Source organism: Ochotona curzoniae, unplaced genomic scaffold (genome assembly GCF_017591425.1).
Source record: "Ochotona curzoniae isolate NIBS_2020 unplaced genomic scaffold, NIBS_Ocur_1.0 contig_523, whole genome shotgun sequence".
Lineage (NCBI taxonomy): Eukaryota > Metazoa > Chordata > Mammalia > Lagomorpha > Ochotonidae > Ochotona > Ochotona curzoniae.
Window position 1 is genome coordinate 9165678 of NW_024466459.1, and position 235379 is coordinate 9401056.

The 235379-nt window shown below is 56.2% G+C and overlaps 10 protein-coding genes across 15 annotated transcripts in view; 2 read left to right on the plus strand and 8 right to left on the minus strand.

The window, feature by feature from the left end:
• Nucleotides 1-17697, minus strand: part of ITGB4 (integrin subunit beta 4) — a 21984-nt gene extending 4287 nt beyond the window's left edge. For all 3 annotated transcript variants that reach the window (XM_040989666.1, XM_040989665.1, XM_040989663.1), the window contains exons 1-30: nt 17619-17697; nt 16727-16809; nt 16420-16521; nt 16082-16286; nt 15556-15652; nt 15241-15412; nt 13184-13447; nt 12813-12902; nt 12263-12385; nt 11837-12001; nt 11592-11668; nt 10456-10658; nt 9066-9169; nt 8810-8908; nt 8527-8656; nt 7983-8105; nt 7778-7878; nt 7463-7496; nt 7179-7370; nt 6919-7022; nt 6571-6629; nt 6348-6371; nt 5712-5860; nt 5446-5625; nt 4936-5084; nt 2227-2431; nt 1589-1746; nt 1185-1365; nt 951-1088; nt 1-87 (exon numbers count right to left, since the gene is read on the minus strand). The exon at nt 1-87 is cut by the window's left edge and continues 96 nt beyond it. In XM_040989666.1, the coding sequence (XP_040845600.1) occupies nt 1-87; nt 951-1088; nt 1185-1365; nt 1589-1746; nt 2227-2431; nt 4936-5084; nt 5446-5625; nt 5712-5860; nt 6348-6371; nt 6571-6629; nt 6919-7022; nt 7179-7370; nt 7463-7496; nt 7778-7878; nt 7983-8105; nt 8527-8656; nt 8810-8908; nt 9066-9169; nt 10456-10658; nt 11592-11668; nt 11837-12001; nt 12263-12385; nt 12813-12902; nt 13184-13447; nt 15241-15412; nt 15556-15652; nt 16082-16286; nt 16420-16521; nt 16727-16809; nt 17619-17697 (3877 nt within the window). The remainder of the gene's footprint in view (nt 88-950; nt 1089-1184; nt 1366-1588; nt 1747-2226; nt 2432-4935; nt 5085-5445; nt 5626-5711; nt 5861-6347; nt 6372-6570; nt 6630-6918; nt 7023-7178; nt 7371-7462; nt 7497-7777; nt 7879-7982; nt 8106-8526; nt 8657-8809; nt 8909-9065; nt 9170-10455; nt 10659-11591; nt 11669-11836; nt 12002-12262; nt 12386-12812; nt 12903-13183; nt 13448-15240; nt 15413-15555; nt 15653-16081; nt 16287-16419; nt 16522-16726; nt 16810-17618) is intronic.
• A 10060-nt stretch (nt 17698-27757) lies between these two features.
• LOC121162566 (SAP30 binding protein) lies at nt 27758-60893 on the minus strand. Of its 2 annotated transcripts, XM_040989668.1 has the most exons (11): nt 60740-60893; nt 59737-59846; nt 57270-57317; nt 38577-38619; nt 33882-33970; nt 31665-31756; nt 30797-30857; nt 30338-30389; nt 29570-29628; nt 28341-28425; nt 27758-28130 (listed from the first exon to the last, which is right to left on the minus strand). In XM_040989668.1, the coding sequence occupies exons 1-11, from the start codon at nt 60843-60845 to the stop codon at nt 27949-27951; spliced, it is 927 nt and encodes a 308-aa protein (XP_040845602.1). In that variant the 5' UTR covers nt 60846-60893; the 3' UTR covers nt 27758-27948. The 2 variants fall into 2 exon arrangements, with proteins under 2 accessions (XP_040845602.1, XP_040845603.1); XM_040989669.1 differs by lacking the exon at nt 57270-57317 and having other exon boundaries at nt 60740-60859.
• Nucleotides 60894-61069: 176 nt separating this feature from the next.
• On the plus strand, nt 61070-94001 carry RECQL5 (RecQ like helicase 5). The gene is made up of 19 exons (XM_040989670.1): nt 61070-61495; nt 63424-63545; nt 65248-65766; nt 66241-66346; nt 66548-66659; nt 69154-69316; nt 73028-73107; nt 89950-90168; nt 90380-90479; nt 90598-90634; nt 90753-90811; nt 90882-90955; nt 91146-91239; nt 91519-91653; nt 91978-92444; nt 92560-92644; nt 92830-93039; nt 93184-93253; nt 93346-94001. The coding sequence occupies exons 1-19, from the start codon at nt 61366-61368 to the stop codon at nt 93444-93446; spliced, it is 2883 nt and encodes a 960-aa protein (XP_040845604.1). The 5' UTR covers nt 61070-61365; the 3' UTR covers nt 93447-94001.
• Nucleotides 75572-76087, minus strand: SMIM6 (small integral membrane protein 6). The gene has a single exon (XM_040989672.1). The coding sequence runs from the start codon at nt 76069-76071 to the stop codon at nt 75910-75912; it is 162 nt and encodes a 53-aa protein (XP_040845606.1). The 5' UTR covers nt 76072-76087; the 3' UTR covers nt 75572-75909.
• SMIM5 (small integral membrane protein 5) lies at nt 81591-88286 on the minus strand. The gene is made up of 3 exons (XM_040989671.1): nt 88077-88286; nt 83096-83257; nt 81591-82718 (listed from the first exon to the last, which is right to left on the minus strand). The coding sequence occupies exons 2-3, from the start codon at nt 83220-83222 to the stop codon at nt 82612-82614; spliced, it is 234 nt and encodes a 77-aa protein (XP_040845605.1). The 5' UTR covers nt 83223-83257; nt 88077-88286; the 3' UTR covers nt 81591-82611.
• A 31-nt stretch (nt 94002-94032) lies between the features above and the next one.
• On the minus strand, nt 94033-119271 carry MYO15B (myosin XVB). Its single transcript, XM_040989360.1, is given in 64 exon segments — nt 94033-94356; nt 94492-94632; nt 94727-94860; nt 95000-95133; nt 95378-95493; nt 95631-95776; nt 95852-95948; nt 96042-96119; nt 96225-96319; nt 96433-96548; nt 96649-96722; nt 97486-97562; nt 97742-97814; nt 97890-97944; nt 98057-98163; nt 98464-98651; nt 98768-98879; nt 98995-99136; nt 99238-99356; nt 99523-99641; nt 99721-99796; nt 100396-100455; nt 100599-100711; nt 101125-101365; nt 101493-101580; nt 101670-101937; nt 102016-102108; nt 102276-102360; nt 102510-102701; nt 102802-102911; nt 102999-103097; nt 103241-103322; nt 103420-103496; nt 103600-103700; nt 103880-104041; nt 104235-104307; nt 104471-104649; nt 104751-104986; nt 105077-105172; nt 106400-106530; nt 106696-106753; nt 107285-107341; nt 107927-108023; nt 110856-111019; nt 111228-111345; nt 112008-112132; nt 112219-112264; nt 112370-112482; nt 112689-112766; nt 113088-113213; nt 114147-114278; nt 114494-114589; nt 114959-115091; nt 115167-115225; nt 115341-115454; nt 115589-115750; nt 115829-116013; nt 116016-116089; nt 116200-116303; nt 116571-116667; nt 116922-116996; nt 117095-117204; nt 117331-117394; nt 117584-119271. Coding segments are annotated over 64 exon segments (8838 nt in total). The 3' UTR covers nt 94033-94278.
• A 4706-nt stretch (nt 119272-123977) lies between these two features.
• On the minus strand, nt 123978-153988 carry LLGL2 (LLGL scribble cell polarity complex component 2). Its single transcript, XM_040989674.1, has 26 exons — nt 153926-153988; nt 145074-145167; nt 137988-138085; nt 135434-135515; nt 135104-135219; nt 134577-134735; nt 132649-132811; nt 132377-132509; nt 132168-132222; nt 131519-131673; nt 128729-128946; nt 128581-128648; nt 128300-128453; nt 128118-128222; nt 127730-128022; nt 127481-127631; nt 126985-127135; nt 126427-126543; nt 125967-126133; nt 125455-125719; nt 125208-125361; nt 125008-125036; nt 124778-124825; nt 124605-124647; nt 124461-124522; nt 123978-124261 (listed from the first exon to the last, which is right to left on the minus strand). Exons 2-26 carry the CDS (start codon nt 145146-145148, stop codon nt 124257-124259), a joined length of 3066 nt encoding a protein of 1021 aa, XP_040845608.1. The 5' UTR covers nt 145149-145167; nt 153926-153988; the 3' UTR covers nt 123978-124256.
• An 898-nt stretch (nt 153989-154886) lies between these two features.
• On the minus strand, nt 154887-159954 carry TSEN54 (tRNA splicing endonuclease subunit 54). The gene is made up of 11 exons (XM_040989675.1): nt 159896-159954; nt 159619-159783; nt 159469-159532; nt 159292-159375; nt 159072-159170; nt 158361-158413; nt 157112-157213; nt 156383-156978; nt 155846-155906; nt 155622-155738; nt 154887-155298 (listed from the first exon to the last, which is right to left on the minus strand). Exons 1-11 carry the CDS (start codon nt 159952-159954, stop codon nt 155148-155150), a joined length of 1551 nt encoding a protein of 516 aa, XP_040845609.1. The 3' UTR covers nt 154887-155147.
• Nucleotides 159955-161758: 1804 nt separating this feature from the next.
• On the plus strand, nt 161759-172353 carry CASKIN2 (CASK interacting protein 2). The gene is made up of 19 exons (XM_040989679.1): nt 161759-162250; nt 165723-165774; nt 166179-166276; nt 166486-166631; nt 166727-166822; nt 166932-167062; nt 167206-167314; nt 167646-167754; nt 167842-167936; nt 168196-168457; nt 168593-168714; nt 168804-168864; nt 168976-169067; nt 169197-169307; nt 169392-169493; nt 169575-169713; nt 169833-171311; nt 171397-171619; nt 171927-172353. The coding sequence occupies exons 1-19, from the start codon at nt 162157-162159 to the stop codon at nt 172015-172017; spliced, it is 3612 nt and encodes a 1203-aa protein (XP_040845613.1). The 5' UTR covers nt 161759-162156; the 3' UTR covers nt 172018-172353.
• Nucleotides 172354-172604: 251 nt separating this feature from the next.
• Nucleotides 172605-214929, minus strand: TMEM94 (transmembrane protein 94). Of its 3 annotated transcripts, XM_040989678.1 has the most exons (32): nt 214840-214929; nt 197880-198004; nt 185895-186014; nt 185486-185613; nt 185071-185207; nt 182824-183026; nt 182400-182551; nt 182102-182204; nt 181838-181924; nt 181516-181632; nt 181145-181201; nt 180776-180880; nt 180467-180631; nt 180091-180300; nt 179220-179535; nt 178892-179065; nt 178462-178564; nt 178137-178357; nt 177261-177442; nt 177032-177170; nt 176712-176827; nt 176478-176577; nt 176099-176207; nt 175730-175919; nt 175398-175475; nt 175054-175139; nt 174800-174881; nt 174321-174469; nt 174150-174244; nt 173951-174044; nt 173651-173821; nt 172605-173547 (listed from the first exon to the last, which is right to left on the minus strand). In XM_040989678.1, exons 2-32 carry the CDS (start codon nt 197901-197903, stop codon nt 173475-173477), a joined length of 4086 nt encoding a protein of 1361 aa, XP_040845612.1. In that variant the 5' UTR covers nt 197904-198004; nt 214840-214929; the 3' UTR covers nt 172605-173474. The 3 variants fall into 3 exon arrangements, with proteins under 3 accessions (XP_040845612.1, XP_040845611.1, XP_040845610.1); XM_040989677.1 differs by lacking the exons at nt 197880-198004; nt 214840-214929 and adding an exon at nt 192814-192867 and having other exon boundaries at nt 177261-177439; nt 180479-180631; XM_040989676.1 differs by lacking the exons at nt 197880-198004; nt 214840-214929 and adding an exon at nt 192814-192867 and having other exon boundaries at nt 180479-180631.
• Between the last annotated feature and the right edge of the window lie 20450 nt (nt 214930-235379).

Consider the following 235379-nt stretch of genomic DNA (forward strand, 5'->3'; position numbering starts at 1 on the left):
AGGGCTGGGACTCGCGCAGGTTCTCGATGAGCAGCATGCGGCTCTTGGGGCTGTCCACCAGCACCTTCTTCATGGGCCCAATGGGTCCTGGGAGTGGACAGAGCATATCAGAGGGGTCACCGGGCCCCCCTCCTGACACCAGGAGGACAGGACCAGCAAGCTGCAGCCGGAGGTCTGGAGTCTGTGGCTGCTACGTAACAGGGCCTGGCACAGGCTGAGCAAGATGGCTCTGCTTGGGCGGGAGAATCCTGGGAAGACCAGTTGAGGTGGGAAAGAGGCCATCCTGGGCCTGCAATTCCGGGGTATCCAGAGGAGATGCCTGGAAATAGCATCTGATGGCTACACGCAGCCGATAGCTGCTCCAAAAGACCCGGGCGGGGGAAGGCTCCCGCAGCCACACTGAGGCCCTCTCTGACGCACCGTTTCATGCAGAGAGGGCATACATCCGAGCCCAGATGGCCAGGACTCTGGTCACTCCTGGGTTGAAAGCCCAGTCAGAGGAGCTCTCCTGCTTGGGATCCACAAATGGACTAATACTAAGGGCCTGTCTGCAGGGGACGGTGCTGCCCGGCTGAATGGAACCCTGCACGTAGCCCTGAGAGCCTCACGCTACCCCCTTTCCATCCACAGCAGGTGTGGGGGTAGTGAGAGCTCCAGCTCTGGGAGCAAGCAAGCCCGCAGAGGGGAGGGTGTGGCATGGATCCCTTCCGGGACTGGCTGGTCCGAGGCTGCTGCTGATTCTGCTGTGACCGGGAGAGCCCGTGCAGGCACTGCCTGCATAGTATGGTGTCCGGGGCCTGTCCTGCCTACTGGGCTCGCCTGCCTGGCCTTGGAGCCTGGCCCAGTGCGCAATCTAGAGACTGAACATGCCAGGGTCCAATCTGCCGACCCAGAGAACAGGTGTCATGGGACCCCCAGCTGCCCCGGCCCTCCCCTGTGGCAGTCCTCACGATTGTCCTCGTTGACCAAGCCGTAGCAGACCTCGTAGGCAGTGATCTCGCCGTTGGTCTCCGCAGGTTCAGCCCAGCTCAGCTGGGTCACCGTGGAGGAGACGACATTGAAGGCAAGGCGCCCTGGCTCACTGGGTACTGCGGAGGAGGGGTGGCAGGGCGCGGTCAGAGGATGGAGAGGGTAAGGATGGGCATGCTGGGCAGGGGGAAAGGCGGTCGCCGTGAGCGCTGTACCTTCTTGGTGGGTGCGGCAGGATACCAGGGTGCTGTAGGGGCCCTCGCCCTGTGCCCCATAGGCACACACCTTCATCTCATAGTCGCAATACGGGTACAGGTTGGTGAGTTCCACCGAGGGCACCTTACTGTCAAGCAGGTGAGCTTCAGCCTCGGAGTCACCCTGGATCCAGTACTTTACCTGCTCAGGTTGGGCAGGGGGATATGGGTGGACACTGATCACGCCAGGAGTCCCGTGATGGGAAGAGGGGCAGCCATCTGTGAGACTCAGGTGGGAGTCCTCCCTTGTCCCCGAGCCCAGGTTCACAGGCACACCTGGACATCCCTCCGTCCACCCATGCTTGAGCCCCTGTCCCTCAGGCCTCTTCCCAGGCACTTGTAGTTACCCGTGGCCCCCACCATACCCTGTAGCCTGCAGGCTTGCCGGGAGGGGGCAGCCAATTGAAATGGATCTTCCGAGACCCAGCGGCCTTGGCATTGGGATTCTGAGGGGCTCCCAGGTCGCCGTGAGGGAGCAGGAATGATGACTGGGTCTGACTCACAAAGCCCTGGTCCACTTCGTCTGGTAGTGGAATCAAGGGTGGGGGTGGGAGCCGGCTCAGACAGCAGTCACCACAAGGGGGCGCCACAAACCCGGTTAAACACCTGAGCCCCCATCCAGAGGGCCTGAGGCTGCTGCACCTGCTCTCCAGCCCTTCCCTGACCTCTGCCTCCTCCCTCCTCTTCCTCCGGGTGGTAGACTGGTCCCTTCCAGAAATGCCTCTGTGAGGCTGGTTCAATGGCTGAGACATGGCATGACCTAACGGCTGATCCCGGCCCTCTGCCAGATAAAGAATAGAAGGCCAGGGATATTTGGTTTTCTGTTCTCGGATGGGGTCTAGTGCAGGCGTTGCATGGGACACATGTGCTCCACATGCATGTCACGGGGAACGCTGAGCTTCCCAGGCTTCCTCTGTCCAGTCTGGAGCGCCCCCGCCCCCCCCCCACACACTCCCCAAGGCTCTTCCTCTCCTACTGTCAGCCAGCCCCGGGCTCTGCACACCTTGGTCTCCGATGATGATGGTGGCCGACTGGGGCTGGCCTAGGCGGGCCCCGAACTTGGGGTTGCTGAGTTGGATGTTGAAGCGGCGGTTCTGACGGCCCCGCAGAAGGGAGTCCACTTCCTGAGGTTCCAGAAGTGTCACCTTCAGCTCCTTCCAGGTCTCCCCGGGGTGGAAGAGCAGCTCACCCTCGATGGGGACATAGTCCTGCAGCAGGAGGGGGGTCAAGATCAGAGAAGGAGCGTGGAAGTGGGGGTGACACACAGCATCACGCTGCCCTCAGGATAATGCAGGGACTGCTCCGTCCCTTGGGTACAGCAGTGGCCCCTGTGGACACTGTTACACTGGACAGGCACATGAACTACGGAGCAGCAAGAGGCATCCCGTTGTACAGATGAGAAAACCAAGTCATGCAGAGCTTAGGAGACAAGCCCAGGTTCACACAGGCAGCTGGCTGAACCAGCATTTGAACCAAAGCACCAAAGAGAACGCAAAGAGCTGGCCTCCCACACAGGCAGCCCAGGGAGCTGTCCTCCCCTGGCAGGAGAGAGCACCATGGCGTGGGAATGTGGGATCCAGTCCAAACCCAGGCCCTGCTCCTAGAGAGGGGGACACTACACCTCCAGCTCTCTCCTTTCATTTAGAAAAATTTGGGGCTGGTGAGACACCAGGATCCCATATGGGCATCGGTTTGAGTCCTGGTGGCTCCACTTCTGATCCAGCTTCTTGCTGGTGGCCTGAGAGAGCTGTGGAAGATGGCTCAAAGCTTTGGGACCCTGCACCCACATGGGAGACCTGGACACTCTGGCTCCTGGGTCTAAATTAGCTTAGCTCTAGCTGTTGTAGCAGTGTACGGATTGAACCAGTGGATATATCTTTCTCTGCTCCTCTCTAACTCTACCTCTTAAATGAACATAAATCTTCAAAAACATTATTTTTCTTTATTTGAAATAAAATATCCCCTGCACTAGTTCACCCCAATGCCCACAACATTGAGCCCGGGCAGAGCCAAGAGCCCTGAGACCCAGGTGGGTCCCTCACATGGGTGCAAGGACTTAAGCTTCCTCGCAGGGTGCATATGAGCAGCAAGGACTCTGTACAAAATATGAGCATTCCACGTGGCATGTTGGCCATGGAGCCTGCCCCCATAGGCTTGCCTTAATCTTCCCAGGGTGCCAGGTATGGCTCAACAGCCACTGGGAGAAAAGGTCTTCTCACAGAAGGCCACCAGGTGGCGCTGCGCCCTAAGATTTCCACTCCCAAAGCCCAGGGCGGGGGAACTGGGCACAGAACCGTGTACAGGATGTGGCTGCTTCCAAAATGTCCCACAAAGCAGATCCGACTACACACAGACACAATGCTATGCCAGGCACTCCAGGATTCCTGGATTGAGAAAAAAGCTAGAATGGCCATCATCGGGACACCTGAGCTGAGCAAGAGATGTCAGCTGGCCTGTCAGGGCTGGTGACCACCTTTCTTCCTGGGTTGTGGGGGAGGACCCGGCTCTGCCGAGGGGTTTTCCATGGGGTTGAGGTCCACATGGAGTTGGAATAGCTCAGCAGGCAAAGCAGTGTTTGTGTGTGTACAGATGTCGCGTGATGTCGCGTGCAGCCAGGCCCAGCAAGGAGTGTGTGGCACGGTAGGTTGCGAGGCCTGGTATTGGGTGTCCGGCGTGATGACTCCCTGAGTTACCCGCAGCCCACAGTCAGGTGCCTTGCTCAAGTCCTGGGTTTCTCTCAGACCCCAGCTTCCTGCCGCTGTACACCCGGGAGGCAGTGGGGGACAAGTGGCTCAAGCACTCAGGGCCCTGTCCCCAACATGGCACACTCAGGGTGTTTTGGGCTCCTGACTCCGGCCTGGCCATGGCCGTTGTGGGGATTTGGGCAGTGTCTGCCTTTCAAATGAAAATATATTTTTTAAAAAGGTAGGTTATCTTCGCATAGAAACCTTTAAAAGCCATGCGCATGCGTATAAGCCATCTGGCTAGAGGAGCGCCACAGCAGGTGCCCCGGGCAGAGTGTGGGATAGGCGCCCACGCCCTGACCTTGCACGTGTCTGCATTTAAAGGTGAGACCTAATAAAGAGAATTCTAGAAAATGGCTAAATGCCCTGGCACCGTCCTATGGACATGGCCGAGTAGCTGGGAGCTCCAGGAGAGTGCGGTGGGCACGTTCTCTGGGATTGGATTGACAACACTGGAGCCATGCCAAGGCCACTGTCACCCATGAGAGTCAGTGAAGAAAGTGGGGTGCTGGTTGGGCTGCGGGGTGCACCTGCCTATGGGGTCTATGGGCTGGCGGCGCTGGACTCTCCCTTCCATCGGAGAGGATTTCCCACGGGAATGTTCTGAGCTTACAACGTGTGTGTAATAAGGTCAGATTCCATGTCCCAAGCCAGGCACTCAAAGCAAGTGCGCAGCACGGAAATCGGCCACAAGGCGGCAGCCACAGGCCGCGAGCAGGTCCTGGGGCACCGGCCAGAGAGCACTGGGGCAGTCAGGAGGGGGGTTTGACTTCCCCAGGGGGATGCTGGGTGGTCAGGACCAAGCACGGCTGCAGCAGGAGCAAGAAGCAGGCACGCCCCCCGCCGGGTCCTCAGCAGCAGAGGGTTGATGCGCTTCGGGGAGGGGACGCCCTGTCAGGGGCAGAAGCAGCCAGGGCCACCACCTGCTTCTGCTCTGTCCTGAACCCCTCCTGCGTCTAGCCCCTTACCCGGTTGCCCTTGGCCGTGTTGTCCTGCGTGCGGTATGAGACCTGGGACTTGCCATTGTCCACGATGCGCCGGGTGACAGGAATGCGGACCACCTGCTCCCCGCGGCCCACCGAGTACTCGGGCTGCTCGAAGGACACCACCCCACTAGCTGCAAGGCAAGGGGCTGTCACTCCGCAGAAAGCTGCTCGCCACCCTCACCCCTACAGCTCTCTGGGGAGGTCATGATGGAAAACCCTTCTGGAAAAAGCACTCGGCCAACATCCTGGGAAGGGCAGGGCTGGACAGGCCATGAGGTGCTGGAACAGGTGGGAAAGGTCAGGGGCTGGATAGGGCGCCCTGTCCCCCAGAAGCTGGGGGCACTGCTCTGGACAGAGAGCAATGATGGTAGCGGGGCATGGTGTGTCCCCTCACGGCGCCTGGGACCAGGGCTGTGGAGAGTTGTAGACCCCCTCACCCAGAAGACCCCGGCCATGCCCCCTGACCCATCACAGACCGAGGCCCCGGCCGACCTTGCTCCCTGATGATGGTGATGTTGACCAGGCGGCGGCCCAGAGTGGCTGTGCCCACAGGGACGTCGATGGCTTCCACCAAGAGCTGCTTCTCATCGTCATCGTCTGGCCGCATGAAGAGAGGCACACGTACGTCCACCAGCTCCACGCCCTCCTGGAACTCCACCATGCCCCGGGCATCTGGGCGAGGGGACAGGGGAGCAGGGCCGTCAGCCGGGGTGGGGGCTGGCCTCTGCTGGCGGCGGGGCGAGGTGCTGCCCACCTACCCTGCTCTGCGGTGAGGGTATAGTAGCCGCGGGCCACCTTCAGGTCATGGAAGGCCCCCTGCTCCACGTGCTTTTCTGTCAGCTTCAGCAGTGCCAGCTTGGCTGCGCGTGGTGCCATCAGCACCGTGTCCACAATGGTGTGGTCTTGCCTAGAGGGGTGTGGGGAACGGCCCGATGGGGGAGGGGGCACAGCAGGCACTTGTCCCTGCCCCTCAGCTATGGGGCCTTCGTCCCGTCCCTGGGTGGATGGAAGGTTCTGGTAGAGACCCAGGCACCTGCCCACTGGGCACGCTGGTCTCTTAGTCCTGCTGCCTCAGCGTGGGTGGGGGCGGGGCTCATGCTTTAGGGCAGGGTTAGGATTGAGGGTAGAAACTGGGAGTGCAGCTTTGCCACCTGCTAGTCTTTCTCAGGACCCTGCCTGGTGCCCACAGGTATCCCACCAGGGTCAGGGTTTGCCCGTCCTCAGGTTCTGTGGGCAGACGTTGGAAGGGGGCAGAGAGGGGTTTGTTGACAGTCATGATGCAGGGAGGGACTAACCCTTGACAGGTGCACAGGACCCTCCATTTCTACAGGGTGGGGCTAGGGGAGGAGGGGCCATGCGGCAGGTGGCAGAAAGTGGGACGATCTTCAACTCACTTTTTCCCGGCGTTGGGCTGCTGCCTGTGGGAGACAGAGGGGCCATGAGCCAGTCGTCCCTGGGGACGGAGGGCGGGCACCACCTCCTACACTGGCTCTATGAGTTGCTCTTCAAACTCCTCCGGTCTCCGCCCAGGCCCTGGATGCCTGGCTTGGGGCTGGCAGGACCCAGCACAGCCAAGCGGCCTCCCCCGACCCCCCGTGGCGGCACCCCGGATCTCACCGGAATTTGGTCTGCTGGAGCTTGTGTGCACCTGTGATCTGCCGGTAAACCTCATTCAGCTGCCAGGTAAAGTGAGGCCAGGTAAAGTGAGCTGGGCCCAGGAAGCGCCCAGACTTTCAAGCCAGAGCCTCCCCCTACCCCCGCCAACCTCCCCTCACGCAGGGCTGGCTGCAGGCAGGCCTATGGGAGTCTGAAGACCCAGGCTGTGTTGCCTCCTGCTAGTCTGACAGTCCCAGGGGATAGATGCCCAAGTGGCCTGTGCCAGACGCACATGCAAAGCGCTCGCAGCAGGTACTCCCCATGCCCCAGTCCCACGCCAGGCCCCACGCCCACCACTCTGGTCCTCACATTTTCCTCCACCTCCTGGCGCAGCTGGCTGCACTCCCGTGTATCCGGTTTTAGCAGGTTCTCGGTGCAGAGGCGGGCAAGGCGCAGGGACAGTCCATAGGGCACTGGAGTGGGGAGTGCACAGGTGGGGTCAGGGCACCCCCTCCTGCAGCTGTGCCCTGCACCTGCCCACCTGTCCAGAGCTCTACACCTCCCTGGACAGGACAGGCGTCAAGCCTAGGTCCAGGGTGCGAGTTCCCATGGCACGATTCCCCCCTCACCCAGCTCGCTGGGGTTGGTGCTGGCCGTGTGGGCGGCATGGCCTGGCCGCTGCACGTTGTTGGTGATCTTCCAACGGACCGTGTCACGCCCCTTGAGGTTCCCGCTGCGCAGCATGGGCGTGTCCAGGTGGTCGGAGGCCATGAGGTTCTCCCGCAGCATGTAGTGGTCTTCTTTAAAGCCCACCATGTGACCTACGGGGCAGGGGTCCTCAGGGGTGGCGCCCTTAGAGGTGGACCCGTCCCCTTCCTCCTCAGTTCTGGAGACAGCAGTCAGGGTCCCCTACCTTGGCTGCAACAGGGGAGAAGAGCCAGGCAGGCCTAGAAGACAAGGGGCGGGACTGAGGGCTGCGGCAGCTCCCCCAGTCAGCGCCCCCACCCCCATGGGGGCAAGAGAGCCTTCCAGGCCTGACAGGGACCAGGGGCTTGGGGGACACACCTGGTGGGGATGGAGAGGGGAGGGGATGGATAAAGGGTTCCCAAAGTGTGTACTGCGGAACCCCAGCTCTGCCGGTCACTCTGGGGGAGAAGGGTTCCATGGCTGCCAAACCCATTCGGGAAGCCTCAGATTGTCTGTGTCGGGGCCCGGGGCTGGTGCCCACCTTGCAGCAGGCACAGTACTTGCAGCACAGCAGTAACAGCAGCGCCAGGAGCGGCAGCAGGATCAGGGGGAGGAGCCACCAGAAGTTGCCAGGTGGGCAGTCTATGGGGGAGGCAGAGGAGGGAAACGGTGCCCACCCACACATGCACCCTGAAGCCCCTCACCCCCTCTGAGGCCCCCCGCTGTCGGCCCACCCCCCCACTCACCCTTCTTCCGCTGTACCAACACTGTGCTGTTGGGCCCAGGGCTGCCGTCGCCCTCCACAGTGTAGCTGTAGGTGCAGTCATCGTCCTCGTCCCGGAAGGAGCAGTAGCCGATCACTTCCTCCGCTGTGCGGGACAAGGTGAGAAAGGGCAGGGCAGGGGTGGGGAAAGGGGGCACGGCCCACCCCACCCTGGAACCCTGGGTCTGCCCTGGCGAGGTGCCGGCTCCATTAGAGCCTGTCAATCTCACTGCTCCCCCATCTGGATTGGGGTGGGGTCTGGACACTGACCCTCCCCTACAGGCGGAGGCTGTGACCCCACCCCCCCAGGCCACCTGCCTGTCCCTCTCAGCCTGTCTGCCCCAGCCCTGGTTAGCCCGTGAGCCACAGGCGCTGCACTTCCTCTCCTAGACTTCCTCGTCCCAGGGTCCCCCCTCTGGGCTCTGCAACCCCTCTCTCAGCTTTGGACCTTGTCACCTTTAGTCCCCTCTGCCCAGGTGATCCTGCACCTGCCCTCCTCCCACCCTCCAGCTGCCCCCACTCCCTACCTTTCTTAAGTTCGTCCACCATCTTGACCTTGAAGCTGCACTCCTCACAGGTGCGCCCCTTCTTGGCTCCGGTGCCCCAGGCCTGGCATTGCACACAGGAGCGCAGGTCCTCGCAGAGGCCTAGAGGTATCTGTGTGGGCAGAGGAGGAGGAGCAGGCGGGTACCGTGCTGGGTGAGCCTCCACCAGGCCCTGCCACTCAACCGCATGCCCCACCTCCCAGTGCAGGAGCAGCCCTTCCTGCCCACCCCGCCTATGCCCATAGCCCAGCTTCCCTGGCCTCACCACTGAGTAGTTGATCTCACAGATGGCATCCGTGTACAGTGAGTGCTGGTGGCAGTGGCAGCGACCACACTCGCAGTAACCTCGCCCATTGCAGATACCCTGCAGGTGGATGGATGGAGGAGCCCTGTGAGCCAGCTTGTCCATTGCTGGCTGCTGCCCTCCCCAGTGCCAAACATGACTCCTCTGGACAGATGGCATGGCCCTGGTGGGGGCTCCCCTCGCTGGCCATCCCATCTGCCCTATGCCCCAGGCCTACCCCATTGCTGTCGATACACGTGTCATTGCTGAGGGGACAGTCACAGCTCGGGCCTGTCCAACCGGGCTCGCACACACACTGGCCCATGGTGCAACGTCCCCGATCTGCAGCGGGTGGGACGGGAGAAGACAGCTGACTTCATGCAGTCCAGGCTGCCCGTCTGCTAGCGGGGACGGATGGGGGGCTGGGTTGCCTCCTCACTCTCCTGGACTTTTTTCCTCCTCCCCTCCATCTTGCCTTCCAGCCACTATCCTCTCTGCAGCCAGGGCGACCCTCCCCAAAGCAAACCCAGTGCCATGGCTCCCTGTTAGAACCCCTACTGGGTATTGGCCAATGCAATAAACTAAGAACAAAAATTGAAAATTGAAATCTACATTAATTCAGAGGCAGGAAATCAGACAGTTTGTTCTCTTGTTATCACTACAGGTAAATGGTCAAGTTTCATAAAGGAGCAGGACAAGGTGGTGGACAAGAGAAAAATACAGATAGAGAAGGAAATGGGAGGGCCCAGATCCGAGGGCCCTGGCTCTCTGGCCCTGCTTTCCTCCCCGCTCCCCGCAATGTCTGCCTTTGTCCAATGCCACTGCACCTCCCTCCTGTTCCTCTCCCACCAGCACAGAAGCCAGAAAGAGGACATGGCAGGCAAGAGGAAGGGCTGGGCTTAGCCTCCAGGCTGGGTCCACAGTGGCAGCCATGACTAGGTGGCACCTGACCCATCTGCCTTCAATTACCAGCCTCCCGCGTGCCCCTTCTCAGGGCTCTAATACTTCAGGCCAGACCACATACTCCCAGTCTAGGCCCAGTTCTGTGTGCTGCCCTGGGGGCAAATCGACAGCCCCAGTGTCTGCAGAGCAAGAGTTGCCAGCTGCTGGGGGCCAAGCTCGACAGTCCCTGCCCCAAGGAGACAGGACAGTGGGGAAGGGGGGGGCCAGTCGACACAGACCCAAGCTGGGATTTGGGGTCTTTGAGGGAGGGAAGGGTGAGCACTGGCTTTGCAGTTGTCAGTGCCAGGGTGCTGTGCCAAGCCCCAGGCCAGAGTTAGCAGGTGATGGCTGACGTCACCGGGCCCCTTCCACCCGTGTGGGAGACTTGGCCCCTGGTTTTGACCTTGTGTACTCCCTAGCCACTGCTGAGGGCATTTAGCGGGGTAGTTCTGTGGATGGCATCTCTCTATCTCTCACTCTCTCTCTGCTGCTCACATTTTAAAAACACAAAACAAACCAAGGGGTTTGTCCAAGTGGCAGTGGCCTTGGCCTCAGTGCTGCGGATGAGTGAAGTGAAAGCTTTGTAGAATGGGGTGGGGGCGTCCTGGGTGAGCCTGGACTGAGCTTGGGGATGCTGACCCCTGGCCTGGATAGCCCTTCCTGGGCAGCCTGGTGGCCACACTCACCATTGCACAGCACACCGGAGGTGCGTGGGCACTGCACATTGTCATACTCGCAGAATTGGCCCTCGTAGCGGCTCTCGCCGTAGCACACGCAGCGGCCGCACTGGCACTCGCCCCGGCCCGAGCATGGCTTGTCGTCGCCGTCCCGCATGCAAGGTGTCACGTCACTCAGCGCGCCCGTGGAGCAGTTGCAGGTGCTGCCGCTCCTGAGGAAGGAGCCGGTCATCTCCCTGAGCTGGCAGGAAGCTGGCAGCATTCACTGACCCACTGCACAGATGGGGAATCCTGGACCCTCGTCACCCCCTTGGGGCCCCGTCCTTGTTGCTTGCTTGTCTTTACCACGACGGGCCCAGGGTCGTGGAGCCCAGGAAGCCCTCACCACATTCCCTTTTGAGCTCACTTCTGACCAGGGAATGCACGCACGTGGTCCCTAACGCTAAAGGAACCAAAGGCCCAGAATGCTGAGTCACTTTACTTGTACCCCCCTGCCTGCCCCCAGACGCACCCCAACAGCCACCAGTCCTGCCTGTTTTTCCAGTGATGGTCCACTCGCCACCACACAGGCACCAAGTTTAAGTCCAGGTGAAGCTGAGAATATTGTAAATGGAAAACACACCCTACCCGTTCAGGGTCACACCCCAACTACTCATACCACACCCCAACCGGGTGAAGTGAAGTTTGATTGCTTATTACTCTGGGACCACCCTAAAGAGAAACCTCTTGGGACTTGCATAGTGGCTCAATAAGCTCATCGTCAGCCCTGTGGCACAGGCCTCCATATGGGCACCGGTTCGAGTCCTGGCTGTTCCACTTCCCATCTAGCACCCTGCTAATAGGCCTGGGAAAGCATGAGAAGATGGCTTGAGCCCTTGGGACCTTGCAGAGCTCTGAATTATCCCAGCTCTGGTCATTGTGGCCATTTGGGGGGTGAACCAGCAGATGGAAGACCTTCCCTCTCCTCTGAAAATCTAGTGGAGTGTTTGTTAGTGTGGGAACACTGTGTTCAGATGATTTCAACTGCAGTCACCCAATGACTTAGTGTGACCCCCCTCCCCAGCCAGGCGTGCAGGTGTGCCTGGGGCCAGGTCCCTGCTGGACATCTGGGTGCCAGGCCCCCCCGCCCCCACAGCCACACTCACCAGCCCTCGTCGCACACACAGTGGCCACACATAAAGTCCCCATGGAAGTCACAGCGTGCTGACTGCACCTCCTTCTCCTGCAAGGAGGCATTGAGTTGGGGTGGAGGGGTTGTTCTGGACACTGAGTTATGGAGGGATCTTGGGGGGTGGTTAAGGGGGACCAGGCCACCTGACACTTAGGCCGTCTCAGGGAGGACCAGGCTGAGCTGGCCTCCCTCATTGCACGCAGCAGACCCATTCCATACCAGCTCACAGGCACATTTGTCACACATGATGCCCACGTCCAGGCGGAGGCCGTCAGAGAAGGAAGGCTTCAGGTGTATGTTGCCCTTCTGGTCCTCTTCCGGCAGCTGGCACACAGGCTTCCCATCCACAGCTTCCAGTGCCCGCAACTGTACCTGGTAGGTGCCCTGCAGGGAGGGGTCCCGCAGTGAGCCAATGCAGGCACGGCTCAGCAGCCAGCGGTGCCTCTGGGCTCATCCTTTCTTCCAGGCACAGCCATAATGGCTGCAGCAGCCATGAGCCTCATTAGCCAGCTCACCCATCTCGGCATCTCCCGCCCCAGACAGGTGGCGGTATGGTCAGGAGGGATAAGGGAGCCCAGGCTGACCCTGGTCTGGACCGCAGTTCCAGATCCCTGTCCCGAGTCCCCTGCCCCCACACAGGCATACCACTTCACCCCGCCGGATGTGGAAGGACCCCGTGGCAGTCTTCTGGTACATTTTGGAGGTGACCTCCGTTCGCAGGCCTCGGGGACTGTCCAGGGCTCGGATGTCCAGGTTGGAGCGGATACGCTAAGGGGAGGCGGTACTCAGTGATCCGGGTGGACCAGTGGGGAGCCATGCTCCAATCCCTGCTGCCTCTGGGGGGCCGGCTATGGGCGCCACAGTGGCAGCACCTGCAGGAGACTGTCCCACCCAGGTGGGCTTCTTAGACCCCCAGGGATGGCTAGTGACCCTTTCTCAACCCACCCTGGGGTCTTCAGTAAGGTTACAAAAAGTGCATATTGCAGGGGGGGGGGGGGGAAAGCAAACTTATGCAGGGACTTCCAAATCAGGGCACTAAATCAAGCTTTCTGTTTGTCCATCGGCTTCTGCAACTTTGCCTGCGATTTCTCAGCTGGACACAGCCTGCAAACTCTGCACTGCCTCATCTCCTCCAACCAGCCCTCCAGCCCTGCCCCAAAAGTTTCAGCCCCGTGCCCCCAGGGACCCGGCTCACATTGAAGGCCTCCTCCAACAGCTCCACGATGTTGGATGAGTCCTCCTGCAGCACCCCCAAGGAGGACACGGGGAAGTACGTGTGAAGTTTCTGCGTGAGAAAAGCCAGGCCGCACGCTCAGCATCAACGAGTCCCAGGTGGCAGGCAGTTCTGGGACAAGCCCCTCCTTCGCAGGTGGGCGGCCCTTAGGCCTGGAAGCCTCACAGGAGGATTCCAGAACCTGTCTGATCCACCCCTGGCCACTTGAGGTCCCAGCTGACTAGCGGATGCATGGACACGGGATCTTCACTCCCCGCCAGGAACTGCCGGGGCCCCCCACAAGCTTGAGGATGGAGGGGAGCAGTAGGAGGAAGGCTGTCCAGACTGCGAACCTCGTAGTAGCTGTAGGAGTAGTTGGTGACAGCAAAGATGGGGATGATGTTGTGCTTGGCGAGCAGGCGCACCAGAGTGGGTACCGACGGGTAGTCCTGCATGTTGTACTGGGTGTAGGTGCCCGTGGCATCCAGGTGGCACCTCTCATCATTGCGGCTCATGATGCCGGCCAGCACGTTGGCACCATCGGCTTCGTAGTGGAAGGCTGATTCAGTGGAAAACACCAGCAGGTGGGTGCTGTCTGGGCGCCAGCCGATGGCTCTCTGGGGAGGGCAAGGAGGCGCCATGGAGCAGGTTGCCTGCCCAGGGCTGCATCACAGAGCATGCGCACACTGGCCGACTGTGAGGGTGGGTCCCTCCACGGGGCTCCATGGGCACCACAAGAGTAACAACATGTTCCAGCAGACAGCGTGCAATATGTGGTGATGTGAGAACCAGAAAGCAGTGCTGAGGTAGCAGGCAACGCATGCAGTGCCTGAGTACAGGGCACATGCTGGGCATGCTCTGAACCACCCTCCAGGGATACTTTAACTGCTTGGAAAAAGGTACACAGCAGGAAGTGACCAAAGGCCGGCTAAGCAGGTATAGCCGGGGCTGACACTGTGGTGCGGTGACTTAAGCCTCCACCTGCAATGCCAGCATCCTATGTCAGAGCACAGATCTGAGTCCCGGCTGCTCTAATCCAGCTCCATGCTAACGCACTTGGGAGACCCAGATGGAGCTCCCTCCGGCTCTTGGCTGCTGCCTGGCCCAGCCTTAGCTCTGGCAGGCAATTGAAGAGTGAATCAGAAGCTGTCACGCTGCCTTTCAATAAATCGATCTTAAAAAACAAATAGGTATAGTTATTCACTGCATATTTTTGGAAAAATGCACGGGGTGATTTGGAGAACTGTTACCAGAAAGAGTGCTTATGATTGTTATCAAATGCAACATAAACAGAGCAAGTCTCCAAAGGGAAAGTTTAGGGGCCGGTGCAATGGTTCAACAGGCTAATCCTGCACCTGCAAGAGCCGGCATCCCATATGTGTGCTAATTTGTGTCCCACTGCTTCATTTCCTATCCAGCTCTCTGCTTGTGGCCTGGGAGAGCAGTGGAGGGTGACCCAACCCTTTGGGACCTTACACATATGTGGGAGACCTGGAAAAAGCTCCTGGCTCCTGGCTTCAGACTGGCTCAGCTCTGTCCATTGTGGTCAATTAGGGAATGAACCAGTGATAGAACATCTTTCTGTCTCTCCTTTTGTCTGGAAATCTGCCTTTCCAATAAAAATTAATAAATATTAAAAAATAGAAACTATGTGAATTCCACTGTGTAAATGGAAGAGAAGGGAACAAGACGGGCAGGCAAGGTTTTGGGGTCTGACTGCTTGGTGGGAAGAACACTGTGGGCGATTTCTGCTTTGTTTTCTACGTGGTCTGCAATGTGGCCACTGCATCCAGTACGGGAAAACTGATGTGCACAGCGACCCAGCTTGGGTGGGTCCCAGGAGATTGGTGAGCAGGCTCATCTCAGGGCACTGAAGAAGGTTCCAGAACTCCATGGTTCATGTCTGTTTCATTGGTCCATACAAAAGTAAGCTGTGGGGCATGGCACAGTAGCCTAGTGGCTAAAATTCTCGCCTTGCAACCGCCAGAATCCCATATAAGTGCCAGTTCTAATCCTGGCTGCTTCACTTCCCATCCAACTTCCTGCTTGTGGCCTGGGGAGGGTGGTCAAGGATGGCCCAAAGCCTTGGGGCTCTGACTTTGTGTAGGAGTCTCAGAGGAGGCTCCTGGCTCCTGGATTCAGATTGGCTCAGCTCTGGCCATTTCATCAGCCTCCCACTCTCTCAATAAATCTGTCTTTACATTAAAAATAAATAAATCTTATTTAAAAAAAGAAAAAGCAGGCTGTGGTCCTGTGCCCTGGAGCTTCTGAAGTGACCTGGAATGATGGCTCCACAGAGGGTCTGAGCTCATCTGGGGCCTGCGAGCCTGGTGGGGAATGCAGGGGCGGAGGAGGGGCGGGTAGCTCCCACCCGTGCCAAGCAGCCACTGTCACTGGGGCCCCAGCTCACCGTGCACACAGCCGTCTGCAGGATGGCATCGAAGCCGCCCTCCGGGGCGTCCAGGTTGCCTGAGATCCGCTCTCCCTGCAGCTTGTCCCGGAACTCATTGGCATCCTTGGTCAGGCTGATGACATTCTTGAAGGAGAATGGTGGGTCGCTGTTGGGCCAAGGTTCCTTCAGCCTGTGCAGAGGCGGGAGGGAGGGAGTGGACATGAGAATGCTGAGCATGTACAGGGTGGGGGTGGGGCCACCCCTGCGGGCAAGAGAGGCAGGGCAGGGGGCACGCACAATAGCACCTGCCCCTGGGCCCATGCCCCCACTCACTTCTCAGGCCTCATGTCCGTCTGGGGGACGCTGACCTTGTCCACAAACTTGCCGAACCCAATGGTGTAGTCGCTGGTGAGCTTGCTCAGGACCTGGGCTGGGAATCAACAGGACAGAGAGAGGACGGTTGCACCCAGCACTCCCACACAAAGACCCAGGGGCCCCTGGAGGGTCAGGAGGAGGCTGGAGGAGGAGGGAGAAGGCCACCTCTGGTTAACATATAGTTTGCTGGCACTGGTGAGTCAAAGGGACTCAGTGGGAGGCGGCCCCAGGTTACTCATCCAGCACTTAAGGGAGCAGTTCCGAGAGTTGCCTCCAGCTCTGTGAGTAGGTTGGAGCCATGAGACGCTCTTTTTGTCATGGCTTCAGTGCCTGCCAGGGCCTGGAACCTCCCCCTGGGAATGGTGTTCTGGGGCACCCCACATGTTTGTCTTGCCCTTTGGGATGGGTAAAGCTGTCCGGGGCTCTGGCCACCCAGCAGGTGTTCAGCCCCAGCCCTGCATCATCCGCGCAGGCCCAGCCGTACCCAGGTTCGAGCCCATCTGCTTGAGGTTGTCCAAGTCATCGGACATGGAGTTGGAGAAGTCCATGAGGATGTACAGGTCTACGGGACTCTCCAGGGGCTCGAACACCTGGAGGTCGAAGTGCCTCTCCTCGCCTGGCCGCAGCCGGACGTACATTCCCTGGGGGGACACCTGACTGCGGTGTAGCTTCTGGTCGATCTGGCTCTCCTGCACCCAGGGAAGGAGACACTGGCTGGAGGGCTACTCCAAGAGCCTGGTGGCGGGCTCTGCCCTGCTACTGGTCCCCCAGGGCCGGCCATCTGGAGAGCTCCCCGTAGCCCCCAGCCCTGCCCCCACATACCTCTGTGATCTCAAAGCTGCTCTCCATGACCACCAGACTCTCCCGCCGGCAGCCAGCAGCCAGCAGCTCCTCTGGCGTGTTGCAGCGCCGCTCTGTGAACAGCTAGCCAGAAGCAGCTGTGGTTGGCAGGGGCAGCACCTGTCCACCAACCTGCCCTCCTCCTTGATCTACCTCCCCATAGTAGCCCTGACCCTTGCCTCTTTTCCCACACCCGCCGGGGCCAGGGCAGGGCCAAGGGTGTGGCCAGAGCCAAGGAGAGGGTGTGGCAAGGCAGGGCAGGGGTGGCCTTGGCTGCCCAGCAGTTCACCTCATCTATGCAGTAGGCACAGTCCTTATCCACGCGGATGCACTCCGTGCAGCTCTTCACTTGGGCCTTCTTGCAGCGATTGGCTGGTGGGCAAGGGGCACAGACATATGGGTGGGGTCCCTTGCCACCTGCCATCCTCACCGGAGAGGGCTGGGGTTCCCTCCCCTTTCAGAGAACAAAAGAGGGACCATGGGTTTTGAAAACTAGCAAAACCCGGGTCTCAGCCTTGGAGACCTCCATCTGGGTCCACAGGGAGGAACCTGGCATACTGGGCTGCCGGTCATTCTGTGGTCAGAACACCCCGGCCACATCCTTTGCCGCTTCCCGCCTGAGGCTGTCCCCTGCCCCGGTTGGTGTCCTTTCCAACACAGCTCGTGCCTTCCAGTGAGGATCCTCCCGGGAAGCTCGCTAGCTCCTCTGTCTGTATCCCTGGTCTCTAACACAAGGCTCAGCACACTGTTGGTCTTCAGGAAATGAATCTATGGTTTTGCAAAGGTGACTTGGATTCCCTCTTGTTTGTTCAATGTAAAAACCACAATAAGGATCCTACTATGTGCATCCACTGTGGCATCTCCTCAAGCGACAGGCAAGCTTTATTGGGCAGCCACTCCAGCCACTTCTCCTTGGGGACACTCTGAAGGCAGGTCAGTGGCCTCACACTCCTCCTGTCCCCATAAGCTTTCCTCCCTCTTTGAGGCCTTTGCATCTCTTGACAGCTGTCCCAGTTCTCTGGGAGCTCCACAGCCCCACTGCCCCCTTCCCAGTGGTTGGTCATGACGTCCCCATGTGCAGGGCACAGGATCCCAAGTTCTCCATTCCTGGGTGGTGGAGAGGGAGAGAGGCCAGTGCCATGGAAGGTGTGCCCTGGCCAGCACGGCCTTCAAAGACTCACCTGTGATCCCAGGAAGGCTGGCACTCAGCAGGGCTACCAGCAGCAGCCTGGCCCACAGGCTGGAACGTGGTCCTGCCATTCTCTTCCTCCTGTAGAATGGCAGCAACTGTCAGCTCCCAGAACCCCCCACGCCACGCCACACCACACCACGCCATGCCTCGTGTCACCAGACGCTCTGCAGGTCTGCATCCTGCCCGAAACAAGCCCCTTCTTGTCTCTGGGGACTCCGTGCTCTGAGCCTGGCCCCAGGCCAGGTCTTTTGGAGCTGGCCACCTACACGGCAGGCAGGGACAGACTCCCCCAACCAGGTTACACCCTTATCCCTTCAGCCCTGGCCCACCTGCCTGGGGCCCAAGCAGGAAGCTGGCCTCCCTATTCTGGACTCCTGCACCCCTGCCTTCCACCCCACCTCCACGTGCCCTGTCAGGACAAGTTTCTGGAGCTCCTAAGCAGCTCAGCACGCCTCCTTCCTTCTGCTCACTTCCCAGGGGCCCCTGTGGGTTTTTGCTTCACTTTTTTAATTGAAAAGTCAGATACACAGAGAGAAGGAGAGACAGAGAGGAAGCTCTTCCATCCAATGATCACTCCCCATGTGGCCACAACGGCTGGAGCTGAGCCGATCCGAAGCCAGGAGCCTCCTCCAGGTCTCCCATGCGGGTGCAGGGTCCCAAGGCTTTGGGCCATCCTCAACTGCTTTCCCAGGCCACAAGCAGGGAGCTGGATGGGATTAGAACCGGTACCCATATGGGATCCCAGCGTGTGCAGGGCAAGGGCCTTAGCCGCTAGGCTACCACACCGTGCTAGGCCCGCTTTGCTTCACTTGAAACCACCCCAGCTCATCAGTGACTGCCAGGACAGGCACAAGCAGCCCTGAAGCCCCCAGAGGGAGAGAAGCCAGCAGCCTGTGGGGAGCCCAGGGCCTACAGAGCAGCCGGTCAAGGGCAGGAGCCAGATCTCCCAGGCTGCTGGTCTTCCCCTCTGGAAATCTTCCTCAGCCCCTGGCTGTGGGGCAGTGGGGGATGGGGTGTGGATGGGGCCAGAGGTCCCTACAGGGCAAAGGGCAGGAAGGCTCTCCTTCCCACACATGGGATCCTCTTACTGTTGCCAGCGGCCTGGGGAGCAAGCCCTGAGCTGGTCAGGAAGGCTCCAGGGAAGTGTTTCTTGCTGTCTTGGGGTGTGGGCACCACACCCACATGCTACACAATCTTGGGCCTCCCCAGTGGCACCATTAGCCAGGCAGGTGTGGGCACCGGAGGGACAAGCCCAGCTCTTACTCATCGCCCCGAGCGCCGGGCTGCACACAGTGCTGCATACATGCGGTCCTGCAGCAGCACGCACCCCACACTGTGCAGGACTGCGACACCCGCACTGGAGCTCGTGGTCAGCAGGGAGAGGGGCTGCTTCCCAGACCAGGGGGAGGGGACAGTAAAAGCTGTGGGGACATCCCAATCCAACGGCCAGCATGAGGAAGTCCTTGACAGGTTCCAGGCAGTATAGATGTCACATTTAGCCTCCACATTATTCTAGGAGCCTGTAAGATGGCAGACAGGAGCTTGGAACATTTTCTTAGATTCAGCTAAAAGCTGAATGGAAGGCGTGGCCATGGTGGGCTGGGCCAAGCTGGCAGGATCCCCCCTTCCCACCAAGCAACCAGAACTAGGTCCCTGAAGGATATGACTGCCACTCTGGCCTCCACTCAGGGACACACACATGAACTCCACATCTCAGGGCTGCCCTGTTCCCTCCTCCTCCACGGGACTCCCCACACATAGTACACCAGCACCTGCCCTCCTCACCCCCAGCTCTCTCCTGCTTACCCACCTCCTGGCCCAGGGTCTTAGGGGACCACACCCCTCCCTTGCTGCCTCCCAGATGCAAACTCTGTCCAGGGGCAGCAACGGTTGGGGCACTTGCACCCAGCCCTGGTGCTTGAGGTGGGGCACCCCTTAGGGATAGGAGGAATCCTGCCCTGCCTGGGAGTAGAGAAGGGTACCCTCCCCCTCCCCCCCGCCCCAGCACACACCAGTCACACCTGGGGCTGAGCAGGTGGGACAGGAGGCTGACATTGGGGGGTTACAGAACAGGGCACCTACGCAAGGCTGAGCCAAGTCAGGAGAGCTTCCTGGAAGAAGGGTGTCTGGGGCCGAGGAGAGCAGGCGTGGGTTTGGCCCCGAAGGCCTGCGGCACCACACCCCGCACTGTTTGCCTGGCAGGGTGCTGTTCCCAGAGGGGCCCAGCCCAGTAGGGCAGCCCCTGCTGCGGCCCACTTCTCCCCCACACGCCGACCCCAGCTACCTCCGCCCAGAGTCTTAAGGACTTTCCTTCTCCTGTACCACACTCTCCCCTTCCCGGGGGTGGGGTAGGTGGAGGAGTGCCTCTGCTCCCAACTGCCCCTGGGCACAGCCGTGCAGGCTGGGCACCTGCCCTGGGCAGTCCCGCCATAGGGAAGCAGGGCCTGCCAGTCTTCAACAAGAGGAAGGGGAAACAAAAGCGCCGACTAGTTTGCCTACGCGGCTGCCCAGGTTCGGGTGGGCAGCTAGTGTGTCCTCGCCGCTCCGGGAGCCCATGTGGGCACCGGGGACTAGCGGGGGGCGGCTTTGCGCCCCTTGCTGTTCCCCCTACCCGCGCTGCCCCAGGTGCCCCAGGCCGGCGGCTGGACGTACCTCGGCGCGGACTCGCGCGCTCGGGAGCCGGGAGCTGCAGGCGCTGGAGCGAGCCCGGGGGTCCGGAGCGCGGGCGGCGGAGGGCAACGGCGGCGCGGCGGCGGCGGCGGCGGCGGGCGGGGAGCGGGCAGCACTTTATGGGGCGGGCAGCAGGTAAGAAGGAGGCGCTGGTGAGTCAGGAGCGCCGCATTCCTGCGTACAGCGCGCACCTGTCGGGGCAGGAGCCCGGCCGCCGCCGCCACCGCCGCAGCCGGATCCGCCCCCCGGAAAGGGCTGCGGCTCCCCCGGCGCCGGCTCTGAGCCGAGACCCGCTGCGGCGGGGGCCCAGGGAGGAGCCGCCCCCTCTCGCTCCAGAGCAACCCCGGGCGCGGAGCCTGGGCTCCAGGCTTCAGTGCCCGGACAGGGTCGGGACTGGTGCCTTAGTCCCCTGCAGCTCCCAGCTCTTGGACTGCGAGCCACCACGGAGCTGTGCCACTGCTGCCCGACGGGCGCCAGGCCACTGCGGGTGCGTACCGCCCCGTCCTTCTCGTGGCAAGGATGGGGTCCGGTAGGTGCCGCAGGTCTCAGCTCGACTCTGCTCCTCGGCGGGTCGTCTCAGCCTGCCGCTCCCGCCCCTCCACTGGGTCAGGCGAGAGGTTTGAACCAGCGGCTTAACCTGCTTCAGAAGTGAATAGCACTCGCGGAGACGCCAACATGCCAGCAGGAACGGGCGCTTGGCGACAAGCTGGTGCACAGATGTGAGCCTTGGCCAGGCTGCCTCCAGGCTGCTGTTGTGCAGCACGAGGGGGCAGGTGGCCCTGTGCCTTGTTTTCTCAGTCTCACCTCCTAGCCAGGCCCAGAGAATGCTCCACCCCTCGCAGCTCCAGGCTGGTCCTCTGTTTGGCAGGCCCTTGGCCTCCTAACCCTTGCCTCTCTGAAGACCATGTTCGCTGTGCCCAGAGGGCCTTCCTTTCCTTGGGGCTTAACCATTCCTTTGCGGATGGTTGCTACCTGGGCTGGAGAATGGTCACCACATTGGATTGTGGCACCTGAGGACAGACATTTATGCACAGCCCCTGGTGCGCAATAGGTGACCAGTAGAAGTGTGGCTGAACCGGGCTGGGCGGTGCCTTCCCTGGACCCCAGCAGTTTCAGCTACAAGCAGATCCAGGTTCTGCCCATGCCAGGACGTATTGGCTGCACACATGGTCGGAGTCTAGGGCAGGAGCTCTGCCTGGGGTCTGCTCTAGGGGAGCTGGGCTGCTCCAGCAGGTGCCCTGTCCTGCCACATCCAGCCTGCACTAGAGGGGTCTGGCTCTGTCACTGGCACCCCTAGGTAGGCTGGGGTGGACCGTCTACATCTGCTAGCTGGAGGGGGGTTGGCACTCCTTCCTGGAGAAGACCTGGGCTCCCAGGGAGGGGTTTGGTGGCTTAGTCCCCTCTGGGCTCAGTGGCCCCTCCCTTCCCTTCTGAAATTGGTGTGAGGTGGGGGAAGTTGGGGACTGGGGCCCTGCCGCTGCAGAGAGCTCCCTGAGGAGGCTTTGCTGAGTCAAACCAGGGGTCCCTGTGGATTCCTGGGGTCCAGTAGGCTGTTAGGAGCCTGGGGAGAAGGTGCATGACCTTCCGTGAAAACCCCAGGCCCATATGACAGAGGGACTATATGTGGGTTTGTTGGGAAAGCCGTATCTAGCTTCCCTGGTCCTCCCAAGCAAGCTGCTGACCCCCGAAGGGTTAAAGAGCACGCTGCGGCATGTTCATTGTTGGAAGCAAAATAAGAGCCTGCTCTCTCATTCTGCAGCTTCAGGGCCAGGCTGGCTCCAGGGGGCTCCCTCATCTAAGCCCTCCCAGAGAGAGCTGAGGCCCCAGGAACCTCAGACCCTCCTCCCATCTGCCTGCACCCCTCCCCAGGCCAAGCTTGTTTGTGTGTCACATTGCTGGAGCATCTGAGACAGAGGGTGCAGCAATAAGTGGGTTGAAATGCCTGCGGGCTTCACGCAGTGCCATGTTTCAACTCAAGGGGCCTGCAGGATGTGCCTGCCTGTTCTAGAGGGTGTAGCTGAGCCACAGATTCCTGGGCTTGAAGATGTACCTCCCATAAACAAGGAGAATCCTGGCCAGGCCAGGCTAGGTGTGAGCCACGAAGTCCAGCGGCCAGTGTCCACCACACGCCCTGACTGAGGGCAGTGGCTTCTCAGGTGAGACTCGCTGGGCTTGTTATCTCCCCATATATTTATATTTACAGAGTTGCAGATACTGTGGCACTTCAACACTCCAGCATCGCCTTCCCAGAAGTAGTAAGCACCTCATTAAATAAGCTTGCAATTCAGTTCATATTCAGAATTTCTTGCTGTTCCCAAAATACCCAATTTAAAAAAAAAAATAAAATTGAAGAAAAACTTTGAGCCTGGGACTGGTACTGTGGCATAGCAAGCTAAGCTTCTGCCTGTAATGCCAGCATCCCATGTGGGCACCAGCTGGAGTCCTGGTGGTTCCACTTCTCATCCAGCTACCTGTGCGTGACCTGGGAAGGCAGCAGAGGGCTCAAGTGGTGGGGCCCCTTCATGCACATGGGAGACCCAGAGGAAGCTCCTGGCTGATTGCATTCAGTGATGTGTTGCGGGCAGGGCTGGTCATGGCACTGAGTACTTTGGCAGGTGACGACTCACTAGTGGGGCTGCTCAAGTCAGTTATGTGGCTAAGGAAGTTAACCATCATGCAGCACATTATTTTGCATTGACTAGACGTACTCCAGGGGGGCAGGCGTTGGGTGGTTAAGATGCTGTTTTGGGACCTGAGCCTCACATCGCAGTGTGTGTTTCAAGTCCGAGCTGCACTCTAATTCCAGCTTCTTGCTCCTGTGCAGCCTGGGAAGCGGCAGCTGAGGCACCTGGGGCCTCAGCCGGGAGGCCTGGATCTGTGTCCCTGGCTCCTGGCCCAGTCCTGGCTACAGTCAGCATGTAGGGAAGGAACCAGCAGATCCCTCTCCCTGCCTTTCAAATAGAAGAAAAACAAAGCAAAACACCACCTCAGGTGAATTATATCCCTCCAAAAACACAGAAATAAGTTTCTTTAAAGTTTTCCTATTATATAAATAACTTTTTTTCATTTTTTATTATATTTTTGACAATCTTTATATATAGTTAATTAGGGTAAAAAAGTTCAAGTGCTATAGGAAAGTGGGTAAGACTATTATTTCCATATTGTTTCCTTCATAAACAACTATCTTTTATGTTAAGTTTACAGCTCAGTGGTTTGGAGTGTGAAGTACATTCACAGTACAAAGTTCATTTAAAAAAAAATTTAATTCAAAGTTAAGGAAGGGGAAAAGAGGTGGCTGTAATAGCCAGGGATCTGTGCTGGGCTGAAGCCAGGAGCCAGGAGCCCAAGGGCTTTGGTCATCTTCCTTGCTTACTCAGGTGCACGAGCAGGGAGCTGGATCAGAAGTTGAGCAGCCAGCACCCAGAGGATATGCCCGCCTGACAGGCAGTGACTTAACCCACTACTGTCACAGTGCTGGCCCCACGAACCTCATCTTGAAAAACCATGATTTTGTATCCAGTTCAGTAGTAGGTCTCCATCTCACCATGTTACCAGCCCCTGGCACCCACCTATTTTCTGTGAACTTTGCTACTCTCAACCACTCATACGATCACACAGGCTTTGTGATCGTGAGCTGGCTTATCACTCTGGTGTCGGCTCCTCTAGATCCACACACGTGGAAGAGCATGTGATATGACCTGCCCTTTGTGACAGCTGACCCCACTGCTTGTGGAGAGCACGTTGACCCATCCTTCCATGCAGGGGCGTCTGCTGAGTTCCCACTACCTAGCGAGTAAGGTCACCAGCAACACAAGTGGGCAGATGCTCCTAAGACCCTGCATTCCTTAGGATAAAGACCCAGGAGTGGGACTGCTGGGTCAGGTAGCTACTTCTAATTCTAGTACACAATCCCAACAACAGTACACAAGGGATCATAATTACACACACACACATTTCCACTTAATTTTTTTTCCTGGAGAATGCTGCTTCTTCAGCCACTATAGACTAGTTACTCCTTGGGCTCAGGAGGCACAGGCATCGAAGATGGACACTCACTTTTGGGATGACTCCACAGCTGCGGCCTCCACCATGTTCTCAGTGACCAACTTTATGGCTCTGTCCTTGGCCAGGCACTGGCAGTTAGTGATTGGGTTGCCCGTGGCCATGGCCTTTTGTGCTGTGCCATTGTTCTTTCTTTTCTTCGTTGTCTTATTCAGCACCATTGATGGGAAGATCCATTTTTTTTTCACTGCAAATGTTACCAAGGGGAATGAATTCCATATACTGGTCTCTAATTCATTGCAGCCTTTCTCCCCCTATTTTCAGGTACCCCAATGTGGTAAGCAGGATCCCTTCAAATCAGTTCTTTGGCCTTGCATGTCAGTTTAAGTCCTGGTTTTCCATTTCTAGTCCAACTGTTACTGTGCCTGAGAAGGCAGCGGAGGATGGCCCAAGTGTTTGGGTCCCTGAACCCACATGGGAGATGTGGTTTTGGTCTGACCCGCTCCAGCCATTGCGGTCATTTAGGGACTAAACCAGTGGATGGAAGCGCTTTCAATCTGCATCAATCTTTTCAGTACATGAGAAGCATTCATTTATTTGAAAGGCAGGTCGACAGGAAGGAGAGCCCTCTACCTAGTGTTGGCATCTCAGAGGGCACAGGATCACAACGTGGATCCACTTCCAACCTAGCTAGCTGGTAATGGTCTGGGAAAGCAAGAGAGGACAGCTTAAAGCCTTGGGCCCCTGGACCCACATGGGAGAGCGAGGCTCCTGGCTGCAGATCAGCCCAGCTCCGGCTGATAGAGCCACTGGAGGAGTGAATCAATAGATAGAAGCTTTGTCTCCGCTCTGTAACTGCCTTTTAATAAAAATGAGAGCGCGCTTCCAATTGCTGGCTTATTCTCCAAATGCCCACAGCTGCCAGAGATGGGCCAGGAACCTGGAACTCCATCTAATCTCGTCTCCCACATGGATGGCAGGGACTCAAGCCCCTGCGCTGTCCTCTGCTGTCCCCCAGGATATACAACAGCAGAAAGATGGAGAAAATGTGGAAAAGGAGTGGCCAAGATCATGGCCAGCACTCTGAAACGGAATGCAGGCATCCCAAGTAGTGGCTGACCTTGCTGAGACAAAATGCTCACACCAACACCCACACTGTTCATGTACGCACTGCTCTACACTTGGGCTCATTCCCTCTTTCCTTCATGGTCCAACAACCCTTTTTTAAGAAAAAGACCTTTTGGCCCCAGCGGCGTGGCCTAGCACTAAAGTCCTCGCCTTGAACGCACCGGGATCCCATATGGGCACCGGTTCTAATCCTGGCAGCTCCACTTCCCATCCAGCTTCCTGCTTGTGGCCTGGGAAAGCAGTCGAGGACAGCCCAAAGCCTTGGGACCCTGCATCTGCATGGGAGACCCGAAAGAGGTTCCTGGTTCCCGGCTTCGGATCGGCACAGTACCAGCTGTTGTGCTCACTTGGGGAGTGAATCATCAGATGGAAAATCTTCCTCTCTGTGTCTCCTCCTCTCTGTATATCTGACTTTCCAAAAATAAAAATAAATCTTAAAAAAAAAAAAGAAAAGACCTTTTATTTTAGATTTCAACCATGTTACAAAGCTTAACCATAGAGATCTCCCTCCACTCACCCAGTACCCATTGTTAGGCTCAAGGATGGCCAATGCATGGCTTCTACAACCTCCCTGCAGGCCAGAGATGTGAGGCTCAGGTGATGCAGTCTGCAGGGGATAAGAGTGCTGGGACTCAGGGCAGTGACAGCAGTGGGGGCTGGGGTGGTGACCACACCTTAGGACCTCGAGCAACCCAACTTCCCAACCATTTGGGTACCCACATTACACCAGGTACCTGTCAACAACCACCTGCTCTCATCTAGGACACCAGTAGTCACAGTCTTTGCCACACAGGCCAAGATGACAATATAGGAAGTGTTACTCCCGAGGCAAGAGGGAGAAGCAATGGCCCAACACTGGGGGGTGGGGGCAGGGATTAATGTGGGCCGAGAAGGGCAAGGAGGCTGACAGGGCAGCTGAAATGCGGTATGTACGCATGGGGTTGGGTGGGGATCAAGCTGGCAGCTGCTTGTGCACAGAAAAGTGGAGGCTCTACTGTGGACAGAGGGGCAGTGTCCCAGTGAGGGTCACTGTGAAACAGGGGCTGGGGCAGTGTGCTATGTAAGGTGGGGGGTTACCTAGGTAGCAGCCATAGCTGTAGGAAGGTCTGAGGCGACTCATCACATGGCAAGAGTGCAGGATTTCCAGTGTGCACCTGCTGGGCCTGCAAGGACTGTGAAGCCAGCATTCAAGTCAGAATCACAGGGAGGAAGCAATGTGGGACCAGAGGACACGAGGAAAGATAGCCTGGGCAGAAACAGCTGGAGGGCCTCCCCTCTGGAACACCCGGTGTTGTCCACCCTTACAATGGGCCCAGGGTGCGCAGGCACCATCTCCTGCAGCTAGGCAGAGGGAAGGCGTGGGGAGGGGAGCGGAGGCAACTCGAAAGGCTTCCTGTGGGAAGTGAGCAGTCCTCCAGGCTTGGAATTCCCCGTTCCCCAGTTGAGGGGAGGGGTTACCCTGGCTCTGACGCATCTCTGGTTTGTTCCTCCTCTGGGTCTACAACAAAGACTGGCCAATGGTGTCTAAAGCACACTGGCTCCTGCCAGTGTGGCTACTGGAGGCCACACAGCTGCTGGCTTCCCCCGTAAAGAGGATTGGGTGGCAGTTGGTCACCACCAATGCAGGGAAGGGGCACAAGTGACTCGACAGTTCCTGTGGGGACCTCACGTTCCTGAGGCCACCTGCTGGCCCCAGGCACAGGCTGCCCCTGCCAGCAGCCTGGCCTCCTCTGAGACTCATCCTTCCTGCTGGAAGAGGAGAGTTGCCGAGAGCAAGAAAGGAAACCACTCTTCCCCAGACTCTGCCCCCTGAGGAGCCTGGGGCCCACGGGTGCTGCCTGGGGCTGCTGCGGGGTACAGATAACAGCAGAGGAAGGGTGGGGTGGCGGGATCCTCCTGGGAGTGGCTCTCCTGTAAACAATATGCAGCGGCCACCGGGCAGGAGGTGATTCATCTCTGCTGCGTGCAGATCCTGCTGGCCCAGCTTCCCGAGTACTGGGCCGCAGCAGCCCTGCTCAGCCAGGCGCCGGCCCTCTGTCCTCTGTGGGGGATCTTGCTGCAGCCAAATTCTGATGCCACGGGCAGTCTGGGGGTTCTGGGCTGCACCTCACCTGAGAATGTGTGTGCTCGGGGCAGAGCAGTGTCCCCTCCCTGAGCTCTCACCTGCCAGACCAGAGAATAATCAGGTGACTTCTTAGCAGTGCCACAGGCGCCTGTTGCCTGACTGTCACTCTTGAGGCAGTCACCCCCAAGGAGGAGAGGAATGGGCACTTGAGCTCCTGCACAGGCCAGGCTGCAGGAGAGGCAGGGCCATCCGGGATGGCAGGATGTGAATACAGTATTTTAATAGGGCTATGTGGACACACACTGGCCACAGGGCCCCTCCTGGGTTGCTATGTTCTCCGATGGCTGAGGCCTTGCGCCAGCTCCTTGAGCAGCTTCAGTCCTGAAATATACATGCTGTGCCTTCCAGGGGCAGGGGTGTGATCCTCTCCAGTCCCAGGCCTGGGCAGCCCTGGTCACTGCTTCGCCTTCTTCACAATGGTGCCCACAGCAGAGATGACAGTGGTCTTGGAGCCGCTGGCACTGGTGGTAACTGTGACAACAGCTGGCAGGGTGGCTGTGGTGGTGAGGATCGTGGGCTGAGCTATCGTGGTCACCGGGATAGCGGAGTCCCATTTGCTCTTTCTCTTCTGGGCATCTGCAGAGAAGGCAAGGGGGGTCAAGGTCAAGTGGGCCACTCTCTTTCTCTGCAGGTTGGCAGCAGGGTGGGGGAAAAGTAATGGGAGTGAGGTAACCCTGGCCGGAAGACCTGAGGGGCACTGCAAATGCAGCTGCCCAGGTCTGTTATGCCTGCCTCCCCAACAAGCCAGCAAGCCTTGGTCTGGTTGTAGGACAAACTGCCTTCTACCTGCAACAGCTGTGCTGGTGGTGGTGGTGGTGGTGGCTGTGGCGTTGGTCGTGGTGCCTTTTTTGGTACCCGTCACAAACTCAATCTGGCAGGGAGACAGAAGAGAGTAAGAGCTGTGCAGAGCTGTGAATCCACTTCCTCGTGCCACCCGTGCGCTCCCCGGGACAGGAGCTTGGCACTAAACAAAGGAGGCATTGAAAACCAACTCGGCTCGGACGTCGAGGGGAGAGGCGCTTCAGAGGAGCCCCAAGGGGCTTTTTACCACTCTACACGAGCTTTGCAGGCTTGCACCCCTCCCGGCATCACCAGATTCTGGCACACACATGCCCGGCCCCCCACCCCTGCCGCCCCTCACATGCCCAGAACCGTCTGGCCAGGCCCCTCCCCTCACACCGAGGAGGCGGTGCCCGCCTGCACAGGGAAAGAGCAGCTCTGGTCCCCAGGTGCTGCAGACACGTCCCTGCAATAAGCCTGGGGTTTGGAAGGGAGAGGGAAAGAGAGAGAAGGAGACTCAATACAGGGTTATGAAGGAGACGTCCCACGTATCCCCTGGCACCAGCTCCCACACTCCTGGCCCCTAACTGTCGGGGTTGGGGAGAGGTAGCCAGCTAGCCCAGGCCCTACCACCTGTCTGCCTGGGGCTCAGGGGTATTCTGGGGTTGCAATGCCATGAAGCCACACTACAGGCAGGAGGGGTCAGTGTCTTGAGGCCCAGTGTTTCTCTCTGACTGCGGCAATAGGCACAGTGTTCAGAGGATACTTTTCCTTCATGGCCCAACTGATGTTGCCAAGAGAACCCAAAAAACACTGGGAAGAAGTGGGGCTCAGGACCCTAAATGAGGGGTCACTGGCCATCAGACAGGGTCCTACAGGAAGGCAGCCAGGCTGGAGCAAGGCAGGGCCCTGCACTCTCACAGGGCAGCCAGTCAGGCCAGGGCAGGAAGTCACTTTGAAAGAGACCACCTCACTGGCCAACCAGGACTCTGATCTATGAGGGAGGAGGTGGAAGGAGGTGAGAGAGGGAAGACACAACCATGAGCAGGGCCAAAACAGAAGAGATTCCACACAGGCAGGGATGCTGGCACCTGCTCAGGACAGTGGGCACCATGGAGGCTGTGCTGGGCGGTGAAGAGGGGACCGGGGCAGGGAGGCTACACATCGGGGGGCTTGGCCAGCAGGCTCTCTACAACCCCCACCCGGCATGCCCAGGCACGCCTGTCGCCACCTACTTTGGTTCTCTCCTTCTTGGCCTTTTCCAATTTGTCCATCTCGATCTTCTGGGCCTTGGCTATAGAGACAGGAAGGTGGTGACTGAGGCAGCCCTGCAGCTCCAGGGCCCCATCCTCTCTGCCACTCCCTGTGCCATGTTCAGTGATCTCAAGGCTCTCCAATAACCTGGATGAAGTGCGACTCTAAGCCAGTGTGGCACAGGGGCTCAGGAGGGCCTGCAGGGCCCACCTGGGAGGGTCAGCTACACTGAATACTGGCCAACCAGTGCCCCGTGGGAATGCAGGCCCTTGGGGGACCACCATTGGCCTGGAAACTGGAACTACTGATTTTTAGTTAGAGTACTGGTAATAACTTCAAATTAAAATAAGTGAATCAGGTCTCAGCCAGGATCTGGTCCATGGACAGCTGGCTTCACGACCTCTGATTAAGGTCTGGAGCCTTGGCAGGTTTGCTGGGTCTACCTGACAGATCCTCAAGCCACTGCTGGCCTGGCCCTTCTGCCTACACATCTTCAAGCCTCAGAGAGGCCCTCCCACCCCACTGGCTAGGTCAGGTAATCCCTCCTGCCTTGCACCACCACAAGCCCATCAGTGTGGGGATCACCAGCTCAAGCATCTGTCCTCTTTGCTGCATTCCAGTCCATGAGATGGGGAGGGGTTGTCTCCCTTGAGACTATAAGGGTGCTGCTAGCCACTGGACTCTGCCGGACATGAGGAGCCCCAGAGCCGCGTGCTTCCTGGGTAACTGACAGGTGGCAGGGAGGTTACCTAATGCTTCATAGTAGGAGTCCTCAGACCAGCCATGGGGGTCGAACATATCCTGAAAAAGCAGAGGTCAAAGCTCTGATTAGCAGGGAATGTCAGGTGACGAGTAACTTCCAACACAAGTCCCTTCCCCTTGAATCTTTCCTGGCCTGGAACCCCTTGCCCATGGTGGGTCAGGGTCTCAGCTGCCCTCCATGGCCTCCAGCCCCTAGGCAGATGCCCAACTTGGCAACCCCAGCAACAGACCTGAAGGAGCAGCAATCCCAGACCTTGTGTAACTATTCAGGTCTGTCACTGGCAACTCTAATCAGTTTATTTTAGAAAGGGCATGAGTGAGAGATGGGACTGGCTGTCTTCAGCCACAGTCGCTGTGCCATTGACTGGTTCTGTGGCAACTCTGGTGGAGCTGGCCCTGGGTCCAGTTATACCCTCCACTTCCAAGTCTCTGCTCAATGGACACACCTTCGGGTAGTTGGTGCCGAGTTCATCGATGGCGCAGAACTGAATTAGCTTCTCGTAGATGCTGCAAGGAAAACACAGGTACTGAGCAGACACTAAGCTCACATCCCTGGCCGGCGGGGCTGCAGCCCCCAGGGTTGAAAGTTACTCTGAGACCACTGGGCCCGGCTCAGCTGATTAGAGCAAGTTTTCCAATGAGAGGTCTGAACCTGCCTCTTTCAGCCTCCACCTTTCCATGAAATGGAAACCTTGGCTGGGGGTTGGGATGAGAACAGGTCCGGCTCAAATGGCCACATGTCCCGTCTTAGCTGGATACCTCTGACCTTCAGTCTGCTGGCCGGCTCAAGCCCGCCACACTCAGGCTCATGCAAGGTCCTGCTGTCCCCCACACATGCATCCCTAGTGTCTGTTGTTCATGTACTGCACAGCCTAGCATGCACACTCTGCTCTGTCCCTCAACACCCTCATCTGTGTGCAACACCAACTTTTCAGAGCTGCAACAAGAACCCAGAGACAGAGGTCACCTAGTCCAACGTCCTCATCCTAAATTTGGACACTGGGGCCCTGCAGGGTCATGTTTAAGGAGGCTGAAAATCCAGACAGTCTCCCTGGTTCCAGTCTAACACTGTGGGTTCTTGGTGCACACACAGGTCTCCTTGCTGAATTTGGCCCTGACATGGTAACCCTGGTGGGACTAAGGCAACGTACCATGTCCAACAGGTGGGGCTAAGGCAGCCCGCTGTGCCCAACAGGCACTCAGAGTGGTGAGGAGTCTGGATGAGGCCTGAGCGTGACTCAGCCGAGTCCGTTGTCCCCTACCGCCTCTGACAGTAACGACTCAGACATCTCCAGCAGCACACAGCACACTGACCTGGGATTCCGGAATTCTTTCTTCCTCTGGATAATGTAGTTCATATCCATTCCCTCCTTTATCTTTCGCTCATAAAGCTTCTGGATCTTGTCCTGTGGAAAAGAACAAAAGCACAGGTTCTAGAAGCCTGGCCCCTCCCAACCCTGGTCTGGAGTTGTGGGGGCTGGGAGAGTATGAGCAGGTTGACACTCAAGACCCCCTCCTCCCCAAAGCCTGACTCCAGCCACATTCTTTCTCCACAGGGCCTCTGTCCAGAGCTGTGCCCAAGTCATACACCCAGACCAGCCTGCTTGAGCTGGCCTTTCTTTAGATGACTAAGGAACATGGCAGGGGGGCCATGGAGGAGATAACGCACAAATTGCTGACTGGTTCATCAGCCCTGAATCACAGTCTGTGGTGTTGAGGCTGGCGTGTAGGTACACAATTCTGGCTTTCCGTACAAGGAGAGGCCTCGCACCATGAGTCACAGGGACCTGGGAGGGCTGTGTCCTATAGGTGGGGCCAGAAGAGAGTTTTTGGGACCTGGCTCACAAACAGCCAGTTCTGGCCAGTTTATCTAGGGTTACGTGCTCACCTCCATCAAAACAACTCCTCCAGAAACTGGTCCTGACTTTGATGTTAAGCAGCAGAGCCACATCTGTCAGGGATCCAGGCCTGCCTTCGGCCAGTGACAGGTGTCTTCAGGAAGAAGCCTGCCCACTCAGACACCACACCTCCCAGGAGGTGGCTCAGTGCTGCTTAGGACAGGTGAAGAGGCCCAACTCTGAGGATGCAGCCTCACCCAGGAAGGCAGGCACTGGCTAAGATGAATATCTGCCTGTAAACTAAAATAAAGATTCTCAAAAAAGAAAACATTGTGAGAAAAGGCAGGTGTGGGGCCTGCACAGTGGTTATAACAGGCTAACTCCCAATGTGCCAGCACTGGCAGCTGAATGGGAGCTGGTTTATAAGCTGGCTGCTCCACTTCCCAGCTTATAGCCTGGGAAGGCAGTGGAGGATGGCTCAAATCCTTGGACCCCTATACCCATGTGGGAGACCTGGAAGAAGCTCCTGAATCCCAGCTACTGGCACTGTAGCCATTTGAGGGTTGAACCAGTGTATGGAAGATCTCTCTCTCTCTGCAGTTCTGACTTTCCAAGTAACATTAAATCTTAAAGAAAGAAAAAAAAAGGGGCGGATGAGTGGGTGAGTCTGAGGTGGCACGAGACACCTTTACAGAAAAGTGCAGTGGAGGCCACCTCTACCCAGGCCTCTGAAAGCCTGAGGTGCAAGGAGAGGTCTGCATGCATGCAGCTAATGACAGGCCAGAGAAGCTGAGAGCGCCAGCCTGCTCTTCTTGGAGGGTGACAGCACCTGCCCTGTGTCCTGCACATGACGAGGCTCTGGCTCCTGGGTCATCAGGGCAGCCTGCCATCTCAGGGGAACCATAGGTTTGCCCAAATCTCATGGCTTCTACTACAACAAGGGCCTGAAAAGGTGCAGCCTGCACCTGGGCTGAGCAGCAGGCTGCCTCTGCTGTTCTTACAGGCTGCAGCACGCTGTCTAGCTCAGAGGGTGCCATGTTCCGGGGGGCAGTGGAGGACAGACAACTCAGTGAAAGGAGAGCCTCTGGAAAAGGTGGAGCATCTGAGTGGGCCTGCAACTCTGACCCATCTTCCCCTGGGTGGCCGCAGCCCTCAGCTGCAGGCCCCACTTGGCATCCATCGGACAGGGTGGTGCCAGAGGCCTCCAGGGAGGGCCTGCTCTCCAGGAAGTGACTGCACCAACAAATCTAAACCCTCAGGGGTGGTTGTCTGCGCTGTTGTCAGGCAAGGGATGATGACTCAGCAGTGGAGGACCAGGAGGGCAGGTGCTGCACACACACAAATGCTTGTGGTTCTACCCTTTTACAGCTAGACGATTCCTCGGGGTCTTGGCAAGCTTCTCCTGGGAAGTTCCCACTGACCGGTGGGACAGCAGAGGAAATGCCTGTTATCCCGTGCCTGAGCTTGGGCCTCGGAGGGCCAGCGGGGCATAGGGCCACGAGGCGACAGGCAGGAGCAGTAGTGGGTACATGGTCCCCAAAACGAGAAGGTACCAGATGGCTGTGTCCTCCTCACTTGGTTGTTTCCTACAGAAGCCTGCTTCTCTGCCCTGCCTTGGGCTCTTAAAATTCAAAGAGCGGACACCCAGCCCAGGCCACCGTGTCTCAGGGACGACTGCAGGCCTTGGGCTTACCTGTAAGTGGTTTGAGCATCGGCCAGGGGGTTCGGGCGGGATCTTGATCTCATCAGGTGACATGTTCCGTACCCTTTCAGAAAAGGAAGCTGGGAAAAGAACAGAGGGGACAATCCTGAAAGTGGGGAGTGAGGACAGGGACAGACATAAAAAAAAAAACAGAAAACATTCACGGGGGCCTGGCATGGTAGCCTAGCAGTTAAAGTCCTCGCCCTGCACATACCAGGATCCCATATGGGTGTCAGTTCTAATCCTGGCGGTTCTGCTTCCCATCCAGCTCCCTGCTTGTGGCCTGGGAAAGCAATGGAGGATGAACCAAACACTTGGGACCCTACATCCATGTGGGAGACCCTGAAGAGGTTCCTGGCTTCGGATTGGCACAGCTCTGGCGATTGCGGCCGCTTGGGGAGTGAATAAATGGATGGAAGATCTTCCTCTCTGTCTCTCTTACTCTCTGTATATCTGACTTTCCAATAAAAATAAAGTAAATCTTAAAACAAACAAACAAGCAAAAAATACATGTAAGATACTTTCTGGGAAGAATAAAAGCTGCACAAGCAGTACAATGGGTTCAGGTGTGGCCTCTCCTCTAGGGTCACCTAGAGCCAGGGTCAAATGGCCAAGCAAGCCACGGGCGACTTGGGGATCAGGCATTTGGGTGCAGGGTGAGTACCACAAGCTATCCAGTCCCAGGGGCTAGCCTTCAGGGAAGGAACACTGTCCACCCTCCCGTAGGTGCCCACAATGCACTGGGGTGGGGCTGCAAGAGCTGCCTCATGCCCCCTTTGTGTTCTTTTTAGGCTGGCCTGTCTACTCAGAGCTCAGAGAACCCTAGTCTGAGTCCCAAAGCATCTAAAATGGCCTTGTTCATAAATGAGAAGTTAATCATTCACCCATTGGTTACTACTTCAGGGTCTTAAAATAAAACAAAACAACAACAACAACAAAAAAACCTGATCAAGCCCTGCCTTGGCCCACCTCATTCTTGGGAACAATAGCCTGATTCTGATGTGAAGAATCCAAACTCCCAGGAAGAACTTCTGCAGGGACTTGCCACTGCCCAGCGGGCCTCACACTCCCCACTCTCTTATCCACAGCCCCCGGCCACCCTGGCGACTGCACAACCCTGCTGCAGATCACTCAGACAATGCACCACTTGTTGCAAGACTCTGTGCTCTTGAAAACATTCTCTCATGAAAGGGACCTTACAATGAGCCACCAGCAGGCAGGGCTGGGTGGGAAAGAATGAGCAACCACCACTGATGACAACAAGGACCTCCTGGGAGCCTACTGTGTGCAGATGCACACTGACCCAGCAGCCCTGGGACTGCCAGGGCTGGCCTAGCACAGCCTTCCCCACCTCCTGCTCCCGTCCTTAGCCTGGGTTAATGTTTTCTTAGCAGATAAGGGACATTGATCTCTCCTGTAGAGAACACAGTGCTGAAGAGTGCTGGGGCAAGATCTGCCAGATCAGCTGCTGTGGTCCCAGCCGGCACACACAGGAAACACACTGAGGCCAGGGGTCAAGTGCAGCGCAGTCACAGCCCTGTATGTAGGATGCACTGCTGTCACTGGATTCTCCCTGGATGTGTCCCAACTACAGAGCACTGACCCACCATTTCAGGGAGGCGGGCGGCAAGAAGGCAGAGACCAGGTGACAGGTCCTGTGGCGGAGGCCACATGCCAGTGCAGCCAAGGCTAGTTCCACCAGGGGACTGAGGGCTGCTGTGCCTGGCACTGTACTTCCGTCTCTCGACTCCTCCAGCACCTGGCCCCCATCCTCTTCCCAGTCAGTCTTGGGACCCCCTGGGACAGGGGAAGCTTTAGGCCTGAGCTCCAGTAGGCTGCAGAGGCCGGCTGAGCAGTGTCAGCAAGAGAGTCGGTCCTTTCACTTCATGAGCACGAGCAACCAGCCCAGAGCTCTTCTTGTTTTAACTACTGGGCACTGGGCACATGAGAATGGGATGTGAGAATGGACATGTGCATGAAACATGAGTGCCCTTTGACATCTGCCAGGAAGGTTTTTAGGAAAAACAGGGTGGGACAGTGTTGTCACAGCAACCAGCCACATTCCTGGGGTTCTGATAGTAAACAGGAGGGTGGGGAGGAAGAAACCTCTCTTGAACTGGCTAGGAACAGAATTCCTAAGCAGCGACTGGCCAACAAAGGGACACATGCAGGAAAGCTAAGTGAGTGCTCACACAGGAGCAGGCCTTCAGCGCTCTCTCCCCCAGATCCCAGTCATCAGCCCACGGATCCAGCCCCAGGCGCTCAGATCCTAAAGCCACTTCCACAGGAGGACATACGCGGAGGCAAAAATACTGAGTCCAGCTGCTGCCTGTTTTGGGGGCGGTCCTAGAGGAGAAGTCTGCTGCCAGCAGGAGTCTACCTGCGCATATCCAAATCAGATACACCCAGTGTCCAGAGGCAGCGGAGCAGGAGCAGCCATTAGGGATTTATGGGTGGCACACAGCGAGCAGAGGGAGCAGGCGGGGTTTCAGGAAGCCTCGAGGATGCTGTGAGATTGTCTTCAGCTCAGAGGGTGACATGAAAGCCACTGCCCGGCCCCACCCAAGCCACTGTCTCAGTGCCCTGGGGGCAGGGACAGGGCAGAGTACGTGCTCAGCTCCGTGGGCACTGAGCACTGGGTGCAGACACCTAAGAGCTGACTCGCCCTGGGAAAACCAGGGCGTCCACACATACGCAACACTTTCCACACCAGGTAAATGCTGCTTGTGGTCTAGGAAAACAGCATAAGATACCTCAAGTGCTTGGGACCCTGCATCATGTGCAATACCGGAAAGAAGTTCCTGGCTTCCGCTTTCAGAGTGGCTTAATTTCGGCCATTGTGGCCATTTAGGGAGCGAAACAGCAGATGGAAGATCTTTCTGTCTCTCCTCTCTGGAAATCTGCCTTTCCAATAAAAATAAATCTAAAACAAATAAACAAAAAAACCCACATCTATACCCTTCCTGAGTGAAAACGAACTATTATTCAGGACCAAAAAGCACAATAGGTATGTTTAACAATAAGAACACATCTCAAAAGCATTATGGCATTATGCTAAGTGAAAGAGGTCCCTAAGAAACTCCCGGCATTTGTACGGCGGTTTCCTAGGCCCTGGGAAGACATCAGGCAGTGTCTGGACGGTCTGGCTGTCACAGCTAGGAAGGAAGAGCGGCCTTCCAGCACTACTGAGTGCAAGAAGATGGGGACGGGCTCCCTAGCCTGCAGTGCCCAGACAGTCCCCCTGCCACCTGGCAGATACCCCAACAGTGCCAAGGTTCAAAGGTCTTGATTGACATGGAATTCCTTCAGCAGGCAAAGCCATGTGAAGACGGCCTGAGGCAGAGAGGACACTATAGGACGTGGTGCAAGGGAACATTCTGGAGGAATCCAGGTGTTACGTATCATGACTGTAGGGGGTGGCACAGTGTGTGTGCTCCACAACCATTCAAACTATTAAAATCTGTCACAATGATGGTGCACTGTGAAAAATGGTGTATCTGGCCTTACTGGAGCAGAATGACTGTTCAGAGCAGTGTGGAGAAGGTGGTTGCCAAGCTGGCTGTGGCAGAAGCCGGGAGCCGAGCCGGCCACTACCTGTACACATGCCAGCACTCTGCCAACACCACGTGGTAGAGCTGTTCTCCAACTCCCAGCCCTGCTGTTTCTCAGCATGACTCCACTTGAGAGTGTGGATGCTTGTGCTCAAGGCTGGAGGGACATCCTGGCTCTTCCAGCCTTGAAGGAGCCAAACGCCAGCCCCTGGGAACCCTCAGTAACCCAGCCGAACCCTGCTCAGGGGCTGGACCGCTTAGAGACTCACATTTCAGCCCATGCCTTCCTCAGAACACAGCAACGAAGCAATTTCTAGCTCTTTCTGTTAGGGAAGGACAGATGGGCTCCTGTCTCCCACCCCTGGCAGGAGGACCCCTGGAGGGCACATCTGCAGGTCCAGGCCCTGGCCTCTGAACTCAGGATGGTAGAGTGGCTGGGTTGCAAACACCCAAGACTGGGTTCTGAGGCCAGAGATACGGCACAGGAGCCTGCTCTGGGGAGAAGAGGGGAACGGGCAGAACACACTGGGGATGGTTGAGAGAAAGGGATTTGACCAACCCTGCTGTAAGGTATGGACCCAGACAAAGGCCCCCGCAGACTGCAGGAGGTGAGGGGCTTTCTAGAAGGGTTAAGAGGATGGAGTTGGCACAGGACTTGGATGACGGGTGCTGTTTTCTAGAAACAGCTTGCTTCTTGCTAGGCACAAAGGGCCCCAGAAGCCAAGGCTATGAGGCATGAGCCTGCCTAGGCAGAGCACAGTGCCAGCACAGCCCACATGACGACTCCCTGACTACCAGAATATGCCAAGGGTTGGGGGGCGACTCCAACACAGGCTAGGACACAAGGGGAAGCAGAGGTCAAGAGGAGGTCCCAACTAAGCGGAGCCCTGATTTCCCTCTTGACGAGGCTGGCAACTGAATGAAACACAACACAACACAACACAACACAACACAACACAACACAACACAACACAACACAACACAACACACTATGAATGCGATTTTCAAAGAAGAATTGTTCCCTGGCAGTCTCACCCAGCGACTAAGAAAGGCCAAAGGGCCTGAGAGGGCATATGAAGGGACATGAAGTCCCATGGAGCGGTATGCCTGGCCTCGGGCCCCTCTGGGTACTTACCAACTAGTTCCTGGGGGTCTCGCTTTTCTACTTCCGCGTTATCCTACAAAAGAGAAGTGGAAACACCTGGCGGTCAGAGCTGGGTTCTGGAGCCATGGCTGCTCTCTTTGCTGAGACACTCAGGAGCACTGAGGAAGGAGAAAGGGTAAAGGATGGCCAGCAACATGTGGGGCCTCTGGCAGCTCCCCCAGTCCCACAGCAGCAGGAGTGCTCATGCCTGCAGCAGGGACCAGCACCCAGCAACGTGAGAACACACACCAGCGAGCCAAGCCTGCTCTCTGCACATGCTCACCTGGGTCTGAGGAAGCTTTTTGAAACACAGTGCAGTGCCCAGGCACCACCGCCTCAACTGCACACACAGGGGAAGCAAGGCAGATCCATGTCTAATACACAACTAAGAAACACAAAATATTAGCTGCTCCTCCAAGTTTTCTTGGTATTAACTTAAGCAAAAAAGGAAAACTTGAGCATAAGGAGAAAGGGGCAGCTTGTAGAATCCCAGAGCCAGCATGTGGCACACCTCAGACCAAGCGAGGCCTGGGGAAGGTCCGGGTTGGCTGCTCCCTAGCTCCCAGCTCTTTCCACTGCCTTACACTCTCCGTAAAGAGAAACTTTCTCTGACCCTTCATGCACACACTGTCCTACAACAATCGCTTCCACACACCCTCCAGAAATCTGAAGCTAAGACTTCGCAACACACAGCTTCTGTATTTCACTGCTCCAAAGCAAACACTTCATCGAACCCAAATCAGTGTGGAGGGTCACAATCTAGACCTGCATCCCAGGCTCTGGCACTGCAGGGAGGGAGGCCTGCCTTTGCCACCATGTCCTAGGAATTACCCGGCAAGCAGAGCTGCTCTTGTCATTGCTCCACTGCCCACATCCAGTTAGACCGTGCGCACCAGGCACACTGAGGACTACAGGTCAAACAATGGGTGTCCCAGCCAGCTGCCAGTTCTCATTCTTTCCCTGTGGTTAGAGAAGGACAAGAGAAGAGACGGCCAATTCTACAGCAAGCCCAGCCCTGGAATGCAGCCTCCACTTGGAAGCAAAGCTGTGAGGAAGGCCCACTGTAGACCAGTGGCTCTCAGGCCCCAAAAGACCTTCCTGATTCCAAAGCAGCCCAAACCCTCGTCTCCTGAATGCTGCAGCTATTCCTTTAACCTGGAGGGAACAATGTCCACACCAGGCTGCCAAGCAATTCATCTCTTCTAGCCACTGCTCCCTGTCAAGCAGATGGACAGAGAGGAGGCAGGGAAAAGAAGGGAGGAGGCCTGGATGACTGCCAATGAAAGTCAAGGCTGGAGTCATCAATCAATTGCTCTAAAGAGAGCACCAGTCTCTTGGAGGGCCCACAACAACCTCTTTGTAGCAGTGACTGTGAAGAAATAAGCATCAAAGAATGCGTCGGTCACACAATATGGGGCTGTAAATTTCCCGAAATCTTTCTGGGCGCCAACTGTGGGAAAGCACCCCGGCAGCTGGCTGCTCAGGGCTGGGGTTGGGGGCTGGTAGGCACTCCTCTTCTCCAAGGTCCTGTACTGCACCAGCATCTTTCATGGGCAGCAAGGCAGGGTTCAGAAGACTCAGGCACACTGAACTCCCAATGTGCCATGCAACATTTTTCACAGTATCGGTGCTCGTTATTTCCATGGCTGCTTGGGTACAAGGGCCCAGGAGTCTCCCTGTGGCTTCTGGGCTGTTGCTGGCCCGGGGAGAGCAGGCACAGGGTGTGGGCTGTGAGTGTTCCCCTGAGTTTCACAAGAGCCTGGCTAGCCTGGCTCAGGTTGTTTGGTCATGTCTCTAGAAGAGAGGATGGGGGCAAAATCAGGAAGGACTCTGTCTTCTTTTAGTCCTTCCCTTCTTCCTTTACATTAATTTTTCAAAAAATTATTTATCTGAAAGTCAGAGAGAGAAAGGTCCTTCATCTGCTGGTTCACTCCCTAGATTGCCACAACAGCTACAGCTGATCTTGTCTGAAGCAAGGGGCCAGGAGCTTCTTCCAGGTCTCCCACATGGGTGCAGGGGCCCAAGCGTTTGAGTCATCTTCTGCTGTTTATCAGGCCATTAACATGGAGCTGGATTGCAAGTTGAGCAGCCAGGAATTGAACCATCACTTCATAGGATCCCAGCATTGCACATGACAATTTTACCTGCTATGCCACAAAGTCCCACAAATTAATTTTTATACACTAAAGCAAACAAGCAGGGCAGTGTTTGGCAGAGCAGTTAAGACTAGTCGGAATGGGGCCTGGTGGCATGGCCTAGCGGCTAAAGTCCTCGCCTTGAATGCGCCGGTTCTAATCCTGGCAGCTCCACTTCCCATCCAGCTCCCTGCTTGTGCCCTGGGAAAGCAGTCAAGGACGGCCAAAAGCTTTGAGACCCTGCACTCGTGTGGGAGACCTGGAAGAAGTTCCTGGATCCTGGCTTTGGATCGGCATAGCATTGGCCATTGCGCTCAATTGGGGAGTGAATCATCGGACGGAAGATCTTCGTCTCTGTCTCTCCTCCTCTCTGTATATCTGACTTTCCAAAAAATAAATAAATCTTACAAAAAAAAAAAGACTAGTCAGAAAGCCCATATCACATGTTAGAATGCCTGGTTTCTGTGCCAGCTCCCTTCCTGGTTCTAGTTGCTTGCTAATGTGCCCCTTGGGAGGCAGCAGGTGAGAGCTCAAGTAGCTGGCCCTTGCCACCCAGACGGGAGGTCTAGACTGGGTTCAGGTTCCTGGTTTAGGCTTGACCTAGCTCAGGATGCCACATGTATTTGAGGGGCAAACTGGGGGATGGAAGATCTCTTTTAGTCAGGCTCTCTTTTCAAATAAGTAAAAATAAATTGAAGTAAAAATTTAAAAAAGAAACAAACTGGCAAGTTTTCAATTTATCAACAAGTCTAGTCTTTGCTTTTCTATCTTCTCAGTGCAAAAATAGGAAGAAAGGGCCCGGCGCGGTGGCGCAGTGGTTAAGGTCCTTGCCTTGCACGCCCGGGATCCCATATGGGCGCAGGTTCTATCCCGGCAGCCCCGCTTCCCTTCCAGCTCCCTGCCTGTGGCCCAGGAAAGCAGTCGAGGATGGCCCAAAGCTTTGGGACCCTGCACCCGCGTGGGAGACCTGGAAGAGGCTGCTGGCTTCGGACCGTCATAGCATCAGCCGTTGCGCTCACTTGGGGAGTGAATCATCGGACGGAAGATCTTCCTCTCTGTCTCTCCTCTCTGTATATCTGCCTTTTCAATAAAAAAATAATAAAAATAAATCTTAAAAAAAATTAGGAAGAAAAAGAATGGTGGGTGAGTCCAGAGACCTGAACCTTGGAACCTGGCCCCCAGAATCCCAACTCCACAGGGGAAGTGTTTATCAGTGGGTTATGGCCCTACCTGTAGAGAATCCCTAAGCCAAAAACATCACAGAAAAGACCAGCTGTGAGCCTCCGTGAGGAGCCAGCACCCCTCCATGAAGGTCCCCATGGTGTCACAGGCACCAGTGGGCCTGGAAGACTGTGGGGGCTCTGTGCCTCCTGCTGGCCACGTCTTATGTCCAAGAATGGGATTCACTTACCCCGGGACCAATATGCGGAACTGTGAGCTTGCAGTGCCCTGGGCATCGTGTCACAGCCCTGAGCTGCTCCTACAGCTCACGTGGAACCTAAGGTGCCTGCTCGACCAAAGCAGCTGAATGGCACCCCATGCACTGAGCCCAGCAGCTGAGGGCCAGGGCCATAGCACTGCCTGCTCCTGAAATGCAGATGGGTCCCAGGCATCACCAAGCTGAGGAAAGCTCAGAGGGGAGACAATGGAGGATGGTGACCGACACCCCCAAAGATGTTTTTTATTAGAATCATTTCACCTCAAATCTCCTGTGAAACAAGCTTTCATCCAAAATCACTCTCTATTCCAACAGCAATGACAACATCACTCCAAATGTCTTCTGCCAGCAACAGGAGAGCAGGATGGGGAAGGGCCAAGGGACCCAGGGGGTCCTCCTGCCAGTCAGGCCACAGACACCAGGAATTCAGCTGGAAAATGAATCCAGCACCTGTTGTCATTATCATGGAAGCCAGCAAAGCCTCCAAAGTGACTGTGACAGAAGCAGACCTGGGGCCTGCCTAGCACGGTGCCTGCACTGAGGCAGTGAGGGGCGGGGCAGGTCTGAGGACATGAACTGAAAGCAACAGGAAGTGCTCTTTGCTGTCCTGAAGCTGAGCTTTGACATGCCCAGGGAAACCACTCTCGACTTTTTCAAATCCATTCTCTGGCTTCCAGATGAAGACTCGCACACCTGGTGTAGAGATCAAGTCTGCAGAGAAGTCTGCCCCAAGTACAGCCTGCAGACTGAACACCGCCTCCCTCCCTCCACGCCCACCTGCCACCCAGGGCTCACCTAGCTCACCTGGGAGATAGAAGTAAAAAACTGACAAGTTTTGCAAGTCAAGACCAGGAAATCTTAGATTTCATGCAAAGTCCAATTAAGACCCAAGAGAAAAGGAGCGGGGATAAAATCCATAGTTTTCCTAAACAAGCCAAGTGGGAAGACAGAGCAGCAAGCACTGACAGGCTGAGCTGGCCAAGGACGCCCCTCCTGCCCGTTTATCCCCCTGTCTGGCCCTCACTTGAGACTAAAGTCCCAACAGCCAGGGCACCAGGGTGGCATGCAGTGGCATGGCAGGTCAGCAGGAAGAACAAATGTTGGCACATGGCTCCCCTACCACAGTGCCGCTGCCAATGAGACTGATGCAAGCAAAAGAAGGGAGGGAAAACAATCTGGTGCCACGAAACTGGTGCCACGGGAGTCAGGAGGACTTGACTCAGCAAGGAACAGAGGAACAGGTCCCATCAGACAGACAGGAGGTGATTCAACAACAGCGCTGTCTCGATCCCTTCAGGAAACAGTCCCACCTAGCCAGCACAAAGTGCCAGTGAGGCAGCACTGGCATCTGGATTTGGCCAGATCTCCCTGTTCGAGCCTCTGCCCAGCTCTGGGAGCGTGGGGATTTACAGAGCAGGCCAGAGCAAGCAGGCTGCAGGTGGGGCGTTTTTTGGGTGGACAGTGTAAGCCTGCGTCCAGTCTGGGCAGGTGGGAAGCCAAATGAGACAAGCCTCTTCCTCTCAGACTGGCCCGTGGAGCACGTCCCTTGCCGGGGCCTCCCTGCCGACCCTGCAGCCTTGCCCCATTCTCTGAGATGGCCTCATCCTCATGCTGGCCTAGGACGCCTTATACAGCTCACAGCTCAGCTCACCCACCTGGCCGAGGAGGGCAAGGTGCCTGCCCCAGGCCCTCAGCAGTGGCACTGCTCCCACCCAGGACAGCCGGGTCTGGCACATGGTAGGCACTCACACACCATCTCACTCATGCTCACCCCAACCTGCATTCTCCTCATTGTCCAGTGTCAACTTTCTTTCAGAGTGCTTCTGGGTGGCTTAATCTCCAAGTCTGCTCGGCACTGCAGTCAATGCGTGAACTCACCGGAGCGGCAGAAACAGCAGGGGCGTACAGAGGAGCTGGCTCGATTCAAGGCTGACCCGCTGATGGGAGAAGGAGGTCACTAACTCCGAATTTAAAAGGCTCATTTAAAAAAGTATTATTTGCCTTTTTGCTCATTATGGTCTGAATGCTTCTAAATCTCAAGACAAAAACAATTACTGTAGAGTTAACTTACTTACTTATCCCACAAATAATTATGGAGCATTTATTATATAATCATTATATAAAATGAGCCAAGCACTGGGAACAAAACATGAAAACTCCACCTACAGGACTAATGGTGGGCACTAATGAATTTTCACAATAGCCCCATGAAATTGCTACCTGTGTTTCCCCAGGGAGCCCCCGTGGAAGGGGGAAGAGAAGGGTGTCAAAAGGACAGCTGGAACAAGGTTTTCTGGGACAGACGCTGGTACTCCAGGTGCAAGCAAGCAGTGATTTGAAATTACTTTGGGTATAACTGACGAAGCTGGTTTGCCAGAGCTGCCAGCGACCATGGCCTCACAGCTGCGTGGGAACAACACTGCATACCCTACACCTCCCCCAGGAAAGCGCCCTCACCAGCACACTTCCTTCAGTCGCATCCTGTTGCCACAAACGGAGCCCTGCCATGGGCATACTGCCTGTCCGGGGATGGAAACACTCCACTTATCAGAAAAATAGGAGGAAGCTGGTGGGGCTGCTTGGGACGCACGAGAACGGCCTGCGCTGCCAGACAGCCGGGGCTGGGAAGGCCGGCTGCCCCGCTCAGAGGTTCCTGCGGGAAGGGTTAAAGGGGAGCCTGCCAAGACAAACCAAGTCCAGCGAGCACTGGCCCTGCGACTGAAGGAAAGGCAGGGAGGGGTAAGGAAACGTTCCTTTCTCCATTTCAAAAATGTAGTCAGAACCAGGGCCCAGCAGCTTGGCACTGTTCCGGGGCTGCCACAGGGACACCTATTGCCCTCCAGACCTCAGCAAACACCCCCGTGGGCTGGGCGGACACCTGCAAAGGGCAGATTTTGTTGTTTGACCATGCTGAATGTCATCTATGTTGGACTCACTCCCTCGAGAGGCCACTCCACTGTCTCGCCCCAGCCAGGGCGGACAGTGTCTGCCCCGACAGGCCGCCTCATAGCAGGACTGTGGCAGAGGGGCCAGGGCAGATTCTGCTCTCAGGGATTCTTCCAAGAACTGGATCTCCTTGCTGCGAGTGGACAGACTCGGAGGGTGGAGGGGGCCAGGACACAGAAAAGGACAAACCGGCAGACAGCCCTGGGAGGCTGACCCACACAGGGAAGGCTGAGACACTCCTCGCCACACGGTCATCCAGTTACGAAAGCCTTGTTCGGCCTGCAAGGGCTCACACTAGCAAGCGCATCTGAGATGTGTTAAAGCCAGGAGGAGGCAGGGTAGTGCAGGCCTGGCTGTCACTTTCGTCCTGCCAAAGGGGAGCTGGTCTTCCTGAGGGATCGAGGAAAGCCAGTACGTCCATGGCGTGACCAGGAAGGCATTCACCTCACTCCAACGTTAGGACTAGAGATGAGCAACATCCTACGGAACTCAAAAACCACAGAGCAGCATTTCAAGGCGAACAGAACCATGGGGTGAGTGCTAGACTCCCCAGCCCAGGCATTTTCTGCATCATATAATTTCAAAAAGCTGCGTCCCGGTTGGGCAGGAGGGGCTCAGCCACGCCCTGGTGAGCAATCCCTGGCATTTGGCGGGGAAGGCAGGAGGTGTGTTGGGGCTTGCAGGGAAGACAGGGGTATGGACGTATGGGGCATGCAGCTGCAGGACCACCAGGAGGGGTGGGGCTCCTGCGAGCCTCAGCCTCAGTTCTCCATGAAGCAACTGCAGTCAGGAAGGCCCCTTCGGCAATGCAGCAGAGCCAAGAGGAGGGGTCAGAGGAGAATAATGGTTGGCTTTTCCTCCCTGCATGAGATCACAAGCTCCAACAGTCAGGGTTTCCACCAGTAAGCCTTCTTTGAAAGGCGGTAGAACCAAGAACATGGGTTGGAAGTGTGACTTTGCAGACTATACCATTTGTCTACCTGTGGCTTAGATCAGGTCTCCTGGGTACTCAGGCAGGTCCCTAAGGCCCTAGCTGGGGTGGCAGTCCTCAGGAGGTCCACTTCAGGAAATTCTACACCAGCACCCTAGGGATCAAGAGGATCTACTTGAGGCCTTCACCACGTGAGAGCAGGAAGTGCCAAACGTCAGGTAGGCTTGGCCATTTCCCAACAGTTTAAAGGCCACATCAGGTGGCTCACAAATCAGCAATGGCCAAGGGCCATTTCCTTTTCTGGTCTTGGGTGAATCATGCTGTATTCTCCCCTCTTGAATCAGCCTGATTACAATTAGGATCTGGGGACACGAGGGGACATGAGGGGCAGGTGGAATCATAAAACTGAGATGGAGGGACCAAGTGCGTTCTCTCCCTGTCAGCCCATCTTCCTTCCACATCCTAAATACAGAACTCACAAAAGCAGGTATGTATTATTCAGGTCTAACAAAACCTCTACAAGGCAGACATTTTCATTTTGTAGAAGGGAAAATTGAGGTAAATATAGTGAAGTGACTTGTGCTCAGCACATGGCAATGTTGGAACTTCATCCTGACTCTGCACCTCAAACCCAGGGAAACAGTAACAGCTTCTATGACGCCATTGGTTAAACCACCACGTAACTCAGCCAAGGGCAGGAGGAAATACCTCTCTCCAGGAATGACTTCCAACAGGTCACAGGGTACAGTGGGTGTGCAATCTGTGAAGGGGACTGTCTGGCATTCTTTGTAGTTCAGCATGCTTAGGGCTAGAAAGTGGGCCGTGGCAAGCAGGTGTGAGGCCTCTTGTCTTCTCAGAGCTGGACACTCTTTTCTCACAGGGCTACCACAGCAACCTTATCGGCTGCATGGGAACTCCCAAACTCTGAGCTGGCCAACTGCCTGGTAAAGGTGCTGATGAACATCTGCAAGACCTGCGTTTTGGCCAGGGTGCCCAGGGAGCCTTCGTGGTTGACTAAGGATGAGGGGAAGGTTGACCACCTGCACCCCAAGTGCCTGGCACCGTAAGGATAAAAACTAAGACCCTGCTAATTATATTATACTGTTTCTGTGAGCTCCCCCGCCCCCTTTTTCTTTTAACAAGTCTCTCAGATCTTTGAAATGACATTTTGGAAGACATCTAATAAAACTGGTGTCTGGAGCAACTCACTCGCCTCAGAGTGAGTCGAGTCCCCTGGTCCCCACTATCAATCTTAAATCTTGTATCTCTCTCTCAGTTCCTGTCCTTCCTTGCTTCTTGTAGCATTGCTGTATGCTGGCAGAGGACATGCCATATTTGCCAGCTGCTGGCTACGATGATTTTAGAGACCACACTGTCCAGTGAGTGATGTCTAAGTTGACCTCAATGGAAGAAGACCCAGTCCTGAGGTCTCAGTCACACCTTCTGTGTCCACCAGCACCACCCCTGTCCTTAGCCTGTACTTCCTGGAGACTCGGGGAACAGATGCCACCAAATCTTCTCACCTAGGTGAACAACCATGTGTACTTCCAATGAGAGCCGAGCCATAAAGGGTGGGATACTTCTGACCTGGGTGAAGAACAGTCATCTCCTGCCCAATAGAGAAGCTTGTTGGATGGAAACTGTACACTAGTGTTTCATTATAACTTGAAACGCCCACTCGGATTTTTGCTGCAAAGCTGTACTAGCTCTGGCTTTCATCTGCACAGCTGAAGAAAACAAAGAGCAAGCAAGGGTGTGAGAAGCATTGCTGGTACAACACAGGCTGAGAATCTCAATGTTTTTTTTTTTTTCTTTTAAGTCCCCATTTGGAATATGGAGGAGGCTAACTGTTCTCATACAGCAGCTTTATGGAGATGTAACTCACAGACCATATAATCTTTCAAGCATTTAGTCTGAAATTCTGCATTTCTTTCATACTGTTAAAATCACAGACCAGCATACACTGAAGATTGAAACAAACTTGGTTGGCATTTTAACACTGCAAAGACCAAAAATGATGCTGAGCAGTGGGAGGGGGTTGGAGTGAAGGGAGTACCCAGCCAGTCTCGCTCAACACAGACCCCTCACCTAGACTCCCAGCCACTGAGCACACATGGGGTTGGTGTAGCAGTTACAAGGTCCTCTGGGAGCCAGTGTTGTCGCACAGCGAGTTGGGCTACTGCCTATAGTTCTGGCATCCCATATGGACCCTGGTTCAAGTCCTGGCTGCACCACTTCTGATTCAGCTCCTTGCTAGCATACCTGGGAAGGCAGAAAAAGATGACCCAAGTGTTTGGACCCCCATGTCCACAAGGGAGACCTGGGGGAGGCTCCTGGCTTTGAACCCACCCAGCTCCAGCTATTCTGGCCATTTGAGGAGTGAACAGTAGATGGAGGATCTCTCTTGCCTTCCCTGTGATCCTTCCAAATAATAAAAATAAAGAAATCTTTTTTTTTTTTTTAAGTCAGATATACAGAGAGGAGGAAGACAGACAGGAAGATCTTCCGTCCAATGGTTCACTCCCTAAGTGACTGCATCGGCTGGTGCTGAGCCAATCTGAAGCCAGGAGCCAGGAACTTCTTCCAGGTCTCCTGATCAGGTACAGGGTCCCAAAGCTTTGGGCCGTCCTCCACTGCTTTCCCAGGCCACAAGCAGGGAGCTGGATGGGAAGTAGAGCTGCCAGGATTAGAACTGGCGCCCATATGGGATCCCAGCACATTCAAGGCAAGGATTTTAGCCACTAGGCCACACTATTGGGCCCAAAAATAAAGAAATTTTTAAAGGAAAAAAAATGTCCTTTGGGAGGCCCACATTTCTTCCTGGATGCCTGGGTCTTGAGCAGATGGCTCAAGAACCTGAGCTTCAAACACCTACATGGGAGACCCTGGATGAGTTCTCGACTCCTCCCTTCTGTCTGCTCCAGTCCCAACTCCTGTAAGCGGTTCAGAGCAGAGGTCTCTGTCTCTCTCTCAAAAACATGACACACGATAACTGGGAAACTGGGCATCTTCAGCAGGAAGGACAGCCACTGGAGGCAGTCCCATCCAGCTGAGCTGGGCCCCAGAGCCAGAGAAGTGAGGATTAAATTAACCCCTATGACTCAAAAACAATCTACCAAGGCAGTTCCTAAACTGGGCATCAAGGCAAATTCTCAAAAGTGACACAGGATATCCAAAGGCTTCATGGGCAATGTGGCATTTTAAAAAAATATTTTTAAATGATTATTTATTTATTTGAAAGGCAGTTACAGAGAAAGGGAGAGAAAAAACATATTTCAACTGCTGGGTTTTTTTTTTTTTCCCCACTCCCTAAATGGCCCCAACATGTCCCATCCAGGATTCCTACGTGGGTGGCCAGTGCTCAAACTTGGGTATCTGCTGCTGCTCTCCAGATGCATCAACAAGGAGCTGGGTCAGAAGTGGAGCAGTCAGGATTCAAAACCAAAACTCAAATGGGATTCCAGCATTGCAAGCAATGGTTTAGCTCACTGTACCTAACATCAGCCCTGATGTGGCAATACTTGTCAGATATCACACACAAACTTCTATTATTTTTTTAAGGGGCTGCTGCACTGTGAGGACATAATAGTATTTTGAGCCCTTGTTTATCAGCTGAAAAGATGTAGCCTCCTGTGCCTGAGGGAAAGGGCATCTCAGCAGATTGTGTTACCCCATCAGCTTGAGCACTCTGCAACAACTGTATTCTATCCTGTGAAAAGCACTTTCCAAACATCACCTCGTGTTGCAAAGTGGTGTGGCTTACGTGCCAGTGAACCCACACCTGCAGGGATGCTGGGCCATGTGGTAACCCAGGTCTTCTCACTACGAGGCTGAGACCCAGTGGTGAGCTCCACACTCAGCACTAGCACTAGTTTTGGACTCTAAATATTAAAAAATGAAATGTTTTCTTTTACTTCAGTGGGGCTAACACACCTTTCTAAAAAATGCTCTAGGACTTCCCTGTGGAGACTCGGCTTTGTTTGTACAGATGGTTGCTTCCCGCCCAGAGGGATTATCCTCCTAGAACTGCGCCTGGACCACACCACTTCAGGGAGCTGACAATCCCAGCCCCTCCCAGTGAGAGCTGGCTCTGGGCCGCTCCATCTTTCTCACTCCAGGTCAGCAGGCCCCATGTTTGTTTTTAAAGGAAGGGTGTGCCAGGGACAACTACTGAGTGGAAATACCTTCATCCACAGGAACTGAGGAGTGGAGAAAAAAATAAGCAGGATAATACAACTGAGGGTAACTGGGGTAAAACAAAGACAAAGCAAGTGGTGAAAAAGGTTCATGCGCCAAGGGTAAACAGATGGAAGAGACACCAAGGCTGCCAGGCGCGCTGAAGCACTGCCATCGCTCACGTGACCTCTAGGACAGCAGTGCCACCTTCTGTTGAGCAATCAGAACACACGAAGGTCAGCTGCCTGAAGAGAAAGACATTAGGGAACCAGCATGCCAAAGGGTTCAGGTTCAGGCAGAGAGCTCACCCCGCTCCCAAGCAGCAGGTACGCTGCAAAGCCCCATTCCTGGACCACTGGCCAGGACCGAGGATGCCGCCACAGGCAGGTCTGGGGCCTAACCTTATACTCAGACCCCCAAAGTAGGAACTGTGCACCCACAGGTAACTCCAAACAGCATGTAATAAAACTTTGGGCAATTTCAGTCTGTCTTGTGCTTCTCTAAGTCAGCAAGCAAACTTCGAGAATACTCAATTTTGCTCACCTATCAGGGAACTCCTTAGAGGGTTTAGTCCAACCTCAACCCCCTAATTCTTAGGGAATGCTTCTCTATTTACATGCTTTTGTATTTGTTTATTTGAGATGGATAGACAGATATTTGGTTCACACCACAAATGCTGGGATCCAGGAACTCAATCCAGGTCTCCCACACAGATGGCAGGGACCCAAATCCTTGACCCATCACCTGCTGCCTCCCAGAGAACACAACTGGAATTCAAACCCAGACACTCCCAAATGGGAGCCAGGCATTCCAACCAGCATGACCGGCTAGGCCAATCACATGCCCCTCTCAAGTTTCCTTAAGGACATCCCCGCACATGGTTTCTGACAACCTTCCTCTACAAACAGGAGCTACCCACTACTTCCTGAGGCAGCTCCATCCGCTTTCTGCTCTCCTCTGCGAAGGCCAGCTCGCAGCTAACAGCAATGCCTGCACTGGCCGCCGCCTTCCTTTCCAGACTTCCTAACACAGAATTTAATGATCTGCTCTTCCCAATCCCTCAACATCTTCAGCTTCTTTTAGGGGAAAAAAAAAAAAAAGACAAATAACTAATTTCATTTAACTTGAAAGGCAGAGCCTGCTACATCTGGCCAGAGGTTATTCACCTGCTGGGCCACCCTTTGAATGTCCCTGATAGCCATGGATGAGTTGGGCTGAAGCCAGGAGCCTGGACTGGCAAGACCTCAGGTCCCTGTGCCTTCGTCTGCTGCCTCCCCGGGTACACAGCAGCAGCAGTCTGAAAACAGAAGCAGAGACTTGAACCCTGGCACTCAAATATAAGGTACAGACACCCCCAAGAAACATCTTTTAAATTTTATTTGAAAGGCAGAGTTACAAAGAAAAAACAGATCTTCCATCCACTGGTTCATTCCCCCCATGTGGCCAAAATGGCCAGAATTGAGCTGATCCCAAACTAGAAGCCTTCCCCTAGGTCTTTTGTGTGGGTAGGGGCCCAAGGCCATAAGCAAGAAGCTGAATTCTAAGTGGAGCAGTTAGGACACGAACTAGCATCTATATGGGTTGCCAGCAACACAGGAGGAGGCCTAGCATATAACATCACTGCCCGGCCACCCAAACAACACTGTAACGGCTACAGCAAACGCCAGGCTCTCTTTACCTGTTTACCTATTTATCACAAGATGTGGTGTGGGTCCACTCTCACCTTTAGGTCTGCTGCTCTCTAAGCAATTCTAGATTGAAAGTTAGAATTCACTGTTCCCAAGCACACATGGCATGACCTCTGGTAGCTAAGCCAATGAAGTACTGGTAGTGCTAGTTGCTACTAGCACTGCTGGACATATCAGATGCTATTTTTTTGGGCAAGGTTTATTTATTTTTATTGCAAGTCAGATATAGACAGGAGGAGAGACAGAGAGAAATATCCTCTGTCCAACCATTCACTCCCCAAGTGACTGCAATGGCCAGTGCTGGAGCTGAGCCAAAGTCAGGAGCCAGGAGACTCTTCCGGGTCTCCCACTCGGGTGCAGGTTCCCAATGCTTTGGGCCATCCTCGACTGCTTTCCCAGGCCACAAGCAGGGATCTATGTGGGAAGCAGGGGTGCTGGGATTAGAACTGGCGCCCATATGGGATCCTGGTGCGTTCAAGACAAGGACTTTAGCTGCTAGGCTACCGTGCTGGGTCCTCAGATGCTATTATCCCAACAACTTTCTATTTTTTCTTTTTTAAGCCAACCAACTTTCACTTAGCAAACTGTATTATGATGCCTGCTTTCTGAATGAGAGAAACTCAAGGCTAAGGAACTGCCCCCAAGCAGCCCTGAAGTTCAAACCCAGATCTGACTCCAGACCTTTGGTTTCTCTACTCTTTGCTGGATCAAACTGTCTTATTCTGCATATTTATTTTACTGTGCCAACACAGTTCAAGACTCAGTGAGGGTAACAACTCCACGGATGCTTGCAGAGAAATAAAAAGTAATCAAGCTACTGATATTATCAGCACACAATTACAGTTGAAGAACATTAGTTCTCAAAGTTGGCCTGTGGACTTCTAGGGCTTCATAAGATCAAAGCTGTTCTTATCGGGGCAGCATTGTGGCACAGTTAGTTCAAGTCTTGGCTGCTCTGCTTCCCATCCAATTTCCGGCTAATGAACTGGAGGTAGCAGATGATAGCCACTCCTGTTGGAGAGCCAGATAAAGTTCCTGGATCCCGGCTTCAGTCAGGCCTAGCTTTGGCCTTTGGGGAGTGGACTCGTGTCTCCTTTCCTTCTCTGTCATTCTGCCTCTCAAATAAATAAATTCTTTAAAAAAAAAGAGGGGGCTGACATGGTAGCATGATAAGCGAATTCTCCTCTTGCAGCACCAGTATTCCACAAGGGGCCGTTCTAGTCCAGTTTCCTGCTTATGCCCTGGGAAAGCAGTGGAGGATGATCCAAGACCTCAGAACTCTGCACACATGCGGGAATCCTGGAAAGAAGCTCTTGGCTTTGGCTCAGCTCCGCTCCAGCCACTGAGGGTATGAACCAGCAGATGGAAGATTTCTCTCTCTGTAAAACCTGCCTTCTGTAAGCAATGATGTGTCAGCTGCAGACCTTGTGAACAAACTGAAGCAGGCAACACTGTAGCAGGAGTCACCGTATACTCACCACCATCATCATCATCATTCTTTCTGAAGAGCCGATTTTACTCTGCATCACAGTACAAATGGCTGACCCTTGCAGGAGGCACCAGTGAGGGGAATTAACCTGCTGCTTCTGGAACAGAGTGTCTCGTTCAAGGCTCGGCTCCACTCTCTACTCCACTTCCTGTGAGTATGTACACCCTGGGGTGCACTATTTGGGCCCCCATCAGATGGGAGATCTGGGTTCAATTCCAGGCTCCTGGCTTTGGCCTGTCCAGTACTGAATTTGGTGGACATGTGGGAAGTAAATGCAAAGAAGATCTCTCTGTCTCTCTGCTTTTCAAATTAAGCAAATAAATAAAAACTCTGGGCCAACCTGCTGGCACTGAGGTTTAAGCTACCACGTGCAACACTGGAACCCCACATAACTGTTCTTTCAAGTCCCAGCTGATTCACCTCCAATCCAGCTCCTGCTGTTGCACCCGGGAAAGCAGCGGAAGATGGCCTTGAGTCCTGGTCACTCACATGAAACCTGCTGTGCTACAAAATGCTCGTCCTACGTCAGTCTTAACTTTTCACATAGTAAATATAAACAGGCAAAATCAAAATGAATAAAAGTTCCTTGAGATTTCATTTTTAAACTGCATGAAGAAACCAAAGCATTGCAGGCCGACACAGTAGCTTATCAAGCTAATCCTCTGCCCTGTGGTGCGATCCCATATGGACACCGACCGGTTCATGTTCCGGCTACTTCACTTCTTTTTCTTTTTTTTTTTTTTTTAAAGATTTATTTATTTTATTGGAAAGTCAGATGCACAGAGAGGAGGAGAGACAGAGAGGAAGATCTTCCGTCCAATGATTCATTTCCAAGTGAGCGCAACGGCCAGTGCTGCGCCGATCTGAAGCCAGGAGCCGAGAGCTTTTTCCAGGTCTCCCACGCGGGTGCAGGGTCCCAAGGCTTTGGGCCGTCCTCGACTGCTTTCCCAGGGCACAAGCAGAGAGCTGGATGGGATGTGGAGCTGCCAGGATTAGAACCGGCACCCATATGGGATCCTGGCGTGTTCAAGGAGAGGACCTTAACCATTACGCTATTGTGCTGGTCCCTACTTTATTTCTGATTCAGCCCTCTGCTTATGGCCTGCGAAGGTAGCAGAGAATGGTTGAAGTCTTTGGGCTCTACACCTATTTGGAAGCCTGGAGAGAAGCTGCTTGTTCCCAGCTTTGTATGAGCTCAGCTCTGACTGTTACAGCCACTTGGGAATGAACCAGTGGATGGAAGACCTTGTCTATATTTCACTGTAAACTCTACCTTTCAAGTAAGTAAATCTTAAATTAAATAAATAAAGCAATCAAGCAAAGCATTTGGAAAATAACAAATATCAAAGTAAAGAGACTGCCATCTACTGGAAACGACAGTTATGACAGCACCCACTTGGTAACATGACACAGGAAGGGTCTTGTGGAGCTCCGCTTCCTGCTAACTGGCAGGTAACATGTGACTGCTCAGCTGGGCTCCCTGCCTCCCACAGGTGAGACCTAGCTCCCTTTTCAATCTGGTGCAACCCCAGCTTGGAGGACATCTGGAGGGTGAATTAGCAGACAGGAGATCTCTCAATCTTTAGAAACCTGGAGAGCAGTATTGTGGGTGTGTGGCGTGGGTATCCCCCAGGAAGGCTGCTTCATATTCCAGGTGCTCCTCCTCCCTGCTGCGATGCCTGAGAAAGCAGAGGGGGGTGGCCCAAGTGCTTGGGTCCCTGCATCCATGTGGGAGACCCAGAAGAAGCTCCTGACTTTTGGCTTTGGCAAGGCCTAGCTGTAGCCATGGCAGCTATTTCAGAGGTGAACCAGCCAATGTGAAAGCCACTTTGTTTCTCTGTAACTCTTTCAATTCAACAAGTAATTCCTCAAAACAAAAGCCAAAGACCTTCAGAAATTTAATGTAGAAATATTTTAAATAAAAGTTTAGAATGCAAACCAAAAAGGTCTAGTAAATATCAATTAAAACAAGACTTGAATATATCAGAAAGTTCTGGGTGTGAGTACAGGTTGCTGCCTGCAGGCATTCTGCCATAGTTGCAGGCGGATGTCAGGGCCAGGGCCAAGACAGAGGTATCCAGATGCCCCTCCTGGGGTCATCTCATTACTGAAGAGGGCATGAGATCCGGGTGGGGGGCCACTGGCAGCCCTGGGCACAGCAGGACAGCCACGTTGGGAAAAGCCCTCCCCATCCACACTCTAAGAGAACTAAGTCAAGTAACACTGAGGGCTCCCTAGTAAGAGGAGAAAAAATCTTATTCTGCTCCAAGACTCAACCCTCAAATGACCGAATGAGGCACAGAAGGCCATCCGTCAAGCAACAAGTCTAAAATGACAGGTAGCCCGACCTTAATATGGGATAGGGAAGGGGAGGCACGGGCATGCTCACCACCTCCCCACTGTGCCACGCATGCACACCTGCTGTTCTTGACTAACTGCTCCCCAAAGCAGTCAAGCCTGTGTCTTATCCACATGGTCTCCCCATCCCCAGGAGGCATGGCATTGCTGCGGACCTGCTGGCTGAACCACAGTACTTGAGAAGTGACGGGTAAAGGTTTATACCCTGCTCTCCTGCCAACTTCCCCAGGAGGCCTTTGAGCTTTCGGCAAAAGCCACTATGGCACAAACAGCTCCAGCAGAGCCTCCTCCCACCCTCATCGGACCACCCCGGCTTGCTTTTATGCGCAGGCTCTGAGGCCTGTCCGCCCAAAGTCCTGTAACAGAAGACTGTCCCTGCTGGTCCCTGAGACCACTGCCACCTGAAACTTGAGCAGAGCTCTGCTGCCAGCACTGGCCCAGCACTTGGGACTGCCCACGTCCTCTAGTAGTGAGGCTCGCACCAGTCCACCCTCTGCGTGCCTCCCTCAGCAGAGCGGCCTGCGCTCAACTTCTGCGGTTCATGTTTTTCTGTCCTGCATGCTGATCCAAAACTTTCCTTGTTTGTATCACCCACAGCCCCTCAGGGATTTATCGCAATGGCTGCACACAAGTCCATCTCACTACAGAACCAGTTCATACAGAATAACTCACTCTGTTTTCTGGGTATACTACTGCTTTAGGAAATCAGACAGTATTTCCTTAAATCCTACCAGGTCACCTTGGAGGCGTGAACTTACTTCAAGGCAGTTCTTAATTACGAAACTTGTTCCCTAGTTTCCAAGTCCAGGGTAATGAAATTAGCCTTTCTCTTTGAGGGAAAAAAAAATGTGCCATAAAGAACAATTCTTCAAAAGGTCCATTTTTAGTGACAGGGGCACAGGGCAACAGCTCAACCAACACAAGGCCCTCACTATCACCACAAAGGGTCATCGTGGAAAGCACGAGGCTGTGTTAGAGGAAACCATGGCTAATGTTGGCCACGCTGTTTCAGAAAAGACCAATACACAGCTTGCACCAGCGTGGGAGGGCACACCCCTGGGACGGCAAGGGTTAGGCTGAGTCATCCCACAGCTGGTAAGTGGCCCCACTTTAGTCAGGCCCTTTATGGCCCTCCTACAGGTCTCCCAGACCCTCCGAGAAGTCTATAGAGACCCCCCACATACACAAGGTGGACCTTGTGTCTTCCTGATTCCAGAAACATCTCCATGTCTGACCCAGTGACCCCACCAAGCCACCACCCGGGGGGTAGAAAGCAAGTTGCTTACTAGACTAAGAACTCTTGGTCCAACTTACAAGGTCACAAGGTTGGAAGTGAGACTAATTCAGGATTTCATCTATTCTGGTGGGCCCAGGTTCTTTGTCAAGCTGGTTTTATGCCAGAAAAGGTCCACTTGGCCACACAATGTTAGTGGAAAAGATCTTGACCAGATATGGGAACAGAGCTCTCAAGTTTAAGCTCCTTTTTTGCCTCCAGCCACCCCACCACAGGCGACACCAAATACCTTCGGGTCATCAGCCTCAGGTTTCTCAGTCTCTGACTCGTCATCTTCCTACAAGACAAAGAATTTAAAGGGTTAAGCTTGAAGAGGTGGGCCTGAGAAACCTCACATGCACCGCTAAGGGCGGAAGCAAACAGCCCCTTCACCCAGTGAGGGTCACCCCACCAAAAGTCCCTCCCCTACCACATGACCCAGAACTGGAGAGAAGAGAGGGGGAAAAGGAGGTGTTCAGGGGAGCAAAACCAAACAAGAGCAGCAGCTCAGAGTCAACAGTTGGTCTAGCGGTGTCACGGTCCACATTAACGAAAACGCCGGAGTTAAGTCACATACATAAACATGGAGCAAGATTACAACACACTTCAGAAGAGCAAGGCCAGGTCACAGGATCGAATAAGCAGTGTCTCCATGGAAATACCCATCACTGAAGACCAGGCATATGCTCTTGCCACTCCTCCTGCCTTTCACATTCACAGATGCATCAGACCTGGACCTGCCACAACATCATCCCACAGCAAAGAACTGTGACTCACACACTACTATGTCCTGGCACCTTAACTCAGCAGCATGTGCAATAACAGCCACTAGTTCAAGCAAGGCAGGTGGGACTGCTGGATAATACTCAGCCTGTCCTGAGACCCAGGTGAGCAGGTTCTGTCTGGCGTCCACAGGACTGCCACTGACCCTCCTTAGCTGGATGAAGCCCTCCTAACACAAAGCACCACGCAGGAAAGGCAGCACTGTGAGCCCATCCCTCACCAACCGTGTGAAGTCAAACAGCAGATGCTGGGCCAGCTCCCCGTCAGCTAGAGCCCCGTCACCTCCACTTCCCAACACTGCCAACATACAGCAGCCTTTGACCAAATGCTTAGGAAAACTGGTTTCTTTCAAAACTTACTTTCAACAAAGCAACACTTTAACCCAATCATCATATAGGAACCCTGATGTTACTACAAGCACCACCTGAGCGATCTGAGCACCTTTGCTATGTAAGTGTCCTGGAAGTGCCACAGTCAAAGATTTTAAGTGCAATCTTCATCACCTCCTTAAAATGAAATCAACTGCAACTGTGCCAAATAAGAAGGTGGAGCTCAGCTAAACTCAATCACATTTCAGAACATCTACACTAGGATTTGCTGAAAGGATTTTAGTAAAATATAAAAACTTTAAATATAATGAAAATCCTAAGCAAAGCAATTACTGAAAAATTTCAAAAACATAGATTACACAAATACATCAAAGCAGGGAGTTATGGATATGAAGCCAATGTGTACATACTTGAGAAAAAGTCACAAACGAAAACCCGCAAAGCTTTTCTGAACGACTTTAGTCAACTCTGAATTATTTGCAATAATGAGAGGGGCTGGAGGCATGCTCCCAAAAGAGCATAAAATACGAAACACTCTTCTTGTTTAAACTAGAAAGCATTTTAACACTAAGATTTATACATAAACATGTAACAACATTTTCTGACAAAAAGCATATAGTAAATGTATCAATGAAAACTGTCACTAAATAGCCAAACGCAATATCCAACTTCAATCTGGTACATCTCTGGACTAAGCACCAGCCTAAATTTACTTGTTTTTCCTCCACACATCTAGGTTTCGGCACCTGCTGCGCAGGTAAATGCGTATCTACTGTTTTTTCTGTTAGTGAAGACACTAGCTTCCCTATCCAGCATTTATTAAACTTCTGGCAACATCTGTAACCAAGAATCAAGGACAAGGGCTGGTATGGTGGTACAGCAAGTTAAGCTGCCATCTGTAGCAGCAGCGTTCGAGTCCCAGCTGCTCCACTTTCCATCCAGTTCCCTGCTAATGTGTCTGGGAAAGCAGTGGAAGATGGCCCAGGTGCTTGGGCACCCAGACCCACATGAAGACCTGAATGAGGCTCCTGGCTTCGGCCTGGCCCACTCCTAGCCACTGTGGCCATTTTGAGGAGTGAACCAGCAGATGGAAGAGTTCCCTAACTCTGATTTTCAAATAAATAATTAAATAACTCTTTAAAAACAAACAAACCAGAGGGCACCCTGGCAAAAACTGCCAAGCAAAATGTTAAGAAAGAAGTAGATGAAAACAGTCACTTTTCTTCCTTACCTTAATGCAAATTGAAAGACGAATGAGCCCCAACCAGGATTAAAAATAATACAGAGTTGATTTCAGTTAAAAGTGATGCACCAATTAGGGTGGAGGCAGACTACATTGTGTAGACAGAAAAAGCCAACGTAAAACACCCATTGATAGCTGGGTGAAATAGCCCACAGCTTTTCCTGTACATTTCAATTAAAGTTAATGCAAAAACGATTCAGATGAAGCAAATTTAACTTTCAAACAGAACTACTGATGGCCAGCCCAGTTTCTTCAACTGACATCAAACAAGAGGGGAGTGGGACAAGCGAGCCCTCAAAGCGGGACACTGTGGGTGCTTCAGAAAAGTTCCGAGCAGCCTGCGGGCTGGGAGCCAGACCTACCGACGGCTTGCTGTTCTCATCCTCCTCTTCTTCGTAGCCATCTTCATCTCCTCCTAGGCGAGAAAAGTCGTCCTCCCCGTAGGCGTCCGACACCAATCCACCTTTCTCCTCTGGGGGTTGGGGGGGCGGGGGGACACAGGTGAGAAAACATGAGGCAGCCTTCCAGGAACTTCCAGCATCGTCCTGGAATCTCACCTGCGTGGCCCTAGGACCAGAGTCTGCCAGCTCAGTGGATGAAATCATGTTACAGAGAATAACACTGAGTTTCAGATGGTTTCTAAGGCTTTCATTCTGCATGAAGCTCAGGGAAGCTCCCCTTCCCTACGGATCACTTGGTGGAGCTCTTTCACACTTTCCCACTCCCACAGCGGCACTTGCCAGCCTGTTTTCCCCCACACCACAGGGCCTGTTTTGGTCCCTTCATCTGTTCTCAGCACAGCACCTCTGGCATGGACACGCCAAGGGAGTGCTGATCACACCCGCTCGAGCAACAAAATCCTTTCCTACTTAGGAAAGACGAATTAAAACCAGATTTAAAAAAAGAAGAAGAAGGTACGTCTCACCGGAAATCCACCAGAGAAATTGAGTGTTACTCTCAAACTCTCCAAGCCGCTTTTCAACACGACTTGTAATTCATAATTAACGGTTACTCATTTTGACAGGACACAAGCTTTCTAACCCTCCGCGTCCGTGCTACTCATCGCTCTCCCCCTACAAATATTAAGCCCGGAGGAAACAGGTGGGGATTCGGCCGCCCTGGACAGCGCGCCCCTTTGTCCATCTCCTGCCCGGCAGCACCAAGCTCGATACAGAGGCTTCCCGTCTCAGAATATAAAGCACAATAACGGCGTCTCCTTATTACCAAGCCTCCGATGCTCTGACTCACCCGGGATTCCCGCCACGCTTCGGGGGTCTCCGGGGTCCCCGACTTGGGGTCCTCCCGCCCCGCTGAGCCGGGCAGCAGCATCCCGGACCAACACCCAGCTTCCCGCTCGGGACTCACCGGCCGCGCTGCCCACCGCTTCGACTCCCGCTTCGCCATCAGACTCGGGTTCAGAGTCTTCCGCGTAAACTGCCAGAGACGAGAGAACATTCTTCTTCCCCGCCATCTTCTTCCCACGCCGCCCCCAACCCCGTGTGGCTCACTCCTATGACTCAAAGCTGCCGACTTCCGTAAGAAAAGGCCATTTCTTCCGGATAAGAGAAGGACGCGCCAAGCTGAAAACCAATCAGAACGAAGTACTCCTGGCCCGCCCACGCAAGCTTGAAACGTCATCATGGTGCGACGGTGGGATTTTTTTTTTTTCCACCTGAGTAGGATGTGTGGCGACTCCGACTGTCAGAAGTTGAGGGTTCTCGGCGTAGAACCCGACTCGGAAAAGCCCGCCACGCCTGGGCCGCCCCCCGCCGGCCGTGTCCCACTCCGGACATCTGGGAGACCCCTGTGATCTGAATGACGGCGTCAGAGCGGGGATGCCCAGGCATGGCTTGAGGCCCTGCACCGGCAGCGTTAAACCTGAAAATCCTACTTGAGTGCCGCAGAGCAGGTTTCTCCTGAGAGGAGGGAGGGTGCTTGCGGCAGCCGGTCACCGTCTGGGCCTTCGTTTGTGGCCGCCGCTTCTCGCCACGATGAGCGCCCGTCTGCCTTCCGTCCCTTCGGACCCTGAGCGGCGAGTCCGGAGCACGTTGAAGAAGGTCTTTGGGTTTGACTCTTTTAAGACACCTTTACAGGAGAGCGCGACCATGGCTGTGGTGAAAGGTAACGCTCTCCAAATCGCTGCCTTGTCGGTGTTCCGCCAACTGGCGCCCGTAACGGATGACGGCGCCTCGAGTGGACTATTAGCTCGCAACGCCACCGCGCCCGCCCCACTCCTGGCCGCGTCGGCGCCCGACCCTTCATACTCCCCCACCCTTGACCCCACACCTGCTTCCAGAAACTTCTGGACTTGTCACCCGAAGCTTGACAACTACAGCATAGAATCACCCCGCTAGCGTTCCTTAAATGTCATACCAGAGCCACCTACAATTTTGTCTTAGAAAACAGTTTCTAGAATTTTTTTTAAATTAGTTTGTGAGGCTGAGACATCTCCCATTTGTGAGTTCACCTTCCCCCAGTGTGTGGGCCAGGCTGAAGCCAGGGGTCGGGACCTGATCACTGGGGTCCAGGGAACCAAATACTTGAGTTGCCTCCCACAGTGCCTGTTGGCAGAAAACTTTAATTGGAAGCAAAGTTAGTGCCTGAAGCCCAGCACTGTGACAGGGAAAGCAAACGTCCTGACACCTTAACCACCAAGCCAGGTGGGATGGGCTGGGGGCAGTAGTACCCTCATCCGTCATTCAACTTGTGAAGGTCAGGTGGCCTGTGTCACAGATGGGGAAGGAAGGAGCTGAAATATACTTATTTTTATTGGAAAAGCAGACTGAAAGACAGCCAGTCTGAAGCAGGAGCTTTTTCTGGATCTCCCATGCAGGTGCAGGATCCTAAGACTCTGAGCTGTCCTCCACTGCTCTTTTAGGCTACAAGTAGAGAGCTGGATGGGAATAGAAGAGTCAGAATATGAACTGGTGCCCCTGTGGGGTGCCAGTGGTTATGGGTAGAGAATCAGCCAATTAAGCTATCACGCCCAACTCAAGAGCCAAAGTTACATTTGAAATGTGACAAATGGGGTTTGTCAAGAGGGAAATAGCACTGTAATACTTACACATTTATAAAGAAAGGCCTCGAAGTGAGGTCCTTCCTTATCGACACGTGTGTCTAGCAGGGTTCTATTTCATGGCTGTTTAATTTGAGCATCCATACCCCAGCAGATTTAAACATTTTTTAAAAGATTTTTAATTTTTACTGGAAAGTCAGATATATAGAGAGGAGGAAAGTCAGAGAGGAAGATCTTCCATCCATTGATTCATTCCCCAAGAGACAGCAATGGCCAGAGCTGCGCCGATCCGAAGCCAGGAGCCAGGAAACTCTTCTGGGTCTTCCACACGAGTGCAGTGTCCCAAGTGTTTGGGCCGTGCTTGACTGCTTTCCCAGGTCACATGCAGGGAGTTGGATGGGAAGCAGGGCTGCTGGGATTAGAACTGGATCCCATATGGGATCCTGGCGTGTGCAAGGCGAGAACTTTAAGCTAAGCTACTGGACCGGGTCCAGATTTAGACTTTTTTTTTTTAAGATTTATTTATTATTGGAAAGAGAGAATTACAGAGAAGGAGACAGAAAGATCTTTGTCTACTGATTCATTCCCCAAGTGGCTGCAACAACTAAAGACGAGCCAGTTTGAAGCCAGGAGCTTCTTCCAGGTCTCCCACCTGACTTTGGGACTCCTTTACTGCTTTCCCAGGCCACAAGCTGGGAGCTGGGGGGAAGTGGGGCAGCCGGGACACAAACCGGCACCTGCACCCATGTGGGATCCTGGTGAATGCAAGGTGAGGATTTAGCCACTGGGCCATGGTACCAGTCCCAGACTCGGACTCCTTAAAGCCTTGTTCCTGTGGCCTTTAGCAGAAGTGGTATGTGCACATCTCCCTGTCTCCCTGGATCCATGTCTTTGTTCCATAGATAGGATGGGACAGGATTGAGCGTAACTAAGCCAGTTCATTCATATGCTAGAATGTCTGCTAAGTGCTTTTGCTGTATTTCCATTAAAGATTTTTCCAGGAGCATTGAGATATCTTCTGGTGTTTTTGCAGGTGACAAGGATGTATTTGTGTGCATGCCCACAGGGGCAGGAAAATCCCTCTGCTATCAGCTGCCTGCCCTGTTGGCCAAAGGCATCACTGTTGTAGTCTCTCCTCTCATTGCTTTGATTCAGGTGAGGCTTGGAGCAACGCAGACACCAGCCCAGGAGGGTTCACGAAGGTTCCAGATGGCTGGAAATTTCACTTCTGCTTTTTTTAGTCTTCTGCCGCTTACTTTCTCTGATTTGCCTATCTTGTTTTCTATATTGGGTTTCTGAATCACCCAGATGTGGAGGGATTCACAGATGGCGGTTGATGCAGCTTCAGTGTGGTGATGGCTGGGGTCCCCACCATCCTATGTCGCTTTTTTGGTACTGTGTCTGTACACACACATGCTCACGTGGACACACACCTGCACCCCGGGTTGAGTTAGGAGACAGATAGCTATGTTGACTTGAAGTCCAGGTGCCTTGCTTTATTTTGATGAGGACACAGATACATGAAAAAAAAAAATGAACTAACAGTTGGGATTATACTTAAGACCTCAGATGGGCTGACAGAATTGGAATTGGAGGAGGGGAGCCATGTGGATGAGAGCCACCTGCCAGCAACAAAGTCAAGGAATGGGGTGTGGCAGTAATACTTGGTGGATGTTGGTGCTTAGTATTTGTGTTAATTGCTTTAAATACATATTTTTTATCTTTGAGATCTGAAGTTTCATTTCATTCCTCTTGGAATCCTTCTGGGTAGTTAGCCATTCTATAGCAGAAAGTGGAGGGAGTCTCAGAGTTTAAGGAATAGCCAAAGGAAGCTGGCACTGTGGCACAGCACTGTGGCGCAGCCCGGCCCCGTGGATTAAGTCATTGCTTGGCACACTGGTGTCCCATGTTGGAGCACCGGCTTGAGTCCCAGCTGCGCTGCTTCGACTTGGCTCCCTGCTCATGTGCCGGGGAAAGCAATGGATGACAGCTCAAGTCCAGGGGACCCTGCCACCCATGAGCAAGGCCAGGATGGAGTTCCCAGCTCTCGGCTTTTTCCTGGCCCAGCTCTGGTCATTGGAACAGTCAGGGGAGTGAGCCAGTGGATGGAAGATCTCTCTTCCTGTCTCTGTTCTGCCTTCTGCCTTTTAAATAAACATAAAATCTTTCTTGTCGTTGTTATTAAAGATTTTTTATTGGAAAGGCACATATACAGAGAGGAGGAAAGACAGAGGAAGATCTTCTATTTGTTATATATTTTTTTCTCATTAGCTTTTTTCTTTTTTTGTTTTTTTTTTGTTGTTGTTTTATTATTTATTTGGTTTTGTTAGATCTTCTATCTGCTAATTCACTCCCCAAGTGACTGCAATGGCTGGTGCTGAGCCATTCCAAAGCCAGGAGCTAGGAGCTTCTTTCGGGTCTCCCACGCGGGTGCAGGGTCCCAAGGCCTTGGGCCGTCCTCCACTGTCTTCCCAGGCCATAAGCAGGGAGCTGGATGAGAAGCGGAGCTGCCAGAAATAGAATAGGCACTGATATGGGATCCTGGTGCATGCAAGGCGAGGACCTTAGCTGCTAGGCTACCGTGCCAAGCCCTAAACATAAAATCTTAAAAAGAAATGAGGAAGGCAGCATCCGGAGAGCAGGTGGCCGTGATCGGAGCCAGGGTTAAATCCAGATCTGTCTGACTGCAGAGGCTGCCCTGTCAGACAGGTCACCTCCTTGCTGTGCAAAGAGAAGACATGAAAGACAGGGAAGGCAGCAGTGTTCCTGCCTGGGCGGTCCCCCAGGGAGTCGCTGTGACATTTGCCACCAAGTCCTGAGAGCCAATTTGGCTTTCCTCTTTTCTGTCTGCCCTCAGGACCAAGTGGACCACCTGCTGGCCCTAAAGATACGAGTGAGTTCTCTGAACTCGAAGCTCTCTGCACAGGAGAGGAAGGAGCTGCTCTCTGACCTAGCGCGGGAGAAGCCGCAGACCAAGCTTCTGTACATCACCCCGGAGATGGCAGCTTCTGCCTCCTTCCAGCCCACCTTGAACTCCCTCGTGTCACGCAACCTGCTCTCTTACTTGGTGGTGGACGAAGCTCATTGTGTTTCCCAGTGGGGACACGACTTTCGTCCTGACTACCTGCGGCTGGGGGCCCTACGCACTCGCCTAGAACACACCCCATGTGTGGCCCTGACCGCAACAGCCACGCCACAGGTCCAAGATGATGTGTTTACAGCCCTGCACCTGAAGCAGCCGGTTGCCACCTTCAGGACTCCCTGCTTCCGGGCTAACCTCTTCTATGATGTGCAGTTTAAGGAACTGATTTCTGATCCCTATGGAAACCTGAGGGATTTCTGCCTCAAGGCTCTTGGACAGAAGACTGTTAAAGGGGTGAGGAACTCCAGTGGGGCCAGGGCACTGTCTGCCACACCGTACAGGGGTGAAGCACTGAGGTGGGGCTAGGGCACTGTTTGTGGCACCATACAGGGGTGAGGAACTGAAGTGGGGCCAGGGCACTGTCTACAGTACCTTATAGGGGTGAGGAACTAACGGCGCTGTTTGTGGCACTGAATTGGAAGTTAATTTTCTAAGGCCTTAGCTTTTTTCCCCCTAGTTCACTTAGCTAGGCTTTTTAAAGCTTGTGCACAGAGAGAGTTGTCTTGTTGGGTTCTTGGCATGGTTCTCCTTGCTAGGGTTTCTTGCTTCGGGATCCTTCTGTGGATGGCAGGCCGCTGACTGTTACTTGCAAACCCACCCAAGGGTCGCTGGGAGGAGTCAGAGGAGTTAAGTACATTGGGCTCTGAGCTGGTTTGAATGTCTTTGGGCTGAGTGTGCTACCCTTTCCACGCTGTGCTCCCCATTCAGACGTTGTCCGGCTGCGGCATTGTCTACTGTCGGACCAGGGAGGCCTGTGAACAGCTGGCCATGGAGCTCAGTTGCCGGGGTGTGAACGCCAAGGCTTACCATGCAGGTAAAGGCCCATGGGCCCCCTCATCTCTCCCGGGGGCTTCTTGTGGGGCAGAGGGGGCTATATTGTTCCTTACAGAGCCGGACGATCGGGTCGTCCATTATCTGCTTCAGGTACCCAGGCAGAGCTAAAGGGATTCACTGGCATCTGTTAAAAAGCATCCTAGTCACGAATGAGGTTGAATATGGCTAATTCCTTCTCCAGGGCTGAAGGCATCTGATCGAACGTTGGTACAGAATGAGTGGATGGAGGAGAAGGTGCCTGTCATTGTTGCAACCATCAGTTTCGGGATGGGAGTGGACAAAGCCAATGTCAGGTAAGCTCTGCCTTACCTTCCTAGCTGGGCCTGGCTTGGAGTGGGCTGCCAGTCTGTCCCAAAGGATCAAGTCCAAGTGCTCCTTTCAGGCTGGAGGAAGGAGGCACCCAGAGACAGTCCCTCCCTGACACACAGTCTGAAGGCTAACAGTGCTGTGTGGCCTGCTCCCAGGGGTCCGTGTAGCACCATTCTGCTGTCCTCAAGGAAAGGGGCAGAGCCCTGCTCACTGCCCTGCTGGCAGGTGCAGCACTGGAGGGGGTAGAGTAACGGGACTGTTTCCTGTGGGAAGGCAGAGACCTTCACTCACTTCCCTTGCTTGCTCATTAGGACCTGATGAGACTCTGGAGGAGTTGGGGTGCATCCCGGCCTCCTAACGCTACCCTAACACTCCCGGGAAGTTTTTTCCTCTGGCCGTGGTCCTGCCTTGTGCTACACACTGTGGCCTTCTGCTCTAGTGAACACCAACAACACTGCCTTGTGAATTTTTTTTTTTAAGATTTATCTATTTTTGGGCCTGGTGGCGTAGACTAGCAACTAAAGTCCTCACCTTGAACATGCTGGGATCCCATATGGGTGCCAGTTCTAATCCCGGCAGCTCCACTTCCCATCCAGCTCCCTGCTTATGGCCTGGGAAAGCAGTCTAGAACGGCCCAAACACTTGGGACCCTGCACCCGTGTGGGATACCCGGAAGAAGTTCCTGGATCCTGGCTTTGGATCGGCATAGCATCGGCCGTTGCGGCCACTTGGGGAGTGAATCATCGGATGGAAGATCTTCCTCTCTGTCTCTCCTCCTCTCTGTATATCTGACTTCCCAATAAATAAATAAATCTTTTAAAAAATGTATCTATTTCTATTGCAAATTCAGCTCTTCAGGGAGAAGGAGAGAAAGAAAGAGATAAAGATCTTCCATCCACTGGTTCACTGTCCTAGTGGCCATAATGTCTGCAGCTGACCTGATCCAAACCAGGAGCCAGGATCTTTTTTCAGGTCCCCCATGCGAGAGCAAGGTCCCAAGGGCTTTGGGCCATCCTCTACTGCTTTTCCAGACCACAAGCAAGGAACTGGAAGGGAAGTGGAGCAGCCGGGATATGAAGCAGCGCCTATATGGGATCCTGGTGCGTGCACAGTGAGGACTTCAGCCACTAGGCTTACCGCACTGGGCGCACTTCGGCATGCATGGTCTTGTCGAGGCTCACCGTGACCCTGAGCTAGTCAGGATGTGAAGTGTTCATCTTTCCACATCTCAAAGGACACAGACTTCTCTACCAACTTTTGCACTGGGTCTAACTGCAGTGTCTTGGGAGGAAGCAGCTTGGAAGTTAGGCTCCTACCATGATGGTGTTCCTAGCTCTACCATCCTTCGCTGTGTAACCTTGAGCAAATTTTCTTAACTAAATCTCAAGTGCATTTTTAAATGGGCCACCTCACATAATGGTGATTGTAGGCAGTAAATAAGAGTAGTGTCTATGTTGTGTAGTTCCTCGGTGACGGGACCCAGTGTTCTTTCTTGAAGTCGGCATTGCTTGGACTCCTCCTGCAGCCTCTAGGCTGAGCTGTGCCTTGGCAGAGTAACTGCTGCTGGGCTCCAGGGCCGCAGCCTTCTTACCTGAGCTCTGTGTGTCTGTCGTCCTTTGTGTGCTGCTGTAACAAAATACCGTGGATTGAGTATTTTATGAAGGAAAGAGGTCTGCTTGGCTTACAAGCCTGAGGATTGCAAAGTCCACCTAATGTGGTGCTGGTGGCATATGCCTAGGGCCCCCACTGGCTGTGTCAGAACCACGTGGTGAAGAAGAAAGGAGGTGACCGCATGCAGATGGAGCTAAGCACGATGATCAAAACTGGCTCTATTGGGCCTGGCGCAGTGACCTGGTCGCTAAAGCCCTCGCCTTGCTGGCATAGGGATTCCATATGGGTGCCAGTTCTAATCCTGGCAGCTCCACTTCACATTCAGCTCCCTGCTTGTGGCCTGGGAAAGCAATTCAGGACGGCCCAAACACTTGGGACCCTGCACCCACATGGGAGACCCGGAAGAGGCTCTGGGATTCTGGCTTCGGATCGGCACAGCTCCAGCTGTTGCAGCCACTTGGGGAGTAGATCAATGGATGGAAGATCTTCTTGTCTGACTTTCCACCTGTCTATATATCTGACTTTTCAGTAAAAATGAAAGATAAATCTTAAAAATTTAAAAAAAAAAGCCAAAAACTGGCTCTGTCAAGAACTAACCTGACCCTGTGAGAGCTGCATTGTTCCAGAGGGCGGTAACCGTGACCTAAACGCCCTCTCTGCTTACCTCCTTAAATCTACTAGCTGACAAAGTTGTGACCGTAAGGACCAAGCTTCCAGCAAATGCCCCTGTGGAGATACATACAAACCATTTCAAGCTGTAACAGCTTCTGTTTTCAGGCTTCCTGTTCCTGGTGGCTGTGGAACAAGCCCTGCCCCATGACCATGTTCCACCGCATCTCACGCTGCTTGGCCTTTTGGGTCCTACAGGTTTGTCGCCCACTGGAATATTGCCAAGTCCATGGCTGGTTACTACCAGGAGTCGGGCCGTGCCGGCAGGGATGGGAAGCCTTCTTGGTGCCGTCTCTATTACTCTAGGAGTGACAGGGACCAAGTCAGCTTCCTGATCAGAAACGAAATAGCAAAGCTCCAGGTAAGTCCTGAAGTCTTCTCTTCTGAACTCGCTACTCCTCAGTTCGTACAGCTTGTTCCAGTCCAGAGCAGGCTTCCGGAAGCTGGCAGGTGTGCCGGGCCTGGAGGGTTAGCAAGAGGGAATTGGTGTGTGGGGAGATAGCGGGCAGCCAAATAGATTAGACTTTTCTCTTTATAAGCATTTGGTTAAGTGGCCTATCCAGTCAAAATAAATATTAACAAAAAAGATTTTACAAGCAGAAATTATAATGAAATATACTTGACTAAATCTAAATTAAAAATTTCTTTATAGTGAGAGATACTGTACATAAAGTGAAAATAAAAATGAGCCCATAAGGGAGAAGGTTTTGGAAGTGTATGTGATTGACTGACTATATGGAAAACTATAGGTGCAGAAGAAGGCAGCAAAGTATCGCTTAGTGACAGGTGTGATGAGGCCTTCCACACAGGACGAAACCAGAGTACCCACCATGAGTGGGAAGAGATGCTGCATCTCACTTAGGAGTCAGGGATTCATGCAGACGGGAAGTTAATGCCCATTAGATCGGTGGAATGCTAATTGTCTTTGTAGTTGCTACTCCTGAAGAATGTGGGGATGGGCCGTGTGAGCGCTAAATCCTCAGCTCGCAAGCGCATCTCTAGATGGACGAGTCATCATTTGTACAAAATGCACATGTCTGAGGATGGACAGCTATTTGCTGTCACATTCAACACTGAAATCTGGCTCTTCCGTAGGTTAACAGACAAGGAAGTTGTTCTAGTTGAAAGTGGAGTGATCCAGAGATAATCCGTTCCCCCTCCTGGAGCGAGCATAATGTTGTGGGCAAAAAAAAAAAAGTTATAAAAAATATAAATTCCCAAAGACAAGGAGGATGAGAGAGAAGGTAACAATAGGTCGAACTATCAATGAGTGTCAGCCTAGAGCACCCCAAGGCCCCGTTAGAAATGTGCTGGAGCTCATGAGAAAACCTGATGGTGTGGCCAAATAAAAGATTTTATTAAATCCAAAATTTGGAGCTGGCATTATTGCATAGTGGATTAAGCCATCCCCGGCAATGCCAGCATCCTGTATTACAGTACCAGCTCAAGTCCTAGCTGATTTTAATATGCAGCTAAAGAATCACTGATTTACATCGGACGGAAGATCTTCCTCTGTCTCTCCTCCTTTGTGCATCTGCCTTTCCAGTAAAAATAAATAAATCTTAAAAAAAAAACCAAACAAACACTGATTTAGTTAAAGAAACTAACATGTCATTGAAAGAAAGCTGCCCTCACAACTAAAATGAATGTCTAATAAAGTTCAAACTGGATCCCAAAAGGACTTTTTTTTTAAAGATGTAAAAGATATATCTGTTTATTTGAAAGGCAACGTTAGAGAGAGAGCTTTCGCCCCTGGATTCACTTTCCAAATGGCCCCAGTGGCCAGGGCTAAGTCAGACCAGAGCCAGGAGCTTCTTCTGGGTCTCCATGCGGGTGGCAGGGGCCCCGGCACTGAGGATAGCAGGTTAAACAGCTGTGCAGCACCCATAGGGCATCAGTTCAAGTTCTAGCTGCGCAACTTCAAGCCAGGTCCCTGCTAATGGGTCTGAGAAGGGAGCAGAGGGACTAAAAAAGTTAGTCATAGAATTTATTTTTTTAAATATTTTATTTTTATTTTATATTTTATAATGAAGTCAGACATACAGAGAGGAGGAGAGACAGAAAGGAAGATTCTCCCAGCCGATGATTCACTCCCCAAGTGACTGCAATGGCTTATCCAAAGCCAGGAACCCGGAGTCTCCTCCATGTCTTCCAAGCAGGTGCAGGGTCCCAAGGCCTTGGCCCGTCGTCCACTGCTTTCCCAGGCCACAGGCAGGGAGCGGGACTGCCAGGACCAGAACCGGCACCCATATGGGGGGTGCAAGGCGAGGCCTTTAGCTACCAGGCCACCTTGCCAGGCCCTATCATATATTATGGGCCCGGTGCAGTAGCTCCTGGCTTTGACATGGCCTACCATTGGCTGTTTTGGCCATTTTTTAGTGAAATAGGGAGAGATCGGTCCGTCTTTTTCTCTCTTTCCAATAAATAAATAAACAAACATTTTTAAAGGATAAAAGTAGAACCTGACATCTTTAGCTTCTATGGAAATGGATGGTTTAGTTTATGACACCTTCAAGTTTAAATAATTGCAAAAAACCAAAGGCACTGTTTCAAAGGAAACAAAGTTGCCCAAGATAGGAAGTGTAATTCTGACAAGTTAAAACGTCATTTTGTGGTTTAGCTATAAACATTGTTAACATTGTCATATAAGGAAAATGTTGATTTCATAAGAAATTACACTATGAGTAAATTAAGAGATTAAAATTGGAGGTGGTGTGTCTTGGGTGGGAGAGATAAGGCCCCTTCCAAAAGCAGAAAACTCTATGGATGTCTCAAATATCACTGTCTATTTTCTTTACCTCTATATTTTTTAAATTTACATTTTTCAAAGGAAAATTTGGCAAATACACATGCACATAAAGCTAGCAATATGTAATTTTGCTGCTCGGGCAGAATGGCTGTGCCTGCTGCAGTGCAGATGCATAGATGTGGGCACAAGTGCCCTCCTCCTGCACGTGTCTGCTGCTGAGCTTGATCATTGTGCCCTCTGCAGCCCTCTCCAGCCGGCCTCAAGCCCTTGCAGGGACATCAGAAGCTGCAGGTCCCTCAGTGGTCCCGGGCTCTGATGTGGGGTCAAGATTGGATACACTGTTTCTTGTTTTTTAAGGTTTATTCAAGATTTATTTTTGTTTGAGAGGCAAAGTTAGAGGGAGACAGATCCACTGGCTCACTCCCCAGATGGCTGCAATGGCTGCAGCTGAGCTGATCCAAAGTCAGGAGCCAGGAGCCTTCTCTGGGACTTGCATGTGGGTTCAGAGTTCCAAAGTGTTGGGTCATTCTTACCTGCTTTCCCAGGCCATAGCAAGGAACAATGGGGAAGCTCTTCCATGAACTGGTGTCCATATGGGATGCAGACCACAGCCAGAGATTTAACCTACCATGTTAAGGCACTAGCCCCAAGATGTACTTATTTATTTATTTACTTGAATGCAGAGAGAGATCTCCCATGCTTGGATTCACTCCCCAAACGGCTTCATTGGGCAAGGCTGGGCTAGGCTGCAACCAAGAGTCTGGAGCTTCTCTTGGTCTCCCACATGAGTGGCAGGGCCCCCAAGTGCTCGGTTTATCTTTTGCTGTTTTCCCAGGCACATTTGCTGGAATGGAAGCGGAGCAGCTGAAACATGACTGGGGTTTATAGTGTTTTATAAGTGACTTTTTAAAAATTTATTTGTATTAAAGAGGCAGACTTACAAAAATAAGCAGAGGCAGAAATAGCAATCTTCCATCTTCTGGTTCACTCCTCCAATGGCCACAGTGGCCAGAGCTGAGCCAATCCAAAACCAGGAGCCAGCTTTATCTGGTCTCCCATGCGGGTGCAGAGTCCCAAGGCTTTGGGCCGTCCTCTACTGCTTTCCCAGGCCACAAGCAGGGAGCTGGATGGGAAGTGGAGCACCCAAGACATGAACTAGTGCCCATATGAGATTCTGGCTTATTAAGGCAAGGTATAGCCACTTAACCATCACACCAGCCCCTCTAAATGACTTTCTGTAGTTTCACACCTCCTCCTTCATTACTTTTGCTGCTACAGATTAGTCCATTTCTGGTCTTGCTAAGTGGATGTGTTTTTCTCCAGGAGAAGAGAGGGCACAAAGCATCTGACAAAGCCACACTCTTGGCCTTTGACGCCCTGGTGACCTTCTGTGAAGAACTGGGGTGAGTTTTGTACAGGGAATCCATTTCCACCCTCAGCATCAGTTGGCCAGTCCATCTAAGGCAGCGTTGGGATACTCCAGGGAATCTTAGCTGTGAAGGTCATGGAGGCCTAGACCTCCTTCTTCCCTTTTGGAGACCCTAGAAACTCTGGCAGTGGAAGGATTTGTTCAGCATCCGTCCCTCCACTCCCCTCCCTTCTGGGATGGGTGGTCCCATGGGGGACCCAGTTCTGAGCCACTGGCAGTGTGATCATCATGTGTCAGTGAGCTGGGACTTCTGGCTTCTCGAGTATTGTCCCCGCTTTGCCAGAGAGCAAGCATCAGGAGACCCAACTTAACTGTGTGTGTGTGTGCATGTGTGTGGTGTGCTTTGAGAGAAATCAGCCTCCTGACGGAACACCAGCCTGTGCACAGGGAACCCATGTAGCTGCTCTGTCTGTGCCAGTGGCCAGGGCCATGGAGAGAGCCAGTGACTGTTAAGTGAGGCAGGCCTAGCTGGGTATGCGTGCTGGGAGAGCCCATGGATGGCTGCTCAGGTGGATTCTGTATGCTTTGGTCTGAGGAGCTGTTTGACTCATCACCCTATCACAAAAGGGTCCTGTGAGGGATTTTGCAGGTGTGATTGCGTCAGACTGAGGAACCAACTACGCCCTGAAGAGACCACCGCCACAAAGCTCTTGGCATGTGAAACCACTAAATCCAGGCCCTTGGTTTTGAGTGGAGTACTTGTTCCAAATGCTCATTCCCTCTTGGTTCTTGCAAAACTAGGGTTTTGCAGCTTGATGCTGTTAAGTCATAGTGCTCGTGTCTGGCGTAGGTTTCAGGTGGTCTTCCAGAAACCAGAGGGACCCTTTTTGACACCTTGTCTGACTCTTTCATCTTTGCTAATGATGTGCTGGCTTCTAGACTTAAGCTGTTTCTAGCTGCAGACAGACATCTCTCATTTGGCCTCTGTAGTGAGACCATGCCCAGTAAAGCAGTGGGCCAAGAGCCTGAGCCACCCTCGCCCACAGCCCCAGCCCCAGGGCCCCTCTTGGCACTAAAAGCTGCTACTGCTAAATGAAGCAGCTTGGGTTCCTTATGCTGGGCCCTAATTTCTGGTGAGGACTGAAAGAATCTAGCATTCTTGCTCATTGGTGGAGTCCCCTCTGCTGGCAGAAGCCCCACTGGTTCATGTCTCTGGGGCCGTGTCTGAGCCCTGGACATACTCTGGGGGTTAATTCTGCCATAATAACCTCAAGCTGTCAAACAAGGGGACAGGGCCTCCCAGGGGCCTCTGCCTTTATTCCTGCTGATTTCAGGGAGCTAAGACTTCATTTCCTTGGTGAGATGTTGGGGTGTGTGCGGTGATCCAGCATCAGAGCCCCAGGATGCCCAGGTGCGCCTGTATTCACTTCTTCTTGGAAGGGTGGTGGACCCCAGGACTCAAAACTGGAATACAGTCTGCTGGCGCATCTGTATGGCCACTGCACTTTGCATGGATGTGTTTGTAACTGCGTAAACAGTGGGTAGCAGAGAAAAGGCTCCTCTCTTTTCAGATGTTTGCGCTTTTTCTAAGAATAGTTCTGGTTTGAGGCTGAGGTTGGAGCCACTGTTTGTGCCCATGAAGCCCACGGGTGGCCACCTGGCTATGAGGGACCAATCTTGGCAGAGGTGGGTCCATTTCTACAAAGGAAGCTGTTGAGTCTAGGGTATGTGGGGATGAGGCCGGGACCCACAGAGGAGCTAACCTGGGGGTCAGTACAGAACGAGGTGAGGGCGCGGCTGCCAGTGGTTTTTCCCTCTTTTCTCTGCACGTAGCTACTTTTACTGTGTAGTGGCAATGAAAAGGGTATTTATTCATGACCCAGCTTTCTATCTTTGAGTGTTGCAGGGAGCAGTTATTAGGTGGATAGTAAGTAACCTAGGGCCTAGGGCCTGGGCACTTGGAAAAACAGCTTTGTCTCTGGGCCTGAGTTGAATTGGTTCCTGGGAATCTCTGGGCCAGGGTAGCCCAGCCAGACATCCGAGGTGCTGGGGTTAGCACGGGGGCTGGGCATGTCTCAGACTATCTCTTCTAAGGCACGGACTTCCCACTGAACATGTTTTGAGGAAAGGGTGCCTGCTGTTTGAAGAGTAAAAGTAACAGGTGCTCCTGTCCTGGTCTGGAGGGTTAGGGAAGATCACCTGAGAGGGTAAACAATGAGATTTAAAGAACAGGAAGCAACTAAGTGGGCCAAGGGGGTAGTTGATATGAGGGAAGACAGTGGCCTGTGCTGAGGCCCTGTGGTCAGAGAACTCAGAAAATGCAGGAACTGAAAGCCATGCTGATGTTAAGAACGCAGGGGCCTGGGTGGAACAGCTGGCAAGACAGTGGGGCCAGACCACACAGGGACATGCAGACCAAGGGAGACCTTGCTAGAGATGCATGCTCTCAGGGCTACATCCAGGTAGAAAAAGAAAAACTGTCACCAATTAGCAGATTTGGAAGAGAATTTTTACTTCATCTGGTTGCTTTTGTGTCCTTCCGGTCAAGGATTTGCCCATTGTTGGCTGAGCCCTCAGCCTCCTGGAGGAGCTGCTGGTCATTGCTTCTATCCCCTGAGGCCACAGAGAAACCCTCCACCGATTCTCACAGGGACCTGGGGGCAGCAGGAGGGGGACCCAAGTGGGTCTCAGAACAGCCTCTCCATCCTGCTAGTTGGACCAACCCCTATGCCTGATGCGGTGTCTGGGCCCTTTCCTGATTGGAGAAGAAGATCCAGGGCCTTGGTCCCGGGCCTGAGGAGACGGCAGAGGCCCCCTGCCCATGTGGGCGAGCAGCTCAGTCTTCTTCATACTGGGTCTTCTCCATTGGAGGAAGTAAGCCGAACACAACCGCAAACAAGATGAGAAACAGCACTGTGGTGATGAACAAACCAATCACCACCAGCCCCCCTTGCTCCCAGGGGTTCTGCCAGAACTCGTCGTTCCACAGTTCCTTCATGTGATCCAGTGCAGCCTGGAGAGGATGATGGAGACCCTGAGCCCGGGAAGGCCCCCAGGCCCCGGCCCCGGCACTGCTGTCTGGGCGTTGCTGTCCATTACTCCCTCAGTTCAGCCTTGGCCTGGAGCACAGTGAAGGGTGCGGGCCCAGGGCAGGGTGGTGGGGATCCTGAGTTCGGGGAGCCCCATCAGGCCCCAGCCTGGGTACCGCCATCCACTCCCCCAGCTCAGCTTTGACTATGAACACAGTGAGGGGTGCAGACCCCAGGGTGGGCAAATCTTTGGACTCAGTGCCTTTAGCAGGAAACATGGGAGTTCCCTGCTCTATGGAAGCAGAGTGAGGGGGCCCAGTGGGGACCCTGGATCCTTCCCAGAGGCTGCCTCTGGGGGTTCCCCCTCTTTTGACCTGAATAGCTCCAGGGTGAGCTTGAACTTTCCCTCTTAGCCTGGAGCCCTACTCAGCTAGAACCAAATGCCCCTCTGGAGGTCCTGCCTCTGCTGTTGCTGTCCCTGTCTGAGAGCCCTTCTGAGGAGTCAGTGTAGGAACCGAGCGGCCCCAGCAGAGACCTCCATCAGCACCCATGGGGGCAGCTGAGAACAGCAGCGCCTCAGCTCCTGGATAGGAGCAGAGAAACGGGGACAAGTCCAGATGGAGAAGATGGGGCTCCTTACCTGATGGTGTGTGGTCAGCTGTCCTGGTTGTACAAGGATGATCCTCCAGGCCCTATGCTTCTTCAGGGACTGTGCATGGGAGCAGCCTCTGGGTAGCCGGGCCTGCCTCTGGGCTCCAAGAAGCAACTGTTGGGGGGAAGAAGCCAGGCAGCACTGACCAGGCACATAAACGTGGGCTAGGGCCAGTTGCCTAGCAACCACAGCTCCCTTTGCACCTTCCAAGTCTGCCCCTCAGCTGTGTTCTAGAGCCCTTTTGTGATGTCATTTGGGGGCACTCAGAACCAGATGTGTTAAGGAGCCTTCCCCAAGAGAAGTCAGATTTGTAGGGGAGTGGGGAGAATTGACTGGCCTAGGGCCTGCGCCCCAGGCCACCCATCACCTTACCTGCACGCAGCTGGGTCTTGGCCTGCCTTTCTAGAATAGAAGACCTGTCCTGGACAGAGCTGCCCCAAGCTCTGGAGCCCTGGGCCTTCTGTTCTGTGTGTCGGGTGAATGATTAACTGCAGTCCCGGCTGGCACCTCTTGGAACTGGCTCTTGGGTGCCTGTGCTTATCTCAGGGAGCCTGGCTTCCCCGGCTGCCCTTGCTGGTTGCTGCATAGTGGCCTCTGTTTGCTGTGGGGCTGCTTCCTGCCCGCAGGGCCATAGGGGAACTGGATGGAGCGAAGAAAACCTGTGCTCTGTGCTTGAAACCGGTGGCCACCGTTGGCTCCCCTGAAAGCTGGGCTTCCAGGGCCTGCCATGTCAGGGACGATGCCAGGCACTGCACATCCAGCTGTGAGATGGGAGGGGTGGCCTGCCCTTGGAAGCTGCTGCTGCTGCTTCTTCTTTTTTTTTTTTTTTAAGATTTATTTATTTTTGTTGGAAAGATTTACAGAGAGGAGGAGAGACTTAGAAAGATCTTCCTTCTACTGGTTCACTCCCAAAGTGACCACAACAGCCAGAGCTGAGCTGATCTGAAGCCAGGAGCCAGGAGCTTCTTCCCGGTCTCCCACATGGGTTCAGGGTCTCAAGGAGCTCCTTCCTGTTTTCCCAAATGGGTGCAGGGTCCCAGGGCTTTGGGCGGTCTGCTACTGCTCTTCCAGGCCACCAGGAAGGAGCTAGAAGGGAAGTGGAACAGCAGGATTAGAACTGGAACCCATTTGGGATCCACGCACATGTAAGGCTAGGACTTCAGCCACTAGGCTATTATGCTGGGCCTACCCTGGAAACTTCTAAAAGTGCCTAGGCCCAACCTTGTGCCGCTTCCATCAGGCTCTGGGGATGCAGGGCTCCAGGTTATTTTATTCTACTTTTTATTTAATATTTTAGTTATCTGAAAGGCAGAGTTATGGGGAGACATTTTCATCTGCTGAGTTCACTCCCCAAGTGGCTGCAACAACCAGGGCTAGGCCAGGCCAAAGCCAGGTGCTGGAGCCAACAGCCCATCCTGGTCTCTTATGAGGGTGGCAGGCCTAAGCACTTGGACCATCTTCTGTTGCCTTCCCATGTGCATTAATAGGAAGCCAGATTGGAAGTGGCACAGCTGGGACTTGAACCAGCACCCTTATGAAATTATAGGATGCCAGCATCACAGCAGAGGTTTAACACACTGTGCCGCATCACTGGGATCCTTGTGCTAGGTTATTTAAAATTCCTCAGGAGTAGTTGGGGTTGGTCATGGATGTGAAGCAAGAATAGTAAAGCTATTCTTAATCATTGTGGGATTAGATGGCCCCTGACTTACCTGACTTTCCACTTCTCTGTGTAAACCCTGCCAACTCATGCCCTTGGCACATTGGTGTGCCCAGCTGGCAGCTAGTCGCTAGCACGCCCTTGCTGGTCTGCTCCCTCAGTTGAGTCGGGTGCTTAGCTATGGGTCTCCAAACCTGTTTATGGTGGTTGTATTTGTTGTTGCAATTATAGACCAGGGTTTACCATCACATCAGCAAGTGAGGCAGCAATTAGGACTGCAACTCTAATGCAGGGAAGGGAATGAGGCCTCAGGCTGGAGTGCCAGCCCAGGTGTGCATAGTCCAGGCTCCACTCAAGGGCTGCCCTGTGGCTCAGAGGGAGTGACAAAGGTGGTGGTTCTGGAAACGCCCGTCTAACTACTCGGAATGACTGTAGAACCTCTCAGATGATACTCCTGTCACACAAAAGATGTGACCGTGCTGGCTAAACAGTGGGAGAGGGTGCGGACTGCACAGAGATTTTTCACACATGGATCCCTGGGGTTTCTGTCCTACTTCAAAGAAATCCAAAATCCAAAACAGATAATTCAGGAACTCACCCACACTTGGCCCTGCACTGGCCAAGAAGGGGGGCCTGGGCACTTGCCTGGTTTGCACCTTGAGATGAGCTATGGCCGAGAACAGATGGGTCTCAGTCATGGAAGTTGCCCTAACCAGTATGTTCAAGTGAGCGCCTGCCCTGTGTGTTGGCTAAGTCAGCCACACTGCCTGCTCTGGAGAGAATAGGACAGCCATGGAGCCCGGGGACGCCAGGGTTAGGGTGGCTCTGTGGGCACTCCTTGGAGAGAGAAAGTGGTAACAGGGGGCAAACAGCTTATGGGGGAATCAGGGAGCAGTGTCCCTTGGCAGAGAGAATGAACAACTTGTCCTCAAGATTTTATGATCTGGAGTTTGTATTGCCCATAAGTAAATGTCTATATGAAGCTTTTATTATAAATTGCTCAAAAATGTGAATGTTTGAAAAAACATCTGGGAGAAACTGGTGTGCTCTCTGCCAGGTTTTGCTGGAGAAAGTTTTCCCCCTGAGCCTGCATTGCCAGTGCTTTTGTTTGTTTCTTTGCCTATTTTAAAATGTATTTATTTTGAAAGAGCTACAGAGAGAGAGAAAGAAAGAGAGATCTAACTGCTAGTTTGCTGAGTCAGGAGCTCTGTCCGGGTGACAGGACCCAGACACTTGTACCAGCTTGCACTGCTTTTCCCAGTCCATTAGCAGTCCGCCAGTCAGACATGAGCTGGTACCCATGTGGGATGGGTGTCGCAGGCATCAGCTTTACTCGCTGTGCCACAGTGTCAGCCCCCTTGATTGTCGACATTAATAAGGAGTAAAATGCAGGGAAGAAAACATGCCCGCAGCATGCAGCCCGCAGCATGCAGCCCGCAGCAGCTTTGAGGAACCGAGGGCAGATGTGAGGCATTAAGATGAGGTCATCGTGCAGACCTCCTGGTTCTGCTGTGGTGGCGCAGGCAAGCCTTGGTGGCAGCCTGGGGTAAGGACAGAGAGCGGGTGGGCAGAGTCAGGCATTTCTCTCGAGTCTTCCCCTCACTGCCATCTTCAGGCATCTCAGGTCCATGCTGTTTCTTCTTTCCCTCCAAGGGAGACCCCCAGCATCCTGCCTTTGGCAGAGCTGTCCTCTCTGGGAGTGCGCCAGGCCACCACTGCGCTGGAGTGCATCTGCTTTGTCCATCTCAGTGGGACCTGGCTGTTGGGTAGCAGCCTCAGCAGGGCCCGTGTGTGCCACTCTGTTGTGGAGCAGGGTGCTGGGCATGCTCTGAGCAGGAGGGCACACTGTGGGACTCAGCCACTGTGTCCTGCCTGGCATGGAACAGGAGTGGGGGTGGTGGCGCCAGTGATCCAACTGGTCAGCCTGACTGTGCCTGGGGCTGTTCCTGTCTGCTTTCTGGGCCAGCTGGGACCCAGTGTCTTTTCGGGATGCTGCTCCATTGGAGCCTGGCCTGGGCCCTGTGCTTCCAGCTCCTCCCACCTCCCTGCCTTTGTTTCTGGGAGGGACACCTGCTTGGCACCGCTCAGAGAGCATTTTGAGATGGTTTGGGGTGTGGGCCAACCGGGAAAGGATAAGAGAATCTAAGCCTTATCTGCCCTGCTGCTTGCAGCCCTGGGTGTGGTGAGGAAGGCCCTGGAGCCAGGCCGGCTAGACACAGAGGCTGTCAGCTGGTTGAACTTATTAGGACTCAGTTTCCTCTAAAATGGGCATAATAATGGTATCTGCATCACGGAGGTGTTTGATGATGAAATGGATTCCTCTGTGTCAAAGCGCAGCAGAGCCAGAGCAGGTGCAAGCCATCAGTGAATGTCAGCTGATCAACACTGTAGTTGTTACCATGTATTAGTTTCATTATCATTATGAGGCTCATTCCTTGGTGGAGGCGCAGCATCCGTAGATTCTTGAGCTGCTTTTGTGCGGCCCCACTTCCTCTCCAGGTGTTGAGCCTAAACCTGTCAGGCAAGTCCCATGGAGAGCAGGAAGTGAAACAGGCAGTGGAGCTGCCCTCAGCCCTGCCTGCTGCCAGGGTGCCGAGTGGAGATGGCAGGGACAGTGTCCCCGAGCTCTGCCTGTGTCCTCAGGAGACAGGATTGCGGTGCCAGGCAGCTGGACCATGGGCTGCATGGGCCTGTGCAGTAAGAACACGTGCCAGCTACACTCTCCATGACTCTGGGACTTGCGGAATGGGGTGGGGTGCGGATGGACAGACAGGGTGCTGTGAGCTGGCCTGGTTGGCATTTACGAGCCTCCCTGACACACATTCCTGATGTGTAGCTGTACCTGGAACATTCTCCAGAGAACACGGGAGGGAGGAAGGGAAGGAGGGAGGGAGGGAAGTCATTTTAGCAGAATTTTTTTTTTTTTAAGATTTATTTGAAGGAGTTACAGAGATAGGGAGAAACGGAGATCTTTCTCCTACTGATTCACTCCCTAAATGGTCACAATGGCTAGAGCTGGACCAGTCCAAAGCTAAGAGCCAGGAGCTTCTTCTGGATCTCCCACATGGGTCCAGGGTCCCAAATTCTTGGGTCATTTTCTGCTGCTTTCCCAGGCCATAAGCAGGGAGCTGGATTGGAAGCGGAGCAGATAGGACTTGAAGCAGCACTCATATGGAATACCAGTGCTGCGGGTGGTAGCTTGACCCACTACCTCACAGTGCTGGCCTGACGAGAATTACTCTTCAAAATGGGTCTGTGATGCCATGTGCCCTGCTCTGTTCAGAGAACAGAATCACGGCAGTTGCTGTCTGTAGAGCTCTTCGGATGTGTCCAGAGCCATGCTGTGTGCCACACATAGGTCATCTTAGCAAACCCTCTTGACATACCCCAGAAGCAGGTGCTAGGACTTGCCTTGTCTCATGGGGGAGGTGGAGTCACACGACTGGTATGGGCAGGAGCAGGTGTGAGCCCAGTCAATGAACCCCGGGGAAATGGCCCAGAACTGGGGTGCAGATTAGAGACAATCCCAGAGCTCCAACAGCTCTTATCTGACTAGAAGTTTGGGAAGAGCCAGTGGCTCCAGTGGAGGAAACTGCCATGGCATTCCTGAGCCGGGCACCTGCCCGGGGGCAGGCAGCCTCTGTCGCTCTGTAGAGCAGGCATTTGGCAGCTGGTGCGTGACAGGAATTACAGGTGCCCTCCACTGGCTTGGTGGCATGAGCACCTGCATCGCCCTGTGCCTCACGTGCTTTTCCAGCTTTCATGGGCATGGACACCGCCCTCCTGTTGCACAGCCCAGATCTCAGGGAGTCTGATGCCACAGAAACCCTCAGCCAGCCAGCTTTCACATGGAGACAGGCAAATAACAGGCTAGGACGCTGCCTGACATGCCCCCTTCCAGCGCCCAGTGCCTCCTCTGTATGGATCAGCTGAGCCCCGAGGGTCGCTCCCCAAGGTATGGGGACCACTGCAGCTTTGCTTTGTTAAAAAGCACAGGGAGGCACAAGACCCCATGTGGTTTGTTCAGTCTAGTTTCAGGCCTGCATCTGCCTGTGTTTTCCTTGTGAAGACTCCGTTTGTCAGTGTCTAGGCACCAGGGCAGAGCCAAGCTGGGACTGGGGGGTCCTTGTCTAGAAGGGTGACGTCCACAGAGCCAGGCTGACGTTGGTCATGGCTCTAGCCGGTCCTGCAGTTTCCTCAGCGTGTCACAGGCTGCACCTGCACCCTCCTGCCTCTCCGCTCGGGGCAGCAGCAGCGCACACAGCAGTAGCTGCAGGCTAGCAGCAACAGCAGCAGGATGGTGCCTGGTGGCGAGAGAGCACAGGGGCTCAGTCAGGGGGCGGGAAAGTGAAGGACAGCTGCCCTGCTCACCGAGAAGCCCCTCACAGCCGTGCTCAGGTCTCTCCTCTCCCTGGCAGTCTGGCTTCGTGATCAGAGAGAGGCACTGACCATCCTGCAGCAGTCCCAGGGCCCTGCCCTCCTGCCCACCATGTTTCCTCTGCTGCCCCAAGCTGGGCTCTGTGGGCTGTGGGTCCCATCAGACCAGCTCCCAGCCCTGCCTGTCACTCAAGCAACAGAGTACTCAGGTAATTCCCCCCACTTTTCCTCCTCGGTCTGCTGCCACCCCTGCCAGGCCTCTGGCGGCTGCCACAGGTGGGTCTCTCCTGGATGCCCCACTTACCTGTGAAAATGACAATGATTGAGAAGGCCACGAGCTCCACAGTGTCGGCCTCAGGCAGCCTCTGCAGCTTGGCCAGCAGCCGCTCCCCCACAGAGTGCATCTCCTGTATGAAGCTGTTAGCTGCCATGTCTCACTGGGCTCCGACCAGGGCTGCCTGCTGGGCTGTGGAGGAAGGGTGAACACCTGCAGCCTCCACGGGGTTGCTCCAACACTGCCACCACCGCCGCCGTGCCAGCAATCCTCCGCCTCCCACCCACAGAACTAGTTAGTCGGGTCTCACCCTTTGCACCCCTGGTGGCTCTCCAGGGAGGCAGGGACAAGGCTGTCCTAAGCACCTGTCAGGTGACAGAGCCAGGGCAAGGGCCTGCTTGGTGGAGCTGAACCCAGTGGGGGCTGCCAGCCAACACTGAGGTCACTACGGCGTTCTGTCCGGGAGGAGGAATGTTCTCTGTCTCAAGTCAGCGCTCCTGGCTTTGGCCAGGGTGCTTCGTGTCGGCGCAGCTGCCTTGGCAACTTGTGGGTCAGTCAGAACTTGGGTGCCTCCCCCAGATCTCGGAGTGGGGCAACTGGCCTCGAGAGTCAAGCTTCATGCGCTTGTTTTCCTGTGTGGGGCAGCAGAATCTTCCTAAGAACAGATCCACACCCAGCCCACGTGAGCTGGGAGAGCAGCTGATGGGGCAGCCACCCCGAGTCCCCGGGACTCCTCACCTCTTCCCCCAGCCCAATTCCTCACGCCATGGGAGCCCTTCCAGTTTTGCCAGCTGGCCCTCCCTCTGTGGATGGCATCTGGAGTCCCAAGCTGGCTTAGCCTGACTCAGCCTGACTGGAAGAGTCCCCGCCATGCCCGCCCTGCCCTGGAGAGCCGGCAGGCCAAGTGCAAGTCGGCGTCTGGCTCACCAAGCTGTGTCTGCCTCTCCCGTGGACACAAGGGAACTGGTGCCTCCTCAGCAAGGGGTTGCAGAGAGCCAGGACTGACCCAGCCTGAACCGGTTCACCAAGGCTGGGACTCTGACGGGCCAGGGGCTCGTGCCTAACCTTTGGCTGTTGTCCCTGATCCGGCTGAGCAGTGGCTCCTTCCCTCCCCCACCCTCCCCCCCGGGACAGCTGTGGCGGGAGGCCGCTTGTTCCTGGTGCTGTGTTGTTGCATGGCTGGTTTCAGACCACCTTGAAGGTCACCTCTCCAAGCCTCTCCCCTGCACTTGGCATGCTGCCCTCCCACGCAGTGTAGCCATTGCTCGTGCACCTCCAGTGGCAAGCAGGTGCTGCCCACCAACATCCTTGCTCTTGCACAAAGCCAGGCCCCAGCTGACTTCTCATTAGTCCCACCATGGGCACTGGTCACTCAGCACCTGCAGGTTGTTCTCAACCTGACACGTTCTCCTGCTTCTCCCACGGGCTCTTTGCCAGGTGCCCCTCCTGCAGCACTGAGCGCCGGAGTGCCCCCCTTCCTCCTCTGAGGCACTGAGAAAGGCCTTCATCTCTGCTGGGCAGCCATGCTGCCTGTCTTACAGACCCTCAGGACGCCTGGGCCCCTAGTGGTGTGTGGTGAAAATGGCTGACACCTGGGCCAGTGTCGAGGTTTGGGCAGGCTTGGGCCCTGCTGGCCTCTGGGACCGTGGGCACATTTGACCCTCCCCAAACCTGAGCCTTTGGGAGTTTGTCTTCACTCCCTGGCAGTGCATAGTGTGTGTAGAGAGGATGCGTGGCAGAGGTGGGGCTAGCAGGCAGGTGGTGACCCGCGGAAAGCAGGTGACTTTCTGTCAGAAGTGGGAGGTGCCCAGGTCCCGTCCTGAGACAGCTTCTCTCACACGAGCCGGGAGGCACGGAGCCCTGGAGTGCGTTTCACTTGCTTCTGCTTTTCCACGTGGGGGAACAGGCCTAAGAGTATACGTGTCTGCCCCGCACTGACATGGCAGCCCTGTACACAAACAGCACTCCTGTTGCCCATGCTGTCTTGACGTAGAGCCCCGTCTCAGGCTTGGCCAGCATGCAGCCATCCCCATCACTTCTGGTGAATCTGGAACCCCATTTCTATAGCACACCCCTCTAATCAAGGACCGCCTTTGGTACTTGTCACTAAAGGGCCAGGATCTTGGATGTCTTGCTGACTAGGGCACAGTGCTGCCCCCCTCTGGTCAGATTCACACTTACAAGAGCAAGCCTGCGAATGGGTGGTGGGCCCCTGTGTTGTCAGAGCATCTTTGTAGCCTAGCTGTGCATCTGCGCACCCCTACTCCCCAGCCTTGCAGGGTCCGCTCACAGAGGAACAGGGGCCTTGGAGAGCAGTGTAACTCCGAAGCTGGTCGGCCTCCTCCCCGCTCCTCTGCACTTGGTCTGACTTTTACAGCCTGCTTGGCACTGTGCCCATATTACCTAATGTAGGCAAATGGAGACACTCCTTGAAAGAGGAAGTGATGGGAGACCCGTGAGCAGGGAGAAATTTTTCACTTGTATGCCACGCCCAGAGAGTGAACGAGGCGCCTGCTTGTGAGCAGGAAGTAAGACCCTGGACAGCAGGGTCAGAGCAGGGAGGGGCTAGGGCTACACTTGGGGTACAGGAAAGGTGGGGTTTAAGCTTTAACCTCTGAGCCTACTGCCCCGTGGAGGCCATGCAGTGAGAAGGTGCCTGTGGGCCCAGCTCCACTCTGGGAAATGCTAGTCTGCCCCAGCAATAGCCCTCTGACACGTGGATGGCGTCACAGCTTTGCACCCAGAGCGTCCCTCGGGAACCCCACTTGGTGGTTGGCAGCTCAGTTGACTATCTGGGCTTGGCCAGCTTTGTCTCGCCCTGGGAAGTGCCCTGGGCTGCTCACTAAGCCCTGTTCCCAAAGAACTAAAGAAGACCCTCCCTGCTTCTCACCTGAAAGTGTCACTTTAAGCCCAATCCTGTGCCAGAGCAGAAGGGTCCTGGTGGGAGGAGGAGCAAGGGACCTTGCTCTCCAAATAGTTCAGAGGCACATTCCAGCAGGCCCCCAGGCAGCCTTGGCAGTGGGCTATTTAAAGTGGGGCCAAGGGCATGCCTGGCGCCTGCTGCCTGATAAAACGTGCGGCTGTCAAGTGACCGTGTGGCATGCGCCCCAACCATTGCTCTGTATGGAGCCCTCACATTCCTGGCTGCAGGCTGCAGCTGGGAGAGGCGTTCTGGGGCCTGGCCCCTTCAGACCTTCCCCGTGCCAGAACTGGGTGAAGGAGGCAGGGAAGGCCACTGGATCTGCTGAGAATTCTGTACTCTTCTAACCTTTATCTCGGGTTCACCAACTCCTTCCAAAACTGTACATCCAGCCTGTAAGCCAGGGAAACCAAAGTCCTCCCAACCCAGGCTTCATAGGGACCTTCTGAAAGACCGCAATGGTGCCTAAGTGACAGCCAGTGCAAATGCAGCCCTCCTCAGAGCCTTTACAGGGCGCTCCCTGGCCGCAGAGGTGGAGGCTGGCAGAGCTGTGGGGACTAAACTGCCTGCCTTTGTGTGGCATCTCCTGGCACAGAGCACCCTAGGATGGAGCAGGCAGACATCCTGCAGGTCAGCAGCTGCCACTTGGTGCCAATGCTTCTCTGTTTCCTCCTTGCCCAACTGATAGTCTGGCTCTGGGCTCCCCCTGTGGAAGAGGGCAGGTAGTGTGTGCATGACAGATAAGGCCAGTGTGCTGAGGGTTGGGCCCCCAGAGCCTCTCGCCTGCCCCTTTGTGGGGGTGGGTACCAACCCACCCCAGGAGGAGCAAACAGAACAATGAGGGGGACACAGGGTATCCAGGGGCCCATCCGGATTGTGGAGATGCCCACTGCTCAGTGCCCCTCCCTGCCTGGCTCTACCTTGAAAGTTGGTGTCTGAACCTTCTTGGGGCTTGTTCGCCCAGCTTTGCACTTCCTCCCGCCGGGGACTGTCGTGGTGGTTCCTTTCTGCAGCCCCCACAGCTGGGCATCCTCCTTTGGTCCTGGCTCAGGGCTGTAGGGCCCAATCTGTGTCCTGTGCAGGCAGCGACAGGGGATCCCCTGGAAGGGGGGGAGGGTCCTCACTGTGCCCCTCCCCTGCCTGACCTGACTGCCTGCTGCCTTGGGCACAGCCACGCCTTGGTCCTCCCCTTCCCTGTTCCTCACACTTGCGACACCTCAGTGGTCAGCCTGCCCAGCCACCAGCCCGGGCTGCAGCCATGGCCTCTGCCCAGCAGGAACACTTGGCCTGGCCCCTGGCTTCCAGTCCCCTGAACCTTTGCTTTTCTTTCTTATTACATACCAGCTTGTCTGTCCTGGGGAGGACATCTCATGCCGATGGGATTTTAACCCTGGCATGAGGAAAAGCCTTGGCTCCTGGGGGTCATACCCAGCAGGCTCTCTCTCAAGGCTGCCCACGTAGCAGCCGCCACTAGCAGCCCTGGGTTCAGGGTCAGGAATGCATGCTCCTAGTTCAGCATTCAGGGCTCACTGCCGGGAAGATCCGGAGCTCACAGGGATCTAAGCGGGAGGGAATCCTGGGCCAAGGCTGAGAACACATGGCTGGGAGCTGAGCAGCCCCCGCAGAGAGGGCAACTGTTGGTCCTAATGCACCTGCCCTGGGCCCCCCTGCTGGGGGGAGAGCAGGGACAGGGAGGGCCTGGCTTTAATCCCGGGGCAAGCAGGCTCGGCTGAACGGTGGCTGTCCCTTCCCGAGGCTGGACAGACAAATCCCTCTCTTTAGCCTCTGAATAGACAGCTGAAAGTGACGCGCACAGTAAGCAAGCCCTGGGACCCTCTGCCCGCACAGCTGGGGAGGGGTGGCGTGCAGAGTGCAGTCCCCACACATATACGCACACAGCGCCTCTTCCCTCGCCTGGGATGCCAGGGAGTCACAGGAAAGTGACCAAGCATAACCCCTAAGTCCATCCAATCCAAAAAAAAAAAGACTGATCAGCAGTCACACAAGATTGCTCATCACCCGTGGGGCAGGAGAACATGGTGTCCCCTTCCCTTTGAGCCCCTTTCCCCTTCCGTGGCTGGTAGCACTTACCTGGGAGCTCAGGTACTAGGAAGCTTAGCAGGAGTATCCTCTCCCTGGCCAGGCTCCCCACCTTGCACTTCCTCCGTGGGCACTTGCTCCGCTGCTGCCCGGACTCGCTCTTCCTGCTGACAGCCAGCTGCCGCCCCAGCCTTGCTTTTCTGTTGCTGTTCCCCTGGAGATCCAAGTGTCAAGTTACCGTCGCCAGAGGGAGCCCTTGCTGGGCTAGGCCTCCGGCACCCAGCCTCTCTCTGCCCTGGAAAGTCAGCCTGTGGACAAGCTCCCTCTCCTCCCCTCCTCTTCCTCTGCCCTCCCGCTCGCCCTGTGGGCTAGGGCTGGGCTGAGCTGATCAAACAGGAGGTGGGCTTCAGTTCCCAAGCAGAGGTATCCTCCCCTCCCCAGACTCTCCCTGAGCTTAGAGAGGGTGGGGCAAAGTGGTTTAGGGCGGCTGCAGCCACACTCCCACCATGGGAGGGCCTCTTGACACATCCTGCCCTTCTGGCTACTCCCTGGCTGCTCCTTCCCTTTAGCTTCTCCCAGGAAGGAAAGTAAATTGTGGGGGAACTGCCAGGCCACCCAGGCTGTACAGCAGCAAGGCCCCTGGGGAGGCCCATTAGCACCCGGAGGTGTTTTGAGGGAGACCTTGAGACTTTCCTAGAGGCCTTGGGAGTGGTCTGCTTGCCGGGCCAGGGCCGTCCTGTCCCTCCTATCTCCTGCTGCTGGAACTGTTAGCACTCCTGGCCTGGCTGGCAGGGAGTGGGGCCAGAGGCCAGTGGCTGGGCCCTTGACATTTGGTTGGTTGTGCCACCCGGCAGACCGGGTTGCAGGGAGGGAAACCCACCCCAGGCCCGCTGTCAATGGAGCCCTTTGAGTGTGAGCACAAAACCCCAGTGAGCCAGGTTTTGGCAGTGGGGGTGAGGGGGGAGAGAAGGGGCCAACCATGTGGCCTCAGCACTGGGTGCCAAGCCTCCCAGTGGTTGGGCAAGCGGCTGTCGTAAAGGCAGACTGTACAGAGGGGACATTTGTCACATTTGTTCACTGTGGACAAAAGCAGGAGCCCTCCTGTGGCTGCCTTGGCTGTCTCAGGCCATTTTCTACACCTGTTCTGTGAGTCTACTGTGATCCCCAACCCAGGGGTCAGGGATGTCTGAGAGCCTTCTCCGGGTCCTGGCGGCTGCCCGCAGCCCTCTGCACGGCTTGGGCAGAGGCTGGTCACTGTAGGAAGGCTGCAGCAGAGACAGGGCTACACCTCCCTAGCTGTGTACTCACTACTGCCTGCATGTGGGGAGCTGCTGCCAGCCTGGTACCAGTCACCGCCAAGAGGGAAGAACCCACTAGAGGCAGGTGTAGGGCAGAGTTCCAAGGCTGGGGCAGGACCCCGTGCTGTTTTCTCCCACCCCAGGCCATGATATCAATACGTTTGAGTGTGCTCAGAGTGCAGCCTCATCTGGCATCACACGGCCGGGGACGCAGACTCCTCCAGGGCCATGGCCCAGGTGAGAGTCGTAGGCTTCTGCAGTGGATTATTGTGCCCCAGGACGTGGCCTCAGTGGGAGAGCTGGCCTCTACACAGAGCCTGGAATCTTGCCAGGGAACCCAGGTATCTGTCAGAAGGCGGGGGAGAAGCTGGAGGCCTGGGCCCAGTGGAGTAACTGGACAGAATGGAGCTCTCACCCCAGGATGCCCCTGTGTGTTACCCAACCTTCATTCACCTTGTTGTCTTCATGTATTCAGTGGGCTGAGCCAGGCAGTGTTTTTTGAGGCTGACAGGAGGAAGCACGTGAGACACGCAGCCAAGTTCAGCCAGTGTCTGGGGCTTGGGTGCATGACTGCTGCCCTGACCAGGGCCCCCAACCCCTCACCTCTGCCACACTGCCTGCTATAGGTGCCGCCACGCTGCCATTGCCAAGTACTTCGGGGATGCACCGCCTGCCTGCAGCAAAGGCTGTGACCACTGCCAGAACCCCAAAGCCGTGAAGAGGCAGCTGGATGCCCTGGAACACAGCAGCAGCTCCAGCAAGACCTGCATCGGACCCTCCAAGGGGGATGGCTTTGACCCGGAACTCTACGAGGGAGGCCGTAGGGGCTACGGGGGCTTTAGCAGGTGACGGACCCTGACTCACTGTTGACAGTCTGGCACTCCCCTGGTGCTAAAGCCAGGTGCTTTAGTGCACTCCCTGCCCTGCTGGGGCCTGGGACCCCTGAGCCACCAGGGTGTCAAGGAGGTCACTGCCCACCAGCAGTGTGAGTAGGGATGGGGAGTGGGAGGGCAGGCCAGGCCTGAGACTGCTGACCCCCCCCACTCTGCCCTCCAGGTATGACGAGGGCTCTGGCGGCAGCGGGGATGAGGGCAGAGATGAGGCCCACAAGCGGGAGTGGCATCTCTTCTATCAGAAGCAAATGCGCCTGCGCAAGGTGATGGGGGCAGGACCCGCATCCTCTCAGCACCTCCCCAGCGCTAGGGTGCCCGCCTCAGGACAGGGGGCTTCTGCCTCAGGGCAGGGGGCTTCATGGCTTTCATGTCATCTTGCAGGGCAAGGATCCCAAGCCGGAAGAATTTGTGCCCCCAGGTCAGTACAGAAATTGCTACTAGGCATGATAGAGGTGATTTGGGGCCTGGGAGACCCCAGAGAACAGGAGGTCTAGTGGAAGGACACTCTTCTTCCCCCTCCTTGTCCCACCCGGCAGATGAGGACTGTCCCCTGAAAGAGGCTGCTAGCAGGAAGATCCCCAGGCTCACTGTCAAGGTAAGGAAGGGCTGCGGCTCACCTGGCAGCCCTCTGCCCCCACAGCTGGGTAACCCACTCTCGTGAACAGGCCCGGGAGCACTGCCTAGGGCTGCTGGAGGAAGCTCTGAGCAGTAACCGCCACGCCACTGAGAGCACTGAGGGGTGAGTGGCTGGGGATGCCCGGGGCCCAGGGACACTTGCCAAGCTTCCTGGGCAGCCTCTCCCTAGAGACTTGAGACTGCTGCAGGAGGGTAAACCCTAGGGTGTCAGAGTTCCCCACCCTGAAGCCATCCCTGGGAGACTCCTGGTGGAGCACAGGCCCACCCATTGCCTTGCACTCCCTGTTCTGCAGAGCCGACCTTCTGGCCAAGGCCGTGGAGCTGGAACATGCAATGTTCCGAAACGCCAAGATGGCCAACCTGTACAAGGCCAGTGTGCTGAAGAAGGTAGGCCCCTGTGCAGGGGAGGGGCAGACAGGGCACATGTGGGCTCAGGGTAGGAACAGGCAGTCCCTTCCTACCCCAAGGGCACTGCCCCAGGAGCTGCTTACAGAGGGAGAGCCCCTTCTTCACTGGGGCAGCTGGAGGCATTTTGTGGCCAACTCCATGAGGGCTAGAATTCATCCAGTGTCGCCTCTTTCTTGCACATAGAAGAAAAAGCCAACCTGGGTCGAGCTCTCAGGAGGAGCTCGTGAGGGCCTGACTGTCCTGCCCGTTCCCATCCAGGTAGCTGAGATCCACAAGGCTTCCAAGGATGGGCAGCTCTATGACACAGGAGGCGGAGCCAAGACCTGCAGTGGCCAGGCCAAGCCCTCAGAACCCAGCGAGTATGACCTCCCAACGGCCTCCCAGGTGTACTCGGTGAGCCACAGCCTGGTGCCAAGTGAACCTGGGTCTGAAAAAGGCTCCCTGTGCCCTTTGCCCTCAGGTGGGGCCCAGCCCTGACCCTGGGGTCTCCCGGGAAGAGCCTGGAGCATCTCTGAGCCATCTGCCCTTGTGGGTGAGGCCTGAGGCCTCTCAGCCTGTCCCCCTGCCTGTTGTCCTGCTCCCCAACACCTCGCATGTGGTGCCGGGTCTCCAGCCTCCCCGTTCCTACAAGCCCCAGACCAAGGCAGCCAGAGCAGGAGCAGCCAGCCAGAGTACCCAAGGGGCGCTTGGAGTCTCAGCCTTCTCTCTTCCTCACAGTTCAAGGCCAAACGCGTGGGAGCTGGTTTCCCCAAGGGTTCCTGCCTGTTCCAGACAGCCACCGAGCTGATGGGAGAAACTTCGAAGCAAGCCCCCGGGCCTGGGCAGGGTGAAGCAGAGGAGCCCCTCCCCAGGCCCAGCCCCCGAGCATCTGGAGGCAGTGGCCTCTGTGAGGGGCCTTCCTCCAGGAAGAAGGTCAAGGGCACCTCTGGTTACTCAGCCCCTGCCAAGACCTGGGCCAACAAGAAGCAGCAGCTCCTGGCCACTGCAGCCCAAAAGGACTCTCAAGACATTGCTCGCTTCTTCCATCAGCGGGCAGGGAGCCAGGCCCCGCTCGCTTCAGCTGCGGGGGCAGCAGATGCTAGCCCCTCTTCTGAGGGGGTGCAGGACAGGGCCCTGGAGCCGTGTGCAGACGAAGACAGAACCCTGGCGTGTTTGACTGAGGAGAGACCCGGGGTGGAGCCCAGGTAGGGGCGCGAGGAGCCATGGCAGCCCTGCCATGGAATCCGCTCGCAGCGTTCCTGGCCTCCTGGGACTGGGGAGCAGTGGGCAGCTCTGAGACCTGCTCTTCCCTCTGGCCAGCACCTGCCCACTCAGAGACCAGCAGCCTGGAGCAGCCCCTCCTCCCGAGGAGACACAGATGGGCAAGAGGCCTCGACCCTGCCAGGTACCAGAGACCAAGGGGGGTGGGAGGAGGCCAGTGGCACTGCTCTGGTCAGCGGTTCTTTCCACACCCCAGTAGCAGCTGCCCTGGGCAGGAGGGAGCCTGCTGCTGAGGCCTAGCTGTCCAGTAGGAAGGGTGAGGTCAGTGAACAAGTGCACAAAGGTAACTCTGCTCCTGGCCCCACCTAGGACGAGCCAGAGAGCCAGGCACCCAAGAGGCCGTGTCCCTCTGCCAAGCACAGTGTACCAGCTGAGGCCAAAGGCAGCATCCTGGCCAGCGACCCTGCTGCCCGAGACCCCAGCCAGCCCTCAGCTCCTGGTATCTCCCTGAAGGCAGCTGCGGATGTGGTAGTCAGGTGTTTGACCCCTTTCTACAAGGAGGGCAAGTTTGCATCCAAGGTACGAGGATGGGTGGGCTCTGCCCAGCTGGGCCTGGGGGCTGGGGGAACCACGGATGCAGGAGCAGATGGGGGGCCCTGCCGAGGGTCTCTGGGCTCAGGGCCTGGAGGCTGCCCCGGCCTCTCTTCTCCCTCTGCCCTCCAGGAACTGTTCAAAGGCTTCGCCCGCCACCTCTCACACTTGCTGGCTCAGAGGCCCTGTTCCGGAAGGAGTGGTGCGTGTCTGTCGCCAGAGCTGGGGGTGCTTGGGGAGTGGGTGGTGTCTGCAGGGAGGAGCCTCACCGCCTCACGTTCCCACCCCGTCTAGTGAAACAAGAGGCCCAGGACCTCATCGAGCTGTTCTTCCACAACCGGAGTCGGTGCGAGAGTGCAGTGGACTGGCACGGCCTGTTTGCGCCACAGAGCTGACCCCGCTGCCGGCTGTGCAGAGCCTGCACCCACCCAGACTCTGCCATGTGCCAGCCTGGGCCTTCCCAATGAGCTGGGGGGGACTAGGCAGGTTCACTGGTGCCAAGGGCTCATACTTCTCAGGGTCTTTCCCCTGTCCCACCACAGCTGGCTTTGGGATGGCCCCAGATGCTTCCCAAGTCAAGTCAGAAGACAGAGGTCAGCTGGCCTTCCTGCCTGCAAAGCCCAACCCCAGCCTCTCCCAGGCCCCAGGGCACGGGTCTCTGCCCAGACACCCAGGCTCAAAGGCGTTGGCCAGTGTGGCTGCTCTAGCTCTTGTTGGAGACGAGAACCAGCGCAAGGCCCACCTGCCCAAGCTGTTGGAGCCTACTCGGGGAGCCCTTGCCAGCACCACTTCCCTGAGATGCCAGCCTTGCCCCGGGCTCAGAGCTGGCAGGAAGACGGACAGCAGCCAGGCCTGGCTCCTGGGCACAGAGGCCAGGCCCCCTGAGATGTTTGCAAGAATAAAATCCTGTGTGTCCAGATAAACAGATGCACACAGAAATACACATACAACCCTTTGCTCTCAGGAGTTTTATTTCCTCAGCAGCTGCGTCCCCCAAACCTGGGTTCATGCTAGCAGGGAGCTTGGGCAGGCCCCGGCGCCGGGAGCTCACCCTTGAGTGAGTCCAGCTTCTGCCTGCCTTCCAGTTGCCATCACTGCAGTAGCCCCTACCCCCATGGTTTCCACTCGGGCTGCTGGATTCCAGAACAGAGGCAAGGGATAAAGTCCGAAGCAGATGACCTGACGGCACCATGGCCGACTCCGGCCATAAAAGGCCTCTTCCTCCCCTCATTGGAGGCCGGGCCACTGGGCCATGGACGTGCAGCCGTCCAGCAGGAAGACAATGGTGTACATCAGCTCCTGGGCCTGCAGGAGGGAACACATTACGGGGGCAATGCTGCCAGCCCTCCCACCCCTCCCTACCCCATCAGTCCTGAGCACGGCCCATGGGCCGGAGCTCCTGCCTGCACCAGGGTCCATGGGCCCAGGGTGGCCACTCACCTGCGGCAGCTCAAACCAGATGGTCTGGGGGCTGTCCACTGAGCCATAATTGATTTCCAGACCAGGGGGGGCCCCCTTCTCCATCGGACTCAGCAGGTGGAGCTGCTGCAGGTCCTTCAGGGCGATGGAGATGTATGTTTTCTGGGGGCGGCAGAGAAAAGGCTGTGGCTCCTCTGGAAGGCGGGCCCTCAGGGTGACAGGGAGGGCCTGAGCTCCAAGGGCCTTGCCTGCCTACCTGGGAGCTGGGGTCCATCAGGAGGAGGTGCTGGCGGCTGAGCCCCAGCAGTGCGGGTCTAGTCAGGGACTGCGTGCTCGTTCGCATCACCACATAGACAGTGTAGCCGAAGAGGGGCAGCTGGCTTGTGGCCTCTGGTGGGGGAGTGGGGACCAGGCAGGAGTCCTGACCTCTGGGAGCCACCCTCCTGAGCACCACCCGGGGGGGAGTCATGCCTGACACAGAAGCCATCTCAGCCCCGCCCTGCACCCAGCAGCCCCGCCTCAGACGCACTGATGAAGCTGATCTGAGCGTCCTGAGCGCTGTGTCCCTGCAGCTCCTTCAGCTCCTGTCCCAGCAGGCTCCTTATGGTGGTCATGTCCACCTGCCAGTGCAACATCTTCGGGATGTAGGTCAGCAGCTGTTGCCTAAGATATATAGCCTGGCTTAGTTCCACCCATGGGCACTGACCTCCTGGTGCAGAGCTGGGCAGGCAGCTGGTGCCAGATAACCAAGTGGGGACCCATGCACATGAGGGAGCCTGGGGTAGGATGGAAGGGACAGGTGGCTTTGACCTTGTTGGGGGCCATGGGCTGCAGGACAGGCTCTAGGGTGAGTGCTGAGGAGGGATAAGGAATGATGGGAAATGCAGGGAGCTGAGCTCTCACATACTCTGAAGGAGGGTTCTTGTCGCCCTTGCCCACGAGCTGGAGGGCAGCCAGCCTAGCCAGGTGGGCATCTGCCTGGGCACTGAGTACCAGTTTCCCCTGGAGATAGTCGCGCAGCACCTGAGAGGGGAAGACTGAGTTGGCGGCCTCAGATACCCCTTACCCACTTCTCCCCTTACCCCCACCTGCCTATGTCCAGCTACCACCTTCCCATATCCTGTGTGGCATAGGCGTCACCCCGTCGGATGCGGGCTAACCTGGCTGAAGTGGGTGCTGATGTAGATGGAGTTGTCGAAGTGCAGTGGGGTCTCCCAGCAGAGCCGCCGGCTGTGCAGGCTCACCTTCTCATGCACCAGCACGCTGTTGAGGTACTCGTGGGACCACAGGGGCCGCACCAGTTCATCTGCACGGGATCCCTGCTCAGGCTGTGCCCGTCCTGCCCCCCCGCCCCGCCGGCCGCCCCCCTCGCAGGGCTCACCATTCCCTTTGATGAGGAAGAGAGCAAATTCCTGTACTTCCTGGGAATCAGTGATGCCCATCTTCCCACACAGCTCCTCCAGCACTTCTCCTACCACCTGGGGGTTGGGAAGGCATAAGGTCACTGCCAAGACAATGTGGATGTGCCCAGGAGCAGCCTCTTCCCCATGGCCTCCCTCTGCCCCACTCACTGTGAACATCTGAATGTTTGTCTTATATTCCGTGCTCCCAGGCATGTGAATAAGAAGCAGGCGGGCCCCTTGCCCCTTCTGCCAAGGCACAGGTTGCAGGGTCAGTCCAGCAGCAGGCAGCAGTCCCAACTGCGTGCACACTGCCCCCCTGCCCCAGGGACACCCCACCCATCCACCCAGTACCAGAAAAGCCTTCATTTCGCTCTGAGGGGGCAGGCGCCGGCGGCCCCCATATTTGATGGTGCGCTGGAGGTTGTCTTGGCAGGTGCGGGCCAGCGCTGCCGGGGAGCAAGGGCAGAGTCAAGAGCCCGTCCCAGCTCCTCCCTAACCCCTCCCTAGCCAGCTGAGTTCTCCTGCTCTCTGCAACTTCCCCCAACCACACCCCGGGCACCTTGGCTGGGGCTCGAATCCTGGAAGAACTTGGTCGCGTAGGGCATCAGCGTGGTGGACGGGGCGAAGAAGCCCGTGAGGAGCCTGAGGAAGTTCCAGCCTCGAGTACAGCGTTCCCTGTCCCAGAACAGAGGACAGAAAGTTCTGCCTTCAGGCAGGCCCTTTAACGGGGTCGGGCTGCTCCCAGAAGCCCCCAGCCGCTCCACGGTCCACTCACTGCCGGGGGTGTCCGGTGACCTGCTTGATGGCCTGACAGTAAATCTCATCTCTGAGGTTCTCCTCGTGGCTCAGCTGTGGGCGGAGGAAAGGCAGGTGTGCAGGGCGGGGCCGGGCCCACAGCCCCCCAGTGCGGTGGATCTGGCCAGCACCCAGAGGTCAGCGGCACAGCTGTCACGTGTCATGCCTCTGGCCACACTCCCCTGCTGCTCTCAGCTGCTCCAATGCCCTGGTGCCGGCCTTGAGCCCCAGGACCCCTCTTCTTGGAAGTCAGTCACCTGGGACCACTGTCCTGAGCTCCTCCCACCTTGAACTCCAAGCAACAGTCAGAATGAACCCACAAAATGTAAAACGAATCTCTCCCTCACCCCCCCAGCAGCTTCCCATCAGAGACCCTGTCAGATGGTGACAAGGCAAGGACCCTAGGGGGCCTGCTGCACCTTGGACCCACTGTTGCTTCACTTCCTGGGCCCCAGCTCATATCAGGACTGACATTGCCCCGGCTCCCACCCAGGCCTGGACACCTGTGCCCGTGTGCACACAGCTTATTCCTTTGTCCTTGCCAGTGGCTTGTCCCAGACCTTCCCCGCAGCACCCTCTTTGCTGCTGATCTCCCCAGCACTCCTGCTCCCTGACAGATGAGTCATTGCTCACTGCCTGCTCCCACGGGGCTGCTGCCCGGCCGGGACTTCACCCCTGAGGGGCACAGCCATGCCTCCTGCCGGTAGGGGGCGCTCAGAGAACACTTCTGAGTGGTGGGAGGGAAGGGTGTCCCAGGGCAGAGGGGACCCTTTCAGCCAGGGCCTCCGGTCAGCCGGCACCAGCCCTCGCACGTTACCTTCAGCAGGTCATAGAGCAGATTCACCGAGTCCTTGCCTCGGGACTTGGACTGGTCCCCCATGAACTGCATCAAAGCTGCAGGTGGGACAGGAAGCAGTTCAACAGGGCCCTGAATGGCCAGGTGATGAAACAGCATTTGGCATTGCCTGCTCTCAGCCACTTTCCTTAATGACACATTCTCGTGTCTGTGTAGCCAGCTGTGCCTGCTTGCCAGGCCTCCCACCCAAGATCCTGTGCTCTTGGTAGCCCCTCACCCTGGAAGCTGGCCACGGCTTGTTTGCTCCTGTTCTCGTCGTCAAAGTCGATGAGTGACTCCTGGATGGGTACCTGTGGCCAGAGAAGTCGAGCCATAGGGCTGCAGCTCACTGGGGCCAGCGGGCAGACTTTTCCCCAAGCCCTTACCTTGGTGTACCGCACCAGGCTGGCTGCGATCTTCCCCTCCTCTTGCTGGTCCAGCCTGGGAATGCAGACAGAAGGACTGGCTTGAGCCTCCCCGCTTGGTTCAGCTAGAGGACAGGGCCGTGGACAGCATGGTTCAGGCCACTCTGAGGCTGGCTGTGGGTACTCACGGGCTCTGAGGCTTCCGGAAGTACCGCTGGGCAAATTCCTGCATGGTGTAGCTGTGGGTGTCAGCGGGCAGGGACGCATAGGCCGTGGAGGAGTGCTGGCTGCCTTCCTCCGAGTTGTCACCGAATGCCTGGCTGCGACGCTGGGCAGAGCGCTGGGAGCACAGGTGGTTGTGATCCCACTTGGCCATGCCAGGAACCCTGCCCCAGCCCTGTCCTCACCCCCCACAACAGCAGAGCCAGGAAAATCAGGGACTGTTTATTGCACCTCATCCAAGCAGCACGAGGACCACACAGGGGCCAGGGCCAAAGCCTTCCCCCAGGGCTGGAAGACCAGGGCAGGAGCCGGCAGGGGACACAGGGACAGAACCAGGCCCAGGGGTAGCAACCACACCCCTCTCCTTCCTCACCTCTGCCCCTCTGCTTTTCCTCACCTCCGAGACTCTGCTCCACTGGGCCAGGCCTGGCTCCCCCAGCTGACTCTTGCGCCGCCGGTTGCCCGGCTGCTCCGAGAAGGAGAAATCGGGGGCCGCAGCAGGCTGCACCAGGTTGCCAGGAAAAAGCCCTGAACGGCCCTCGGTTGAGCCGAACATCCAGCCTGGCGGAGAATCCGAGACAGGAGGCTTGCACACCCTAGCCCCTGTGATCCTCAGAGGGGAGGGTCAGCAAGGCCATGGCCCCCACTAGCCCTGCTGGGGGTCCCCCAGAGGGTACCTGGCTCCAGGCTGGCCACCGGCACTAGCTTGATGAGGTCTCCACGGTGAAAGCTCAGCAGGCTGCGGTCATCCGTGATGTGGCTGCGCAGGGCGACCACGTAGCCCGAGTCCTGCCAGCAGCCAGGGGGTGGGCAGGCCTGTGACTCCTTCTCCTGCCACTCGGCGTGGCTGGCCTCCCCCACCCCACCCAGGACACCAGCGCCCCCCACACTACACCATGCTTGCCTTCTTGAGCTCATTCAGGAACAGTTCCACCAAGGCCTTGATGGCCTGGGCCCGGGCTGAGTGCAGCACCAGCTGCTCCCTAGTCAGCGACAACTCCAGGGTGGAGACACCCGGGCACTCCACGCCCAGCACCTCAGCAAAGCTGCATGGGAGTGAGGAGTGGATGTGGGCAATGGGCAGGGTGGGGAGCCTGTGCCCTGCCCCAGCCCAGCCCAGCCCAGTCCTGGCTCTGCCGCAGCGCACCTATAGGAACACAGTGTCTTCAGCGGGTTCAGGTGCACGTTGGGGCCTGGGGTCACCTTAAGCAGCCTCAGCCCCCGGTGTGAAACACCCAACAGCTGCACGTCACTGCCGTGGCCGTCCTGCGGGGGGTGGGAGACGCACACAGCTGAGTCACGATCAGGGCTCCCTGCAGCGCCCCCCCCCCCCGGGTGCCACGACCACCCAAGACACCCTGGAGCAACTGCACACAGGGTGCACACAGCAGTCCGGCCCACAGCCCCACTGCTTGCCCCCAACCTCACTGACCGAGACCGGGAAGATGCGTGAGAAGTAATTGGCCCAGTTGTCCCGAGCGGCCACCACGATGCGCTTCTTCACGCTGTCCTCAGCAGTGGCGAGGGAGTCCAGGCCCACCTCCAGGTCTCCTGGGGGCAGGAGAGGCCCAGGTTGCACTCAGGGTCCCCCTCCACCCCCGCTCCCACAGTCCCAGCCCCCAGCCCATACCCAGCAGCTCTTTCATTCGGCTCCGCTCTTCTGGGGAGATCCGGATGCAGGACTCGGCGAAGGTGTCCCGCAGGATCTGGGAGCAGAGCCATGGTGTCATGACCAAGTGCTGCAGCCAGGGCTAGCCCAGAGCAGCAACGGACCCGCACAGGGCAGGGGCTTGTCGGTCTCAGTGGGGCTCACTGGAAGGCGCAGGTGCAACAGACCAAGAGCCCCCTACCCCGGGGCCGGGACCACCCAAAGAGCTCCTCTGCAGCCCTCTGCACTTCACCTCTCCCTCCACTGCCTCCCTGCCCAGGCACAAACTCCGGCTGCCTGGAGAACAGGGTGGTGAGGGAGGGTAACGGCCGTGGGGCAAGGAGGGTGCAGTCTGGCAGGTTTAGGGAACAGAGGAGCAGCCCTGGGAACATTCAGAAACAGTAAAGGGACAGCCACTGTTTCAGCAGCAGCTGCTGTGTGCCACAGCCGATGTCTTGCCCTGGACACACTTGGCATGTAATCCTCTGGATACAACGAGATTACTCGATAAAGCAAGAACTGAATGAAGGTGGGCATGGGACATAGGAAGAGCTCCAAGGTACCAGGGCTGACTGTTCCTGTGCTCCCCACATTGGTGTAGGGTTTCACAAGGGCTCCAGGGGCAGCTGGCCTGCCAGCATCCCTGGCGGGACTCACCTGCTCACAGAGGAGCCTGAGGCTGTAGGGGTGACTGAAGTTCTCCCGGGGGTAAAACACCTGGTGGGGTGCAGGGAGCCAAGGGAGGGCTGAGGTCAGGGGGTGGGTCCTGGTCCCAAGGGGTAGGGTCCCAGGGTCACAGTGGGCAGGGCCAGGACCCCACCCGCTGTCCTCGGCCCTCCCAGCTGCCTTCTTGGGCCCACCTCCTTGCGCAGGAACAGCCTCCAGGGGGCGCTGGTGTATGAAAAGCACACGCTGCCCGAAGATGCCAGCAACTGGGTGGAGAACCCTTGATCCCTCATGGGCTCCAGCAAGCCTGGGGGTGGGCAGAGGGGACGATGAAGCTGGGGCAGCACACTCCACCAGCCCACTGAGGGCCCTGTGCTCCGCCTCCAGCCACCTCATTCACTGCTTCCGTGTCCTGCCCTCCGTGTCCTGCCCTCTGTGTCCCCTGGTATCCCTGACCACGTCAGCCAGGGTCACTCAATTCCCCGTGGAGCTGTCATGTCTGCACCAAGGACAACACTCTGCATGCAAGAGGCAGGCAGGTCCCAGGGGTGCTGGCCCCCGCCCAGGGCAGGAATCAGGAAGCTGGGGTTCCCCACCCACAGTTCAAAGTCCAGGAGCCACAGCTACTAGCCTCCGCCAGGTGGAGCTGACCTGAGTTGTGGGTGCTGAGCGCTGTCCCAGCAAAGCCCACCCACTGTGCAGGGCATAAAGGTTTCTTACCATGAGGCTTTGTCGAAAGGGTCCTGGAGTCTTCAGGTGGAGGCAAGGGGGGTGCCGGCAATGGGCAGGGGGGTGCTGGTGCAGGTGGGGGTGCGTTTGTGATGAGCCGGTTCTGGCTAAACAGGTCTCGAAGCGGTTCCTGCTTTGCCCTGATGGAGCTGGAGGGCCCAGGCCTTGGGGTGTCCTTGGGCCGAGGAGCTACAGCCGGCGGCGGTTCCTTCCCTAGGCCAGGGGACAGCGTCTGAAGGGTGCAGGGAAGACAGATGAGCTGTCTGGAGACAAAGCCAACTTACCCCAGAGTCCCCTGCTCCTGGGCAGAGCAGCTCCCTGCCACCACAGCAGGGGCCTGACAGATGGGGGGTGCTCACCGTAGGGGGTGAGTGGGCGCCTTGGATCCCCAATTTGGCCAGAGCCTCGTCCTTAGGGTCGTTTTTCTTCCCAAAGGTTTTGGGGGGCCTTGCAGGAGAACAACAAGATCAGTAGGAGCTTGGGGTAATACCTGGGGGGCAACAACACCGTCCTGCCGCCTCCACCAGGAAGCCCACCTAGATGGCTCTACAGGCACAGGCACAGGCCCGGGGCGGCTCTGGTACATCCGGATGATGTTACGGATTTCCCTGCTGGGTTCTGGCCGCTTGGCTGTGGGGCTCACGCTGTGCACTGTTGGCTCAGCCTTCTTGGTGACTGGAGGGGGAGGAGGGGCAGGGGTGGGCACTGGCTTTGCTGGCTCTGCCTCAGCCTCTTTTGTAGCTTTGTGCTTACTTTGCTTCAAGGGCTTCTTGGTGACCGGAGGGGGAGGAGGTGGGGCAGGCACTGCCAGGAAGCGGAAAGATTGTTAAACACAGCTGTGCAGAACTCGGGGGGCCTAGGGGCTCACCCTCCTCTACATACCTGCTGCGTCCTCCTCCTCTTCCTCCTCCTCCCCCTGGGGGATCTGGATCTTGGCTGGAGGCCTCACCTTCTTCAATATCACCTGCTCTTGCCCTGTAAGGGCCCCCAGACGGACACCATCACCCAAGAGCTGCTCCACCCAACTAACCCCTCCCGCCCCTGCGCCACCAGTCTGGGCTCCTGGGCAGACCACAGGGACTCAGGGGAGCAGGGTGCACCCCCACCCCAGCCAGTGAAGCCGCCTCCCTGCGCGTCCTCACCCATCTTCTGGAAATAGTCCCGTTTCTGCTGGAAGCTCTTGGGGCGCCAGAACCCATCAGGGACATCCTCCTCTGGGGGTTCCTCCTGGCCGAGGCGGAAGATGAGAGCAGTCCCCACCACCAGCCCGGTCACCACACAGATTTCTCCCTCTGCCCCCGTGCAGCCCCGGCACCTACTGTCCCCGCCGCACTCCTACCCCAGGCCCTGCCATCTGCCCGTCCTTGGCCTCTTACCCTCAAGCTGACAACCACGGGTTCCGGATCTTGCTTTGGCTCTACCCGGGGAGTAGGCGACTTCTTGGGCTTTGGGGTGACGGCTGGAGGTGGGTCACGGGCGACCTCCAGGGATGCCTGCGCCTGCTGCTGGCGGTGCTGTGTCTGCTGCTCCAGGGACAGGCTTATGGCCTGTGTGGTCATCTGCTGGGCCTGAGGACACAGGGCTGGGTAAGAGCTCTGGCGGGCCCAGCCCCGAGGCGCTGCTGCCCTCAGGTGGTCCCCTGGGCCCCATCTGTCCATCTGTCCTCACCAAGATCATGGCCTGTTGGTTGATGAAATTCTGCTGTTGGGCCGCCAGCTGCCTCGTGTCCAGGCTGGGGAGCAGGGGCTGCGGCTGTGGCTGCGGTGGCACCATCATGGCTATAGGAGCACGAGGAGGGTAGTGCCAGGTGCGCGCCAGGTCCTGGGCCTACCCACTGAACCCTCCCTCTGGTGGCCCAGCCGTACCTGGCATGGAGGGGACTGTGCCCATCGCTGGCATCATGGGCATAGGTGCGGGGATCATGGCTGGCTGGTAGCTGGGCACCTGCATCATCCCTGGGTACACTGAGGGAACAGGGCCCTCTGGGGTCAGTCCTGCTCGGACCCACATACCACCCCCCTCCAGGCACAGGCGGGGAGAAGTGCTCCCCCCTGCCCCGTGCTGGCTGGAACCCCTCCAACAGGCATGACCGTCGCTTGGCACTCACCAAGGGGGTAGCCTGCCTGCGGTGTCCCGATGCCACCTCCGCCCTTCATGCGGCCACTCAGTGCCCAGCCTTCCTCCAGGTCCTGAGGGGGCCAAGGTCACGGGATCAGAGCAGAGCCCTGCCCAAGGGCAAGAAGCAGGAGGTCCCAGGGCACAGGGGAAGGTGTGGGGGCCACTTACCCTGAGGCCTGGGGAGAAGACCGGCTCAAAGAGGTTGTCCAGAAAACCCTCCAGGCTCCCTGGTGGACGGGCCTCCCCTGAGGGGCAGGACAGGGGCTGTGCCATGCGCCTGCATGTGGGGTTTCCTGTGCCCCCCACCCCCACAATCTGTCAACCTCCATGTGGCCAAGCCGGCCTCACCTGTGAGTCCCCCACCAGGCAGTGTTGGAGCTGGACCTGGAGGGAGGCCTGGGGGTAGTGTGGGGGCCTGGACGCCAGGGGCAGGGGGGATGTCCTCAGCCCTGTGGAGAACGGTGGGTCCAGCTAAGGGGGGCTGTGAGGCTGGGAGGTGGTGTGCAAGCCAAGACCAAAGGTAGAAGCAGCCATGGGGGCAGGAGGGGGCTGGGCTGGGAAAGCTGAGGGGCATGACAGGATGGCTGCATGGGGTCACCGGTGGGGGCTGGAGGGATAAGACTCTCACGGGCCAGTGGGAGCGATGGGATAGCCTCGGGGTTGAGCTGGGTCCCCCAGGTCTTCCGTCTGGCCGATGAGATCCAGCACAAAGTCGCAGCCGGCCAAGTCCTGCCAGGCATCCCCGGAGTGCAGTGACACGGACCAGCCACGAGGGGACGTTTCTAGGCCTCTGTGTGAAATGGGGTGTCAGCCTGGGTGGTGAGCAAGGTGGACAGCCATCCCCAGGGACCAAGGGCAGCCCCTGGAGCCCTCCGATTGCAGGCAGCCTCAGGTGGAGCAGGCTTTGGGCCCAGGCATGCAGGAGAGTGAGTTGGGGGCAGGGATGATGGGGTCTGTAGCACGACCCCCTCGGGACCCCATACCTGCTCTGCAGGATCCACCCTGCCAGCTGCTCCCCCGTGGTCCAGGACTCCACCTCAGCCGAGTAGCGCTCCTCTGTGGGGGTTAGGGGGTTGGGGGGTTGGAATGTGAGGGGCAGCTAGGCCCTCCAGGTCAGACCAGCGCTTGTCCCCAGGGGCACTCCCCAAGCAGTGCACAGGGGCCATCTGGGGCCTGGAGAGGCAGCAGGAAGGGGTGCCCTGCAGGAGGCAACCATCACCGTTGAAGGTGAGCACGTCCAGCGCCATGCGGCCCCGTCGCCATCCGGCCGTCCACTCCAGCTGGGTCGGGGGGTGGGCCCGGGCTGCCCCAGGGGCCAGCGGCGTCTGTTCCAGGGCCCCCAACAGTTTATGCTGACACAGCGCTGCCATGCCGTGGGGAGCATGGTCAGATACGAACCTGCAGGGATGGCATGGATCTGGCTGTGAGGAGGTGTGGGCCCTTGACCATACCTACCACCACCAGCTGCCCCCAACACCCGTCCCCAGCTGTCCCCTCACTTGAGCAGCGGCTTCTGCAGGGCCGGCGTTGGGGGGAAGGCGCTGAGCAGGACGGCCATGAGGGCCCAGCCGCGCTGGCTCTGCTGTTCGTCCGGGTTGTGCCAGAGCTGGGCGACCAGCTGGCTGAAGATCTCGTCCCGGAGCCCCAGGTGGCGCTGGCCTTGCCGCACCAGGTACAAGCCCAGGGCCTGCTCCTGCCACGGAGACAGGGTCCCATCGCCCAGGAGCCGCAGCATCTGCATGTCACACGAAGCCAGGCCAGTTTGAGGTGTAGGGCATGAGAGCAGGGGTCCACCCCATCCGCTCTGCCCTGGTACCCCACTCACCACCCTGTTGATGTCCAGGGCAGGCCGAGCATTCTCCCTGTCCAGCCGTGTCAGGGGCTTGGCCAGTGGCTGCCCTGGGCTGGGGAGGGATGGCTCCTGCAAGGGAAAGTGGATGACATAGTAACATCACACCTAGGCAGGACCTGGCATGCAGACAGACCCCCAAGGTGCTGGGCAGGAGCACAGAACCTGGGAGGGGGACAGGGGCTGGCCCCCAATACCTCCTCAGATACACCCCTGAATAAAAACCCTATTTCTATTTGGAAGGCAGATTTCCACAGAGAAGGAGACAGAAAGATCTCTTTCTATTAGTTCACTCTTCAAGGGCCACAATAGTCAGAGCTTATCTGATCTGAAGCCAGAAGCCAGGAGCTTCTTTCAGCATCCCAGGCTGTGAGCAGGGAGCTGGAGGGGAAGTGGAGTAGCCAGGACATAAACTGGTGTCCATATTGGATGCAAGCAGAGGTTTGGCATGTTATGCCTCTGTGCTAGCTCCTGAATTTGCTCTCTGATTAGAATATCAAGGGTCTGGCACAATGGCTCAGTGGCTAAATCCTTGCCTTGCATGTGCCAGGATCTCATGTGGGCACCGGTTTGTATCCTGGCTGCTCTACTTCCCATCTAGCTCTCTGCTCACAGCCTGGGAAAGCAGTTGAGGACGGCCCAAAGCCTTGGGACCCTGCACCCGTATGGGAGACCTGGAAGAGGCTCCTGGCTCCTGGCTTAGGATTGGATCAGCTCTGGCTGTTGTAGCCCCTTGTGGAGTGAACCAGCAGATGGCAGATCTTTCTCTCTGTCTCTCCTTGTCTCTGTAAAATTCAACTTTCCAAAAAAAAAAAAAAATCTTAAAGAATGAAAGAAAATCAATCCCCACAGCTGCAGACAGCTCAGAGTGGAGAAAAGGACGGATGCGAGCATCCCACCATTCATGCTGACCCATCTGCAAGGAGCCCGGCTGGCATCTCAGCTCCTATTTCTTGTGCACACATTCTAGAGCATTCCACACACACCCCTCTCAAATCTGTTGTTCCTAAGCAAGATCAAGAATCTGCCTGGTGTGCCAGTTGGCAGTCTGTGTTTGCAGAAAGGCTCCTGGTCGTTAAACTCCCTTTAAGGAACTCAATGTCAGGACAACCCATGGGCAGGATAGACTGCCGTGCCAATCCGCAGTGAGGCTTTTCTGCTTCAAACACGTTTTGTGATCTATTCAGCTGTATCCACCACCCAGTGACCACACAGGGAGGAGGCAGGCGGAAGAAGGGGAGAGGCCTCTGTGTACCAGCAGGTACCACCCCAACTCCGGGAAGGGAGGGCGGGGCCCACCTGAAAGTGGGTAGAGACGAAGGTGGAGAAAGGGTGCTGGTTGATATCTGGCGGGAGGCTGAGGCGGGGCCGGGCGGGGACCTCAGGGGGCATGCATTCGGTGATGCTCCGGGACAGGCTGTCCAGGTGGCCTGGGGAGGAAGGGCGGGAGGTAGCCCTGAGCTGCATGTCGTGGCCACCAGAAGCCAGCTGGGGCACTCAGGAGCATCAGAGCAGGGAAGCTCTGACGGGGCCCCACCCCCTCCCCATCACCGAGAAGGGACAGGGCCGAGGTGGAGCAGGACACTCAGAATAACCTCGTGCTGTCTTCAGGGTGGCGGCCAGCTCGGCCGGGATCTCCAGGCGCCCCAGCTCCTGGCAGAGAAGATGAAACAAATTATTCAAGGACTAAGGGGATGGGCTTAGGGTCCCCCTCAAGTACCATCACCCCCCTTGGGATAATAACACCCCTGCAATGACCAAGTGCTTTGAGGCCACAGGAATAAGCCTCCTGCTCCAGCTCCCTGCCAAGGCGCCTGGGAAAGCAGTGGAAGATGGGAGACCCGGATGGAGTTCCAGGCTCCTGGCTTTGGCCTGGCCCAGCCCTGGTTATTGAGGCCATTTGGGAAGGGAACTGGCGAACGGAAGACCTCTCCCCCACCCCACCGTCACCCGCCTTTCAAACAAATTAATAAACCTTTTGAAAATAAAAAAGATCAAGGACTCTGGTCCAGTGCCTCCCCGGCTGGGCCCCCCGTGAGATCCCAGGAGGCACCGGAGCAGTGAAGGCCCAGGCTTCCCAGCAGCACCGTGATGGTCAGGACCCACCCTCCCCAGGCGGGCCAGCCACAGTGCGTTCATCACTGTTGCTACTCGCCACCCAGCCACCTTCTCCCAGCCACCTACCATGCTTGGCATTTTCTTAGAGGCCGCTTCGTTGTGCCAGCCGCACCAGTGCCCGAGCTGTGGGGAGATACAGAAGGAGCTGATGGCTTGAGTGGGGTGGCAGTGTCTCCCAGTGGCACCTGCCCAGCTCTCTGGACCACTCTCACTCCTGGCTGTCCTAATGCCAGCACAGGCCCGTCCCTGCCTTCGCTACGCTCCGAGGCCCTCACCGGCCGCTGTGGGTGTCACTGCCAGTCTGCCAGGGCTCAGAAAAGAGGGCAGGAGAAGGAAAGGAATGGTCCCAGGGCGCAAAGTCCAGCCAGGGAGGGGCTGGAAAGGGGAGCAGCCTGTGGGCACTGCCCTTTGAGCAGTTTTATGGCCCTCCAGTTGGAGTCACCAGACAAGAGACAGGTACAGAGGTGGCCCCAATAGGGTGTGGGGGCCCTGGAGGGGTTGGAAGCCCCAGCCTAGGGGACATAGAGCAGGACAGAAGCAGCAGCAGCCTCACAGGGTCTCCTGCCTCCCCAGGCCTCTGTCCCTGTGAGGCTGAGCTGAGATGGCATCCACTGTTGGCTCCCGGCCAGCGTAGTCAGTCCAGGCTGCCCGGCTCCTTCCCTGGATGCCCTGGTTCTACTGCCCATCTGACCCCCGCTCCCCATGCACCTGCCACTGTCTCCGGAGTCTCCAGAGCAGGGGCCGGGCCACCAGCAGGATGGTGCTGAGCTGTCCCAGGGCAGCTCGCCTTCGCAGGTAGCGTTTCCTGGAAGCCAGGGTGGGGGTGGGGAGTGAGGCGGAGCTGCGTCAGGCCAAATCCAGGAGCCTGGGACTCCATCCAGGTCTCCCACGTGGGTGCAGGGGCCCAAGGACTCAGGGCATCCTTTGGTGCTTTCCCAGTGGGCATTCGCAGACAGGCGGACCAGAAGTGGAGCAGCCGGGACCTAAACTTCCGCTCCCATACGGGATGTCCGTGTCCTAGGCAGGCACCACGATGCTGGAACGGTATTTAAGCAAAATCTATAAAATCAGGAAGTGCTGTCCCCATGCGTGGTGGGAATGGGACTGAATGATGAGCGTTTATTTTTTATTTTTTTTGGTTTTGCTCACATTTCTGCTCTCTAACTCCTTTCCCAAGGGAGACATGGAAATGCTAGCCTTCCTGCTTTTTGGGGGAACTACCCCCCAACATTTGAGAGTAGACACAGCCACTGCACAGCGTTTCGCCCTGCTCCCCCATAGGGCTACAGGGTGTGCGTGGCTGGTTGTTGCTGCCACACCTGCGCAGTGCAGCCTCCATAAAGCCCACATTACGGGTCCAGAAGCAGGGGTCGGTGAGGAGATGGACAGAGCCGGGAGGTTCCAGCAGGCAGACACTTGTAGGAGGGGGAGGCAGAAGTCCCACCCCCTCCCCTTTCCAGTGCCCAAGACTTCCTGTGCATGGTCCTTCCACCTACGCCAACCTCGTGTTTCCCTGCCAGGAAACCACTTGAGCCTGAGGACGGGGCTGTGGGCTGCAGGGTCGCAGCTAAAGACAGCTGGACTGCCATTGGGGGTATCCCTACCCCTTTTGGGGGTCACAAAAGTGATCTGCGTGGAGACAAACCACGGTTTTCCTGACACAGAGGGGAGCCGAGTCAGGTTGGCCAGGAGGTGCCAAGATTAGGGTCAGATGGGAGGGGCAGGTCCTGCAGAAGTCCAGATGCAGTGGGGGAGGGGGAGGCTGTGGTCAACTGACTGAAGGCATTGCAAGAGGGGGCTCCGAATGCTCCCCTGCAGAGGCACGCAGCACTGTGAGATCACGGGCTGAGGGCCCTATACTCAAATGGAACACAAATATGTGCATTTACTATGTATCCTTTTCTTAAAAAAAAAAAGATAACATTGTCAAACCTAACAGGAGACTCCTGAATGGGAAATGCACAAAATATCCCAGAGGATTTCTCAGCTGCAAGACCAGACTTCTCTAGGAAGAAGTTCCAAGGAGACCCCAGATGGATCTGTAACCTCGTGGCACGAAGGACACACACAGAGGACAGAATGGTGACGGTGCACGGCAAATAGGAAGCCTATTTGAAAGTCACCCGTTGGGTACGGGTTCAGTATGCAGAATATAGAGAGAATGCCCACAGCGCAACAACCAGACAAGCAAGCCAACAAAAAGCCAGGTAGAGGAGCAGAGCAGACGTGTCTGCCAGGCAGATAAGAGCCACCAGCGGCAAAGATGCCCATGAACAGAACCTTGCTTCGGCCTTGTCCACCTTTAGAGAAATGCAGCTCAAAGCCACGAGATGGAGAAGGGAGGGGGCTGTGGCGCAAAGGGACAAGCTGCCGCCTGCAGCACTCCGCATTCTACGAGTCTCAGTTTGAGTCCCAACTGCTCCATTTCTGAACCAGCTCTCTGCCAGTGTGCCCAGGAAATCAATGGAAGATGACCCAAGTGCTGGAGCCTCCTGCCATCCAGGAGGGGGACCAGACGCAATTCCAGGTTCTTGGCTTCATTTTGGCCGAGCCCCAGGTTTTCCAGGCATCTGGCAAAAGAACCAGCGCAGAGACCTCTTTCTTTCAAACATGTCTTCAAAATAAAACATGCACTACTACTTCACACCCACAAGGCTGGCTGCTGTTTGAAAGACAGCAAAGGGGGTCGGCCAGGACGTGGAGTGGCCGGAAGCCTTGTGCTGTGCAGCATTGTGGGCGACTGTGCAGCCAGCCCTCAGAATCCCCAACAGACCATTGCACAGCCTGGCCACTCCACTCCTGAAACCCCCAAGGCCTGAACAGAGAGACCAGGAGGGAGCCTCCCCCCACGTCCCCCCGCCACCACTTCCCCTGGTAGCCTGACTTCTAAGGGAATGCCCAGCCACAGCGAGTGCATCCACAAGCGTGGCTGGGCCACACGTGGAACACCACTGAGCCCGGAGGTCAAAGGGAATTCTGACCCACATCATGCGGGCAGGGGCTGAGAACCTGACATGAGTGAATGTGGCCAGACTTGTGTATTCGGGACAAGGGCGGGCCTCTGGCACAGTGGCTGAGACCCTGCTGGGGACACCCGTGTCCCGTGGTCACGATGCCAGGGTTCAAGTCCCAGTTCCACTTGCTGCTGATGCGCACCCTGGGGGGTTAGCAAGGACGGCTCATGTGGCTGAATCCCTGACACCCAGGTGGGAGACAGGCTCAAGTGCCCAGCTCCTGACTTCAAGTTGCAGGTGTCTGGAGCGGGAAGCAGTGGCTCTGAGACCTCCATCTGTCCATCTCTGCCTTTCAAAGGCGAGTCAGTCAATACATCCAGACCAGGCAGTTACTAAGAGTGCGAGCGCAGAGCGGCGGTTACTGGGGGGACAGGGCAGCGTATTAGAAACCGTGGCCACTGCTGCTCCTCTGGCACTGACTTGACTCTGCTGGCCCCACAGGGTGACCCGAGAGGTGAACGGCTGCTTCCCCCTGTGTCACTAGCGTGTGGCCCAGGGTGGAGGAGCAGGCGGCCAGCAGGTGCTGATGAGTTGGCCTGGGGGCAGGTGGCCTTGCCTTGGGACCACACATCTCCCGCACCGAGTCCCCACCCCCCAGCCCCAGGCACGCGTGTCCCGCAGACCTGGCCTGTAGCCCGCGCACGCGCGCCTGCAGCCGGGGCAGGAGACGGAGGCGCCGGTTGCGCACGCAGGCTCTGAGGCCGCGGCGCAGGGTGAGCAGGGCCCGGGAACACTGTTGGTCCCTGAGCTGCTCCAGCCGCTGCCAGCCCTGCTCCTGCAGCAGCACCTGCAGGAACAGAAGCAGGCAGGGGTGGGGGGTGGGTGGCTGGCCTCAGTACCTCCCGGCCAGCCAAGCCACTGTGGGGGTACCCCCGGACAGCTACCACCCATCTCCCCAGCCCTGGGAAGAGCAGAATCCTGAGCTAGTCCCAGAAAGTCCCTTCTTCCCATGCAGGTGTGAGCATCCCTGCACGTGCACACACACACAAACACACCTGGGTGACTCCAAGATGACACAGCGGGGACTCCACCCCCAACACTTGGCTCACAATGGCGCCACACCTCTCACGGTCAGGGGTTCCTCCCTGCCCCTCTGGCCCCAGGGCCCGGAACCTGCCCCAGGGACAGCAAGGTCCTTTGCACAGTGCCTGGGAAGCCCCACTGTGCAGCTTGCAGGGAGGGTGGGGGTGTGTGTGTGTGTGTGTGTGGGTGTGTGTGTGTGTGTGTGTGTGTGTGTGTGTGTGTGTGTGTGTGTGTGTGTGTGTGTGTGTGTGTGTGTGTGTGTGTGTGTGTGTGTGTCGGGTGCAGAGGGGCATAAAGCAGGCACAAAGGCTCAGAACTTCTCGGCACCCCTAGCCCAGAAGCCAGTGCCAGGTGCCTGGCCTGGAGGGAGCCGGAGGCTGTCCAGGTGAGGCTCGTCCACTGAGCTGGCCAGTGCAGGAAGTGGCTGGCAGGTGCGGGGTGTGCGTCAGCACCTGCTGCTCCCTGGTGCCCCGCCTGGACTGCAGAAGGTGGCCATAGCAGAAGACAATTTCCGGAAGGCTAGGACGGAACCTACCCTGCCAGGGTGCTTCTCACAGTCTGGTTCAAGGTCAGGCATGATCGCTGGCCCCACCCTCGGTCAGCCTTGGCCATCACAGACGAAGTGGGGGGAGGGGTTCTAGAGGAGCCCTGGTTCTAGGCGGCTCTGCTAGACCAGAGGCCACGCCCAAGAAGGCAGCTCGGAGCTCCCCACCCAGAAAGGGCCCCTTCCCCACCCACCAGCCCCTCCCCACCTGGCCAGGAAGACCTGAAAAGGCAGGCGCACGGGGAAGTGGGCACAGCGGGCAGCCACGGCCTCCAGGGCACCAGCCTGGCGCAGCTGCTCTGCCACATGGTTCACATCGAAGAGGCCAGGGAACTGGGATATAAGATGGAGCTGATGAGAGCCAGGAAGGGGAGGCAGGATGGCGGGGAAGGGAGTTTGGTCAGGCGGACGAGGCTCACCTTCCCTGGGTTGGGGTTGAGGCACTGGATGACATGGACGTGGCTCCTGTGAGCAGAAGGCAGGTCACACTGGGGCCAGCCCAGCCCTGTGCTCAGCCCTGGTGCCTGCACGGAGGTGGCGCAGGGTGTCGGAGGGGGTCCGTGCTCTCACCTGCCCAGCTCTGTGAGGAGGGCACCAAGAGACTGCTGAAAGCGGGAGGCCAGTGTGCCTCGGCCTGGTCTGTCCTCCACCTGCTCTGCTGCCTGGAAGAGGCTGCCCACCAGCTGCGGGCAAGAGAGGACTCTGGGGCCTGCCCATCAGCCCCACTGCCCTGAGGAGCCAGAGTGACCAGCCCTTGGCACCAAGAGACCCTGGAAAGCTCAGCCCCGGCCCCCCGTCCATCCCAGGTGCCTGGGACTTGGGGGCCAGCTTGCAGGGGTAGCAGGGTATTCGGGGAGGGGAGCAGGGATGGGGGACACTGCTTAGGCACCTCCAGCCGGCTCTGAGCCAGCACCTCCTCCGCGGCCCGGTCCAGTTGATCCCGGTTCCTGTTTAGAAACTTGTGAACCTGTGAGAGCCCAGGGGAATCTGGCAGTGACTGAAGGACCCGCCGGCCTTGGGTCCAGCCCCTGGTCCTTCTGCTTCAGCGAGAGCCTGCTGGGTACCAGGCATGTACCCCCACCAACACCCCGCACAGGCCCAGTCCACAGAAGGGTGGCTGGAGGCTCGGCTGGGGAGTGGTCACATGCCCGTGCTCTCCACGGCACAACTTGACCCTGTGATTCTCATCCTGTGTCAGGCACGGGTGGGGCCGGGGGGGCCTCCCTCACCTGCCTGTTCACCGTCGCATGACTCAGTTGCCCCGATGATTCACCCTGGTGTCAATTACCTGGTAGGTGACACTCCCGGCATCGTGCCTCACGGTGAAGATGGGCAGGGGCAGCTGGGGCTTGGTGTAGCTGGGGTGGTTGCCATGGTGATAGTGGCACTTCTGGAGGAAGGTGTGGTCCGTGGCCTGGGGAGGGGCCAAGCAGCTGTTCCCTGCCTGCCCTGAGCCCCCTCCCATGTGATCCCCAAACACCGCAAATCCTGTGGTTTTGCTCCCCAAAACCTCCACAGAGGGGGTGTAACCACCGATGTTTGATTTACTTGAAAAGGTGCATGCTCTTGGGGGACATGGTCTCCCAGCCCCACTGCTTCGTCTCAGAGTCCCACATGTGTGGCTGTATATTTAGTTCTCTTTAAGCTAGCACTTTGTTCCTGCTAGTCTGTGGGTTTTAAAAGGAGATGGAGCAGGCCTATTTTTGCTCATTTTTATCCTCAGTAGTGCTGTAACACAAGCTCATTCATTCACTAATTCCTTAATGAACTCTTCTCCAAGGAGCCAGCCTGCATGGAGCTCGGTCAGCACGAAGAGTGAAGGAACATGGGCCCAGCGCAGTGGCCTAGCAGCTAAAGTCCTCGCCTTACACGTGCCGGAATCCCATATTGGCACTGGTTCTAATCCCGGCAACTCCACTTCCCATCCAGCTCCCTGCTGTGGCCTGGGAAAGCAGTCGAGGACAGCCCAAAGCTTTGGGACCCTGCACCCGCAAGGGAGACCTGGAAGAAGCTCCTGGCTCCTGGCTTTGGATCGGCATAGCTCTGGCCGTTGTGGCCATTTGAGGAATAAGTCAGCAGGTGGAAGATCTTCCTCTCTGTCTCTTCTCCTCTCTTTGTATCTAACTTTTCAATGAAAATAAATACATATTAAAAAAAAAAGAAGTGGAGGAACACACCCCACTAAAGCACGGGGACAGGCGTGCGCTATTTAGAAAGAGACCACTAGAGGGCGCGGCTGTGCAGGGAGCTATTCCGGAAGTGACCACTAGAGGGAAGATCTGAGCCCTGTTCTGTTCTACCCTCCGGGAGGCCTTGCTGTTGACGTTTGTCCAGCTCCCGCCCTCACCTGGGCCAACCAGGTCTGGGCGTCCAGGAGAGTCAGGAGGCTGTGGGGCTGGCCCACTAGGAGGTCCAGGCAGGACTCCCGCGGAGGCTGCGCGATGGGCACCCAGGGCAGTAGCTCCTGCTGACACACCTCCTGTGGGGTTGGCATTTGGCCCCACTTGTGGGCGCTGCAGGAGTGGCTCCCCATTTGACACATATGAATCCACTGAGGCATTCCCATGGGGAGAGGGCTCCAGGGTAGAGCTATCAGCTCGTTTCTCTGTTCACCAAGAATGCTCTGGTGAATGCCAGGCCGGGTCGTGTTAAGGGTCCTCTGCCCTGTCCATGCCTATGTTTAACTCCTCTTACCTCCTCCTGGGCCAGCAGCTTCTGGCTACAGAAGAGCTGCAGGCGCTCGCTGGCGAGGTTGTTGCACAGTTGCTCCAGGCCATTCACCCGCAGCGCCTGGGCACACGTAGACAGTGAGGTGGGCACCTGTGCGAGTCCAGCAAGGCCAGGCAGGTCCGAGCTTCCAGAGAAGGCAGCAGGGGCCCACATGTAGCTGAAAGGAGGCTCAATGAGCACCCCAAGTTCTCAGCCAGCTTGACTCCTCAGCTGGACTTGAATGCCCTGAGAGGGGGCCTGTTCGCTTTCCTTTCTATCTCTGCTACCTGCTAACCCTCTCCACCCCACACCAGCAGTCACCTAAGCCAGAGAAAGCTCACTGCTAGGTGGCATAAGGCTTGTGGGCACCCCCAACAGGGAGCTGCTGGCACCTCCAGAAACATTTCTGATGTAGACACCCACCACCCAGGGCCCACCCCAAGGGGTGACCTCAAAGCCATAGGCGTCCACCACAGTGATGGTGCTTGGGCTGTGCCCGTCCCCCGGGGCTGCCAGCTGTGCATTCATCTTTTGCAGGAGCCAGCTGAAGAGCCGGGAGTACAAGGCCTTGGCCAGGGCGTCCCTGTGGGCGGTGTCAGTAAGCCATACGGAGCAGCTAGCCAGGCCAGGTGCCCATGTCTCTGGTCCCCGGGCACACCTGGCATCGATGGCACTTTCCACGGGCAGTGATTTTGAGACATGGCCATAGGGCGTTTCCTAGAGGCCGGGGAAGGCATGGTAGTGGGAAGACCCTTGCCCATGCCCCACAGGCAGGCGCCCAGCCTGCAGGTGGCCCCGGGTCAGCCCTACCTCCCAAGGACCCAGAACTCACCATGACCCTCCTGGTGACAGCTGCCTCCAGGCCTTCTGGTGCCACCTGCAGCAGCCGAGCTGCCGTGCGGATCTCGGCCCAGCTGGCCACAACGGCCACCTCCTGGGACTCCCTCTAGATGGAGCAGGAAGGGCCAGGGTGGGCTTGATGAGCCAGGCTCAGAGGAGAGAGTGTGCCTACACTCTAGGCTGTGGTATGCTTGTCCTTGCCCTGACGGTGCCAGGAAGCCCCCAGGACCCAGGACCCACCTCGGAGGAGCAGAAGCAGATGTTGCCCAGGTGCAGGATAGCAGCCAGCATGGCCCAGACCCCGGCCAGCTCCTCAGGGTGCAGGCCCAGCAGCTGCAGGGCCCTGGCCAATCCCGTGAAGTCCTGGCCATCCTCCTTGCCCTGGAGCCAGCAGGCGCGGCCCTGTGGGGGCACAGCAGGGCTAGGGGCACGAGGACAGCCTCCCTCAGGTTCCTCTTCTTCCTCAAATGCCCCTCTCACCTGGTTGAGGAAGTGGTAGGTTTCTGGGCCCTGCAGGGACAGCTGCTCCCGTTCGGCAGGGTCCAGTCCTGCCAGCAGCTCATAGAAGACATGGAAGCTCCGCTCAGCCTGCGCCTTGGGGGGAAGGACTGGCTGGAAGGGTGTGCACACAACTCCCTGCAGCAGCTCCTGCCCTGGGTCAGGACGGGGCTGTTTACCTGAAACACCACCCTCGAGGTCTCAAGCAGATAGTGGGACATGGAGGCGCCCACGACGACCCCACTATAGTCGCAGGAGACAGAATTGGGGGTGACTGGAGCAGGAAAAACCAGGGAAGCCCCCACAGGAGTGGGGAGGAACCCCAGGTTCCTACCCAGACCACCACTGCTCACTCTTGCAGGAAGAGGCGGAAGACCTGGCCGAAGCGGCTGGCGTTGGCATTGAGGATGGTCTTGGCATGTCCAAAGCTGCTAAGCATGGGCAGTACCTCGGCCAGCTGTAGGTCGGTGGGCATATCTATCTCTGGGAAGGCCACAGCCCGCACGACTGGGTACCCCAGCAGGGACCCCCCTACACCCATGTGAAAGGCCCCAGCCCAGCTGTCCCTGCAGTCGGCTATCCTGGGGCCTGACGATCACCCCCCCCCCACTCCAACCTCCACCAGTCCCGAGGAGAAGGGTGGTCCCTGTTGGAACCCTGGAAGTGGCCCTGGAGACAGGCAGCCAGCTCAGTGCCCCCCACCCTGCATGCTGCCATCCCACACCTGGTGCACTCTGTCTCTTGCCTGCTCCGGCCCCAGGCTGCTCAGGAACTGCACCAGCTTCCGAGCGGCTTCCGTCTTCCCTGTGCCGCTGTGCCCGCTGCCAGAGGGATGCATGCAATGTGGGGTGGGGTCTTAGCAGGGTCCCCAGGAAGGACCCTCCTGAACCACAGGAAGTAAGAACCCCAGAAACGCAAAAAGCTGGAGCCGGACAAGGCCCCCGGATGCCACCCTGCCGACTTCACCCGGGAACAGGGGAGCCAACGATCCCCGGAGCTGCTGCCTGGCGGTGGCTCAGACCGGTCATTTCCAACGGTGCCAATACGCCCACCCGGGAGGGTCAGCCATACTCACCTCAGGAGGACGCAGGGGGCCTGGCCGGGGGTCTGAGACAGGTTGTAGGCAGCTGCAGCCACAGCAAAGACGTGCCTGGGCGAAGGGAGTGAGCGGACGCTATGGAGGAGGCTTCTGGGGCCTCCCGGAGCAGGCAGCAGGGGCTCCTGGGGGACCGGGGGGCAGTGACGTACGGCGTGCTGCTGGGGGTCTTCCTGGGGTGGTAGCTGGCCAGGACCGCGGGTGAGAAGAGAGGCAGGGGGCGGTGGGGGTTCAGAGCCAGCAGAAGGGAACCCCCAAAAGTCTAAGGAAGAAAGCGAAAGGTCTGGTGCAAATGTGGAAGGAGATAAGGGGGGCCCTGATGCCTCCTCTCCAGTGGGGGATACCCAAACCCCGTCTGCCTTCGCCCCTTCCCCAGGCTCCCCCATACGTAGATGCGGCCCAGCTGGAACCTCTTCTTGAGGCAAAGCAGTACGGAGCTCTCACACAACAGCCTGCGGGTGAAGAGGGGCCGGGTCAGCGCGGATGGAAGGGGTGAGGCGCCTGACCCCCACCACACCTGCCTCTTCCAGCCCAAGGGGGGCGAAATCGCTTCCAAGGCTCCGTAAATCGGTATAGGATGGGAGGGGGACTCGGGGAAGGTGAGCCCGGGCTGGGCGCGCAGGCTGGGATCGCGTGCTCACCGCAGCCGGGCCAGATCTTCCACGTCCTCCAGCCCCTCTGCCGGGCTCCAGCCCTCCACCGTCAGGCTGGCCGGCGCCTCCTCGCCCTGTCCGAGGCTCAGCTCCAGGGCCCTCTCCAGCCCTGCCTCGACCTCATCCTCGGGCTCCCACCGTCCCCTCAGGGACCCGCAGGGCCCCAGGCTCCCCGCGCTGCGCAGACGGGTCTCCAAGGCGAGTCGGGGCAGCAGCGTGTCAGGGCCGGGGCCGGGGTCCTGCCGGGGGACGGAGTCCTGCGCCCAGTGCACAGGCGTTTCGGCTTCTGCTTGCCTGCGGGAGCCGTCCTCGTCCAGGGGAGACTCGTCGGGAGAAGTTGGGTCGAGGAGGGAGTCGCGCTGGGGCCCAGCCCCCGCTTCCCCACTCGCCCCGTGCTCCTCTCCGTCCTGCGTGGCGGCGGGGTCCACGGGGGCATCCTGGAAGCTCCCGTTGCTCGGCTTCTCCGCGGCCCTGTGGATCCTGGGGAACACCACAGCGAACTTGGGATCCGGTGTGAGGCCCCCGCCGGCCGGCGCTGGGCTATCCCGGGCCTGTGGGGATCCAGTGCCGTCGCCAAGGGCACTCGGCGGAGGCGCCCCGAGCCGCGCGAGCCCCGCCAGGCGCAGCGCTAGCCGGCGCCGTAGTCCCGGCCCGCCGCGGCGTCCCTCGCTCGGGGGTCTCTGGCACCCCGGCTCCGGCTCCTCGCCCGCGGCCTGCCGAGCGCGCCGCTGCAGCCACCGCACGAGGCCCAGCGCCCGCACCACGCGCAGGACCCGCTCCCTGAGGCTGGCACCACGGGCACCCGCGGCTTTGGGTGCGCTGCCCGGCGAGGACCGGGCGCGCAGCCTGCGGAGGACCACCAAGGCGGCCAGCGGCGCGGCGCTGCCCGGGCGCGCTTCCGCCAGCACCTGCCCTGCGCCCTGGCCGTGCGCACGCGGCCCGGCTCCTGCGGCCCCGTGCGTCCGCCTCTCCCCCAGCTGCTCTGCGTCGAGAGCCGCGTCGGCGCCGCTGCCGGAATCCCCGCCGGCTCCCCGAGGGCCTTGCCCGCTCCCCCGCTCGACCAGGTGCTCATCGCTGCCTGGTTCCGGCAGCTCGGGCCCTGACCGCTGCCCCGTGTTGATTCCCTCGGAGCTCGAGTCTGCCGGCTCCGACTCAGGCCGCCGCGACTCCGGGGTCCTGCCGCGCTGGCTGCCGCTCTCCCGCGCCTCGCGGGCTTCGCTGTCCTGGCAGGAGCTGCCCGCATCCCCGCCCGACGTGTTTCCACCAAGGCTAGGGGGCTTTGAGGGGCTCCGACGAGCCGAAGGTCCCCGGCCAGCTCCCCTCCTCCGGCGGCGAGTCCGCGCCTCTCCTTGGACCAGGCCCTCTTCCTTCTCCTCTGGGCACCCCCCAGGGCTCTCCCCTGGCCCCCGACCCCGCCGACCGTTGCCTCGCCTGTCCTTGGCCTCTAGGGACAGCCCCTCTGCAGGTGGTGTCTCATGGCCTCCAGTGGCCTCTTGGTCGTCGGGGTCCTGCCCTGCCGGGGCCCTCGCCCTGCGGGCCTTGCTGCGGCGGCCTGCGCGGTGGCTCCGTACGGGGCCAACCCCCTCTGTGCTGGCCGACTCCGTCTCCTGCTCCTCCGAGGCTGGACGCCTGAGTCTCGCTGGGCGCTGGCGGCCCTTGTCCTTGTGCCCACTCATGGATGGCTGCGCGGCACCAGCCTGGCTGTTGCTGTCACCCCAGGTCTGCTCCCGGCTCAGTGTCCCCCCCTACACACCCACAGGGCCCCCTCCCCCCTCTGGCATCTATAATGCAGAAGGCCGCGGGTCCTGACCCCCCTGGGCCAACAATGGAGCTGGCCCGCCTTGGAAAGAGGAGACGCTGAGGTGAGGCCCAGCGGACAAAGGCCGTGGACGGGGCAGTTGGACGGGGCCGGGGCCATTGCGAACCGGGCCAGCCAGGGAACCAGGCTTTGCCGCCGCGTGGCACTGCTAGGTGGCACGGCAGCTGTGTGAGTGCGTGGCCTTTTTTGTCCAGGGGCTCCAGGACACTGCCAGGTCGGTGCTGGCACACGGTAGGTCTCAGGGGTTTTGTTAGCCGTTCCTTCTCCCTGCCTCCCTTTCTTCAAAAGGCAGTGAGAGAGGTTGGTTTCCCCAGTGCCAGAGCTGGGGCAGGCAGAGCTGCCAGCTCCACTTAGGTCTTCAACCTGTCCTGTGCTGATTTATATCCCTTCTCACCTTCTGCTTACATGATGCAACACTGGAAGGAAATTTCCCCGTGCCCAGGTCCAATCAGTTCCTAAAGATTGACTTGCTGGGAAGGTCTGTTTGCGTTTTAACATTCCCCAAGTCTCCCCCATGGAAGTTAGGCTGTTTCATGTCTGTCCTCACAGAGCCTTAACGTGAGGTGGCACCCAGCGTTTCTGACGTCAACTGTGCTGACGTCAAATGTGTACCCCATTCTGGTCCCTCCTCCCCAGCAGCTCGGGAGACATTCCAGTTTCCACTGTCCCTGGAACGCTCTCCAGGTGCCCCCCCCACCTGCCCCCTGCCCTGTGTACCTCTCGTTTCCTGGAACCAGCCTGCATGCCCACCCACTTGGTGGAGCTTGGTGAGCTACTGCAAACCAGCATTCCTGTGTGGGCAGGGGCTGCTCACGACCTGGGGGAGCAGCCTCTGTGGACTGCACTGTCCAGGAGGCAAGGCATGGGCTCCAGAGGCCACAGGCTGGCGCTGGACAGCAGCCTACAGACCTCTGCCCACTATCAACACCGGCCTGGCAGTGGCATTCAGCAGGCTCAGGTCCCACGGAAACCAGAGCCTGGCACGAGGTCCTCCCACTGTTGGCTATCCATCACGCAGTGCTGAGAATCTGGTGTCCTCAATTCTGAGCGCCAATCCAATCTGGTCAATATCATGGTGAAGGAAGGCAGCCAGAGGAATGGCCAGGGGGCTTAAAAGTGCAGAGCCGGCAGAACCATATGAAGGGAAGCCCCTTTCCCTGCAGTTTCTGTCCACAGTTGTAGCCTGAAAGCTTGAGATGTCCCCCAAAGGCCGGCTGCAGAGAGGGGTCCAGGTGCGTAGCTCTAGAACAGGACTCAGTGGGGGCTGGGGGTGAGGGCCTGTGAGGGAGCTGCATGGTGCCCCAGTCGGCTAATCCTCTGCTTTCAAACTCCAGCATTCCATATGCGTGCCAGCTTGTGCCCTGGAATAGCAGCAGAGGACCCAAAACCTTGGGACCCTGCACCCATGTGGGAGACCTGGAAGAAGCTCCTGGTTCCTGGCTTTGGATGGGCTCAGCTGCAGCTATTTTGGGAGTGAACCAGTAGATAGAGGATCTCTTTTTCCTTTTCTCTGTAAATCCTGCCTTTCCAATAATAAAATGAACCCAGTAGGCTGTGTTTGCCTATTGGCTTCCATAGTCTCACACCTGTGCCCAGATACCTCAAGGCACAGGGTGCAGGGACTTCCTGACCTGGAGGAATGGGCTACTGGGTAAGGGTGTCTAAGGGAACAACTCCTGCCCTTCCTGGCCTAGCAGGATAACGGGCCCCAGGAGCAGGTGGCACTTATGGTGTGGGAGAGATGGGACATGGTCCTCAGGCAGGTGATGTCACAACTGACCTGAATGGGGGGGGGTCAGGTGGTATCCCCTGTAATAGGATTGCTTGCCTGCCCTCGTGCCCCTGGGTGGTGCCAAAGCCTTGCATGTGGGTTGCTGTGGTGTGAGAGCAGGCGGTTTGCTCCTCGGAGTCCGGGTTTTATTAAGACACAGAATAAACTCCCTGGGTCCCTGTGAACAAGCATCGGGCACTTGGCATGGTAAACTGTGACCTCTCCCAGCTCCTGGAGGTTCACTAAGGAGTACCACTTTATGGATGACAGCAGGAAGCAGAGCTGGCGTCCACCCTGGCGTGAGCCGTCAGAGCCCGCTCCCGGTCCCTCCCTAGTGCCTGCCTTCTGGAGGGCCTCACTGGTCCCCCTTACCTAAGCTGGGACTGGCAGCTGCCCCAGCAGGCGAGGGGCAGGGGCCTCTGGGACACCTCCCCTGGTGCCCCCTCACCCTGGGAAGGGGGCGATTCCATTCTGCAGGAGGCTTACACTTGAGGACACCCCCTCCCTCCTGCTGTGTGATCCTCAACAGCCTGCCGGCAGCGTCCCGCACATCCTGCACCCCAGGTGCTTCTTCTTGCTCACAGGTGTTGGCCTTCCTGGGGGCTCAGTTGAGCCCTCTTCCCCCACTGTCTGGGCCTCTGGGCCTCACCCACCACCCACGCTGCCCACTCCCCTTGGCTGTGACTGTAGGCTCTGACTTAATTCTGACTTAGAGGGAACTCCTGTTATCCCTTTTACAGACATGGTAAACTGAGGCATAGGACCAAGGTCAGAGTTCAAGACTGGGGACCTGTGTGCGACTTTGTCTATGTGAATGCTTCCACTTACTATCATGCAAGATCCTAACCTCCAGGTCGCGAGCCCAGGTGCCCACAGTGCACGTCCATGGCCCTGGGAGGCGGGGGCAGCGGTCCTGCTCCACTCCCGCCAGGCCAGCCCTTTCCTCACCTGTTTTAAAGATGCCGTGTCCCGAACAGGGATCATGACAGGCGTCAGCCCTCTTTCCCCTGTGGAACACCAGCCATGTGCTCAAGGCCTGGATGAACAAGGGAACCCTACGAATAAAGATGCTGCATGGTCTTCACAGACCTGCGTGCCATCTTTGACTTCCTGTCCTGCTCCAGCCATGAAGCCATGTGCCGTTTCCCCAATTCGGGGTTTGGGCAATGTCCCTGTTAGCGGACATCCGATCTCTCAGCAGCAAACTTCCTAGCACTGGTCCCCTGTGCAGCCACAAAGGAGGTGGGCAGCAGGACATACAGGGGCTTAGTCACAGCTTGGGACACCTGCCCATCCCACAGTGGTGGCCTCGGCTTCCTGCTAGGGCACCTGAGCAGCGGATGGTGCTGGCCCAAGCACTTGGCTTCCTGCTGCCCACGAGAGAGACTGGGATGGAGTTCTGGGTCCCTGTCTTTGGTGAGCATGTGGGGGAATGCTCTCTGCCTTATACATCTTTCAAAGACTCATTTGGAAGAGAGATCGCTCTTCCATCCACTGGTTCCCTTCCCAAATGACAACAGTTGGAGCTGGGCCAGTGTGAAGCCAGGAACTCCTTCCAGGTTTCCCACATGGGTGCAGGGGCTTAAACATTTTGCCATCTTCTGCTGCCTTCCCAGACCATTAACAGGGAGCTGGGTCAGAAATGCAACCACTGGGATTCAAACCAGTGCCCATGTGGGACACTGGCACCTCAGATGGAAGCTTGGCTCCTGACACTGTCCCCTGGCACCCCCTCATTGATCTGTGAACTTGGGGGCTCCGGCAAACGTTGCCATGGCCCATGGGGCAGAAATCCCCAATGCTGGTTCTGAAGGAGCAGGCGAGTCACATGATCTAATCATGCAGAGGGACTTGGCCACCACTTGACCTTGAGTGACCTCCAGAGCGCCCCTACCTGCTTCAGGCTTCCAGCGACTTTTCTGGCCTCAGTGCCCGGCCCAGGAGCCTCAGCCTTAACAGGGGTCCCGCTCCCACCTGACAGGTCTCCTGCTGCTCATTTCAGTAGCCCCTGCCCAGAAGGGCCCGACTTTTACACCAGCAGGTGATGACACCTGGTGCCAGGCTCTTCTCAGGCACAGTGGTCCTGAATGATCACCTCATGGGCTCCCAGGCCAGCCACCCTTGGCACCAGAGGGCAGCTCAGCTCCTGGCCCCCTGTCGTCCCCTCTGTCCAGAACTGTCTGCCCACCCCTTTATCTTCTGGCCTGCCAAGTCCTTGTCATCTCGCAGGTGACAACTTCACACCCTCACAGAGCTCTGTGCTGCCCTTAGGCACACATCTGCCATGCCAGGAAGGGCTGAGCACCCCACAGGGCAAGGGCTGCATGTGTCCTGGCCACCTTGGAACCCCGTGTGCCCATCACACAGGCACTTGGACAACTCCTGGCCAATCGAGGCCTCTGGCTCCGAAGCTCCTCCCGTGGGGAAGGCCTTGACTCCAGGCAGTGCTGTCCTATGTGACACCCACAGTTCTTTTTGGTGTGTGGGGGTGACAGCCAAGCCCTGGCCAGCAAGGGTGCTGTTCATCCCAAGAGCAGACAGGGGCAGCCAGGAGAACAAGGGACTCCCTCTGTCTCCAACCAGTGCCACAAGTCAGCTAGTCCTGTCTGTCTGTTCCAGGAGAAAGGCGAAGTGTTCGGGCACCGTTGTGACTCTGACACTTGAGGACTAGGTGCCCCGACTTGGGCGGGAAGCAGCTTTGTTTCTCACCCGCATGGAGAAACCTCTACACAGTCAATCGTGCAAGCTCACGTCCAGGGATGGGGCATGTGAAGAGGTAACAAGGTGTTTATTAAAAATGGTCTCACCTAGAGGTGGTGAGGTATATAATTTAAAACCCAGCCCACTACAAAAAAAGGGGGGAATGGAAAGGATTAAAACTGCAGCTTTGACCCAGGAACCTGACAGGCCAGGCCTGGCAGGGGTGGCCCCGGGGGCTTGGGATGCTCCTCCTTCAGGCCAGGAGCAGTAGCAGCAGGGGCGGACCTGGCCCCACGCCCAGGCCTGGCCCAGGAACAGCCCTCAGTAGTGTGTGCTTGTGACGTAGCCTCCACACTGCCTGCACGCCACACTCATTCTGCAGAAGACGGGGTGGAGAAGTGAGTTAGGATCTGCCCTGGGCACCAGTGCTTCGTGGCCAGCCCCGAGCTGGACTCGGTGGTCTCCAGGCCATCCCAGCCACAGGCCAAGTAAAGGCTGTGAGAGGTGGGTAGCGGGCTGCACTTGCTGTCCCTTTTGGGGAGCATGCCACCCCAGCAGTGCCCAGAGCCACTTACCTCCTCCTTCGCCGAGGCTGTGTGCCATGGCCGCTCGGTGAGGACGCCAGGGGCCGCTGCTCCTGTACCGGCAGATGGGAAGTCATCCTCCACAGGGACCCCGGCCCTCGGCCCAGTCTGTCCCAGCCCAGCCCCGCGACTCACCCCCGGTCACCCTCCAGCGTGCTCCGAATCTCCCTCAGGACCCCTGCGGGTGAGGGGACGGTTACTGGGTGAGGCCGCAGGGGAAGCCACAGCCCCACCTGCCCCCTTCCTTTGCAGTGATCCTTGCCCTCTGAGTCCCCCACTTAGGTGGGAGCAACCCAATCCCCACTCACGCTCATCACTCAGCAGTGCCTGCTCCATCACCGGGCTTGATGATGTCTCTGGAAGGCAGGGGCCGGTCATTAAGATTAAGGCCTACGCCGTGCCCTGCCCCTCCGGACTCGCCTTAACTGCAGTGGAGTGCTGGACGCCCAGGACTCGCAGGGGCATGGATCACAGTTCCTCCCCCCAGTCCAGACCCCCTGCCCCAACCCTGAGGTCTGCCCCGAGAAGCCTGCCTTACCTTCCACGTCACTCTGGCTCTCCGAGTTCCTACAGGAGAAGAGACCATGAGGGCTGCCCACATGAGCCTGGGAGGCCACCAGAGACATGCCCCGTACCAGCAGCTTGTGTGTGGGCACTGGAGGGCTGGGCTCACTGGGGAGGGGACTTGGAGCAACCGGGGTAGGGGTGGTGTGAGGAGGTCCACCTGCCTTCACCCACCTGGCTTGACCCAGCGCCCGCTCCAGGCCAGCCCCGTTGCCGGGTGGACTGTGGCTCTTGGCTTCTACAGACCCCACCACACAGCGGGGCTCAACCAGCCACTTGGTGGACAGAGAGAAGCGCTCGAACTCCGAGGGCGAGATGAGGTAGAAACCTGGGGGAGAGGCGGGGCACCAGGCAGTGAGGCCAGCCTGGGCACCCCATCCCGCTCCGCACTGGGGGGATCCCGCAGGCCCCTGCCACCGACCTTGGCCCTGTTTGGTGAAGACACAGGAGGCGATGCCACTGACGTCCTCACGGCGGATGCAGCTGTAGCGCACCTGTGGCTTGAGCAGGGGCAGCGAGACCACCTGGATGTCGCCCAGGTTGGTGAGCACCACCAGGTGATGCTCGCCGTAGTCCTCGGCCCGGCAGCTGCTGAAGTGGGACACGCTGACGCGCCGCACCCGGGAGCCCTCCAGGGCCGTCAGCTTCAGCTTCAGCTTAGCGCTCACCTTGGGTAGCGTGAAGACCTAGGGACCCGGGACAGCGGCCAGCTGGTGAGGTTCATGGCGGAACCACCTTGATACAGCACACTCTTGGGCCACACAGAGACTGATGGGATTCCCTGCTTTGAACCCTGGGGCCCATGAAAACCCCCCTGCCCCTCACGTTTCTACAGCCTTTCAAACACCAAGCCCCAGATGCCATCTGTGGCTTTCTCCTCTCCCGCACACTCCAGGGAGTCTCCAGGAGGGCCTGTTGTCACCCGTGGGTCACCTTGAACTGTTCCTCTGACACCACAAGCAGCTGGTGGCTCCCCTGCATGTCCGGGCTCTTGGACAGGTCATGGGCCACTTCCAGCGGTTCAGGGAGGGGAACGTTGTGTCCGTCAAGCACCAGGATGCCTACCACAGGTGCCCGATGCATCAGCTGGATCTCCTTGGCTACAGGGAAAGGTAGGTGTGGGGCCATGCTGGGTGCCAGGGCTGCACATGCCACCCCCAGCCAGGCAGTTCCAGAGGTAGGTGTGGGGCCATGCTGGGTGCCAGGGCTGCACACGCCACCCCCAGCCCAGCAATTCCAGAGGTAGGTGTGGGGCCATGCTGGGTGCCAGGGCTGCACACGCCACCCCCAGCCCAGGCAATTCCAGAGGTAGGTGTGGGGCCATGCTGGGTGCCAGGGCTGCACACGCCACCCCCAGCCAGGCAGTTCCAGCCCATCCCCACCTAGTGCTCACCCTGTTCTGCTCGCACCGGCTCATCCATCCTCCGTTCGGCAGGGGGCACCCGCAGGGAGTAGGCATAGACAGTGCCCCCATTGGTGCCAGCCCACAGTGAGGGGCAGTGGCGTGAGCCTGCCAAGAGGCCAGGGGTCAGGTGTTTGTTCTGGCTCTGGGGAGGGAGCAAATGTCCCAGCCTGGCTGCTGACCACATGGGCAATGCCACAGTTGACAGTCCAAGAGCCTCAGCACCCTCCTCTGAGCCTCTCAGACAAGCCTCTCCTGTAAAGGACCCCAAGCCCAGGACTCGGTCCTTGAGGGAATGAGAGCTGTCAGCTGCTGCTACTCAGATCTGAGTGGGTGGGGCACACGGCCCAGGGGTGGGTGCTCCCTCCTTACAGCGGGAAAACCGAGACCAGAAGGAGTGAATGCTGCCATCTGAAGCCACACTCTAGGCATGGAAAGTGGCAGAGGCGATCCCGGGCACCGGGGAAACCAGGAGCCCCCCAGACAGCAGCCTCCTCCATGCCCTCAGCCCCCAGCAGTCCCCCAAGGCAAGCGGTGGCAGCAACTCACTATCCTTCAGGAAAGTGTCGGCGAAGTAGAGAGTTCGGACGAAGCCCGTGAAAGAGTCCTCGGCTGAGCGGGCCTCGATCTTGCGCTGCACGGGTGCCAGCTCCATGTTCTGCAGGCCAGCCCGCTCGGCCTTGGGGACCCCCGCCTGTGCCTGCACAGGGTGGGCCGGGCCTGAGGGTGGGCTCCAGATGCTCCTCCCTTCCCCTTTGACCAATCACGCCAGGGGAAGCTGGCTATGGCCAATGACCCGTTGGCCTGCGCCCAAGGCCTGCTGAGGCAGAAGGCAGCCAAAGGGCAGCAAGAAAACCACTAAGGTTTCCTGGGGCCTCACCTCCAGGGACAGGATCCCACCTGCACACTGGGGAAGTGGAGACACACAGAAGTCTGACGGACTGGAGGCCACAGCGCATGCTGCGCCTCTGGGACCTGGACCAGTAGGTCTCAAGGAAGGGGGAGACTGTGGCCCAGCCACTGGCCGCTGTGCCCTGAGACTCACCTCTCCCGGGGAGCCAGCTGGCTGCCGCTTCCGGCCAGATACTCTGCTCCGGCGCATGCGGCGGAATGACTGGCGCAGGGACTTCTTGAGGGACTTGACGCGGGACAGCGGGCCCTCCAGGGCTAGCTGGTCATTGGGGTGAAGTGTGCACCTGGAGGGCACGGCAAGTCATTGCCAATGCTCTAGGGCCTTCGCCAAACCCCCGAAGCCCCCCAAGCCCCAGCCCAGCCCCCCAGCTGCCCTGCTTACTTGACGAAGACGAGTCGCTGCTGCTGGTGGTCGAACAGGCCGAAGCCATGGCTGGTGCCAAAGGCCACGAGCCGCCACTCAGAGTGCAGGGCCAAGGAGGTGACCACGGCCGGGGGCTGGCACTGCACCAGCACAAAGGGCTGGAAGCCTGGCTCGAAGCGCACAGGGCCTGGGCGGGTGGCAAGACGCTCATGGCCCTTCCAGCGGTAGCCCTCCTGGTCCTGCAGCAGGTCAGCCTCTACCTGCTCCACGGAGTGCTCGGCTGCCTCGTCATTGAGTTCCAGCACCAGTACCTGGGTAGGCGGCAGGAGCTCAGCAAAGCTCAGGTGTCTGGGGACCCGCACCAGGCCTCCCCTCCCCGGGCCTCTGAGTCTGTCCAGCCTGCTACCTGTCCTGCTGTGCCTGCCACAGCCAGATAGCCGCTGTACTTGCAGAGGAAAATCTTCTGGACACCCAGCCGGGGGTCGTCACTGTAAGGGTCAAAGGAGCCCACCTGATGGGAAAAGGAGCCTGTGAGTGGCCACGCGGCCAGCCCACACCCCTCCCCCAGCCCCAGGCTCTGGGCCTTACCTTCCGCAGTGGTGGCCACTCGTCCTCGGCCTGGGAACTGAGGCCCTCGCTGGGCTCAGCGTCCGTGAGGAACACGGGCACCGTGCTGAGTTTGTAGAGCAGCCGCAGGCACACCCCTGACGCATCCCAAAACCTCACTGTGCCGTCCTCATGCCTGCGGGCAGAGTCGCCTCCCTTCGTGAGGGGCGTGCTGGCTGGAGTCCAGACACCCACTGTGTGCCTTGAGCTCTGCTCCCAGCCTGCTGCCTCTCCTTCAGGGAGTGGGACACCGTGTCACTTACCCTGTGAGCAGCAGGTCCCGCTGGGGTGGGGCTGGGGCCAAGCTGGTGCCGCCGTGGATGGGCCACTCCTGGAGAGAGAGAGAGGGGACAAAGTCCCAGGAGAGCCAGATAACAGGAGAGCCGGGACCCGGGGCAGGGGTGGACCTACCATGGTGGAGAAGTGCGCATTCTGCCGGCTGCCTGCAGCAATGATGCGCTCCCATAGCTTCAGTGGGATGTTGGAGACATGGTGTGAGCAGGTGATGGCCGAGCAGTGCAAGGAGGACAGGTAGGGCAGCTGCAGGGGTGGCCAGCCTGCCGTCTGCAGGTCAATCACCACCAACTCCTCCTCGGCCAGCACCACCAGGGCGTATGGGTCGTCAAAGGCTGGGGAACAGGCCGAGGCTCAGGGATGCAGTGGGAAGCTGTGCACCCCATCCTGGCCCCGTGGAACTCCGTATCACCTGGCTTCCCTGCCCAGGCTGGCAGTGCTGGCTCCCCATCAACTGAAAGCCTTGGCCCTCTCCTTGCCTGGGGAATTACCCAAGGGCACCTGGCTCCAATTCCTCTGGGAGTTGGTATTATTCTAGAAGCTTCAGCTGGCCCCAGGCACATCACTTCCAGCTCCAGGAAGCCACATAGCCACTGCACTGTCCACTGGCCTCTTGAACAAGTGGGCCAAGCATTTCTGCCCCTGTCTCCCATTCCCCTAACTCCTGAATCCCTGGAACCAGACTCTTGTCCCTTGCAAACAGTGCTCAGAGGCTGCCGTCTGGAGGGCAGGTGTCCAGGTGCTTTTGGCTGGACCTTGTACAGCTGGCCTGGCCCCCTTTTGAAGTCCCCTCTGCCCTTTTCTTGGGCACCAAACTGCACCAACAGCCCTTCAGAGCCTACTCATCAGACCCCACTCCCCACCGATAGCCACCCTCTTGTCCCGTCACAGCCTGCTTGGCTGCATCTGGCCAAAGAGAGCCCCCTCTCTCTGTGGGCCGGGCACAGCTCTCCTCTCAGGCTTCTCCTCAGGCAGTCTCACACCGTCTGGACACCCCTAGCAGTCCACGGCATGCCTGCACCAGGGTCTCAGTCCCTGCACCACACAGCCTGCCCCAGGCTTCCTGATGCTCAAAACCAAACTCATCTCAGGCCCTTTCTCTAAACCTGGACCTCAGCTTGTTTGTCGATAAACCTGTACGGAGCACAGAAGCACCCATTAGCTGAAAAATTACTGAGCTGTGGGCACATGGCTAGGACCCAGTGTGGGGATGGGATGACCAGCTTGCAGACCCTCATCTGGAGCATCAGCCAAGGCCGGAGGGGTGGCAAGACATCCCAAGCTGGGCCACTTCCACGGCCTGAGCTGCTTCACCCGCAGGCCTGGCCTCTGCACTCTGTACCCAGCATTCACCCCGAGGCAGCCAGATCACTCCTCTGGGAACACAGGACCAGAATGGGGATGCCTCCGCCAGCTCCTACCTCCTCCTCCGGATGAGCACAAGTCCTCACAGAACTCTGCCACCCTTAGAGGGCCAAACTTTCTTCCTGCTGCAGCCTGCAGCTCTCCCAGCTCTGCATCCCTGCACCAGGTCCCCGAGAGGCTAGTCCTGCCCTCCCAGTTCAATGCAGCGTCTAATCCAACAGATCCCTGCAGCTAGGAGGCCCCACGACCCCCGCCTCCTCACCCAGCCTTGCTTTTACTTTAGCCTCTCACATTGCTCGGCAGCCTCCTTGTTCTGCCTCCCTGCCCCAAGTCCCAGCGGAACCCGGGCCATGTCAGTCCTGGATCAAGTCTGGCACTACCTGGCCAGAACCCCACAAGACAGAAGAATTTGCATGAGACATAGCGTGTCTACAGCATGTACTCCTCCTCCAGTCTGTTGTCAGGAGCATGGGGACACAATTACAGGAGGGCAACTTGCCCTAGAATATCCCCCCGATTTAAAATTTCTCCAAGAGGCGGAAAGGCAGAGAAAAGATCTGATGTTTAGTTTACTCCCCAAACGCCTGCAGTGGCTGAGGCTGGAGGCCACATGGGGCACAGGGACCCAGCACTGTTCCTGAGCCATCATCGTTGCCTGCCAGGGTCTGCAATTGCAGGAGCTGGAGCCAGCAGCCAGAGTGGGATAAGTGATGCAGGTACCTTAAAGGCTAAATATCAACTCCCACGGGCTGAGTACAAAGCACAGGGACTGCCTGCAGTGCCAGGATCCCATAGGGGCACTGTTCGCATCCCAGCTGCCCTGCTTCCCATCCAGCTCCCTGCTTGTGGCCTGGGAAAGCAGCAGAGGATGGATCAAGTGCTTGGACCCCTATATCCACATTCTGGGGAGACCCAGCTCCTGGCTTCAGAAAAGCTCAGGTCTGGTCATTGTGGTCATCTGGAGAGTGAACCTGTGGGTGGAAGATCTGTTTTAGGGAAAAACAGGGGGAGGAACTCCCTGTAGACCTGCCTTTCAAATAAAAACCAATCTTAGAAAAAGGAAAGAAATACAGAGCATGGAGGTTTCTTGCCCACTCCCTTCTGTTGAGAGGCAGACAACAGCCACAGCCAAGGAGGGCCTGGCCTACATGCAGAGGAAGTGGAGGAAGATTTCTAGATAGGAACTGAGCTATATCCCTGCGCAGTGAGGGTTAGAGAGAGCCACAAGCGAGTCCCTGGACAAGGCCTGGACACCCGGGGGTTGAGGGGGAGGGGAGATGAGCTCTCCTGAGCTTCAACATCAGCTCTTTCTGGTCCTGCCTGTCACCCACAGCGAAGGCATACTCTCCTGGCACACGTGGCCACTTCCCACGTTCACGATGTTTAGACCAGAAGGACCCTTTTGTATATACTGACCAAGCCTGCTAGCCTTGGGGGCCTGAGAAGGGACAGGGGGACGAAGGGCCCAGCATGGTGTCAGGTCTGGAAACCCCTGCCTGTGTAGGTCCTAGCTGTGCATGGCCATCCCCAGTGCTTGCCTACCGGCTGCAGGGTCTGCCTCAGCTAGGACAGTGAAGTCGATGACTCGGGAGGTGAAGTCGAAAGCCGTCTGCTGGCCATCGTGGGCCACAGAGATACAGTGGCGGTCGCCGTAGCTGGCCCGGGGCATGCCGCCCTGGAAGATGGTGAAAGGCAACCTGCAGGGACACAGGGCAAGGGTGGCCTCCAGAGCCGACTGGAGCATGCAGGGCAGTGGCCGGCCTCTGGGGTAGGGCTGGAGGGAGCCCCAACAGAGCCCCAGGCTCCATGTTCCTGGAAGTAGCCCAGTGTTGGGTGATGGGAGGTGGCAGTGCTGAGCCTTCATGTCTTACCAAAACATGAAGAGAGCAGGCAGGTGGGTAGGCTGCAGGGGCAAGGTTCTCCATGGCCACCTCTCCTTTATTCTGGGGGACCCTCAGGCTGCCCACACCCAAGGCCTACCACCTGAAGAACTTGGGCTGCTCAGAGTTTAGAACCAGGGGAGGGGGAGGCCGGGCAGTGGGCTTTAGAGGAACGGAGCCCCGGAGAGGCACAGCTACCAAGCCTGCCTTGGCTGCTCCTCCCTGCATCATGACCCTTGGCAGTGTCCCCTGGGTGTCAACTCTCTAAGCAGAGGTCATGGAGGGAGGAGGGCCAGAGCACCAGCACCTACCCCTGTCTAGTGGTCAGCCAGAAGATCTTGGTAATGGCTTTGCACGGAAAGGGACCTGAGAGATAAAGTCAACGTGAACAGATCCCCCAGTGCTCACCTGCTCCATCAGGGCAGACTGGTACTGGGGTAGGGACATGGTGACCACTTGGGCACCCCAAACCCTCATCTGCAATGGGCTGGGATGCCCCTCAGGTGGGAGCCCCACTGACCGTAGGGCACGCAGCTGCGCAGGGGCTCCGGCTGCGGGGCGTCACTGGACACGGGCCACTGGCAGTGGCTGCCGTCCGAGTGGCAGCTGATGATCAACTGACCATCCCGCTGCCAGCAGACGTTCTCCAGTTGCTAGGAGGAAGAGACCAGCAGGGTGGGATTGTAGGCGGGTCCATGGCCTGCAGCGTCTGACCTCAGCGTGGTGTGGCGGCGTTCAAGAGCCAGGGTGCTGGGGGGAGGGGACTGCAACCCCCATGGGCACACCACCTACCTGGCTGCTGAGGACGTGCCAGAGTACACGGTTGCCCTGCAGGTCCCAGATGACAATGAGGCCCCGGCTGTAGCCGATCAGGACCTGGCTAGGGTCACGTGGGTGTTCCTGTAGCGCCTCTACCATCTCAAACACACGCCGGTGGCGGGCCTCTTCTGGCAACCTGGGCAAGGGAGCGCAGGGAGCTCACTCAGCCAGTGCCCGGTGCCCAATCCATGTAACAGCAGAGGGGCACTCCACGTGTCACATAGGATAGGATCTGCCACAATCTCCTCCTCCTGCCCCCGACCGCCGGTGAAAACCATGAGGCCTGGAATCAGAAACCAGCAGAAACCAGGCCGACCGAGTGGGAGGTGGGGACAGTCGGGATCCCGAGGGCATCCCTCCACTTCCATCATATGCACTGCCCCTGTCCTTCAGCCTGCCAGCACCAGCTGTTCCAGGATTAGAATTCATAGCAGATGTTGAAAGGGACTTTAACCTTATCGGTTGCTTTTTGAAGTGCATCCCTACAATGCTGTATTCCTTAACAAAGTAAAAGCAACACAGGACCAGGGATTCAGTGTGGTAAGCTCCCGACTACAGCTTCCTGCAGACACAGTCAGGCGAGCACAGGGCTGGAAGGGCAGCTGTGCCTGACTCAGGCAGCTGTGCTTCTGCCAGGCACACAGGAGGGCTGAATTCAGTTCTCACCATCAGCTTCAGCCCAGCCCGGACTTGGCAGTCTTGGGCATATGCAGAAATGAACCAGCAGATGACAGCTCTCTCTGCTTTTTTTTTTTTTTAAATAAAGGAAGCTAGGGGGTGGGTATTCAGCATTGCATGGAATGCCTGTGTCCTAGATTATACACACGACCCCCCTACTCAGTTTCATCCTAGCTCCTTCCTCATGTACACTCTGCAAGGCAGCAGATAACGGCCCAACTGTTAGGGAGGAACCGCCGTCCATGGAGAGACCCAGATGGAGCTCCTGGCTCCTGCAGTCATTGGGGAGTGAAGCAGCAGGCACAAGGAGGATGTTCAGGATCCCCCAGCCTCTCCTCAGCCAAACATCCAAGGCTGACTCCAGACAGTTCACATTCAGGCCAAGCAGGTCCTCCCGCTGTCCTGCCCAGAGATGGCGTGCCAGGGCAGGAGAACAGCCCTGCTCACTGGTCATCCTGCAATACTGCTCTGCTCTGGCCTTGCCCTGCCCGACAGGACAGGCCTGGGGGCCTCGCACTCAGTGGGACCCAGCCCCAAGCAGGAATCCTCTCCAACCCAGCAACGCCCTGCCCTGGACAGCTGGGACAGCTTCGTCACTGCCCAGGGAAGTGGACAGCCTAGTTCATTACGACTCGAGAGGCTCCAAGCCTGGCCTGGAAGCCTCTAGGGGCAGGTCCAGTCTCACGGCCTCCTCCCTGGGCCTTGGCAGCACAGAACATCCCATCACTGTCAACTCTTCCATCTCCTCCTCTGGTGGGGGATCCCCAACCCCCTCCACAACCAGGCTCCCACTTGCCTTCCTCTCTGTTGCCGATTCTGTCACCAAGGACGAAGCTTCCCAAACCAGCCACAAACCCACAGGCTTGTGGCTGTCAAGGCCTTTTAGCCATGGAGCCTGCTTGTGAATGGAAGTGAGTTGCAGCACCCCAAATGGGACACATCAGCAGGAGCCGTGATGTGATGACACGGAGGTTTGGGTCTCAACTCCCCCACTGCCTGTGGGGCCCATGGGATCAGGGCAAAGGGCCCAGCATTGAGTAAGTGATGGTGCATAAGCATTTGGGGGACCCCACTTTCCTCACCTCTAAAGTGACAAGTTAGGCCCAGTACTCCAATCAGGGCTGGGATGCCCAGTTGGTACAGCTGGAGGATGGGATGGGGGGAGCTCAGTCCTTCTGCCCATGTTCTGACCCAGAGAGCACCCATTCACCCCAGCAGCTCACCGCTGCAGCACAGCGTCGGCACTGATGGTCCGGTCATCCAGCACGTGAAAGCTGGGCAGCTGCACCACGAACACACTGCCGCTCTCGGTGCCCAGGTACAGCAGCTCCCGGGAAGAATGGGGCAGGACCACCGTGATCTGCGTGGCGCTGGGGGCGGCCCTGTTGGTGGGGGCGGGACTGGTTCACTGTGAGCTGGGTGCTGCCCAGGCAGGGGAGACCCTTGAGGACAGAATCCCACTCCTGGCTGTTCCTATAGGCCCCCAGGGCAGCCTTGCCTTGGGACAACAGGCCTGCGGGGTCCAACGACAAGGTTCATCACCTATTGGTCTGGGACGAACCTGCTGGCTACTTCCTGCCAAGAGCAGAGACTGATGGCAGAGAGCTCAGGCGAGGGAGCAGGAAGAGCCATCTTGGAGCTTCTGCCACCGGTCATTGCCAAGGGCACAAGAGGGCCTCAAAGGGTGGGCCCACCTGGAGCTGGGTGCAAGGGTCAGCCTAGCCGGGCGAGGCCTGGCTCACGTCCTTACCCTGGGGGTCCTCGGAGTGTGAAGCTCTCCTCTTCCTGCAGCTCTGACAGCTCACCCTTGATCTTCAAGCTCCAAAGGTGCAAACTGTTGTCATCCAGCAGTGTAATCAGCCGGCACTAGGGAGGGGCCAGGGAGGCGCCGTCTTGTGAGCCAGGGAAGGGGAGAGGTGGGGACCATTCCCCACCAGAGCCATCCAGACTGTTCAAAGAGCCATGGGGCCCCAAGTCCTCTGGCCACTCCCAAGCTGGCGCATGAGCCCTCAGCTGTGGAAAGGGAGGCGCTCCCAGGGATTGCTATCTGCATCGAAACCACCCAAGCAAAGACCCTCACCTGGCCAGGTAGGAAGTGGATCTGCATCACAGCGTTGTTCTCGCGGTGCAGCCCCATAAACTCCACCCCTGGGGCCCCGTACCTGGGAGATGGCTCAGGAAAGGCTTTGCAGATGGCAGGGGAAGAGGGGCAGTAGTCTGAGTCAGGGACCTGGCCCCAGGGGACAAGTCTGTCAGCCATGGATGTGCGAGCAACCTCTTCAGGGTGCCCGAGCAAGGTCCTGGCCATTCCTCCGACTCACGAACACCCTGGAACGCAGTGGCAATGGCTCAAGGACTTGGATCCTGCTCCCCCGTACCTAGATGGAATTTCTGGTTCCTGGCTTGGGGCCTGGTCCATACCAATTAGTGTGGGCATTTGACGAGTGGCCCAGCAAATGGAAGATCTCTTTTATGTCACTATCAGATCCTTTTTATTTTTAATGACTGACAAGGGAGCTGGCATGATGATATAACAGCTATCTGCAGCACTGGCACTCCATATGGGCACAGGCTCAAGTCCTGGGTGCTCCATTTCCAATCCAGCTTCCTGCTTATGGCCCAGGGGAAGCAGTGGAAGACGGCTTGGGTTCCCGAGCCTCTGCACACATGTGAAAGACCTGCAGAGCAGCTCTTGGCTTGGCATCAGCTCAGTTCTGGTCATTGCAGCCATTTGGAGAGTGAATCAGAGGCTGGGAAACCCCTCTTTCCTTCTCTGAAAAATATTCCTTCCAAATAAAAACATTAAAAACGAATGACAGTGTGTGTAAGGTTGTCTGCTCATTGGTTCATTCTCTGAATGGCCACGATGGCCAGGACTGGGCCTGGTTGAAGCCAGGAGCTTCACCCAGGTCTCCCGTGTGGGTGGCAGGGGTCCAAACACTTGGGTCATCTTCTGTTGTTGTTCCCAGGCAATTAGCAGGGAGCTGGTTGAAAAACGGGAGCAGGGCCCGGAGGTGTGGCTTAGTGGCTAAGGTCCTCACCTTGAACGTGCCGGGATCCCAGATGGGCGCTGGTTCTAATCCCGGCAGCTCTACTTCCCAACCAGCTCCCTGCTTGTGGCTAGGGAAGGCAGTCGAGGACAGCCCAAAGCTCTGGGACCCTGCACCCGTGTGGGAGACCCAGAAGAGGTTCCTGGTTCCCAGCTTTGGATCGGCGCAGTACCGGCCGTTGTGCTCACTTGGGGAGTGAATCATCAGACGGAAGATCTTCCTCTGTCTCTCCTCCTCTCTGTATATCTGACTTTGTAATAAAAATAAATCTTTAAAAAAAAAATGGGAGCAGCTGGGATAGGAATCGATACCATGTGACATGTCAGCTATATGCTGCTGCCTGGTGACATTGACCCCCAAGTTTTTTAAAAGGCTTTTTTTAAAGCCTTTTGAAAATTTTTTTTAATTTAAAATTTTTAAAGCTTAAAAATATTTTTTTAAAGACTGTGAGGCTACCAGACCTCTGACTTCCCAAACTGAGCTAACACAGTCTCTCTGACCCTCCATGGCTTGGTGGCACCTGTAAGAAAATCCAGGGCCCCCCAGTGACCACCATAAGTTATGGCCTAGGAGCCCTGGCAGCCAGCAGGGATTGGTAACCAGGATATGATCCAGTCCTGGTAATGATTAACCAGCCAAGGGAAGGCCCAGTCGGCAGGAGGATCTGGGTCCCTGCCCGGCTGTATACACAGCAGCCCTAGAGCCCTGTTCCCTCAAAAGCTACGGTGGCACAGAGCTGTTTTTTTTTCCTGGGGGAGGGGCCAGCTAAGCTGTCCAAGGTGGTCCTCCAATCCCAGCTCCCCTGGGGGTACAGGTCAGATAGCAGAAGGGGGCATTCTAAGACTTGTGGCTCAGCCCGGGGCAGCTGGAAGTTGAGGGTGATCCTCCTGGAACCTGTGGCCTAGCCCTGGAGCCACCCCAGAGCCAGCTGGACAGCATCCAGCCTCAGGCTGCAGGGATGGGGTGGGGGTGGGGTGTCCTACCAAGCAGGAGTCTACTCCACCCCCTGGTGTGTCTGTGTGTGTGGAAGGGAGGGCAGAGCCTGGAGCTGGAGCTGCCTTCTCACCGCTCCCTGCACCCAAGGCCATCTTGCCTTGGACAGGACCCTGGGGGACAGTCCACTCTGATGTTTGTCAAGGTCACCATAAAGGGGGGGGGTCCATCTGTGACTTACTTCCTCCAGGGGATGGAGCCAAGGGAGGCAGACCACCTACACACCAAGTGGGGTGTCAGGGCCCCATCCCCAACCCTCAGCCCCCGCAAAGCAGGTCTGCGAGATTCACAGACTCCTCTGCCTGTCTCCCGTGCAGTAGAAACTTGCAGCAATAGGTGAGCAAGGAAGCCATGTAAGGAGGGGAGACAACACAGCAGCCCTGAATGGATAGAGAGAAACTGCCTGCAGTTAAGGCCCCCCTCTTCCCTAAAGGACAGATAAGCAGTGACCAGCTTGTATCCCACCCCACCAGCCTGCTTCTGAAGCTGGCCATGGCAGAGGGAGGAGAAAGAAAGGACAGTCTTCTCCAAACCCCTTCCATCCCAGAGGCCCTTGGGATCAGGACCCATCCCAGGGTACCAGAAGGATACAGCTTGATGGCTCCGGAGCGGGTGCCAATGGCCAGGAGACGCAGGGAGGGGCTGTAGCCGAGGGCGCTGGGCTGGTGCGGGAAGCCATGCTCCACCGTCTGCAATGAGAACCACGTGTGTACCTGAGTGCCCCCTGACTGCAGCAGCTGGGGGGCCCCGCAGCACCCCAGTAAGAGCACTCTGCCTTCTGGTTTCCCTCACATATCCAATTCCCACATCTAATCTTGTCTTCAACAGCCCCAGGCTCCCCGCTCAGCCCTCCTGCAGGAGTTGGGGGGACTTGTGGGTGTGTAGAGCAGGGCATGTATGGTATCAGCACAGAGACCCTGGTCCTTCAGGAACTGCCTGGGTACACACTGTGAGCTTGGCCTGAGGGCTGCCACAGCAGCCCTGCCCAGCTCTGGGCTGAAGCTCTGCCAGTCCCGAATCTCCACTCTGAAGGTCTCCCACTGTCCAGCCACGTTCCGAGGGAGGCATTTCTGGAGGGCCACGACGCCTGACCATGCAGAGCTGCAAATCCCCAGCGTTCACAGCCCACGGCAGCCCTTGCTAACAGCTCTGAGGGCATCCTTGGGATGCTCGTGCGTCTGTGTCCCTATGTGAGAACAGAGATGAGCCCGAGATCATGCCACTAGTCCCATGGTGGCACCATTCTCAGGTGGTTACCTTTATTGCCCACTGGGTTCTTCCCAGTGACCATGGCACCCCCAAGCAAGTGGATGGACCCTGTCGCGCTCCAGGGGTCCTGATCCCGCAGAACGAACAGCGCCAGCAGGCAGCTTTAAGGACCCTGTCCCATAGAAAAAGTTGGCAGCAACACGGCAGCCGCCCCTACCTGACCTCAAGTCAGTACAACCAGGGGTCCGGGGGTCGGCTAGCATGACAGCTTAGCCAGTGTAGCCACTGCCCGCTTTGCCACTGGGCCAGGCAGGAAAGCTCCAGTGACAGCCTAATGGGTAGCAGCAACACAGGCTGACCTGTGAAAGGCCATAACTGGACAGCATAGACCAGGGTAGGGGTGGGGGCAGAAGGGACCCTGTGGGAGCCCCCCTAGCCAGTCACAGCACAGGTTCCTGTTCAGTTATGCAAAAAATGCAGAGTCTGGCAGAGTCTTGGCTAGATAGCCAGGCGTCTGGAATGTAAACACTTCCCAGGAAAGGGGGATAGGCCACGTGGGAGAAGCCACCCTGCTAGGCCTCCGGAAGTCAGCAGCCAGCGCCTGTCCGAGGGCTCCCAAGACGACAGTACTCCTTCCAGCAGCAGCTCAGAGCACAGCAGCCTGGGTCTGCAGGACCCCGGGGACAAGGTCCTACAGAAGTGGCAGCTGCAAGCCAATTGCAGCTCCTGGGCACTCCAAGTGTGGCTGATGCCAACGAGGAGCTGGATTTTAACTGTAGCTAAGTTGCTGTTGAGAACAAGCATCCGATCAGTCACAGAATCTCTCAAGGATGCTGGGAACTATCTGAATTCAAGAACACAATCTGGACTCGGACTGAGCTCCAAGCTTCACTTCCCACCATGGGTTGTCCAAATTCCAAGAACAGAGCGAGCATTTCCAAAGACTGGGTGTTTAGCTTTTAAAGCAACTGTAAGAAACGTTGGGGTCAATATGAAAGTTTAAGCGATTGTAGGCTATGGCTTCTCGGAAAGTCACAGCTACACACATGGCTTATCGCTCAACCTCAAGGCACCTGCAGCAGAGTTCACCAAGGAGTCAACACGTCCCGTGCAGTTCTCCCAGTCAGTCTTTGCTCTAATCCAAAGACAGAGAGAGGGGCTGGGGGGCTCATCCTTTAGTCCCTTGCTAACAGACCTCACTTCCTTCGGGATCCAGGAGCACTGTGGCCCTGCTCTCTGCCACTTTCCAATCCTCTCCCCCAGCCCCAGGGCCTCCCATCCCATCCCGTGGGGCTGCTTCTCCCAGTTCACAACCCTGGAAAGGATTGTGAAGGATAGATTTCCCCAGAGCAAAGTGGAGTAAGTGTCACAGTGACAGGATTTGGACAGGGCCCACGAGAGGTGAGGTGCAAGCAGCGTGGCTCTCAAGGACCACCGAGATGGGGAGGGGAGGCCCAAAAATTCCTGAAGCAACTCCAGAAGGCAGTGAACAGGGCTGCTGGGTAGGGAAGCATATGGACCCTCAGGACGGAAGGAAATGAGGGAGGGAGGGATGTGGACTCGGAGAGGAGCTAGAAACCCCGGCTGCGGGTCCTGGGGATACCATGCAATAAGCCAAGACTCCAGGGATTCCTGCACCAGCCGTCCCTTCCATGGATGCTCTGGACCTCCTGACAGTCTACAGAACCTGGGACAGGAGGTGTAAGTGATCCCCCCAACACACCTTACAGGGGGCACCTACCTGGGCTGCCCCTTCCATCTAGAGCAGCTGCCTAGGGCCCCCAAAGCCCAGCAGCTGCCCTCCTGCCACCTCCTGACCCCGGCACCAGCCTATCAGGCCCTGCCCCATCCTGCTGCCTAGCTCAGGTGACCTCTGCCATGGCAGGGGAGAACAATGCACCCCTTTGATGTGGAGCTAGGAGGAATGGAGATCTGCAGGCGTTGCCAAGCTGCAGCGCTAACTGCAACCCTAGCCAGGAGTGAGTGTGAGAAAACCCCACCTCTCCCCGCCAGAAGGTGCCCAAAAGGGGAGGCGGCCAGGAAAGGCTGTGAGTCCCAGACAGTGGGGCCCTCCATCCCCCTGCTCAGGCCAAGGAGGTCCTGAGTGGAACCAGGATGGAGCAGGCACCGTCAGGGTATGGCAGGGCGGGGCTCAGAGCCACAGGAGGCAGCCCAGGGCCAATGAGCCACACCCATGCTGCTGGCTGGGCACCTCTGCCCGATACTGGGTGTGGTCATCTCAGATTCCTGGCTTTGGCTAGCAGCAGCCTGGTTCTCCCTGTGTGGCTGCCACCTGACACCAGGGGCCCCAGCCATACAAAAATCAAGACAACCCCCCTGCTCCCCTGGAGCTGGACTGGGGCAGCCAGTCAGGAGCCCACTGCGTGGTTCTGGGCCTGGAGTACCACCGCTGTGGAAGTTTCCTGGGCAGGAGCAGCCCTACAGACTTGAAGGAAGGGGTTTTACCTGAGTCACTTCCTCCCCAGCCGGGCCCCCATGTCCCCGGCTCTGAGGTTGTCAGAGCTGACTTATCTGTGGGTTTGAGGTCCTTCCCCTCCTCCAACAAACCATGACATCACAGGTGGAGTGAGGGCTCAGAGAGGTGGTGCCACCAGCCAAAGGCGCCACAGCCCATCAGACAACTGGGACACCTCCGGCTGCAGCCAGGGCCCTTCAGGACACGCTCAGCTCAGGCTGTAGGAGCCCCAGAAGCCTCAGCTTGCTCACCTGGGCACTGTAGGATGAAGCTACGACAAGGCCAGTTACATGCCAGGCACCACTGAAGCATTGTGCACAGCAGCCCTGATTCAGACTGCCCCAAGGCCACTGAACACATGAGGGAATGTGCACACTGCCACACAGCAAGGAAGCACAACCACTGACCTAACTATAGCAAGCCTCTCCTTCCGATGCCTGGCACCCAGCTGGCTCACAGCTCCCGCTATGGGGCATGGGACAAAGTTCCTGGCTCAGACATCTCCCAGTGATGGGGTAGGGGAGGGGAATGAGAAGGTCAGCAGAGGGAGAGGCCCATGTCCAGCTTGAAGCTGCTCCACTTCCGATTCAGCTCCTGGGAAAGCAGCGGAGGAGGCTCAGGTGCCCAGGCCCCACACCCAGATTCCAGAAGCTTCTGGCTTTGGCTTGGTCCAGCCTTGACCTTTGTGACTATCTGGAGGGCAAACCAACAGATAAGAGACCCGTTTTCCCTTCTTTGTAATATATACATATATACACACACATTTTTTTTTTTTTTTTTTTTTTTAAAGATTTATTTTTATTATTTTTTCATTGGAAAGGCGGATATACAGAGAGGAGAGACAGAGAGGAAGATCTTCCGTCCGATGATTCACTCCCCAAGTGAGCGCAACGGGCCGATACCATGCCGATCCGAAGCCAGGAGCCTCTTCCGGGTCTCCCACGCGGGTGCAGGTTCCCAAAGCTTTGGGCCGTCCTCGACTGCTTTCCCAGGCCACAAGCAGGGAGCTGGAAGGGAAGCGGGGCTGCCGGGATTAGAACCGGCGCCCATATGGGATCCCGGGGGTGCAAGGCGAGGACCTTTAACCACTTGCGCCACCGCGCCGGGCCCTACACACACATTTTTAAAAGTTGGTTTATGGGCCCGGCGGCGTGGCCTAGCAGCTAAAGTCCTCGCCTTGAACGCGCCGGGATCCCAGATGGGTGCCGGTTCTAGTCTCGGCTGCCCTACTTCCCATCCAGCTCCCTGCTTGTGGCCTGGGAAGGCAGTCGAGGATGGCCCAAAGCTTTGGGATCCTGCACCCGTGTGGGAGACCCGGAAGAGGTTCCTGGTTCCCAGCTTTGGATCGGCACAGCACTGGCTGTTGCACTCACTTGGGGAGCAAATCATCGGATGGAAGATCTTCCTCTGTCTCTCCTCCTCTATGTATATCTGACTTTGTAATAAATAAATCTTTTAAAAAAAAAAGCTGGTTTAGACCCATTCCCTATCCCCTTCAGAGCACTGGCTTTGATGACCACAGTCATCGCAAGAGGACAGGCCAGGGGACTGACCGCCCCTCCACACTGCCCACGGCTGGGGCTGGCCTAACCCCACAGCTCCTTCAGTCTCCGGAGCACCTCCATCTGTGGCAAGTGCGACCTGCACCAGGCCACCCTGCTGGGCATCCAGGCAGCCCAGCGTTGGGTCAGCACTGACCAAACCACTTCTCCGGAGATGGCCCTGCCCTTCCTGCCCCGGTCAAAAGTGATCAGCCTCTCCTCACTCAGCCTGGACAGGGACGCCAGGCCTGTCCCATCTCCTTCAAGCTATCACCAGGTCTCGTCAACGACACCTCCCTCCCAAGAGTTCCCTAGTTTAAGGCTTCTCGACCAATAACACATCACACCCCCTCCAGTGGGCATCGACTGGGCAGGGCTCATAACTGCCTCCTCCCATACAGCGGGCCCCAGAACCAGGGGGCCTCCTTTGTGCTGAATCCCACATTTCCCAACTGGTCGGACCTCAGCTCCCGTCAGAGGTGGCCCCGACGCCAGACCTAGCTGAACATGGCTGCACCCTCCAATTCCATTACACTGTGCTCTCGTTCCCCCTACAGGGAATTTCAGGGTAGTACTGCCGCACTCCCCTAGTCCTGAAGAGCCAAGACCACGGATGGCCCAAGCTTTGGGCAGCTTGTACAGCTGGTGATAAATGTGTGTTCTCGCTTGTGAATGAAGGAGGGACCTAGGGGTTAGGTGGAATACCAGGCCTGAGGCTGGGGGTGGCCAAGTTGGGGGACCACCGGTATAAGAGGAGATAGGGGAAAACTCCTCCACTCCAGCCCCACCCAGTCCCACCTTTTGGGGTGGGGGTTCTTTTCTGCCAAGCCTGTTGGTCTGGTTCCTGCTGGAACCAGGGCCACCTTTAAAGGGAGATTCTAGGACCTGGCACAGAAGCCTAGCGGCTAAAGTCCTCGCCTTGCACATTCCAGGATCCCATATGGGTGCCAGTTCTAATCCTGGCAGCTCCACTTCCATTCCAGCTCTCTGTGTGTGGTCTGGAAAAGCAGTTGAGGATGGCCTGGGAGCTTGGGACCCTGTACCTGTGTGGGAGACCCAGAGGAGGCTTCTGGCTCCTGGCTTCGGGTTGGCATAGCTCCAGCCGTTGCAGCCTCTTTGGGAATGGATCATCGAATGGATTATCTTCCTCTCTGTCTTTCCTCCTCTCTGTATATCTGACTTTACAATAAAAACATGTCTTAAAAAAAAATAAAGGGAGATCCTAGCAGTGCCCAGGGTAGGCTCTTGGGAGTCAGCTAGGTCCCCAGGGACCGCTGGGATTTTGAGACCCATGGAGGCATCCACAAGATGTTCCCCTCTGGGGGTGAGGGTGGCAAGTTTCAGGTCTCCCAAGGGCCCTAACTGCTCATGTCCACACTCCCATTTCCTGTGGCCCAAAAACCAGTGAGAGGAAGGTGCTGGATTGAGACAATGGTCACCCCATCCCTGACACCTTCTCTAATGGGTGCAGAAAGCAAGCCAGGGGGATATGGCAGGGCACAGTGGGAGCCAGGATCCAGCACTGCCACCGAGGGGTGGGGGAAGATCCTCACCCCAAAACCCAAACCCTAAGATTCCTTGGTCTTTATGTGCCCAGTACTGAGGTCACCTAATTCCAGGTAAGCACATGGCAGGCCTGGGGTGTGGGCGACCCGCACAGTCTCCCAGCTCTAAGTAGCAAAACTGGATTTGAATGTGAACAAGCCACTTGTGCACTTCTCAAGCCAATGAGGCAACCAGAGAGGCCACTGAGTTTCACAGCAGACAAGACAGTCCTTTCCCAGACAGGCTAGCCAGATATTCCCTGGCTCCCACCAAAGTCCGACACCTCCTCCTTCATCAGCATGCCTTGGGGTCTCTTTCAGGCAGCCCACCCTGAGGCCGAGGGATCAAAGCTGAGGTGAGCAGGCTAATTATTCCCAACCACCAGAGGGGCTAATGAGCAACGCCAGTGCCACCCGCTCAGGCCCCAGCCTCCTCGGGGAAGCCTGGTGGAGCTTCTGGGAGCAGCTGCCGGACCTGGTGGTTAAACGCCAAATCTGACTCCCTGTGCCTCAGGACACCTGGTCCAGGCTGCAGGCAGAGCGGCACCTTCTTCAGGGACCATCTGAGGGAACAGCCACAGCCTAAGTCTCTCGTGCCCCAGGGTACCTGGCAGCACTGGGACATCATCATTATACCTGGCAGGGCCAATGTCCTTTCATCTTCCCATCCGTGAGCCTGGACGAGGCAGGGCGGGTGGGGGAAGAAGGGAAGCAGAGCAGGTAGCTTCACCTCCCCCCACCGCCCCAGTGCATCGATAGGGAAGCTGAAACTTGATGTGGTGATCTGCAGGGGCTATATGGCCAGTGAAGATCGGGGGCCCAGGGCGCTGACTCCAGCCAGGGTTTCCCCCAGGTCAAGTCCTGCCCAGGAGAAGGCCACCTGCCCGTCCCGGGCGCCCCAACACACCTTGTGGAACTGGAACAGGTCCCGCTTCAGCTTCTCTCGCACAGGGTCATGTCCCGGTCTGAGGAACCGCCTCATCTTCCTGCACTGGCAAGACCTGGGGAAAGAGGAGAGGCTGTGGAACACAGCAGGGGCCTGGGTCGCTTCTCTCCCGACCTGGGAAACCTCCCTGCCAGGCCTGTCCCAGCTGCTTAACACTCAGCGCTCACTGGCGGCCTTCTAATGGGAGCAGGAGCTGGGGAGGGTGGGGGAGCCATTTAGCCCCGTTTTATAGGGATCAATGAGGCGGCCAGCAGGCCCCACGTTAATTAGCTTAATTGTTAACCTGTTTTCTAAAAAACCCATAGAACTGTGGCTGAAGGGAGGGAAACCAAGCCTCTCTAGAGGTGGGGTGAAGGAGTCTGCCAAGGGCTACCCTCTCAGGGTTCCCAGAAGTGCCCACATGGACTTGTAGCAATTCTAGGCTAGGGAATCTGAACAAATTCTTCTTCCTAACCTCAGGGAGGACGCCCTGGATCTCTTTCCGCCCCTCCAACACCGGCCACCAATGGGAGTCAGATCAGGGGTGCTGCCCCATCCTATGAGGTTGTGGGGTGCTTGGTGCTACACCCCAGCATCCTGCTAACTTCCACCTGCACCTCCTGCCACCCAAGGGGACACTGCCCTGGGTTCTTTACCGGGTGAGCTCAGGCAGGCACCAGTTCCCATGGGCTCTTACAGGACTCATCAAGGCCCCAGTAAAACCCAGTTCAAGGCCCCCAGACTGTACGTCTACCCACCCAAACCAAGGGTAAGGTATTTCTGGAATGTCACAGGGGAAGGACCTACTGCACTCCCACTTTCGGCTCCCAGGAGTGCAGCCAGCCTGGTCCTTGGGAGACTTGGGGGCTCTAGAAGTGGCCCCAATCATTCAACACCTGGCTCTGGGGGGACTCGCTCTGGGGCTGCTGCTAAGAGGGGACAGCTGTCTCCGACCAGGTGGGGGGAGGGTCTTCTTAGGCCTGAAGGAAGCGGCTCCTGGGAGGTAGCAAAGACCAGGCCCCAGGCCCCATGTGATTGCAGACTGCCACTCCAAGAGGCACAGCCCGCCCCCACCCGTGTGCAAGGGGCATCTCCTGGACAAACCAGGGCTGGCCAACATTGCACTCAGGCAGGCTCCTTCCAAAACAAACATCAGAACCAGCTCCCACACCACACTCTTCCCGCCCTGCCCCCATCAGAAAACCCACAAGGTTGTCACTTGCAGGAGAGCCACAGATCCACACCTTCACGCCTGAGAGCAGCCAGGGTGGGTCTCCCACTCCACTGGGGAATGGCAAAGCTGGGGCGCCCACTGGATTGGAGGCCCACGGCAGGCCCTGGACCCAGCAGGAGAGCCCTGGAGGCTCCTGGGATGGGAGATGAAAACAGATCCCAGCCCAGGGCGGGCAAAGGGAGCCTCTGCTGCTGCATTCCAGCCGTGGGGGAGGGCGCAGGCTCTGGCACCAGCCCCTCCCCCGCCCCTGGGGTGGGGGTGAGGGTGCGAGGTTACTGGGTCAGAAGCCAGAGGAAGCTGGAAGCAACGCCCTGGAGCAGCAGAGAGGCCTGTAGCTGCCACCTCCCCCACCCCAAGCCCAGGGAGGGAGGCATATGGTTAAGTACCCCTCCCAGGCTCAAGGGCCACAAGCAAGGCAAGGGTGCGGGTGCTACAGGAGGCAGGCAGATGCTGAGGATGTAGAGATGGCATCAGAGGGTAAGAGCACACCTTCTCACCAGCCACACAGTCCTGGCGCAATCATGCATGTGTGCACAGAACATCAACCCCACCTGGGAGCCACCTGATGGGCAAGGCCCGCAGGAGCCAGCAGCCCACACCCGTCACCTGGCAGAAGCCACAGCCTTGGATCTGACCCTGGGTCTAGGGACTTTGGGCAGCAGCGAAGGATGGATGATGGTACAGGTCAGAAGGTGCCTGCACAGACACACCCCCACATGTGCTATCCACTCGGAGAGTGGTGCAGGGTCTCAAAAGGTCCACGTCTGCCCAGGCACAGAGTACCTGAGTGCCACCCCTTCTTGAAGGAAGTGGGGTGTCAGATCCAGGGCCTGGCTGCACTCACTCCAGGCAGCCCCTTAGGACTGCCTACGCCAGACAGGCAATTCCCTGCGGAGAAGCCTCCGGAAGCCAGGCCCCAGGTGTGGGGCAGATCCCATCTCCCCAGCCCACTTCTGGAGGCAGACAAGGAGATTGCAAGACAAAGCGCCCCAGGCTTGGGACCAACAGGACCGGGCCTGACCACAGTCACTGTCCAGCTTCTCCATGCTGGCGGCCTCTTATGCTGCACGGCCCACACAGAGCCCTCCAAGGGCAGCTGGGGTTTCCTCTCACACGGGGTGGCGCCTGGCACAGTGGCTCCCCATGGAACAGGCCCTGTCCCGGGATCGGGAGTGCTTCTCAGGTTAGGACAGACGCGGCTCAGTCCACGGGATGATTTCTGGCAGGGCCCGGGGTCATCAAGAACACCAAGGGAGATGCTAAGACGCAGTAGCCAGGCTGAAGGTCCACACCCTCCTCCACAGCGCCTGCGGAGCCTCAGCACACACAAGGTCTCCTTCAGCTCGCTCAGGGACTCTGGAAGTCACTGCTGCACCTGGCGAGTGCTCACCGATGACTGATGCCCAGGAGGTGAGACAGGCCAGAGCAAAAGGAGTGACAGGTGCGGAGCCTGAATATGGGACAAGCTTGTGCACTGTTCTGGGACGCCAGACAAAGCAGTGCTCCTGTGCGCAGAGGCGGCCAGGGACTCAGGCACAGGGGAACTCCAATCGGCTGCTACTGGGAGCCACTGACAGTTCTGACCTGAGCCTGCTCTTTCCCCCAAATGCCCTTACACATCAGCCCCACCTACCCAGCTCTCACCGGGACCCTGTTCACTTGGGGCTTCTCTGGAACACCTCCTTGCCTCTCCCAGCAGCAGAACATCAGAAATCACCTGCCCAGGCCACCCCGTCTTCCTTGACCCTGACCCCCAGCGTCTGACCCTACTTCCTGCTAAAACGGCACGTTCCCAGGGCCACTGGGTGCTCATTTACCGATGGGTTAGGACACTGAGAGCTCTGCTGGGTGGAGCCCCAGCTGTGCTCCACATACCTAGCTTTCTGCTAGGGTGCATCCTGGGAAGCAGCAGTGATGGCTCAAACACATGGGACCCCGCCACCTACATTTTCCAGAGACCTGGCTGGGGCTCCCTGCCAGGCATCAGTTGTGGGCACTGGGGGAGGGGCATGAGCCACCATCAAGTCCCATGAATGCTCACCCCAGCCTTGTGCTGCTGAGACCAGCAAGGGGTGACAGAACATGCTCAGCCCCCGGTCGGCAGACTGCAGCCACAGAAAGGGCAGAAGACTACCTGGTCCTGAAGCTTCTCACACAGCCAAGTCCGGAAGCACCTACTGAAAATTTACACATGCTGGCAGAGGGGCACCGGGTTGGCAATGATGGTTTTCTCTAGCTCCTGGGCAGGCAGGGCAGGCCACCCCGGGGGACCCCAGGCAGCAGTGAGGGTGGGGCTCCCACCATTCGGCTAGCAGCTTTGCGGGCTCTGCATCCCTTTAGGTAACAAAAGGTACAAAGGCTGGGACAGCCACAGTGGGTGGCAGTGGCTACAAGGCCTTGGCTTCAAGGGACCCGAGGACATCGCAACTCCAGCAGGGCCTGGCAAACTAACTTGGGTGTGGAACAAGCCTGAAAATTCCCTGGGAGCAGCTAACCCAGCAATGCCATCTCTTCTCACTAGTCCCAACACTGCTACTGCTGGCAGAACACTCTTGGTCCTAGGGGAAGTCCCCTCCACCCTGAGGCCTACCTGGAACACACAAAGGAGCTAAGAAAATTCAGGCCCCGCCTTTCGCTTCCATCTCTATACCCCAGTCATCTGAGATGAGTGGAGGCAGAGAAGAACCCCCAAGGACTGGGCTTGTCTCAAGCCCCCTGCCCTGTTGGTACAGCTGCTTGTGGAAGGATGAAGGGCATTCCCAGGTCCCTGCGTCCGTCCTCCGCTGGCCCTCCTGGGAGTTCCTGGGCCCAGCTGTGCCCCAATGAGCCACAGGCTTGGCCAAGCTGAGCCCATCCTGGGGGTGGGCCAAGGGCTTAGCCCCGGATGAAGTCCTCAAAGAGGGTCCCAGGACGAGTCCACACCCACAGGCTCCTTCTGCTCTCCAGGAGCACAGGGTGAGGAGTTGCGGGCTCCCCTCCCTTCCCTGACATCCTGTGTGTGGCCTGTGCGTGTGGCTTTGGTCTCCCGTGTGGCGGATGTGAGAACGCCCCTGCAGCTCCTGCCAGCTGGAGCTGAGGGGCAGGGCTCGAAGCACCGGGGCATCTGTTGACCCCTTCCGGCTTCTGTCAGCCGGAACAACAACTCAAGACACCTGTGACCGCTTCGCCAGGGCCCAGGCTGTCCCAGGCAGCTTGATCCCCCACCTACAGCCTAGTGACTGCCCCTCCGAGCTGCTGCGAGAGGATAAAAGGCACCAAAAGCTAGCTGAGGTGAGGGGTTACCTGAAGCACATCACACACACATCACCAAACTCCCACGTCAGTTACAGGGTGGGGTAGGGTTGCAGGGAGTGGGGGCACAATCTTGGTCCCCATGCCCACCCACACTGAGTGTGGGGGAGCTTCAGAACCCTGCTGTCAGCCAACACCAGACTCTAGGGAAGATAGCAACAGGACAGGCACGCCCATGGAAAAGCAGAACCCTTCCTGGGAGAAGATGGAATACTTACTTGCCCGGGGCCAGGGTGGGCAGGCAGTCTGAGTCTGACCAATAGAGTCCCATTCTGGGACGCTGACCTGCTGTCCCAGGAAGCTGCCAGGAAGGGATGGCTGCGGCCCACCCAGGGCTGCGAGGCCAAAGACCCGCTGAGGTCCTTCAATCAGGCTGTCCACAAGGGCCGGAGCTGAGCCAATTCAAAGCCAGCAGCTTCTTCTGGGTCTCCTACATGGGTGCAGGGGTCCAAGCACTAGGGCCATCCCTCACTGCTTTCTCAGGTAATCCAGCAGGAAGCCTTTAGTGGCCAAATCCTCACCTCGCAAGTGCCAACATCCCATATGGGCACTGGTTTATGTCCCGGCTGCTGCACTTCCCATCCAGCTCCCGGATTCTAGTCTGGGAAAACAGAAGATGGCCCCAAACCTTGGGACTCTGTGCCCTTGTGGGAGACCTGGGAGAAGCTCCTGGCCCCCGACTGGCTCAGCTCTGGCTGTTGTGGCCATTAGAGGAGTGAACCAGGGGACAGATCTTTCTCTGTCTTTCCTTTCCATAAATCTAATCTGCCTTTCCAATAAAAATAAATTCAGAAAATGGGGGGAAGTGGAGCAGCTGGGACTCCAATCAGCCCCTATAGGGTATGGGAAGCTGATGCTGCAGGTAGAGGATTAGCCTGTTGAGCTATCTTACTGGCCTTTATAAAAACCTTACTCAAAAAAAGTTTATCTACTTGAAATGTGGGGAAGAGGGGAGAAGAGAAAGACATCTTTCTTCCACTGCTGGTTCACCCCCCGAGTGGCTGCCAGAGCCAGGAACTTCATCTGGGTCTTCCATGTGGGTGCAGAGGCCTAAACACTTGAGCCATCCTCTGTTGCTTTCCCAGGTCATTAGCAGGGAGATGGACTGGAAACAGAGCAGCTGTAAGTCTTACCAGCGCCCATATGGGAAGCCAGCACCACCGGCCTAACCTAGGTCACTGCCACCAACGCTGGCCCCTGATGTAGCCTTTCAACATCTTAATCCATTCATTGCCTTCCTGTCACTCCCACGACCCACCTTGAAGAGAGAAAGTTCCGTGACAGCAGAGATCCGTGCTTGGTTTAAGGATTACGTTGCCCAGGACACACAGGCGGTGCAAACACACCCTTGTGAGTCAATGAATGAACAGGTGACTGACCAGAGATGAATGAACTAGGCAAAGTGGCTTTCAGTCACTGACCACAGACTACTTAGGTAGCATCCCAGAGCTCTCAAGACTTTGCCCACGGCCTCAGGGACATCACCCTGTGGACACCCTAGGGGGTTGTGCATACTTCAGACCTCCCCCTGGCCAGCCGGCTCCCATCAAGAGTGTGATTAAATATGTATATTTAAATACTTATTTATTTTTATTGGAAAGACAGATATACAGAGAGGAGAGAGAGAGGAAGATCTTCCATCCGATGATTCACTCCCCAAGTGTTGGAACTCTTCCGGGTCTCCCACATGGGTGCAGGGACCCAAGGCTTTGGGCCGTCCTCCACCGCTTTCCCAGGCCATAAGCAGGGAGCTGGATGAAAAGTGGAGCTGCCTGGATTAGAACTGGAGCCCCTATGGGATTCCGGCGTGCTCAAGGCAAGGACTTTAGCTGCTAGGCCACTGCGCCAGGTCTCAAGTGTGATTAAATATTAATAAGCCATTTTCCAGGGTCCAGGAGTCCCTGGCCCAGAAATTCTTGCCAAACCCTGAGCAACAGCCTCGGCTGAATTCCTGAAAAGGAGAGTCAAGCAGGCACCTAGCCGCTCCCTGGACCCCTGCCCAAGGCGGCCTCTCCTGGCTCAAGAATCCACTCAACTCCCAGCTCAGACAGACGAGGGTCTCTGGTCTGGCCCTGGCTCAGGTGCCTCAGCAGCTGCTGACAATGACCTACAAGACAGGGAAGGCTGGGCCAACGCTGGGAAACTGAGCCCCCATGCTTCTCCAGGAGATGCTGGGGGTTGTGGAAAGCAGGTTCCTACAGACTGATGGCAGAAACTCGCCGCCGCGCCCCCCCCCCCCAGTCTGTCCTTGCAGGAGAGAACACCCCCTCCTCATGGGAGGCTGAGGGGTGGGGGCACTGTGAAGCTGGCGGAAACCTTCATGGCAACACAGCTGCGCAGGAATGCACCCTCCCCCGCCACTGGGGGACCCTCCCCCCTGCCAGAGCAGGACGCTGCTGGACAGATTAGCTTGTGGGCTGGGGAAAGCCTGGCAGCTGGGGTCTGGTCAGCCTCACTCCCAGCTTTCCCAAGGAGCAAGGGAAGCAGCAAAGATGGGGCTCAGGGCTTGTCCTCAGTGGAAGAGCCATGACCTCTAGAAGCTTGGAGAGGTTCCCAAAGCGTCCTCTGCTCAGCTGGTTTCCAAAAGAGTCCAATTCATGCCCCCCACCCCCACCCCCAGGTCACCTCTACAAGGCCTAGGTGTCGACCAAAGATGCGGGTGCACTCTAGGAGCACCCAGGGAAGGGTACATGCATGTAGGGCCATATGGGACATGTCACGCCCATCTGGGCACCACCATGAACACACAGTTCAGCATGTCAAAGGTCCCCTCCAGAGAACTCAGCCAGGCCCACCTGACACCTGGGGCCAGGGCTGGGGCCAGGTGAAACAGCTGCTACAGGGGCTGACAAGCACCCTGGAAGGCAGCAGGTGATAGATTAAATCTCGGGCCCTTGCCTCCCACGTGGGAGACCCAGGTGCAGTTCCGGGGTCCTGGCTTCAGCCTGGCCCAGCCCCACCTGTTGCAAGTATTAGAGGAGGGAAAAAGTTAACTTAAAAATAAAAATATACCTGCCGATCTGAAAAGACTAAAAACCTCCAGGAACAGTGTTTGGGAACTCAAGACCATCTGGCCAGGGGGGAAATTCCTTCCATCTTCCTTTATGCTTCAGTCCCCACCCCCCAGCCTACTTCTCTATTGTTTAAAGCAATGGGGGTCGCCTGGGGTTTGGGGCCCCTTTCTCTTCCCATGCTTTGCCTGTTAAGAGATGAGAGTATCAGTTAAGCTGTATTCACCTGTTGACTCCAGCCCAGACCTGGAAGACTCTAGGGAGGGGTCTGCAAAGACTGGGCCATGCTCACTTCAGAGCAGTTTGCGTGGACCAACACAGTGCCTGAAAAACAGTCCTCCCCGAAATTGCAACCGCCCAGGCAAGGCCTGGCCCACACCCTAACTACGGTTCCTCAAAAGCCACTCAAACCTTGGCGTCCCAGGGGCTGGGCCACAACTGTCCTTCCCACCTGGCTTTCCGGGTCGCTCTGACACACCCATTCCCTCCCTGCTGGGAACCCCCTGTGCACCCTGACAGGCGTCCCAGGAGCCTGGGTTAAGGCGGCCTGCACCTGCAAATGGAGCCGCTGGGAAGAGGGAGAGGCTGGGCACCAGCCCCGCCCTCCTCACCCAAGGTTCACCTGTCTCAGGTGAGCGCCTCCGAGAGCCACACCTGCTCCCCTGGTTACCCCCGCAGTGCGTCCACCAACCGGCCGGCAACGCAAGACACAACTTTCCCTAGCGAAGATCTATCGCTCGCCAGTCCCCGCAGCGCAAACCCCCCGGTCCTCAGCGGGGTGTCCCAAGGGGCGCGGGGCTGAGTCAGGCCGCGAGACCCGAGGTCCCTCCCGCAGGCTTCCTGCGTCCGGGGATTAGGACGCATAAAGGGCCGGCGGGGAGCAGCCCAGATGGCAGGGTCTGAGCCTCCGAGGGAACGCGCTCGGCCGCCGCCCGTGCAGAGGGTGACCGGAGACGCGCGCCTCCCCCCGCCCCGGGCGCCCTGCACGTGGGCCCGGGGTCTCCGTCTTCGCTTGCGGGGGCCCCGCACCCAGCCGGCCGGACACCTGGTCCCTTGTTCTCCCAAAGCCGACCCTGGAGTGCAAACCCCAAACCCAAGCTCGCTAACCGCGGAGCGAGTCTGACAAAGTTTGCCGGCGCCACTTCCCACAGGTGTCCGATTCCCAGACGAGCCCAGCGACCCGGACGAGGGCGAGGCGGGCGGACCTGCGCGCAAGCCCTCTCCGCCCGCTCGCCAGGGGGCTCGGCCGCACCGAGCGCTGGGCGCGCCCGCCAGGTGGGTCCGCGCGGGTGCCTCACCTGGAAGCCCAGTCCGGCCCGGCTCCGCCTGAAGCCAAGGCGTCGCTCGGCTGCCGCTCCGCTCGCTCCGTGCGCCGGCCCGCGGGCTGCCGGGCGGCCGTCTCCTTCCTGCTCACCTCCGGCGCGGCCAGCCGGGGGCGGAGCGGCCGCTATTTACATAAAGGGCGAGCCGGCCGGGGCCCCCGCGGCCCGCCTCCCGGCCCGCGCCGACGGGGCGGGGACGCACGCGGCGCCCTCGGGGGCGGGGCCGCGCGCCGGCCAATCCGCGGCCCCGGAGCGCTCGGGGGCGGGCCCTGCCCGGGAGGACGCGCGCGGCGCAGCCCGCCCGCCCCGCTCACCTGCGCGCACCTGGCCGCAGGACGGCGCGCCGCGCCCAGTGTCCCGCCGCCTCCCCGAGGAGGAAGTAGTTCCCGGAGCGCCTCCCAGCCGGCCCGAGAGGTCAGCCTGCCCGCCCTCGGCCCGCCGCGCCCACCCCCGAGCCGGCAGGGCAGGCCCGCGAGCCGGAGGCGCCTCGGACACCGGCCAGGTTTTGGGTAATGGCTGCGAGAGTGTCGCAACCAGGGACCTTTCTTCGGGCGAGCCCCATGCACCAGGACCCTCCGTGTCTTCTGCGGGGACCGGCAAGAGCGCGAAGCCCCAGGGGACAGTGGCGGGAGTTTTTAGGGCGAGCCCGGGGGTAGGGTGAGTGGGGAGGAGCGAACTGCGCTCTCCGCAGAAGTTGGTGGCCCCGCCGAGTGCAGGAGACCCCACGGACCTCGCGCCTTCCCGCCGCCCTTCCATCCCGCCCTGACACAGCACGGGGGCCAGGGTCGGTGGAGAAGGGGCTGGCCTTCTCTCTCTCCTCGCTGCCACTGCCCAAAGCGGTTCACCCAATCGAGGGTCCAGCAGAAGCAGCTCCGGTCAGTTCCCGGGATGGGTGGAGGTTTGCCCAGTGCACACACACACAGCACGCAGGAGCTCAGTGTTTTAATGGCTTTGGCTTTATGGCAGGAAGCAGGCACCCTCTCATTTGAGGCAGAGTCCTCTCTCCCGCCTCCCACTCCTGGGTCTGAGGTCCAGGCGAGTTACAAGGGGAGGACCCTGCAAGGCAGCAGTCTCAGGTGGGCAGTTGGCGGCAGGTAGCCAGGCCAGGGAGGATGGGGCTACTGGCAGAGCCGGGGCACAGGAGGCAGCTGAATCCCTGAGAACAGACAGGCGGGGTTCCCCTCCCAGCACCCTGCGTTCAGTGCTCAAGGTCCCTGGGCAAGGTGAAGTCCCTGAAGCTGTAGAAGGAGATGTCGCCGTGATCGCCCAGCGCGAAGATCAGAGGGACGTCCCCACTCTGGTAGGACAGGCGCTTGAGGCTGCACAGGTCTGGGACAGGCTCGTCAAACCTGCGAGGGGAGAGCTCTGTGATGGGGCCTGCCCAGGCCGGGGGACCAGTCAGGTGGCGAGCCAGAGCGCTCCACCTGGGCTCTTGTGTCTGCAGACAACACCGTCAGCCGAGCCCAGGGAGGCCCTGAGCCCTGGGTCTGGAAAGGCTGGCCGTAGATCCCGCCCAGCTACACCGGAACTGAAGTGATAGGAGATAATGAGTCAGCCATTAGCAGCTTGGATTCCCACAGAACAGGCTTGGATGGGCCTTGTGCGGGTCCTCTCCTGCGGCAGGTAGCCTGGCCAGAGGGGGACGCAGGGGCAGGGTGCACTCGGATCATACCCACTCACGCACATCCGGACGTAGGGTCGACCAGGGCTGTTCTTGCGGAATGTGGCCACGGCATCAGCCTGGTAGACGTCAAAGCTTATCTCCAGGCCTCCACACTTTCCCGGCAGCCTGGGGGAAGGGAAGAGGCCTCAGGACACAGTGGGCTGGTTCCAGGGACTGACCCTGTAAGGCCCCTCGCCCCACCAGCAGGGAGAGGCTGCAAGCTGGGGACTCACCGTGCAGCCCCGTCAGCCAGGTGTGTGGTCTGAAGCACAGAGATGCGGTCCAGGACAGCCGCTGCAGGGACAGTGAGAAGCAAGTCGGCGATGGGCAGGCCAGTCACCAGCTGGCCCCCGTGGCATTTCTGAGCCTGCAATCTTGTTTAGCAGACCTGTCCTGTTTCCCAATGCTACTTAACTGTTGCTTCCCTGGAATTCGGATGTGAAGGACTCGGAAGCCCTGTCTGGTGCCCTGCACTGCTGGGCCCCCGTAGACGTTACAGAGCTCCGAGTCTGTTCACATCCTGCTTACACCACACCAGCCCTGCCCCAGAGTGCGCCTCCCAGACAGTCCCTCCTTGTTCGGCCAACAGGAGGGACTGCGGCTCCCTGGTGGCAACGGCTTGCTCTGGTCACATAAGCTTGTTGGTGATCTTGGGGACCCATGCACAGTTCTCACCCCCTCTTGGCCTACGTACCAACTTAATCCTTGCCCTGCTGGTTCCTGTCTCCCAAGTCCCAGCTGCCTGCTGGGAGCCTGGGGGCTGTGGGTACCTGGGGAGTCGGCTTGGCTGGGGCTCAGCAGGGGGGTGATGGGCTGGTCCCACAGGTGGGGGGCGGGGCCCTGGCTCTCCTGCAGGTGCCTCCTCTGCAGCAGCTCCTTGTATTCCCGCCAGCCAGAGCAGCGCCGCACCTCCGGGTCCGAGTTCACATCTTTCCGGAAGTGCCGGGCCTCCACCTCCTGCTCCCGTTCCCTCCGCGATAGCTTCTCCTTCCGCTGGTTCAGTTTCTGGCACCAGGAGCCTGCATCTGTGTCCCGCCCGGCGACATTGGCGGGGAGCAGCTCTGGGGCTGGGGCCGCCAGGAGGGTATGGCGGCTGTCAGGGGCCATGTTGGGGAAGGAGATCTGCTCGAAGTCCCAGCGTGACTTAGCTGGTGCCGTGACCCCATTCTCTGTGTCGCTGCTGCGGCCCACTCCTTCCTTGGCCAGGTGAGGGAAGGGCTCCAGGGACCCCAGCAGAGGCAAGGGGCCTGCCAGGTCCTTTCCGGGGAACGATTCTTGGGCTTTCTCCTCGGGGTGTGGGCCGGAGGCTGCCAGGTTCTCAGGGCGCAGGGCGTCTTCTGGGGCCTTGGCCTTCTTATTTACAGACCTGGGGTGCATGGGAAGAAAACAGCCATCTGCTCCTGATGGCTGAGACGCACATGTCCCCTTGAGTTGCCCTGAGCCCATGTGAAGCCACCGTAAAGCTGAGCAAGCCCACACATCCCAGCCACCAGCACTACCAAGGGCTGGAGTTCCTCCTCTTCCTCTTGCCAGTACCATCCTCCAAGTGCTGGGTGCTGCCGTCCAAATTCAGCTGCCTCTCGTAAGGGGACAGGACAGAGCTGTGGGGGGACAACAGTGGGAGGATGGGGACCACAGAGCCACCTCTGAAGCAGCAAACAGGGCTGGCCAGTGACCGGGCCAGGTCAGACTAGAGCCCTGGACAGATCTACATGAGGAGTCCACACGGGCACTCCAGAGGCCCAGGCAGGCCTCTGTCCAGGCCTCCGGATTAGTTCTCTCAAGCTGTCCACAGTCAGTAAGCAACCACTGGTGAGGAAATCCACGCATGGCCAGAACGGAAGCACAAAGATGAAGAGCAACTCTGCCAGACCCCTGGCGGCATCTGCTTCTACATGGATGCCAACTAACCTTGCCCATGGTCCCCCTTCCCCCAAAAAAGTTGGCACTGCAGCACTGCACTGACAAAATGCTTCCCAATCCCTTCTGCTCCGTGACATTACCGTGGACACCACCCCTTATGACTCTGCTGTTCTCTTAATACAGCAGCTGCTAGTCAGGCAACTAAGCTCAGCTCAAGAGAAATGACTCAGTGCCCCGGCGGCTCCGGTTCCCCAGTGCACCACACCGGCAGAACATTCTCGGAGTTGCGCTGAGGGATTAACTCTTGCTAATCCATGGCCACATGCCCATACTTGTTGAACACACACAGGCTGTTTCTAAGCACAGAACTTGGAAAAGTGTCAGGGACAGCATGGGGTCCCTGCCTCATGCAAGCTCTGTGGGGCCAGGGTGATCTGGCCATTTTCAGTGATGAATCCAGGGCCTGGACCCAGTGAGCAGTCAGTACCAATGAATGAACCCAATGACACGCACACGGCTGTGGGTATGTCTTTAGGACAGACTACTCTGAGGAAATAAAGTATGTGTGTGTTTGAGTTTTCCTGCCTTACTCTTGCCCAGTCCCTGAGGCCCTTAGCAATGCTGGCTGACCAAGGGGACAGAACCCGTCTGGCCCAGCGTATGAAATGCAAGACCCCCCCCGCCCCAAACGCACACTCAACATGGGCCTGCATGCCTCCCCAGTGCCGGCAGCTGGCCCTGTCCTGCACTTAGGACACAGCAAGCTGCCCTCCCATGTGCCCACTACAGCACGCGTCCTTCCCAAGCCCCCATGGCCACTTCCCATCCCGACCAGCAGGGTCCCAGGACTAGAAGGAATCAGGAGGACGAAGGACAGTGAATGACCTTGCATGGAATCGACGAACCACATAGCCCAGTCGTTTCAGGTGGCTGAAGACCTCAAAGGTTAAAGAGAAACAGCAGTTCAGAGATCCACTCTACAACCCAGAAGATTCTGCAGACACTAGCCATTTCCTGTCCCGCTCAGGACTGGCTGGACAACAGGAAATCCCAGACACAGTCCCCAATGCCAGCTCTGTCCCTCATCTGACCGTGCTCAAAGGCTAGTGACAATGTCCTGTGCAAGTCCAGAATAGCTGGTCTCAGGAAAGAACCCTGCCCTCAGCCATCCGATCCCCAGGTCTGGATAGCATGTAGCGCAAGGCTGGGGTCGTCTCTCCACAGTCCCACAGCCAGGAGCCAGAGGGTCCTCCTTGGGTGCCCAGCATGTGACTCGGGGGCACATCCAGGAACATCCCCATCCAGCCCGGTTACTCGTAAAGCCACTCTTCTCCCAGCTTCCCTGACACCACTTACGGTTTTGCGGGGTTCCTGGACGCTCCTCCATCTGCTTCTGCTCCCATTCTTGCCCTGAATCTCGGAGAGGAGCACTCCAGCCCACTGTCCACTCTAGCCATACACCCCGTGTGTTCCTACATCCACACCGGTCCCTGCTTAGCCCCTGCCCCGCCTCCCAGGTTCACAGCTCCCCTTTGGCACCCTCAGTTCTGGGTTCCAAGCAGCACCCCAAAATGACTCTGGGAGGTCGGCAGGTACCTGGTACTTGGGGAAAGCGGCAGCGTCGTGGGCCAGCAGCAGCTGGTAAGCTTCCTGGATGGAGAGCGGCACGTCTTGGTGGAAGAGCTGGATGGAGCCCTACCGGGGGAGGGGAGGTTCAGCCGAGGGGAGCAGGGAAGTGGGGGGACAAGAGTCCCTGCAACCGGTTCATGCAGCGGTGCCTGCTCTCCTTCCCATGCGCCCGGAGCGCCCCACTCACACACTCCAGCAGATACAAGGCTTCTTCGGGGTGCAGCCGCTGCTGGCCCTGCTCGGAGTAGCCCATGGTCTGCCAGAACTTGCCCTGTGTGGAGGAGCACGGCCAGTCTCATAAAGGGAGGGCACAGAAGGCGGGTCCGCGACATCCCCCCCAACATAACCCGACCCCGCTGCTCACCGCAGGAGACTTTAACTCCACGAAGCCCTCTTCCGGTCTCCACTCGGCGGCCACCAGGCTGCCCCTGGCGAGCAGTGTGGGGCACAGGTGGGTTTCCCGAGCGCCCTTCAAGTTCCCGCCCGCTCGCCCGCCCCGGGTCCGCCTCCTCACAGGCGTTCCACGCGCTCCTCGGCCAGCAGCTGCCACAGCTCCTCGCGACACCGCTGCAGGCGCTCGGCCTGGGCGGCCGAGCCGTCGGGGAGAAAGTCCTTGGGGCCATGTGACCGCTGGGGCAGCTTCTGGGGCCGCGCGCGGGCGGCGACGAGTTCCCGGGCGCTGGAAAAGGGGAGCGGGAAAAAGAAGCGGAGTCAGCCCCGCGCGCGGTCTCGAACCCGCGTCCCGCCGCACGCCCCAGGCCCGCGGACCCAGCGTCGGGGCAGCGCCGCACCTGAGCACGCGCCCCGCGGGGACCTCCACAGCCCCGGCGGGCTCGGGGTCGGGCTCCATCCGGCCGCGGTGTGCGGCTGCGCGGCCCCGCCCCCGCCACGCCCCCTCGCCGGAACTCCGCGCGACTCCTCCCACTTCCACGCCGAACCCGCGCCGGACCTTCGGGCTGGCCTGGGTCCTAGCGCCCGGGCCGCTCGCCCGCTTCGGGCTTTGCAAGCCCAAGCCCACGCCGAGGGTCGTCCACCGGTGGCCCCTGCGAGAGGAGGCTCCTTCGGGCGTTGCGGGGCGCTCCGAGGCCGCGCTCCCGCGGGTGGCGGTGCTGTCCGGCCCACGCTGGTGCTGAAGCACCCCCAGCCCTTCGGGGTTCGGCGGGGTTCCCCGCGGTCGCCGCGGCGAGCCATTCCCGAAACGGCCGCCAGGTGGCGCCATCGCGTCGACCAGCTGCGCGAACTCTTGCTCCTCCCCCCCCCAGCACACACCCCCCCCCCCGCTCTGCCTTTCACCTGCACGCATGCGCCGACGCAGCCGGCGCCGCGAGCCGGGACCTGTGCGATGGGGGCGGGGCCGGCGCGGTGGGCGGGGCCGGCGCGGTGGGGGCGGGGCCGCGGGCGTTGACTGACAGCCCGACTGCGCGGCCGGGACGGTCCCTGCGCTCCCGATCCGGCGGGAGGGGTTGGGGGAGGGGCGGGATTTCCTGCGGGAGGCGCCGAGCCGGCCGTGGAAAAGGCGGAGAAGGAGGAGGAGAAAGGGGGCTCGGGGCGCCGTGGGAGCCGCCAGCGTCCCGAGTGCCCGGGGGCCGAGCCTCGGCGGGGCGGCGGGAGAGGTGAGACTGCGGGACCCGAGCTGGGGGCGGGCGCCAACTAACTTTTCCTGCGGGATCGGCGGGCGCCTCGGCTCCTCCAGGGCTCCCCGCGCCCCCCTCGCCGTCCTCCCGCTTCTGTGCCCCCCACCCCATCCCGCCGCCTCCCGCCGCTTTGTTCCCCGGGGTCGGCCGGGCTCGGCGCTGGAGGGGCATTCCGGGGGGCGGGGGAGCCGGCCAGACCCCAGGCACGGCCCGCGCCGCCTCCCCCACCCCCGTCCCGCGGGCCCCTGTGCGGGGTGCCCTCCGGGGTTGGGCTTGGCGCGTCCGCCGAGTGAGGGGCTTCCAGCCAGGGCCCCAGGCCTTCGCGGGTCTCCTGCCACAAGGCTCTGGCAGCAGACCCGCCGGTCCTGAGGAACTCACGGCTGGCTGACGTCAGCCCTTCTGCCCTCAAGCCGAGGGTCTGCGCTTGAGGTTTGGGCTTGGAGGGGTGACGACGGGTAGAGGCAGGGGTGGGGAGAACGAAAGACCACCCTCCCCTGGCCAGCAGCGCCTCCGTTCTGGCTGTGTTTGCAGCCAAGCTCCACGCAGGGGTGAGGATGGGTCAGCAACAGGTGCTGGAGGCTTCTTCGTCCAGCAGGCAACCCCCACCCCTCATAACCGCCGAGGACACCCCAACCCCCCCTGCAGTCATAGGGAGCCCTAGGTAGGGAGATGTTGGGGGCAGACGCCTCGGCAGGGAATGACCCCTGCCCATCTGGCTGGCGTTGCCTGACCCTCCCAAGTCCACTTCGCAGCCTGCCAGTTGTTTGTGGGCGCTGGCCTGGCCTGCCCCCATGTGTTGAGCTGCCAGGGCCCCTCCTGCCCAAGGTTGAGGTACTGCCAGGCGCCCCAGGCAGGGCTCTGTGACTCAGCCTCCCTCTCCCAAATGCCACCTCCCCCTGCACACACTCCCACTCAGACATGGGCTCCCTTCTCCCTTGGTGTGGCTGGGGCCTCCCTTTGATTCTCGGGCAGTGGGGTAGCCGGGTGATGCTGGGGGCCTGGAGGAGGGGCTCCCCAGAAGCCACGAAGGGCTCAGTCTCTGTGCCCCAAATCTGGGGCCCTTGCAGGCCGTCGGGCACCAGTTCCCAAACCACAAGACCGTCCACTGCTGCCACTGCCACTGGAGGCCTGAGGGCATGCTGGCTGCTCCCTGGGTGGGCGTCGCTGCTGCTCCCAGGCCCGGCCGGGAAGATTGGCGTGCCCAGTCCCAGCCCTTCCTGGGGCTGTCTTCGTCGGAAGCTGCGAGCTGGTAGCTGTCCAGATCTTCACAAAGCCTCCACCCCCTGGGAGAGCGGGTCTTCGCTCGCGGCGGCAGCTGCCTGTGCACCTTGCTGGAGCCCCCACCAGGACCCCTCTGTGGGCATGGCCACCTGACGCCTCGGCTTGGACCCGTGTCCCCGCGTCTGCCCTGAGCCGGGATGGGTCGTGAGCAGGATCTGATCCTGGCAGTCAAGAATGGGGACGTGACTGGTGTTCAGAAGCTGGTGGCCAAGGTCAAGGCGGCCAAGACGAGTGAGTACCTGGCCTGGGTGCTTGGTGGGGGCCGGCTTCCCTGGCTGCAGACTCGAGGGAGGAGAACTGTCTTGTTGGGACTGGTGGTCTCCTCTCCGTGTGAGAAGCTAGAGAGAGGCCATGTGTCTTTCCTGAAAAGTGAGGGTCCATTCATTCGGGTTTGCTGTCCCAGGACCTGCCTTCCAGCAGGAGGTTTTCCGGTGCGTTCTTTCGCACCCCGTGGTTTCTGGCTGAGCGCACTCGGCACTACGTCCCCCCCAGTCTGCCTCTGGGTCTTGCTGTAGCGGCGGTGGGGGTGTCTGCAGGTTAGCTTTGCAGAGGCCCTCTCCGCGGGGCAGAATCCCAGCACTGCTGAACCACTTGCTAAAGCTCCTCCTGCCCCTGATTTCTCTGCCTGTCTCTGGGATTGTGTGTGGCCCAGGGCTGGGTTTTCTGGAAGGTTCTATATAGCCTTGAGACTCTAGTCTCAAGCTCCAGGCACAGTGGCCTCTGAGTCCCATCTCTTGGGTTTTCTTGTAGTGGCACCCCTCCCTTCCTCACCCAATAGCAGTGTTGAGCTCGGCTGGCCCCAGGAGGCCACTGGACAGAAGCCTTGAGGTCCCTTAGACCTGCAGGGAAGGAAGTGGTCTTTGCCACCTGACGGGCTGGAGGACACGGTTATGTAGAGGAGGTTCTCCCTTGGCATGCTGGGGCTCCATACCGTGGCCCCGCTCCCCCTCGCTGTACATGTGTGCGCGCACACACACACACACACACACACACACACACACACCCACACCCCTTGGTCCTCAGGCTGTCCTAAAGACAGCTTATGCTCACCCACATCGAGGAGCGTGGGGTGCTGGAGGGAAGGATTTGACTGGAACACACCTACCTGCCCCTAGGGTTGGGGAGATCCAGTAGGGCCCAGAGAGGTGGTGCAGTTGGGGTGTGTGCCATGTGCCCCCCAGGAAGTAGCTACAAGTGAGCCCACCTGTGAGAAAGGGGCTCAGGAGGTCCCCGGACAGGGGCCGCAGGGCAGTAGCTCCCACCTGCACTCTGTTGATTGTGGCGAGCTGCGCGGTGGGGCTTTGGTCAGGCTGATGCTGGCCTCAGGAGGCCAGGCCCCAAGAAGGGCCCCTTGGGCCGGTGGGAAAGGATTGTGGGAGTGGGGGACTCCCTTCAGCGAGAAAACCTCGCCTTGCAGCTGCGCCAGAGGGTGGTACAGGCACAGGGTGTGAGGCCTCGGTGCTGCTGGGCAGGCCCTGACACCGTGCCTCCTTACCTGGGCCTTGGAGAAGCCCATGACAAAAGTCAGAGCACAAAGGGACGTTTGTGAGCCTCGCGGTCTGTTGAGTATTACAGTCCCTTTGTGAGGCACACGTTTCTGAATCCCTTTCACACGTCCACAAGGCAGGCAATGCTCAGAGAGGGTCAGTGACCTCCCCAAGGTCGCACAGCCATCATGCAGCAGGTCAAACCTGGGCTCCCACACCTGGCCCATCAGAATCGCCTGGCCCAGTTCTAAGGTGCAGACTCCCGTCTTCCCCACCCCCACTTCCTGCAGAGGGGTCTGGGATCTGCCAATGAGCAAGTTCCCCAGGGGATTTCAATGCAGGTCTCAGCAGGGGGGCTGGGGACCCCCGCCCTTTTGCCTTTTTAGGAGTGTGGCCAAAGCTTCCTAGCCAAGAAGGGTGCTCTCCCAGCTGATGCTTCTGAAATCCAGGCCCACCCTCATTGTGCTTTAGCAAATGCTGTTCAGGAGAAGCAGGTGGCTGGGCAGGAGAGGGACGCATTGGCCTGGCCTTGCCCCTGCCCCATCCTCTCTCCACTCCCCTTTCTGGGCATCTCTGGCCAGAAGGAAGTGCAGTAACCTGGACTGGCCAGCTGAGCTCACATCCTGTGCCCGGAGCCTAAATTGGGAGCAACCCTTCCACACCCCGCCCCACCCCGCCTTGAACTGCCGCGGAAGTTGCCTGGAGCCACTGCCAGGAACCAGGACCCTCCACCCTCCCACCAAGGTCCCTAGCTCGGGTCATCCGAGCCTCTCCTCAGCCACCTTTCCGGCCATTGTTCTGGAAAGAACAGAGCACCCGGCGTGGCCCAGCCCCTATTCCTGTGTCCCTCCTGTCACGTCCTGCTCCTTCCTCCTGCCCAGGCGCTCGGCAGGCTGCACGGGACGAGGGCCTCTCCTTGTCTTTGCTGACCTCATAGTTCTCACAGAGGCTCTGAGAGGCGCCGTGGCCAAGGTCACAGCCCATGAGGGGCAGAGGCCATTGGAACCAGGCACTTCCTGCTGCTCCAGCACCTGTTTGTTCCTCTGCTCGCTCACAGGGGGCTGGGGGGACACCCAGAGGATTGGGCTTCTTCCCCCTGGCCACTCAGCTCTCCCTACCAGTGTCCCTGTGTTTACCTTTTTGGCATGGCTCTCAATGGAGCTGTCCCCTCCCTCCCCGCTGCAGGGTTGGGTCCTCCCTGATAGAACGAGGCCCTGTCTTGCTTGGGGCTGCTGGGGTATTCTGGGGCCCACCAGGGCCTGGGGGACAGGCCTGGACTGGCATGCTTGGCCCCCTGCCCGGTGTGGGTTGAGCCAGCTCCCCTTCTGCCACCCTGCTCTGCTCCTCTCCCCTTCCCGTCCTTCCTGGCAGGGGTGGGACCCCATAGAAGGCAGGGCTTAGGTGACATGCCCTTCTGCACCCCACGCTTCAAGAACTGCCCCCACCCATGCGTGAACCCTGCCCCGGGAGGCGGTGCCCTGGCTGCCTGGCACCAGCCAGCCCAGAGCCCCGCCTGGAGCTCAGGCATCCCGCCTCAGAGCCTGCGGCTGCAGAGTCAGCAGGGAGAATACGCTCTTGCTGCTGGAGGTTGACCTTGTGCTAGTAACGCCTGGAGTGCCAGGAGTGCCCACACTGACAGTTCCCGAGGCTCAGGCACTGCACGTGGGCAAGATCTGTGATGAGCCCATTTCTCAGATGACATCCATGGGCCTGAAAGGTCAGGTGACTCCCCTGGAGGATCACACAGCTAGCCAGTACATGGCAGGCCAGGGCAATGAGTGCAGATCTTCCTGATGCCCCCACCATCTTCCCTGCCCTCAAATACCTGGCGCCTTTCCCCACTACTTGCCACCCTCCACAAAGTAGGACAATGGGACTTTGCTGGCTCTGTGGCCTATGCAGGAAGGAATGCCAACCATGCACCCCCGTGGGCCTGTCCCCCGCCCCTCCTGGCTCTATAAAGTGGCCTGATTGGGCCAGGCTGGGCCTGGGAGGCCAGGCCACCGGGCAGCAGGTTCCCTGCGCTTTGTGCCCTCTAGTGAGGGAGAACTGGTAGGCTAGGGTATAGGGAGCCCCAGGGCCGATATACGTCCAAGGTCATGGGGCAGGTGATTTCCTGTACACCAAGAGGTCAGTTGCCTTGTGGGCAAGTGGGGGGAGGTGTAAGGGAGGGCAGCTGAGTCCCAAGCCCTGACCTCCCTGCCCTGACTCCCCAGAGCTCCTGGGCTCCACGAAGAGGCTGAATGTCAACTATCAAGACGCAGACGGGTGAGTGTGGCCCCCCAGCCCTCCCAAGAGCTGCTGGGGGAAGGGGAGGCAGTGCGGGTGTAGGGGGGACAGGGACGGGGGACCCTCAGCCCTGGATGGGCATTCGCCAGGAGCTCTGCCGTCCACCCACCTGCCCTGAGGGTGAGGGGAGGGTAAGAACCCTTCGGCTGCTGCTCCCACGGCCCCCTCCCCTGGCCAGACAAATGGGCCTCTCAGCCCAGACACTGAGCCCTTTCATGCTGCCGGCCGGGCTGCTGCTGCTCCCACGGTGGGGCCCCCGCTACCAGCGGGCTAGTAACCCGTGCTTGCCAGCCCCCCAGCACGGGTTTAGGTGTAGAAGACCAGGATTGGGGAGGGAGGGCGGCAAGGGTTGCCATCGTCTGGTCGTGTATCCCCCATGCTAGCTTCTCTGCTCTGCACCACGCCGCTTTGGGGGGCAGCCTGGAGCTCATAGCCCTGCTCCTGGAGGCCCAGGCGACCGTTGACATCAAGGACAGCAATGGTGAGACCCCCTCCCCAGCCCAGGCAGGGCCCACCCCTGACCGTGTGTATAACCAGGACCTGCACGTGGCATTGCCCTCCCCAACACCTTCCTGCTGAGTGGGTGGGACAGCCACCCGGGGACAACCTGACTGGCCCTGGGTGAAGCCAGCACCTCATCCCCTCCTTCCTGCTCCGGAGACCTCCCTCAAAATGCATCCCTCCCGCCAGGCATGCGCCCACTACACTACGCAGCCTGGCAGGGCCGCCTGGAGCCCGTGAGGCTGCTGCTGCGGGCCTCAGCTGCGGTCAACGCCGCCTCACTGGACGGGCAGATCCCTTTGCACCTGGCTGCGCAGTATGGACACTATGAGGTGGTACGTGAGGCCTTGAGGGGTGGGCATCCAGGAGCCGGGGCTTGTGCGGGGTCCTGGCCCACACCAGGCCCCCTCATCCGGCTCCCCCACTGCAGTCAGAAATGCTCCTCCAACATCAGTCCAACCCCTGCTTGGTCAACAAGGCCAAGAAGACGCCCCTGGATCTGGCCTGCGAATTTGGGCGGCTCAAGGTGGGGCCTGCAGCTCTCATCCACGGCCCTGGGGTCCCCTGTGTCTGTGGTGGGAGTGGAGGGTGGGGAAGGTCCCAGGAGGAGGTACTGACGGGGGCTGGTGCTGCAGGTGGCTCAGCTGCTACTGAACAGCCACTTGTGTGTGGCACTGCTAGAGGGCGAGGCCAAGGACCCATGTGACCCCAACTACACCACACCCTTGCACTTGGCTGCCAAGAACGGCCACCGAGAGGTTATCAGGTACCCCGGGGCCCTCCCGGTGCTTCCTCTTCCCTTCCCTGCGGGACCCTGGATGCTGCCGGGTGTCCTCTGGCTGCCCTCTTTCCCCTTGCTCTCCATTTCCCAGCCCCCACCAGCCTTGTGACTCACCCTGCCCACCACAGGCAACTTCTGAGAGCTGGGATTGAGATCAACCGCCAGACCAAGACAGGCACGGCGCTCCACGAGGCCGCTCTGTACGGCAAGACAGAGGTGGTGCGGCTGCTCCTAGAGGTGGGTATGGGCGCCCGGGCTGCCTGCCCACAGGTGCCCAGGAGGGATGGGGAGGCACTGGAAGAAGAGCTGCCTGCTTCTGGAGAGTGGCAGGGAAGAGGCCCAACTGCCCTTGGAATGGTGCCAGGGCTGGGTGGCTGGGGAACTGAGCATCTGGCTACAGCCCAGGGTGGCCTCCTGCTGGCCGCGGGACCTTGAGCTTATCTTCGAGCCAGTGTCTGGGCTTGTGGTTCCTCCTCCATAAACTCTGACGCCTGGGCTGGCCATGAGGACTAGGAACATGGTGACGGGCCAGGGCTTCCCATGTGCTCAGACCTCCCTGTGCTGCCAGGGAGGTGTGGACGTGAACATCCGGAACACATACAATCAGACGGCCCTGGACATCGTGAACCAGTTCACCACATCCCAGGCCAGCCGGGAAATCAAACAGCTACTGCGGGGTGAGCAGGAGGGAGGAGACGCCTGCCCAAGAGGAGGGTTGCGAAGATGCCCTTAGCTGAGCCCTGCCCTCCCCAACCCCTTCTCAGAGGCCTCAGGGATCCTGAAGGTCCGGGCACTCAAGGACTTCTGGAATCTCCACGATCCCACTGCCCTCAACGTCCGGGCAGGGGACATCATCACGGTGAGGCACCCCTGCGCAGGCTCTTCTTGTGGGATACCAACGATGTCTGTGGCTTATGGGGTTCCCTGCTGTGCTCTGAAACCCTGGGCTAGGATCTTGACATGCGTGCTTGTCTCTTTCCAAATCTATGGAAGGGAGGGGTTATTGCTTTTTGTTGGGCCTCAGAAGTCAGCTCTGTGGGTAGAGGGGAAGACCTGGATCAGGGCTACTGGGAGCAAGGCTGCCATGAGTGACCGTCCCCTCCTCCTGCCAACCGCAGGTGCTTGAGCAGCATCCCGATGGCCGCTGGAAGGGCCATATCCATGAGAGCCAACGGGGCACGGACCGTGTGGGCTACTTCCCCCCAGGCATCGTTGAGGTGGTCAGCAAGCGGGTGGGCGTCCCAGTGCCCCGCCTCCCCGCAGTACCCACACCCCTGCGTCCAGGCTTCCCTCGGACACCACAGCCTCCTGTAGATGACTCCCTGCACCCTCCCCCCTACGGCCAGCTCCCTCGGGTGGGCCTCAGCCCAGACAGCCCAGGTATGTCCTCACAGTGTGCAGTGACGGTGCGCCTGACGGGGTATCTGCCTTAGGCAAGCTGCCAGGCAGCTGTTGGCAGTGCCGACTGAGGTCTGAGCCCTGCGCTTTGCTCTCTGTTCCCCCTCCCCACCATAGCAGGTGACAGGAATAGCGTGGGCAGTGAGGGCAGTGTGGGCAGCATCCGCAGTGCTGGCAGTGGGCAAAGTTCTGAGGGCACCAATGGCCACAGCACCAGCCTCCTTATTGAGAATGCCCAGGTAGGAGAAAGGGATGCTAGGACCAGGGCAGGGTTCACCCCCCCACAGCCAGCTCCCCCAACACTTAGTCGCTCCTTCCCTGTGTGCAGCCACTGCCCTCTGCCGGAGAGGACTCGGTGCTGCCAACACCATACCCCCCAGCCCTGACCGGTAGGAAGAGAAAATGGGACATGGGCTGGCTGGGACAAGTGCATGGGGTGGCTGGGGGTGTGGTACCCTTGCTCTGGCCACCTCATTCCAGTTTTCCCTCCTTCCTTGAAGACACCCTGGGTCACCGCCCTGTGGTCAGCTACCGCTCTGGGGAGCAGATCTCCACTCAGGATGTGAGGCCGGAGCAACTATTGGAGGGGAAAGTGAGTCCTCTGTTGGAGTGTGCTGTGCATCCTGGGTTAGGGCATCTGGGAAGCAGACTGTGGGGACAGGCTGGGCCAAATGGGCTGGGCAATGGCCTTAGCACCTCAAGGCTTGCTCCTGCCCCACAGGATGCCCAGGCCATTCATAACTGGCTGAGTGAGTTTCAGCTGGAGGGCTACACTGCCCACTTCCTTCAGGCTGGCTATGATGTGCCCACCATCAGCCGCATGACGCCTGAGGTGGGTGTTGTGGCCAGGGAGGGAGAGGTGGGGCCCAGCAGGCAGAGCAGGTGGCTTGACTGCCAAGCTGTGTCAATGGCACAGGACCTGACGGCCATTGGGGTGACCAAGCCCGGGCACAGGAAGAAAATCGCCTCAGAGATTGCTCAGCTCAGCATCGCCGAGTGGCTGCCCAACTACATCCCAGTGAGTAGGGGGATCGGGGGCTGTGACTTTGTGGTGAAGCTGGCCGAGGAGCCAATTCTCACCAATGTGTTGTCCTTTCAGGCTGACCTGCTGGAGTGGCTGTGTGCGCTGGGGCTGCCCCAGTACCACAAGCAGCTGGTGAGCAGTGGCTACGACTCCATGGGGCTGGTGGCCGACCTCACCTGGGAGGAGCTGCAGGAGATTGGGGTCAACAAACTCGGTAAAAACCCACTGGCAGGGGACCCCTGGGCCTCAGGTCTCTCCACGAGAAGAGGGGACGGGTGACTGGCGTGACCCTGCCTGGCCACTAACCACGCACCTTCTCTTCATCTGGCTCAGGGCATCAGAAGAAGCTTATGCTGGGGGTGAAGAGGCTGGCGGAGCTCCGCCGGGGTCTGCTGCAGGGGGAAGCCTTGGGCGAAGGTGGGCGCTGGCCTGCCAAAGGCCCAGAGCTGATGGCCATCGAGGGGCTGGAGAATGGAGAGGGCCCACCCCTGCCTGGTGCTGGCCCACGCCTCCTCACCTTCCAGGGCAGTGAGCTGAGCCCAGAGCTGCAAGCAGCCATGGCAGGGGGTGGCCCTGAGCCACTCCCCCTGCCCCCTGCCCGCTCCCCCAGCCAGGAGAGCATTGGAGCACGCTCTCAGGGGTCCGGCCACTCACAGGAACAGCCCACCTCCCAGCCCAGCAGGGTTGACCCCAGCACGCCCCAGGAAAGGAAGCTTCCAGAAGGCACAGAACGGCCCTCCAAGCTTTGCTCCCCACTTCCTGGCCAAGGAACTCCCCCTTATGTTTTCATATACCCGCAGGGCTCACCCTCTAGCCCGGTCCCAGGACCACCTCCTGGTGCACCCCTGGCCTTCTCTTACTTGGCTGGCCCCACAGCCACTGCTCCCCCAGACCCACCTCGGCCCAAGCGCAGGTCTCACAGCTTAAGCCGCCCCAGCCCTGCTGAGGGGGAAACTGAGGGGGAGGCGAAAGGGCCAGTGGGCAGTGCCTTGGGCAGTTATGCCACTCTGACCCGGCGCCCAGGACGCAGTACCCTCACCCGGACCAGTCCTAGCCCAGCCCCGACGCGGGGAGCTCCCCGCAGCCAATCTTTCGCCTTGCGGGCCAGACGCAAAGGCCCCCCGCCCCCACCCCCTAAGCGCCTCAGCTCGGTCTCCGGCCCCACCCCAGAGCCAGCACCACTCGATGGAAACCAAGGCCCCAAGGAGGGGGCCCCGGGGCCCCGAAGAAGAACCCTGAGTGAGCCAACTGGTCCCTCAGAGCCTCCCTGCCCACCCACCCAACCTGGCCCTGCATCGGACACAGAAGAGGAGCCAGGCCCTGAGGGGACACCTCCATCTCGAGGCAGCTCGGGAGAAGGGCTGCCATTTGCAGAAGAGGGCAACCTGACCATCAAACAGCGGCCCAAGCCAGTGGGGCCGCTGCCCCGGGAGACACCTGTGCCCCTGGGCCTCGACTTCAACCTCACTGAGTCAGATACTGTCAAGCGGAGGCCCAAGTGCCGCGAGAGGGAGCCGCTGCAGACCGCTCTGCTGGCCTTTGGGGTGGCCAGTGCCTCTCCCAGCCCCTCTGCCCCCCTGGCCTCTCAGGCCACCAGTGAGTCCCCCTCCACAGCGTCCTCCAGCCCTCCCCGGGCTGAGCCGAGCAGCCTTCCCTCTCCAGGAGCTCCAGCGCCACCTGCTCCTAACTTAGTAACTCAACCCCCTACGACCACGGCAGCTGGACCCAGTCTGGAAAACTCCACAAACAGTCGGCGGAATGGAGAGACTGAACCCCCAACTGCTCCTGCCCTCCTCAAGGTGCCTGGAACAGGTAGGAGGATGGGTCCTACAGGGAGGGGTTGCTGTGGGGAGGGCATGTCCAGCCTTGCTAAGCCAGTAGCCTTTTGTCTCTACAGGAACCGCCCCCAAGCCTGTATCTGTGGCCTGCACACAGCTGGCCTTCTCAGGCCCTAAGCTGGCTCCACGGCTTGGCCCCCGCCCAGTTCCCCCTCCCAGACCTGAGAGCACCGGGGCTGCAGGTCCAGGCCAAGCCCAGCAGAGGCTGGAGCAGACCAGCTCGTCCCTGGCAGCAGCACTGCGGGCAGCAGAGAAGAGCATTGGCACCGAGGAGCGTGAGGGGTAAGGCTGCTGGTACTGCTCCACTCAAGGATGCCGAGAGGGCTGGAGAAGGATGTGGGCGCAGCCTCAGGTTGGGGAGGTCCCTGTTGGTCCAGCCTGCAGGCAGCCCAGGTGCCAGTCAGAGACTCGGGAGATTAGGCAGGCCCCTTGCCCCTGAGCCTCCACAGACGCGTGAGATGGTAGCCCCTATAAACCTTCAAAGCAATGATATAGTGCTTGGCTCCAGGCAGGGCTGGCGGCACCTTCACCCAGGGGGACTGGGTGCAGGCCACTGGTCAATCTCATCCGGTTCTTCTCTTTGCAACAGCCCCCCTGGCACCTCCACCAAACACATTCTAGATGACATCAGCACCATGTTCGATGCCCTAGCTGACCAGCTGGATGCCATGCTGGACTGAGACCCACCCACAGCCCTCAGTGGGGCTTGGCGTGACCTGCAGTGTTCCTGGCCTTTGGCTCAGCAAGAAAGAGGCCCTTGCTCCACCCCCTACCCCATCCCCCACCCAAATGGGAGGGTGGGTGAGGCTGAGGCCTGTGCTTACAGCTGCAGGCAAGTGGCTCTGAGCACTGCAAGGCTGGTGGGGCAGTCCTATGGCAGGAGCCTCGGCCAGCTGAGGGACCTCCCTGTGTCATCTTTCAGGACCCTGGAAAGGGGGTGCTGGCAGGCTTTGTCTTGGGTGTTTTAACTGTGTCGCACTCGAACCCCTGTCTTGAATCCCTGTACCAAGGGGACACCTCTGACCACCTGCTGTGCTACCCTGGCACTCGGAGGTGGTGTGCCAGGCTGTCCCCATCCCACAGATGCACATAGGACATGTAAATGTGAGCAGCCCATGCCTTACTGGCAGTAGCAATACCTTGCCAGCTCCTGCCCCCACCATCTCACTGGGAGGCAGTGGGATTAACAGATCCTTTATACACCTCCCCAGAGTCCAAACTTTTTCAACTGTAAATGTTATTTTTTAAGCAGAGAGAAATGCATATATTTTAAATGAAATTTATTCTATCTATTAACTGCCTGAGAAGACACAGTGGGAGAGGGGTTTGGGAGTCCAGCTGTGCCCAATGCCCCCACCAGGGCTGGAGGCCTGGCCCAGCTGGTACAGGCCCTGGTTCTGTAACCTTGAACCCCTCCCCCAACTAACACCAATGAAAATGTCATTCCATGCAATGGTTGTGTGTGTCTGCCTCTGTGCCCAGGGATCACCCCCAAGTCCAAACTTGGGGTCACCCATTGATGTAGACGGAGGGAGTGATTCCCTTCAGTACCCACAGCCCTAGGGGGAGGTGTGGACCCCCTGGTGACTGCCTCAGGGTCCAGCCACAGGTCTTTTTAATACAAACAGTCTACATTCATCCCTAAAAGGCTCATTTCCAATAAAAAATACATCCCAGTAAAAAACATCTCACAGGGGAGTTGGGGCAGAGCCATGGGAGCCCTGGGCCAGGTACCCCATGAGCACAGGCACAAGAAGGCTGCGGGAAGGGGGCCTTCTCCATCAGGCTCATAGGAGGGGTCCTAGGGGCCTCACCCAGGCCTCGTGCAAGGAAGATAGGGTGTGCAGTGGCAGGGAGGGTATGTCACCACCCCATTCAGCTCTCCCAGCAAGGGCTGAGCCGGTCAGGCCCTGACTATGAGGCCACATCTGGCAACAAAAGCAGAGGTGTTGGGGAGGGGGCGCTCATGGGCATGGGTGCTGAGGGCCCCTCTACATTCAAGAGTATCCAGGGGGAGGGTTGGGGTGTCCTGTCACTTTCAGGAAACCATCCAACTTCACAGGGTGTAAGAACAAACCCTGAAACCTTGATGATACCAACCCTTAGGCTCAAATGGGCCAGGGTGCACGCCGGTGACTCAGAAGGGAGAGTTCATGCCCAGCTTGGTTTCAAACTGCAGCTTCTGTCGCTTCTGGTAGCGGACACGGACCCTGGTAAGGACAGTGTCCAGATTGGCACAGAGCCTCCCAGAGGGCGACGTAGCAGGGGAGGCGGGAGTGATGGCTCCAGGGGACGTGCTGGGGCTCAGCTCACCGGATCTCGTGCAACTTCACAACCTCGTTGGTGACCACCACGAGGACCAGGGACAGGCAGCCCAGGAGCCACGTCAGCAGGGGCACATCCTCCAGGCCAAAGTGGATGCGGCTTTCCCTATGTGTCCACAGCTGCAGGTCCACCACTGTCTGGACCACCTGGCCCAGCAGGCTGCAAGAGGGGGAGGAGGCAGCACCATATGAACCCCGAGGCCTCTGGCTTCTTCCTGTCTTAGCACGACAGCGCAAGGAGACCTCAATCCCAGCCCTTAGGACCCTGTTGGAGAGGAGGGCTACTCACATCACAGGCACCGTCACAGCCCACCAGAGGTTCGTCAGGGGGCTCTTTCTCCACAGGGGCTTGGTACGATGCACGTGGGTGATGGAGATGAAGACTGGAGAGAATGGGAATGAGACAGGGGAACAGCAGGTGTCAAGCTTCCCACTGTCCCAAGCACTTGCTCCCCTTGTCCCTGGCCTCAGCTCGAGAGCATCCTCACCAGTGTGCAGGACAATCAGAGCAGCCGTGAGCTTCTGAGCCGACAGCAGCCCGTTGGCAAAATCCTCAAACCAGGCTGGAGCCCTGGTGTCATCACTGCCAAAGCAAGATGTGGGCTCAGGCTTCTGTGGGTGGGCTCGAAGAGCCAGGAGGTGGGGAGGGCGGGACCCACCTGCGCAGCAGGATGGAGGAACAGTTGGTGAGGTTCCGCACTCGGGCGCTGTCACAGAAGCTCTGCAGTGTGAAGCCAAAGCAGATGAGACACGAGGTGATGGTGAGGCTGAACTTGAGCAAGAAGCAGAGCAGGAAGTAGTGCTGGGTCTGTGGGGGATGGAAGCCGCTCACTGACACAGGGGCCAGCACTGCTGCCAGCTGCACATCAGGCCTGGCACACAGCTGGGCTATTTCACACATTGTGCATGCTCTCAGTGGATGGCCAGCAAGGGGAGTCAGGAGCAGGGCTGAGCAGCAGTCGCTGTACCCCCAGCAAGGACCCCTCTCAGCTTGAACACCAGCTCCTCTTGGATCTGAGCAAAGACCAGGAATCAGGAGCTGCAGTCCAATTCCTCAGCCTTCCAGCTCTGCCCCTGGACCCATCCACAATTGTGTTCCTCCCCTGGAGACCCAGACTCAGGAGTCTGCTTCGCTCACCTTCTTAGGAATGGAGTGAAGGTTTTTCCCTGTGGCCATAGACATGATGGAGCTGTGGGGGGGTTTCCCCAGGAGAGAGATGCTGAAAAGCAGAGATTGGATGAAGAGATGGAGACGGAGACTACGACCTGCTGTCCCCCAGGCCTCATGATGGGGAGACTGGGATTCTCTCTGTGCCTTCTGTCCCATAGCAGACAAGGCCTGAGTGGCTCCTCCGGAACTCTGGCCCAGCAGCCAGGCTGCATTGCTCTCACCTGAGCAGAGGATAGCAGAAACACGACAGCCACAGGATGTCAGTGGTACTCAGCAGTGGGGGTAGCTGAACCAGGCAGGAGAGGAACTAGGCAAGGAGAGTCCAGGAACCCACAATTAGATTCTAGCAAATAACACAATTCTTGTGGCCTCCAGGTGGCCCCACATTATGCCCAGACATATTCACAGCCTGCCTGGAATGGGCACTGTTCTATGAATGGGGGCACCTGCAAAGGCTGCATGGGATCCCTTGACCATGCTGCTACCTCCCTCCTCAGGTCTGAATGGACCCTTTGGCCAAGGAATGGGATGGGTGGGGGCACTGCCTGTGTGGACCCCAACTCACCTGGATGACCACTAGGGTCAGCTGGCACTGCAGCAAGAAGAGGAAGCACTTACGGATGCCGTAGGTGGCATGCCGGGCCTGGGGACCAAGAGGGACACATTAAGGCCCAGACCCCCTCAACTCTCCTGCCTTGCAGCTGACCAGTGCCAACTGAGGGCCATCTACTACCAGTGCTTCTGCAAGGAAGGGGAGGCCGATTTGCCTGCTTGGGAGAGGGCCGCCGGTTCAGAGGGCAGGGGCACGAAGGGCAGATTCTGATCACATCTCAGCTTCCTGCCTCTGGCTGCCCCACGCAGGCCCCAAGCTCCTCTCCCACCCCAATGTGCCCCCACCTGCTCGATGAGCCGGATGATGCTGATGGTCTCCTCCTGGCGGAAAGTCAGGGAGCAGGGTAGGCTATTGAGCTGTCCTGACAGCTGGAGGGGAGAAAGGCCCTCGGAGGCCTGGGCCATGTTGGTGCTGGTGGCATAGCCAAAGGTCTCCCAGGAACAACGGGAAGGGTACAGGGGATCCAGGGCAATGCTGTGGAAGGCAAACCCACCCATCAGTGATGCCCGCTGGGTGGAAACCCTTCCTCCTGCCACCACACCCAGGTGCCTCGAAACTGGCCAAGGCGAGGTGAGCCAGAGGATACGCCCCCAACCCATGTAGGCCTAAGGATGCCTAACAGGTACTTGGCCAGTGCCAGGGCCCCACCCGACCTGATGTCACTCTGGAGGAAGAGGCAGCTATTACGCAGGTTGGCAGAGCTGCCCAGGCAGCAGGTCACCTCACCATATTCCTGCATGATCTTGATCATCTCACACATGGCTGGGAAAAAAAGAACAGTCCATATGGGGATTAGGAGCAGTCACCCATGGGACAGCAGAGCAAAAGGCAGCGGGAGGCCACCTAGCCCAAGCAATATGGTTGCTGTCACTTCTGACTGTCCATAATGGGCATGCCCATGGCTCCAGCTCACTAGACTGCCCAGCCAATCCCAGCCCAGGTTTCTCCACTCCCTGCAAGGGAGACCCACATCCTCCCCTGGGAGCCCAGGGGAGGACCCCCACCGAGCTCACAGAAAGGGGCAGGACTCACTCTCAGGGGTACAGTCAGTGAAGAGGGGCACCAGCAGAGGCACGTTGTCGATGTTCTGCAGGTGAGGCCGCACCTGGTGGATGCCCCGGGGCAGCTTGGCCTGGCAAGAGCAGAGATGCAGCCCTTAGCCTTGGGTCCTGCCACTATGTCTGCCACCCCTCCTCCCTCCCGTCTCTCCCCTGATTCAGCAGGGGCCCACTCCAGAAGGGCAGCAGATAGGAACTGCCACTGTACCCGGTTGCAGTCTTCCAGGAAGCTGGGGATGTCGCTGTCTGTGGGTTGGAAGCTGATGAGGTCCGAGTGACCTTCCTCCTCCATGAGCAGGAGTCCCTCGGCGTCCTCCCGGGACACTGTGGGCAGACCCCATCCTTCACGCGGGGGCCAGCCTTCCGGGGCCTTGTGGGCCCTGCAGATTCACTGGTCTCCACCCCTCTCCTGCTGACTAGTTCTCGTAGGAATATTGGAGCCATTTTCCAAAGGAAGGTACTTGTCAGAAGGGACCTAAGCTGAGGGAAACTTCTCCCCTCCTTCCCAAAACAAGCTTCTGTCCTCACCCTGATTGAGGTCATCATGCAGGGAGCCTGCGTGGCTGGGGCTGGAGGGGGGGATATCGGAGCCAGGCATGTCCCCATTGGGTGTGAGAGAGATGTGGCAGTTCCAGCCTGTCTCCAGACCCATCTTCTCTGCAAACACCTGTAAGAGGCAGATGGCAATGAACAGACAGGCCCCAGCCTGAGAGGAAAAGGGGCAGGGATGGCGGAGGGAGAGCCTCCTCTCCCTCACCTTGCTTTTGAGCTCATCCTCCAAGGAGAAGTAGACAAAGCGGATGCAGGCATTGACCAGCCCGTCGATGAGGCGCACAATGTCCAGCCGGGCCTGGTACTGGGAGGACACCATGCCCATGAAGATCTGGCCGCTCAGGGCCTGCATGCAGTCTTCCTTCTCCAGCACCTCCCCGATCCCTTCTTCAGGCGGGCACAAAGCACAAAGGCCAGCCAGGACGTGGCCAGGACACCCAGGAACCAGCCGATTCCAGGAGGCGGCCCAGGGCCACACCCAAATCATGAGCACGTGGACCCCAGGGGACCACACAGCCACGGCACAGGGAGAAAAGACAACGAAGGGGTTCATCAGTCAGGCAGCCATGCTGAGGAGCCATGGCACGCTGTGGCCACAGCTCCCCCCTGGTCCTGCTCCAGGGCTCCAGGACTGGCCCCACCCTCAGCACTTGCTTCCGCTCACAGTTGCCTGGGTTTGTTCCTGAGACCCTGTGAGTGTGCGTGTGTGGCAGAGCTGGGGGTGGGGAAGAGCTTCTGAGCTGCTGGATCTGGCCAAGTTAGTGACCTTGGCTTTCAGGTGGGTCTAACAAGGCCAATCCCCTCTAAATCCACAATTGCTCTATGTGTGTCTGCCTTGAACTCCCAACAGAACTGTGAGGAGGGCAGAACAAGCTCCCACTTATTGTGGTTGAGAGACAAAGGGAGTCCCCCAGATCATCAGTTAGGGAGAGCCAGGGCTGGCATCCCAGTTGAATGGTGCTCCTAGTGCAGCACCCAGAAGAAGTGCATCTTGGCTGCCATCAAGGACAGAGCCTTTGGGAAGCCCTCCAGCCCCCCGGAACCCCAGCACCTGCCCCTCTCGGGAAGGTATGCGTGATACCGTCAGAACTCCAGCTGCTGCGGCGGGTGCTCGGCTTGATGGGGATGGTGCTAGGTAGCTCGCACATGGTGTAGATGCTGCTGCTCTGGCCAGGCACCTGCACCAGCTCAATGCATTTGCCGTTGAGTTGAGAGGACAGGGTGCAGTTCATTGGCTTGTAGGCGAAAGCGGAGCAATAACCAGACAGGCAAGCTCGCTGGTAGAAATCTAGCACTTTCTTTCTGCCAGGGGAATGGAGTAGAAGTGAGTTGAGTGGTCCTAAAGCGCCACAGGCCTGCAAGATAGGCAGGCGGACAGGCAAGCCCAACCAATGCTGATCACTCACCTGTCAGAACCTGAGAGGGGGTAAATGTCAGCTCCATCCCAGAAGTCTGTGCAGGCCTCCAGGACCACATCGGCCGTGCCATGGGACAGCATCTGCTCTGTGCCTGAGTGGGCAGGGTGAAGAAAAGCCTGGCTGAGTGTCCTTCTTTCTGACTGCCAGGTGCACACAGCCAGTGACAAAGGGGACATCTCAAGCCAATACGAGGTCGAGCAAGTCCCAAGGGAAAACCACTGGGCAGGTAAAGCAGACACTAATGCTTCCAGGTCTTTGGACAATCCATCTTCTGTGGTCACCACCATCCCAACCTTGGCCCTCAACTCCAATCCCTTTCATCTGCCCAGTCTTCCCTAGCAACAGGCGGGGCAGGGTAGAACCCATGCCAAGCTCTGGAGTGTAGTGCGAAGCAGGCCGGCCAGGTTGGGGTGCTCACTGGTGGTGGTGTCCTTGATGAAGAGGCTGATCATGTGGCTGAGGGGAGGCCGCCGCTTGGTGACACACGAGAGCCGCCCTAGCGAGGTCTCCTTCACTGTCTCTGCGCTGGGGAGGCGGTACAGTGCCAAGTGATTCTGCTGCTTGAAGAGCTCCTTGGCCCCAGGAGTGAAACCTACAGGGCAAGCAACAGGCACTTCAGGTCCTCCAGGTGGAGGTTCACAGCACCTCAGCTCCCTAGGGACTCGGGTAGGGCCTAACCCTAACCCTGTTTGAATAAAGTCTGAGGCACAGAGAGCCTGTGACGGGCTCCCAAGGAGAGCACCTACCAATGAGGCGGGCCAGCTCGCAGAGGCCCCAGGGCACGTGCACAGGGAGCACGGCACTGTGGCTCTCCTGCAGCGCAATGTTGCACAGGTGGTCTGAGAAGCGGCACAAGCGCTCGGTCACGCTGGCGTTGCACAGGTTCAGCAGCACATTGAGGCCCAACGGTTTGAGGGAAGTGAGGTGCAGCTGCCAATTGGTGTCATCAAACTGGATACAGGAAGGGTTTTGCTGGTCCTGGGACAGGCTCAGCATCTCTAGATGGTAGTCACACACAAAATCCTCAGCCTCATAGGGGTCCCTCTCCGTCCCAGGCTGGGCCTGCAGGAACCACAGTGGGAAAGAGGTGAGGGCAGGCCCTGGACTCACCTTCCTCCAAGCAGGGTAGAGGGCGCCTTCCCACTGCCGCCCAGAGCCACACCCGAACAGCCCCCTTCCTAGGTCACAGCGCTCATGCCCGTCCTCCCTCTCCCTTACAGAATCTTGCTCTCATACATCTTGGGCTCCTGTCTGGTGCCAGCACCTAGACCAGGGACCTGGCAGCAATGAAATCAAGCGACAGCCAGACCAGTGAGGAAACCAAGGGCTCTTCCTAGCCTGGGGACATGGTCAGGATCAGCCCACTAGCCCACTGGCTTTGTGTGTTTACAGGACTCAAATCAGGAAGCCAGGGACCACTGGTGAGCAGTGGAGGGGGTGGGCCCAGGTCACAGAAGGGAATCAGGCAAGGCCGACCTGCTGGCCAGGCCGGGGTACTGAGACTTCTCTGCTCTTTCTGACCCCATGGGTCCAGACTAGGCTGTACCCCTTTAGCAGGAGGGGCCAGGACGGCCAGAACGCCAAGGAGGCCATTCAGCTCAGCCTCCCTGTGCTCACCTTGGCAGCCTCCTCCTCGCCACCCTCGGTGTCCCTGCTGAAGCTCACACTGGAGCCAGATGGGTGTTTGCTGCGGCCATGCATCTTGTGGCGAGGCTGGGGCTCGGGGGGCTTGGTGCCATCGCCAGGCCAGTCACCATGCTCCTGCTCGTTGGAAAGGTGCAGGGAATTGCTCAGGGAACCAGCCAGGAGGGCATCTTGTTCATGGGGCTGAGAAGAACAGGGAGCACAGGCCTAGGACTGGGGCCCGACAGTTCTGGGCCCTTCAGGGCTTCGCTTCTGTGGCTCAGAAGCACACCACAAGGGTGCCGGAAGCCTCCTTCCTCTCCCCAAGACCATGCAGCAAGGCCCACAGTCAGGCCCATGAGAGCCGAACCTCTTCCTCGACGTCCGGATGGCAAAAGGAGCGGGTAGACAGGTCATCTGGGAGGTCCTCGTGGCTGCTGTGAGGGGGCTCTACCTTCCCACTGAAGAACAGCACTGTCTCCGGGCTGGGGTTTGGCCAGGACAGGATCCCCTGTTTGTCTACACAGCACAGGACCTGCAAGGGAGAGAAGTGGGATGTAGGATGGTTCTGGGCATCAGCCCTGTGTGCCCAGGAGCAACCTACAGGCCAACGGATAATCAGAGTCATCCAGACTGTGGGCCTGGAGTGGCAAACGCCCTACCATAAGAGCCAGCTCACCGTGACCGAGCCCAAGCTATGCAACAGGCTGGAACTGTGGCTCAGTGTTGGCGACGTCCCCCGGATCACCCTGAGGAAGTGGCCCCAAATGCAGCGCAGCATCTCCTGGTTGGAAGGCAATTGGGAGCTCAGCCTACTTCCCTGAAGATGGCCACTAGGGTAAGACTTGGGGCAAGTCTGAGAGAGCAATGGAAGCTGGAGTAGAGAGGCCCTTGTGTGGGGCAGGGCACCCGTGTGTTAAAGGAACAGGCCCAGCTCTAAGGCGGACAGGGCTGGGGTTAGAGTTTCGGAGTCCAGCTGGAGGCCCCAGGGCTCCAGGAAGAAGCCTGAGGGAGCTGGGCTGGCTCCAGGGACCTGAGGTCAGTGTACCTGGGAGGAGGTGGCTTCTGTGTAGCTGCTGAGAGTGTCCTCCGAGAACTTGGCCAGCTGCAGAGAGAGCGTACACTTTAGTGAGGGAAAAGCTATCTTCGAAGGTCCTTTATACTGGCCAGGAAGGGGACACACATGGGCAAGGTGCCCAGTCCCAGAGCTATAAAGGGCAAAGGGCAGCCCTGACCCATTGGAAAGGGTCACATGGATGCTCATTTACCCTAGGGCCTGGCCAGAGGCTCCTCAGGTACAGAGGACTTGAGCCCTTGAAGTGCCTTCCACTGTCTCTGCATGCCCAGCCCACAGCAGGCCTGGATTTCTGCCACCAGGGCCCTGGCTTTCCATCAGCCAGAGGCATGGGAGCCACCTACCAGGGAGCTGGGCGAGGCCTTGCTCATCTGGGCCAGGACACGGGCTTCTCCACAGGCCGTTGCGAGAACCCAGAGGACCGGAAAGAGCAGGGGGAGGACAGGCAGCATGCCGTTCACCTGGGGGAGCGGACACGACAGGCCCTAAGCAGCTGTGAGCCTGGGGAGGGAAGGGTTGGCCCTGGCCATGGGGCTGCCCCTGGATGGAAAAAGTCAACCATCTGGGAGCCAGGCGAGGCAGGGAAGGAGGAGCTCCGGGGCAGAGGCCTGGGTGGCCCCTGGGCTGCAGACAGTGACAGGCAACAGAGAAGAATGGTGTCCTCACCTGCAGCTGGAGGAGTGTGTACTGCCAGGAGGTGACCCCGGGAGCATGGAATATGAAGCGCAGGGCATTGGTGAGCAGGAATCCAGCCTAGAAAAACAGTGGGAAAACTGTGGCCTAAAGCCCACGCCTACCAGGCAGCTAGGCCCCATGGCTCCCTCCCTTTTGGGCCCTCTGCCTTCGTTTTTGTGCCTGTCTGGGTCTGACCCCAGAGGTTCCTCAAGATTGGCGCCCTCCCCGCCCCTGGAAGCCTGCCCTGGGACGCACCAAGACCACAGGCACAGCATAGTGCAGCATCCCGCACTGCACTGTGAACCTCTCATTGTCCAGAGCAGTGACTGGGCGGGACAGGGCCATGTCCAGGGACCATCTGCAGAGAGAAGGGAGCCTCAGAGCCCAACCAAGGGGAGAGGCCAGAACCACCCATGCTGGAGGGATTGCGAGTCTCTTGGTCCAGACTGAGCATTAGCCTGTCCTTAAGAAGCCTTGGAGTGACCAAGGCCCCTACCCCATGGGACACCCCAGGGAGAGGATGGCGACAGGAGGAGGCAGAGAAGCCCCCTACCTGACATTGTCAATCACAGGGGTCTCCAGGACGCGGAAGAGCCGGTGCTGCTGGGGGTTCTGGGGTCCTTTCTTCACTTCTCCCCGGGGTGAGGGTGGTGGGGAGAAAGGCGGAAACAGGTCCCCTGGCTCCAGGACAATGTGCTCATCATCCTGCAGCAGCGAGAGGACAGCGAGAGGAGGGAAGGCCTTATGGTGGCCACTCATGCTGGAGCCGCCTCCCAGGGCTGGAGCCGTCAATCAGTAGCATCATTTGGGACTGGGTTCCTAGTGCTAAAGGACCCAGGAAGCCTTGCCATGAAGCCCACATGCAGGCCGGAAGCTTCAGAATCAAGCCCAGGAGTTCCCCTCCCCACACTTCCCCCATGGCCTGTGGCTGGTGCCACCACATGCATGTCCCGGGAAGGAGCACAGCTGAAAGCTACCTTGATCCCTCTCAGAGATGCAAAAGACTCTTGGCCAGGTCTCAGGGCTATGATGTCTCCTTCCACCAACAGGCTGACTGGCAGGTTGACCAGATGTCCATCCCGATAGGCCCAGTGCAGGGACCAGGATGGTGCAAAGGGCATGTGGAGGTCTGGATACAGGGTATTGGGCCACTTGATCTCCTTGTCATCCCTAAGCGCATCTAACAAAAATGGAGAGTAGGAAAATGCCTTTCTTACCCACAACTCCAGACACCAGCCAGCTGTTGTCACTGCCCTTCTACCTTCCCTGAAGGTCTGCGCCAACCTAAACCTTGTGTCCAACATGACACCAGCCTGGGCACCTCCACCTCCTCTCAACGCCTGGAGCTCTGCGCTTGGACCCCCATCCCAATCAAATGCACCTGCCAGGTATTGCTCAGGGCCTGCAAGGTCAGGGGAAGACAACAGGGTCCCTGCCCCACAGTAACCACAAGCCAGTGGGTGGCTTAACAAAGACCACAGTGAAGTGGCAGTATTGGAGCAGGAGCAGACCCATCATCTGGCCGATCTAATCAGCACCCAGGAGAAGGAGAGCTTGGGATGGGCCCTGAGGAATAGGCTGGAGTCAGTCACATGGAACAGCTCACCAGACAGAGAACAGTGGGACATAGGCCTGTAGGCAGCCTGGTCCCCAAGGATCTGGACAACAGGAAGGACAACTACCCTGTCCTCTAGGAAGGAGGCTGCTCCCTTGTGGGTTCCTGGATCCCCCACCCCAGCCCCGGGACTGTAGCGTCTCAGAATTCTCTATCCATCTGTCTCCTCACTTCCCCAGGCCCCATGCTACCAGGCAAGACAGACTTGGAAGAAAAAACTGCAGCTGTGTTCCTGCCAAGAGGGGGTCTTCCCGGGGCCAGCACTGTGACGTGATGGGTGAAGCCACCACTAGTGATGCTGGCCTCCCATAATAGTACCAGTTCAAGACCGAGCTGTTCCACTTCCTATCCAGCTTCCAGGTAGTGAGCATGGGAGAGCATCTGAGGATGGCCCCAGCACTTGCACTCCTGCACCCATGTGGGAGACCAGGAAGAAGCCCCAGGCTCCTGGCTTCATACAGGCCTAGTTCTGGCCATTGCTGCTATTTGGGGAGTAAATCAAATAGAAGATTTTTCTCTCTTTCTCCCCCTCTCTTTCTCACACTGTACCTCTGCCTTTCCAATAAATAAATAAATAATTTTACATTCTTTTTTATTAGAAAGTCAGATATACAGAGAGGAGAAGAGACAAAGAAGATCTTCTGGGGCTGCCGGGATCAGAACCGGCGTGCACATGGGATCCCAGCATGTGTAATCAAGGACTTTAGCTGCTAGGCTACCACACCAGGCCCTAAATACATATTTTTTTAACGATTTATTTATTGGAAATGCAGATCTTACATGGAGATACAGAGAAACATCTTCCATCTGCTTCTTCTAGGTCTCTCACGTGGGTGCAGGGGCCCAAGGCTTTGGGCCATCCTTGACTGCTTTCCCAGACCACGAGCAGGGAGCTGGATCGGAAGTAGAGTAGCTAAGACATGGACCGGTGCCCCAATGGGATCCCGGCATTTGCAAAGTGAGGATTAACCAACTGAGTCATCATACCAGGCCCTAGATCAACAAATCTTTTAAAAAATGAAGGAAGAAAGAAAGAGGGGTCTTCTTGTTCACGTTCCCAGCGTTAGCAAGTCCACAAGCCTCACTGTGTCACCATCAGTCCTCCTGTGCCCCAGCGGCATGCATGACTCTCACATGCCCACTTAGGGCTGGCACTGTGCCCAGCCAATGAAGCTGCCACTCAGGATGCTCACATCCTACACCGAGTGCCTGGTTTCAGTCCTGACTACTCCTCACTTCCAATCCAGCAGCCTGCTAGCATGCCTAGCAGGCAGAGAAGGATGGCCACATGCACTTGGTTCACTTCCAACCAACTCCATGGGAGACCAGGATGCAGCTCCCCATCCCTGGATTCAGCAAGGCCTGGCCCCAGCTGCTGCGGGCATTGGGGGTACACCAGCAAGCAAATGATCCCTCTCCCTCATTCTCTGTCACTCTACCTTTCAAATACTAAATGGATGGCTAGGAATGTAGGTAGACAGACAGACAGGCGGCCAGGACATCCTTCTTCTGCCCAGAGGACAGCCCCCGGGGCATGAGGCAAGCTCTCACACACAAGGGCATCTTCCCCAGCAGCTTCCCCAGGGCATCTACCTGGCACTGGCCTCACCTTGGATCTGGTCGATGATCCCACGGAGCCTCCGCTCTACCTCCCGACGCTTCAGCCAGGCTTGCCACCACGTGAGAACGAGGGTAAGAAGCAGCAGCAGAAACAGCGCCAAGGCGTTCACCAGCTCCACTCCAGCACTGGCTCAGAACAGTGGGTGTATTGACAGAGCATCCCTAGCCTGCAGGACCCCACAAACCCCTTCCTAGCCCAGATCCTTTTTGTTTTTGTGTGTGTGTGTGTGTGTGTTTTTTTTTTTTTTTCCCCAGCTTCTGCTAATTCTGTGGCCCCAACCAGGCCTTGGGTGCCAGTTGAAGGATTGAAGAGATTCTTATACCATTCCTGAGCCCCTCCCAGCCCTGGAATGGTGGGTGGGGCAATAGGGGGCAGCTGTCCAGAGCAGGGACGTCCCTCTTACCTCCCCGCTGGCTGGCCCCCATGACAGCCGAGCAGCAGCAGCGCGGCCAGCAGCATCAGTGAGGCCCCCGGCCAATGGAAACAGGAGCAGCGGTTACTGTGGTGCAGAAAGCTGCTTCTCCACGCCTCCTAGGGAGGGACGGCGGCAGGCAGTGAGCAGCCTCCCACAGCCCACTCTCCCCAGCCCCACAGGGGCCAGACTGCTGGGCTCCTGCAGCACGTGGGGTCAGGAAGCTGCCTTCTGTCTGACAGCCCAAGAGGCTTAAGGGGGTCACACCACCCAGTGGTCAGCTGCTTGCAGCCTCAGGGGTCACACAGCCCAGAGGTCAGCCTCAAGCAGGGTTCCCTCCATCACACATGCGTGGGGGCTACTTCCCCACAGGAAACATTTCACAGAAGACATGCTTCACCTTCCACGTCTGACACTTGTTGCGCTCCCTGAGGTGTCCATCCAGCACCGCCTCCAGCTGTTCCTTCAGGATGCTCAGGGCTTTCCGGGTGGACAGGCCCAGGGCCGAGGGGGGCTCTCCCTGCAGAGAACAGGCTGTGCTCAGCGGCTCCCCAACACCCCAGGTCACTGCAGGCTGGACAGTTACTTGTACCTCCCACTCCCTAGGCCTCCCTCCCTCCGTCATTCCCACTTCTCTCCTGGCTCTCTTGGGGTCAGCGTGGTGGCTCAACAAGCTAATCCTCTATGTACAAGCACCAGCATCCTGTATGGGCACCAGTTCATGTCCCAGTTGCTCCACTTCCCATCCAGCTTCCTACTTCTGGTCTCAAAAACAACAGAGAATGATTTAATTCTTTGGGCCCCTGCACCTATGTGAGAGACCTGGGGGAGGCTCTTGGCTCCTGGCTTCTGATTAGTTCAGCTCCAGCCATAGTGGCCATTGGGGAGTCAATGAGTGAATGCAAAAATCTCTCCATGTCTCCTTCTTCCTGTAAATCTGAATTTCCAATAAAAACAAGTACATCTTGAAACAAAAACAACAAAAACTGGCTCTCCAACATGGCAAGCGGACACCCTAACCAGTCACTTCACCTTTTCGCCAAAGGCCCACTCCTACTCAGGATCTTCTCACTCACCTTCACTTGATTACCTAGTGCCATCCGGCTAATTCCATCCCCCTGACTGCTCCTGCCACCAACCTCCCAAGTTGTCTCAAGGATTCTGCTCTTTCAGATTTTTCAAGAGCAGCTCCTACAGCACTGAGGTGCTAGGAAGGACCCAACACCAAGAAAATGAAAGCTGGGCCTGACACAGTAGCCTAGTGGCTAAAATCTTCGTCTTGCAAGCACTGGGATCCCAAATATGTGCCAATTCATATCCTAGCTGTTCCACTTCCCATCTAGCTCCTTGCTTGTGACCAGTCAAGGATGGCCCAGAAACCTTGGGACCCTGCACTCTAGAAGAAGCTCCTGGCTCCTGGCTTCGGATCAGCTTGACTCCAGCCATTGTGGCCACTTGGGGAGAGAACTACCAGATGGAAGATCTTTCTCTATGTCTCTCTTTCTCTCTGTAAATCTTACAAATAAAAATAAATTAATCTTTAAAAGAAGAAAGAAAGAAAGAAAATGAAAAATATGAAGAAGAAAAAAAAAGGTAAATGAAAGCTGTGTCCAGAGATGGAGCACACAGCAGCTCCACCACCCCCTCCTGGCACCACGGACAGGGGCTGGGATGGGAGTGGACAAGGACTAGCCAGATTACCCCCTGAGCCCTCCTGCTATGTTGAGACCACCCCTTTGGTCAGACCCCATCTCCTCTTTTCCTGCAGTCCATCCTAAGTCAGCTTTCAACTGTTATATATTTCCTAGGCAACTTCTCCATAGTCACAGATTCACCCCTAATACACTTCGACTCCTACAGTTGAATTCGAGCCTGACCACCACCCTGAAGTAGGCTAGCCACACCTCCTGAAGTGCCCTTAGCTATTTGACAAGAACCCAAGTGAGCATCATATGTCCAACATTCCAGCCATGCCAGCCAGTCCTTGCCACCAGTATGCCCTCTCCCTCCTAACACTCTGGAATATCCCAGACAGACCTTGGTCCTACCCCAACTCTAGTTCCCAACATTGCCCTTTCCACAGCAGTGTAGCAGAACAGACACATGCCCCTTAACCTGAAAATCCAGTACAGACCCCAGCACCTGCGTAGTGAGGCCCTTCCCAGCCACCTCCCTGCCATTCCTCCCACGTGCCTGTCTCCAGGGATGTCCTGGCTGCCCACCCTCCACAGCTCTTGCTTCTCCTTCCAGGCTCTGCTCAGAGACTGGCATTGTAGCACAGCGAGTGAAGCCACCACATGCAAAGCTAGCATCCCATGCAAGTGCCAGTCAGAGTCCTACTGCTCATCAAACCAGTCCAGCTAACATGTCTGGGGACGCAGCGGAGGAAGGTCCACATGCCTGGGCCGCTGCTGTCCAAGCAGGCAGAGTTCCCAGGCTCCTGGTTCCAGCCTAGGTCTGGTCCAGCCTACCTGCTGCAGTCAAAAGAATAAGATTTATTTATTTTTATTGGAAAGTCAGATTTACAGAGAGGAGACGCAGAAAGATCTTCCATCCATTGGTTCATTCCCCACATGACAGCAATGGCTGGAGCTGAGCCAATCCAAAGCCAGGAGCCAGGAGCTTCTTCCAAGTCTCTCATGCTGGGGGCAGGGTCCCAAGGCTTTGGGCCGTCCTCTACTACTTTCGCAGGCCACAAGCAAGGAGCTGGATGGGAAGTTGAGAAGCCAGGACATGAATTGGTACCCATATGGAATGCTGAATGCTGAAGTTTGCAAGGTGAGGACTGGCCAACTGAGCCATCTCACCAGCCTCCTCAAATAAAGAAATCTTAAAAAAAAGAGACTTGGCTCAGGCATCACCTTCTCAAGGCTGTTGTCCCCAAGCCCGACTATGCACGGCAGGGAGGGTCTGCGTGATGGCTCTCACTCAACTGCCAATTCTTGAATATAGGGACTACGCATTTTCATTTCAGCATGTCCTGCCCTACCTCTCCAACTACTAGGAAAATGCCTGCTGCATACAAGCTCAATGAATGAATGGAAGAACAACGATACCTTTTTAAATATTATCTTTTGCAATCATTGTTTTAATTACTTATTTATTTTCACTTTACTTGAAAGGCAAAGACAGACATTTTTTCATCTACTGGTTCACTCCTCAAATGTCTATAATAGCCAGGTCTGGGCCAGCTCAAAGCCACAAGCATAGAAGCCAATCCAAGTCTCCCATGCAGATAGCAGGGGCCCAAGCACTTAGGTCCCCACCTGCTGTCTCCCAAGATACACACTTACCATGCAGCTGGGCTGAAAATGGAACCAGGCATAAACCGGGCACTCTGATACTGGATGCAAGCATCCCTAGCAACATCTTAACCTATACCCCCTACCTCACTCTGGCAACAATACCTTAATCAGGGCCTATCAAACAAGTCTGTAAGAAAACAAACAAGTCTGTAGCAGAACACCTGGAGTTTTTAAAAACAAGGGTGTCAAGGCCCCACCCTGGATATACTGAAGCCACATCCTTGGGATGAAGCCAATTCCAGGCCGAACTGTTAGGGTCTGGTTTTGGCTGCCCCCCAGAAATGACAAAGAATTTCACTGGTAATGCAAAAGCAAGCAGTTTATTGTGCCAGCATGCTGGGGTCAGACCGTTCTTGGGGCATGCAGGCCAGCCAAGGGGGGTTCGGACCCTGAACCAGAGAAAGGCTTCTGATTCTATAGGGCTCTCTTGGGCATTACATACATCATAGCCCACACAAATCCAAACACAGCAAGTCAATTTTAAGAATAACACATTATCCAATCAAAGTAACACACTTCAAACACATCATGGCCATGGGATCTGGGTATCAATAGCACATCCCGTTTCCTAGAACTGGACCCGGGTGGATTCTGTAGATAGGGCTTGGGACACTGGTCAGTAGCCCTAACTCATCCTGATTAGGGTGGCATCTCCCAATGGCCTTGGCTTATCCTAACTAAGCAAAGCAGTGGCTTCTTGGCACCAAGGGGCCTGACAGCCTGGCCTAGCATTCTACTATTCTAATACTCTAACACTATACTGACACTCTAACAGAACAAAATTCTCAACTCTGGAGTCCTATAGCAAAGTTAGCTCCCAGAAAGGCCTGAAGGGAGTCCATCCTGAGGGCCCCTGAAGAGCACCAACATGCACTTGCATCAGCAAAGTTCCTGAGCTGGAGGAGTGCATCCAGGCCCTATGGCACCGAGGAAGGGACTCCTGAGAAGGCCAGGTTAAGGGCACTGGGCCCAGGCTGCTGTGTCTCGCAGCCCAGCCTCTCCATTAAGGCCCACAGAACTGCCCTTCTGGCACCCTGCACCAGGGAGAAACCCACACTGGCTTTGTCAGCTGAAGAACATTCTCTTGTCTCCAAAGAATGTCCTCTTGGACAACTAGGCCTCAACCCCTGCAGGACACACAGCTCGGATAGGGCAGGTTCCTCTGCCACATCCCTGGCCTTGTGGCTGCGCCTGAGAGCGGCCTCCAGGGCTGGCCTGCTGCCAGCTCCCAGTGCTGCAAGATGAGCAGGGGCTTCCAGAAGGGGCCCAGCAGAAGCTTCCCAGCTCCCGGCCTAAATCTCCCCAAATCCCTGCTCTCCACGGTGGCTTTGGGGGATTATGCAGATAAGAACTGCTTCTTCCCCAATGGGATAAACTGGTTATTTCAGCTCCCCCAGGAATGGGCCCACCACCCCCCACCCCCCCACCCTGCCTGGGGAACTACTGTTCTCCAAAGCCCACAGGTCTGAAGCTGGAACTACTGCCTCCTGGAGCTCCTGTCAAGGAGGGGCAGAAAGCTCAGGGAGGAAGAGGAGGGGAAGAGGAAGAGGAAAAGAAAGCAGGAAACCTTCTCCTATCGAAGGGGTTGAGCCACAGTGCTGTGCCAGATCCTCCCTCCCAAAGAAGCTGAGGACCCGGCCAGAGTAGTTCCCAGGAAGCCCAGCAGAGAAATCCAGGCCTCCGCAGCCTTCCCTCTTTGGGGCCTCTGTCCCTGGGCTCAGTGCCCCAGGCTCAGCCTTCCAGGCTTCCTTCTGACAGCAGTTCCCAGGATGGACTTGCCTGGGCCAGACCTCCCAAAGTGATCAAGTGAGAGAACACACTGGAGGCAGAAGTGCTAGGGTTGGCCTGCACATCCAGGAGAGGGGAATGGGAAGAAGACAGGAGACTGCTGGGGGCCCTGAAACGAAGCACCCTCCATTCAGAAAGGTCATTTTCAAAAGGGCAGAAGACAGTCTACAGCCGATGGGGGGGTGGTGCCTGTCCTCCTGCTGGGCCTGCACACCTGGGCACTTCCCATCCCCAGGGGTCACATGGTGGGCGTCCTACCACCTGCTGGCTCTGTGCGGCCAGTCAGAGCCCAGGACAGACTCCTCTTCTCGCCACTATCCAGTCTGTCACACTTGTTGCCCCCCCCCCAGGTGCTAGTGGCTGTACTCTGCCCTCACCAGGTGGAGGAGGGATGGGCCAGAGGGTGGCAGATGATCCCGGGGCAGGGCATCTGCAGTGGCTATCTGTGTGTCTGCCCCCGCATGTTGTGTCTGGCCAGGGACACCAGCTACAGACTGGCAATTAAAGACAGTACAGCAGAGGCAAAGTAAGCCACTCTTTAATTACATGCTGCCCAAAGGAAGTGTCTCCCCGCACAGGCTGGCCCAGTGGCAAGGACGCAGCCTTCAGCCTAGTTTATTCCAGCCCTCTGAGATGGCAGGAGTGCCCGAGCAAAAGGCCACATCACCGTTTTCTCTCAACTTGCCTCAGCTTTGCCCCACATGATGATAGAGCCCAGCAAAGGAACATAATGGGACGTCTCCACACATCCCAAAAGATTCAGAATGGGCCGGTGGGTGAGCAAGCTCCACCAGCCTTTATGTGTCCACAGAATCAGACTGTGCACCTGTGTGCCTCGGCACCAACAGGGGCGACCACAGCAAGGGAACGAAGAATGGGGGCCGTTCCTATTACCGAAACAAGAACACAATCTTCTCACCTGATGGGATCAAAAAAGGGGCAGCAAAAATCTTGCTGTAAGCAGACAAAGATAATGAGATCTGTCCTGAGTCCCTGGTGCTAAAAATTCCCACCGAATCCCATTACCAGATACCGCCAGAGACTTCCTGGGTGAGCAGCGCGTCTACCCCAAAGGGAAGGAAGGAGAGGGCATTGCTCTTCCACTGACCCTGCAGCTCTGTGCGTAGAATCAAACCCAGTTCACTGCTAAAACAGACCAGGCTGCACGGGAGCTCTAAGGCAGCCGGCCCAGGGGAGGCTGGCATGCGAAATCCCATCCTGCACAGGGCGCCTTCTCTGCACTGGCATGTGAAGTGAGCGGGGCGGGGCTCAGAAACTCAGGGGGACACCAGGATGCGGAAACAGCTTTAGCCATCGGGAATCCACCACATGCAGGTCTGATGGCAGACATCTGGTTCGTCTAAAGCACCTTCTGAGAGATGACCCACCCGGCCTCCCCTGTGCACACCTCAGTCAAATTTCTCCAGTGATGCAGAGCCAGAAGCCCCAGTCCAGCCCTTGCCTGCTGGGAGTGCCGCCAAGGCTCCGCTGGCACGACAGTTGTTTTCTTTCCTACTCCACCTGCTTCAGCAGCATCAAGGCTGCTGGCTCAGGTAGACAAGTCACCAATTTAGACCTTGACCTGAGGCCTTCACAACAGCAGATAACCACCCAATGGAAGTGGCTGGGGCACATTCCCTAGGTCCACGAGGCCACATCCCTCTCAGTCAGTGCAAGCAGAGAAAGAACAACAAAGCCAGATTCCACACAATGCCAAGACAGCCGACATTACCATCTACTCTCTGGAGTTGGACAAGACACAGCCACGCTCCACCTGCAGCCAGGCAAGTCAGAGACTGGAGGGGAGCTACTGCCTGCTCTTCCTCATTCTGCCAGGTGCATGCTGAACTAAGCACTTTTGTCTACCTTCTTGCCCACCTCCTGCAGCCACTAAGATCCTGCCAAAGACCATCCTGGCCCTAGCAGCTCCTCCTCTGACCCCTGTGTGGCCCCATACAGGCTGCAAGCCCCTGTCACCTGTGCCTGGAGACCTGGGTCCTAGCATCCCTTGGCAGGCCCCTTGGACACTGAGCTGGCACTCTCTAGACATGCTAGCTTCCTGGCTTCTACTCCCAGGCTCCTCCTAAGGTCTCGGCTAACTCACACTCACGGAGCAGCCTCTTGTGCTACACGGTCTTCAGGAACCTGGTGGCAAGCTCTAAGGCAACCCCAAGTAAGAACGAGGCATCGTTAAGACAAATGTAAAAGCCAGGCTGGCATACTCACTCGGCTGCCTTTGCCCCGGGGGGGCATCCATAGCTCGGCCTGCTTAAACAGCATGGGCAGAGGCTGAGCCACAAGGAGTTAGCCACCCTAACTCCCAACACCACCCTTGGCGGGGAGAGGAGAAAGGGCTGGAGAGCGAGCGAGGAGCCGGTGCAGTGGAGAGCTGGGCGCAGCAGAGCAGAGCTTCAATGTGCTGATTAATTCAGCCTATTTCCAGTCTCGCTGCAGATTCGGGGAGGGAGGAGGCAGCGCAGCGGCTGCAACAGCAGCCTGGGAGAGGGGAGGGAGGAAAGGGAAGAGAAAGCAAAGAAAAGGGCGGAAAAGAAAGAAGGGTTGAAAGGAGAAAGTTTGTCGGATGCGCTGCCAGATGTCCAGGAGCCTGGCTTGTTCTTCAGCAGAGGCCACGGCCGGGTGAGCAGAGGCCTGACGCAGAGCCAGGGCCGGCCAGCCAGCCAGCCTGTCAAACAGGAGGAACTACCAACGGTCCGGAACTCCAAGGGCCACTGCCAGGAGTCAGGTACACCTTGGGATGTAGTAACACCAGCTCTCTTCACAGACTAAAGTGCCCTGCTCCCACGTCACTGGGCAAGGCTAGGGGATGACCTGGAGCCTGTCACTACGAGACAGCCCCAAGCCACTCAAATGCCCCTGCATACAATCTCGCCAAGACCAGCCAGAGCAGTGGGGGTGGGAGGGGAGGGGACGTGTGAGTTATTAATAGCAGCACATCCTGCCTGCAGGGGAAGGACTGGCCATTGAGAAGGTTCTGGGCAGGGGGTGGGGGGGATGCAGAAGAGGGGACCAGGAAGCTCTGAAAGAAGGAATCCAGTGGAGGAGGGCGGAGCAAGCAGCAGCATCCCAGCACCTTCCCTGCAGGTGGCAGGTGGTGCAGGGCCCTCACCAGCCACTAATCGGTATGAGCTGAAAGCCCACACACAGAAATACAACTGCCCACGGGCTGCTGGGACCTAGAGACACCCAAGTCTTTCCTTCTCCAGGCAGAAAGAGGAGACCTATGTCTCCTAGTCAGCATGCACCTCCCCTCCGACGTGGGTCTCCTACGGCATGCACCTCACCTCCTGGAGCATCCACAGAGCTTGGGAAGCTTTCTCAGCACAGGTACCCTGGGACGGGAGGGGCCGGGCACTGGGAAGACACTCCTCCATCTAGGGCCAGGCCATAAACCCAAAGGAGAAGACACAGCCTAATGGTCCCCTAGCTGAGGCGCAGAGCCGGAGGCCCAGCGTGGTTCTCCAGGGCCCTCGGTTTCCTAGACGACACCATCTCAAGCTGCAAGGAAGGGAAGAAAAAGCCAGAGCCTCTCCGTCCCGCCCCCTGCTCTAGCACAGCTCCCCGTGGGGCCCTGCCAAACAGAGAATGGGAACAGCTAGGAGGGGCCAGGCAGTCCAGCCTCGAAGGGCAGGAAGCTGCCACTGGGAGCAGGAAGGCAGGGAGGGTGGGATCAGCTCCTGTGCTGGCCGCTATGAAGACCAGCACAAAGATGAACAAGCCAAAAAACTGGCTCCCTTCTGTGTGGCAGGCCTGAAAGAAGACAGCAAGGAGAGGAGGGCAAGCCCAGGGGTTGGACAGCCCCTCACAGCTCTTCCCCATCCTTCTGCTATCTCTCACATGAGCAACCATACCAGGCACCCAGGTATCAGCACTATAGCAGGTCCACCAGGGGCTCTAGGTCAGGAGCTGGGCTGGGAAGGAGACGCTGAGAGCTGGCAGGCCAGAGAACGGCGTGGGGTGCAAAAAACTACCCAGCAACAACCAAACTAACCCTGGGCTGAGCCAGGGAATGATGGAGCCCTGACCATCAGTCACCTCTGCCAACTGGTCCCCATGCTGCTCCTACCAAGAGCCTCAGACCACCCTGGGCCCCGGGGGTTCTCTTTGCAAGCACCTTCGTGTATGCAATTCTCCTGTACCTCAATAGTAGAAACCCCATTAGGGGGCCCAATGTGATGGCATCGTGGTTAAAGTCCTCACCTTGAACATGCCGGGATCCCATATGGGCACCAGTTCTAATCCCGGCAGCTCCACTTCCCATCCAGCTCCCTGCTTGTGGCCTGGGAAAGCAGTCGAGGACAGCCCAAAGCCTTGGGACCCTGCATCCATGTGGGAGACCTGGAAGAAGCTCAGCTCCGGCCATTGCGGCCACTTGGGGAGTGAATCATCAGACGGAAGATCTTCCTCTCTGTCTCTCCTCCTCTCTGTATATCTGCCTTTCCAATAAAAATCAATAAATCTTTAAAAAAAAAAAAAGAAACCCCATTAGGTCCTGTCACTTAGTTGATAACTTTTGCGTTTGAACAACCTAGATGTTTTCTGCTTTTGTGATTCTGCCTTAATTGCTTGGCTAGAGGCTGTATGAACCCCAGGCCTGACAGTCTACATGACACCTGGCAGGTCACTGGGCAGACCACTCCTCAGAAAGGAGGTACCTGGTGTTTGATAAGACCCACTACCCTATAGCTCTTCAATCTGTACTTTTTGAAAGTTGCTTGCTTCAAACCCACCAATAGAAGCCTGCTAAATCATGACTGTATAATTAATAGCCTGAAATGTATCAGAACCCTGGGCTGTTCAGCCTGGGGCTCTCTCTCCTCTTTTGTGCTCCCTGCTGATCCTGCAGCAGCCTCAGCTGCAGCGGCCCCTCCCCCTCCAGCCCTGCTGGGCTGCATGGAGGCGGGGGCATGGCTAGGAGACCTAGGCTAACCTGAGTAAACCACCTTTATGCCTTAGCACCGACTTCAGACTTAATAATTTTCTGGGGATATCAAAATCCAGCACAACACTTTCAATTACTGCGAGCCTCTCTAAGCCAGTGGCCACCTGCCTGCTGCCCAGGGATCGCCCAGGCCACAGGCAGTGCCCCAGCCACGAGGCTCACCTGCCCAGAAAGAGGACGAAGTTACAAACTCTCTAGAAAAAGTGGCCCTGACAGCTCTCCAGCCCAGACTTAAAAAATATGTATATATCTGTTATATATGTGTATGCATATATTATATATATATATATAAATTTTTTTTGGAGGGGCAGTTACAGAACTGGAGGGGTTGGCGGAAGGATCTTCCATCTGTTGGTTGACTCCCAAGTGGCCCCATTTGAGCCTGGGCTAGGCTAAAGCCTGGATGCAACAACTCCATTAAGATTCCCCAGACAGGGCGGGAGGGGGCCAGATCGTCTCAGCCCTGGAGCAATGAAGCCAACAAGGTCTCTAAACTATTGAAACCACTCCAGTAACGCCCAGGGAACACTCTTCCCCACATCAGGGTCTCTAAGGCGTCCTCAAATGATCACCCTGTCCCTAGGTGCTGACAAGGAAGTCCCTTCTCCTTCCTCCCTGCAGACATGGCAGAAACTAACACAATGGAAACATGTGTCCCACCTACTGTCCCCCATACCTGACCCTCCCCACCCTAGTCAGAGACACACTCCTCTCAACTATGTAAACAATATTAAAAAGAAAAATAAAAATTTGAAAATTAAAAACAAAGGGAAGCGGAGCAGTCAGGATGTGAACTGGAGCTCCTATGGAATGCTGTCACTGCAGGCAGCAGCTTAATCCACGGAGCCACAATGAAGGCACCTAGGCTTGGGTGCTTGAGTCTTCCTCAGACTCTAGAGAGAAGCCAGCTGCCTGAACCTAGAATGTTGTTTTCCTGACACATCAGGGATAAGGGTTTCAGTAAGAGGCTGGAACCAGAGGGCAACCCCACCATCTGTGGTAGGGGCGCTCAGCATCCCGAGGCAGGCCAAAGCACTGCACACAGCAGATCCTCCTGGAACTGAGCAATGCATGGCACTAGCAACTATTTTAGCAGCGTTATGCCAGACTACCACCAGACACAGTCACTGTTAGGGTGAATACCAGTGACAGGAGGCTGAACACATCGGCCTCAAGTTCAAATTCACAAGCCTGGTCCAGAAGTACAGAAAGTCTGGGGTTACCACAGCAGCATCCAGTTAAGTGCCACCAGGGAAATGGACCCACAGCTCCTTCTCCACATCTCCCAAATTCTCTTCCACAGGAAGATCACTGCTCTGAAGTTCAGGTCAACAAATACTCACGAAGCCCTTGCTGCATGCCAGGCTCTGTGCAGGCAGCCAGAGGAACTGAGATAAAGTGGAAGAGCCTTTCAATGGAGTATAACGAATAAGATGGCAGAGTACAGGGAGACTGAGAGAGAGGACTGAGTGAAGGGAGGACTTGGGCGGGGAAGACAACACCCAAACTTGCAGAAAGAGTAGAAGAGGATAGCCAGGAAAAAGGGGTGGTCAGTACTGAGAGGCGACAGCCTACACAAGGTGTATGCACCCAAACCCAGAAGCACTGCCATCAGCAGTGGTGGTCTAGGCTGACGGGCTGGGCTAGGGACCTGGAGGCCAGCGCCTTGCACAAGGGGAGGTGCTGTAGCAGGTTTGGCTGCTGACCAGGCTTACAGCAGCCGAGCGGAGGCTGTGAGCAGATGGAGAGATCTCCTGGGAGAGGAGGGCAGGAGGCGGGCAAGAGCAGCCTCTGTCCCGGGGAGGGATGTCCAACTGATAAGCCTGCCTCCACCCCAAGGCAGTGTGCCTGGAGGCTCAGCCCATCTCCAGGACAGCCCGGACCCCTTGGAGGCTCAGCACTAGCTGATTAAGCAGCTGTGTTTGGGATCTGATTGGAAAGATCATTTCTAACCACAGACAGGGTGCCTGACAACACTCTACATGGCTCAGCAGGTTGGGGCACAACCCCAGTAGGGAGCAAACAAACTAAATTACACACCCCTGGGCGAGAGGTGGAAGGATGGCTTGGTGCCAACCCAAATGAGACACGCCCCCGCCACACCACACAGTGAAGTTCGCCTCCTCTGACCTCCACCTTCATCTAGAGCTTCCAGCTCAGTGACCCTACCTTCCAGAATGGTCTCAGAAACCCACCCCAGGCGCAGTCACACCCTCCTCTGTCTCTCAGTTTTGACTTCAAATCCCCAGAGAGGATCTCCCAGGCCAAAGCAAGCAGGGGGAGTCCTAGAGAGAGCTCAGTCAATATCTGAGGGGTAGCAGGCATGACCTACCAGATGCTGCTCCTGCAGGTCCATGGGCCCAGAGTGCTGCAGGCATGCCCAGATAAATGTGGTCACTCCCGAAAGCAAGGCTCCTTCCAAGCATGGACAAACCTCAGCAACGATGTCACAGGCATCTGCGGGGAGAGAGGAAGCACATCAAGTGAGTCCAGGTTGTGGGCAGGATCAACTACTGCAACTACATGGCAGAGAAGTGGTCCCCTGGCAGCAGTGCCAGCCTCCCTGCTTGGCAGCAGAGCTCCCCCTAAGCAGTCGGCCCTGCACCACCTCCGTTCCTTGAGGTCATGGGCAAGAGGACTCCGGAGGACCAGTGACCTTTTCACCTTTGCTTTCTGGAGCGCTTGGTGTTCTCCACAAGGACTCTCAGTTGAGGACTTCCTGCAGACAGGAAAAGGCTTGGCTTACCAGCATTTTTAAAAGTTAGGGTTAAAGGTGCAAGCATTCGGCCTGGGATGCCAGCTGAGACCCCTGCGGTCCATATCAGAATGTCTGCGTTCATGTCCCTGTTAGATTTCCAATTCCTGCTTTCCGCTCCTGCACACCCGAGAGGCAGCAGGTGATGCATCAAGCCAGAGTCCCTGACACCCACACGGGAGACGAGGACTGCCTTCCTGGCTATGGGTGTATGGAGAGTAAACCAGAAAATGGAACTGGTTTTCCTCCCTCCCTCTCTCTGTCTCTCTATAATACACACACAAGCAGACATACCTGCCTTTAATTTTTTTTTTAATTAAGTTTTATTTATTTTATTGGAAAGTCAGATTTACAGAGTGAGGGAGAGATAGAAAGATCTTCCATCTGCTGATTCACTACCCAAATAGATACAATGGTTGGAACTGAGCCGACCTGAAGCCAGCTTCCTCCGGGTCTCTCAACATGTTCAGGGTCCCAAAGCTTTGGCCATCCTCAACTGCTTTCCCAGACCACAAGCAGGGAGCTGGATGGGAAGTGGAGCATCCAGGATGCGAACCAGTACCCATATGAGATCCAAGTGCATGTAAGGCATGGACTTTAACTACTAGGCTACCATGTTGGGTCCTTATCCTTAGCTTTATTAAAAGATATTTATTTCAGACCAGCAGCACGCCTTGTTAAGAGGCGTGATTGTTGGTGCCTGCACAGTAGGCAGCATGTCCAGCTGCATAAGAGGGACATGACAGCCAGCTCATTTGGGTCTGCAGAGGATGTTGAATGCCATGTAAGAAGATGGAGAGCAGAACAGGTTGGACAACTCTCCTGGTCAAGATTTGATAGCAAGTGTCTGGGTGAGTAGATAAACTGGGGTGGACTCCGTCAGTCAATGGACCTTGAAAGACTTTCCTCCGGGCCCGGCGCGGTGGCGCAAGTGGTTAAAGGTCCTCGCCTTGCACGCCCGGGATCCCATATGGGCGCCGGTTCTAATCCCGGCAGCCCTGCTTCCCTTCCAGCTCCCTGCCTGTGGCCTGGGAAAGCAGTCGAGGACAGCCCAAAGCTTTGGGAACCTGCACCCGCGTGGGAGACCTGGAAGAGGCTCCTGGCTTCGGATCGGCATAGTATCGGCCCGTTGCGCTCACTTGGGGAGTGAATCATCGGACGGAAGATCTTCCTCTCTGTCTCTCCTCTCTGTATATCTGCCTTTCCAATAAAAAAATAATAAAAAATAAATCTTAAAAAAAAATAAAAAAAGAAAGACTTTCCTCAACCTTGGAGCAGCAAAACCAACAGCTTCCTGGAAATATCAACATCACCCAAGCAGGCCCAGCATGGTAGCCTAGCAGCTGAAGTCCTCGGCTTGTACACACCAGGATCCCATATGGGTGCCAGTTCTAATCCCAGCAGTCCTGCTTCCTTCCAGCTCTCTGATTATGGCCTGGGAAAGCAGTCAAGAACAGCCAAAGCCTTGGGACCCTGCACCCACATGGGAGATCCAGAAGAGGCTCTGGGCTCCTAACCTTGGATCAGCGCAGCTTTGGCCATTGCGGTTGCTTGGGGAGTGAATCATCGGATGGAAGATCTTTGTCTTTCCTCCTTTCTGTATATCTGACTTTGCAATAAAAACAAAATAAATCTTAAAAAAATAAAAGCTCAAGCAACACCCTCAGAACATTCTCCACGTCAGAGTTTCTAAGATGACATCAGTGGACTGATGTAGTTTGGCAGTGGGGAGCAGCCCTCCTCCCTTGCCCCATCCCCCACGTACAGGAAAAAAGGAAGAAAAGGAAAATTGGAAGCATTTGTCCCACTGCCTAGGCCCTCCCTAACCTATTCCTTGGTCCTCATGGGTATGCATTCTATCAACAATGTAAACAGCAAAAATAAAATAAAATTAAAAAACAGAGGAGCCATCAGAAGTCTGGGAAAACTGACCCCTAGGACAGCTGTTGGGAACCAACACCAGAAGCTGCCACCAGAAGACCCAGCCAGGAGGCCCAGGTGCTGCAGGTGCCAAAATTCCACCCGAGGGCCCAGTGCAGCAGCCTAGTGGCTAAAATCCTTGCCTTGAACGCACTAGGATCCCATATGGGTGCCGGTTCTAATCCCGGCAGCTCCACTTCCCATCCAGCTCCCTGCTTATGGTCTAGGAAAGCAGTCGAGGATGGCCCAAAGCCTTGGGACCCAGCACCCAGTGGGAGACCAGAAAGAAGTTCCTGACTCCTGACTTCGGATCGGCTTAGCAACGGCTGTTGCAGTCACTTGGGAGTGAATCAATGGTTAGAAGATCTTCTTCTCTGTCTCTCCTCCTCTCTGTGTATCTGACTTTGCAATAAAAATACATAAATCTTTTTAAAAAATTCCACCCCACTCTTTGTTGGGCAGTATCAGTGCTGATGTCAGAGGCCACACTGCAAAGTCTCTCCCTGACCCGGTGTTTCCAGGCGGGAATTTCCAAGCTGGGCCAGGCCAAAAGGGTCAGGGACAGTGGCATTGGAGGCGGCCTTACAGCACAGGGACACTGCGGTTGTGGCAACTAACTGAAACGGGATCCTGAGAGGCCAAGTCCTCTTCTCCCGAGGCTGCTCTCTCTGACTCAGGCAGCCCAGGGCCCTGTTTACAACCATAGCTCCAGGTCCCCATGACACCCCATCCCAGCAGGGCCCGGCTGAGATAGCTGCCACCCAGGGAAAGGCACCAGGAGTCAGCTGGGCATGGTCCCAGTTCACTTCTTCCACTAACACTGCAAGAGGGAGGGAGCTGTGTGGCCAGCTGGAAGCCACAGCAGCACACACAGGGCAGCCAGGAACAGGACATTTTCTGAGAGTTGCTGCTTTCCCCTCATCCCATACATGGGAAACTAGGAGACAACTGTTCTTAAGCGTCTGATCTGAAACCAGAGCAGTGTCCCGAAAGGAATGGTTCTACTCCCAGCCAATATGGGGGAAAAGCTTATGTTTCAAAACCAACCAGCCCTGGGTTCAAATCTTGGCTCCAACATACATCAAATGCCAATCAAATGCCAATAAGTACAGAAAATTATTTATCCTTCTGAGCCTTTGTGTCCTTGTTCATAGAAATCCTCTAAGAACTATATAAAATGGTGCATGCTGGGTTTTAGTACAATGTGGGGCACATACTAGATACTAAATAGTTGCCACTACTATAATCAGAAATAAGAAATAGAAAGGGAAAAAAAAGAAATAAAAAACAGAAACTGGGGTCCAGGACAATAGCTTAGTGGTTAAATTCTTGCCTTGCATGTGCTAGGATCCCATACGGGCTCCCGTTCATGTACCAGCTGCTCCAGTTTCCTTCTAGCTCCCTGCTTGTGGTCTTGGAAAGCAGAGGAGGATGGCCCAAAGCCTTAGGACCCTGAACCCACGTGGGAGACCTGGAAGAAGCTCCTGGCTCCTGACTTGAAATTGGCAGTCCTGGCCATTGTGGCTGCTTGGGGAGTGAATCATCAGATGGAAAAATCTTCCTCTCTGTCTCTCCTCCTCTCTGTATATCTGACTTTCCAATAAAAATAAAATAAATCTTAAAAAGAAAACTTAAAAAATTCCAGAACAAACAAAAATGCCAAATTGCAGGATACAAGGTTAAATACAATTATAAATTATATTTCTTTTCTTGTAATGAAATTCTAGAAGATGAAAGTTCCAGGAGTAGGTTTTGTGGTACAGAGAGTTAAGCCACTGGTTGGGGTGCCCACATTCTATATCAGAGTGCTGGTTGGAGTCCTGACGACCCCACTTCTGACCCAGTTTCCTGCTGATGCACCTACAAGGCAGAAGGCGATGGTCTGAGTACTTGGGTCCCATCACCCATATAGGAAGCCTTGATGAAGTTCCTGGCTCCTGGCTTCACCCTGGCCCAGCCCTTACTGTTGTGGAAATTTGGAGAATGAACTGGCAGACAAAAGATTTCTGATATTCTCTCTCATTAAGTATTTAGGGCTGCCTTTAACTTAAAAATATATATATATATACATACATACATGTATATATACATATATATGTAAATATATATGGCATAAATATATATATGACATAAATTAAAGCCTAAATAAACGGAAGGTATACAACACCCATGGATTGGAAGATCTGTTATTAGAGGCAGTTACCACTGGACCTATCTGTAGATTCACCATGATCTCAAGGTTTACCTGGCACTTCTGTAGAAACTGAAAAACTGACTCAAAAATTTATAAAGACAGGTAAAAAAAATCTAGAATAAGCAAAACAAGTTCTTTTTAAGATTTATTTTTATTTGAAAGGCAGATTTACAGAGAGAAGGAGAGACAGAGAAGCAAAGATTTTCCATCCACTGATTCACTTCCCAAATGGCCACAACAGCTGCAGCTGAGCCAATCCAAAGCCAGGAGCCAGGAGCTTCTTCCAGGTTCGTGCAGGATTGTCATCCTCCACTGCCTTCCCAGGCCACAAGCAGGGAGTTGGATGGGAAGTGGAGCAGCCGGGACATGAACTAGTTGTTTATATAGACTGCTGCCACTTGAAGGGGGAAGATTCTCCACATGAGCCATCCTCCATCCTCTGGCTCACCCCCAAATGGTTGGGGCTAAGGGAACTAAAACAAGGAGTCTAGGGTTTCTTTTGGGTCTCCCATATTGGTGTAGGAACCCAAGGATTTGGCCCATTTTCCACTGTTTTTCCAGGCCATAAGCAGGTAGCTAGATCAGAAGCGGAACAGCTCAAACACGAACTAGTGTTTATATGGGATCCTGGTGCCACAGGCAGAAATGGCCTACTGTACCCAACACCAGCCCTGGCAAAACTATTTTGTAAAAAAAAAAAAAAGCAAAAAGAACCTGCAGTGCCTTATCTCAGAGTTAATATAAGTGGTTCTAGGGGCAGGCATTTTGCATACCAGCTAGGACGCTGTGGGGACACCCACATACCATAGCAGAGTGTGAGGCTGTGGGCCTAAGCTCTGCTTCTGATTCTAGCTTCCTACCGTTGGTTAATCTGCAAGGCTGAAGTGATGACTCAATATCTGACAGGCATTTGGAGAACCAACCATAAGCTGAAACATTTGTTTCTGTCTCTCCAGCTGCTTTTAAAAAGTGGTACTAAAGGGCCCGGCGGCATGGCCTAGTGGCTAATGTCCTCACCTTGAACGTGCCAGGATCCCATATGGGCGCTGGTTCTAATCCTGGCAGCTCCACTTCCCATCCAGCTCTCTGCTTGTGGCCTGGGAAAGCAGTCAAGGACGGCCCAAAGCCTTGGGACCCTGCACCCCCATGGGAGACCCGGAAGAGTTTCTGGTTTTCGCGGCTTCGGATCGGCATAGCACCGGCCATCACGCTCACTTGGGGAATGAATCATTGGACGGAAGATCTTCCTCTCTGTCCCTCCTCCTCTCTGTATATCTGACTTTGTAATAAAATAAATAAATCTTAAAAAAAAAAAGTGGTACTAAAATAAGGAGAGACATACAATAAACCAATAGGAAGAAAAAGGAAGTCCAAAACTAGATTCACAATGTGACCTTTACCTCATACTATACACAAAAATTAACCCCAAAGAGATCGGTGTATTAAAATATGCTAGGGCCCGGTACAACGGCTCAATTGGCAAATCCTTCATCTCCGAGTACGGGGATCCTATATGGGCGCAGGTTCATGTCTCAGCTGCTTCTCTGCTTTTCCAGCTCCCAGCTTATGGCCTGGGAAGCCAGCAGAGAATGACTCAAAGCCTTAGCACTTTGTGCCTGTGTGGGAGACCCTGGCTCCTGGCTCCTGGCTTCAGATCAGCTCAGCTTTGGCCACTGAGGCCATTTGGGGAATCAGTGGATGGAGGATCTCAGTCTCTCCTTCTCTTCATAAAAATCTGACTTCCCAACTAAAATTAATAAATCTTAAAAGCATAAAATTTCTGGAAGTACAACAAGGAAAATATACCTTGTGATAAGCAAAAATTTCCTAGAACACAAAGAACATGAACCATAAGACAACTGATAATTAAAAATTTTTACAATTCAAGCAGCATTATGGTACAATTGGTTCAACTGCTGCTTTCAATGCCTGTATCCCATATCAGAGAACAAGCCAAGTCCCAGCTCTCCACTTTGCACCCAGCTTCCTGCTACAGTGTCTGGGAAGGCAGCAAAAGATGGCCCAGCTACTTGGGTTCCTGCCACCCATGGAGAAGGCCAGGATGAAGTTACTCACTCTGAATTTGGCCTACCCCAGCTCTGGAGGTTTTGGTCATGTGAAGAAAAATCAGTGGATGCAAGCTCCCTCTCTGTTTCTTAAAAATATTTCCACAAGGGCCAGGAGTGATGTCTCTATTGACTAATCCACCTCTCACAATTGTCAGGATCCCACATGGACACCAGCTCATGCCTGGCTGCTCCATTTCCCATCCAGCTCTCTGGGAAGCAGTGGAGGATGGCCCAAGTGCTTGGGACTCTGTACCCATATTGTTGACCTGGAAGAAACTCACAGCTGTTGGCTTTGGAAGGGCTCAGCTCTGACCACTGCAGCCACTTGAGGAGTGAACCAGTGGATGGAAGACATTGTCTCTCCTCCTCTGTCTGCATATCTGACTTTCCAATATAAATAAATAAATAGCCAACTAAAAAAAGTCTAAATGCCCATTCAGAGGAGAACAAATAAAGAACTGTGGTATTCCCATATCATGGAATTCTACCCAGAAATAAGACCAAATGAAACCTATTTATTTATTTAAAAGGCAAAGTTGCAGAGAGAAAGAGCGGTCTTCCATGTGTTGGTTCACTCCCAAAATGACCACAACAGCCAGGGCTGAGCCAGTCTCAAGTCAGGAGCTTCTTCTGTGTATCTCGCATGGACGAGAGGGTCCCAAGCACTTGGGCCATCCTCTGCTGCTTTCCCAGGTGCAATAGCACCTGGATCAGAAGTAGAGCTGGATCAAAAGCCAAGCAGCAGGGACTCCAACCAATGCCCACAAAGGTTGCTGGGGACTTTACTTGCTATGCCACAACACCGGCCCTCCACTCCCCAAATGAAATTCTAATACACACTACAGTATGGTGGATCTTGAAAGCATGTAGAAAGGTCTCAGGCTTAAACCAGTACACGGAAAATGATTCTGTGCACATTAAATTTAGAACAAGAGAAGCTGATCTACAAAAACAGTAAGCCAATCAATGGTTGCCTGCAGCCAGAAACGACTGCCAAGGGCACAGCGATGCAGTGCTCAATAGCTGGATTCTGAATGATGCTTCGATGCACAGATTTGCCAACATTTTTCAAACTATATCTTCAAATAGATGCATCTTATTCTGTATGAATTTTGTCTCAGTAGGCATGAACTTTCAAAAGTAAGGTGGAATCTAAGATCCAATTAAATCAGCTACAATAACTTCTAAAATATCTAACCCATGCTCTATTTGGAGGGTACAAAAGAGAGGATGAGCACCTACTCTATAACTAAGCTAGACAAAACTGCAGATGTTTAAGCAATGTCCTGCTTTCAGAGAGTATAAACTAATGGTCTCTTCCCTTAATGGACATCCTATGATGCTGAGCTTTATGCTTAAGAAAACTCGAGGAGCCACAGCTGTGATATAGCAGGTTAAGCTCTGCAGTGTCAGCATCCCAAATGGATGCTAGTGTGAATTCCAGCTGCTAGATATCTGGTCCAGCTCCCTTCTGATATACCTAGAAAAGCGGAAGAAGTTGGTCCAAGTGTTTGTGTCTCTGCACCCACAAGGCAGACATCAACAGAGACTCCTGGCTTCATATTAGCTCTTTCAGCTTTTGCTACCACCACCATTTTGGGAAGTGAAAAACCAGATGGAGGATCTCTGTCTCTTCCTCTCTCTGTGTAACTCTGCCTTTCAAATAAATTAATGTTTATTTATTTATTTACTTATTTATTTTCATTGGAAACGTGGATATACAGAGAGGAGGAGAGACAGAGAAGAAGATCCTCCGACTGATGGTTCAATCCCCAAGAGGCCACAACAGCTAGAGTTGAGCCAATCTGAAGCCAGGAGTCTCTTCTGGGTCTCCCATATGGGTGCAGGGTCCCAAGGCTTTGGGCCATCCTCGACTGCCTTCCCAGGCCACAAGCAGGGAGCTGGATAGGAAGTGGGGCCGCCGGGATTAGAACTGGCATCCATATGGGATCCCAGCACATACAAGGCAAGGACCCAGAGAGAGGCCCTGAGCAGTTACTCAGTCTCCTGAGTACCTGAGTATACTATGGCATTGTAAGAGAGCAAAGGCCAAATCAGAGGCAAAAGGAAAAGAAGCCATCAACAGGGGTAGGCATGTGACGCAGAGGTTACAGGGCGGGCTGAGATGCCCACATCCGAGGGTGGAGTGCCTGACTTTGGGTCCCATTTCTAACTCCAGGTCCCTGCTAATGCACCCTGGGCGGCAATAGTTGACGGCTCGAGTACTTGTGTTCCTGCCACCCACATAGGAGACCCAGATGGAGTTCTGAGGTGCTCGCTTTGGTCTTACTAGAGTAGGAAGAAAATGATGATAATGTTGGTCTGCCATGATGACAAAAGGAATGAACGCAAAGAGATAGAGGCTTCCTGTTGCCAGGTTTAAAACTGAGGTCCAGAAACACTCTCTAGGCACTCAGGGCTCAGGCTGAAAGCAAGATCAGGAGCTGGCTGGCTTTCTGATCCCTTCCAACACAGTCCTCATTAGGTGGGCTTGCATTCTGGCCATAGTCAACACACCAAAAACACCATTTGATGGGTCTGTCTCCAGTTGAACTGACTGACAGGTTGATGTCAAACAGCAAGCAGTTTCCAATAGCAAGGGTCAGGGTTTTACCCTTGGTGGGGTTCTCCTCAATATGCTATCGATGACTCGGGTGAGGAAACAGATGATATGCTAATCAAATTCTTGGAAAGCATAAACCTGGAGAGCAGATCAAATTCAATATCCAAGAAGATCTCAAGGATATATCGAAGGGCCAAGTCTAAGAGGTTCAATTTAGCTGGGAAAAAAAAATATTGAGCCCTGCACTTACATCCAAAAACAGTGCATACAATTATCACAAAGGGCTTAATTAAATGCAGCTTCAGTAGTCATCAGTAAACAAGGCCCAGGACCAGGGCGAAGATGCTATAAGGGGCAGACTGGGCAGTCTCATTGTAAGTTAAGTACAACTGTTTGTTTTATACGGGGCAGGGGTGGCATTTAGTTTAGTCTAGCAGTTAAGTTGCTGCTTAAGATTCCCAACCCCCATATCCAAGTGTCTTGCCTAGATTCCCAGCTCTGAGTGCTGACTCCAGCCTCCTACTGATGCAGACCCTGCAAGGCAGTAGTGCCAGCTCAAGGAACTGGCATCCTGTCAGGCATGTGGGACACCTGATTCGAGAACCAGGCTCCTGGCTTTAGCTCCCTAGGTTGTGCAGGCATCTGGGGAGTGGAACAGGACATGGGAGTTCCAGCTCCTCTCTCTCTTATTAATTTATTAAAAAATATATACTTCTTTGTGAAGCAATGGGCTCCTCACCATGAGAGAAAAGTAAACGGAAGTTGGGGATTGCAGAGATAATAAATACGCCTGGCAGATGGTAATAAAAGAGGTAACTCTGCTTTCTTCTAACACTGAGAGGCCTCGGAGATCCAGTAGCTTCTGCAATGAAAACATGCTCAACTCTCCTCATAAAAGACACTCAGATTAGATGACCACAAGAAAACAAAACTGGAAGACTCGCCGCCTGATGTCAGGGCTCTCAGTAATCATGGTGCTGTGGTACTGGCCAGGTATCAGAGTCCAGAAATAGATCTGTACGGGAACAGCCCATCTACTTGAGAAGGCAATCCAGGGCAAGTCCGAGCAGAAAGGACAAAATACTGCAACAAATGGTGCTGGGACAACCAAGTATGAAGATATGAAAAGTAACAATCATAACAATCTTGGAAATAGAGCTTGTACCAAATAAAAAATGAACACAAAATGGAGCTCAGATCTAAACATAAAACTGAAACTGTAAAACTCCTGGTTGGGAGGGCTGGTACGGTAGCCTAGCGGCTAAAGTCCTTGGCTTGCACGTGCCAGGATCCCATATGGGTGCCAGTTCATGTCCCGGCAGCCCCACTTCCCATACAGCTCCCTCGTTATGGTCTGGGAAAGCAGTCAAAAACGGTCCAAACCCTTGGGACCTGCACCCGCATGGGACAACCGGAAGAGGCCCCAGGCTCCTGGCTTTGGATCAGCACAGCTCCAGCAGTTGCGGTGGCTTGGGGAGTGAATCATCAGACGGAAGTTCTTCCTCTCTGTATCTCCTCCTCTCTATATATCTGACTTTCCAATAAAAATAAAATAAATTCTTTTTTAAAAAACTCCTGGGAGAGATGGGGGAAAATTCTGTGACCTTGGGATATACTTTTTGGATATAATAACAAAAGCTTAATCCACAAAAGAAAAGAAAAATCTTGCACAGGAACTGAGTAACTGGGGCTAGGGAAAATTCTTTTTTAAAATGCTTTTTAAAAAAGATTTATCTAGGGGCCCAGCACAATAACATAGCGGTTAAAGTCCTTGAATGCACTGGGATCCCATATGGGTGCCAGTTCTAATCCTGGCAGCTCCACTTCCCATCCAGCTCCCTGCTTGTGGCCTGGGAAAGCAGTCGAGGATGGCCCAAAGCCTTGAGACTCTGCACCCACGTGGGAGACCCGGAAGAGTTCCTGGCTTTGGATTGGCTCAGCTCAAGCTGTTGCAGTTGCTTGGGGAGTGAACCATCGGATGAAAGATCTTCCTCTCTGTCTCTCCTCTCTGTACATCTGTCTTTCCAATAAAAATAGATAAATCTTTTTAAAATAAAATCTATTTTTATTTGAGAGGTTTATTTTACAGAGAAGAAGAGACAAAGAGAGAGATCTGCCATCCACTGGTTCATCCCCAAACGGCCATAATGGCTGGAGCTCAGACAATCTGAAGCCAGAAGCCAGGAGCTTCTTCTGGGTCTCCCAGGCAGGCAGATACAGGGGCCCAAGGACTTGATCTATCCTCTACTGCCTTCCCAAGCCACAAGCAAGGAGCTGTATGGGAAGTAGAACAGTTGGGATATGAATTTCAGTGTTTGCACACAGAGGATTAGCCTGGCATACTACTGTGCCAGTCCCAGAAATACTAAATACACTTTGTACTTTTGCCTTTTGGTTGAAAGATTGAGTTAGTTATTAGTTAGTTAGTTAGCTAGTTGAAAGGCAGAATGGCAGAGGGAGTGGGAGAATCAGAGACATTCCATGCATTTGTTGACTCCCTCCAAATGGCCAGAGCCACTCAAGGCTGAAGCCAGGAGCCAGGATCTCTATTGGGGTCTTTGATGAAGTGACAAAGGGCCACATACTTAGGCCATCCTCTGCTGCCTTCTCAGGCACACTAACAGCGAGCTAGATTGGAAGTAGAGTACACAGGACTTGAACCAACACTTTGATATGGGATGCTGGTATTGACAGTAGCAGCTTAACCTGTGCTGGATGACGGGTTGTTTTTTTTCTCTGGGTATCTCAAGTAAATAAATAAACAAAATTTTTAAATGTTAAATTTTATGTATATTTTAACACATTTCAAAAACAAAAGAAAACCAGCAACTTCTACCTGCATTTCCTCTGAGATCTTACTATGCAATATTCACCCTGTGGATTGGTGAAGTTTGCGCTGCTCCTCAACTCTCCCCACAGTGCGTATTCGAGTGTTTCCCCAGAACTCTCTGCTCATCTCCTCCGGATCCTCCGGATCCTCCGTCTCCTCCGAGGAAAAGCAGCAGCACACATCTCCTCCTCCCAAGGAGCCCAAGTCACAGAAGCCGGGTTCACACAACTTCACGTATCTCCCACACACCACTGGGAGCCCTGGTGGCTCTCCCTTCTGGAGGCATCCCTCGGCCACCATCCCTTCCAGGTCTCTGGAGCTAGTGCAGCTCAGTCAGTGTGGGATCTGCCCAGCCCGATCCAGGCAGACCCAGGCACTTCCATCTGGCCCTGCTGCTGTGTGCTGCGCCATGTGACCCACACTGTTTACTACCAGCTCAGCAGCCGCAGGCAAAGCTCATGATTACACAAACCCCTGGTCCCCAAGCCACACATTCTGGCAGGCGGGTCTGTTCTGAGTGAAAAACATTCCTGCTTCCGCCTGGGCTACACTTTGCCTCACCTGGGCTGTTGTCAGCAGATCCAGGGCTGCTAGGAAACTGGGGTTGGAACTGACAAAGCAGCAAAATGACAAATGTTGTCACTTGTTTACTAGTAGGAGCCAAGCCTGGCGCAGAGCTTTCTCACTTCTATGCCAGGAGCTGCTCAAACGGACTCACCTGCGTGGGTTAAACAATTCTGTGGGTGTGGATTGTGTTTTGTTTTGTTCCCTCCCAGTAGAAAGTGTTTGCTGGGCCTTACTAAGGGAACGAGCACAATAGAGGAACTCCATGCTCCATGTCTCACTGGTTCTACAGGAGTTAAGATTTCCCAAAGGCAGCGTCCACCCTAGGGGCTGGCACTCCGACGCAACTTCCCAAAATAGCAGTGTGAAGGGCTTTCTGTTTTCTTCTATCCCGCTGCCCAGCCCTTGCCCTCTCGGCCTAATCTGTGGAGGGCCACTCACCACAAACAAGGGGCATGGGAAGGGTGCAGCTGGCAGTGGGGATGCCAGGGCACTTAGCTTCCAGTTATTCAGGGATGAAGTATCAAGGCGGTGCTTTGTACCAGCTTTTACCCTCCCTGGTCATGGCACACTCCTCCACAGAACCCACCAGTGTCCCTGTTTGCAGCTCCGATGGAGAGACCGGGGCAGCATGGAAACCTGAACTAACCCAGCAGTTAGTGGAAGGCCTGCAGAGCGCGGCTTTTCTCTGAATATATTACCTCTGCTCCAGGGTTAGCATCGTCCACCCTGTAATATATTCTGATCTTAACAGTGATTTTCAAACTTTTCTTTCCATGGAGCCTTTTTTCTTTGACTCTGGGAGAATGCATCTTACTGCAACCACAACTTTCAGAAATGTCTCAGCTACCTCTTTAGAGCATGAAGATTGGCTCTTCCTTTGCCAAGCGGCCATAAAGAGATGCCACAATGGTAGTTCTTTCTTTAGTGGTTCTCGACATTTTTCTGCCTCCATTCAGTTCTTGGACCCAGAACATTCCCATCAATAATAACCCTAATGGCATTGTGAGGGTTCCAAAAACCCAGGAAGAGGTTCACCTTTCTGCTGACTTAGCCCCATACAATCCCCATGCCCAGCCTCCACCCCCTCAACTAATTAGCAAAAACAAAAACAACAGCAACAACAACAACAAAACTCACTAATACAAGGAATCAGGGCTGGTGCTGGAGTAGAAGTTGGAGCACTTGGGACGGCCACATCCCATATAGTACGCATGAATCTGAGCCCCCAGCTCGGCTCCCAACACTGGGGCAACAAGTAGTCAGTTCAAGTGCTTCGTCCCTGACACCCCTGTGGGGCCCCGTTTTGTGTCCCAGGTTCTGGCCTTAGCCCACCCAGGCATCTGGGGAGACAACCAGTGGTCAGAAAATCTGTCTTTAAAACAATAAAAATAAATTTTTTACAAAGATTTTTTGTTTATTTGAAAGGTGGTGTTAGAGAGAGAGAGACATCTTCCATGCACTGGCTCACTCCCCCTAAATAACTCCAATGGACAGGGCTATGCCAAGCTGGAGCCAGGAGCCCAGAGCTGCTTCTGGGTCTCCCATGTGGGTGCAGGAGCCCAGCTGCTTGGGTCTCCTGCCGCTTTCCCAGGCACATTCGCAGGGAGCTGGATTTGAAGTAGAGCAACCAGGTTTTGAACCAGGGTCTATATGGGATGTTGGTGTCACAGGTGGCAGCTTCTCTTGCTATGCCACAGTGCCAACCCCCAAAAACATATTTTTAAAAAAGAAATCAGGGCCCGGCATGATAGCGTAATGGTTAAGGTCCTCGCCTTGAACGCACCAGGATCCCATATGGGCGCCAGTTCTATTCCTGGCAGCTCCACTTCCCATCCAGCTCCGTGCTTCTGGTCTGGGAAAGCAGTCCAGGACAGCCCAAAGCCTTGGGACCCTGCACCCACATGGGAGACTCAGAGGAGGTTCCTGGCTCCTGGATTCGGATTGGCGCAGCACTGGCCGTTGCAGTCACTTGGGGAGTGAATCATCGGATGGAAGATCTTCCTCTCTGTCTCTCTTCTCCGTACATCTGCCTTTCCAATAAAATAAATAAATCTTAAAAAAAAAAAAAAAAGAAATCAGCCAGTGAACTATCTAGTGGTTACTTAAAATGATGAATGTGAACAAGCATAAAGAACCTAGTAAGTACACAGCTGAGAGAGGCTCACAGGGACTCCCTGCTATGTAATCAGTGATTAGCCCCTCAAATCTCTGGCATACACTGGGGTGCAGCTTGAGGGAGGGGGACAACAGCTTCCTGGCCCTGACTGCAAGGGGGCAGAGAGATCACATGAGCTCTGACCAGAGTTCACGGGGCAGTATCAAGGTCTGGTTCAAGTTAGGGAGGGAGGCCTGTGATCTTGCTCTATGGGGGGAGTTATACTAATTTTATTTTCCAGGGTCCTGGGAGGGTAGCTGCTCAGTAACACTGCCTTGGACCTGGCTATCACAGTTTGCAACGTTGCCAGCAATCCCAGGTCCACCACAGCCTGGTGCCCGACCTTGCGTGGTGGGAGAAGTCAGAGGTGGGAGTCAAACCCAGCCTCTTCCTCCTGGAACTCCCTTGAGGAAGTGGTTAGATCTTCCCTGCAGCCAGGGCTGGCACAGCAATCACAAGCCAAGGGTGTACTGGCCTGGTGGGAGTGACATCAGACCCACAGGCTTCCATGCCAGGCCACTGGAGACCCGTGACTGTGTGGGTGCTGACTGCAACAGTCGGTCGGGCAGCTGAACGTTGAGGCTGAGTGAAAATCTAAACTACTGAAGTCACTTGTGTGGGCCTGGGGGGGGGCAGTGCCAGGTCTCCCGAGTACCTGGGCTCAACTCCCTGCTGACTTCTCTGTTCCAGCTTTCTGCTCATGCTGCCTTACCTCAAAAACAGCCCACCATCTGTAAGCCCACGCCAAGCCTTCTTGTTTCAGCCCTCTGGCCATAATGAACATTTGGGGGCTGGGTCAGCAGATGGAAGATCTCTCCTTCCTGCCCCCTGTCACTCTGCCTTTCCAATAAATAAATATATGTTTTGTTTAAAAAGAGAGACTTTATTATTTTTTATTGGAAAGCCAGATATACAGAAAGGAGAGACAAAGATCTCTCACCTGCTGGTTCACTCCCCAAGTGGCTAATCCAAAGCCAGGAACTAGGAGCTTCTTCCAGGTCTCCCCTGCCAGTGCAGGGTCCCAAGGCCTTGGGCTGTCCCCTACTGCTTTCCCAGGCCACAAGCAGGAAGCTGGATGGGAGGCAGAACAGTTGGCACATAGACCAACACCCATATGATATCCCAGCTCATGCAAGGTGAGGATTTTAGGCACTATGCTATCACGCTCGGCCCTAAATCTTTTATTTTTTATGATTTACAGTACCACCAGTAGAGGAAGGCTCAAAATCTTAGGCCTGGGAGACTCAGAAGAAGGTCCTGGCTCCTGACTTCACACAGGCTCAGTTCCAGCCACTGCTGCCAGTTGAGGAGTGAACCAGCGGACAAGAGATCTTTCCCTTCTTTGTAGATCTGCCTTTCCAATAAAAATAAGTAAATCTTAAAAAAAAAAAAAAAAAGATTTATTCTCCCTCCCTATCTCTTAGAAAACATACCAAACAGCTTCACTGCCACCAAAGCTCGGCATTTTGGATCGAGCAAGAGAAAAAAAAAAAACCTGACACCAGAAGGAAAGCAGAATCCACATCAAGAACAATTATCACCTCCCCCTTGTCCCTTCACACACACATACCGTAATGAGACACAGAAACACTGGCCAGAGGGTGGGATTAGCAGCACGTGACGGCGGCACTGCACGCGCCAAAGAGTGGCTCCACACCAATGAACGGAGAGGGCTGTGCTGGCACCTGCGGGCAGTGGGCACAGCCGCCAGGGACTCCCACCCAGGCAGGGGACGGTGAGACCCGGCAGGAGGGGTGTGTGCACAGAACTCCGCTTACAGAAGTTTTACAGAGATTCTAGAAAGATGGGACTTAAAAAGAAAAAATAATAATAAAGAATGATAGGTGTCAAACTGCGTCCTCTCTCGCTGCCCCCGGCCCAGGACAGGATGGCGGGTGCGCGCGGGGCAACGGTCTCCATTCGGACCGCCAGCACCACCCCAGCACACCTGGGCCAGGGCCGGGCCCCGCTGGCCGGACAGGGATTCTTATGTTGGCGGGAGGCATTAATTCTGACAAGAGACCCTCAAGGGACCAAGCCAGAGCCGAGAGCAGGAGTCCATGACCGTCGCGGAAGGAAATGGCCAAGGGCGGCAGGCAAGAGCCTCGACGCCCCAAAAGAACTTGAGATCCCCTGAGGTCATTCTCTGAAGACCCCAGACTCGCCTCGCCTCGGCCAAAAACCGAGCCCACGCCCCCTTTGTTCCCCACTTTCATGATACTGGCATTCTCGTACTTACCAGAGCTCAGGGGCTCGAGTTCCTCGCCCGCGTCCTGTCCCCTCCCAGCCCCCTCCTCACTTCACGTCCCCTCCTCCAGGGGCCGCAGCCATGTCCGTTACTGGCAATTCTAAGGCTGCTCGCTTCCCTTCCTAGACAACAGATACGCCAGCCAACAAGCTAAAGTCCTAGGCGCCTATTGGCTAGAATACGAAGTACGTGGGGAATCCCGATTTTCTATTGGCTTGGCGGCGCGCTAGGCTGTAGCTGCAACCGCCCCTCTGGAAGCCTGGCGGAATTATGTGCTGAGAGATAGGGGCGGGAGGGAGGGGAGCCCACAGTCGCTGTCCATTCTTGGACACCGGCCTTGGTCGCTTAAGGCTGACGAGGCCGTAAGACTAGAAACCAGGACACAGCTTTGTCTCTGATTAGTTTTCCTACAGACTGTTGCTGAAGAGATGAACAGACAATACCCTTCCTTTTCAAAACGAGCCCTTTCTTTACGGGTTGCCCCGTGTCTTTCTTTTTTCTAAGCTCCTTTGTTGTGGGTGAGAATGGCTTGCTCGGAGAGACCATAGAGAAAGTCCCTCAGGACTAATGTTGCTTGCAAACCAGAGCTAGAAAATGTAAGGCAATCCTGCCGTTTCCACCAAGGGAAAAAAACAAACTTAAAAAAAAAATTCTGGATAATTAGAGAAGTCTCCTGGGAGACCTCTCTTGGGAAAATGGAGCCAGTCTGTGTCAGTATTTACTTCTGTTTTCCCAGAGATCTATGTCCAGAGGATTTTTTTGGTTTGTTTTGAAATCTGCTTCTAGAAATTGGAAAAGGGCCATGATTGGCCTTGGAAAGAAAGAATCCCTTCCTTTTATAATGAGATAAGTTATGTGATTAAAGTTCCTCTTCCCCAGCTGGACGTGAAAGTACCATCTTAGTACCCAATCTTGTACATGGGAACCACTTCAGCTGTTGCACAATCGCTTCTACACTTGGAGATACTTGCCCGGGAAAATCTGCATGAGCTTTGCAAGTAGACACATCCAAATGGCTCCTCCTGTGGTTCAAAAGCCTTCATTAATCCGCTTAGGGAGTCACTGTGTCAGGCCTAACCCCACACTAGCCACGCTACTCCTGCAGCACCTAAAACTTGTGGGCAACCTTGCTCCCACCACAACTCCCTTGCCCAGTCGGAAGCTCCGTTCCACACCACATTCACAGCGCTGCCTTAAACACTGCCTTCACAAACACCTTCTCCAACTTAGAGTCATCGAAGCTCGAGACAGAGATCTTCTAATGGCTGGTTCACTCCCCAAATGCTACAACAGCCGGGGCCCTACCAGGCCAAGCCCCAGAGACAGGAAGTCAATCCAGGTCTCCAACCATTCACGCCATCATCTACTCCGTCCTAGGGTACATGAGCAGGAAACCAGCGCACAGCTGGGACTCACACTCAGCAGCTCTGGTATGGAACACAGATGACTCAGAGGACTTCCTAGCTGAAAGACCAGCACCTGCCTAGCATTGTTACTTCGGTAAGACTTCTCAAGTTCCTCCCGAAGGCAGCTGGCTCACCCCAGCAGTTTTCACAATGCCTCATCAGGCACCTTGGATTCATTTAACATTTGTTGTACTAGTTATTTCTCTGTCTCTGCTTCATCCCATAAGGCCTACATGGTTGCTCTTGGAAAAGCAATGAGTCCTGTCCATTGTGGCCATGCTTGTTTCTCTCCTCCACTGGGCTTGGAGCGAATCATGCCGTGAACTTGTCTGCCAGTTCCAGGGGTTATGCAACTACCTGCTCCTTCATCTACTGACTGCCCCCTCTGTCGGTTCCCCCAGCCACAAAACTTTGCAGAACGCACAAATCACTCAACCCAAGATGCCAGGGCACCTGCTCTTAATTCACCCAGGCTAGATTTTCTACATCTCTGAGATTACTTTAGTCCAGTCCTGTTGGTGGTCCAGCAACTCTAAGAAGTCATCTAGATCCTTTGCTTGCTTTGCATGTAACGGGCCTGATCTGCCTCACATTCCCTTGCTGTGTGCGTATGGAGACAATCAGTCAGAGGTCCCTCGGTGGCGTTATATGTCCGTTCTACTAGCTAGTGTAGCAGCGCCCAGGTCTCCCACTCTACTGCTATCGGTAACAATGGCCGCCTCCTTCATTTAGTGACCTGAAGGGGAAATTCATGAAATATACTTGAAAATTCAATATACAAGGCTTGAAGATACATGTCTCAATGGTTAAAGCTGCCTACAATAAATCCTTTCAGAACTGAACCATAGGAGCCTGACAGAATGGTTCAGTGGCTAAATCCTCACTTTGTACGTTCCACGAACCCATAGGCGCCGGTTCATGTCCTAAGTGCTCCACTTCTCATCTGGCTCCCTGCTTATGGCCTGGGAAAGTAGAGGATTTTGGCCCAAAGCCTTGGGACTCTGCATCCGTGTGCAAGATGAGATAGAAGCTTCTGGCTCCTGGCTTCAGATCAACTCAGCTCTACTTGTTGCAGCTACTTGGGGAATGAGCCAGCAGACAAAAGATCTTCCTCTATATATCCTTCTCTCTGTAAATTTGTCTTTCCAGGCCCAGCGCAGTAGCCTAAAGGCTAAAGTCCTTGCCTTGCATATGCCAGGATTCCATATGGACACCAGATCTAATCCCAGCGGTCCTACTTCCCATTCAACTCCCTGCTTGTGGCCTGGGAAGGCAGTTGAAGATGACCCAAAGCCTTGAGACTCTGCACCTGTGTGGGAGACCTGAAAGATGCTCGTGGCTCGTGGCTTCAGATCAATGCAGCTTTGGCTGTTTCGGCCACTTGGGGAGTGAATCATCAGAGGATCTTCCTCTCTATCTGTCCTCCTCACTGTATGTCTGGTTTTCCAATCAAAATAATGTGAATTGTTTTAAAAATTTGTCTTTCCGGGCCTGGCGGCATGGCCTAGCAGCTAAAAGTACTTGCCTTGAACATGCGCTGGGATACCATATGGGAGCTGGTTCTAATCCCGGCAGCTCCACTTCCCATCCAGCTCCTTACTTGTGGCCTGAGAAAGCAGTCGAGGATGGCCCAAAGCTTTGGGACCCTGCACCCACATAGGAGACCTGGAAGAAGTTCCTGGCTCCTGGTTTGCACTGGCACAGCTCTGGTCACTGCGCTCACTTGGAGAGTGAATCATCAGATGGAAGATCTTCCTCTCTGTCTCTCCTCCTCTCTGTATACCTGATTTTGCAATAAAAATAAATAAATCTTTTAAAAAAGAAGTTTGTCTTTCCAATTAAAAAAAAAAAGAAATAATAAATCTTTAAAAGAAAAAAAAGACTGAAGCTTGGGCCAGGCAGGCATGAGGTACACATGTTGTACATGAGAACGCCAGGTCACTGACTCCGGCTCTGCCGACACACAGGCTGGGAAGCTTTGCATTCTTGTCACTCATGTGAGAGACTCAGACTGATTTTTTTTTGGAATATTTATTTATTTTTATAGGAAAGTCAGATATACAGAGAGGAGGAGAGACAGAGAGGAAGATCTTCCATCCAGTGATTTACTCCCCAAGTGTCAGCAATGGCCGGTGCTGTGCTATGCCGATCTGAAGCCAGGAGCCAGGAACTTCTTCCAGGTGTCCCACGCGGGTGCAGGGTCCCAAGGCTTTGGGCTGTCCTCGACTGCTTTCTCAGGCCACAGGCAGGGAGCTGGATGGGAAGTGGAGCTGCCAGGTATTAGAACTAGCGCCTATATGGTATCCCAGCGCGTTTAAGGCGAAAGATTTAGCCATTAGGCCACCGCACCAGGACCTTTTTAAGAAAAAATTTAGTTATTTTTATTGCAAAGTCAGATATACAGAGAGGAGGAGAGACAGAGGAAGTCGAACTGAGTTTGGCATGGCTTCAGCCCCAGCTGGAAACCATGCGGGTCTTTGGGGAGTGAATTAGTGGAACGGAGGTTTGTTTCTCTCTTCCCAACAGATCAGCACCTGAGCTTGTGAGGGTCTTAAAGAAGTTTGTGGCAGGTGCTTGGGCCAGCAGTTTGGAAACAGCCACATCCCTTATGGGAATGTTTGGGTTAGAGTCTCAGCTCTACTTTTTTGATTCAAGGTTCCTGCTCATGAGTACCCTGGAAGGCAGCATTAATGGCCAAGGTAGCAAACTGTTGGATATACCTCTCTCTCTCTCTTTCTCTTTTCCTCTTTACATAATAAGTAAACATTTCTTTAAACTCATGGAAATCATAATTCCATTTTCCTGTAAACATATTGACTGAGCCTTCAGGTGTGCCAGGTACCAGCCAGATGTGGGATGCACAATAGTAAACCAGACTTGGGGCATCCCTTCCCTCCAGTCACTAATATTCTAGTGGAGGAGGCAATCCCTTAAAGACTTAAGTAATTACAGCCCCGCAGGTGTGCAGAGAGGTGCCAACAAGCATATCTGAGGGCATTCTGGCCTCCTTCCCTCTGCGTGGGTGGCTGAGGCGGGCTTTCCAGGAGAGATGCTAAATGCTAAAGAGAGACTACACTCAGCCAAGGAAAGGACAAGAGAGAACACATCCCTGCCAGGGAGCATCGTGCACGCAAAGGCTGCGTGGGGAAAGGGTCCGAGCTGGAGGAACTGAAGGCGATCCCCATGTAAAAGGAAAAGGTGAAAGTCAAAAAAGGGGGAAGAACCAAGGCTGGAGAGGTAGGGAGTGAATCAGAGGGTGGAAGATCTCCTTCTCTCTGTAAATCTATGTTTCCAATATAAATAAATAAATCTTTGAAAAAACTGAAATTTTGTAAATATTTATTTTTATTGGAAAGGCAAACTTCCAGAGAGAAGGAGAAACAGAGAAGCGAAGATTTTCCATCCACTGGTTCACTCCCCAAATGGCCACAATAGCCAGAACTGAGCCAATCTGAAGCCAGGAGTCAGGAGCTTCTTCCTGGTCACTCACATGGGTGCAGGGTTCCAAGGCTTTGGCTCATCCTCTACTGCTTTCCCAGGCCACAAACAGGGAGCTTGTTGGAAAGTGAAGCAGCCAGGATTAGAACAGGCACCCATATGGGATCCCAGTAAAAGCTAAGCACTGAACCATCACACAGGGCCTAGCCATTCTAATTTCTGTAACAGGGATAGGCCACACAAAATCATCAGCTTAAAACTTGACCCACTAAAGACTTATTATCTTTCTTCTTTAAAAATTTATTTATTTTTATTGCAAAGTCAGATGTACAGAGAGGAGGAGAGACAGAGAGGAAGATCTTTTGTCTAATGATTCATTCTCCAAGTGGCCACAAAGGCCAGTGCTGTGCCGATCCAAAGCTAGGAGCCAGGAACTTCTTTCCAGGTGTCCCACGCGGGTGCAGGGTCCCAAGGCTTTGGGCCATCCTCCTCTGCTTTCTCAGGCCACAAGCAAGGAGCTGGATGGAAAGTGGAGTTGCTGAGATTAGAACCAGCTCCCATATGGGATCCTAGTGCTTTCAAGGCGAGGACCTTGACTGCTATACTATTGTACCAGGCCCAAGATTTAATATCTTTCAACTGCCACCTGCAATTTCCTTGAAATTAAGGATTCATTCCCCAGTTGTATTAGGGTTAGGAAGGTATGTAACTATTTCCATACCCTGGACCTCTTGGCATCTCAGCTGTCACAACACACACTGCCAGGCTAAAATTTAGAGCAAAGCCCTGGACAAAGCATCATCCAGAAGATGCTCCTGTTGATCTGTGAGACTTGACCTCCTTGAGTTTGGGAGACAAGAGTCAGAGAGCAGGAGTGACTCAGCAGGGCTGAGCGGAGATGTGGAACAAGGAGAGACCGTCTGACACACCTGCAAGCTGCAACAAGCACCTCCCACGTGCCGCCCCTGGGCACTGCTGAGTCACTGAACCATCACTCCACCCAGGCATGCATTTAAAGGAGAAGGAAATGATGCTAGTGAGAGCTCCCAGGGCTGAGATCCTGTTAACTGGATGGCCAGAATCAGAGTCCCTCACAATCCAACCGCTGCAGATCCTTCACAGGGATGCCTCAGGATCTTTGAAAGTACGGAGCAGGTGATGAAAAGATACGCAGGGTCTGGTGCAATTGCTCAGCTAGCAAATCCTCCCCCTTTCAAGTGCCAGATCCTATATGGGCGCCAATTCACGTCTAGCTGCCCCACTTCCAATATAGCACCCTGCCTGTGGCTTAGGAAAGCAAAGGAGGATGGCTCAAAGCCTTGGAACTCTGAACTCATGCAGGAGCCCAGGAAAAAGCTCCTGGCTTTGGATCAGCTCAGCCTTGGCCAATGTGGCCACTTGGCGAATAAACCAATGGATGGAAGATCTTTCTCTCCCTCTCTTCTTCTGTCAATCTGTTTTAACAACAATAACAACAAAAGAGAGACAGTCTACACAGCATGCAAAGAATTAAGCTTCTAGGGAGGAAAATGTTTGAGTTTCACTAGTGGAAAATAACACAGAGGGCCTAGCATGGTAGCCTAGTGGCCACCATGGCCACACTTCCCACCCACCCATCTGCTTGTGGCCTGGGAAAGCAATTAAAGATGTCCCAAGGTCTTGGGACCCTGCACCTGCATGGGAGACATGGAGGAGGTTCCTGGCTCCTGGCTTCATACTGGCGCAGCACCAGCCATTGTGGCCACTTGGGGAGTAAATCATTGGAAGGAAGATCTTCCTCTCTCTATATCTGACTTTCCAATTTAAAAAATATATTAAAAATAAGAAAGATGTTTTTTTGTCACTTATTCAATTAGATCAAAGCTGTTGGTGCTGAGACAGCAGTAAAACTGGCATTTCTTTTTTTAAAAAGATTTACTTGTTTATTTATTTATTTATTGGAAAGTCAGATATACAGGGAGGAGGAGAGACAGAGAGGAAGATCTTCTGTCCGATGATTCATTCCCCAAGTGAGCGCAACGGCCGATGCTATGCCGATCCGAAGCAGGGATCCAGGAACTTCTTCCGGGTCTCCCATGTGGGTACAGGGTCCCAAAGCCTTGGGCCATCCTCGACTGCTTTCTCAGGCCACAAGCAGGGAGCTGGATGGGAAGTAGAGCCGCCAGGATTAGAACCAGTGCCCATATGGGATCCCAGCACATTCAAGGTGAGGACTTTAGCCGCTAGGCCACAGCACCAGGCTCGAAACTAGCAGTTTTAACCATTGCATATTGATTAAAGTGTACATCATTGCAGTGTCTCTGTGGCAATCCAAAGACAGGTCATTAAGGAAGGATCAACTGCATTTTGATATCAGAAAGACGGATCTTCAGAGAGAAGGAGAGTCAGAAAACAACAATCTTCCATCCACTGATTCCTTTCCAAAGAGCCACACAGCTAGACTGAGCCAATCAGAAGCCAGGAGCCTCCTCCAGGTCTCCTACATGGATTCGGGGACCCAAGGACTCTGCTGCCTTCCCAGCCACGAGCAGGGACCTGAATGGGAAGTGCAGCCTCCAGTATAGCAGCCCGTGCCCCATGGGACGCCAGTGTTTGGAGGTGAGGGATTAGCCCATCCAGCTACAGTGCTGGCTCCGTAAAATCATTCTAAACTTCTACAGCAGCCCATCGTGGCCGCCTGGGGAGTGAGTCATCGGACGGAAGATCTTCCTCTCTGTCTCTCCTCTCTGTATATCTGCCTTTCCAATACAAATAAAATGAATCTTTAAAAAATACATTTTCTCGTATAAAGTGATTTTTAGGCATGCATATATATATATATTTAATTAGAATGTCAGATATACAGAGAGGAGGAGAGACAGAGAGGAAGATCTTCCATCTGATGATTCACTCTCCAAGTGGCGACAAGTGCTGGTGCTACGCTGATCCGAGGCCAGGAGCCAGGAACTTCTTTCAGGGTCTCCCACATGGGTGCAGGGTCCCAAAGTCTTGGGCCATCCTCGAGTGCTTTCCCAGGCCACAAGCAGGGAGCTGGATGGGAAGTGGAGCAGCCAGCACATCAATTGACACCTATGTGAGATCCCGGTGCATGCAAGGCAAGGATTTAGCCAAAAGGTGATAGCATTGAGTCCCAATATGTCTTTTTTTTTTTTTTTTAAGATTTATTTATTTGAAAGGCAGAGTGACAGAGAGTTGGGGAGACAGACAGCTTTTTCATCTGCTGGTTTACTCCCCAGACGGCCAGAGTTGGGCAGTCCAAAGCCAGGAACTTCTTCTAGGATTTCCACATAGGTTCGTGGACCCAAGCACTTGGGCCATCTCCCATAGCTTTCCCAAGTACACTAGGAAGGAGCTGGATCAGGAGTGGAACAGCCAGGACACTAATGGCACCCGTATAGGACACTGGCACCACAAGTAGTGGCTTTAGCTGCTATGTGGCAGTACCAGCCTCTTAGATGTCCTTTATTTATTTATTTAAATTAATTGTGTGAAAGGCAGGGTAACAGAGGAAGACAGGGAAGGAGAATTTGACTTCTGTCGGTTCACTCCCCAAACGGCCACAATGGCCGGGGCCGGGCCAGGCTGAAGCCGGGATGCAGGGGCTTCATCCACATCTACCAGACGGTTGGCAGATGCCCAGCACTTGAGTCATCTTCCGCTGCTTTCTCCAGGTGCAGCAGTAGGGACTGGAACAGAAGTGAATCCACCGTGACCAACTGTCACCTGAATGGGATGCTCATGTCACAGACCACTGCTTACCCCATTATGCCACAAAGCCACACCCTATCATGCTAATGTTTGTTTGCACAAAACACTGTTGTCCACCTGCTCCAGGGTCTTGTTTATTTGTTCATTGCATCTCTCTCCCCTGGGCTGTATTTCTTACGAACAGGAAATTGTCTCTATTTTGGTCATTGCTATTTTCCCAGCAGATGAATGATCTCTTTCCGTGTGTGTGTGTGTGTGTGTGTGTTGATTCTTTTCCTTCCTGTCTCTCTCTGTCTCTCCCTCTTTCTTTGAAACTCTTTCAAATAAATGAATAAATCTTTAACATCAACCTGCTTCTCACGTCCGGCTTTCTAAACATCCTCTTCCCTCTGCTTCTTGATATCTCAAAGCCAGCTGGGCATGAAAACACCCCACATAGAAACACCTGCACTGCATATCAGAATGCCTGGGTTCAAGTCCCAGGTCTGACTCCAAAGCTTGTTAACAACTCCCAAAGTTTTTAACTAGGTGCTGCTCCTGGGAGGCAGCAGGTGAAGTCTCAAGCAGTTGGATTCCTGATACGCATGTGAGAGACTCATTGAGAGTTCCCGGTTCTCAGCTTCAACACGGCCCTGCCCTGGCCTTAGGAGATATTTGAGGAGTGAACTTGCACATGGGAGCCTGTCTGTCTGTCTTCCTGTGAGAAGGCTTGGTGTAATGGCTCAGTGGCTAATCCTCACTTTGCAAGTACCAGGATCCCACATGGGTGCCAGTTCATGTCCTGGCTCCTCCACTTCCCATCCAGTTCCCTGCTTATATCATAGGAAAGCAGCAGATAACCCAAAGTCTTGGTACCCTGCATCCTCATGAGAGAACCAGATGAAGCTCCTGGCTCCGGGCTTCTGATTGGCTCAGCTGTTGCAGCCATTTGGAAAGTGATCCAGCAAATGAAAGATCTTTCTCGCTCTCCTCTCCATAAGTCTGATCTGCCTTTCCAATAAAAATAAATCTTTACCAAAAGAAAAAGAAAAAAGAAGAAAGGAAGGGAGAGAGAAAGAAAGAAAGAAAGAAAGAAAGAAAGAAAGAAAGAAAGAAAGAAAGAAAGAAAGAAAGAAAGAAAGAAAGATCCAAGAACAGCTAGGAGGTGCTCCGAAGACATATGTGAGCAATACTAACGAGAATGTCAGTGGAGTTAATGGTACTAGCAATAAAAGTTTAACAGTTTATTTTATTTGAAAGACAGAGTTACAGAGAGGGAGTGGGGGGAGAGGCAGAGAAAGAGACCTTCTGTCTGCTAGCTTCTTCCCCAAATGGGCCATATTGAAATCAGAAGCCAGGGGCCAGGAGCTCCAGCCATGTTTCCAACATGGGTGCAGGGGCCCAAGCATTCAGGGCCTACCCCACTACCTCCCCAAGTGTATTAGCAGGGTGCTGGATCAGCAGTGGAGCAGCTGGAAATCTAACCAATGACCATGTGGGATGCCAGCATTGCAGGCAGTGGCTTAACCCACATTGATACACTGCTGGTTTCCCAAGTGTTTTACCACTCCCATTTCAGAGGCGAGGAAAAACAAGGGCCCAGAGGGGACTCCCAGTGAATAGCAGAGTAGGAGCCAGGCCAGGCGTCTGGTCTTTCACCGTTAACCTGCTTCAATGTGATATAATTCACTCTAAGCGCACCAGTCAGTGGCTCTCAGTGTATTCACAGAGTTGCATATCCATCCCCGCAGCCAATGAGAGAACATTATCATTCTTCCAGCAATCGCTCCCATTCTCTCCCAACCCCCAGTGCATCCCCTAGTCTGTCTTCTGTCTTTATGCGTTTATCCACTCTGGACACTGCATATGAATGGGATTACAGTCCTGGCACAGTAGCCTAGTGGCTAAAGTCCTCGCCTTGCATGTGCCAGAATCCCACATAAGCACCAGTTCAGTCTCGGTGGCCCCACTTCCATTCCAGCTTCCTGCTTGTCGCCTGGGAAAGCAGATGAGAATGACTCAAAGCCTTGGGACCCAGCACCAAGTAGGAGACCGAGAGGAGGCTCCTGGCTCCTGACTTCGGATTGGCTCAGCTCCAGCCATTGTGGCCACTTAGGGGAGGGGGGGTGAATCATCGGACGGAAGATTTCCTCTGTAAATCTGACTTTCCAATAAAAATAAATAAAATCTTAAAAAAATGGGATCATACAATCCATCAAACCATGAGCTTTTGTGATTTGCTCCCTCTGTCTAGCGTGCTGTTTGCCAGGCTTGTCCCAGCTCTGGCCTGCAACAGAGTTTCATTGCTTCTTACCCACAGGTGGGTCACACCCTGCTTCCCACTAATCGGTTGGAGGACTTTGGCTTGTTTCCACATTTGGGCTGTTACTAGCCATGCTGCTGGGAACCTTCCTGTCTATATGCACATGTGTTTTCATTCCTCCTGGATGGGACTGCTGCAGCATGAGGGCACACAGCCCAGATTTTTGTTGTTTTAAAAGCTTATTGATTCTGCCCTCTGTTGGTTCACTCCCCAGATGGTCACCAAGGCTAATACTAAGCCAAACTGAAATCAGAAGCCAGGAGCTTCTTCCAGGTCTCCCACATGATGGCAGGGGCCCAAACACTTTAACTGGTTTTCACTGGTACCTTAGCAAGGCACTGGATTAGAAGTGGAGCAGCCAGACTTGAACTATTGCTCATGTGGGATGCTGGCACTGCTGGCAGTGGCCTTATTCCCTACGTCACAGTGTTGGCTTGGTGAGGGTTCTTCACTGTTCTGCTCTATTCCACACCCTGCACCCCAGAGTGCACGGAGACTCAGTTGGTTAAGCATACCATAAGAGCACTAGTTAGTATCCTGGCTGCTCCACTTGCAGTTCAGCTCCCTGTCAATGTGCTTGGGGTGGCAGCAGATGACAGCTATGCATGCGTGTGACTAGGGTGAAATTCCAAGTTCGTGGCTTCAGCTATTGTAGTCCTGGCTATTGTGGACATTATGGGGGAGAGAATCAGTGAATGGAATCCATCTCTCTCTGCTTTTTCTCTCTTCCTTCCTTTCTCTGCAACTCAGCCTTTCAAATAAAACAATCTACCAAAAAAAAAAAAAACAAAAAAAACTTTATATATCGGCTCACCCACCAGTCAAGAGAGGTAGCACTTGCCTGATCCTAGGACCTGATCGCTTCTGGATGCATGGAAACGTGAGAGGGCCTGATGGAGACGCCAGCTGCTGGCCACAGACTGCTCCCCACAAGGGGGATGCCCCTCCTTTTCTCCTTGTTAGTTCATTGCACTTGCACCTTCTTGCCTAAGCAAGGGCAGGAATTTGCAAGGTGACAGGTTGTGTCTAGAGAGGTTGTGAATAGCTGGGACTAGGACATGCCTGTTCAAATCGTCGGTCATTTAGAGGTCAAGTGCAACTGAGGGCTCCTGGTGCCTTTCCCAATCTTTTAGCCAGGTCAGCCCTCCAGATGAGTCCATGTCCATGGACAGTGGTGCGTCTTTGTCCCCAGGGTGCCTTCGCGTTGCCCAAGACTGGGATACACAGATTGGGCTCAGAAAGAGGCCCAAAGGGCAGGAAGTTCTTTGGGGGTGCACCTGAGAGCTCCACTTCAGATCTCTACTTGGTTTTTGACAATCCCACTCCAGGATGGTGGCCTCAGAGAGCCAAAGTGTCAAGATTCCTTCCTGCTGTGCTGCCTTCCTCAGCTGAGGGGTAGGCTCGGGGGCACTGGACTCAGATTGGGTTGCATGAGCCACAGCAATGGAAAAAGACAGGTGCCCTCCTCCCTGTACTCAAGAGGCTTGCAGCCGTCAGTCGGGTGAAAAGACAACAGACATGGCTTGTTACCCAGAGTCCTGTTTTTTATTTTATCACAGGGTGTGGCGCCCTAAGCCAACCAGAACTTTATTTGCTATTCCAGCAATAAACCCTGGAAAACACACATATTGCCTTGAGGGTCTATTTTCCAACCCCACCCCCACCCCCTGCCCCCCTATTGGCCTCTCTTCCTCTTAGCACATCCTGGTGAAGCAGGCTGTAGACTTAGGAACATCACTCCCTGTTCTAGAAGACAGAAACATGGCACAAACCAGCAAAGTGGTTTTACTCAGGATCACACGATTAAAAGGGCTGTGGGTTGCAGCCAAAAATAAACCCTAGCTTGTCACTCATCATCCCCTTCCCACAGCAGGAGAGATTAAGCTGCTTTTCCACTGCCCGTCTGAGATGGCAAGGAGGGGAGACAGCCTGCTATGTGGGGGAGCAGCGGCCCACCACACACACTCCCAGGATCCCAGCCGACTCCAACGTGCCGTTCCAGCCTTGGAACCAAAAGGGAAAATCCAAGTTCGATCTGAAGGTACGGTGTGCAACCTTGCTTTCTTTATCCTCGGGCAGCAACCAGCCTCTTCCAGGAGTGCACAGGGGCCACTTGGCCCAAGATGTTGATCTCTGGGCCACAGGTTTTAGGGCAGAAATCCAGCGATTGACAGCAAATTTACCTGATTAGAGTAAGACTCAAAAGACGTGTTTTTCTTTTTGATTTTGATTTTTTAACAAGATTTATTTATTTTTATTTGGAAAATGAGATTTACACAGAGAAGGAAAGACAGAGAAAAAGATCCTCCATCCACTGGTTCACTCCCCAAGTAACCACAGTGGCTGGAGCTGAGCCGATCTGAAGCCGGGAGAACAGAACCTCTTCCGGGTCTCCCACATGGGTGCAGGGTCCCAAGGCTTCGGGCCTTCTTCCACTGCCTTCCTAGGTTACAAGCAGGGAACTGGATGGGAAGTGGAGCAGACGGGACACAAACTGGCACCCATATGGGATCCCGGGGCATTCAAGGTGAGAACTTCAGCTACTAGACGACCACTTTGGGCCCTTGGTTTTGTTTTTTTAAGAGAGTAATAGAAAGAGGGAGAGAGAGGAAGAGGCAGAGAGAGAAAGAGCACCCATTTGTTGGTTCATTCCCCAAATGGCCACAGTAATACTTGTGGATCGGACACTTACTGAGATTCTTAACTATGAATTAGAAGTCAGGCTTCCAGGGTTAGGTGGCATGAGTGGCAGACCCAAGCACCCGGGCCATATTTCTCTAGTTCCCAGGCACATTAGCAGGAAGCTGGATCAGAAATGTTATAGCCAGGCCTGGAACTGGTGCTTATGTGATATATTGATGTGACAGGCAGTGGCTTAACTAACTGTTTCACCATAACACTGCCCCCATGAAGTTCTTGAACTCCTAAGAATATAAAATATATTCTTTAAAGATTTATTTTACTTCTATTTCAAAGGCAGATCTGCTGAGAGAAGGAGAGACAGAGAGGTCTTTCATCTGCTGGTTCACTGCCCACACAGCCAGAGCTGAGCTGATCCAAAGCCGGGCACCAGGAGCTTCTTTCAGGTCTCCCAAATAAGTTCAGGGGCCCCAGGACTTGGGCCACTCTCGGCTGCTTTCCCAGGCTGCAAGCAGGAAGCTGGATGAGAAGTGTAGCAGCTGGGACACAAACAGGTGCCCACATGGGATGCAGGCCCTGCAGGTGGAGGCTTAGCCAATACACTATAGCTCCATAAAGTACACTCATATAAATTTTCCCCAACCAAGTGAATAAGCCATGTGAAGGAAGGCAGCTTCATTTAAAATTTAAGATTGCAGCCAGCGCTGTGACATGATGGGTAAAGCTGCTGCCTGCAGCATGGCTTCCCATGAGGGCATCAGTTCCTGTCCCGGCAGCTCCACTTCCCAACTAGTTCCTGTATCAGCATGGCCTGGGAAAAGCAGAGGAGGATGGCTCAAATGCTTGGACCCCTGCGCCCAAGGGGGAGACCTCGAAGAAGCTCTCAGCTTCAGACTGGCTCAGCTCTGGCATTGCAACTGTATCAGAAATGGGCCATCTCTCTGTCTTCCTCTCTCTTTAACTCTGGTTTTCAAATAAAATAAATCTTTTTTAAAAAAAAGATTCAAAATTACCAGTCCCTTCCTTGATTTTCACTGCAAAAAAATTTGGAATGGTCGATGCTTATTCCTAAACCTCACTTTCTATCTTGGGGTGACAGGGACTTGGGGAGACCCTCAGCTGTTCCCCCACCTGGCCCTCTACTGCCTCGTCTCTGATTGCAGGCTGCTGGAGTATTTTTCTTTGCAATCCTGCCTTTCTTCTGGTGTCCATGGAAACCACCAGTAATGCAGGCACTTGCCCTTTCATGGGGCCTCCAAGAATCCCACAGCTTTGCTCTGGCTCTCCTCCTGAAGCCAGAGATAGGACTGGTGTGTCTGTCCGTGGGGGCTGCTAACTCAAACCCAACAGTCCCCTTTCCATTGGAATGCTGTGTACCATGAGGCCCCAAGAGGGTCCCAGCTGAGGACTCGGTGGTGTGGGGCCAGAGGCATAACGTGTTGACAGATCAGCTGCTGCCACTGGAGAGAAACATTCGGACTCCCCACTCCCCCAGCCCGACATGAGAAAACACACCTGCTGGAAACAGCTCTGCTGTCAGGCCTAGAGCTCGTGAGCGCTCCAGGGGCTGTTTGATGGAGGAAAATACAAGACAGTTCTTAATGGAAATGACATAGTTTAACACTTCTGTGTCCTAGATCTGGCATTTGGTCCGATAGTTAGCAAGCCTGCATCCCACAGCCATGTACCTGGGTTCAGTTTCCAGCTCTGGCTCACGACTGCCACGAAGCCCTGGGAAGGAGCAGTGAATTCAGGTTGCTGCCACCACGTGGGTCAGCTGGGTTGAGCGCCCTGTTCCTGTGGGGTTACAAGCTGCATCCACTCAGAGATTCAAGTCTGAATTCCACATTTGGGATGCTCGCTGGATATTGGGGAGTTATCTGAGCCTCAGTTTGTCCATCAGTAGAATGTGGATGATGACAGGACCTTCTCAACAGCTGGTTACATAAGATCATAACAGAGATACAGCGAGCGGTGCCTAACACACTGTGCGTGGTCAGCAGCAGGTGGGCGCCAACATGCTTATTAGTGAAATGGGGACAGAGGATCAAAGAGAGATTGACCTACACACAGAGGGACAGGCGTCACAGCACAGCATGTTAAGCTGGAAACACCTGAACCATTTTTATGTTATCCTTAAATGTGTATTTATTCACTTGAAAGGCAGAGTTAGACAAAGAGAGAAAGAGAGAATCTTCCATGTGCTTGGTCATCCCTCAAGTGGCCACATGGCCGGGGCTGGGGCAAAAATGAAGCCAGGAGCCAGGAGCTTCATCCTTTTCTCTCATGGGAGTGCAGGGGTTCAAGGATTGAAGCCAGCTTTCGCTCCTTTCCCAGGCACATTAGCAGGGAGCTGTATTGAAGTGGGGACCCCAAAGTTGAATGATGTCTGTGTGGAACGCTGGTGGTGTTATAGGCAGCAGTTTAACCTGCTGTGCTGTGATGCTGGCCCATCCACCATGGGTGACATTCCTGGTTTGCATTCTAGCACCTCTGCTGCTAATCCGGCTTCTTGCCAAGGCATTCTGGGAGGAGCAGATCATGGCCCAAGTGCTTGGATCTCTGCTATCCACGCGGAAGATCCAACTGAGACTCTGAATCCTAGCTTAGCCTGAGCCAGCCCTGACTGCGACATTGGAGGTGTAAGCAGATGAAGATATTTTCTGTCTGTCTGTCTTTGTGTCTCTTTGACCCTCTGTCTTTTGAGTCAATAATAATAATAAATATATCAGCATTTAAAATAATTATATGTATGTGCAGTGACTTAACAGGCTGAATTTCCATCTGCAAATAGCAGAATCCCACATGGATACTGGTTCACGTCTTGGACACTCCACTTCTGATTGCCCAGTAAGAGGATTGGCCCAGGCCTTGGAATCCCGTGCTCACAAGGGAAGGCAAAGAGGATTGGCTGTTGCGGCCATATGGGGAGTGAAGCAGCGGATGAGGGATTCTCTCTCTGTCTCCCGATCTTTCTGTAAATCTGTCTTTCCAGTAAGAATAAATAAATCTTTAAAAAAAATGATATATATAATTTTACAAATCTTACCTGTATATACATTGTTTAAAAAGGTATTTACTGCAAAACACGTATGCCCGTCACCCCCGCATCCTATTTCATCATCCCCTTCTACTGACACGTGCGCTATTACAAGGATCCTCCCAGAACTGAAAGGACGTTTGAGGAAAATGCGTCGTGACGAGGCCCATGACGGGGCTGCTGTCGCAAATGCCGTGCTAAGTCTGTGAGAGAGCGCTCTCACCACAAAGGCAGCTGTCTCCGCACACTGTGGCCCGGGGTGCAGGGGGCATTTCTACAGCATATTTAGCTCCTGGCACCCAGAGCCAGACGGGATAAAGTTTTTGCAGCTATAAATAAGGCATATGGGACCCGAAAAGGAGTATGATTCAGAGGTGGGATTCGCAGCTCCGAAAGCCCCTCAGTGGTGGCGGGGACTCAGGAAGACTGTCCAACCGCAGCTCCCGCACTGGGGTCTCATTCCCAGCATTCCCCATTCGCCAAGCCCACATTGTCTGCATTCCCCTGAGGGTTAGACTCTCTCCCACAAAGACATGTGGGTTCACATAGCTTGCCTTCAGCTGCTGCAGGCTCCCTGGGACAGGTTTGGGGGTACTTGTGCAAGAGGTCAGCTCTCCTCCCGCCCTCCCCCACCCTCATCCCACTCCCTGGCTGCTGGAATCCAGTTTGTATTCTATAAAATATGCACGGGTCTCTTACATATCTCCAGGGCAGCTGGGTACATGGGGTGCCATGGAATCCCAAAGGCACAGCTGCTTTTCGGACGAGCAGGGCTACCCATCACACAGGCTTCTTAGGATGCTGTGCAGGTGGAAGGAGCCAGGGGAGTCATTCATTGGCCAATCAGGCACTTAATGACACAAAGACGGTCTGATTCGAGGCCTCAATGCCACATCCTAGTGTTTGATTCTTACATCAGAAAAAGTTCCCACTTAGACCCAAGCTGAATTCGTCATGTTAGGTTTGTCAGGTACCCACTGATAGACAAAGAACACGCTGTGATCTGCCACCATTTGTACCTGTTCAGCATATGCCCATTAAACTTTGTCCTGTCCATGCCTTTTATTGTTTTATTTTTTTTTTAAAGATTTATTTTTATTATTTTTTCATTGGAAAGGCGGATATACAGAGAGGAGAGACAGAGAGGAAGATCTTCCGTCCGATGATTCACTCCCCAAGTGAGCGCAACGGGCCGATACTATGCCGATCCGAAGCCAGGAGCCTCTTCTGGGTCTCCCACGCGGGTGCAGGTTCCCAAAGCTTTGGGCTGTCCTCGACTGCTTTCCCAGGCCACAGGCAGGGAGCTGGAAGGGAAGCGGGGCTGCCGGGATTAGAACCGGCGCCCATATGGGATCCCGGGCGTGCAAGGCGAGGACCTTTAACCACTTGCGCCACCGCGCCGGGCCCTGTCCATGCCTTTTAAAAATATTTATTTTATTGTTATTGGAAGGTCAGATATACAGAGAGAAGTAGACACAGAGAGGAAGAGCTTCCATCTGATGGTTCACTCCCCAAGCGGCCGCAATGGCTGGAGCTGAGCCAATCTGAAGCCAGGAGCTAGGAGCTTTCTCAGGGTCTTCAAGTAGGTACAGGGTCCCAAGTCTTTGGGCTGTCCTCGACTGCTTTCCCAGGCCACAAGCAGGGAGCTGGATGGGAAGTGGGACTGCCGGGATTAGAACCGGCCAACAGATAGGATCCTATAGTGTTCAAGGTAAGGACTTTAACTGCTACACTATCATGCCAGGCCCTGTCCATGTTCTTTTTGTTTGTTTAAAAGATCCTATTTGAAAGGTAGAGTTTAAAATGAAAATAAAAAGGGGAGGGAGAAGGAGGGAAAAAGAAATCCTCCATCTTCTGGCTCACTCCTTAAATAGCCACAACGGCCAGGGCTAGACCAGGCCCTGAGATGCTGTCCAGATGTCCCCAAGCACTGCTTCCCCAGGTGCACTGACAGGAATGGCACATTAGGGTAGAAGCAGCTGAGACCCAAACCAGCGCTCACATGGGAAGCTGGCATCACAGAGGAGCTTAATCCTCCGCACCGCCACACAGCACCCCCACTCCCGCCCCGCCAAGTCATTCGACCTCCGAGTCCTCAGTGGTTCCTGTGGTTCAGGGTCCCCTTTTGGTGGCTTCCAGAAGCCAGGTCGGAGACTGGTGACAAAATTGCCCTGTGCAGAGCCTCCAAAAGGATCCGTAACTCTGCGTGTTTTCCTGTGGGTTCAAACCCCTCACATCCTTCCCGCACAGAAGCAGCTTGCCCGATCCATCTCCGGCCTGCATGCAGAGACCAGGGCAGTGACGTGCAGCCAGAGGCTTCCCCTGTGACAGGCTCAACATAGAATGAGTGAGTCATGCTGGCCCCTCTGGTTGCTAGGCAACACTCGTGTTTATATGGCCTTAGCTCATGATATGCTCTTAAAGATTTAATTTTCCTAATGACAAAATGTTCGTGGTAATTCGGAAGAGGGCAGAGAGTCAATTTCTTGAGCAGAGCCAGACTCTGGTTCGGGTCGAGTCCCAGCCCTGGAAAAGTTGCCAGCTAGCTAAACTTCAGAGCGAGCTGTTCTCTCTCTTTGGAACTCCAAGTATGACTGAGGAGGCATTCGTAGCTTTCCAGGGACTTTGTGATGGAATGAAGTCTCACGAAAAACACGCAGCTAGACAAAAAGAGAAGGAACTGCAAGGGGAAAAATCCTTGGAATGGAGTTGCAAGCCACCCTGATTCCCAAAGCTGACAGAAAGCAAGGACGCACTGGTCACTTCTTCCCACTACATGCTGACATCATTATGATGACAACTTCCAGGCCCTGTGAACTTGGAGGAGATAAATCATGCCACGTGTCCAGCCCAGGGCTCTAAATCCTACGCAACAGGCAGTGTTGAATTGTCTTCCTGGTTGTGTTGCTGACGCGGAGGGCTAAGGGCTCGTATAATGGGCTGGCATTCCAGTTAACAATGAAAACCACAGGGTCATAAAAACCATAGCCGGTGTCATATGAAACTAAAGTATCATGTAAAACACAATCAGGCCATGATGAAAGCTACAAAATCACCTTTAAAAGATTTATCTATTCATTTACGGGAGACGCAGTCAGAGAGAAAGAGATCTTTCCTCCGCTGATCCACTCTCCAAATGGCCATGATGGTTGTGGCTGGGCCAAGCCCAGACCAGAAGCCAGGAACTCCATCCTGGTTTCCCACATGGGTAGCAGGTGCCCAAATACTTGGGCCGTCTTCTACTGCCTTCCCAGCAACGTTTGCAGGGAGCTGGATTGGAAGTGGAGCAGCCAGGACTTTACCTGGTGTTCACATAGAATGTCTGGTTGGCAGGCAGTGGTTTAACTCACTATGCCACAGACCTGGCACCCCCCAGATTATTTTTTGAATGTTTATTTATTTTAATCTATTTGCAAGGCAGAACTAAAGGCACACATTAAGTCACATCCCAAATGTCCACAATTAGGGCTGAGCCTGGGACTTGAAATTCTATCTGGCATGCAGAGCCACCATCTATCTGCTGCCTTGCGGGAAGCTGCATTCGAGGTGGAACAGCCAGGATTTGATCCAACACCCCCACATCCCAGGCAACAGAACCCACACCAGCACCACACCCAGCCCAGTCACAAAACTGCCAGCTTCGCTCTTCCAGGGTCTTTAGCTTTCTGGGGTCAGACTGGCGTGGGAGTGGCTGGTCCTGGGACCTTAGAAGGGGCCATGGGCTGACTCTGTGTCCTTCCCACCAGCCTTGCTCCTCTAGCTCCAGAGCTAATTACCCTGGTGTCCCTCCAGCTGTAGTAACAATAAGTAATGACAAACAGCCAACATATTCTGAGAGCTGCCTGCAGCCCTCCAGTCAAAAACGCTACCTGCATTATTTCATTCCAAATCCAAACATTCAGACCCCGGGCTCGTCACCAGAAAAGGACACTAGACCTTGCCACCGAGTTACCTCAGCATGAAAAACTTTGAGGCAACAAAGAGGGGGAAAAAAAGT

What these genes read in the sequence shown, in the direction of transcription:
- LOC121162566 (XM_040989668.1), bottom strand. Translation starts at nt 60,845, where the DNA reads ATGGCGGGGAAGAAGAATGTTCTCTCGTCTCTGGCAGTTTACGCGGAA. An exon ending in ATGAGAACAGCAAGCCGTCG is followed by an intron (nt 57,318 to 59,736) that starts GTAGGTCTGGCT and finishes TTTGTCTTGTAG; the next exon opens with GAAGATGACGAGTCAGAGAC. An exon ending in AAAGAATTCCGGAATCCCAG is followed by an intron (nt 30,858 to 31,664) that starts GTCAGTGTGCTG and finishes TTTTCCTTGCAG; the next exon opens with CATCTACGAGAAGCTAATTC.
- CASKIN2 (XM_040989679.1), top strand. Translation starts at nt 162,157, where the DNA reads ATGGGTCGTGAGCAGGATCTGATCCTGGCAGTCAAGAATGGGGACGTG. An exon ending in AGCAACTATTGGAGGGGAAA is followed by an intron (nt 169,068 to 169,196) that starts GTGAGTCCTCTG and finishes CCTGCCCCACAG; the next exon opens with GATGCCCAGGCCATTCATAA. An exon ending in CCTCAAGGTGCCTGGAACAG is followed by an intron (nt 171,312 to 171,396) that starts GTAGGAGGATGG and finishes TTGTCTCTACAG; the next exon opens with GAACCGCCCCCAAGCCTGTA.
- TSEN54 (XM_040989675.1), bottom strand. Translation starts at nt 159,954, where the DNA reads ATGGAGCCCGACCCCGAGCCCGCCGGGGCTGTGGAGGTCCCCGCGGGG. An exon ending in CCCGCGGGGCGCGTGCTCAG is followed by an intron (nt 159,784 to 159,895) that starts GTGCGGCGCTGC and finishes CCCCTTTTCCAG; the next exon opens with CGCCCGGGAACTCGTCGCCG. An exon ending in CAGCCAAGCCGACTCCCCAG is followed by an intron (nt 155,907 to 156,382) that starts GTACCCACAGCC and finishes CTGTCCCTGCAG; the next exon opens with CGGCTGTCCTGGACCGCATC.
- LLGL2 (XM_040989674.1), bottom strand. Translation starts at nt 145,148, where the DNA reads ATGAGGCGGTTCCTCAGACCGGGACATGACCCTGTGCGAGAGAAGCTG. An exon ending in ACACTCCGAGGACCCCCAGG is followed by an intron (nt 134,736 to 135,103) that starts GTAAGGACGTGA and finishes CCCCACCAACAG; the next exon opens with GGCCGCCCCCAGCGCCACGC. An exon ending in CGGGCGCTGGGTCAAGCCAG is followed by an intron (nt 125,037 to 125,207) that starts GTGGGTGAAGGC and finishes CTTCTCCTGTAG; the next exon opens with GAACTCGGAGAGCCAGAGTG.
- SMIM5 (XM_040989671.1), bottom strand. Translation starts at nt 83,222, where the DNA reads ATGGCAGCTAACAGCTTCATACAGGAGATGCACTCTGTGGGGGAGCGG. An exon ending in AATCATTGTCATTTTCACAG is followed by an intron (nt 82,719 to 83,095) that starts GTAAGTGGGGCA and finishes TCTCGCCACCAG; the next exon opens with GCACCATCCTGCTGCTGTTG.
- SMIM6 (XM_040989672.1), bottom strand. Translation starts at nt 76,071, where the DNA reads ATGAAGGAACTGTGGAACGACGAGTTCTGGCAGAACCCCTGGGAGCAA.
- TMEM94 (XM_040989676.1), bottom strand. Translation starts at nt 192,867, where the DNA reads ATGCTGTTTAAGCAGGCCGAGCTATGGATGCCCCCCCGGGGCAAAGGC. An exon ending in CCTGTGATTGACAATGTCAG is followed by an intron (nt 182,205 to 182,399) that starts GTAGGGGGCTTC and finishes TTCTCTCTGCAG; the next exon opens with ATGGTCCCTGGACATGGCCC. An exon ending in CGAGCTGGCCCGCCTCATTG is followed by an intron (nt 179,066 to 179,219) that starts GTAGGTGCTCTC and finishes CTTGCCCTGTAG; the next exon opens with GTTTCACTCCTGGGGCCAAG.
- RECQL5 (XM_040989670.1), top strand. Translation starts at nt 61,366, where the DNA reads ATGAGCGCCCGTCTGCCTTCCGTCCCTTCGGACCCTGAGCGGCGAGTC. An exon ending in ACCTTCTGTGAAGAACTGGG is followed by an intron (nt 73,108 to 89,949) that starts GTGAGTTTTGTA and finishes TGCCTGCTATAG; the next exon opens with GTGCCGCCACGCTGCCATTG. An exon ending in TCCCCAGGCTCACTGTCAAG is followed by an intron (nt 90,812 to 90,881) that starts GTAAGGAAGGGC and finishes TCTCGTGAACAG; the next exon opens with GCCCGGGAGCACTGCCTAGG.